At 47.1% G+C, this 216,002-nt stretch overlaps 1 protein-coding gene across 1 annotated transcript; it reads left to right on the forward strand.

Annotated features, from left to right (window-relative positions):
• Nucleotides 1-21,010: 21,010 nt before the first annotated feature.
• LOC134965373 (indolethylamine N-methyltransferase-like) lies at nucleotides 21,011-145,227 on the forward strand. Its single transcript, XM_063941839.1, has 3 exons — nucleotides 21,011-21,161; nucleotides 28,977-29,184; nucleotides 144,807-145,227. The coding sequence occupies exons 1-3, from the start codon at nucleotides 21,011-21,013 to the stop codon at nucleotides 145,225-145,227; spliced, it is 780 nt and encodes a 259-aa protein (XP_063797909.1).
• Nucleotides 145,228-216,002: the final 70,775 nt, after the last annotated feature.

The raw sequence follows: 216,002 nt of genomic DNA on the forward strand, positions 1-216,002 counted from the left end.
AGTATCAGAAAACGATCCGATAGAAGAAATTGTGATGGATTGTTAGCTGAAGAAAATTGTATCTGTAGGCTCTGTGATAATCTGGTTGAAGATGGATGCATAAAGAAGTGCCAATCTAGTTTTAATATCCATATAGACCGGCATCCATTGAGTGACTATCACTCCTTAGTGGGTAACGTGTTAAACCAAACAGATTGTTGGGTATGCTCTCAAGTACCTCAGGGTCACAGCAAATCAGGGCTAGTACCATTTCCTTTAACGTTAGGGGAGGTACTTGAGCTAAGTGGTGGGAGACCGGTGGACCGGAGGTTTAATATCTCCAGCCCTCCTAGTTTGAAGCTCCACCAATACCATGTGGATAGGTCCCTCTTATGTTTTAACATCTCCAATCCCAGAAAACCGGGAAATTGGGAAGTGTCGTGGAGCAACCTTACCATGACCTTTTCACACAGAGCAGATAGAATGCCTACAGATACAGAGCTCGTACGCCATATAGCCAGTAGAGGAAAATCTTTCCGGTATCGATATACCTTAGGAAATAGGATTACTAGAGTTGGAGAGGTATCACCAGGATACTGTGCACATATCGTACAAACCGATACGTGCATTAAGCAGATGGAAGAATTAGGGTCAGGAGATTTCACCTGGAAGGTTTGTAACATGGTCATGTCCTTCTCCGTCCCATATGTTCTCCCCGATGATGCATATTTCATATGCGGGAGAAAGGCGTACAAGTGGCTTGCCCCAAACTCTGAAGGATTGTGTTATATTGGAAAAGTATTGCCCGAAGTGATGACTGTTACACATGACAAAATGAAGGACATACACCGTGGTGCCCAAGCTCCTTATACTCACACTCATTACGAACACCGAGTTAAAAGACAACTGTCAGAAAGGTTAGAGCATCCGGCCTCTGATCTTATCCATGAATCCACCGGGATTCAGGTTCTGGTAGCGTTAGATTTCACTCGTACCGCTCGAGGAGTGATGAATTATAGATACATTTCCGCACTCGCCAATTTGTTAGATAATATCACTGAAATGTATGATGACACGTTTAGATACACTGGAAGAGAACTTCAAGCTTATAAAACAGAACTAGTTCAGCATAGGATGGTTCTTAATTATCTTACAGCAGTAACAGGCGGATATTGTGTTACATTGGCAACACAGTACGGCATAAAGTGTTGCACGTATATCACAAATAGCACCGAGGATCCGGTAGAGGTCATAGACCAAAAGATGGACGATATTCTCCAACTAAAGTGGGAATTTCGTCGAAAACACAATCTCACCCTTGCTGCTGTAGGTAATGAGCTGACTGGTTGGGTGTCATGGTTGAACCCGCGAAATTGGTTCTCCGGTTTAGGAGATTGGGCTCAAGGAGTCATAATGGATGTTGGAAAGTTTCTACTATGTATCTTGGGTGTCGTTATATCGATTGGATTGATATTTAGATGCGGGCAGGCTTTAATGAGGTGCAAACAAAGTACAAAAGTGATGAGCTTGAGGAGTGAGGAAACTGTAATTAACCTGGATTTGATTTATGACCCAATGATAGAAACCAGAATGTGATGAAAATGCGATTATACGGTCCGTTTCTTTCACCTGTTTTTCTGCTTTTCTCCAAGATACAAAGACCCCCTTGGACGAGGAAGCCGACGAGACGAGATGTATACAGACAACGGATTGACCAAAGAAGAAGATTTGACAACTTTAAATATGGACACTTGATGAACTTTGCCATGGATCCCCAGTTTCCCTAGTATTTTTAAACTCACGCTAGCCCACCATTTTTGTAAATCTGATGGCACTGACAAAGCTTGTTGCTCATGCCTAAGGAGCAAAACAGCGCAAAGAAGACGACTCTCAACAGATACCGAAAACAACTTCGACGACAGATGTACATTTCCCTGACATAGAATATCATTGCATTTTTCGTAAGTGTTCTTTATCTTCATCTCTACAACCCTCAGGTAACGACACACATAGACGATAGGGAATACAGGCACAGATATCAGCAACCACATACCTCCCCCATTCATGTATCATCAACTAAAATGTGCATCCCCATTTTGTTACAACCACAGCCGAAATGAGCTCGGTAGAGTTTGACAGCCCATCCACAGACCTGTACCACAGGATAAGAAGGAATTCAAATGTATACTTCGCAATACCTCGAAGCTTGATTTACAACACATACGGCACGATGATACATGACCCCCCCCAAACATGGATTCATACACACACGCTTCTGCTATCTCACTAGGTCATACCCTCTTCACACCTTCTCCTCTCTCCTCCCCTACCCAACCATGGAAATCAATTAACCCCTGACTTACATTTTTCTCCTTAAATGTTTTGTGGCAGTTATTATTGACTGCCAAAGGGTGGACTGTCAAAGTCAGAAAAATGTCTCAACGCACGTTGCCATATTTGCACCGCACACTGGTCCGCGCTGCGCGTGCATGCGCTCTCCCGTGGATGCGCATACCCGCAATAACGTGCACTCGCAGGCGCGGTATGCGTATTTACGGTAGAGCTTATGTAGTCGTAGCGTGCGACTCATTCGTTACAAATGTTCACAATTAATGTAGTTTATAGATCATGGTCCCTTTGATAGATTCTGAAAGTTTGGTTAAAATACAATGTCCCAGAGCTGAGGAATCCCTCTTTATATCGTACGAAGGGTCTAACAGGAATCATACAGCAGTGTTTGGTACCCATCGGAAGAGTATTTAATTAGCAATATTCCGGTGTTGGTTTGGAGCGTATTAATCGCTCGTGCGAATAGTTATGGACATAAGAAGTTTATGTCCATTTCTATTAATTACACATACTCAGGTATGCGGCGGGAAACCCAGTTTCCCACCCACCTGAGCTGTTGGAAATCGTCACAGCCCACCTGTATGAATCACCCTATGACCTTTTGTTATGATACAGGGCCGAATTCCTTCGGCCAATGGACAATGGGATTGTAGGACCAGGAGATTGCATTGTGTGTGGGGCATAAATAGGCAGGCCGACCACATCCAGCTCTCACTCTCTCATCAACGGTTATCTGCTGATAGCCGGGAGCTGGATATCGAGGCGCAGGCGATCATACCCTTTGTGCGTAAGTTTCTCTCCGTAATCATTGTCTTTCTGTGAGCCAATTTCTCTCATCTCATCTCTCTCTCTCTCTCTCTCTCTCTCTCTCTGTTCTGTTCTCTCATATCTCCCCTAGACTAGGCTAGTATTGTATTATATTAGATAGTATTGTATTGTATTGCATTTAGGTCAGTGTAGTATTGTCTTTTTGTATTTATTGTTTAGTTCTGTGGTTAGGAAGTCTCTGTTATATTGTAGTGTATCATATGTACTGTTATCCCCTTTTACAAGTATATTAGACATAATACAGTTAATAGGCCTTGGAACCTAAACCAGTATCTGTGTATTTCCTATAGTGTTAAGTGTTCACTTGAGCGTCAGTGACGCTCAAGCAGCTTTGTAGTTAGTCAGGTTACACAAGGTTGCACTTACACCCTGTACTCACATTAAGGTATTCAGTGTATTTCATTGGTATAAGGTTTTATCATAAAGGTATAGCGTTGTGAGCGTCTGCGCCGCTGGTGATCTCCTCGTGGTCTCGAGCGTCCGCTACGCCATAGCGAATCATTACTCTAGTCATAGCCAATAACGTGTCCTGTGATCACTGGGCCGTGAGCGAACGTGACGCTTGAGCGTCTCGCCTACGGCTGAGCGATCGCTACGCCAATAGCGTACCATTACGGTACTTCTTAAGCAAACAGCGTACAGTGTTCTTAGCTTCAAAAAGGGTTGTTATACGACAAAGGAATTTAGCATTGTCAGGAGAGAAGGGAGGAATACGAAGCAGAGACCCTCCCGCGAGAAGGCAAAGTGCGAATTAACTTGTGAACAGGGGATTCAGAGAGTTGTGGAGCAGAGCCCCGCCACTGTGCCAATGCATGTCAGAGCTGTAAATAACAAAAAAAATATTGTCTAGGAATATCATAAGTAGTGGACAGATACTCAAAACTATGGAGCACCCCATCCTGATAAAGTTGCCCCACTGCAGACACCTCATACGAAGTCCAGATAGAACTACCCTCCAATCCAAAAAGCTCAGAAAAATTCATATTATTCCAAAGTGGAGAAAAAGGGTCCACTGTGGAGTCTCCCAGCAGCTTTTCAGTCACCAACCATACTCTGCGAGACTGCTGTAATAAAGGGGGGAGGGAGGACAACGAAGTCTTTGCTAGTAAAAACTGTATTGGACAAAATAAGAGCCCAGCCTTATCTAGAAGAGCCATCGGTAGGTTCCCGTACTCGCTCCGGGGACAGTGGCAGGTGGGGAGTTTGACTAAGGCGGTACACCTGTCAAACCGTAATGCAGGTGTCCTAAGGCGAGCTCATGGAGGACAGAAACCTCCCGTGGAGCAGATGGGCCCTTCTGCTCCACGGAAGGATTCTGTCCTCCGTGAGCTCGCCTTAGGACACCTGCGTTACGGTTTGACAGGTGTACCGCCCCAGTCAAACTCCCCACCTGCCACTGTAAGTGGGACCGCAGAGATCATGGCTCAAAACTTGAAGGACTTTGCTGGGCGTCTCCCTGCTGGGCCCCGGGGTCTGGGGACCGGTGTGAAGTTTCAACTTTGCTTCATTCAAATCAGTACTGGATAGGTTGAACACCATATCTAGTTGCGCCTGCGTCGTCCCCGTCTTCGGATGGTACCCCCCTCTCCTCGGGTGCGGTCGATGCCGCTTCGCAACATGCGGCTGTGTATGATATATCGATCCGTGCCTTGTTCTAAAAAAATCATTTGTGTCAGACTGACTCCCATGATAATCGGTGTCGGAAGTAGAGATGGAGGTCTCATAGTCTTTAGGAAAAGGTGTTGCTCGTTGTCTCCTACCGAAGTGACCTTGCTTCTCATAGGTAGTGTTCCCTAAAAGCCATCTATACACAGAATGGTTCTGGTAGTCATTAATGACCATGGCCAGTTTCTTCCTTTTGAATGAAATAAGGTCCTTCCTATAAGAGTCGATCTGAGTCGTCAAACGTTTTACCCAATTCTGAGATTTATCATCTTTTAATGAGGTAGTCAGGAGTGTCATAGTGGTGTCAGACTCAACCTGAATTTTCTTCAATTCCTGTCCCACTTCCTCAACCACCAAGGCTATGATGTCCAACGAACATTTGTTTAGAACCCCACACCAGCGGCTGCAAAAAAACGGGTTGTTCCGGCCAATTGTGGGCATTCCAGCCTCCACCTGAGCCATCAAACCATCATCCATGAGATATACCCCACCTTGTGCCATTATGGATTAGTGTATATCAATGTTGGAATAATAGTCAATACAGCATATCGTAGACATACAAAAACAAATACACACATATATATATATATACATTTAAACAGTATTCAAAATATGTACATTTAGAGATCAAAGGTTCAGGACAATCCCCCTGTATATATGCGAAGAAGTATGTACAAAGTAATATAGGTGATGGGTATCAGGAAATACTTGCTATCTACATAGCCCGTACTATATATCCTTTGTGTATCCTGCACTCTCATCGATGAAACATGAGCTCTAGACGCGGGTGCTCCTAATGGGCCCAAAGGGTCCACTCGTATACAGAAAATTCCAGAACATTGATGGTGCACTCTCGCTAATAAAGTCAGTCAGCCATAGACGTATCTCGACCACCAGATTTTAATGTCGACGTTTCGGTCTGATAACAGACCTTCCTCAGGACAGGTGGCACATCGAATTAACAGTTCACAGGTAGCAATGAAAGACAATTTCTTATCTGAAAAGAACAATATTCACACTATTAAACGCAAGCCTCACCGGTCCCTGGAAGATAATAGACCCAAAGAGCTCAAACCACCAAACTAATTCAACAGATGGTGCTCACACACATATATCAATAAATAGAGATCACCAATGTGCTTAATCCTATAGGGCACCTCCACATACCTGCTGGGTAAATACTTCATATAAACCCATCAGCAAACTACCAACTATTGGCCAAAGGAACAGGACAGGGCATCCAACAAACTGTCATAGAGGTAATAAAGTATGAGAGACACGTGGAGAGCATCAATGCAAAGCCTCCAAGACCCCCACCCGTTCACAAAAAACCTATTGGGCAATCCTATATGTTAAATACCTGTTCTATGGTCTCAAATAGTATAGATGCAGCCACGGTAATGTACAGGTCAACAGATACCTAAAATACAGTATCATATAATATCTACATCAGGGTTGGAACAAATACCAAATATAGGGACAAACCATATTATCAAAGTGACTATCAAAACCCACATAACACTTACATTCTTCAGGAGTCATCGGGTAAATGGATGCATATCGCACCAGCCACTGTGTGTGCTTTTTAAACCATACCGGCTGGAAGTCCCCTCCGAAACCGGAAGAACCATATAAAGAATATAAAGCCCATAACTCCATAGTGGGACAACTAAACCTACTGGGGCATTAGTCAACCCACCTCGGTGGGTACCTCAGACCTCCGTATATGTTATCTAAGGCTGTCATAGACCCGTACCGTGGCCGCTAATCGGAGCCTGAGGTTCACGGGACCGGAAGTGGCGCGGTCCTGCATCGACCGCACCCGAGAAGAGGGGGGTACCAACCGAAGACGGGGACGACGCAGGCGCAACTAGATATGGTGTTCAACCTATCCAGTACTGATTTGAATGAAGCACAGTTGAAACTCCTCTCAAGCGGTCTTTCATTCGTGCCTACGTGTGAGTCTAACACCTACAGACAGGCCATTGATCAATATAAGTTCAGAAGGTCGCTACGATTACGTGAATTCTTTGCCGACAGACCATCCAACATGACCCAGACACCATTTAGAACTAAGTCAAATTTTGATCCACCTTCCTCCAATTCTAGTATTTGTACGTTTTTACGGTTAGTGCAGCAAGAAACAAAAACTACACCCAATAGATGGATTTTTGATAACCTGTCACCACCCGAACGCGTTGCCCTCAATTATCTACGGGGTGCCACACACCTTGTCATCATACCAGCGGACAAAGGTGGCGCAGTTGTGGTACAAGATTGGTGTGACTATGACCGTGAGGTTATCAGACAATTGTCTGATACATCGACTTATGAAAAACTTGGGTGTAACCCGATGCCCTCGATTAAAGCAAAAATTGATTTGACCATCAAGATGGGATATGAACATCATTGGAATACAGATGAACTTAGATCATTTCTCACGGTTGATCACCCAAAATGTCCCATTATATATCTGTTTCCGAAGATCCACAAGTCACTAACACAACCGCCGGGGCAACCAATCATCGCTGCCGATGGTTCTCTTTTACAACCGTTGGCGAGATTTTTAGACAACGTATTACAACCGTTGGTACGACAAATCCCTAGTTATCTGCGTGACACGGATGGTTTCTTGCATAGTTTAACTGATATCCAGGTGACTAGTGGTACGCTACTAGCCACCATGGATGTATGCTCACTATATACAGTTATCCCTCACTATGAGGGCTTGGAAACCGTAAAACAGGCATTTGAATTAACCCCATGTATGGAATCTCCAACTGAGTTTTTGTTAGAACTCATTGGACTGGTCCTAACCAATAATCACTTTTTATATAAAAAGGATTTTTATATGCAGATATCTGGCACTGCGATGGGGTCCAATTTGGCCCCATCGTATGCCAATCTGTTCATGTCATGGTATGAAAGGACCTATATGCAACCTAGGTTTAGGCACAAGATCATGTATTTTCGAAGATTCATCGATGACATCTTTTTACTTTGGCATTGGACCTTTGACGAGTTCAATGATATGGTAGAGGAACTAAACGCATTACCCAGCCCCATCCGTTTCACTGCCACATGTTCTCCGTTGGAGATCGGTTTTTTAGATGTCACCCTGATTAATACTGGTTCTAGATTAGTCACGACCCTTTTTCGTAAACCCACACACCGTAACTCTTTACTATTGGCCACCAGCCAACATCCCCCTGCATTGAAGGACAGCCTACCTATTTCCCAATACCTAAGGGCTATGAGAATAAATTCTGAGGTTGGCCGGAGACAACAACAATGCACCGAGATAACTACTCGTTTCTTGGAGAGGGGTTACTCTAAGGCTACACTCTGAAAGTGCCTCACTAAAGCCACCGGTATACTCTCGGGAACAATACCGAAGAAACAGAGTAAGGAGAGGATGATTTTTCCGACACAGTTTGATGGAAATGCCTCCAGAATGAGCAAAATACTACAACATCACTGGCCTATTATTTCCTCTGATGGGAATTTACCATTCAAGCGAGCTAAAGCACCAATGATGGCATACAGGAAAGGGGCATGTTTGAAACAGTTACTCATGCGTCCGACCATGTGTCCTAATGAATTGACGACGAAGTCCATGCTCACTTCCTTAATGCAAGCTAAGCCTGGTTGCTTTTCTTGTGGTAGCTGCACTACGTGCAGATTCATGATGACTGGTACAAGCTTCAACCACCCACATACGGGGCGAAGCATTAAAATAAAATATCATCTTCATTGTAGGCTTGATTTCGTCATCCATACTCTTATATGTCCTTGTGTTTTGTGCTACGTAGGGCTGACTACTAGGGTTTTTCGGGACCGTATGGCCAACCACAGGTCCTCTATACACACAGCACTTATGACCGGACATACTGACAAACCTGTGGCACGTCACTTCGTGCAGGCTCGACATCAGGTTGCCAGTCTGAAATGCAGGCTTATAGATTGGATACCACCAAGGCAGACCGGAGGTGATAGAACATTAGCCTTAAAGCGACGAGAATGTTACTGGATACATACCTTGGACACAGTAACTCCGAGGGGATTAAATGAGAGTAATCCTCTCAATATATTCCTCTGATTGGGGGTTGGGTTGGCTATATGATGGCCCACGAAGAGTAGTAGTATTAGAATTTTCTATATAATGAACTCTCTATGTGGGTGGAGGATTTGACTATGTGGACTGTTTGTTCATTATACTCCCCCTACAAAGATATGGATTAGTTTTCAAACATTGTGATTCAGCAATACACGATGTGCCACCAATGTTATGTTATGTTTTTTTCCGTTTGGGTGTTATTATTGATTTTTATGTATAGATTTTGTGTCTACATTAGGTTCAACGGTACACCTCTTGTGAACTCACCGGTCTCTGGATTATATAGGCATGCATGCGGCTTGCATGCATGCGGAAACACGACCCATTACATTATAGGCACCTCGGAGAGATCAGCAATTTTTTACATATATATATTTGAGTACCATAATAGACAGTGAGTGACTATATAACTCTCTGTACTCTTCACAGTATATACTGACAATAGCATTGCAATATAATGATTTGCTAGTCTATGGTCATTCTGACCACAGTGACAACTAGCCTGCTGAGTATTACCCTATATGCGCATATGATTTTTTGGGGTACCTGTCACCCAATAGTCCACACATGCCCTGTGAATGGTATCTAACAATATGACGTCAATGGTTGAGGTTGAGCGGAGTACCATCCTTCCACATTCAGTGGAACGCATGACGGCACCATCTGGTGCTGAGATGCGCACTTCTGCCCTCTGTGGAACGCAGGACCGCGCCAGTTCCGGTCCCGTGAATCGCAGGCTCCGATTAGCGGCCACGGTACGGGTCTATGACAGCCTTAGATGACATATACGGAGGTCTGAGGTACCCACCGAGGTGGGTTGACTAATGCCCCAGTGAGTTTAGTTGTCCCACTATGGAGTTATGGGCTTTATATACTTTGTATGGTACTTCCGGTTTCGGAGGGGACTTCCGGCCGGTATGGTATAAAAAGCACACACAGTGGCTGGTGCAATATGCAGCCATTTACCCGATGACTCCTGAAGAATGTAAGTGTTATGTGGGTTTTGATAGTCACTTTGATGATCTGGTTTGTCCCTATATTTGGTATTTGTTCCAACCCTGATGTGGATATTATATGATACTGTATTATAGGTATCTGTTGACCTGTACATTACCGTGGCTGCATCTATACTATTTGAGACCATAGAACAGGTATTTAACATATAGGAATGCCCAATAGGTTTTTTGTGAACGGGTGGGGGTCTTGGAGGCTTTGCATTGATGCTCTCCACGTGTCTCTCATACTTTATTACCTCTATGACAGTTTGTTGGATGCCCTGTCCTGTTCCTTTGGCCAATAGTTGGTAATTTGCAGATGGGTTTATATGGAGTATTTACCCAGCAGGTATGTGGAGGTGCCCTATAGGATTAAGCACATTGGTGATATCTATTTATTGATATAAGTGTGTGAGCACCATCTCTTGAATGAGTTTGGTGGTTTGAGCTCTTTGAGTCTATTATCTTCCAGGGACCGGTGAGGCTTGTGATTAATAGTGTGAATATTGTTCTTTTCAGATAAGAAATTGTCTTTCATTGCTACATGTGAACTGTTAATTCGATGTGCCACCTGTCCTGAGGAAAGTCTGTTATCAGACCGAAACGTCGACATTAAAATCTGGTGGTCGAGATACATCTATGGCTGACTGACTTTATTAGCGAGAGTGCACCTTCCATGTTCTGGAATTTTCTGTATATATATATACATATATATATATATATATACACACACACACTAGATGGTTTTCAGGTTGATAATCATCCAGCATTTACCAGTTAATCCACTGATAACACGAATGCATGTTAAACATTTATCCCCTAACAATAAATGCAACACACACACACACACACACACACACACACACACACACACACACACACACGTTTCTCACCATGCTTTCTGGAACAGCCATATACTCACATTCTTATACACACGTACACAGGGAAGAGCACAATCTGTTAACACTACACAGCTTTCTTGCATTCATACATTCACACACACACACACACACACACACACACACACACACACATATATATATATATATATATATATATATCAGGACTTGGCCTGCTTGCATTTGTGAAGAATGCATCTGTTAAGAATGTGATTTAGGAATGGAGTTAGAACCGGAGTTTGAACTGGATTTGGACTACGATAAAATCTCTAATTAAACTAGTTTCCCAAACACTGCAACTCAGGACCATCATGTGGTCTCTCCTAACCTCTGCCATGAGAACACCAGGACCAATGCCTACTACTCCTCTGTCCAAGAACATCGTGACTGCCCCCGGGAATACCCCTCAAGCTGAGCAGGGAACCGAGGGACGTGCGCACCAGGACCAGACTTTGCTGGGTCAGTTCCATTGGACATTAGTGTGCTTCCCACATTCTCACACCCACCCGCACTGCTCCCCACACTCTCACACACACCCGCACTGCTCTCATGAGACCAGGTCATTTATCATTTTCACAAAATAATGTTACTACAGTTTTCCTGCAAATGTGTTTTTTTCTCTTCTCTTTCTTCTTACAGGGTACTTCCACCCCACTGTGTGTTATTCCTGTAATGTGTACCTCCATTGGTTGCACACCCTGCCAGCAGTAACCTACGCAGTGCGCCCCACATGGCTGCCTCGGATGGTTCCTCCGTGGGCAGGGTGTGCTTCATTTGGATCTTTCCATGCAGGGCATAGCATACTCCTACACACGTGTCAGTTTTCCCATACATGCATTTGGCCCTTGTATGGCTCATCTCCCACTGTGTAACCTTCGTAGTGTGCCCAACATGGCAGCCTTATCTGGTGCTCTTGTGGATGGGATGAAAAATACATGGACCTGATGGTTTTTTTGGAACCCTACTCTGAACTTAAGGACTCTGCAATCTCCCCGTTTTGTGTTCTCTTCTAGGGGTGGACTATTCCACCCTGGGTAATCCTACGCAGTGCACCTAATATGGCTGCTGTACCTGGTACCTTGTGAGGGTGGAATACACAACCCCTGGAGGTTAGTACCCAAAATGCCTACACCAATCATGCATTATTCTTTCTGTCTTTATTGTCTGTGTGGTTTATCTTTTGATGTAATACTTAAATCTTCTGTATTATGTGCATTGTTTGCGTTCTATTTGGCGACGCGGATGGCCGCCTCGGTGCTGCTCTGCCAAGCAGCCTTTGTTCTCAGTCTTACATGTATAATATGTCTAATATGTTGAGTCTATTGTACAGTTGCAATGTGCAGTATGAACTCATATGTGTAATGTTTGTAATGTATGCTATGTTTTTCCCCATTCTTATGCTATGTATTCCCCCTTCATGTTGCTGCTTGGCGATGCATTGTACCACAAAGAATTCCTAGTGTACGTGAGTACACCTGGCCAATAAAGCTGATTCTGATATCTGAACGTACAGCAAGATCATATACTAACAAGGAATAACTAGAATCTGCATTGAAGTTTATTTAGCAACAGAATGGGTTAATACATTACTGGGATCAAGTTAGGAATTCACTTCTGAGTTGTTAAACTGTATTGTGTATCTGACCTGGTAATCTATATTGCATTATTTGTAACTATCCACATGTAAGTCATCTATAACATTGCAGTTACTGTTTATGGGGTAAACGATTTTATACTTTATACGGTCTTTGGTTCATTACAACTGAGGGTAAGAAGGATTTGAATGTTTAAATACTATGTATAATGCAATATATATCGATATAACGAGGTTACTTGATGGATTTTGTCAAGGAGTAATATTTGGGTTATTTGGCCCAGGCAATAGTAGAGAGTTCGTGGGTGTAGTTCACATGGGACTCTAGTTGAGACGCATAATGCATATCAGCCAGGACCTTCTGTCTGTGGGCTATTGTGGATTAAGACAAATATATATTATAAGACTGCATGGTAAGGCTAGTGAATATTAGTCAGAAGGTCATAGATGAAGTAGTATAACATGTAAGGAATATGAAAATGGAGGGAAGTATTGTACTGTATCAATTCCCAATAATTAATATAACAATGATTACTGGTATAAAGGTTATTTTGTGTTACTATCAGACCCCCCAGAGGGAGTGGGAGGTGTACAAACAACCCCAGGCAAAAGGTATACACTTTAACACAGGCCAACCTTTTCAACTGCTTTCCAAATGTATATACAATCTCCTTCTTCTGAGACGAAAGCACAGTATTTTATTAGCAAAAACTCATTTTAATTAATTACTACAAAGCAGCGGGGATAAGTTCCTCTTTAATGTGAATTTTTTCATACTTATCAACAAATTCCTTCAGTTGTAACTAGAGATGAGCGAGTTCGGTTCGTCGAGATCCGACCACCTCCCCCGAACTTCCCATATTTTACACGGGTCCGAGGCAGCCTTGGATCTTCCCGCCTTGCTCGGTTAACCCGAACGGGGCTGAACGTCATCATCCCGCTGTTGGATTCTCGCGAGATTCGTATTCCATAGAAAGAGCCGCGCGTCGCCGCCATTTTCACTCGTGCATTGGAGATTGAACAGAGAGGACGTGACTACATTCTCTGCCTGAAAAGCTCCATATCTGTGCTCAGTGTGCTGAAAATATCTGTGCTCAGTGTGCTGCAAATATCTGTGCTCAGTGTGCTGCAAATATCTACGTTCTCTGCCTGAAAACGCTCCATATCTGTGCTCAGTGTGCTGCAAATATCTATGTTCTCTGCCTGAAAAGCTCTATATCTGTGCTCAGTGTGCTGCAAATATCTATGTTCTCTGCCTGAAAAGCTCCATATCTGTGCTTAGTGTGCTGCAAAAATCTGTGCTCAGTGTGCTGCATTGTGGGGACCACCAGTGTATAATTATAGTAGTACAGTACAGTAGGCCATTGCTGTATCTTGCAGCTCCGTGTCAGACTCAGTTCTAGACAGTATCCTGATAATCAGTGCTCAATATCTGCTGTATTGTTGTGTGACCAGTATATACTATATATATATATATATATGGTAGTACAGTGCAGCATTTTGGTGACCACCAGTATAGTAGTACAGTACAGTACAGTACAGTAGTCCATTGCTGTATCTTGCAGCTCTGTGTCACTTCAAGTATCCATATCTGTGCTGCATTGTTGTGAGCAGTATATAGTAGGACAGTGCAGCATTTTGGTGACCAACAGTAGTAGTACAGTACAGTAGGCCATTGCTGTATCTTGCAGCTCCATGTCACTTCAAGTATCCATATCTGTGCTGCATTGTTGGGGTCAGTATATAGTAGGACAGTGCAGCATTTTGGTGACCAACAGTATATAGTTGTACAGTACAGTAGTCCATTGCTGTATCTTGCAGCTCCATATAACTTCAAGTATCCATATCTGTGCTGCATTGTTGTGAGCAGTATATAGTAGGACAGTGCAGCGTTTTGGTGACCACCAGTAGTAGTACAGTACAGTAGGCCATTGCTGTATCTTGCAGCTCCGTGTCACTTCAAGTATCCATATCTGTGCTGCATTGTTGTGAGCAGTATATAGTAGGACAGTGCAGCATTTTGGTGACCAACAGTATATAGTTGCACAGTACAGTAGTCCATTGCTGTATCTTGCAGCTCCGTATCACTTCAAGTATCCATATCTGTGTTGTATTGTTGTGAGCAGTATATAGTAGGACAGTCCAGCATTTTGGTTACCAACAGTATATAGTTGTACAGTACAGTAGTCCATTGCTGTATCTTGCAGCTCTGTATCACTTCAAGTATCCATATCTGTGCTGCTTTGTTGTGAGCAGTATACAGTAGACAGTGCAGCATTTTGGTGACCACCAGTAGTAGTACAGTACAGTAGGCCATTGCTGTATCTTGCAGCTCCGTGTCACTTCAAGTATCCATATCTGTGCTGCATTGTTGTGAGCAGTATATAGCAGGACAGAGCCGCATTTTGGTGACAAACAGTATATAGTTGTACAGTACAGTAGTCCATTGCTGTATCTTGCAGCTCCGTATAACTTCAAGTATCCATATCTGTGCTGCATTGTTGTGAGCAGTATATAGTAGGACAGTGCAGCATTTTGGTGACCATCAGTATATAGTTGTACAGTACAGTAGTCCATTGCTATATCTTGCAGCTCCGTATCACTTCAATTATCCATATCTGTGCTGCATTGTTGTGAGCAGTATATAGTAGGACAGTGCAGCATTTTGGTGACCACCAGTAGTAGCACAGTACAGTAGGCCATTGCTGTATCTTGCAGCTCCGTGTCACTTCAAGTATCCATATCTGTGCTGCATTGTTGTGAGCAGTATATAGTAGTACAGTGCAGTATTTTGGTGACCAACAGTATATAGTTGTACAGTACAGTAGTACATTGCTGTATCTTGCAGCTCCGTATCACTTCAAGTATCCATATCTGTGCTGCATTGCTGTGAGCAGTATATAGTAGGACAGTACAGTAGGCCATTGCTATTGATATAATAATATTACTGGCATATAATTCCCCACATTAAAAAATGGAGAACAAAAATGTGGAGGGTAAAATAGGGAAAGATCAAGTTCCACTTCCACCTAGTGCTGAAGCTGCTGCCACTAGTCATGGCAGAGACGATGAAATGCCATCAACGTCGTCTGCCAAGGCCGATGCCCAATGTCATAGTAGAGAGCATTTAAAATCCAAAAAGCAAAAGTTCAGTAAAATGATGACCCAAAAATCTAAATTAAAAGCGTCTGAGGAGAAGCGTATACTTGCCAATGTGCCATTTACGACATGGAGTGGCAAGGAACGTCCGAGGCCCAGGCCTGTGTTCATGGCTAGTGGTTCAGCTTCACATGAGGATGGAAGCACTCATCCTCCCGCTAGAAAAATGAAAAGAGTTAAGCTGGCAAGAGCACATCAAAGAACTGTGCGTTTTTCTAAATCACAAATCCCCAAGGAGAGTCCAATTGTATCGGTTGCGATGCCTGACCTTCCCAACACTGGATGGAAAGAGGTGGCTCCTTTCACCATTTGCACGCCCCCTGGAAGTGCTGGAAGGAGCACTCACAGTCCAGTTCCTGATAGTCAAATTGAAGATGTCACTGTTGAAGTACACCAGGATGAGGATATGGGTGTTGCTGGCGCTGAGGAGGAAATTGACAAGGAGGATTCTGATGGTGAAGTGGTTTGTTTAAGTCAGGAACCCGGGGAGACATCTGTTGTCCGTGGGATGAATAAGGCCATTGACATGCCTGGTCAAAATACCAAAAAAATCACCTCTTCGGTATGGAATTATTTCAAAAGAAATGCGGACAACTGGTGTCAAGCTGTGTGTTGCCTTTGTCAAGCTGTAATAAGTAGGTCTAAGGACATTAACCACCTAGGAACATCCTCCCTTATACGTCACCTGGAGCGCATTCATCAGAAGTCATTGACAAGTTCAAAAACTTTGGGTGACAGCAGAAGCAGTCCACTGACAACTAAATCCCTTCCTCTTGTACCCAAGCTCCTGCAAACCACACCACCAACTCCCTCAGTGTCAATTTCCTCCTTAGACAGGAAAGCCAATAGTCCTGCAGGCCATGTCACTGGCAAGTCTGATGAGTCCTCTCCTGACTGGGATTTCTCCAATGGATCATTGAGTGTATTGTCTACTGCTGCTGGCGCTGCTGTTGTTGCTGCTGGGAGTCAATCATCATCCCAGAGGGGTAGTCGGAAGACCACTTGTACTACTTACAGTAAGCAATTGACTGTCCAACAGTCCTTTGCGAGGTAGATGAAATATCACAGCAGTCATCCTGCTGCAAAGCGGATAACTCAGGCCTTGGCAGCCTAGGTGGTGAGAAACGTGTTTCCGGTATCCACCGTTAAATCACAGGCAACTGCAGACTTGATGGAGGTACTGTGTCCCCGGTACCAAATACCATCTAGGTTCCATTTCTCTAGGCAGGCGATACCGAAAATGTACACAGACTTCAGAAAAAGAGTCACCAGTGTCCTAAAAAATGCAGTTGTACCCAATGTCCACTTAACCACGGACATGTGGACAAGTGGAGCCGGGCAGACTCAGGACTATATGACTGTGACAGCCCACTGGGTAGATGTATTGCCTCCCGCAGCAAGAACAGCAGTGACGGCACCAGTAGCAGCATCTCACAAACGCCAACTCGTTCCTAGGCAGGCTACGCTTTGTATCACCGCTTTCCAGAAGAGGCACACAGCTGACAACCTCTTACGGAAACTTAGGAACATCATCGCAGAATGGCTTACCCCAATTGGACTCTCCTGGGGATTTGTGACATCGGACAACGCCACCAATATTGTGCGTGCATTACATGTGGGCAAATTCCAGCACGTCCCATGTTTTGCACATACATTGAATTTGGTGGTGCAGTATTTTTTTTAAAACGACAGGGGCATGCAAGAGATGCTGTTGGTGGCCCAAAGAATTGCGGGCCACTTTCGGCATTCAGCCACCACGTGCCAAAGACTGGAGCACCAACAAACACTCCTGAACCTGCCCCGCCATCATCTGAAGCAAGAGATGGTAACAAAGGTGGAATTCAACCCTCTATATGCTTCAGAGGATGGAGGAGCAGCAAAAGGCTATTCAAGCCTATACATCTGCCTACAATATAGGCAAAGGAGGGGGAATGCACCTGACTCAAGCGCAGTGGAGAATCATTTCAACGTTGTGCAAGGTTCTGCAACCCTTTGAACTTGCCACACGTGAAGTCAGTTCAGACACTGCCAGCCTGAGTCAGGTCATTCCCCTCATCAGGCTTTTGCAGAAGCAGCTAGAGAGATTGAAGGAGGAGCTAAAACGGAGCGATTCCGCTAGGCATGTGGGACTTGTGGATGGAGCCCTTCATTTGCTTAACCAGGATTCACGGGTGGTCAATCTGTTGAAATCAGAGCACTACATTTTGGCAACCGTGCTCGATCCTAGGTTTAAAGCCTACATTGTATCTCTCTTTCCGGCAGACACAAGTCTGCACATGTTCAAAGACCTACTGGTGAGACACTTATCAAGTCAAGCGGAACGTGACCCGCCAACAGCTCCTCCTTCATTTTCTCCCGCCACTGGAGCTGCCAGGAAAAGGATTAGATTTCCAAAACCACCCGCTGGCGGTGATGCAGGGCAGTCAGGAGCGAAAACTGACATCTGGTCCGGACTGAAGGACCTGCCACCGATTAATGACATGTCGTCTACTGTCACTGCATATGATTCTGTCACCATTGAAAGAATGGTGGAGGATTATATGAGTGACCGCATCCAAGTAGGCACGTCAGACAGTCCGTACGTATACTGGCAGGAAAAAGAGGCAATTTGGAGGCCCTTGCACAAACTGGCTTTATTTTACCTAAGTTGCCCCCCCTCCAGTGTGTACTCCGAAAGAGTGTTTAGTGCAGCCTGTCACCTTGTCAGCGATCGGCGTACGAGGTTACTTCAACAAAATGTGGAGAAGATGATGTTCATCAAAATGAATTATAATCAATTCCTCCGTGGAGACATTCACAAGCAATTGCCTCCAGAAAGTACACAGGGACCTGAGATGCTGGATTCCAGTGGGGACGAATTAATACTCTGTGAGGAGGGGGATGTACACAGTGAAAGGGGTGATGAATCGGAGGATGATGATGAGGTGGACATCTTGCCTCTGTAGAGCCAGTTTGAGCAAGGAGAGATTGCTTCTTATTTTGGTGGGGGCCCAAACCAACCAGTCATTTCAGCCACAGTCATGTGGCAGACCCTGTGGCTGTAATGATGGGTTTGTTAAAGTGTGCATGTCCTGTTTATACAACATAAGGGTGGGTGGGAGGGCCCGGGAGGGCCCAAGGACAATTCCATCTTGCACCTCTTTTTTTTATTTATTTATCTTTGCATCAAGTGATGTTTGGGGCCAATTTTTTTAAGTGCCATCCTGTCTGACACTGCAGTGCCACTCCTAGATGGGCCAGGTGTTTTTGCCGCCCACTTGTATCGCTTAACTTAGTCATCCAGCTACCTCATTGCACCTCTTTTTTTTCTTTGCAATATGTGTTGTTTGGGGCCTAAGTTTTATAACTGCCATCCTGTCTGACACTGCACTGCCACTCCTAAATGGGCCAGGTGTTTGTGCCGCCCACTTGGGTCGCTTAGCTTAGTCATCCAGCGACCTCGGTGCAAATTTTAGGACTAAAAATAATATTGTGAGGTGTTCAGAATAGACTGGAAATTAGTGTAAATTATGGTTATTGAGATTAATAATACTATAGGATCAATATTACCCCCAAATTCTATGATTTAATCTGTTTTAGAGGTTTTTTTTAAAAAAAAAACACCCAAATCCAAAAGACACCCGAATCCGACAACATTTTTGAAGGGAGGTTTTGCCAAAACGCGTCCGAATCCAAAACCCTGCCGCGGAACCGAATCCAAAACCAAAACACAAAACCCGAAAAATGTCCGGTGCACATCTCTTGTTGTTACATTTGTTTCTTAGTGGGATGCCCTCTTTTATTTTTTTATAAGTATGTACCTCTTCTAATTGACATAAGACTTCTGCCTCATAATCTTTTCTATCTAACAGAACAACCTCCCCTACCTTATCTGAGAGTTTAAAGAAGTTTAATAAAAGTGTGAGAAGCCAGGCTTTAGCTTCAAAACTGGCGCAGATGGAAATGGAAATGATATATAATTTAAAAACCTTAATTCCACATGGCCTTAGTAAAGATTTTTAGGTCAAGTGGTTTCTTTAATAAGTTTACCTAGTTTCCATTCAGCATTGCTTTTTATCTTAATTTCACTTATATTTTGTGTTTTAATATTAACATTTGTTTATTGATATTTGTTTTTGTATTCTTTTTGTTCCCCGTCAATATGGTTGCTCATTGTTATTGATTGTGGGACTTCAACAAAATGCCTCCTCGCGATACAATCTTTATTGGTAAAAAGAACATTTTGAGAAGTAATGCCGGGCGGAAGTACGTCACCAGAAGTGACGATACTTGGAACACCCACGTGACCGGAAGTTACAGGGTTTGAAACGCAAAGCAGAGCCACAACTTCCGGGATCGGATATGATGTGCCGCAATTATTGCCACCTGAACAAGCGGGATTTCTAACAAAAATGGATAGATGGATCAGTATATTGTATGTTTACAAATAGTTGTTTAGATGGATTAGAAATTCCATGTCTGGCATTAGGTTTTACCAATAGGAATTTCCCCTTGATTGTTGGGGTATAAATATTGGTAATTGTTACAAGGCTCCTCATACCTTGAAAAAGATACCCTGTGTGGTATCAAAATGCATTGGTGAGGAGCACGTGGGGAATTATCTGGACTCATATCTGGTGTCGTGACCATCGATCTAGGGATGCCTGTTGATTTTACACATATGCGATATATGTCTACTTTTCCTTGTAGACCTAGATCCTCGGTGAGAGTCCATTTATAACCCAATGTTTGACTTTTAATTTTTTAATCATTTTATGTAAATAAATACAGTGTAACACTATGTGGAGTTCTTTCCCCATCTTTTAATTTGGAGGAATATGGGGGACAAAAGGAGGATTGCGTGACTGGCATTGACCGGTCCATCCCATTGTGTGTTTGTCTACTTTATGTAGACCATCTTATCTGGTAGGCGTCTAAGTCATCCCTCTATTTCCAAAATGTTAATAAGTTTATACCATCTGCACTATTGTATGTTTGTGTTTTTTTTAAAGGGACATTCATGAAAATTATTGGCAATAACTGGGTGATCCATAAGAGAACAATAGAAAAACTACTCTATGGTATTGTAGCGCCTATATATACAGTGGTTGAATTTTCTAGTGTGGTGTATATCTAAGGTGTTGGTATTACCTTAAAACCACTGGTTGTGGGCAGCTTTTACCTCTCAAAGCGCATTTTGTTTCTATCCACAATTCTTTTTTGAAAAATAATTAGTATAATGATTTATTCTGCTTTAGGAGATGATCACACTGTCACCTGCATTCCCATGACATCTCCTGACACTGATAAACCATCATATGATAACACTGATATCCTGGTTACTTATGAATATAAATAACTGGATCCTAGTGTATATAAACAGAATTCCTGAGCCAGTAAATTAATAGACGTGAGAGTCAGACAGCCTGTGACACAGTAATACAAGATGGATTCCAGCGCCCATAAATTCTATCCTGTACACGGCATTGATTCTAGAGAGCATCTGGAAACATATTTTTCTAACAAAACAGACATGGCCTTTGGAGACGATTCAATTCAATTTCCAATGGAATATTTACACAGTGCATTCAGTGAGGGTATGTATATTATGCTGACAGTATTTATACTGTACTGACCAACTTACCTTAGTGTGAGTGATTGCATGTACATGATTGTGTGTTAGGGAATTTAGACTGTATACTCTAATGGAGCAGGGACTGATGTGCATGACAAATATATTCTCTGTACAGCGCTGTATAAAATGCTCGGACTATATAAATAAATGGTAATAATGATACTTTATGATGGATCTAAGATTATATATTTCTATGCAGTTGTTAAAGTGAAGAATTACTTTTTTAATTTGCTAAATGCAATGCCTATGACTCTTGCTTTGATGACGGAACCTGACTGTGTACAGTATATACTGATTGCCATTGAGTGTTAGGAATATGCATTACATCATTATATCTGTACACTGACATGTCTATGTAACATACAGTACTGTACAGTAAAGTAGTTCTTGCGCTATAGTGTATTTCAGTGGAGACCTCTCACATGCGCAATGGTGATTCTTGCACTATAGTATTTTATTTGACACCTCATGCATGCACAACAGTGATTTTTAAAAGCAAAATCTGGTGGATGATCACTAGTATTACACTCACCAGTAATGCCATACGCCAAACGCCAGAGACGGATAGATGAGCGAGGCTCCATCTGTATGCATTATATCATTACATCTGCCCACTTACATACTGTAGTTACAGTGTATTGAGTGAGGATTGAAGAACCCTGTGTAATAACTAGAGATGAGCGGGTTCGGTTCCTCGGAAACCGAACCCGCCCGAACTTCAGGTTTTTTTACACGGGTCCGAGCGACTCGGATCTTCCCGCCTTGCTCGGTTAACCCGAGCGCGCCCGAACGTCATCATCCCGCTGTCGGATTCTCGCGAGGCTCGGATTCTATCACGAGACTCGGATTCTATATAAGGAGCCGCGCGTCGCCGCCATTTTCACACGTGCATTGAGATTGATAGGGAGAGGACGTGGCTGGCGTCCTCTCCGTTTATAGAGAGTGAGACTAGAGTAGAGAGAGACACAGTATTATTTACTTTAGTAATTTTGGGGAGCATTAGGAGGAGTACTACTACTTGCTGAAGTGATAGATAGTGTGACTGTATATCTGACTTGTGGGGGAGACACTGACAGTGGGGAGCAGTTAGAGTCTGAGAGCAGGAGTACATATTTTAACGTACAGTGCACACTTTTGCTGGCACTCTGCTGCCAGAGTGCCACACTGCCATTGTGACCACACTGACCACCAGTATATATTGTGATTGTCTGCTTAGGAGTACTACTTGCAAGTTGCTGATAGTGTGACCAGTGACCTGACCACCAGTTTAATTAATCACCACCAGTTTAATATATATATATATATATATATATATATATAATTGTATATAATATATATATAATTGTATATGTATACCGCACCTACCCGTGTTTTTTTTTTTCTTTCTTCTTGATACATACTACTATAGTAGCTTACTGTAGCAGTCTGCGGTGCTGCTGAGCTGACAGTGTCCAGCAGGTCCGTCATCAGTCATTACATAATAAATATATATACCTGTCCGGCTGCAGTACTAGTGATATATATATATATATATATATATATATATATATATATATATATATATATTAATTTCATCTCATTATCATCCAGTCTATATTAGCAGCAGACACAGTACGGTAGTCCACGGCTGTAGCTACCTCTGTGTCGGCAGTCGCTGGTCCATCCATAATTGTATACCACCAACCCGTGGTTTTTTTTTTCTCTTTCTTCTTGATACATACTACTATAGTAGCTTACTGTAGCAGTCTGCGGTGCTGCTGAGCTGACAGTGTCCAGCAGGTCCGTCATCAGTCATTACATAATAAATATATATACCTGTCCGGCTGCAGTACTAGTGATATTATATATATATATATATATATATATATATATATATATATATATTAATTTCATCTCATTATCATCCAGTCTATATTAGCAGCAGACACAGTACGGTAGTCCACGGCTGTAGCTACCTCTGTGTCGGCAGTCGCTGGTCCATCCATAATTGTATACCACCTACCCGTGGTTTTTTTTTTTCTCTTTCTTCTTGATACATACTACTATAGTAGCTTACTGTAGCAGTCTGCGGTGCTGCTGAGCTGACAGTGTCCAGCAGGTCCGTCATCAGTCATTACATAATAAATATATATACCTGTCCGGCTGCAGTACTAGTGATATTATATATATATATATATATATATATATATATATATATATATATATATTAATTTCATCTCATTATCATCCAGTCTATATTAGCAGCAGACACAGTACGGTAGTCCACGGCTGTAGCTACCTCTGTGTCGGCAGTCGCTGGTCCATCCATAAGTATACTAGTATCCATCCATCTCCATTGTTTACCTGAGGTGCCTTTTAGTTGTGCCTATTAAAATATGGAGAACAAAAATGTTGAGGTTCCAAAATTAGGGAAAGATCAAGATCCACTTCCACCTCGTGCTGAAGCTGCTGCCACTAGTCATGGCCGAGACGATGAAATGCCAGCAACGTCGTCTGCCAAGGCCGATGCCCAATGTCATAGTACAGAGCATGTAAAATCCAAAACACCAAATATCAGTAAAAAAAGGACTCCAAAATCTAAAATAAAATTGTCGGAGGAGAAGCGTAAACTTGCCAATATGCCATTTACCACACGGAGTGGCAAGGAACGGCTGAGGCCCTGGCCTATGTTCATGGCTAGTGGTTCAGCTTCACATGAGGATGGAAGCACTCAGCCTCTCGCTAGAAAAATGAAAAGACTCAAGCTGGCAAAAGCACCGCAAAGAACTGTGCGTTCTTCGAAATCCCAAATCCACAAGGAGAGTCCAATTGTGTCGGTTGCGATGCCTGACCTTCCCAACACTGGACATGCACGCCCCCTGCAAGTGCTGGAAGGAGCACCCGCAGTCCAGTTCCTGATAGTCAGATTGAAGATGTCAGTGTTGAAGTACACCAGGATGAGGAGGATATGGGTGTTGCTGGCGCTGGGGAGGAAATTGACAAGGAGGATTCTGATGGTGAGGTGGTTTGTTTAAGTCAGGTACCCGGGGAGACACCTGTTGTCCGTGGGAGGAATAGGGCCGTTGACATGCCTGGTGAAAATACCAAAAAAATCAGCTCTTCGGTGTGGAAGTATTTCACCAGAAATGCGGACAACATTTGTCAAGCCGTGTGTTGCCTTTGTCAAGCTGTAATAAGTAGGGGTAAGGACGTTAACCACCTCGGAACATCCTCCCTTATACGTCACCTGCAGCGCATTCATAATAAGTCAGTGACAAGTTCAAAAACTTTGGGCGACAGCGGAAGCAGTCCACTGACCAGTAAATCCCTTCCTCTTGTAACCAAGCTCACGCAAACCACCCCACCAACTCCCTCAGTGTCAATTTCCTCCTTCCCCAGGAATGCCAATAGTCCTGCAGGCCATGTCAATGGCAATTCTGACGAGTCCTCTCCTGCCTGGGATTCCTCCGATGCATCCTTGCGTGTAACGCCTACTGCTGCTGGCACTGCTGTTGTTGCTGCTGGGAGTCGATGGTTATCCCAGAGGGGAAGTCGTAAGCCCACTTTTACTACTTCCACCAAGCAATTGACTGTCCAACAGTCCTTTGCGAGGAAGATGAAATATCACAGCAGTCATCCTGTTGCAAAGCGGATAACTGAGGCCTTGACAACTATGTTGGTGTTAGACGTGCGTCCGGTATCCGCCGTTAGTTCACAGGGAACTAGACAATTTCTTGAGGTAGTGTGCCCCCGTTACCAAATACCATCTAGGTTCCACTACTCTAGGCAGGCGATACCGAGAATGTACACGGACGTCAGAAAAAGACTCACCAGTGTCCTAAAAAATGCAGTTGTACCCAATGTCCACTTAACCACGGACATGTGGACAAGTGGAGCAGGGCAGGGTCAGGACTATATGACTGTGACAGCCCACTGGGTAGATGTATGGACTCCCGCCGCAAGAACAGCAGTGGCGGCACCAGTAGCAGCATCTCGCAAACGCCAACTCTTTCCTAGGCAGGCTACGCTTTGTATCACCGGTTTCCAGAATACGCACACAGCTGAAAACCTCTTACGGCAACTGAGGAAGATCATCGCGGAATGGCTTACCCCAATTGGACTCTCCTGTGGATTTGTGGCATCGGACAACGCCAGCAATATTGTGTGTGCATTAAATATGGGCAAATTCCAGCACGTCCCATGTTTTGCACATACCTTGAATTTGGTGGTGCAGAATTTTTTAAAAAACGACAGGGGCGTGCAAGAGATGCTGTCGGTGGCCAGAAGAATTGCGGGACACTTTCGGCGTACAGGCACCACGTACAGAAGACTGGAGCACCACCAAAAACGCCTGAACCTGCCCTGCCATCATCTGAAGCAAGAAGTGGTAACGAGGTGGAATTCAACCCTCTATATGCTTCAGAGGTTGGAGGAGCAGCAAAAGGCCATTCAAGCCTATACAATTGAGCACGATATAGGAGGTGGAATGTACCTGTCTCAAGCGCAGTGGAGAATGATTTCAACGTTGTGCAAGGTTCTGCAACCTTTTGAACTTGCCACACGTGAAGTCAGTTCAGACACTGCCAGCCTGAGTCAGGTCATTCCCCTCATCAGGCTTTTGCAGAAGAAGCTGGAGGCATTGAAGGAGGAGCTAAAAGGGAGCGATTCCGCTAGGCATGTGGGACTTGTGGATGGAGCCCTTAATTCGCTTAACAAGGATTCACGGGTGGTCAATCTGTTGAAATCAGAGCACTACATTTTGGCCACCGTGCTCGATCCTAGATTTAAAACCTACCTTGGATCCCTCTTTCCGGCAGACACAAGTCTGCTGGGGTTCAAAGACCTGCTGGTGACAAAATTGTCAAGTCAAGCGGAACGCGACCTGTCAACATCTCCTCCTTCACATTCTCCCGCAACTGGGGGTGCGAGGAAAAGGCTCAGAATTCCGAGCCCACCCGCTGGCGGTGATGCAGGGCAGTCTGGAGCGACTGCTGATGCTGACATCTGGTCCGGACTGAAGGACCTGACAACGATTACGGACATGTCGTCTACTGTCACTGCATATGATTCTCTCCCCATTGAAAGAATGGTGGAGGATTATATGAGTGACCGCATCCAAGTAGGCACGTCAGACAGTCCGTACTTATACTGGCAGGAAAAAGAGGCAATTTGGAGGCCCTTGCACAAACTGGCTTTATTCTACCTAAGTTGCCCTCCCACAAGTGTGTACTCCGAAAGAGTGTTTAGTGCCGCCGCTCACCTTGTCAGCAATCGGCGTACGAGGTTACTTCCAGAAAATGTGGAGAAGATGATGTTCATTAAAATTAATTATAATCAATTCCTCCGTGGAGACATTGACCAGCAGCAATTGCCTCCACAAAGTACACAGGGAGCTGAGATGGTGGATTCCAGTGGGGACGAATTGATAATCTGTTAGGAGCGGGATGTACACGGTGATATATCGGAGGATGATGATGAGGTGGACATCTTGCCTCTGTAGAGCCAGTTTGTGCAAGGAGAGATTAATTGCTTCTTTTTCGGTGGGGGTCCAAACCAACCCGTCATTTCAGTCACAGTCGTGTGGCAGACCCTGTCACTGAAATGATGGGTTGGTTAAAGTGTGCATGTCCTGTTTATACAACATAAGGGTGGGTGGGAGGGCCCAAGGACAATTCCATCTTGCACCTCTTTTTTCTTTCATTTTTCTTTGCGTCATGTGCTGTTTGGGGAGTGTTTTATGGAAGGGCCATCCTGCGTGACACTGCAGTGCCACTCCTAGATGGGCCAGGTGTTTGTGTCCGCCACTAGGGTCGCTTAGCTTAGTCATCCAGCGACCTCGGTGCAAATTTTAGGACTAAAAATAATATTGTGAGGTGTGAGGTGTTCAGAATAGACTGAAAATGAGTGGAAATTATGGTTTTTGAGGTTAATAATACTTTGGGATCAAAATGACCCCCAAATTCTATGATTTAACCTTTTTTTTAGTGTTTTTTGAAAAAAACACCCGAATCCAAAACACAACCGAATCCGACAAAAAAAATTCGGTGAGGTTTTGCCAAAACGCGGTCGAACCCAAAACACGGCCGCGGAACCGAACCCAAAACCAAAACACAAAACCCGAAAAATTTCAAGTGCACATCTCTAGTAATAACACTGTCAGATGACAAGGACTAGAAGGGCAAATTGAGCACTTGAAATGGCCTCAGAGAAGACCAACTAAAAAGTAGGTGGGGTAGACCAGGGACAAAACTAGGATTATTGTCACCGAGGGCAAGGCAGAAATTTGGAAACCCCCCCCCCCCCACTTTCTGACATAAAATTAATATCATTCCTCCTCTCTACCACACTTTATAAAGGACAGAGTGCACTGCAAACAGAGGGGTCTTACAGTAGGGTGGGAGGATCCCTGTCAGCGATGATACCCCCAGGTCTTACTCCAGGGTCACAGGATCCCTGGCTGCACAGCACCAGACCCCAGTACATTGTGTAGGATCTCCTCACCTATGTGTAGCCACCAGCCCATGTGCAAGCTACTGTAACTCACCAGCTGGTTCCCTTGTCGGATGTAATTTCTGGTTACACCATCTGGGTCCCCCCTCTGAGCTCAAAGTCAGGGCATTGGCAGAAACAGGGCCACCATGATGCTACCAGAGCAGGATGTTGGACTGTACCATCACTAGGGAGTACGGAGTAGAAGATAGTCTAAGTAAGAGAAGGAAAGTCACATGAGGGTAGAGGGCCCTGCTCATGAGAGCTTACATTCTAAATGGGAGGGGCAGATAGATAAGGGTGACACAGATGGGGTAAACAGCGAGTGTGGGAAAGAAGACCTAGGAGGAGAGTTTGCTGGGTTTGGTAAAGATACAGGTGCAGGGTATACAGTTTTAGTGCCCCTAAAGCTGCATGGTCCCCATTAGAGAATAAAAAGCAATGCCCAAAAATCTTCCTACCTAGAGTAGAGCTGAGATGGGAAGGGCTGGCAACACATATGTGGGGCCCGGAAGATACAGGGGGTGTGGCCAAATCCTGTGGGTTTGGTCATGCACCTCTAAAAAAATTGAATGAGGAACACTATGTATACACTATGGACAGGAGCATTCATCCCTCTCACCAGCTGGCCCAGGCCTCTGCCAGTATCCTCGGACAAGCCTGTGCCCAGGTAATGAGTTTCTAAATCTGTTTTTGAAGTGCTACAAAGCAGTGGCAACACTTTGTTTCCATGCCAAGCTCTGTTGTGCTTCACATACAGACTAATTTGCACACAGATATACAAGTGTTACATATCATATTAATCAGCACAGTCTCCTGGTACAGTCTAGGTGCATTGCATTGTAATAGACACTAGCAGAGGGAACTGGTAACTCACACACGCCAGGCATCAGTGATATCTAAGTGTGCATGTTTCCTAAGAGTTTACATTATGGCACACTATGACACTTCTGAGGTGTGTAAATGTCTGTGTGAATATGCAGGAAAAGTGGCTCCAGTTACTGGAAATGCTGATCAGAGAAGTACTTACATACCTCATACATTACAGTAAAGCAGCAACAGGTGTGTTGTGAGGAAGTGGCTTACCTGTATCTAGGGGTGTGCGGGTTCTCATTTGTTTTGGATAACCAATAAGATAAATCTGGATAAATCCAAACTTGCAATAAATTTGGCAAAATAAAAGAGTAAGTCCAAACCCGCACACGTCTACCAGTAACAGGACATTACAGAATGATGTATAGTAGAGTACAGTAGATGTTACATATTACAGTATTTTATACTCTGTTATCACTGGGATCTTTCCCGACAGGTCACATTAAGGGAGACCTTTTGATTGACATCAGTATTGGATCCTTCATTCATCATCTATATACAGCCAGTGGATATTTCAAACAGATTCTTGTGCTGAAGGTCTCTGAGCAATGTATTATGGAGCTGAACAAATGGATTAACACACATACCGGAGCATTTGATTGGTCTCACATAATGGAATATATTAAATGCCTAGAAGGAAACAGGTAAGAAAACATATTTCTCAAAACATCTATCAAGTATAACCCCAGTGTCAGCAGTGGCGCACCCAGGGGGGGTTTCCGAGTACCCAGAAACCCCCCTCCACTAAAAAAAAAAAAAAAAAAAAAAATTTTTTTTTTTTTAGCTGCATGAGTATTATTAATGACTGTCCAGCATCCTCTGCAGCCTGCTGTCTTCCTGGTGACACTTGTAAGTGCAATAAAAGTTTTTATTTTAATTATAGTACAGGTTGAGTATCCCATATCCAAATATTCCAAGATACGGAATATTCCGAAATACGGACTTTTTTGAGTGAGAGTGAGATAGTGAAACCTTTGTTTTTCGATGGCTTTAATGTACACAAACTTTGTTTAATAGACAAAGTTATTAAAAATATTGTATTAAATGACCTTCAGGCTGTGTGTATAAGGTGTATATGAAACATAAATGAATTGTGTGAATGTAGACACACTTTGTTTAATGCACAAAGTTATAAAAAATATTGGCTAAAATTACCTTCAGGCTGTGTGTATAAGGTGTATATGTAACATAAATGCATTCTGTGCTCAGATTTAGGTCCCATCACCATTGTCAGAATTCGTTTGGATCTCCCAGTGTGAAAACATATTAGCAGGGACTGAGGTTCACGGAATAATAACTAGTTTATTAAAGCAACGTACAACTGTAAACAATAAATATAAAGCAGGAATAACTAGAGAACACAAAGGCAAAACTGAGGGGACATGGGATGCCAGGAAACTGTGAGTACATGAGAATGATGTAGACTGTTGTAGAGTATGCACGTACCAGGGTTGCAGGATTGCACTGTAGCTGGACTGCACTGTAACTGGAACACAGGATGGCACTGATGATTTGTAAACTTGTGAACTGTGACTAAAGGTGCTGATGAGTTAAGGAACTTGTGAATGATGATTTAAGACACTGGTGATTTGCAGACTTGTAAATGGTGACTGAAGATGCTGATGAGTTCAGGAACTTGTGAATGATGATTGAAAACACAGATGATTTGCAACGTGGTAAGCGATGACTGAAGACGCTGATGATTCAAGGAACTTGAGAATAATGGTTAAAGATACTGGTGGTTTACAGAGTAGTAAATGGTGACTGGAGACGCTGATGATTCCAGGAACTTGAGAATGAAAATTAAAGACACTGGTGGTTTGCAGAGTAGTAAACGGTGACTGAAGACGCTGATGATTCCAGGCTTGAGAATAATAATTAAAGACACTGGTGGTTTGCAAAGTAGTAAACGGTGACTGAAGACGCTGATGATTCCAGGAACTCGAGAATAACAATTAAAGACACTGGTGGTTTGCAAAGTAGTACACGGTGACTGGAGACACTGATGATTCTAGGAACTTGAAAATGATAATTAAAGACACTGGTGGTTTGCAGAGTAGTAAACGGTGACTGAAGACGCTGATGATTCCAGGAACTTGAAAATAATACTTAAAGACTCTGATGCAGACACTGACTCCCAGCACGCTGATGACCGAGACACATTAAAGTCCAGAAGCTGCTTGAGAACGCTGGAAGCTGTGCAGCAGTTAATGCTGGAAGCACCGGAGACACTGGGGTAGACTGCGGAGAAACTCGCCGGGAACAAGAGCACTGGCAGTTCTTTGGTCGATTTAGCAGCAGAGATCAGCATGACCAGGACCAGGAGCTGTAACAATCTTGACTCGATGAACTGGCAACAGGGAGCCTGTGTGGCTGGCCTAAGTAGTGAGTACAGGTGCTGCTCACAGCTGTGGTAGCAGCTACTAATCAAGCTGCAGATACAGAGCAGAACTCTGAACACCAGAGCAGAGAGCGCCACCCCAGGCATGGAGGAGAAACTACATGGGATTGTGACAGTACCCCCTCCCTAAGGAGCGGATTCCAGACGCTCAACACATGTCAGAGTCTAAATCAAAAGGTAGAGGGCATATCAGGTATCCTCATGCTTCCAAGGAAGTCCAACAGAGGCTTTCAACTTAGATTTTCCCTTTCTCTTCTTTCTCCTTTTTGTGGATTTCCCAGTAGGAACAATAAACTGGAGCTGAAGAAAACCAACAGGTAAGCTGATTGCTGGAGTCTCTAAGCTGGCAACAGGATTCTCGGATGAATCAAGAAAAATAGGAACCTTAGATGACCCCGGCTGGGCAGGAACCTCAATTGGGACTGAAGACTGGTAAAACCATGAATTGAATTTCTTAATTACCATTTCACTGAAGGCCACAAGATTGAGAAGAACTGGATCATTGGTCTCAATTAGTGGACTAGCCCAAGCCGCGGCTTCTCCTCTGAAGGTCAGGAATAAAAGTTTAACTATGTTGGATGGAGTAATTCCGAGGGAAAGATCTGTCTCCATCATAGAAACATATCGATTAACTAGTGCGTAGTATTGCGTTAAATCTCCATCAAAGTAATCCAAAAATGGAGCGTTGGATGAATTCTGTGAAGTGGAAACTTGATTTTCTGGAAACACTGGAGATGGATCATCAGGACACTGAGGAGGGGACAGACTTTCTGGAGACTGGTCAGAAATATATGATGATCCTAACTGAACTTTGATTAGAGGCTTGGATGGTACTTTTTGGATTTGGTCCTTCCTGGAAGTCCTGGGGGACTGGGCTGTACCCAAATTGTGAGCCAACAAGTTAGTAGTAGAATTGAAACCCAGGACTACAACAGTGCCTATGTGTCTAGATATATGGCCTGTGTTGTGAGAAACGAGAGTGCTAGATTCTTCTTCTGAGATTGACATAATGCTCAAAGCCCCCTCGTCACGGGGCTGAACTAAGGCAAAAGCCCCCTCTTCACGGGGCTGAACTAAGGCAGAAGCCCCCTCTTCACGGGGCTGAACTAAGGCAGGAACCCCCTCTTCACAGGGCTGGGCCGAGGCAAGAGCCCCCTCTTCACAGGGCTGGGCCGAGGCAAGAGCCCCCTCTTCACAGGGCTGGGCCGAGGCAAGAGCCCCCTCTTCACGGGGCTGGGCCGAGGCAAGAGCCCCCTCTTCACGGGGCTGGGCCGAGGCAGGAGCCCCCTCTTCACGGGGCTGGGCCGAGGCAGGAGCCCCCTCTTCCCGGGGCTGGCCTGAGGCAGGAGCCCCCACTTCCCGGGGCTGGCCTGAGGCAGGAGCCCCCACTTTACTGGGCTGGGCTGGGCAGCACTCTGTAGACTCTCGGGCTGGGCAGCGCTCTGTAGACTCTCGGGCTGGGCAGCGCTCTGTAGACTCTCGGGCTGGGCAGCGCTCTGTAGACTCTCGGGCTGGGCAGCGCTCTGTAGACTCTCGGGCTGGGCAGCGCTCTGTAGACTCTCGGGCTGGGCAGCGCTCTGTAGACTCTCGGGCTGGGCAGCGCTCTGTAGACTCTCGGGCTGGGCAGCGCTCTGTAGACTCTCGGGCTGGGCAGCGCTCTGTAGACTCTCGGGCTGGGCAGCGCTCTGTAGACTCTCGGGCTGGGCAGCGCTCTGTAGACTCTCGGGCTGGGCAGCGCTCTGTAGACTCTCGGGCTGGGCAGCGCTCTGTAGACTCTCGGGCTGGGCAGCGCTCTGTAGACTCTCGGGCTGGGCAGCGCTCTGTAGACTCTCGGGCTGGGCAGCGCTCTGTAGACTCTCGGGCTGGGCAGCGCTCTGTAGACTCTCGGGCTGGGCAGCGCTCTGTAGACTCTCGGGCTGGGCAGCGCTCTGTAGTCTCTCGGGCTGGGCAGCGCTCTGTAGTCTCTCGGGCTGGGCAGCGCTCTGTAGTCTCTCGGGCTGGGCAGCGCTCTGTAGTCTCTCTGGCTGGGCAGCGCTCTGTAGTCTCTTTGGCTGGGCAGCGCTCTGTAGTCTCTTTGGCTGGGCAGCGCTCTGTAGTCTCTCTGGCTGGACCCTCTGAACCCCTCACTGGGGCTGGACGCTCTGAACCCCTCACTGGGGCTGGACGCTCTGAACCCCTCACTGGGGCTGGACGCTCTGAAGAACCCCTCACTGGGGCTGGACGCTCTGAAGAACCCCTCACTGGGGCTGGACGCTCTGAAGAACCCCTCACTGGGGCTGGACGCTCTGAAGAACCCCTCACTGGGGCTGGACATTCTGAAAAACCCCACACTGGGGCTGGACGCTCTGAAGAACCCCCTCTTGGGGATGGACACTCAGAAGAACCCCTCACTGGGGGTGGACACTCAGAAGAACCCCTCACTGGGGGTGGACACTCAGAAGAACCCCTCACTGGGGGTGGACACTCAGAAGAACCCCTCACTCGGGGTGGACGCTCTGAACCCCTCACTGGGGCTGGACGCTCTGAAGAACCCCCTCTTGGGGCTGGACACTCTGAAGAACCCCTTCTTGGGGCAAGATACTCTGAAGAACCCCTTCTTGGGGCTGGACACTCTGAAGTACCCCCTCCTTGGGCGACAGGCTTGGAAACTCTAGGTGGAAGACCAGTTTTGTGACAGATGGTATTTAAAGATTGGAGATACACTCTGCCCTCATTTCTTGGTTTTCGAATGGGACAGGTTAAAATAAAAATGTCCTTGACCCCCACAATACAGGCAAAGTTTATAGTCTCTACGATACTGGCGTTCTGTTTCAGAGAGGCTAGGTCGAGGGAAACTTTGGAACTTGCCTCTTGTCCGAGGAGGAGAGGTGCCCCTAGCATGCCCAGTCCATGGGTCAGAAGAAAACTCCTTTTCTGGAGCTATTTTACTGGGGTCCACCAGTCTCCCCAGGAATTCAGGAAGAACGCATAGAATACCGGACACTAAAGTCTGTAGCTGGTCTAACTTCTCCTTTTAAAACCCCCAGTTGTAACAAATCTAAAGAAGGTGATGTCCCGGGAGCTGAGGGGTTAACGAGCTGTGAGAAAACTCCCTCAGGCAGACTGCAATTATCTCCCCTGCTCTTTGTTTTTGGCCAGTTCATACTGTCAGAATTCGTTTGGATCTCCCAGTGTGAAAACATATTAGCAGGGACTGAGGTTCACGGAATAATAACTAGTTTATTAAAGCAACGTACAACTGTAAACAATAAATATAAAGCAGGAATAACTAGAGAACACAAAGGCAAAACTGAGGGGACATGGGATGCCAGGAAACTGTGAGTACATGAGAATGATGTAGACTGTTGTAGAGTATGCACGTACCAGGGTTGCAGGATTGCACTGTAGCTGGACTGCAGGACTGCACTGTAACTGGAACACAGGATGGCACTGATGATTTGTAAACTTGTGAACGGTGACTAAAGGTGCTGATGAGTTAAGGAACTTGTGGATGATGATTTAAGACACTGGTGATTTGCAGACTTGTAAAAGGTGACTGAAGATGCTGATGAGTTAAGGAACTTGTGAATGATGATTGAAGACACTGGTGATTTGCAGACTTGTAAATGGTGACTGAAGATGCTGATGAGTTAAGGAACTTGTGAATGATGACTGAAAACACTGGTGATTTGCAGACTTGTAAATGGTGACTGAAGATGCTGATGAGTTAAGGAACTTGTGAATGATGATTGAAAACACAGATGATTTGCAACGTGGTAAGCGATGACTGAAGACGCTGATGATTCAAGGAACTTGAGAATAATGGTTAAAGACACTGGTGGTTTACAGAGTAGTAAATGGTTACTGGAGACGCTGATGATTCCAGGAACTTGAGAATGAAAATTAAAGACACTGGTGGTTTGCAGAGTAGTAAACGGTGACTGAAGACGCTGATGATTCCAGGCTTGAGAATAATAATTAAAGACACTGGTGATTTGCAAAGTAGTAAACGGTGACTGAAGACGCTGATGATTCCAGGAACTCGAGAATAACAATTAAAGACACTGGTGGTTTGCAAAGTAGTACACGGTGACTGGAGAAAAGGGAAGAGACAATGGTGCGCTTAAATTTAAAATATATATACCATTTGTAATTATTTATAATATTAGTAGTGGGTGTCCGCTTCCACTCACCGCCAAAATCAATAACAAAGAGTCTGCCTTGATTTATATACAATTCTTTTACTCAAATTAATTAACACACATACATAAATAAATAAATAACTAAAAATCTGTATATTCCACACACTATAATAAAAGACAGATAGTATCCGCTGGCACTGAAGGAGATTGGCAGCAACAGTGTAATTGTATTCTCAATGGCAACAATGTGTTTATGTGACACTAAACAGACTTATCCAATCTGTTACATCCAATTGTGTCACATCAATATGTATCAGTACTGTAACAACTGCCAATAAATTATATCACAAGTCTCTCAAATCCTCCTGCTACTGGCGTCCCAGTGCAGAGGATTACTGCTGTATTCTTACCCGAACCTGCGGGAATGTCCAGTATTAGGATGCACGCACCCGGAGGGATACAGGTTCTGTACAGCTTCAAGCCGTAGCGCTTACCGCCGGTGAATAGTTGTTAATTTCAGTCCTGGCGGGCAGGTAGATTGGTATGATTCCAAAATGCTGTTTGCAGTGTGACCGCTGGAAATAGCACACTCTCAGGTCCTGGCAAGCGGACAGCGGGAGCTCCGGTCAGCGTCTCAGATAGAACCACCGCTTGCAGTATGACCGCTGGAGATAGCACACTCTCAGGTCCTGGCAAGCGGACAGCAGATTCTCCGGTCAGCGTCTAAGATAGAACCGCCGCTTGTAGTGTGACCGCTGGAGATAGCACACTCTCAGGTGCTAGCAGGCTGACAACGGGAGCTCCGGTCAGCGGCTCAGCACATGTGGATACTTCCGTCAGTGTGTGGTCAGACAGACAGGGAGATGACGTCATGTCCGCTTGCCAGGACCTGAGAGTGTGCTATCTCCAGCGGTCATACTGCAAGCGGTGGTTCTATCTGAGACGCTGACCGGAGCTCCCGTTGTCCGCTTGCCAGGACCTGAGAGTGTGCTATTTCCAGCGGTCACACTGCAAACAGCATTTTGGAATCATACCAATCTACCTGCCCGCCAGGACTGAAATTAACAACTATTCACCGGCGGTAAGCGCTACGGTTTGAAGCTGTACAGAACCTGTATCCCTCCGGGTGCGTGCATCCTAATACTGGACATTCCCACAGGTTCGGGTAAGAATACAGCAGTAATCCTCTGCACTGGGACGCCAGTAGCAGGAGGATTTGAGAGACTTGTGATATAATTTATTGGCAGTTGTTACAGTACTGATACATATTGATGTGACACAATTGGATGTAACAGATTGGATAAGTCTGTTTAGTGTCACATAAACACATTGTTGCCATTAAGAATACAATTACACTGTTGCTGCCAATCTCCTTCAGTGCCAGCGGATACTATCTGTCTTTTATTATAGTGTGTGGAATATACAGATTTTTAGTTATTTATTTATGTATGTGTGTTAATTAATTTGAGTAAAAGAATTGTATATAAATCAAGGCAGACTCTTTGTTATTGATTTTGGCGGTGAGTGGAAGCGGACACCCACTACTAATATTATAAATAATTACAAATGGTATATATATTTTAAATTTAAGCGCACCATTGTCTCTTCCCTTTTCTCTTATAAAATTGTTTGAGGATTTAGCTAATCCTTCTAATGTGTGCAGCTGAAGTTAAACAAGTATAATTGGTCTAATTGCGCCGGGAGTTGGGGTGTGAATAACACCTCTCTTGTGGTCACGGTGACTGGAGACACTGATGATTCTAGGAACTTGAAAATGATAATTAAAGACACTGGTGGTTTGCAGAGTAGTAAACGGTGACTGAAGACGCTGATGATTCCAGGAACTTGAGAATAATAATTAAAGACACTGGTGGTTTGCAAAGTAGTACACGGTGACTGGAGACACTGAAGATTCTAGGAACTTGAAAATAATACTTAAAGACTCTGATGCAGACACTGACTCCCAGCACGCTGATGACCGAGACACATTAAAGTCCAGAAGCTGCTTGAGAACGCTGGAAGCTGTGCAGCAGTTAATGCTGGAAGCACCGGAGACACTGGGGTAGACTGCGGAGAAACTCGCCGGGAACAAGAGCACTAGCAGTTCTTTGGTCGATTTAGCAGCAGAGATCAGCATGACCAGGACCAGGAGCTGTAACAATCTTGACTCGATGAACTGGCAACAGGGAGCCTGTGTGGCTGGCCTAAGTAGTGAGTACAGGTGCTGCTCACAGCTGTGGTAGCAGCTACTAATCAAGCTGCAGATACAGAGCAGAACTCTGAACACCAGAGCAGAGAGCGCCACCCCAGGCATGGAAGAGAAACTACATGGGATTGTGACAACCATGATATCTCATTATGGTATGCAATTATTCCGAAATACGGAAAAATCCGATATCCAAAATACCTCTGGTCCCAAGCATTTTGGATAAGGGATACTCAACCTGTACATATATATCCATGTGCATACATATATACACATGTATATACATACATACATACATACATATAAACACACACACACGATATATATATATACATGTGTATATATATGTGTACTGTATGTGTGTGTACATATATATATATATATATATATATATACTTGTATGCATGTTTAATATGCTATGTATATATGTATATGTATGTGTGTGTGTGTGTATGTATATATATATATATATATATATATATACACACACACACACACACACACACAGACACACTAGTTTTACGGACCCAGCATATACTGGGTCACCTCAGTCCCCACCCCCGTGATTGGCTCCGCCCAGTTCTGGAAACCCCCCCATGCAAATCCTGCGTTTGCCACTGGTCAGTACTCAGTAACCTATTCCAAATGCTTTACACTGGGCCTCATTTATCCTGGGATGAAAGAAATCTCCCTGTTGAACAGCTCTTGCCATTGGGGGTAATTCAGATCTGATTGCTGCTGTGTGATCAGGTCCTAACTGCGCATGTGTATGCACCGCAATGTGTGTCGGACAACAACAGAGATTGTCAGTCAGCGACGGGATGGTACGAAAAATCCATTTGCATGGGCGTTCGCAAGGTGATTGACAGGAGGAAGCTGTTTGTGGGTGGTAACTGACCATTTTCTGGGAGTGTTCTGGAAAATGCAAGCATTTTCAGGGAGGGTGTCTGACGTCAGCTCCGGCCCCAATAAGCATGATTCAATTGCGCAAGAAGTGTAAGTCCTGGGCTGCGCACAAATTGCACACACAGAATTTTAGCAGCTTGGCGTACACATAGCATCACACACTTGCACAGCAAAAATACACTCCCCCTGTAGGCAGCAACAATCTGAATGCAGGAGAGCAAAAAACGCAGCCCAGCAATCAGATCTGAATGACCTCTATGGTCTCCTTTTATATGTATTTAAACAGATTTAGCTAATATTACTAAACCCATTACCAGACCCGGCGCTACCCGCTCAGCGAAGGGATGCAGTGCAGGGAGGCGCTGGGAGGGAGAGGATCTTCCCCTGCTCTGCATCCCTTCCCTGCTGCGCCATCCTGTCTCCCCTGCTGCTGCTGCTGCCAGCTGCTGTGCGGCACTGGCAGCATGAAAAGCCCACTCCCCCCCTCCCCTCACCTGTGTGACAGCGGCTGGGCACATATCAGAGGAGATGGTGGAGCTACACGGACCAGAATGGGTTGAGCTAAACAGGACATAAGGGGGTGGAGCTACACGGACCAGGCTGCTGTACTAAGGTAGACAGTGATTTAGGTAAGTGGAGGGTGAGAGAGAAATGTGTGTGTGTGTATATATTTGTGAAGTGTGTGTGTGTGTGTGCGCTTTACGGACGCTACTACTGGGGGGGGCATTACGTATAATGACGATACTACTGAGGCGCATTACATGTAAGGACCCTACTACTACTAGGGGGGGCATTATGTATAAGGATGCTACTACTACAGGGGGGGCATTATGTATAAGGACGCTACTACTACTTTGGGGGGCATTATGTATAAGGATGCTACTACTACTGGGGGTGCACTATGTATAAGGACACTACTACTACTGGGGGGGGCATTACGTATAAGGACGCGTCTACTACTGGGGGGGCATTACGTATAAGGACGCTACTACTACTGGGGGGCATTATGTATAAGGATGCTACTACTACTGGGGGGCATTATGTATAAGGACGCTACTACTACTGGGGGGCATTATGTATAAGGACGCTACTACTACTGGGGGTGCATTATGTATAAGGACACTACTACTACTGGGGGGGCATTATGTATAAGGACGCTACTACTACTGGGGGTGCATTATGTATAAGGACGCTACTACTACTGGGGGTGCACTATGTATAAGGACACTACTACTACTGGGGGGGCATTATGTATAAGGATGCTACTACTGCAAGGGGGCATTATGCATAAGGATGCTACTACTACTGGGGGGGCATTACGTATAAGGACGCTACTACTACTGGGGGTGCATTATGTATAAGGACACTACTACTACTGGGGGGGCATTATGTATAAGGATGCTACTGCTACTGGGGGGCATTATGTATAAGGAAACTACTACTACTGGGGGGGCATTATGTATAAGGACGCTACAACTACTGGGGGTGCATTATGTATAAGGACACTACTACTACTGGGGGGCATTATGTATACGGATGCTACTACTACTGGGGGGCATTATGTATAAGGACACTACTACTACTGGGGGGCATTATGTATACGGATGCTACTACTACTGGGGGGATTATGTATAAGGACACTACTACTACTAGGGGGGTGCATTACGTATAAGGACGCGTCTACTACTGGGGGCATTACGTATAAGGACGCTACTACTACTGGGGGGGCATTATGTATAAGGATGCTACTACTACTGGGGGGCATTATGTATAAGGATGCTACTACTACTGGGGGGGCATTATGTATAAGGACGCTACTACTACTGGGGGTGCATTATGTATAAGGACACTACTACTACTGGGGGGGGCATTATGTATAAGCATGCTACTACTACTGGGGGGCATTATGTATAAGGACACTACTACTACTGGGGGGGCATTATGTATAAGGATGCTACTATTACTGGGGGGCATTATTTATAAGGACACTACTACTACTGGGGGGGGGCATTACGTATAAGGACGCGTCTACTACTGGGGGCATTACGTATAAGGGCGCTACTACTACTGGGGGGGCATTATGTATAAGGATGCTACTACTACTGGGGGGCATTATGTATAAGGATGCTACTACTACTGGGGGGGCATTATGTTTAAGGACGCTACTACTACTGGCAGGGGCATTACGTATAAGGACGCGTCTACTACTGGGGGCATTACGTATAAGGACGCTACTACTACTGGGGGGGCATTATGTATAAGGATGCTACTACTACTGGAGGGTATTATGTATAAGGATGCTACTACTACTAGGGGGCATTATGCATAAGGATGCTACTACTACTGGGGGGGCATTATGTATAAGGACGCTACTACTACTGGGGGTGCATTATGTATAAGGACGCTACTACTACTGGGGGTGCATTATGTATAAGGACACTACTACTACTGGGGGGGCATTATGTATAAGGATGCTACTACTACTAGGGGGCATTATGCATAAGGATGCTACTACTACTGGGGGGGCATTACGTATAAGGACGCTACTACTACTGGGGGGGCATTATGTATAAGGACGCTACTACTACTGGGGGTGCATTATGTATAAGGACACTACTACTACTGGGGGGCATTATGTATACGGATGCTACTACTACTGGGGGGCATTATGTATAAGGACACTACTACTACTGGGGGGGGCATTACGTATAAGGACGCGTCTACTACTGGGGGCATTATGTATAAGGACGCTACTACTACTGGGGGGCATTATGTATAAGGATGCCACTACTACTGGGGGGGCATTATGTATAAGGACGCTACTACTACTGGGGGTGCATTATGTATAAGGACACTACTACTACTGGGGGGGCATAATGTATAAGGATGCTACTACTACTGGGGGGCATTATGTATAAGGATGCTACTACTACTGGGGGGCATTATGTATAAGGACACTACTACTACTGGGGGGGGCATTACGTATAAGGACGCGTCTACTACTGGGGGCATTACGTATAAGGACGCTACTACTACTGGGGGGGCATTATGTATAAGGATGCTACTAAAACTGGGGGGCATTATGTATAAGGACACTACTACTACTGGGGGGGCATTACGTATAAGGACGCGTCTACTACTGGGGGCATTACGTATAAGGACGCTACTACTACTGGGGGGGCATTATGTATAAGGATGCAACTACTACTGGGGGGCATTATGTATAAGGATGCTACTACTACTGGGGGGGCATTATGTATAAGGACGCTACTACTACTGGGGGTGCATTATGTATAAGGACACTACTACTACTGGGGGGGGCATTATGTATAAGGATGCTACTACTACTGGGGGGCATTATGTATAAGGACACTACTACTACTGGGGGGGCATTACGTATAAGGACGCGTCTACTACTGGGGGCATTACATATAAGGACGCTACTACTACTGGGGGGGCATTATGTATAAGGATGCTACTACTACTGGGGAGCATTATATATAAGGATGCTACTACTACTGGGGGTGCATTATGTATAAGGATGCTACTACTATTGGGGGGCATTATGTATAAGGATGATACTACTAGGGGGGGGGCATTATGTATACGGATGCTACTACTACTGGGGGTGCACTATGTATAAGGATGCTACTATTACTGGGGGGGCATTATGTATAAGGGTGCTACTACTACTGGGGGGGCATTATATATAAGGATGCTACTATTACTGGGGGGCATTATGTATAAGGATGCTACTACTACTGTGGGAGCATTATGTATAAGGATGCTACTACTATTGTGGGGGAATTATGTATAAGGATGCTACTACTACTGGGGGTGCGCTACGTATAAGTATACTACTACTACTGGGGGGCATTATGTATAAGGATGCTACTACTACTGGGGGGGCATTATGTATATGGATGCTACCACTACTGGGGGGGGGCATTATGTATACAGATGCTACTATTACTGGGGGGGGCATTATGTATACGGATGCTACTACTACTGGGGGGCATTATGTATAAGGATGCTACTACTACTGGAAGGGGCATTATGTATACGGATGCTACTACTACTGGGGGGATTATGTATAAGTATACTACTACTACTGGGGGGGCATTATGTATAAGGATGCTACTACTACTGGGGGGGCATTATGTATAAGGATGCTACTACTACAGGGGGGGCATTATGTATAAGTATGCTACTACTACAGGGGGGGCCATTACGTGTAAGGAAGCTACTACTACTGTGGGTGCACTAAGAATAAGGACACTACTACTACTGGGGGGTGCATTATGTATAAGGATGCTACTACTACTGGGGGGCATTATGTATAAGGACACTACTACTACTGAGGGGGCATTACGTATAAGGACGCGTCTACCACTGGGGGCATTACGTATAAGGACGCTACCACTACTGGGGGGGCATTATGTATAAGGATGCTACTACTAATGGGGGGCATTATGTAAAAGGATGCTACTGCTACTGGGGGGCATTATTTATAAGGATGCTACTACTACTGGGGGGGGGCATTATGTATAAGGACGCTACTACTACTGGGGGGCATTATGTATAAGGATGCTACTACTACTGGGGGTGCATTATGTATAAGAACGCTACTACTACTGGGGGGGCATTATGTATAAGGACGCTACTACTACTGGGGGGCATTATGTATAAGGATGCTACTACTACTGGGGGGGCATTATGTATAAGGATGCTACTTCAACTGGGGGGGCATTATGTATAAGGACGCTACTACTACTGGGGGTGCACTATGTATAAGGATGCTACTACTATTGGGGGGCATTATGTATAAGGATGCTACTACTACTGGGGGGCATTATGTATAAGGATGCTACTACTACTGGGGGTGCACTATGTATAAGGATTCTACTACTACTACTGGGGGGCATTATGTATAAGGATGCTACTACTACTGGGGGAGCATTATGTATACGGATGCTACTACTACTGGGGGGGGATTATGTATAAGTATACTACTACTACGGGGGGGGCATTGTGTATAAGAATGCTACTATTACTGTGGGGGCATTATGTATAAGGATGCTACTACTATTGTGGGGGAATTATGTATAAGGATGCTATTACTACTGGGGGTGCGCTACGTATAAGTATACTACTACTACTGGGGGGCATTATGTATAAGGATGCTACTACTACTGGGGGGGCATTATGTATATGGATGCTACCACTACTGGGGGGGGCATTATGTATACGGATGCTACTATTACTGGGGGGGCATTATGTATACGGATGCTACTACTACTGGGGGGCATTATGTATAAGGATGCTACTACTACTGGAAGGGGTATTATGTATACGGATGCTACTACTACTGGGGGGATTATGTATAAGTATACTACTACTACTGGGGGGGGCATTATGTATAAGGATGCTACTACTACTGGGGGGGCATTATGTATAAGGATTCTACTACTACTGGGGGGGGGCATTATGTATAAGGATGCTACTACTACAGGGGGGGCCATTACGTGTAAGGAAGCTACTACTACTGTGGGTGCACTACGAATAAGGACACTACTACTACTGGGGGGTGCATTATGTATAAGGATGCTACTACTACTGGGGGGCATTATGTATAAGGACACTACTACTACTGAGGGGGCATTACGTATAAGGACGCGTCTACCACTGGGGGCATTACGTATAAGGACGCTACCACTACTGGGGGGGCATTATGTATAAGGATGCTACTACTAATGGGGGGCATTATGTATAAGGATGCTACTGCTACTGGGGGGCATTATTTATAAGGATGCTACTACTACTGGGGGGGGCATTATGTATAAGGACGCTACTACTACTGGGGGGCATTATGTATAAGGACGCTACTACTACTGGGGGTGCATTATGTATAAGGACGCTACTACTACTGGGGGGCATTATGTATAAGGATGCTACTACTACTGGGGGGGCATTATGTATAAGGATGCTACTACAACTGGGGGGGCATTATGTATAAGGACGCTACTACTACTGGGGGTGCACTATGTATAAGGATGCTACTACTATTGGGGGGCATTATGTATAAGGATGCTACTACTACTGGGGGGCATTATGTATAAGGATGCTACTACTACTGGGGGTGCACTATGTATAAGGATTCTACTACTACTGGGGGGCATTATGTATAAGGATGCTACTACTACTGGGGGGTCATTATGTATAAGGATGCTACTACTACTGGGGGGGATTATGTATAAGTATACTACTACTACGGGGGGGGCATTGTGTATAAGAATGCTACTATTACTGGGGTGGCATTATGTATAAGGATGCTACTACTACTGGGGGGGCATTATGTATAAGGATGCTACTACTACTGGGGGAGCATTATGTATAAGGATTCTACTACTACTGGGGGGGGGCATTATGTATAAGGATGCTACTACTACAGGGGGGGCCATTACGTGTAAGGAAGCTACTACTACTGTGGGTGCACTACGAATAAGGACACTACTACTACTGGGGGGTGCATTATGTATAAGGATGCTACTACTACTACTGGGGGGCATTATGTATAAGGACACTACTACTACTGAGGGGGCATTACGTATAAGGACGCGTCTACCACTGGGGGCATTACGTATAAGGACGCTACCACTACTGGGGGGGCATTATGTATAAGGATGCTACTACTAATGGGGGGCATTATGTATAAGGATGCTACTGCTACTGGGGGGCATTATTTATAAGGATGCTACTACTACTGGGGGGGGCATTATGTATAAGGACGCTACTACTACTGGGGGGCATTATGTATAAGGACGCTACTACTACTGGGGGTGCATTATGTATAAGGATGCTACTACTACTGGGGGGGCATTATGTATAAGGATGCTACTACAACTGGGGGGGCATTATGTATAAGGACGCTACTACTACTGGGGGTGCACTATGTATAAGGATGCTACTACTATTGGGGGGCATTATGTATAAGGATGCTACTACTAATGGGGGGCATTATGTATAAGGATGCTACTACTACTGGGGGGGCATTATGTATAAGGATGCTACTACTACTGGGGGGCATTATGTATAAGGATGCTACTACCACTGGGGGTGCACTATGTATAAGGATTCTACTACTACTGGGGGGCATTATGTATAAGGATGCTACTACTACTGGGGGGTCATTATGTATAAGGATGCTACTACTACTGGGGGGGATTATGTATAAGTATACTACTACTACGGGGGGGGCATTGTGTATAAGAATGCTACTATTACTGGGGTGGCATTATGTATAAGGATGCTACTACTACTGGGGGGGCATTATGTATAAGGATGCTACTACTACTGGGGGAGCATTATGTATACGGATGCTACTACTACTGGGGGGGGATTATGTATAAGTATACTACTACTACGGGGGGGGCATTGTGTATAAGAATGCTACTATTACTGGGGTGGCATTATGTATAAGGATGCTACTACTACTGGGGGGGCATTATGTATAAGGATGCTACTACTACTGGGGGGGGGGCATTGGCCCTCATTCCGAGTCGTTCGCTCGGTAATTTTCTTCGCATCGCAGCATTTTTCTGCTTAGTACGCATGCGCAATGTTCGCACTGCGACTGCGCCAAGTAATTTTGCTATGAAGATAGTTTTTTTACTCAAGGCTTTTTCTTCGCTCCGGCGAACGTAATGTGATTGAAGGAAATAGGTGTTACTGGGCGGAAACACGGCGTTTTATGGGCGTGTGGATGAAAACGCTACCGTTTCCGGGAAAAACGCAGGAGTGGCTGGAGAAACGGAGGAGTGTCTGGGCGAACGCTGGGTGTGTTTGTGACGTCAAACAGGAACGACAAGCACTGAACTGATCGCAGATGCCGAGTAAGTCTGAAGCTACTCTGAAACTGCTAAGTAGTTTGTAATCGCAATATTGCTAATACATCGTTCGCAATTTTAAGAAGCTAAGATTCACTCCCAGTAGGCGGCGGCTTAGCGTGTGTAACTCTGCTAAAATCGCCTTGCGAGCGAACAACTCGGAATGAGGGCCCTTATGTATACGGATGCTACTACTACTACTGGGGGGGGCATTATGTATAAGGATGCTACTACTGCTGGGGGGCATTATGTATAAGCATGATTCTACTACTGGGGGGGGCATTATGTATAAGGACTCTACTACTACTGGGGGGCATTATGTATAAGGATGCTACTACTACTGGGGGGGCATTATGTATAAGGATGCTACTACTACTGGGGGGGCATTATGTATACGGATGCTACAACTACTGGGGGGCATTATGTATAAGGATGCTACTACTACTGGGGGGCATAATGTATAAGGATGCTACTACTACTGGGGGGCATTATGTATAAGGATGCTACTACTACTGGGGCGGCATTATGTATAAGGACGCTACTACTACTGGGGGTGCATTATGTATAAGGATGCTACTACTACTGGGGGGCATTATGTATAAAGATGCTACTATTACTGGGGGGCATTATGTATAAGGATGCTACTATTACTGGGGGGCATTATGTATAAGGATGCTACTACTACTGTGGGGGCATTATGTATAAGGATGCTACTACTACTGTGGGGGCATTACGTATAAGGATGCTACTACTACTGGGGGTGCGCTACGTATAAGTATACTACTACTACTGGGGGGCATTATGTATAAGGATGCTACTACTACTGTGGATGCATTATGTATAAGGATGCTACTACTACTGGGGGGGCTTTATGTATACGGATGCTACTACTACTGGGGGGGCATTATGTATACGGATGCTACTACTACTGGGGGGGCATTATGTATACGGATGCTACTACTACTGGGGGGCATTATGTATAAGGATGCTACTACTACTGGGGGGGCATTATGTATACGGATGCTACTACTACTGGGGGGGGATTAGGTATAAATATACTACTACTACTACGGGGGGGCATTATGTATAAGGATGCTACTATTACTGGGGGGGAATTATGTATAAGGATGCTACTACTACTGGTAGGGCATTATGTATAAGGATGCTACTACTACTGGGGGGGGCATTATGTATACGGATGCTACTACTACTGGGGGGGCATTATGTATAAGGATGCTACTACTACTGGGGGGGCATTATGTATAAGGATGCTACTACTACTGGGGGGGCATTATGTATACGGATGCTACTACTACTGGGGGGCATTATGTATAAGGATGCTACTACTACTGCGGGGCATAATGTATAAGTATGCTACTACTACTGGGGGGCATTATGTATAAGGATGCTACTACTACTGGGGGGGCATTATGTATAAGGACGCTACTACTACTGGGGGGGCATTATGTATAAGGATGCTACTACTACTGGGGGGCATTATGTATAAGGATGCTACTATTACTGGGGGGCATTATGTATAAGGATGCTACTATTACTGGGGGGCATTATGTATAAGGATTCTACTACTACTGTGGGGGCATTATGTATAAGGATGCTACTACTACTTTGGGGGCATTACGTTTAAGGATGCTACTACTACTGGGGGTGCGCTACGTATAAGTATACTACTACTACTGGGGGGCATTATGTATAAGGATGCTACTACTACTGTGGATGCATTATGTATAAGGATGCTACTACTACTGGGGGGGCTTTATGTATACGGATGCTACTACTACTGGGGGGGCATTATGTATACGAATGCTACTACTACTGGGGGGGCATTATGTATACGGATGCTACTACTACTGGGGGGCATTATGTATAAGGATGCTACTACTACTGGGGGGGCATTATGTATACGGATGCTACTACTACTGGGGGGGATTATGTATAAGTATACTACTACTACTGGGGGGGCATTATGTATAAGGCTGCTACTACTACTGGGGGGGCATTATGTATAAGGATGCTACTACTACTGGGGGGGCATTATGTATAAGGATGCTACTACTACTGGGGGGCATTATGTATAAGGATGCTACTACTACTGGGGGGCATTATGTATAAGGATGCTACTATTACTGGGGGGCATTATGTATAAGGATACTACTACTACTGTGGGGGCATTATGTATAAGGATGCTACTACTACTGTGGGGGCATTATGTATAAGGATGCTACTACTACTGGGGGGCATTATGTATAAGGATGCTACTACTACTGGGGGGGGGCATTATGTATAAGGATGCTACTACTACTGGGAAGCATTACATATAAGGATGCCAGCGCCGTAACTACCTATATGCCAGGTGTGCCTGGCACACAGCGCAGTTACCCTGAGGGCACACGGCCAGCGGCATGTAATGAGTCAAATTGACTTATTACATGCCGTCTGTTGTGTGCCGTACGCCGCGCTGGAGGGAGAGCAGCAGCCGCGCCAGAGGCAGAGAACTTGAAGGCGGAGGAGAGAGGGGGACTGGAGCCGCAGCAGCGCAATGTCATTGGTAGCGGCGCCGCCGCAGCAGTCCTCTCTCCTTCTGTATTGGCTGGCCGGTGCTGCTGTGAATGCTGGGATGCTGTTCCCTCATCCCTGCATTCTCAGCAGCGGGCAGCCAATGCAGAAGGGGAGGGGAGTGCTGCAGCGGCGCCTCTACCAATGACATAGCGCTGCTGCGGCTCCAGTCCCCCTCCCTCCTCCTCCTTCTCATCTTCGGCTGCCCGGGATCTCTGCCAGCACGAGGAGCCTGACTGCCTGCGGGAGAGATGGTAAGTATCTCTCTCTCTCTCTTCTTTCTCTCTCTCTCTCTCTCTCTCTCTTTCTCTCTCTATCGTGTGTCTGCCGCAATGTGTAAAAAGGGGGACGCTGGCTGCCGTAATGTGTACAAAAAGGGGACGCTGGCTGCCGTAATGTGTAATAAGGGGGACGCTGTCTGCTGTAATGTATAATAAGGGGATGCTGTCTGCTGTAATGTGTAAAACGGGGGATGCTGTCTGCCGTAATGTGTAATTAGGGGACGCTGTCTGCTGTAATGTGTAATAAGGGGGACGCTGTCTGCTGTAATGTGTAATAAGGGGGACGCTGTCTGCTTTAATGTGTAAAACGGGGCACGCTGTCTGCCGTAATGCGTAATAAGGGTACGCTGTCTGCCGTAAAGTGTAATAAGGGGGACGCTGCCTGCTGTAATGTTTAAAACGGGGGACGGTGTCTGCTGTAATGTGTAATAAGGGGACGCTGTCTGCTGTATTGTGTAAAACGGGGGACGCTGTCTGCCGTAATGTGTAATAAGGGGACGCTATCTGCCGTAATGTGTAATAAGGGGGACGCTGTCTGCTATAATGTTTAAAACAGGGGACGCTGTCTGCTGTAATGTGTAATAATGGGACGCTGTCTGCCGTAATGTGTAAAAAGGGGCACGCTGTCTGCAGTCATGTGTAAAAAGGGGACGCTGTCTGCCGTAATGTGTAAAAAGGGGCTCTACCTGGTGTAGTGGCGCTACTGTGCAGCGTAATTTGAATAATGGAGAGGAGACTACTATGCACCGTAGTGTGAATTAGCATTATTTTGTGGCCACGCCACTTCCCCATGAAGCCACATCCCTATATATTTTTAGCGAGCCAGCAGGGCGCACTGCTCCTGTCTTGCGTAGGGGAGGCGCCAATGCCGTTTCTTGCACACAGCGCTAAAATACCTAGTTACGGCATTGAAGGACGCTACTACTTAGGATGGGGCATTACGTATAAGATGAATAAGATTGTGCTACATTGTGGCGTAATTTTAAATGGGGGTACTATTGTGTGGCTATGCCCCTTACTTGTGAGACCACACCCCTTTTCCCAGCACGCGCCAAAGGAATATGGGATGGTGCAAATTTATAGTTTGCAGGGGGGCGCCGAACAGCCCTGCCCATTACTGTTGATCTCTTTCATTTGAAATAAACAACTTGCCTAAATCCCTGGGTTTCAATTTCATTCATCCATATGGATTCTTCTTCTCTTCTCTCCTGAAGGAGAGCAATAGGTTAAAATAAAAAACCCTTTAGTGAGGGACATGAAGTTGCTCTTTGCAGAATATAGACATAAATTAATAAAAAGGAGCCTTATAGCACATACCCGTCGTGAGTCTGGCTGCAGTTTGGGGAACCATTCTGTTGGCTGTTTGTTATTGACTTCTTGTGGTCAATGAATGAACATATTATTAAGTCAGATCAACTAAAGTACTGGCATCTACTTTTATAGGTGGGATGCAGCCAGTGGCGGGCTGGGATGGGGGGTATGTTTCCATCTGCCGTCTTAGCTCCTAGGCCAACTGCAGCCCACTCTGCTTGCACATGGCCAGCTGTTGGAGGCAGGAAGGAGGTAGGTAGAGAGGATGCTCCTTGCCTGGCCGCTCTGTACTATAACACAATAAGAGTAGCTGGCCGGGCAGCTCCACCTCCCTGAGCTCCTCTCTCACTGACAGTCAGGTGTGACTACGCATGTGTATCGGGCTGCTGTGTGCCACTGCTGGGGAGCTTTCCATCATCAGACAAGAAGAGCTGAGCAGTCACAAGAGACTAGGAAAAAGTAAAGCAGGTAAGTTTGTTTGTGCTGCTGAGGGGTAGTTATTGGAAGAAAAAGGGAGATTGCTGTGGACTAGGTGGGGGAGAGAGAGACTGCTGTGGGGTGGACATTGAGGGGGCCTGAGTAAGGGGTTGATGTGTGATGGTTGTTGAAGGGGGGAGTGCATTGAAGGGAGATGCTGTGAGGTGGACATTGAAAGGTTTAGGTAGTGATGTGAGATGGACATTGTAGGAGGGTGCTGTGTGGGGTGGATAGTGAAGGGGGAGTTCTGTGATAACTGGATAGAAAAATAGGGAGGGGTACTTTGATGTGGGCATTGAAGGAGGGTGACTGCCAGGTGGTGTGCATTGGAGGGGCAGGTGGGGCTGTAAGGTAGTTATTAAAGGTGGGGAGTGTTTGGGAAGTATAGTGAAGGCTCTGGTGGGAGTGCTGTGAGGTGGATTTGAGGGGCCGGGGTGCTGTGGGGTGGCTGTTATAAGGGGCTGTGGAAAGGGGGGTGCTGTGAAGTGGATAGTAGAGGAAAGAGGAGGGCTGTGAGGTGAACTTTGAAAGGGACAAGGGTGACACACGGTAGACTGTGAAGGATAAAGTGAATGTGTAAGGGGACAGTGAGGGTGTCTCTGAGGACAACACTGAGTGCTGTTGTTGGTACAGTGAGACCAGTGTGTTGTGCACAGGGGCATAGGGAGGGCGGTTCCAGTGGAGCACAAGCTCCAGGTGCAGAAACCTCCAGAGGGTGCCGGTGGGTCCCGGAGCTGTAAGGAGCGTGGTCAGCAGAGCGGCAGGTCCTGGAGCTGCAGGAAGGGCAAGCAGCAGAGCAATGGATCCCGTGAATTGTGGAGCAGCAGGTCCCGAAGCTGCAGGGAGGGTGAGACACACACACTCTTACTATCTCCTGGCTAGTGTATATGGGGCTACCTGGCAAAGAGTGTACATGGGGGTACCTGACATAAAGTGTACATGGGGCTACCTGGTGTAGCGTGTATATGGGGCTACCTGGCGTAAAGTGTACATGAGGCTACCTGGTGTAGAGTGTACATGGGGCTACCTGGGGTAGAGTGTACATGGGGCTACCTGGTGTAAAGTGTACATGGAGCTACCTGGCGTAAAGTGTACATGGGGCTACCTGGTGTAGAGTGTACATGGGGCTACCTGGTGTATAGTGTAACTGGGGCTATCTGGTGTAAAGTGTACATGGGGCTACCTTAAATAGAGTGTACATGGGGCTACCTGTCATAAAGTGTACATTGGGCTACCTAGCGTAGAGTGTATGTGAGGCTACCTGGCGTAGAGTGTACGTGGGGCTACCTGGAATTTAGTGTATATGGGGCTACTTGGTGTAGAGTGTATATGGGGCTACCTGGCATAAAGTGTACATGGGGCTACCTGGTGTAAAATGTATATGTGGCTACCTGGCGTAAAGTGTACATGGGGCTACCTAGCATAGAGTGTATATGGGGCTACCTGGCATAGAGTGTACATGGGGCTACCTGGAGTTTAGTGTATATGGGGCTACTTGGTGTAGAGAGTATATGGGGCAACCTGGCATAATGTGTATAATGGGATGCCTAGCGTAATATGTATATGGGGCTACCTGGCATAATGTGTATATGGGGCTACCTGGTGTAATGTGTATATAGCACTACCTTGCTTAATGTGTATATGGGGAAGGTGGTTATGGAGCTAGGGGCTGAGGAAGGTGATGGAGATGGAGGCTGAGTAAGGTGTAAGGCTGAGGTAGATGATGGAGGCTGAAGATTGGGCTGTGCAGAGGAAGATGATGGTCTGGCAGCTGAGGATGTTGATGGGTCTGTGGGCTGAGGAAGGTGAAGGGGGCTGTAGCTGAAGAAAGTGATGGGGATGTGTTTATGTATAATTGGGTGGGTGCCATGGCACAAGCTTGTTCCAGGTGCTATGGCTACATGCTACACCTCTGGCTGTGCAGTCAGTGAGCGAACTGTGGGTGAGGGGGTCAGTGGGTGAGATATGAGGTCAGTGAGTTCTGCAAGGGGCTCAGTGTTATATGGAAGGAACTGACTTAGACCGAGAGCTATAGAGGTGGTAATGAGAGACAAGTGGAAAATTGAGGATATATGCATGGAGAACTAAGGGGCCTATTTATCACCATCCACATCCTTGGATGCAGATGTGATAAAATCACCCAAACTTGCATTGCGATAAATTATTACATTGCAGGGATTTTCAATTATCACATGCAGGGACACAGCTTGCGAGCAAGCTCTGTCTCTGCGATTACACTCCACAGCATCATTGGGGTATTTTCATAAAAATACCCCGATGATCTGCTGCGCATGTGCTGCCCCCACCAACAGGGGCAGAAAAAGCTGGGCAAATGAATACATATCACAGTGCTGCCCTGTGATCTCACCAGCCTGAGCTGGCAAATTTATCACAGGGCACACTGCAGTATTTTTTCACTTTTTTTTATAGTAAATTCACATTTTCCATTATAAGTATAGAGAATGCGATGTGGGTTACTAAAAAAAAGTAAATTAAAGGATTTGGAGTAGTTTTTCATGAAAACTGCTATAAGTACCCCTTAATACATTCAGGTGATACTAAAATAATGTGAAATGGATATAAAAACAGAAAACTCCCCTTTTCACATTATTTTATTAAAAATAATGATAATAAATGGACCTCTAAATGAGGCAGCTATGGAGGGGACAATTAAGAAAATATGTGGCACCCCACCAAAAGAACACTTTACTTTTCCGTATTCACTGTGGAATGTATTATTTGTACTCATATATTTGTCCTATGTATTGTTGTGGTATATTTATTTATTAATATCTACAAATGCATGGAGTGCCCCTCATACACTGGTGACAGTGGACATGAGTGTGCAATGGTGAAAGTACAGATGGGTACTCTGCTATCTTGGCTATTTCTGCGCCTAGACGGAGGTTTAGTCATACCTAGGCGATAGCTTAGGTTGCTGAGTTTAATCACGGACTGGCGCATTGAGGCACGAGCATGCAATACACATCTCCACCACTGGTTGGCTAATGCTCCACTAATCCAGAACTTTAGTTTGAATAGTGGTGGATTGATCTACAGTAAAAGCTCTGGTAAATGGTCAGTGACGACTGTAATGTTAATTTACAGTCCTGTACTGCATAGTGTACACACAGATGGTGACCAATGGTCAGTAGGAGAGACTAAAAATAAAAAAAAAATGTTTATACAGACGCAAACAAATGTGTTAAAACACTTGTGTATGCAGACTCAACTAATGTGTGAAAGGAATAATGTAGCTCATTGACTGTAAAGTATGTACAGTGCACTAAATACCGTGGGGTATATTTACAAAGATTCGTGTTTTGGACGTTTTGAAGGGTGTTTGAACTCGAATGGTATCGGGTGCATTTTACTGCAACTTTTTGAATCCTGATACGATCATTCACTAAGCTGCCGAGTTTTGCACAATCGTTTTTTCCGATGTCGATGTGATTCGTAATATCAGGCAGTGTTTTACGGACTTGATGAGTAAAACATTGCCAGACAAAACACAAGGAATCCCGGCCGCATCTGTGAGATCCATGCAGGGCTTCATTGTGTACCTTAAAAAGGTTTTTAAAGTGTTTAAGAATCTGGAAAAAATTGCGTGGTGTCCCCCCTCCTAAGCATAGCCAGCATCGGGCTCTTTGAGCCGGTCCTGGTAGCAAAAATATGGGAAAAAAATTGACAGGGGTTCCCCTATATTTGAGCAACCAGCACCGGGCTCTGCACCTGGTCCTGGTGCAAAAAATATGGGGGACAAAAAGCGTAGGGGTCCCCCGTATTTTTTGAACCAGCACCGGGCTCCACTAGTCAGAGAGATAATGCCACAGCCGGGGGACACTTTTATATAGGTCCCTGCGGCCCTGGCATTAAATCACTAACTAGTCACCCCTGGCCGGGGTACCCTGGAGGAGTGGGGACCCCTTAAATCAAGGGGTCCCCCCTCCAGCCACCCAAGGGCCAGGGGAGAAGCCTGAGGCTGTCCCCCCCATCCATGGGCTGCGGATGGGGGGCTGATAGCCAAGTGTAAAAAAAAAGAATATTGTTTTTTGCACAAGAACTACAAGTCCCTGCAAGCCACCCCCGCAACCTGGTACTTGGAGAACCACAAGTACCAGCATGCAGGGGTTAAACGGGCCCGCTGGTACCTATAGTTCTTCTGCAAAAAAAATACCCAAATAAAAACAGGACACACACACCTTGAAAGTACAACTTTATTACATACATTCCGACACACACATACTTACCTATGTTCACATGCCGACTCGGCCCACGTCTCGATGGCGATTCCAGGGTACCTGAAAATAAAATTATACTCACCTAATCCTGTGTGTGGTGTCCTTTTGTAATAATCCACGTACTTGGCAAATTAATAAAATGGAAACCCGACCACGCACTGAAAGGGGTCCCATGTTTACACATGGGACCCCTTTCTCCGACTGCCAGGACCCCCCTGACTCCTGTCAAAGAGGGTCCCTTCTGCCAATCAGGGAGCGCCACGTCGTGGCACTCTCCTGATTGGGTGTGTGCTCCTGTAGTGTCTGTCAGGCAGCACACGGCACAGATACAATGTAGCGCCTATGCACTCCATTGTAGCCAATGGTGGGAACTTTGCGGTCAGCAGTGAGGTTACTTTTGGTCAAACGCTGACCGCAAAGTTCCCACCATTGGCTACTATGGAGCGCAAAGGCGCTACATTGTATCACTGCCGTGTGCTGCCTGACAGACACTACAGGAGCACACAGCCAATCAGGAGGGTGCCACTACGTGGCGCTCCCTGATTGGCAGAAGGGACCCTCTTTGACAGGAGTCAGGGGGGGTCCTGGCAGTCGGGGAAAGGGGTCCCATGTGTAAACATGGGGCCCTTTTCAGTGCGTGGTCGGGTTTCCGTTTTTTTGTTTTTCCAAGTACGTGGATTATACAAAGAATACAAGATTCCCTGGATTATGTGAGTATAATTTTATTCACATGTACCCCAAGGATTCTACATGGAGAAGAGGACCGAGCCTCGTGGGAACATAGGTAAGTATGTATGTATGTATGGAGGTGTGCATGTATGTAATAAACTTATACTTTCACGGTGTGTGCGTCCTGCTTTTTTGGGGGTATTTTTAGTAGTAGTACTACAGGTACCAGCAGACCCGGTTTTCCACCGCATGCTGGTACTTGTGGTTCTCCAAGTACCAGCTTGCAGGGGGAGGCTTGCTGGGACTTGTAGTACTGCTACTAAAAACAATATTAAAATTTTTTCAAAAAGCTATCAGCCCCCCATCCGCCGCCCTTGGATGGGGGGACAGCCTCGGGCTTCACCCCTGGCCCCTGGGTGGCTGGAGGGGGGGACCCCTTGATTTAAGGGGTTCCCACTCCTCCAGGATACCCCGGCCAGGGGTGACTAGTTGGGTATGTAATGCCAGGGCCGCAGAGACCAGTATAAAAGTGTCCCCCGGCTATGGCATTATGTACCTGGCTAGTGGAGCCCGGTGCTGGTTTCAAAAATACGGGGGACCCCTATGCTTTTTGTCCCCCATATTTTTGGAACCAGGCACAGAGCCCGGTGCTGGTTTAAGAAATATGGGGGAACCCCTGTCATTTCCCCCCCATATTTTTTCAACCAGGACCGGCTCAAAGAGCCCGAGGCTGGTTATGCTTAGGATGGGGGACCCCACGCAATTTTTTTTTCTGTTTTTACACTAAACAGACCCTTTCCCATAGATAACCATGCACAGATCTCACTGATCCATGCATGGTTATCCAAACTCGACTGGAAAAAGCAGGTCTATTTTTTTGCTGCTTTTTTTAACGAATCTAAAAAAAACAGACCCGCACTTGAGCACTCAGAAACTAACACCCAAATACGAATGAATAGTGAATGCCCGTATTGTATGAAATAACAGCCGTGTTTGACCGATGGTCTATTCATTTGTATTTCGGAACTTTGCAAATCAAACCATTACGAATAGTCCAAACACTGACGAGATTGGTGCTTAGTGAATTCCCGGATTGGGACTTAGAAAAAATAAACACAAATCGGACAAACTCGGATTTTAAGTAAATACTGGCCCGTGTTTTCAAATATAATCGTCCGAGTCCACTAACAGCAAAAACAAACACCAATGGGAAGGAATCACTGCTTGCATTACTTTTACACATGAAATTGTTTAACTTCCATGCAGCGAGGTGGTTGAGCAAGTGGTGAAGGCTCCCGCCTACCACGCTGAGAGTCCCGTGTTTGATTACCAAAGTGCCAATCTATATATATATATTTTTTTTCCCTGACATTCACTTTATTCATTTGTTTTTTTTCTTTGTAATTCATTCAATGTAAGGGTGCACACAGGTTTCACATAAATCAGAGTAAATCTGCAGGATCGACTCATTCCGCTATCTAAAATACACAGCGGGAATGAGCACCAGTAGACATACAGTACCAGTCAATATAAATTAGTGTATTCTGATGCAAATAACTGTTCAAGCAACAAAGTACTGTAGATCGTCGGCGTTAGAGAATCTGTGTTGAACTTTATACAGCTCAGTAATTTACTAAGAATTCTTAATCACTACCGATAATAGCCAAACACTGCCGAGAAAGCCTAGAATTCATAAAAAAAGGCGCTTTCAAATAGACCTGCTTTTTGCTTTCATGTTCAGATAGTCATGCACGGATCAGTGAGATACGTGCATGCTTCTCTGTGGAAAAGGGTCAGAAATAGTTAAAAATATAAAAATAAATTGCGTGGGGCCCCCCTCCTAAGCATTAACAGCCTCGGGCTCTTTGGGCCGGTCCTGGTAGTTTAAATACTGGGGGAAAATTGTCTGGGCCCCCCCTGTATTTAGACAACCAACACCGGGCTAATGGGCTGGCCCTGGTTCCAAAAATATGGGGGACAAAAGATGTAGGGGTCCCCCGTATTTTTAAAACCAGTACCGGACTTCACTAGCCGAGAAGCTAATGCCACAGCCAGGGGACACATTTATGTAGGTAACTGCGGTCATGGAATTACCCCCCAAATAGTCTCCTCTGGATGGGTACCCTGGGGGTGTGGGGTCCCCTTAAATCAAGGCACCCAAGGGCCAGGGGTGAAGCCCGAGGCTGTCCCCCCATCCCTGGGCGGTGGCTGATAGCGTTTTTGTGAGTAAAAAAAGAATATTGTCTTTTGATTTAGAACTACAAGTCCCAGCAAGACTCCCCTGCTTGATGGTACTTGGAGGACCACAAGTACCAGTATGCAGGGAAATAACGGGCTCGCTGATACCTGTAGCACTACAACAAAAGAAATACCAAAATAAAAACAACACACACACCGTGACAGTACAATTTTACTAAAACACACTTACACACTCATACATACTTACCTACATCCCACACCGGGCAATCACGTCCCCATCTCCATGTAGAATCCAAACATTTACCTGTAAATCCAAAATTCCAATATACTCACCTATTATCCAGAGATGATCGGTCCTCTTCAATCCAGAAGTAATCCAAGGGCTTGTCAAAAAAACCAAACGAAAGCCCGAAACACGCCACTAAAGAGGTTCCATGTTGAGCAGAGCGCAGCTCTATTCTGGCCTATGATGGGAACTTTGCCGTCTGCGGCTAACCGTGAGGTTAATTGGGGTCACTCTTGTGGGTGACCCCAATTAACTTTGTGGATAGCCGCAGACCGCAATGTTCCCATAACAGGCTAGAATGGAGCTGCGCTAAGCTCTATTCTAGCTGGAGCGCTCCGCCTGATTTACAGGGCAGGAGCACACAGCCAATCAGGAGAGCACCATGATGTGGCGCTCCCTGATTAGTTGGCGGGATCTACAGTGACAGCAGTCATAGGGGGGACCGACATTCAGGAAAAGGGATTTCTTGTGTAGACATGGAACCCCTTTAGTTGTGTGGAGCGGGATTTTATCTACCGTTTAGATTACTACAGGACCAAAGAGCACCGAGCTTCACTGGATGGTTCGTAAGTATAATTTTATTCCTTACAGGTACCCCGTAATTTCTACTGGACAAGTGGACGTGATTCTCGGCGTGGGATGTAGGTAAGTGTGTATAAATGTGCATGTGTGTTTGAATAAAATTATACTTTCAAGGTGTGTGTGTTTTGTTTTTATTTGGATATTTTTTGTTGTAGAACTACTGGTACCAGCGGGCTCATTATTTCACCACATGCTGTTTCTTGTGGTTCTCAGAGTACAAACTTGCGGGGGAGGCTTGCTGAAACTTGTAGTTCTCTGACAAAAAACAATATTCTTTATTTTACACAGACAAAGGCTAGGGATGGAGAGGACAGCCTGAAGCTTCACCCCTGGTCCTTGGGTGCCTGGAGGGGGGGACCACTTGATTTAAAGGGTCCCCACTCCTCTAGGAAATCCCAGCCAGGTGTGACTAGTTGGGGAGGTAATGCCACAGCCACAGGGCCCAGTATAAAAGTGTCCCCTGGCTGTGGCATTATCTCTCTGTCTAGTGGAGCCCGGTGCTGGTTTAAAAAATACAGAGGACCCCTACATCTTTTGTGCCCCGTATTTTTAGAAACAGTATCAGACGAAGAGCCCGGTGCTGGTTGTAAAAATATGGGGGAACCCCTGTGAATTTTTGCACCTGTATTTTAGCAACCAGGGCTGGCTCAAGGAGCCAGAGGCTGGTTATGCTTAGGAGGGGGGACCCTATGCATTTATTTTCACATTTTTAACTGGTTTAACTCTTTTCATACTGTACACAATGAAGCCCTGCATGTATCTCACCGATCCGACCGGGCATCATTGTGTTATGCTTGGCATAACACAATAATGGGTGATGGGGTAGGGGGAGGCTGTGGAAAATACTGTGTTTTGCATATGAGCGTACGAGTCCCCTAACAGCATAAACAAACAATAAAAATGGGCTTAAAGCTTAATATCTCCTGTTCTGAGGGTCCAAATGGCTCAGAATAAGGTTGGTATGGAAGTGGAGATGACCAACCTAAGTTTCTGTGACCCTAATAAGGCTCATGGCAAGCGTCGGAACCCATGGTTGGTCTGAATTAATGGGCCATTAGTCTATGGGAAAATGGGTCCATTTTGCATACTGTTATCTCCGGTTCTGGGTGTCCCGTAGACTCAGGACCAGTACCATACAAAAGAGGAGACTCTTGGATTTCAGGGCAGACCAACCACTAGTTTATGTGACACTGCAAAGGGAAATGGCAAGCAACCGTGTGTCAGGTCTCCTCCAGTTGTCCGTCCAGCTTGCACGGGATGCAGGGTTTCTGGCTAGATAGAAAATACTAAAGTGTTATCTTTCTAAGTACAATGGAGAGAGAAAAAAGCTCCTCCCTAAGTACTTGGATCCAAATCACCATCCTTAGAATCTCTGTAACAGTATTTTCTATTAGAGCACTAAATAGCACGAACACCTCGTAACGTAAAGCTGCAAGTGTAATCTTTATAAGTGTAATGAGGAGTGATAAAAGCTCCTCCCTAAGTTCCTGGATACCAAATCACCATCCTTAGTATCTCTGTAACAGTATTTTCTATTAGAGTACTAAATAGCACGCACAGCTTGTAACGTACTGTGGCAAGTGTAATCTTTCTAAGTAAAATGGAGAGAGATAAAAGCTCCTCCCTAAGTTCCTGGATGCCAAATCACCTTCCTTAGTATCTCTGTAACAGTATTTTCTGTTAGAGTACTGAATAGCACGAACAGTTTGTAATGTACAGCGGCAAGTGTAATCTTTCTTAGTAAAATGGAGAGAGATAAAAGCTCCTCCCTAAGTTCCTGGATGCCAAATCACTGTGCTGAGCATTTCTTTACATTATTTTCTATTAGAGTACTAAATAGCACGAACAGCTTGTAACATACAGCAGCAACTGTAATCTTTCTAAGTATAATGGAGAGAGATAAAAGCTCCTCCCTAAGTTCCTAGATGCCAAATCACTGTGCTTAGCATTTCTGTACTGTATTTTCTATTAGAGTGCTAAATAGCACGTACAGCTTGTAACATACTCAGCTGTAATGGTTACAGCGGCAAGTGTAATCTTTCTAAGTATAATGGAGAGAGATAAAAGCACCTCCCTAAGTTCTTGGATGCCAAATTACTATGCTTAGCATTTATGTACAGTATTTTTTATTAGAGTACTAAATAGCATGAACAGCTTGTAATGTACAACGCCAAGTGTAATTTTCCTAAGTATAATAGAGAGAGATAAAAGCTCCTCCCTAAGTTCCTGGATGCCAAATCACCATCCTTAGTATCTCTGTAATAGTATTTTCTATTAGAGTACTAAATAGCATGAACAGCTTGTAACGTACAGCAGCAAGTGTAATCTTTATAAGTGTAATGGGGAGTGATAAAAGCTCCTCCCTAAGTTCCTGGATACCAAATCACCATCCTTAATATCTCTGTAACAGTATTTTCTATTAGAGTACTAAATAGCACGAACAGCTTGTAACGTACAGTGACAAGTGTAATCTTTCTAAGTAAAATGGAGAGAGATAAAAGCTCCTCCCTTAGTTCCTGGATGCCAAATCACTGTGATTAGCATTTCTGTACAGTATTTTCTGTTAGAGTACTAAAAAGCACAAACAGCTTGTAATGTACTCTGCTGTAATGGCTACAGCGCCAAGTGTAATCTTTCTAAGTATAATGGGGAGAGATAAAAGCTCCTCCCTAAATTCCTGGATGCCAAATCACCTTCCTTAGTATCTCTGTAACAGTATTTTATATTAGAGTACTGAATAGCACGAACAGCTTGTAATGTACAGCGGCAGGTGTAATCTTTCTAAGTAAAGTGGAGAGAGATAAAAGCTCCTCCCTAAGTTCCTGGATGCCAAATCACTGTGCTTAGCATTTCTGTACAGTATTTTCTATTAGAGTACTAAATAGCACGAACAGCTTGTAACATACAGCAGCAACTGTAATCTTTCTAACTATAATGGAGAGAGATAAAAGCTCCTCCCTAAGTTCCTGGATGCCTAAGTTTCCGTGCTTATCATTTCTGTATAGTATTTTCTATCTAGCCAGAAACCCTGCATCCCTTGCAATCTGGGCGGACAACTGGAGGGGAACCGACATACGGTTGCTTGCCATTTCCCTTTACAGTGTCACATAAACTAGTGGTTGGTCTGCCGTGAAAGCCAAGAGACTCCTCTTTTGTATGGCACTCAGAACCAGAGATATCTGTACGCAAAGTAGACCCATTTTCCCATAGACTATAATGGGCCTGTTAATTCAGACCCACCATGGTACCGACGCTTGCCATGAACCTTGTGGGGGTCACAGAAACTTGGTTTGGTATTTTCCGGTAGCTAATCATCCCTCTTTCCATACCAACCTGATTCTGAGCTAATTGGACCCTTCGAAAAGGAGATATTAAGCTTTAAGCCTATTTTAATTGAATTTAATTTAATAGCTCACGTAAACCGAATGTCAATGGACTGTTGCTTTAACACGTTTGCTTGTGTCTGTACACACTACTTTTATTTATTGTTTTTATTGGTTTCTTTTTTTGGGTACCGACAGTCAAATAATAATTTTGACAGCGTTTCTGACCTCTGATGGTTAATCCCCACCTCCTCCCTCACCCTTACCCCTCTCCTTTATGCTGTTATGGGACTCTGATGCTCATATTGCAAAACACAGTATTTTCCACAGCATCCACCTACCCCCATTCCCCTACCTACCGCCTCCCCCTACCCCCATCCCCCTTTTCCCCTGGCAGCCTACACAGTTCAAACAATAGATAGGGAGGGAGGGAGGTCAGGTTACAACAAATGTGCAACACAATACTACAGTATTCTGTATATGAAAATCACATACAGAACTGCAGTAGTGTTGATAGGAGTGTAAATGGTACAGTAGCCGTGATCCCTTCTCATAAAGTACAACACAGATTCTCCAACACCAATGATCTATAGTACTGTGTTGCTCGAACAGTTAGATGCGTCAGAATACACTAATTATATTTACTGGTATGTCTGTGGGTGCTCATTACCGCTGTGTATTTCAGATAGTGGAATGAGTCACTCCTGCAGATTTAGCCAGATTTATGTGAAACCTGTTTGCACCCTTCCATTGAATGTATTACAATGGATTTCAAAGAAAAAAAAATAATAATAAAGTAAATGTCAGGGGAAAAAAATAGATTGGCACTTTGGGAATCGAACCCGGGACTCTCAGCGTGGGAGGCGGGAGCCTTCACCGCTTGCCCACCCACATCGCTGCATGAAAAATACACAAGTTCATGTGTAAAAATAATGCAAGCAGTGATTCCTTCCCATTGGTGTTTGTTTATGCTGTTAGGGGACTCGGACACTCATATAATGCAAAACACGGTATTTAGTGCACTGTACATACTGTACTTTAAAATCAAAGAGCTACATTTTTCCTTTCACACATTAGTTGCGTCTGCATACACAAGTGTTTTAACACGTTTGTTTGTGTCTGTAAACTGTTCATGCTATTAAGTAGTCTAATAGAAAATACTGTTATAGAAATACTAAGTTTGGTGATTTGGCATCCAGGAACTATTATACTAAGAAAGATAACATTTGATGCTGTACGTTAAAAGCTGTTCATGCTATTTAGTACTCTAATAGAAAATACTGTTACAGAGATACTAAGGACGGTGATTTGGCATCCAGGAAATTAGGGAAGAGCTTTTATCTTTCTCCATTATACTTAATAAGATTACACTTGCCGCTGTATGTTACAAGCTGTTCATCCTATTTAGTACTCTAAAAGACAATACTGTACAGAAATGCTAAGCACAGTGATTTGGCATCCAGGAACTTAGGGGGGAGCTTTTATCTCTCTCCATTATACTTAGAAAGATTACACTTGCCGCTGTACTTTACAAGCTGTTCATGCTATTTAGTACTCTAATAGAAAAAACTGTTTATAAATGCTTAGCACTGTAATTTAGCATCCAGGAACTTAGGGAGGAGATTTTATCTCTCTCCATTATACATAGAAAGATTACATTATCCGCTGTATGTTACAAGCTGTTCGTGCTATTTAGTACTTTAATAGAAAATACTGTACAGAAATGCTTAGCACGGTAATTTGGCATCCATGAACTTATGGAGGAGTTTTTATCTCTCTCCATTATACTTAGAAAGATTACACTTGCCGCTGTACTTTACAAGCTGTTTGTGCTATTTAGTACTCTAAGAGAAAATACTGTTACAGAGATACTAAGGATGGTGATTTGGCATCCAGGAATTTAGAGAGGCACTTTTATCTCTCTCCATTATACTTAGATAGATTACACTTGCCGCTGTATGTTTCAAGCTGTTCGTGCTTTTTAGTACTCTAATAGAAAATACTGTTACAGATATACTAAGGATGGTGATTTGGCATCCAGGAATTTAGGGAGGAGCTTTTATCTCTCTCCATTGTACTTTGAAAGAAAAAACAACAGTATTTTCTATCTAGCCAGAAAACCTGCATCCCGTGCAAGCTGGGTGGACAACTAGAGGGGACCCGACACAAGGTTGCTTGCCATTTCCCTTTGCAGTGTGCCGAAAGCCAAGAGTCTCCTCTTTTGTATGGCACTGGTCCTGAGTCTCTGGGACACCCAGAACCAGAGATATGAGAACACAAAATGGACCCATTTTCCCATAGACTATAATGGGCCCGTTAATTCAGTCCCACAATGGGTTCCGACACTTGCCATGAGCCTTGTGGGGGTCACAGAAACTTGGGTTGGTATGTTCCAGTAGCTAATCGTCTCCCTTTCCATACCAACCTGATTCTGAGCCGATTGGACCCTCAGAACAGGAGATATTAAGCTTTAAGCCCATTTTGGTGTTTGTTTATGCTGTTAGGGTACTCAGATGCTCATATCATAAAACACGGTATTTTCCACAGCCTGCCCCTACCCCCATCACACATCAATGTGTCATGCCGGACATAACACAATGAAGCTCGGTTGGATTAGTGAGATCCATGCAGGGCTTCATTGTGTACAGTATGAATAGAGTTAAACCAGTTTAAAGTATGAAAAAAAAAATGCGTAGGGTCCCCCCTCCTAAGCATAACCAGCCTCAGGCTCTTTGAGCCAGCCCTGGTTGCTAAAATACAGGGGGGAAAATGCACAGGGTTTCTCCCATATCTTTACAACCAGCACCGGGCTCATCTGGTCCTGGTTCTAAAAATATGGGGGACAAAAGATGTAGGTGTCTCCTGTGCTTTTAAAACCAGCACAGACTCCACTAGCCAGAGAGATAATGCCACAGGCGGGGGACACTTTTATACTGGGCCCTGTGACCGTGGCATTACCCCCCCAACTAGTCACCCCTGGCCAGGGTTCCCTGGAGGTGTGGAACCCTTTTAATCAAGGGGTCCCCCCCTCCAGGCATCCAAGGACCAGGAGTGAAGCTCGAGGCTGTCCTCCCCATCCCTGGGCGGTGGATGGGTGGCTGATAGCCTTTGTTTGTGTAAAATAAAGAATATTGTTGTTTGTCATAGAACTCCCCCGCAAGCTGGTACTTGGAGAACCACAAGTACCAGCATGCGGTGAAATAATGGGCCCGCTGGTACCTGTAGTTCTTCTAACAACAAAAAATACCCAAATAAAAAGAAAACACACACACACACCTTGAAAGTTTAATTTTATTCAAACACACTTACACACTCATATACACTTACCTACATCCCACACCGAGAATCACGTCCATGGGGTACCTGTAAGGAAAAAAAAATATACTTACAAACCATCCAGTGTAGCTCGGTCCTCTTCGGTCTTGTAGTAATTTAAAGGGTAGATTAAAAAAAATAGAAATCCCGCATCATGCAACTAAAGGGGTTCCATGTGTACACATGAAACCCCTTTTCCCCCTTTGACTGCTGTCACTGGAGATCCCGCCAATTAATCAGGGAGCGCTACATCATGGTGCTCTCCTGATTGGCTGTGCGCTCCTGCCATGTCAATCAGGCGGAGCGCTCCAGCTAGAATAGAGCTTAGTGCAGATCAATTCTAGCCTATTATGGGAACTTTGCAGTCTGCGGCTATCCGCAAAGTTAGTTGTGGTCACCCACTAGAGTCATCCCAATTAACCTTGCGGTTAGCCGCAGACGGCAAAGTTCCCATCATAGGCCAGAATGGAGCTGTGCTAAGCTTCATTCTAGCCACTGTGCTTCACCTGATTGACAGGCTAGTAGCACACAGCCAATCAGGAGAGCGCCATGATGTGGCACTCCCTGATTGGCTGCTGGGATCTCCAGTGACAGGAGTCACAGGGGTCCCGGCATTCGGGGGAAAGGGGTTCCATGTGTAAACATGGAACCCCTTTAGCGGCGTGGATCGTGCTTTCGGTTTGTTTTTTTGACAAGGCCGTGGATTACTTCTGGATCGAAGAGGACCGATCATCTCTGGATAATAGGTAAGTGTATTGGAATTTTGGATTTACATGTAAATGTTTGGATTCTACATGGAGAAGGGCATGTGATTGCCCGGCGTGGGATGTAGGTAAGTATGTATGAGTGTGTAAGTGTGTTTTAATAAAATTGTACTGTCACGGTGTGTGTGTCTTATTTTTATTTGGGTATTTCTTTTGTTGTAGAACTACAGATACCAGCAGGCCCGTTATTTCCCTGCATACTTGTACTTGTGGTTCTCCAAGTACCAGCAAGTGGGAGAGGCTTGCTGGGACTTGTAGTACTAAAATAAAAGACAATATTCTTTTTTTACACACAAAAAGGCTATCAGCCCCCCATCCACCGCCCAGGGATTGGGGAACAGCCTTGGGCTTCACACATGGCCCTTGGGTGCCTGGAGGGAGGGCCCCTTGAATTATGGGGTCCCCACTTCCCCAGGGTACCCAGAACAGGGGTGACTAGCTGTGGGGGCAATGCCACGGCCGCAGGGACCTAAATAAATGTGTCCCCTGGCTGTGGCATTATCTTCTCGGCTAGTGAAGTCCGGTGCTGGATTTAAAAATACGGTGGACCCCTACATCTTTTGTCCCCCGTATTTTTGGAACCAGGGCCAGCCCAAGAGCCTGATGCTGGTTTTCTAAATACAGGGGGACCCCAGTCAATTTTTCCCTGGTATTTAAACTAACAGGACCGGCCCAAAGAGCCCGAGCCTGGTAATGCTTAGGAGGGGGGACCCCACACAATTTTTGGGGACATTTTATACTATTTCTAAGCCTTTTCCACAGAGACGCATGCACGGATCTCACTGATCCATGCATGACTATCTGAACACACCTGCATAAAGCAGGTCTTTTTGAAAACTCCTTTTTATTACGAATTCTAGGCTTTCCCGGCAGTGTTTGGCTATTGTTGTCAGTGATTGAGAATACAAATTCTTAGTTCTATTTAGAACTCAAATACAAAATACCGTACAGAGATGCTAAGCACTGTGATTTGGCATCCAGGAACCTAGGGAGGAGCTTTTATCTCTCCCCATCATACTTAATACTATGGGATTTGGATGCTCACATATCCCTAACATCAATAGACCATACTGTACCTGTAACACGTTCGTTTCATCTGTACATGCTGTACTATTTGCGTCTGTACTGTATATACTGTTATATACTGTATGACATACTGTAGCATATTGAAGTGTAATGAGATGCACCAGTAAAGTAGTTATTACGCTGTAGTTCAGTATTGTATTTAATGGAGACCGCACGCATGCACATTGATGATTTTAAAAAGCGACATCTGGTGGATGATCGCAGGTATTACACTCAAAGGTAACGCCAAACGCTCTGTGCACCTCCCTACGACTAGGCGCGCCTCCCTATGACTGAGTATGCCCGATCGTGACTAACACCTCAGCTAGCCAAGATAACAGAGAATCCATCTGTAGGGTGGTATGGAGTACCATTAAGAAATATGGTGGTAGTATTCAGGACCACCAGTCCACAGCTGGGGCAAAATTTATAAGGGGCATTCTTGTGTGTGGGTCATAAAATGGTGTTAGTGACATGACTGTGTGTGGCATAATGTGTAACAGGCATTATGGTGTGTGGTAAAATATGTCAGGCATTGCAGTGTTTGGCATAATATTTAATGGGCATTACGGCGTGTGGTATAATGTGTAATGGGCGTTATGGTGTGTGGCATAATGTGTAATGGGCATTACGGTGTGTGGCATAATGTGTAATAAGCATTACGGTGTGTGGCATAATGTGTAATGGGCATTACAGTGTCTGTCATTATGTGCACTAAGCATTATGGTGTGTGGCATAATGTGTAATGGGCATAACAGTGTTTGGCATAGTGTGTAAGGGGCATTACAGTGTATGGCATTATGTGGCCATGCCCTATTGTCATGTAGCCACTCCCCTAGTTTTGTGGACCACACTCCCTCATAACACATGACCACACCCATTTTTACTATCAGTAGCACTAAGAAAAAAATTCTACTTGCAGCACTGGGACTGTGACCCGTGTTATATGCACTGTAAATTGGTGGCAGATGGAGAAGGAGCCGGCACGTGATTGAAACTGACTATCCACATACGCTGGCCGCACAGGAACTCATGCCCTGAAAAGTCATTTGGAGGAACTATGCACTTACCACTGGAAATTGTGAAGGCAGTGGAGGTGTGTGCTGCGCCATCAACCACCTGGCTGGACAAGGTGTGCAGCTCTGGTAACACCCGGTGTATGAGGCTCAGAGCGGTGGGACTTGAGTGCCTCCCCAGCAGCGTGAAAGAGAGCAGCTCCGGCGTCAGTGAGGCAGGGCTTCCCTGATTGATGGCAGCGGTGAGAGGCTGCCCTGGTGATTGGCCAGTGGGGATGAGAGGAGGTGCGGCTTTCCGGCAGTAGTCTCACTAGGAGGCGGTGAAAAGGCGGTGCCCTCTCTCCCTAAGCCATCCTGGAGGTGTGGCCCACCAGAAATTGACAGCGGAGGGAGTAGTAAGCCTAAGGGACAGATCATCTCCGTACAGCCGAGGCAGACTGTTAGACTGGGCTGGGAGCTCCATATAAGTGCATTGCTGTCTACAGGAGAGGTAGTACAATAAGCACCTATTGACTTTCAGAGCTATCTTAGTCAGCACTAGTACTATTGCAGACAATATTTTCACCAAATGACTTGGCTGTAGTAAAGTGATACACTATCTCCAGTTCACAATACCACCACAGAGACAGTAACGGCAGTAAGATTACAGAAGAAGTAATTAACATACTACAGGCTATATTACATTTATTGTCCGCAAATTATCAAACTATTTCCTCAGCAGCCAGTACTAACGGATGTGATTTGCATCTGTCATTTACCCCCAGCTTCTTCTTCCATCTGCTTATTTACCTAAAGAGTCAGTCAGGAATATATAGTTGCTGATAATAGGCACTGAGCTCTTAATAAACCATTCATCTTCAAATACTCCTGTGAGGAGCAGCACTTACCGGTGTTAGTCAGGAGACCGCTACTTTACTGTTCCCTTTTCTACTCTCAGTGAACAGGCAGAGATAGAGCAGGGTTATATTGCTACATCTGCTATTATTGGTAGAATGCATTTACCCCTCCAATACCTTTGGATTTATACAAGTAAAGAGAGATTGGGGAAGCCTAGTTAGTGTTGTTTAACCCTCTGGAGCCTTGTAACCGGGAACTGTTTCAGAGGAAAACAAGACTCATTTAATAGAGACAGCGGGGGTCATTCCTAGTTGATAGCTCGCTAGCTAGTTTTAGCAGCCGTGCAAACGCTATGCCGCCGCCCACTGTGGAGTGTATTTTAGCTTAGCAGAAGTGCGAATTCATGTGCAGCTGAGCTCTACAAAAACAGTTTGTGCAGTTTCAGAGTAGCTCTGAACCTACTGTACTCAGCGCTTGCGATCACTTCAGCCTATTTGTGTCCGGATTTGATGTCATACACCTGCCCAACGAACGACCAGCCACGCCTGTGTTTTTTCAGACACGCCTGCGATTTTACAAACACTCCCTGAAAATGGTCAGTTGATACCCAGATACGCCCCCTTCCTGTCAATCTTCTTGCGGCCATCAATGTGAATAAAAACTTCGCTAGAACCTGAGCACAACCACAAAGGGCTTTGTACCCGTACGTCACGCGTGCGCATTGCGGGGCATACGCATGCACATAAATGCCATTTTTTTTACCTGATCGCTGCGCTGCGAAAATTGGCAGCGAGCGATCAACTCAGAATGACCTCCTATGTTGGGTGCTGTAAACATAAATGCTGTGTTCTTGTCAGGTGCTGTAAAAATAACGGAATGATGTGGCCCTGTCCTGTATGTTGTGAAAATATAGGGGTGCTGTAAAAAGAAAGTAACACTGTGGCTCTGTCCTGTATTCTGTAAAAATAAAGGGGTGCTGCAAAAGTAAAGGAACGCTGTCTCCCTGTCGGGTGCTGTAGAAATATAGGAATGATGTGTACCTGTCGGGTGCTGTAAAAATTAAGGTACACTGTGGCCCTGTCTTTTTAGCTGTAAAAATATAGGGGTGCTGTAAAAATAAAGGAATGCTGTGGCCCAGTCCTGTATGCTGTGAAAATATAGGGGTTAAACCTATCTGCTGTATAAGTCCAGAAGTGCTGCCATATAATTTCAGGGGTGCTGCTGTACCTGATCCTAGGTTTAAAGTTTAAATTAATGCCCAGTGCAGAATATGAAAAAACCTTCAACATCACAACCAGATATGTAAAAACATATAGCCGCAAAGGTGGCAATGGAAATTACAAGTTTGACAAAGTGTTTTCCAATAAAGTGGGGAGAGACCACATTTGTGGCCAAAGTCAGTCAGACTCAGGAGAGACAGAATTATAATCCATCAGAACGTGACATGGCAACATATCCTACTTCATTTTCTCTGCCAACTGCCGGAGAAAACTAGATTTCCCAAACACACCTATGTCTATATGTCTGCCATATAATTCCAGGGGTGCCTTGTCTGAACCCGGTCATCTCTAGTAGATATATCTTCTAGTGTGCACTGTGTACCCAGCATTAGAGAGAGGTTCTTATCAATTATTTCATGTTAGAGACTCAAATGAATGGCTCCAATTAGTCAACCTTAGTTTTGATTTATTAATTTTCCATATTTTGGGATTATTTACAAGATGCACATTTGTTGTAAAGGGTTCTTTTACTTTATTTTGTAAATGTTTTCTCCTTAATAATTGTACAATGTAAGGGGTGCATAGGGTTATCGCAAGACCTTGCGGTGTTAGAAGAACAGAGTTTCAGTGATCTTGCATTGCATCAGCTTTCCATTGCACTGCAGCACTAGATGGGCAAGGAGCTCCAGTGAGGCACAGTTACTGAATAAGGGCACAGTATGGAGTCTCATGGTGGTTTACAGCCAGGAAGCTGTCTGGCTTGCCAGGCTGAGGCATGCTGCTGGCACAGAGGAAAGCATTGCTCCCTCCCACAGTCCTATTTGTAATATGAAATGAGTTTGGATTAGAGTGGTAAACTTCACTAGGGCAGGGGCTCAATAACAATAAAATCCTGCCTAGTACTGTAACAAACACACCTGAACTCAACTTGCCCAATCCGAGGCTGCTGTGGGGGCTCATAAGAGGCTGCTAAAACATCTAAGTGACAGCTTTATTTAAAAATGAAATAGGAATAAAATAATCAAGACACACAGGTATGCTCACATGTGTGTAACTGAGACACACAGGTATGCTCACATGCATGTAACTGGGAGCTGTGAAAAATTAAAAAAAGGCATCTTCCACAAAATATGTAAATAAACATGCAATTAAAAAATGGATATAAAGAAACCCACGAGATTTTCACAAATTATGTCTCCAGACTCCATGGAGGGGAAATATCCAATCTTGATCCTGTGGTATACACCAGTTTATTTGCATCCCAGCATTAAAACCGAGATTATCGTAATCCCTGAAAATGGAGAAGGGGGTACAAATTCGGAGGCTTTGGCCCCTAGTTTTTCATTTTGTCCAGTAATGTGGTAATTATATATTTGCTTGGTTAAAGTCCTTTCTGTTCCACACCAAAATAGGAGTGGAGGCGAAAGCCTATGTGTTGTTCCTGATTGTGTGTGCCTCTCTAATTTTGAATCACCTTCTTGACACTGTCCTCTTCCTCTTGTCTCTTCTCATAATATGAAAAGTCATCAAAGAAGGAGGTGGTATGTTTGTAGTTAGCTATGATTCAAAGAACTTGGTGAGCTTTTTACAGGGGGACAACCTGTCGCTGAACTTATGGGTTTATTAAACTGTGCATGTCCTCTTTAAACAATGTAAGGGTGGGTGGGAGGGCCCAAGGACAATTCCATCTTGCACCTCTTTTTTTTCTTTGAATTATGTGCTCTTTGGAGACTAGTTTTTAAAACTGCCATCCTGTCTGCCACTGCTGTGCCACTCCTAGCTGGGCCACGTGTTTGTGCCACCCACTTGTGTCGCTTATTAGTCATCCAGCTACAGTACCTTGGTGCAACCTTTTGGCCTAAAAACAATATTGTGAGGTGTGAGGTGTTCAAAATAATCCGTGACTTTAGCTTTTTTAAAGTTTTTTAAACAAAAAAAAACAGATCTAAAACCAAAACCCGAAAGGGTGATTTTGGCAAAACCAATCCAGATCCAAATCATGAACAGAGATCCAGATCCAAAACCAAAACCCAAAACCCCAAAAGTGTCCAGTGCACATCTCTAGTTAAGACTTCAATTTCCTGCAAGTTCCTTCTTTAATTTCAAAGAGGCAGCAATTAAGTTGATGGACTCTCACCCAGTGGTGCAAGTAGAAAAAATGTCGTATAGGTACTGGGTGTGGCCAAATGCTACATGGGGCATGGCCAATGAAAATGGGGGCCTGATACACATATGTAGGGTGGGGCAGATACACATATGACCCCAATAGTGCCAGATACATGTTGTTCCACAGTGCCAGATATACATTGCCCCACAGTGCCAGATATACATTGCCCTACAGTGCCAGATACACATTGCCTCACTGTGCCAGATACACAAATGCCCCCAGAGTGCCAGATATACATTACCTCACAGTGCCAGACACAAATTGCTCCACAGTGCCAGATAAACATTGCCCAAGAGTGCCAGATATGCATTGCCTCACAGTGCCAGATACACATTGCCCTACAGTGCCAGATACACAAATGCCCCCAGAGTGCCAGATATACATTGCCTCACAGTGCAATAAACACAAATGCCCCCACTGTGTCAGATATACATTGCCCTCCAGTGCCAGATACACATGTCCCCCAGTGCCAGATACGCCCCCAGTGCCAGATACAGAAATACCCCCACAGTGCCAGATATGCTCCCAGTGCCAGATATGCCCCCACTGCCAGCTACAGAAATGCCCCACAGTGCCAGATATGCTCCCAGTGCCAGATATGCCCCCAGTGCCAGATACAGAAATGCCCCCATAGTGCCAGATATGCTCCCAGTGCCAGATACACATGTCCCGCAGTGCCAGATATGCCCCCAGTGTCAGATACACATGTCCCCTCAGTGCCAGATATGCCCCCAGTGCCAGATACAGAAATGCCCCCACAGTGCCAGATATGCCCCCAGTGCCAAATACAGAAATGCCCCCACAGTGCCAGATGTGCCCCCAGTGCCAGATACAGAAATACCCCAACAGTGCCAGATATGCTCCCAGTGCCAGATATGCCCCCACTGCCAGATACAGAAATGCCCCACAGTGCCAGATATGCTCCTAGTGCCAGATATGCCCCCAGTGCCAGATACAGAAATGCCCCCACAGTGCCAGATATGCTCCCAGTGCCAGATATGCCCTCAGTACCAGATACAGAAATGCCCCCATAGTGCCAGATATGCTCCCAGTGCCAGATACACCTGTCCCCGCAGTGCCATATATGCCCCCAGTGTCAGATACACATGTCCCCCCAGTGCCAGATATGCCCTCAGTGCCAGATATGCCCCCAGTGCCAGATACAGAAATGCCCCCACAGTGCCAGATATGCCCCCAGTGCCAGACATGCCCCAGTGCCAGATACAGAAATGCCCCACAGTGCCAGATATGCCCCCAGTACCAGGTACACATGTCCCCCCTTCCCCTGCTGCTCACCGCTGCTGCAGTCTTGATCCTGTGTGTGAGGGATAAAGAGCGCAGCCGGGGCCTATCCTGCCCCTCAGTCTCCGGTGGCGGTGTGGGTGTCTACCTTTAATTCAGCGCCAATCCGTGAGCCAATCAAAGCTCACAGTCCAGCAGCCAATCAGGAGCCTTGACTGCCGGACCGCGAGCTCTGATTGGCTCACGGGCCGGCACTGAATTGAAGGTAGACACTGAGGGGAGGAGAGGTGCACGCTGCGCTCTCCTCCCCTCAAGCAGTAGCGGCGGTGAGCAGCAGCGGAGGTAGGGAGCGGTGGTCCATCGGCGGTGGGTACGGCGTACCCATGGCTAAATTCTTAAGGGTACGCCATACCCACCCTTACCCACCCACTTGCACCGCTGCTCTCAACGGAGGAGTGAAGTGACCTTCCCTGAGTTGCCAGGCTTTCAGGAGTTGGCAAGGAATATTTTTCCCGAACAAAAGAAGTTGTTTCTCCAAGAAGCCATTCCCTGACTTGTTACAAACATTGATGGGGCGAGAAGAGGAAATAAGTGCTGGCATGGCAGAAATGTGCAAGGAATTAAAGAATTTTGCTAGACAAGCCATGGAACCTCGAGAGGCCAGGCGTCAGCCGGAACGAAAGAGAGTGAACACTGACTGGTGGACTCCTCCACATTCAACGAGGCATCAACCCACTGACAGATTTGATTCACAGGGGTGCCCATTCTGCTGTCGGTGCAACCGGAGCAGACACATCGAGAGGAACTGCAGTCAAGCTGGATCTTTAAACTCCCCTGCCTCGAGGATGGAGGACAACCCTCGGGGGGACCAGCAAGAATAGACCCGACACCAGAAGGGTGGTGGCAACAGTACATGGGACAGTGTCCAATTATAAACATCTTATTGAATATCATAGAAATACCAGCCATACTTGATACTGGGTCCCAGGTCACCACTCTATAGTTAAAGACTTACATGAAGTATTGGGGAGCTGAACCGGTTCACCCTCCACCTCTAACATGGTTACAGTTAATCGCCAGTAATGGAATGGGAATATCTTGCCATGGATACTGGGAATCTGATATTCTAATTGGCAATGTTCATCTGCCTAAGTAAGGATGTATCGTTACTAATGTAGATGATGTGAGTGCTACCCCTGTTATAATAGGGATGAACGTCCTTCAATATTGTTCCGATAAAGTGATAGGAGCACTGAAAAATGCATTTTCCAAGAAGAGGACTATGGAGCAATGAGCATTGCAATGCACAATAAAAATCCTTCAGGTGCACCAGAGATTTGCCAATCAGGAGGGAGAGATAGGAAAAGTACGGGTAGCAGATTACCGACTTGTGATTTTACAGCCTAATTCCAAAACAATTGTGTGGGGCAAGGCCCGTTGTGGACCCCGGGGCACCAGTTACACAGCTATGGTGGAGCCCAATGAGATTCATTTTCAGGATGACATAGTTGTTGCGAGATCACTAGTTCAAGTGGAAGATGGACGAGTCATGAATTACGAATCCTCATAACCACCATATTCAGTTATTTCATGATCACTTAGTTGCTAAACTGTTAAAAAACACTTTTCAAGACATTATTGACCCGAGTTTCAGTGCAAATCAGTGCAGTGCAGTGTGATGACAAACCCTGATTTGAAGCGAGAAACAGAGGCAATGTGGAAGACCATACAGATTGGGGATGGAAATACCCTATTTGAACAGGAGTTCTCCAAGTTGCCCAGGAATAGTTCAAAGCCTTCAGTAAAGACGCTTCGGATATAGGGAAGGTAACCATCATTCAACACCATATTCCCACGGGAGATGTAGTACTGATTAAAGAGAGGCATTGACCCCTTGCACTGGCTCTATTCCAACCAGTAAGGCAAATGCTGGAGGACATGAAGGCCTCTGGGGTCATCAGGGAGAGACATAGTCTATGGGCAGCCTTGGTAAAAAAAGGATGTACTGTTAAGGTTCTGCGTGGATTATCGCAATTTATACAAAGTCACACATAAGGTTGCGTACCGATTGCTGCAGATAGAGGAGTCACTAGGAGTCTTGAAATCAGCCCAGTATTTCTCTACTTTGCCTAATGGCTACTGGCAGATTCAGGTGGCTTTTGAAGATAGAGAAAAGACGGCCTTTACTACTACAATGGGGCTATTTGAGTTTGAGCGTATGCCCTTTGTGTTATGCAATGCTCCAGGAACCTTCCAGCAAGTAATGGAGCATTGCCTAGGACACATAAATTTTGAGATGGTCTTATTGTACCTTGATGATATTATTATATTTTCTAAAACCTACCAGGATCACCTTCATGTTATGATTCCAGCACTCTGATCTGAGGAGATCTTTTTGCGAGGACCGGAGCACTGGAACGAAATGCTGGGGAAGGGAGCGGGAATGGAAAATAGCCCCTTGCGCCCTAACTCCGTTGTCTCACCCGTGCTGTCGGAAATCCCCTGCAAGACTATGGTTGCTTGAGCCCATGGCAGCCGCGTTTGAAGGGCGGATTATGTCTGCCCAACTCCGATGCCCCCCCAGGTCTTAATGAGAGACAAAGGGAAATCCGAGACAGGGTGATAACAAGGGGCCCTCTGACTAAACAACCAGGCCAGGGGCTACAAGCTAACTTAAAACTAGAATATGTGCGGAAACACCACCAGGGAAAAGGACAACCAAAATATCCACTTGTCCACTTCTCCTACCCAGCACCGCCGAGTTCCAGAGAGGACTTGTGGAAGCGGAACCCTCCGCAAATGCTCCAAAAACAGAATATATAAAGATAAAGCGGCTGAGCCGCAACACACGGTAGAGCCGCAACTCACGGAACACCACTCGATATACAAAGGTGATCAGTCAGGACAACTGGGGACCAAACGACTTCCTGGGATGAGATGACAACTCCCGAATACAGGACTTCTGAGGACAGGAATGACCGGATACAGCTGGACTGGAACAGACTCTCAGCAAACCAAAGCAGCATGCAGGAAGCTATTACCGGCGTCTGTGAGAAGTACTGGGAAGGTATTTAACAGGGAGTTCTCCAATCAGCTGCTTAGAGCCTGATTGGGAATAAATGCCGTGCAGCTGCCTTGCTGCACGGCCAGAGGACAAGTGTGTGTGCTTGTTAATTAGGCCCTGCAACGGGGAACGCGGTCCGCCCGTGGCGTCCCTGTTGCTAGGGTCCGTGCGGCTCAGCGCGCCCGGCGTCTAGCGTTGCTAGGGAGCCGGCAGCTGAACGCGCACGGCGTCCCTAGTTGCCAGGCGCCGGGCCGCGCGGACATGCGGACCCCGACACCTAACAGTACCCCCCCCTTGAGGAGGGGTCAAGGAACCCCTAAAGCCAGGCTTCTGAGGAAATTCCCGAAAAAATGCCCTCTTGAGCCTAGGGGCATGAAGATCCTTATCTAGGACCCAAGACCTTTTCCGGACCATAGCCTTTCCAGTGAACTAAAAAATAAAGCCGACCCCGGGACAATTTGGAATCAAGAACTTTCTCTACCAAGAACTCCTGTTGTCCCTGTACATCCACTGGAGATCTACCCTGAGAGATCCTCCGAGGAAATCTACTGGAAGAAACGTATTGTTTCAACAGGGAACAATGAAACGTATTTCCAATCTTGAGAGATCTTGGTAAACGTAGCCAAAAGGCAACTGGGTTGACTCTTTTAATAATAAGAAATGGTCCAATAAATTTGGGTCCCAGTCTAGCCGAGGATTGTCGAAGCCTGATGTTGCGAGTTGACAACCACACCTTGTCTCCCACCTTAAAAGTGCAAGGACGTCGGAGCCTGTCAGAAAATTTCTTTTCTCGAAAGGCCGCTTTTCTGAGAGCAAGGTGCACTTTTTTCCAAATTGCTCTGAGATGGGAGGTCAATGCCAGCGAGGAGACTGGAGAATGATGAAAAAAAGAATTTGCTCTGGGGTGAAAACCAAAAACTGAAAAGAATGGAGACTCTTTAGTGGAGGAATGACAGGAATTATTGTAAGCAAATTCAGCCAAAGGAAGAAACTCGGACCAATCATTCTGGAGTTTGGCTGAATACAAGCGCAGATATTGTTTTAATGACTGGTTAACTCGTTCGGTTTGCCCGTTGGATTGTGGGTGATAACCGGATGTTAATGACAGTTTCATCTTTAATGAAGCACAAAAACATCTCCAGAATTGTGCGATGAATTGTGGACCCCGATCAGAAACAATATCAGTGGGTAACCCATGAAGCCTAAACACATGGCGGAGGAACAAAACTGCCAACCCTTGAGCAGAAGGCAATTGGGGAAGAGCAATAAAATGAGCCATTTTACTAAAACGGTCCACTACCACCCATATGACTCGGAATCCGGCTGAAAGGGGAAGGTCAACCACAAAATCCATGGAAATATGAGACCATGGCCTGAGAGGGACACTTAAGGGCATAAGTTGCCCGATAGGCAAGGAACGGGGAACCTTATGCTGTGCACAAACCAGACATGAAAAAACAAATTCCCTAACGTCTTTAGACATACTAGGCCACCATACTGAGCGAGAGACTAACTCCAATGTCTTAGTGATTCCCGGATGCCCTGAAACCTTGTTGTCATGGAATTCAGTCAAAACAGTAGCTCTCAAAAATTCAGGAACGTAAAGACGACCAGCAGGAGTAAATCTAGGAGCTTGGTATTGAAGCTGGTTTAACTGGGTAAATAAACCCTGTGTGAGGCCTGCCCGGATGACCGAAGATGGAAGTATTGGGGTAACAACAGGATTGTTATTGTGAACCGGAAGAAAACTACGTGACAGGGCATCAGCTTTAGTATTCTTGGAACCAGGCCTGAAAGTGATTATAAATTTGAAACGAGTAAAAAATAATGCCCAACGTGCCTGCCGGGCATTAAGCCGTTTAGCTGATTCAATGTATTGCAGGTTCTTATGGTCAGTCAATACCGAAATAGTATGCTTTGCTCCTTCCAGCCAATGCCTCCACTCCTCAAAAGCCCACTTTACCGCCAGTAACTCCCGATTACCAACGTCATAATTGGATTCAGCGGAGGAGAACTTCCTGGACATAAAGGCACAAGGATGTAAGTCCAAAGACACCGGATCCTTTTGAGAAAAGACAGCCCCCACTCCAACCTCTGAGGCATCAACCTCCACAACAAAGGGCAATTCCGGATAAGGATGTCTGAGGACTGGAGCTGAGACAAAGGCTTGTTTCAGGGCCCGGAAGGACAACTCAGCTTCATGCGACCAGTTGGTAGGATCCGCTCCTTTCTTTGTCAGAGCCACAATGGGAGCAACCAGGTCAGAAAAAGAATGAATGAACCTCCTATAATAATTCTCAAACCCTAAAAAGCGCTGAATTGCTTTTAAATTGGTGGGTTGCGCCCAATTAAGGATGGCCAGAAGCTTCTTAGGTTCCATGGAAAATCCCTGAGGGGAAATTATGTACCCTAAAAAAGATACTTTCGTGACGTGAAATTCACACTTCTCCAGCTTGGCATATAAATGATTCTCACGTAACTTTTGAAGAACCAGACGCACCTGGGTGATATGTTGTTCCATCGATTCAGAAAAAATCAAGATGTCGTCTAAATAAACGACCACGAATTTCCCTAGGAAGTCACGGAGTACATCGTTAATGAGGTCTTGAAAAACTGCTGGAGCATTAGACAGACCGAACGGCATCACCAGGTATTCGTAGTGACCCAACTGAGTACTGAAAGCCGTCTTCCACTCATCTCCAGATTTAATTCGGATGAGGTTGTAAGCTCCTCTCAGGTCAATTTTAGAAAAAATCACAGCAGAACGTAACTGATCAAAGAGTACAGAAATCAACGGCAAAGGATAGGTGTTTTTGACTGAGATTTTATTCAAGGCTCTAAAATCTATGCATGGTCTAAGCGAGCCATCCTTTTTCTCCACAAAGAAAAAACCAGCACTTAAAGGGGATTTTGATGGTCTAATAAAACCTTTCTGTAAGCTCTCCTGAACATAGTCATTCATAGCCGAAGTTTCTGGCCCGGACAATGCATATAATCTCCCCTTTGGCAATGCGGCACCAGGGATTAGCTCAATAGCACAATCATAAGGCCGATGGGGAGGCAGAATGTCCGCATTGCCTTTGGAGAATACATCGGCAAACTCCTGGTATTCCACAGGAATGAGTTCTGGAATGATAGCTGCTACTCTAACTGGAAACGAAATACATTCCTTAGCACAAAAAGTACCCCATTGTGAAATCTCCCCGGACCGCCAATCAAAGGTGGGATTATGAAAGGCCAGCCAAGGGTGACCCAGAACAACTGGAACTGCTGGGCAATGTGTTAGATAGAACTCGATCTTTTCGGAATGTAAACCTCCTACTATAAGTACTACAGGAGGTGTACGGTGAGTAATAACCCCGTTGGAAAGCGGACTCCCATCTAAGCCATGCATGGTGACACACCTACCCAATGGTAACTGAGGAATGCCTAAGGCCTTAGCCCAAGTTAAATGCATAAAGTTTCCTGCAGCTCCACTGTCAACAAAAGCCGACACCAAAGAACTGAGGCTGCCAAAGGAAACCTTAACTGGGACTAAAAGAGAGTTATTCGAGGAGATAAGCTGCAGACCTAGGTGAACCCCCTCACAATTAACCTGGTCAAAGCGTTTCCCGACTTGTTCGGACAGTTACGAGCAAAATGTCCCTTACCACCACAGTACAAACAGAGACCGGAATTTTGCCTTCTGGCCCTTTCCTCAGGAGACAGCCGGGAGAGACCCATCTGCATGGGCTCCTCTACGTCTTCTGGAATGGAATAAACACAAGGACTTGACCTTACAGGTGTTCCTCTTTCAGCCCTCCGCTCTCTGGGACGACGATCAATCTTAATAGAAAGCTCCATGAGTTTATCGAGAGTCAGGAGCGGGGTACTGGAGGAGACTGTCTTTAATAGACTCTGATAAGCCGAGGCGAAACTGACTGCGCAGGGCTGGGTCATTCCAGCCACAGTCGTTCGACCAACGGCGAAACTCAGTACAATAAACCTCTGCAGGATTTCTTCCTTGTTTGAGAGCGCGCAGCTGACTTTCAGCGGACGCCTCTCTATCTGGGTCATCATACAAAAGCCCTAAAGACTTAAAGAAAGCGTCTACTGACAACAACGCAGGATCCTCTGCCCTTAAACCGAACGCCCAGGTCTGAGGATCCCCCTGGAGTAAAGAAATAATAATCCCAACCCGCTGAGATTCAGAACCAGAGGAAGTAGGTCTTAAACGGAAATAAAGTTTACATGATTCTTTAAAACTAAAAAATTCTTTTCTATCGCCAGAAAAACGGTCAGGCAAATGCATCTTTGGTTCAGGGACTACCTTTGGGGTGGCTCGCAAAAGATTTTCCTGCGACCTCACCCGAAGAGAAAGATCCTGAACCATCTGAGTAAGTTCTTGAATCTGATTGACTAAGAGCTGGCCAGGGTTTAGCCCTAAACCTGTCGGATTCATGAGGCCAAAAATTTTTAACAAAAACTGAATGAGAGGAAAAAATTAAAGCCCTGTTTAATTTTAATTTTTTGGTATGGCCGGTAATAAAGTTATGATTCCAGCACTCTGGTCTGAGGAGATCTTTTTGCGAGGACCGGAGCACTGGAACGAAATGCTGGGGAAGGGAGCGGGAATGGAAAATAGCCCCTTGCGCCCTAACTCCGTTGTCTCACCCTTGCTGTCGGAAATCCCCTGCGAGACTATGGTTGCTTGAGCCCATGGCAGCCATGTTTGAAGGGCGGATTATGTCTGCCCAACTCCGATGCCCCCCCAGGTCTTAATGAGAGACAAAGGGAAATCCGAGACAGGGTGATAACAAGGGGCCCTCTGACTAAACAACCAGGCCAGGGGCTACAAGCTAACTTAAAACTAGAATATGTGCGGAAACACTGCCAGGGAAAAGGACAACCAAAATATCCACTTGTCCACTTCTCCTACCCAGCACCGCCGAGTTCCAGAGAGGACTTGTGGAAGCGGAACCCTCCGCAAATGCTCCAAAAACAGAATATATAAAGATAAAGCGGCTGAGCCGCAACACACGGCAGAGCCGCAACTCATGGAACACCACTCGATATACAAAGGTGATCAGTCAGGACAACTGGGGACCAAACGACTTCCTGGGATGAGATGACAACTCCCGAATACAGGATTTCTGAGGACAGGAATGACCGGATACAGCAGGACTGGAACAGACTCTCAGCAAACCAAAGCAGCATGCAGGAAGCTATTACCGGCGTCTGTGAGAAGTACTGGGAAGGTATTTAACAGGGAGTCCTCCAATCAGCTGCTTAGAGCCTGATTGGGAATAAATGCCGTGCAGCTGCCTTGCTGCACGGCCAGAGGACAAGTGTGTGTGCTTGTTAATTAGGCCCTGCAATGGGGAACGCGGTCCGCCCGTGGCGTCCCTGTTGCTAGGGTCTGTGCGGCTCAGCGCGCCCGGCGTCTAGCGTTGCTAGGGAGCCGGCGGCTGAACGCGCACGGCGTCCCTAGTTGCCAGGCGCCGGGCCGCGCGGACATGCGGACCCCGGCGCCTAACACTTCAACACCTGAGAGAATTTTTCAAGCAGCTAATAAAGTATGGGCTAAATATAAAACATTCTAAGTGCTACTTTCTCAAGCCAAAAGTTTCATACCTGGGCCATGTAGTGAGTGCGGATGCAGTCTCTCCTAATCCAGAGAAAATTAGAGTCATGCAGGATTGGCCAACTCCTTAGAACATCAGAGATGCCAGAAGGATTCTAGGCTTTGGGGGATATTATAGGCATTTTATTGAACACTTTGCTGAAATTGCAGCCCCAATCATTGTACTTTTTCGAGGGTGATAATGTCGATATTATCTTAAACCATAAAGCTATACCTCTTGATACACTTTTACCGTGTAGCCGCTATGGCCGTTAGACTGAATACACGTGCTACGCACTTTGTACGCTATTTGCGTACAGAGTCCCATACGTGGCACGTACTTGGCGTACACACGCTACGCTGAGTGTACAGAGTACGCACAGCGCACGCACAATTGATAACCTATAAACCTTGTTAGTGATACAATGCAATGTTATGATTACACTTTAAACCCTTAGCAGCAAAGTACTGCAACGATGTTATACCTTAAACCTTAAGTAGCGCTGACGGTATAAAGTATCCGCAGTGCGTACACCTTATCAATGCTTATAAACCTTATACAGTTAAATATGCTTTTAAACCCTTGCAGGAAAGTGAGGACACAACACCGATTTGTAGTTGAAACCACAGGGTTCTAAGGCCACTGTGGATTATTTCAAAAGGTAAAACAGTACAAATCATACACTACAGGCTAACAAGATAAATCTAAAACAGAGTAATGGCTACAGAGAATGTACATACGTGAGAATGTTCGCAAGCGCAACCCGGCCGGTCCTCCGCTTGTCAGGTAGATAGCGTTCAGATTCTTCTGATCGGCCAGGCAACAATGGGCTTTTTATACACAACTTACATACACAATACAATGGTCACTGTAATCTCATTGTCCATTGGACACAGAGATGTGTCCCTACATTACAGGAGAGGTCATTGGTTCTTTTGAAAAGATGGGCGATGTCTTTCCCCAACTGCTCTTGTGGGTGGTATCCTCTGGATTCCCGCCGCATACATAATATACAGTAAATACAGTTGATATCTATATTCTACTTTTGCACATAACTATACGCTGGAACATGCAATCTTTCTCTAACCAACACCGGAATGTTACCCTTAAAATACCCTACAGCTGGATACTAGACATCACCTTCCAACCTTTATCTGACCCTTCCTATCATGCAAAGGCGAATCCCTTAGTCCTGGAACTGTTTAAACTGTTGATACTCGCTGATGTGGTGTAGGGGAACTATGTGTACAAAATGCACTATTTGGGTTAAATATGTAATGTTCTAATAACCCCCTACGCGCTCACAAACTCCGCCGTAAATACCCATACCACGCACATTATCGCAGGAGGGATCCTACGCAAATTGTGGATATGGGCACGCACGGCGGACTGAGTGCACGCACAGCGGGCATGTGCATGGGGTTAGTACAGGGTATATGCATTACAATATTTTTCGACTTTGACAGTCCACCCTTTGGCAGTCAACAATAACTGCCACTATCTAAACATGAAACAGAAAAATATACAATACAATATCTACAGATGATTGGATAAAAATATACAATACATTATCCATAGATGAGTGGATGGTAGGAGGAGAGGTGTAGGCGGGAAATGTATGACCTAGTGGGATAGTAAAAGCATGTATGTATAAAATCCATGTCTGAGGGGCATGTATCATCGTGCCGTATATGTTCTAGATAAGCTTCGAGGTATTGCGAAGTGTACATTAAATCCTTCTCATCCCATATTAAGGGTCTGTAAGTGGGCCAACAAACACTACCGAGCTCTTTTCGGCTTCTTGTTCCAACAAATGGGGTGCACATTTAGTTGATGATACATGGAGGGGGAACACAAGTGAATGCTATTATGTGGATATCACCTGTCGACTATGTGTGTCACTACCTGAAGGTTGTAGAGATGAAGATAAGAAACATATCAAAAACACATTCACATAACATTTGCATAATCATTCTTGGGTGTTGATTGAAGTCTTCTCCGGATGGGTGTATTTTTGCTGAGGGAAAACAAAGGAGAAACGGGTGAAAGAAACGGACCGTGGAATCACGTTTTATCACAACATTGTCTCTATTGATGGGTCATAAATTAAACCAGTTGCTGTAACAATGCCCCCGCTCCTCAAACTCATCACTTTGGTACCGCGCTTGCACCGCGTTGAAATCCGAACACACCTAAATATCAAACCAATCATTATGACAACTCCCAGGATACAAAGCAGAAACTTTCCTACATTCACGATAACATTTTGAGCCCATTCTCCTAAACCTGAGAACCAATTTCGTGGGTTCAACCATGAGACCCAGCCGGTCAGTTCATTACTCACAGCAGTAAGGGTAAGGTTGTGTATCCTCCGGAACTCCCACTTCAACTGCAAGATATCGTCCATCTTATGATCTATGACCTCGGTTGGGTCATCAGTGCTGTTTGTAATATACGTGCAGCACTTCACACCATACTGGGTTGCCAAAGTGACACAGTACCTGCCTGTCACCGCTGTGATATAATTGATGACCATCCTGTGCTGGATCAGTTCCGTTTTGTAAGCTTGCAACTCCCTCCCTGTATACCTGAAGGTGTCATCATACATCTCGGTGATATTATCTATTAGGTTCGCTAGCGCGTGGATATACCTATAATTTATAATTCCTCTGGCGGTATGGGTGATGTCTAATGCGAGTAGGAATTGAATCCCGGTGGATTCGTGGATCAAATCAGAGGCTGCGTGCTCTGTCCTATCTATAAGGTGTCTCTTAACGATGTGTTCATAGTAAGTATGAGTGTAAGGAGCTTGAGCATTGCAGTGAACATCTTTCATCTTATTATGGGTTATGGTCATAACTTCTGGCAACACTCTTCCAATGTAACACAATCCCTCTGAGTTTGGGGCAAACCACTTATATGCCTACCTCCCGCATATGAAATATGCATCATCGGGGAGAACATATGGGACAGAATATGACATTACCATATTGCAAACCTTCCAAGTGAAAAATCCTATCCCTAACTATCTCATCTGTTCAGTACACGTATCAGGCTGTAGGATATGCGCACAGTACCCTGGTGATACTTCTCCAACCCGCATGGTCTTACTTCCTAGAGTATACCTGTACTGAAAATACCTTCCACCGTTGGCTATTTGGCATATAAGTTCAGAGTCTACGGGCATTCTGTCAGCTCTGTGTGAAAATGCCATGGTTTGGTTATTCCATGTTACTTCCCAATTTCCCGGCTTTCAGGAATTGGAAATGTTAAAACATATTAAAGATCTATCTACATGGTATTGGTGAAGCTTCAAACTGGGGGGCCTAGAAATATTAAATTTCTTGTCCACCGGTCTCCCATCCCGTAATTCAAGTACCTCATCTATTGTTAAGGGATACGGCACTAGTCCTGACTTGCTCTGACCTTGAGGTACTTGTGAGCACACCCAACATTCTGTTTGGTTTAAAACCTTACCCACTAATGAGTGATAATCACTCAATGGATGACGGTCCATGTTGATATTAAGGCTGGACTGACATCTCTGGATGCACCCGTCCTCAACTATGTTTTCACAATTTCTATAAATACAATTTTCCTCAGCCAATAACCCTTCACAGTGCCTCCTAGTTTCTTGACTACCAGATCGTTTTCTGATACTCGCCTTTGCTCGGTGGATGTGTTGCTCTTGGAATTCTACAAATCCGTCCTTGCCATCAGAACCCATTCCAGATCCTTTCTCGACCTCTCTGGTACTCTCACCGAAACAGACTGCTCTGGTCAACAACAGGGTCAACAGTAAAACTCAGAATGCAGCCTCTTGGGGTAAGTCCATCTTGTTAAGGGGAGAGAAAAAGAGGAGCAAGAAGGGGGGTGGAGGAGAGTAATGGGAGATGGAGAAAATCATAAAAAGGAAAAAGAAATTTGGTGCGACAACCGCCTCTAGTCTTGTAGTTCTCCGTGCTCACAGTCCTGCCTCTCAACCTTCCCGGAACAGACACTCCAGTGATACGATTTCCTCTACACTCTGCTCTTTGTCACGGGTTTTCTCTGGGTCAGCGACCTTCTTACAGTGGGACAAGTGGACCCAAGTCTCCCTTTTGGCAACCTTTAATGCTGTCATGCTGGTTAGTAAGACTTGGTATGGTCCTTCCCACCTGTCAATGAGGCAACCTGAGCGTAGAAAATTTTGAATCATTACATAATCCTCAGGTTCAATGTCATGACAATTACTGTTTGGTAGGTCAGGAATAACCAGCTTTAGATTTCTGTTTTGATTCCTCAACTGCTGGCTCATCTTAACCATATATTTTACAGTCACCTCATTATTGCATTTCAAATCATCCTGGGGGTCAATCATTCCATGGGGTTGTCGACCAAAAAGAATCTCAAAGGGTGATAGGTTAAGGGGGGACCTGGGAGTGGTTCTGATGCTGTAAAATACAAGTGGCAAAGCTTCTGGCCATAATAATCCAGTTTCAGCCATCACTTTGCTCAGCTTGTTCTTAATAGTGCTGTTTACTCTTTCCACTTTCGCACTCGCCTGTGGGCGGTACGGAGTATGCAGCTTACTATTAATTCCCATTAGTTTGCACATTACCTGAAAGACTTCACCTGTAAAATGGGTACCCCTATCGCTTTCAATTATCCTAGGGATACCATATCTGCACACAAATTCCTGCACAATTTTCTTTGCAGTAAACGTAGCAGTATTTGTGGCAGCGGGGAACGCTTCTACCCAATTTGAAAACACATCAATACAAACTAACACATATTTTAAATTTCTGCAGGGAGGTTACTGTATGAAATCAATTTGTATTACCTGAAAAGGGCCGTCTGTCGGCGGGATATGGGATGGTTCGGTTGGTATTGACTTTCCAATATTCTTCCTCAAGCAGATAAGACATGTCATTGCTCTCTTATCCGCATGAGAAGAGAATCCTGGCGCACACCAGTAGGCTCTCACCAGCTTACACATACCCTCTTTGCCCAATTGACTCAGACCGTGTGCCGCCTCAGCTAAGCTTGGAAGATATGCTCTGGGGGCTACTGGCTTACCTTGTCCATCTGTCCAGAGTCCTGAGGACTCCTGGCCTTATCCTTTTGACCTCCAGACTGCCTTTCACTGTGGAGAACACAAATTTTGCATTTCACTTAATTTTTGTGTGTTGATGGTATTGAATACCATCAGTTGTGTGATATCTGTCTGTATGGGGGTGCTGGCTGCTGATTTAGCAGCTTCGTCTGCCCGGCTTTTACCAAGAGACACTGGGTCTTGACTGTAAGTGTGGGCTTTGCACTTGATAACAGCCACTCTGTCAGGTTCCTGTATCGCTGTTAGAAGCCTTTTTTTGTGGGATGCATGCACTACAGGTGTGCCAGCTGCCGTCATGAAATTTCTGAGGCGCCATAGGGCCACGAAATCATGCACTACTCCAAAGGCATACCTAGAATCTGTATATATATTGGCTGACTTACCCTTAGCCAATTCACACGCTCTGGTTAGGGCGACCAGCTCAGCAACTTGTGCGGTGGGCCCAGGGGTTCAGCTTCTATGATACCTTTGTCATCTACGACTGCGTATCCAGTACACAAGTCTCCCGAGTCCGTCTGTCTGTGGCAACTACCGTCAGTGTAAAAAGTAAAATCTACGCCTTCCAGTGGGTTGTCACTAATGTCGGATCTTGCAGTGAAAGTTTGTTTCAGATATTCCATACAATCATGTGTGTCAGTGTCTATACTAAATCCTCCTTCACCATCATTCTCATCTTCCACCCTTTGTGCCTGTCCAGGCACACCTAAGAGATAAGTTGCAGGATTTAGTGCGCTGCATCTCTTTATGGTGATGTTTACAGGGGCCATTAGTGCTAATTCCCACCTTGTAAACCGTGCTGATGAGACATGTCTGGTTTGGGCAGAGTTCAGTAAGGCTGACACTGTATGAGGTGTATGGATTGTCAGGTTGTGTCCTAACACTACGTCTTTGCTTTTACTCACTAGCACAGCTATCGCTGCAACACTTCGCAAGCATGTGGGGGGAGACCGTGCTACGGTGTACAACTGTGCACTGTAGTAAGCTGCCAGCCTGCTGGCATCACCTTGTCTCTGGGTTAGGACACCTGCCGCACACCCAGCACTTTCCGTACCGTACAACTCAAAGGGTTTCCCTTAATCTGGCATGCCTAATGCAGGTGCCTGTGATAGGCATTGTTTAAGTCTCTCAAATGCCAGTTCGGACTCATCAGTGTGAGAGATCCGATCTGGTTTGTTCGAGGAGACCATTTCCTGCAGAGGTAAAGCCAGTATGGAGAACCCTGGGATCCAGTTTCGGAAGTACCCACACATTCCAAGGAAAGTGCGGATCTGCTGCTGGGTTTGTGGCAGAGTCATGTCGCGAATCGCCTGTATTCTATCAGCGGTGAGATGTCTAAGTCCTTGTGTCAAGCAATGTCCCAAATATTTTACCTTGGTCTGGCACAACTGTAACTTATCCTTTGAAACCTTGTGTCCCGTATTAGAAAGGTGAAACAGAAGCTGTTTCGTGTCTTTCAAGGATGACTCGAGTGAATCTGAACACAGCAGTAAGTCATCTACATACTGTATTAATACTGTTCCGCTCTCAGGTTGAAATGATTGTAAACAGTCATGCAAAGCCTGGGAGAAAATACTTGGGCTGTCAATGAAACCTTGGGGTAGGCGAGTCCAGGTGTAATGTACTCCCCTGTATGTAAATGCAAACAAATATTGGCTGTCAGGGTGCAGAGGGACCGAAAAGAAAGCAGAACAGAGGTCAATGACAGTGAAAAATTTCGCAGTAGGGGGAATTTGCATGAGGATGACAGCTTGATTTGGCACTACGGGGAATTGGCTCTCAACTATCTTGTTTATCCCCCTTAGATCCTGCACTAGCCTGTAACCCCTCCCCCCACTCTTTTTCACAGGGAAGATGGGACTATTGGCAGTGCTGGACGTCCTAACTAGGATGCCATGTTGTAGCAAGCGCTCTATGACTGGGTACACTCCTAATTCCATCTCTGGCTTCAGAGGATACTGTGGGATTTTTGGAGCTATCCTACCATCTTTTACTTGCACTACTACAGGAGCTACATTTGCCATCAATCCAGTGTCTTGTCCATCTTTGGTCCAGAGGGATTCCGGTATCTGGGAGATCATTTCCTCTACCTTGGATGGACACCTGTCTATAACAGCAGAGTGTGACATCAACCTTTGTGGGGTGTCTAACATATCCTGCACTTCCTGAACGTGAGTCTCGGGTATATCCAAGAAGACACCATCAGGAGTACAATATATGACACACCTCATCTTACACAATAAATCTCTCCCAAGTAGATTAGTCAGAGCCGATGCAGCTAGCAAAAAGGAGTGCTTGGTCTGCAAAAGCCCTATCATAATCTCCGCTGGTCTACTTAAAGGGTAGTGTTGCACTATTCCTGTTACCCCCATTGCTTAAATTGTTTTACCAGTGGTTTTCATACCTACCATTGAATTTAACACTGACCTGGCCGCCCCTGTATCTAAAAGGAACGGTAGTGATCTACCAGCTACATCAACCGTAACCTCGGGTTCATTTCCAAGGCTAGCAATCAACTTCACTGGCTGCAGACTACAGGTGTGGACTAACCCCTATTGTATGTTGTGACCCTCCCACAGCACGCTGGCAGCAACAATATGTGAGGGGGGTAGCTGAGAATTTCCAGAGGTCTGCCAGTCCCTCCTAGGTGGGTTCCTCCTTGTTTCCCCTGCTTGTGGCTCATAATTCCTCCTATGCGATTCCCTGATCCCAATTACGTGTGTTATGCTGTGAGTCATGTTCTGGTCTAGGGGGTCGATATACATTATGTGTGCCTTTAAAATTACAGTTCCGTGCGTAATGTCCTTCCCTCTAGCAATTATAACATTTTACTACATACGACTTACCATCAGGGGTCTGGGGTTTTGGCTGATGTGGCTTCGTTGTCAGGGCTTTTATACTTACTGTCATCAGCTTATCCCCCTGTGACTCCCTGTGCTTAATGATGTTCCGATCGTGCTCGATAGCGGACTCTCTTAATGCAGCCACCGAAATACCTCTCCAGTTAGGTTGAGTGGTTTGTACCCTTGTTCTCAACGTTTCTTTTAAATCGTCCATTAATACTGACACAGCTACCTCTCTATGATGTAAATTTTCCTTAATGTCCTTGACCCCAGTGTATCTAGCCATTTCCTGCAGTGCTCGATGGAAATATTCAGAAGCAGTTTCACCTTCTTTTTGTCTTATGGAAAATATTTTATTCCACTTGACAACAGTAGGGAAATATACTCCTAATTGTAGATTGGTCTGTCGTACATTCTCCTGAGTGTATTCATCAGTGAGAGGTACTTATATGTCTAATTTAAAATCAGCAATGAATTTCACAGGGTCAATATTGGAGGGCAAACATGCCCGTAGCACTGTCCGCCAATCTTTGTTTGTGGGTTCGGTGGCGTTGCCTAATTCTCTAATAAACCTCTGACATGCGGCTGGATCCTTTCTGGGATTGGGAAATTCAGACATAATTGTCCTCAATTCTGTCCGGGACCAAGGACAATGCATAGCAATGTTCCTGACGGGAGTGATTCCCTGAGCGTCAGTCTTCCCATTGGTGACTGCGATCACCCTGACAGGATTTAGTTCAATTACATCATTCTGAGTTGCTTCTACAATGTGAGGTGCAATTGTCTCTGCATAATGTACTGTACCGTACTTACCTGTGGACACGACCTCACCTGTCCCTCCGCTAGGGGCCTTTGCTACTGTTCTTACTGGTTGCGTCGTGCCCACTTGTGTGTCTTGTATGGTGGCTGCTAGAGAGAGTGCCGATATCGCGCTGGGTTCATTTTCTTGGTCGCAGTCCTGAGGGAAGTTTAAAATGGGATACAACTTGCACGGGTTAGCATTAATACATTTATCAAGTTCACTCTTATCATATGTTAGTATGCCATTGTCTGTAGCCACTTTCTCCCCTGTAATATACGGTGGTGGTGGTGCAGTTGCTATCAGTTTCCTGCTAGGGTTGGAACCGGCTGCGTGAGCTAGTTCCCTCTGCATATCACCCTCTTGTTGCCATAAATGTAAACAGTTTGCGTGTCTGACCCTTTGTCTTCGGGATTTTAACAGACATATCCTAATCCTTAAATTCTGCAACACCTCTGGATTAAAACTGCCTACTCTAGGGAATGGTTCCCTATCTTCCGCAGTCATACATTCCCATTCATTGCATAAAACCTCTGCGTGTGATCCATATTTCTCACACATTATGTACCTTGCCGACCCCTTGGGCCGCAGAATATCAACCTGAACCCTGGTTGATCATCCCTTACTTGAGCAACTGGCCCCCATCTTTTGCAGGTATTGCCTTCTACAAAAAAACCAAAATACTCAAAATAAGGCAACGGTGAAAGTCCTCCGAGTGCTTTCACCCACTCACGCCCACGTTGGCCAATACACCTAAACACTGTCATCAGCGCCGGCACGTACCCAACCTAGGGCCCCTGTGTAACCTCTAGTTACTGGAAATATATGGGAGTGACTTACCCTTCCCAGTAAATATTGGTCGTTGGAGATTTCCTGAGTGACCAGAGAAACTCTCTTAAAATAAAAAAAATGTTACACAAATCACGTTGCGTGTGCTACACCTAGCGCTTATGATCCCGCGATTTTACGCAAAGCTCGTAAAAGGGTATCACGTTGAGCTAAGTATTGCACCCACGAATGAGCGGCCCAATCACACAGCGTATAGGTAACTGATACTTATCCGCCGTACGACCAATGGAATTGTTTTTCAGGCTGCGAAACCTCGGCCGGAGCGTATCTGAACGGGCCTATATGGGTTCTACGCCAACCACCTGGGCTGCGCTCTCTAAACAAAAACCTCGCTGACCTTTGGTCTGCGGTACTCTATACCTTCGCTGACCTTTGGTCTGCGTTATCTACTACTTTGCTCCTTTGTACTTTAATCAATGTTAACGTGAGCAAGCCACTCTCACGCCACCAAGTGTCCACTCACCTGGTGTGGTCTCCTACGGGATCCCGAATTCCCTGGGTCCACAAAACCTTTATTGTTTGCACACTCACGCTCGTTCACTCATATACACTTTGGTTTTTCTGTACAGAAAATTAACTTTCATTCAGATAAAACAGCCATAGTTCCAGAGGTAATACAGTAAAAAAGGTTTTTAAACTAAATATTGGAAACTGAACAATTTGTGCTATTATCGCGTGGCTACCGTCTCGCGCCTAAACTAAAACAATGCTGTTGTGTGATTTGTAGTTAGCGGTAGTACTTTTATGCACGTTGCGTAAACACGCCATGTGTGTATGCCTTTAAGTTGCGTACGCAGTCCCGTACTCTGTCCGAGACACGTGTACAAAGGCCGTACGTCCGCAGTACTACAAATCCCACACTTCTATAAATGTTAGCGATATTTAACTATAATCGCTCACTTAACACAACACACAGTTTCTTCTGTATAAACCTTTACAACTAGGCCAGGCTGCGTGTGCATCTTACACGTACTTCCTTAAATATTAACTCTATATTTTAACTAAATAGCAACAAATTTTCTCAGTACAGGTCAAAATGAATCTAGTAATCAATGCTTATGGCAATAATCCGGGCAGATATGCAAAGTACAAAATACAGGTGTATGTGTGTGTTGTGTGCGCATTTGGCGCCAAAACAGAAATTTCACAGATTTAAAAAATAGCTTTGCGTTCTTACATTACGGATCCCTCCAGCATCCCTACAAACCATGCAGGGCAGATGCTTATCTAATCAGCACTAGTGTATCCATCAACCAAGAGAGGGCTTACGGGGGATACCTTTCCGCCCTTTGCTGATAGATAAAGTCTGCGTAAACCTGCTAGGCTGCGGGTATGAGGAAAAACCGGACGATGCCCCCAATTGATAATGTCGATATTATCTTAAACCATAAAGCTATACCTCTAGATACACTTTTACCGTGGAGCCGCTGAATACACGTGCTACGCACTTTGTATGCTATTTGCGTACAGAGTCCCGTATGTGGTACGTACTTGGCTTACACACGCCACGCTGAGTGTACAGAGTACGCACAGCGCACGCACACACAATTGATAACCTTTAAACCTTATTAGTGATACAATGCAATGATATGATTACACTTTAAACCCTTAGCAGCAAAGTACTGCAACGATGTTATACCTTAAACCTTAAGTAGCGCTGACGGTATAAAGTATCCGCAGTACGTACACCTTATCAATGCTTATAAACCTTATACAGTTAAATATGCTTTTAAACCCTTGCAGGAAAGTGAGGACACAACACCGATTTGTAGTTGAAACCACAGGGTTCTAAGTCCACCGTGGATTATTTCAAAAGGTAAAACAGTACAAATCATACACTACAGGCTAACAAGATAAATATAAAACAGAGTAATGGCTACAGAGAATGTACATACGTGAGAATGTTCGCAAGCGCAACCCGGCCGGTCCTCCGCTTGTCAGGTAGATAGTGTTCAGAGTCTTCTGACCGGCCAGGAAACAATGGGCTTTTTATACACATCTTACATACACAATACAATGGTCACTGTAATCTCATTGTCCATTGGACACAGAGATGTGTCCCTACATTACAGGAGAGGACATTGGTTGGTTTGAAAAGATGGGCGATGTCTTTCCCCAACTGCTCTTGTGGGTGGTATCCTCTGGATTCCCGCCGCATACATAATATACAGTAAATACAGATAATATCTATATTCTACTGTTGCACATAACTATACACTGGAACATGCGATCTTTCTCTAACCGACACCAGAATGTTACCCTTAAAATACCCTACAGCTGGATACTAGACATCACCTTCCAACCTTTATCTGACCCTTCCTATCATGCAAAGGCGAATCCCTTAGTCCTGGAACTGTTTAAACTGTTGATACTCGCTGATGTGGTGTAGGGGAACTATGTGTACAAAATGCACTATTTGGGTTAAATATGTAATGTTCTAATAACCCCCTACGCGCTCACAAACTCTGCCGTAAATACCCATACCACGCCCATGATCGCAGGAGCGATCCTATGCAAATTGCGGATATGTGCACGCACGGCGGACTGAGTGCACGCGCAGCGGGCATGTGCATGGGGTTAGTACAGGGTATATGCATTACAATATTTTTCGACTTTGACAAGGGGTTCCTACCTCTGGTCATTCCAGGAATATTTCTATTATGTGTACCCCACAGTGTCAGGAGGCATTCACTCAGTTGAAGAAGATACTTACCAAAGGTAAGATTGACAACGCAGGGAGGAGTAAGCCTAAGGGACAGCTCATCTCTGTACAGCCGAGGCAGACTGTTAGACAGGGCTGGGAGTTCCACATAAGGGCCTTGCTGTCTACAGGAAAGGTAATACAGTAAGCACCACACATGACACCTGCACAGCTTAGTGGATAAGAGAGACAGTGATCTATCACCTATTGACTTATAAAGCTATCTTAGTCAGTACTAGTACTATTGCAGACAAGAGTCTCAGCTAATAATTAGGCTGTCTCCAGTTCACAATAACAGCACAGAGACAGTAATGGCAGTCAGATTACAGAAGAATACAAAGATGAAGACATATTGCTGGAGCTAGGAACATCATCCAATCAATCCCAGAACAAGCTGCTCAACACTGGCAGGGCGGGCACACCCTGAACAAGGAACACCAAAAAATAGGAAAGAAGTGGTAGCGCTGGTGGGGTAAAGTATACCAACTTAATTTAAAAAAGCAGATATGTACAATACCTTTAAAATTGAATAACATGTAAATACAAGAAAATACAGAATAATTATTAAAAATATGCAACAATGTAGCATGTATTGGCGACACAAGTGGGTGAACAGGGGTGTGGATTGGAAGGTTGACCACACTTAGGTAGGGATGAGCGGGTTCGGTTCCTCTGAATCCGAACCCGCCCGAACTTCAGCTTTTTTCCACGGGTCCGAGCAGGCTCGGATCCTCCCGCCTTGCTCGGTTAACCCGAACACGCCCGAACGTCATCATCCCGCTGTCGGATTCTCGCGAGACTCGGATTCTATATAAGGAGCCGCGCGTCGCCGCCATTTTCACACGTGCATTGAGAGTCATAGGGAGAGGACGTGGCTGGCGTCCTCTCCGTTTAGAGAAGAGAGAGACACAGTATTTTGGGGAGCATTATTAGGAGGAGTACTACTATACTGTATACTACTCTACTACTTGCTGAAGTGATATTTATAGAGTCATAGGGAGAGGACGTGGCTGGCGTCCTCTCCGTTTAGAGAAGAGAGAGACACAGTATACTATTTTGGGGAGCATTATTAGGAGGAGTACAACTATACTGTATACTACTATACTACTTGCTGAAGTGATATTTATAGAGTCATAGGGAGAGGACGTGGCTGGCGTCCTCTCCGTTTAGAGAAGAGAGAGACACAGTATTTTGGGGAGTATTATTAGGAGGAGTACTACTATACTGTATACTACTCAGACACAGTATTTTGGGAGGCATTATTAGGAGGAGTACTACTATACTGTATATTACTCTACTACTTGCTGAAGTGATATTTATAGAGTCATAGGGAGAGGACGTGGCTGGCGTCCTCTCCGTTTAGAGAAGAGAGAGACACAGTATTTTGGGGAGCATTATTAGGAGGAGTACTACTATACTGTATACTACTCAGACACAGTATTTTGGGGAGCATTATTAGGAGGAGTACTACTATACTGTATACTACTCTACTACTTGCTGAAGTGATATTTATAGAGTCATAGGGAGAGGACGTGGCTGGCGTCCTCTCCGTTTAGAGAAGAGAGAGACACAGTATTTTGGGGAGCATTATAAGGAGGAGTACTACTATACTGTATACTACTCTACTACTTGCTGAAGTGATATTTATAGAGTCATAGGGAGAGGACGTGGCTGGCGTCCTCTCCGTTTAGAGAAGAGAGAGACACAGTATTTTGGGGAGCATTATTAGGAGGAGTACTACTATACTGTATACTACTATACTACTTGCTGAAGTGATATTTATAGAGTCATAGCGAGAGGACATGGCTGGCGTCCTCTCCGTTTAGAGAAGAGAGAGACACAGTATACTATTTTGGGGAGCATTATTAGGAGGAGTACTACTATACTGTATACTACTCTACTACTTGCTGAAGTGATATTTATAGAGTCATAGGGAGAGGACGTGGCTGGCGTCCTCTCCGTTTAGAGAAGAGAGAGACACAGTATTTTGGGGAGCATTATTAGGAGGAGTACTACTATACTGTATACTACTATACTACTTGCTGAAGTGATATTATAGAGTCATAGGGGGAGAGGACGTGGCTGGCGTCCTCTCCGTTTAGAGAAGAGAGAGACACAGTATTTTGGGGAGCATTATTAGGAGGAGTACTACTATACTGTATACTACTCAGACACAGTATTTTGGGGAGCATTATTAGGAGGAGTACTACTATACTGTATACTACTCTACTACTTGCTGAAGTGATATTTATAGAGTCATAGGGAGAGGACGTGGCTGGCGTCCTCTCCGTTTAGAGAAGAGAGAGACACAGTATTTTGGGGAGCATTATTAGGAGGATTACTACTATACTGTATACTACTCTACTACTTGCTGAAGTGATATTTATAGAGTCATAGGGAGAGGACGTGGCTGGCTTCCTCTCCGTTTAGAGAAGAGAGAGACACAGTATTTTGGGGAGCATTATTAGGAGGAGTACTACTATACTGTATACTACTATACTACTTGCTGAAGTGATATTTATAGAGTCATAGGGAGAGGACGTGGCTGGCGTCCTCTCCGTTTAGAGAAGAGAGAGACACAGTATTTTGGGGAGCATTATTAGGAGGAGTACTACTATACTGTATACTACTATACTACTTGCTGAAGTGATATTTATAGAGTCGTAGGGAGAGGACGTGGCTGGCGTCCTCTCCGTTTAGAGAAGAGAGAGACACGGTATACTATTTTGGGGAGCATTATTAGGAGGAGTACTACTATACTGTATACTACTATACTACTTGCTGAAGTGATATTTATAGAGTCATAGGGGGAGAGGACGTGGCAGGCGTCCTCTCCATTTAGAGAAGAGAGAGACACAGTATTTTGGGGAGCATTATTAGGAGGAGTACTACTATACTGTATACTACTCTACTACTTGCTGAAGTGATATTTATAGAGTCATAGGGAGAGGACGTGGCTGGCGTCCTCTCCGTTTAGAGAAGAGAGAGACACAGTATACTATTTTGGGGAGCATTATTAGGAGGAGTACTACTATACTGTATACTACTATACTACTTGCTGAAGTGATATTTATAGAGTCATAGGGAGAGGACGTGGCTGGCGTCCTCTCCGTTTAGAGAAGAGAGAGACACAGTATTTTGGGGAGCATTATTAGGAGGAGTACTACTATACTGTATACTACTATACTACTTGCTGAAGTGATATTATAGAGTCATAGGGGGAGAGGACGTGGCTGGCGTCCTCTCCGTTTAGAGAAGAGAGAGACACAGTATTTTGGGGAGCATTATTAGGAGGAGTACTACTATACTGTATACTACTATACTACTTGCTGAAGTGATATTTATAGAGTCATAGGGAGAGGACGTGGCTGGCGTCCTCTCCGTTTAGAGAAGAGAGAGACACAGTATTTTGGGGAGCATTATTAGGAGAAGTACTACTATACTGTATACTACTCAGACACAGTATTTTGGGGAGTATTATTAGGAGGAGTACTACTATACTGTATACTACTCTACTACTTGCTGAAGTGATATTTATAGAGTCATAGGGAGAGGACGTGGCTGGCGTCCTCTCCGTTTAGAGAAGAGAGAGACACAGTATTTTGGGGAGCATTATTAGGAGGAGTACTACTATACTGTATACTACTCTACTACTTGCTGAAGTGATATTTATAGATTAGATAGTGTGACTGTAAGTGTATTATCTGACTTGTGGGGGAGACACTGACAGTGGGGAGCAGTTAGAGTCTGAGAGCAGGACTCAGGAGTACATATAACGTACAGTGCACACTTTTGCTGCCAGAGTCAGTGCCACACTGCCATTGTTGTGACCACACTGACCACCAGTATAATAATATATTTTGTGATTGTCTGCTTAGGACTCGGAGTACTAGTTGCAAGTTGCAACGTGACCTGACCACCAGTTTAATAATCAATCACCACCAGTTTAATATATATATAATTGTATATAATATATATATATATATATATAATATTGTATACCACCTACCCGTGTTTTTTTTTTTTCTTTCTTCTTTGTACATACTACTATAGTATAGTAGCTTACTGTAGCAGTCTGCGGTGCTGCTGAGCTGACAGTGTCCAGCAGGTCCGTCATCAGTCATCATTACCAATACCTAATAAATATATTATCTACCTGTCCGGCTGCAGTACTAGTGATATTATATATACATACATATATATATTGATTTCATCTCATTATCAATCATCCAGTCTATATTAGCAGCAGACACAGTACGGTAGTCCACGGCTGTAGCTACCTCTGTGTCGGCACTCGGCAGTCCATCCATAATTGTATACTAGTATCCATCCATCTCCATTGTTTACCTGAGGTGCCTTTTAGTTGTGCCTATTAAAATATGGAGAACAAAAATGTTGAGGTTCCAAAATTAGGGAAAGATCAAGATCCACTTCCACCTCGTGCTGAAGCTGCTGCCACTAGTCATGGCCGAGACGATGAAATGCCAGCAACGTCGTCTGCCAAGGCCGATGCCCAATGGCATAGTACAGAGCATGTCAAATCCAAAACACCAAATATCAGTAAAAAAAGGACTCCAAAACCTAAAATAAAATTGTCGGAGGAGAAGCGTAAACTTGCCAATATGCCATTTACCACACGGAGTGGCAAGGAACGGCTGAGGCCCTGGCCTATGTTCATGGCTAGTGGTTCAGCTTCACAGGAGGATGGAAGCACTCAGCCTCTCGCTAGAAAACTGAAAAGACTCAAGCTGGCAAAGGCACCGCAAAGAACTGTGCGTTCTTCGAAATCCCAAATCCACAAGGAGAGTCCAATTGTGTCGGTTGCGATGCCTGACCTTCCCAACACTGGACGTGAAGAGCATGCGCCTTCCACCATTTGCACGCCCCCTGCAAGTGCTGGAAGGAGCACCCGCAGTCCAGTTCCTGATAGTCAGATTGAAGATGTCAGTGTTGAAGTACACCAGGATGAGGAGGATATGGGTGTTGCTGGCGCTAGGGAGGAAATTGACAAGGAGGATTCTGATGGTGAGGTGGTTTGTTTAAGTCAGGCACCCGGGGAGACACCTGTTGTCCGTGGGAGGAATATGGCCGTTGACATGCCTGGTGAAAATACCAAAAAAAATCAGCTCTTCGGTGTGGAATTAATTCAACAGAAATGCGGACAACATTTGTCAAGCCGTGTGTTGCCTTTGTCAAGCTGTAATAAGTAGGGGTAAGGACGTTAACCACCTCGGAACATCCTCCCTTATACGTCACCTGCAGCGCATTCATAATAAGTCAGTGACAAGTTCAAAAACTTTGGGCGACAGCGGAAGCAGTCCACTGACCAGTAAATCCCTTCCTCTTGTAACCAAGCTCACGCAAACCACCCCACCAACTCCCTCAGTGTCAATTTCCTCCTTCCCCAGGAATGCCAATAGTCCTGCAGGCCATGTCACTGGCAATTCTGACGAGTCCTCTCCTGCCTGGGATTCCTCCGATGCATCCTTGCGTGTAACGCCTACTGCTGCTGGCGCTGCTGTTGTTGCTGCTGGGAGTCGATGGTCATCCCAGAGGGGAAGTCGTACTCGTAAGCCCACTTTTACTACTTCCACCAAGCAATTGACTGTCCAACAGTCCTTTGCGAGGAAGATGAAATATCACAGCAGTCATCCTGCTGCAAAGCGGATAACTGAGGCCTTGGCATCCTGGGTGGTGAGAAACGTGGTTCCGGTATCCATCATTACTGCAGAGCCAACTAGAGACTTGTTGGAGGTACTGTGTCCCCGGTACCAAATACCATCTAGGTTCCATTTCTCTAGGCAGGCGATACCGAAAATGTACACAGACCTCAGAAAAAGAGTCACCAGTGTCCTAAAAAATGCAGCTGTACCCAATGTCCACTTAACCACGGACATGTGGACAAGTGGAGCAGGGCAGGGTCAGGACTATATGACTGTGACAGCCCACTGGGTAGATGTATGGACTCCCGCCGCAAGAACAGCAGCGGCGGCACCAGTAGCAGCATCTCGCAAACGCCAACTCTTTCCTAGGCAGGCTACGCTTTGTATCACCGCTTTCCAGAATACGCACACAGCTGAAAACCTCTTACGGCAACTGAGGAAGATCATCGCGGAATGGCTTACCCCAATTGGACTCTCCTGTGGATTTGTGGCATCGGACAACGCCAGCAATATTGTGTGTGCATTAAATATGGGCAAATTCCAGCACGTCCCATGTTTTGCACATACCTTGAATTTGGTGGTGCAGAATTTTTTAAAAAACGACAGGGGCGTGCAAGAGATGCTGTCGGTGGCCAGAAGAATTGCGGGACACTTTCGGCGTACAGGCACCACGTACAGAAGACTGGAGCACCACCAAAAACTACTGAACCTGCCCTGCCATCATCTGAAGCAAGAAGTGGTAACGAGGTGGAATTCAACCCTCTATAAGCTTCAGAGGTTGGAGGAGCAGCAAAAGGCCATTCAAGCCTATACAATTGAGCACGATATAGGAGGTGGAATGCACCTGTCTCAAGTGCAGTGGAGAATGATTTCAACGTTGTGCAAGGTTCTGATGCCCTTTGAACTTGCCACACGTGAAGTCAGTTCAGACACTGCCAGCCTGAGTCAGGTCATTCCCCTCATCAGGCTTTTGCAGAAGAAGCTGGAGACATTGAAGGAGGAGCTAACACGGAGCGATTCCGCTAGGCATGTGGGACTTGTGGATGGAGCCCTTAATTCGCTTAACAAGGATTCACGGGTGGTCAATCTGTTGGAATCAGAGCACTACATTTTGGCCACCGTGCTCGATCCTAGATTTAAAGCCTACCTTGGATCTCTCTTTCCGGCAGACACAAGTCTGCTGGGGTTGAAAGACCTGCTGGTGAGAAAATTGTCTAATCAAGCGGAACGCGACCTGTCAACATCTCCTCCTTCACATTCTCCCGCAACTGGGGATGCGAGGAAAAGGCTCAGAATTCCGAGCCCACCCGCTGGCGGTGATGCAGGGCAGTCTGGAGCGACTGCTGATGCTGACATCTGGTCCGGACTGAAGGACCTGACAACGATTACGGACATGTTGTCTACTGTCACTGCATATGATTCTCTCACCATTGAAAGAATGGTGGAGGATTATATGAGTGACCGCATCCAAGTAGGCACGTCACACAGTCCGTACTTATACTGGCAGGAAAAAGAGGCAATTTGGAGGCCCTTGCACAAACTGGCTTTATTCTACCTAAGTTGCCCTCCCACAAGTGTGTACTCCGAAAGAGTGTTTAGTGCCGCCGCTCACCTTGTCAGCAATCGGCGTACGAGGTTACATCCAGAAAATGTGGAGAAGATGATGTTCATTAAAATGAATTATAATCAATTCCTCCGTGGAGACATTGACCAGCAGCAATTGCCTCCACAAAGTACACAGGGAGCTGAGATGGTGGATTCCAGTGGGGACGAATTGATAATCTGTGAGGAGGGGGATGTACACGGTGATATATCGGAGGATGATGATGAGGTGGACATCTTGCCTCTGTAGAGCCAGTTTGTGCAAGGAGAGATTAATTGCTTCTTTTTTGGTGGGGGTCCAAACCAACCCGTCATTTCAGTCACAGTCGTGTGGCAGACCCTGTCACTGAAATGATGGGTTGGTTAAAGTGTGCATGTCCTGTTTATACAACATAAGGGTGGGTGGGAGGGCCCAAGGACAATTCCATCTTGCACCTCTTTTTTCTTTAATTTTTCTTTGCGTCATGTGCTGTTTGGGGAGGGTTTTTTGGAAGGGACATCCTGCGTGACACTGCAGTGCCACTCCTAGATGGGCCCGGTGTTTGTGTCGGCCACTAGGGTCGCTTATCTTACTCACACAGCTACCTCATTGCGCCTCTTTTTTTCTTTGCGTCATGTGCTGTTTGGGGAGGGTTTTTTGGAAGGGACATCCTGCGTGACACTGCAGTGCCACTCCTAGATGGGCCCGGTGTTTGTGTCGGCCACTAGGGTCGCTTATCTTACTCACACAGCTACCTCATTGCGCCTCTTTTTTTTTTTGCGTCATGTGCTGTTTGGGGAGGGTTTTTTGGAAGGGACGTCCTGCGTGACACTGCAGTGACACTCCTAGATGGGCCCGGTGTTTGTGTCGGCCACTAGGGTCGCTTATCTTACTCACACAGCTACCTCATTGCGCCTCTTTCTTTTTCATCCACTAGGGGTCACTGGAGTACTCTTGGGATATGGACGGCTTCCACCGGAAGAAGGCACTGAATAAATTAATTTTTGAGACTACTCCTCCCCTCCATATCCTGCAGCACTCCAGTGTTTTTTCTGTGCTCGACACAGTTAGAAGGCATAGTGGAGCTCATCCACAAAGTATTGGAATTTTTTTCTAAGTTTTTTTTTTCTTCAATTTCCACGTCCTTTCCCCCCTTCTAACAGGCGTGGGTCAGGGACAGTGGAAGCGGCTGAGTAGCCGTGAGTGTCGGACCTCTCTGTAAAGAGCTCCCTCACTCCACTTGCAGGCTGCCTGCAGGAAAGCTGGACGGAGCTTGGATGAAGGCCCCGTCATAGACTTTTGTCACGGTCCAGGTATGTTGGGTTGGGGCGGTCAGCGCTTGCTGCCGCTCCACTGTTGGGGATTGTTGGGTACTCACCGCTGCCCGGAGCGCGTGTACATGGGCCGCTTCACGGTCCATGCGGCGCGCTCTCACTCTCCGGTTCCCAGCATCCTAAAAGACCGCTGCTCCCTGCGCAGCAGCAGCGCTGCTTGGCTACACAGACACGCCGTTATGCTGTGTGTGGCGGGCGGGAGCACGTGTGCATGGGCCGCTCCACGGCTCCATGCAGCACGCTCTCTGCTTCCGCCATCCGCCCGCAGCAGCCGAGGAGTTCCGTTGTCCGGGGTCTACAGTCAGGCCGCTCACACGGCCCTTTGCAAAACTTCCACAGGCCCAGACCCGGTGCTGTACACGGAGGTCGTGGGAGTGGGGGGGGGGGAGACTTTAACAGTATTTGGCAGTGCAAGAAATGCTTAATATGTTTAAATGTTCTCCTGTCTGTTCCAGGTTTCCTATTTTTACATCTCGGCTAAGAGTGGTACTAGAGGAATTTTGGGGTCAGTTTTCGTATTTCTGGCAGGCACTGCACTTGCCTAGATATATACCAGGAACTTTGGTGTTATTACTGAGTCGTGCAGTCTGTCTGTGTGGAGTTTGTATTGTCTGTCTTCATAATGAGTAAGACACCAGCAAAATCTAAGAAACATTTGTCATGTCATGTCTGTAAGAGTGTGTTGCCTGATGGATCCACCACATGTACAGCATGTGTTGTTAATACAGCCATAAATACGATTTCCATTCCAGAAGTAAAGGCATCTCAGGACCCGCCATGGGCTTTACTTGCAGATGTATTAGTTGGTTTACAATCAGAACTGGCCGCCTCTCGTGAAGAAAGAGAGGCGGCAAGATCTGAGTTTAAGATGAGACCATTTGAGTTACCTGGGGAGTCTCAAACTGGTCATAAGTCCACCTTGAGTGGAAAAGAAAAGTTTCCTTTTCCTACTAATTTTCCTGTCTCTGGGATACTAGACCTCACTGAACAGGAGTACGAGGAGGGCGAAATAGAACAACAGTCAGAAGGTGACGACTTTGACAGCCCAGGTATTGACAATCTCATCAGAGCAGTTCGTCAGTCGCTGGAGTTTACGGAAACTGAGGAGCCACTGACGAATGATGAGGTAGTCTTTACTAAACGACAGAGATCTCCGATGTGTTTCCCTATCTCGGAATCTCTTAATAAAATGTTACTGGAGTCACGGAAAAATCCGGACAAACGGTTTTCTATTCCTCGTAGATTTAAATCGAGTTACCCGTTTCCAGAGGCCATGACAGCTACATGGGAGAACCCACCTTTGGTGGATTCATCCGTATCTAAACTTACGAGGAAGTTAACCATACCAGTCCCAACTGCTACTACGCTTAAAGACCCTGCAGATCGTAAAATAGAGGCTATGCTAAGGTCCATGTACACAGCAACTGGAGTGCTGTTAAGACCTGGGTTGGTTGGCATTTGGGTTACTAAAGCTTTAATGGTATGGATAAAAGAGCTCAAGTCGGCTCTGCAAGATGATCATCTTATACTTCTCGCGGATCAAATCTGGGAAGCTGCTGAATATCTATGTACAGCTTCTACTGACGTCTGTCAGCTTACTTCTCGCCTGTCCTCATCGCTAGTCACAGTACGACGAGCACTTTGGCTGCGTTCGTGGCAGGCGGAGACGGAGGTTAAAAAAGGTATAGAGGCATTGCCTTATGATGGCGAGAAACTTTTTGGTCCTGAATTGGACAAATGGATTTCTGAGGCTACTGGAGGGAAGTCTGTTTTTCTTCCATCGCCTACAACTATAACTAAACGGAAATATTCTGGTCCGGCGTTCAAATCCTTTAGAACTCAGCCCTTTCGTGGGCAGGGAGGAGCAGTCACGCCGGGCAGAAGAGGTCGGGGACGTAGTGCCCGACAATCCAATGCACGTCGTCAAGACACCAAGACCACTAACAAACCAGTGGCATGACGGGCTCCCAGCCCATCTCGGATCTCCAATTGTGGGAGCACGCCTTCAGAGCTTTCAGGGGGCGTGGCTGCAGACGTCCACAGATGGGTGGATCCGCAATTTAGTATTAGAGGGTTACAAAATAGAGTTCGATTATCTTCCGACAGGAAGATTTTTCACGACAGGACTGCCTGTGTCGGACGACAAGAAAGCAGTTCTGCAGGTTGCCATTCAGTCTCTGCTGAATGCTGCAGTGATAATTCCGGTCCCTGTGCAGGAACAGGGGCAGGGTTATTATTCCAGTCTGTTTCTGGTACCAAAACCAGATGGCTCAGTCAGGCCAATATTGAACCTAAAAGGTCTCAATCATTACGTCACTTACCACAGATTCAAGATGGAATCTCTCAGGTCAGTAATTGCAGGGTTAGAGCCACAGGAATTCATGATTGCACTAGATCTCAAGGATGCGTATTTGCACATTCCGATTTGGCCACCTCACCAGAGTTTCTTAAGGTTTGCGATAAGACGAGACCATTACCAATTTCAGGCTCTACCGTTTGGCCTCTCATCAGCGCCTCGGGTATTCACCAAGGTAATGTCCGTGATGACAGCTCATCTCAGGTCCCTAGGGGTAATAATTGTTCCGTATTTAGACGATCTACTCATAAAGGCTCCGTCTCAACAATTGCTTCTCCAACATGCCTTACTAACGTACAATGTACTAGTTCAGCACGGTTGGATAGTCAGTTTAAAGAAATCACATCTAATTCCGTGTCAACGACTTCAATTCCTAGGGATGATTCTCGATACAGTAAAACAAAGGGTTTACCTGCCACAACAGAAAGTACAGGGCATTCGTCATCTGGTGCAATTAGTGCTCAAGCCACGCACAGTCTCAGTACATTTGTGCATTCGCCTTCTAGGCACAATGGTGGCGGCTTTCGAAGCACTTCAGTTCGGAAGATTTCACTCACGTCCGTTTCAACTGGAGGTGTTAGCACAGTGGTCGGGATCACATCTGCAGCTGCACCACAGGGTGAGGTTGTCACCACAAGTCAGGGTGTCTCTTCTCTGGTGGTTAAAAATACACAATCTATCTGCAGGGAGACGATTCGGCGTCGCGAATTGGATAATTCTGACAACAGACGCAAGTCTCAGAGGTTGGGGAGCTGTAGTTCAGAGTTATCGGCTCCAGGGCCTCTGGGCGGATCACGAAAGATCGCTATCCATAAATGTTCTGGAACTCAGGGCGATTTACAATGCTCTAAGACAAGCGGTGTACATGTTTCGTTTTCAGACTGTTCAGGTGCAGTCAGACAACGCGACGGCAGTCGCATATATAAACAAACAAGGAGGAACGAGAAGCCGCATGGCTATGCGGGAAGTAGCTCGGATCCTCAGATGGGCCGAATATCACCAGGTGATATTATCGGCAGTGTTCATTCCTGGAGTGGACAACTGGGAGGCAGATTTTCTCAGTCGTCGGGATTTTCATCCAGGAGAGTGGGCATTGAATCCAGAAGTATTTCAGATGTTGATCCAGAAGTGGGGTTACCCTCAGGTGGATCTAATGGCATCCCGCCACAATCATCAGGTGTCAAGATATGTGTCCAGAACAAGAGATCCAGGGGCAGTGGCGGTGGATGCTCTCACAGCCACGTGGCCATACAGCCTTGTGTATCTGTTTCCACCGTTTCCGCTGCTCCCGTTGGTGCTAAAACGGATCAAGAGAGGGTTCGTCACAGTCATTCTAATAGCGCCTCATTGGCCTCGGAGGGCTTGGTTCTCGGATCTCCTCGGGTTACTCGCAGACGATCCGTGGCCACTCCCACTACGTCCGGACCTGTTACAACAGGGTCCGTTCCTTTACCCCGATTTAGCGCGGCTGCGTTTGACGGGGTGGCTGTTGAAAAGGCCATCTTAAGGAAAGAGGACATTCCTGAGTCTGTTATACCAACCATGGTACGAGCTAGGAAGCCGGTTACGGCAGCTCATTATTATAGAATTTGGCGTACTTATATAGGTTGGTGTGAAGCTCGGAAATTTCCGACATCGTCTTTTAAATTATCCCGTCTTTTGTTATTTTTACAAATGGGGTTAGATGGAGGACTACGTCTTTCCACATTAAAGGTGCAGGTATCTGCGTTGTCAATTTATTTTCAAAGGAAATTGGCCTCGTTACAGTCAATACATACGTTTCTACAGGGTGTAAAGAGGATACAGCCTCCTTTCATTCCACCTACAGCACCATGGGACTTGAATCTGGTTTTAGATTTCTTACAGTCCGATTACTTTGAACCCTTACAACAAGTGGATATTAAATTTCTCACTTGGAAAACGATTTTTCTTTTAGCCTTAGCTTCGGCTAAGCGTGTTTCAGATTTGGGTGCCTTGTCATGCAAGTCACCGTATTTAATTTTTCATGATGACAGAGCGGAACTTCGGACGAATCCCGCTTTTCTACCAAAGGTAGTGTCGTCTTTTCACATCAATCAACCAATAGTAGTTCCTGTGTTAACAGGAGACTCTGGAACGTTGGATGTGGTTCGCGCATTGCGTATCTATGTTTCCCGAACGTCTACTGTGCGTAAGACAGATACGTTGTTTGTTCTCTATGACGCAGCTAAGAGGGGTTGGCCAGCCTCTAAGCAGACCTTATCCAGATGGATCAAACTGACTATACGTCAGGCTTACCTTTATGCTAAGTTACAGCCACCTACTTCAGTAACAGCTCATTCCACACGTTCTGTGGGGACGTCATGGGCAGCGAGTCGTGGGGCTTCTACGACACAGCTTTGCCGTGCGGCTACTTGGTCGTCAGTGCACACGTTTGTGCGCTTTTACAAGTTTGATACGTTCGCGGCAGCAGCATCTAGCTTTGGCCGTTTAGTGTTACAGGTGCCAAACAGCTCTCCCGCCACGGAGGAGACTTTGGTACATCCCAAGAGTACTCCAGTGACCCCTAGTGGATGAAAAAGAAAATAGGATTTTGGTACCTACCAGGTAAATCCTTTTCTTTGAATCCATAGGGGGCACTGGACGCCCACCCAGAGCAGTTTACCTGTTTTAGGAGTCCAGTGGTTCTTATGGTAACACACTTTCACGACTGGTTTAAATTTAACAAGGGTTAATCAGTTATGGTGTCAACTGTTTAGTTGTCTGTTACGTTGTGTCAACTTTATTGTTGTCTGTGAGACTATATGTAATTCTCCTTTTGTCAATCTCTCTATCGATCCTGTTCGGCTCAGTAAAAAACACTGAAGTGCTGCAGGATATGGAGGGGAGGAGTAGTCTCAAAAATTAATTTATTCAGTGCCTTCTTCCGGTGGAAGCCGTCCATATCCCAAGAGTACTCCAGTGCCCCCTATGGATTCAAAGAAAAGGATTTACCTGGTAGGTACCAAAATCCTATTTTTTTTCTTTGCGTCATGTGCTGTTTGGGGAGGGTTTTTTGGAAGGGACATCCTGCGTGACACTGCAGTGACACTCCTAGATGGGCCCGGTGTTTGTGTCGGCCACTAGGGTCGCTTATCTTACTCACACAGCTACCTCATTGCGCCTCTTTTTTTCTTTGCGTCATGTGCTGTTTGGGGAGGGTTTTTTGGAAGGGACATCCTGCGTGACACTGCAGTGACACTCCTAGATGGGCCCGGTGTTTGTGTCGGCCACTAGGGTCGCTTATCTTACTCACACAGCTACCTCATTGCGCCTCTTTTTTTCTTTGCGTCATGTGCTGTTTGGGGAGGGTTTTTTGGAAGGGACATCCTGCGTGACACTGCAGTGACACTCCTAGATGGGCCCGGTGTTTGTGTCGGCCACTAGGGTCGCTTATCTTACTCACACAGCTACCTCATTGCGCCTCTTTTTTTCTTTGCGTCATGTGCTGTTTGGAGAGGTTTTTTTGGAAGGGACATCCTGCGTGACACTGCAGTGACACTCCTAGATGGGCCCGGTGTTTGTGTCGGCCACTAGGGTCGCTTATCTTACTCACACAGCTACCTCATTGCGCCTCTTTTTTTCTTTGCGTCATGTGCTGTTTGGGGAGGGTTTTTTGGAAGGGACATCCTGCGTGACACTGCAGTGACACTCCTAGATGGGCCCGGTGTTTGTGTCGGCCACTAGGGTCGCTTATCTTACTCACACAGCTACCTCATTGCGCCTCTTTTTTTCTTTGCGTCATGTGCTGTTTGGAGAGGGTTTTTTGGAAGGGACATCCTGCGTGACACTGCAGTTACACTCCTAGATGGGCCCGGTGTTTGTGTCGGCCACTAGGGTCGCTTATCTTACTCACACAGCTACCTCATTGTGCCTCTTTTTTTCTTTGCGTCATGTGCTGTTTGGGGAGTGTTTTTTGGAAGGGCCATCCTGCGTGACACTGCAGTGCCACTCCTAGATGGGCCCGGTGTTTGTGTCGGCCACTAGGGTCGCTTAGCTTAGTCATCCAGCGACCTCGGTGCAAATTTTAGGACTATAAATAATATTGTGAGGTGTGAGGTATTCAGAATAGACTGAAAATGAGTGTAAATTATGGTTTTTGAGGTTAATAATACTTTGGGATCAAAATGACCCCCAAATTCTATGATTTAAGCTGTTTTTTAGTGTTTTTTGAAAAAAACACCCGAATCCAAAACACACCCGAATCCGACAAAAAAAATTCGGTGAGGTTTTGCCAAAACGCGGTCGAACCCAAAACACGGCCGCGGAACCGAACCCAAAACCAAAACACAAAACCCGAAAAATTTCCGGCGCTCATCTCTACACTTAGGTTGACAGTGTCATGGTCGACCCCTATTTGTCGACAGTAACTAGGTCAACAGGGATTCTAGGTCGACAGGGTTTCTAGGTTGACATGGTCTAGGTCGACTGGATAAAAGGTCGACATGGGTTTGTTTGTTTGTTTGTTTTTAAAATGGCGTAGTGTTCTCTGTGCAGTGACTGGTGACCCCAATTAGTGCACCGTGTCCTCTCGCATAGCTCGCTTCACTCGCCATGCTTTGTGCAAGCTGCCTCAATCCACTACCGCTGCAGTCGGCACAGGTTACAATTCGCAATCGTAGTCCATGTGGATTGTTAAGTATGAAAAGGTTAAAAAAAAGAAAAAAAATGTGAAAACTCATGTCAAACTTTTGACCTGTCGACCTAGAACATGTCGACCTAGAGACCCTGTCGACCTAGAAACACTGTCGACCTAGTTACTGTTAACCAATACTTGTTGACCCAGACATTGTTGACCTAAGTGTGGTTGACCTAGAGACCGGATACCGGTGAACTGATCCACTTCCAAAGTGTTAGACTGGACACATTATTTTGCTACTGTAGCTGCAACATATACAATGAAGCCAGGAAGTGTGTAGTGTCTGATATAACAGCAGCCTTTGAAGATCTGAACACTAGCAGTATTACCGGCTATAGTGATCCGTGATTACTGATCGGAACTGCAGCCTGTGATGAAGACTTACCCACTAGGTAATTTGTGATCCTTGAGCCATGCAGTGTGTGCTGTTGTGTCCTGCTGTATGGTCCATTGTAGGAGTAGCAGAGGGGGTCAGACAGTGTTTGCATGCTGTGCGTCCAAGGCAAATGTTCAGACCCGTCTCATGAGCAAATGACGGCGCGGCAGCGGCTCAAACCCATTAGGGTGTATGGGAGGTGTTACCTCCGTGGGAGATTTATTCTGTAGATCACAGTTCACTTTGAAATAGGGCACACACTGTGCTTGTGTGTCATCCAAAAGAGCCGATACTCAATGTGTTTCTCGGTCTATGTTGCTGACCATTTCCTCAAGAGGGTTAGTGAAGAAGATTACAGAAGAAGTAATTAACAGACTACAGGCTATAAAATTAGCTGAAGGCTGCATAAGCCTGAGGCCATATAAGAGCCCAACTTTTGGTGATTGGTTGTTTGATGACTAAGCAGTTACATGGCAGATCAGTTTTTTCCGGTTGTTTTTCCTATTGGATTAGAGGGTTGTCCATCAAGCTTAATGGGTTGGTCTTAGGATAGTATATAGGGCAGGGTCATGTGCCTCAGACTTCCTCTTGCCATTCTTTGTATACCCGCCAGCCCTCCCGGATTTCATTTGATTTGTTTGTTTCCTTCTGTTGGCTATTGAAAGCCAGATTGGCGGGAAGTCGCTACCAACCAGTGGTCAAACAGGCATAAGTGGTCATTGTGGGGCACCCTCTTTAGAAGGACGGTAGGTGTGTCCTTCTCTTGCGGTTGGACTTTTAGACGTTCCCCTGCGGGAACCGAACGTTTGCCAGAGAAAAGAGTGGTGAGGCCAGCACAATGCGGGTTATGCAGGTAGGAGGCGGGGTTTGGGTACTCCCCTCCTTGGTTGGTTGGTTTTCATCTAGGTGACTGGAGCTGGTGTCTGGTAGCGACTTTCTTTTTGCCATCCTCCAATCTAAAGTTAACTCTACAATCTAAATTAATTCCAATTCGATCACAATTATAGTTTAAAGAGTTGGTCAGCGATCAATAAAAATCGTCTGACCTATAACTCCAGCTACCGTGTCCGTGTCTTTATTTCAGTGTGTTGTGTCTTTTTATTTAGTGATAAACTAGCTTAAGAAAAAGTTTATGTAATCACAATAAAGTTATGAGCGCCTTATAGATTTATTGTCTGCAAATTTCCAAACTATGTGATTTGCATCTGTCATTTACCCTCAGCTTCTTCTTCCATCTGCTTATTTACCTATAGTGTCAGTAGGAATATAAAGTTGGTGATAATAGGCACTGAACTCTTAATAAACCATTCATCTTCAAATACTCCTGTGAGGAGCAGCACTTACCGGTGTTAGTCAGGAGACCGCTACTTTACTGTTCCCTTTTCTACTCTCTCAGTGACCAGGCAGAGATAGAGCAGGGTTATATTGCTACATCTGCTTTTATTGCTAGAACGCATTAACCCCTTCAATCCATGTAGTTTTATACAAGTAAAGAGAGACTGAGGAAGCCTAGTTAGTGTTGTTTATCCCTCTCGATCCTTATAACCGGAAACTGTTTCAGAGGAAAACAAGACTTATTTAATACAGACATAACCTCCAAAGGATTCTTCACATGTGCACCAACAAAGGAGAAGGTGTTCCCCGATGTACTGTGATATTGGTATTGTACTGTGAACTTGATGAATTATCATATAGTCAGCTAAGTCAGTGTTAATTGTTGTGGTGACCTAAGCAAGCATTGTATGATAAATACGGTTGAGGGTATGGTATTGTGTTAAGGCTCAAATAAACGGGAGAGATGTGTGCTGAGCGATGCAGGGGAGGATGGGGGGGCGCTCATTTCAACCACTGACATGCTAGATTGAGCCTACATTCAGGCCAATCTAGCACCGGCGATAGCGATGCGCAGGGCCGGACATCGCTATCGCTGAGGGGGGTACACACGAGTGATCTGTGCTTAAAATCTAAGCAATCTAGTCAGATTGCTTAGATTTTAAGCATGGATCTCTCCGTGAGTACCCCCCTATAATCTAAAATATACTGCACCAACCCTTTATGCCTGAGGTACTCTTGCGGAACCAGGTAAAAGAAGACACAGTGACAAAGAGTTCCGGAACAATAAAAATAATTTATTGTTTTTAGGTGTGCAAACTTTACTGCATTGGGGGTAATTCAGACCTGATCGCTGCCGTGCGTTTTCTTACCGGCTGTGATTAGGTCTGAACAGGAAAGCAGGGGATAATTGGTTGCATTTGCCCCCCAGGCTGAGAGTTTCCAGCCAGCCCCTGGATAGAGCATTCTGCATTAGTGGGAACCAGTATATGAGGAAATGATATAATGTGCACAGAACTTACAATAAATGTCTATCTCCCTATTTTGTATTTAGTAATGTAGCCATGTATGTAGACAATACAGTAATGTCTCTCTCTCTCTCTCTCTCTATATATATATATATATCTATATATATATATATATATATAAATAATTCATGAAATTATATACAGGTATAACACAGTAATATATTAAGTAAAACATGGAGTTAATAAATAAATAAATAAATTATTTAAATACTTTTTATGTAATTCATAATAGGTAAATAACTTATATATATTAAATATGGTAAAGTGACATAATTTATTTACATGTGTATATATATTGCATGGAAAATGTATAGGTGCATATATTTTGTTTGTGTTCTGGTGTCATCTGTGTGCTTGGACGCTGCACGAGACAGAATGCAGCTGTTGTATAGGAGCTCAGTATACCACCTGATTGAAGGGTCCCTCGCGCCGCTGAAGCAATGCTATGTTGGGCGGCAAAGACAACTGCCTCATGCTACCACGCGACATGGAGCAAATCTCCTGCAGGGCAGCAAAGAGAGTCCCCGTGCGGACCGCGAGCCGACTGTGGGGGGTCAATGGTAAAAGAGGGCAATGATTGGAGGCGACCTAGATGAGGGGGCCAATAGAAGCCTGACGATCAGCGCGAACCCCGCTGGCTGACAGATAAAACAGGGCTCTCCAGCGCTAATCGGCAGACTGGTGTTCCCTCAGTGAGTGCTCAGCCACTGGCCGCTACCCGCCATCTAAGAGACGCAGCACACTGAGCCGGAACGTGGGGGTAGGAGACACTATGACACAGAAGTTTCATCAAATTCTCTATGGTATAATACCAACAGCTGCAAAATGATTGTGTAGACTGCTATAATCATCTGATTAGTATATACTCACTCACTGAAGTTGTTACTGAAATACAGTGCAGTTACAGAAGCAGGGGTTGAGTTTGGGGTCCTGCGGGTCACCAGATTGCCGGTGAGGGGGCGCAATGTAGCCCCTTGTGCTAACCATGTAGTGGACTCAGTTGCTCGCTGTGCTCACTAGAGATGAGCGCCTGAAATTTTTCGGGTTTTGTGTTTTGGTTTTGGATTCGGTTCCGCGGCCGTGTTTTGGGTTCGACCGCGTTTTGGCAAAACCTCACCGAATTTTTTTTGTCGGATTCGGGTGTGTTTTGGATTCGGGTGGTTTTTTCAAAAAACCCTAAAAAACATCTTAAAACATTGAATTTGGGGGTCATTTTGATCCCATAGTATTATTAACCTCAATAACCATAATTAACACTCATTTTCAGTCTATTCTGAACACCTTACACCTCACAATATTATTTTTAGTCCTAAAATTTGCACCGAGGTCGCTGGATGACTAAGCTCAGCGACCCTAGTGGCCGACACAAACACCGGGCCCATCTAGGAGTGGCACTGCAGTGTCACGCAGGATGTCCCTTCCAAAAAACCCTCCCCAAACAGCACATGACGCAAAGAAAAAAAGAGGCGCAATGAGGTAGCTGTGTGAGTAAGATTAGCGACCCTAGTGGCCGACACAAACACCGGGCCCATCTAGGAGTGGCACTGCAGTGTCACGCAGGATGTCCCTTCCAAAAAACCCTCCCCAAACAGCACATGACGCAAAGAAAAAAAGAGGCGCAATGAGGTAGCTGACTGTGTGAGAAAGATAAGCGACCCTAGTGGCCGACACAAACACCGGGCCCATCTAGGAGTGGCACTGCAGTGTCACGCAGGATGTCCCTTCCAAAAAACCCTCCCCAAACAGCACATGACGCAAAGAAAAAAAGAGGCGCAATGAGGTAGCTGTGTGAGTAAGATTAGCGACCCTAGTGGCCGACACAAACACCGGGCCCATCTAGGAGTGGCACTGCAGTGTCACGCAGGATGTCCCTTCCAAAAAACCCTCCCCAAACAGCACATGACGCAAAGAAAAAAAGAGGCGCAATGAGGTAGCTGACTGTGTGAGAAAGATAAGCGACCCTAGTGGCCGACACAAACACCGGGCCCATCTAGGAGTGGCACTGCAGTGTCACGCAGGATGTCCCTTCCAAAAAACCCTCCCCAAACAGCACATGACGCAAAGAAAAAAAGAGGCGCAATGAGGTAGCTGTGTGAGTAAGATTAGCGACCCTAGTGGCCGACACAAACACCTGGCCCATCTAGGAGTGGCACTGCAGTGTCACGCAGGATGTCCCTTCCAAATAACCCTCCCCAAACAGCACATGACGCAAAGAAAAAAAGAGGCGCAATGAGGTAGCTGACTGTGTGAGAAAGATAAGCGACCCTAGTGGCCGACACAAACACCGGGCCCATCTAGGAGTGGCACTGCAGTGTCACGCAGGATGTCCCTTCCAAAAAACCCTCCCCAAACAGCACATGACGCAAAGAAAAAAAGAGGCGCAATGAGGTAGCTGACTGTGTGAGAAAGATAAGCGACCCTAGTGGCCGACACAAACACCGGGCCCATCTAGGAGTGGCACTGCAGTGTCACGCAGGATGTCCCTTCCAAAAAACCCTCCCCAAACAGCACATGACGCAAAGAAAAATAAAAGAAAAAAGAGGTGCAAGATGGAATTGTCCTTGGGCCCTTCCCACCCACCCTTATGTTGTATAAACAAAACAGGACATGCACACTTTAACCAACCCATCATTTCAGTGACAGGGTCTGCCACACGACTGTGACTGAAATGACGGGTTGGTTTGGACCCCCACCAAAAAAGAAGCAATTAATCTCTCCTTGCACAAACTGGCTCTACAGAGGCAAGATGTCCACCTCATCATCATCCTCCGATATATCACCGTGTACATCCCCCTCCTCACAGATTATCAATTCGTCCCCACTGGAATCCACCATGTCAGCTCCCTGTGTACTTTGTGGAGGCAATTGCTGCTGGTCAATGTCTCCGCGGAGGAATTGATTATAATTCATTTTAATGAACATCATCTTCTCCACATTTTCTGGATGTAACCTCGTACGCCGATTGCTGACAAGGTGAGCGGCGGCACTAAACACTCTTTCGGAGTACACACTTGTGGGAGGGCAACTTAGGTAGAATAAAGCCAGTTTGTGCAAGGGCCTCCAAATTGCCTCTTTTTCCTGCCAGTATAAGTACGGACTGTGTGACGTGCCTACTTGGATGCGGTCACTCATATAATCCTCCACCATTCTATCAATGGTGAGAGAATCATATGCAGTGACAGTAGACGACATGTCCGTAATGGTTGTCAGGTCCTTCAGTCCGGACCAGATGTCAGCATCAGCAGTCGCTCCAGACTGCCCTGCATCACCGCCAGCGGGTGGGCTCGGAATTCGGATTTGGGATTTCGAAGAATGCACAGTTCTTTGCTGTGCTGCTTTTGCCAGCTTGAGTCTTTTCATTTTTCTAGCGAGAGGCTGAGTGCTTCCATCCTCATGTGAAGCTGAACCACTAGCCATGAACATAGGCCAGGGCCTCAGCCGTTCCTTGCCACTCCGTGTGGTAAATGGCATATTGGCAAGTTTACGCTTCTCCTCCGACAATTTTATTTTAGGTTTTGGAGTCCTTTTTTTTCTGATATTTGGTGTTTTGGATTTGACATGCTCTGTACTATGACATTGGGCATCGGCCTTGGCAGACGACGTTGCTGGCATTTCATCGTCTCGGCCATGACTAGTGGCAGCAGCTTCAGCACGAGGTGGAAGTGGATCTTGATCTTTCCCTAATTTTGGAACCTCAACTTTTTTGTTCTCCATATTTTATAGGCAGAACTAAAAGGCACCTCAGGTAAACAATGGAGATGGATGGATTGGATACTAGTATACAATTATGGACGGACTGCCACGGTTAGGTGGTATAAAAAAACCACGGTTAGGTGGTATATAATACAATTATGGATGGACGGACTGCCTGCCGAGTTCCGACACAGAGGTAGCCACAGCCGTGAACTACCGCACTGTACACTGGTTGATAAAGAGATAGTAGTATACTCGTAACAACTAGTATGACACTATGACGACGGTATAAAGAATGAAAAAAAAACCACGGTTAGGTGGTATATATTATAATAATAATACAATTATGGATGGACGGACTGCCTGCCGACTGCCGACACAGAGGTAGCCACAGCCGTGAACTACCGCACTGTACACTGGTTGATAAAGAGATAGTAGTATACTCGTAACAACTAGTATGACACTATGACGACGGTATAAAGAATGAAAAAAAAACCACGGTTAGGTGGTATATATTATAATAATAATACAATTATGGATGGACGGACTGCCTGCCGACTGCCGACACAGAGGTAGCCACAGCCGTGAACTACCGCACTGTACACTGGTTGATAAAGAGATAGTAGTATACTCGTAACAACTAGTATGACACTATGACGACGGTATAAAGAATGAAAAAAAAAACCACGGTTAGGTGGTATATATTATAATAATAATACAATTATGGATGGACGGACTGCCTGCCGACTGCCGACACAGAGGTAGCCACAGCCGTGAACTACCGCACTGTACACTGGTTGATAAAGAGATAGTAGTATACTCGTAACAACTAGTATGACACTATGACGACGGTATAAAGAATGAAAAAAAAACCACGGTTAGGTGGTATATATTATAATAATAATACAATTATGGATGGACGGACTGCCTGCCGAGTTCCGACACAGAGGTAGCCACAGCCGTGAACTACCGCACTGTACACTGGTTGATAAAGAGATAGTAGTATACTCGTAACAACTAGTATGACACTATGACGACGGTATAAAGAATGAAAAAAAAAACCACGGTTAGGTGGTATATATTATAATAATAATACAATTATGGATGGACGGACTGCCTGCCGACTGCCGACACAGAGGTAGCCACAGCCGTGAACTACCGCACTGTACACTGGTTGATAAAGAGATAGTAGTATACTCGTAACAACTAGTATGACACTATGACGACGGTATAAAGAAAGAAAAAAAAATACCACAGTTAGGTGGTATATATTATAATAATAATACAATTATGGATGGACGGACTGCCTGCCGACTGCCGACACAGAGGTAGCCACAGCCGTGAACTACCGCACTGTACACTGGTTGATAAAGAGATAGTAGTATACTCGTAACAACTAGTATGACACTATGACGGTATAAAGAATGAAAAAAAAACCACGGTTAGGTGGTATATATTATAATAATAATACAATTATGGATGGACGGACTGCCTGCCGACTGCCGACACAGAGGTAGCCACAGCCGTGAACTACCGCACTGTACACTGGTTGATAAAGAGATAGTAGTATACTCGTAACAACTAGTATGACACTATGACGACGGTATAAAGAAAAAAAAATACCACGGTTAGGTGGTATATATTGTAATACAATTATGGATGGACGGACTGCCTGCCGAGTTCCGACTGCCGACACAGAGGTAGCCACAGCCGTGAACTACCGCACTGTACTGTGTCTGCTGCTAATATAGACTGGTTGATAAAGAGATAGTATACAATACATACAACAATATACTACTATACTGGTGGTCAGGCACTGGTCACCACTAGTCACACTGGCAGTGGCACTCCTGCAGCAAAAGTGTGCACTGTTTAATTTTAAATTAATATAATATTATGTACTCCTGGGGGCTCCTGCTATAACAACCTGCAGTGCTCCCCAGTCTCCCCCACAATTATTATAAGCTTTGCCTTTTATACATTGATGTGCAGCACACTGGGCTGAGCTGAGTGCACACAGACTGAGTCACACTGTGTGACTGGCTGCTGCTGTGTATCGTTTTTTTTCAGGCAGAGAACGGATATAGCAGAGAACGGATATATTATATTAAAATAAATAAAAGTTAACTAACAACAACTGCACTGGTCACTGTGGTAAACTCTGTCTGACTCTGCACAATCTCTCTCTCTCTTCTAATCTAATTTCTAATGGAGAGGACGCCAGCCACGTCCTCTCCCTATCAATCTCAATGCACGTGTGAAAATGGCGGCGACGCGCGGCTCCTTATATAGAATCCGAGTCTCGCGAGAATCCGACAGCGTCATGATGACGTTCGGGCGCGCTCGGGTTAACCGAGCAAGGCGGGAGGATCCGAGTCTGCTCAGACCCGTGAAAAAAACATGAAGTTCGTGCGGGTTCGGTTTCAGAGAAACCGAACCCGCTCATCTCTAGTGCTCACCACAGGTTCTGTTCCCTCTCTATGGGTGTCGTGGACACACACAAGTGGGAATAGTCCCTGGTAGTATGCCGGCTTTCGGGCTGTTCAGCGTTTGGGATTCTGACGTTGATATAGTGACCGGCGTTCTCTCATTACCACATCCCAATAGCAGCTATATTATTACACAAGTCTAATGAGGTTCTCTAAGGTATAATACTGATAGCTGTAATTAGAATGTATAGACTGCAATAATTAAAAACAGATGACTAGTATATACTCATTCAATAAAGTTGTTACTGAAATATAGTGAGCTTATAGTGTAGTATACTATATATCATCAAATAGCAGCTACATTTACTGACTGTGACTATAGATACTCCCAATAAAAGCCACCCATATAGCCTATAATGACAGGGTCAGTTCTAGACCTTGTGGTGCCCAGGGTGAAAGTTTCCTTTGGTGACCGGTGCCCCCCCTCCTGACAGGCAAAAGAGGGTTATTGTGTGGCAAAAAATAGGGGTGTGGCTTCATGGAGAAGGGGCGTGGTCACAGTTATGCCCCCTGTAGCTGTGCCCTCAGTAGTTGTGCCCCCAGTACTGTGCCCCCTGTAGCTGTGCCCTCAGTAGTTGTTCCCCCAGTGCTGTGCCCTCAGTAAAGGTGCCCCTAGTTCTGTGCTCCCAGTACTGTGCCCCCAGTAGTTGTATCCCCTGTAGACTTGTCCTCTGTAGTTGTGCCCCCCAGTACTGTGCCCTCAGTAGTTGTGCCTCCAGTACTGTGCCCCCTGTATCTGTGCCCTCAGTAGTTGTGTCCCCAATACTGTGCCCCCTGTAGCTGTGCCGCTTACCAAAATAAATAAATAAATACTCACCATCCCCGCTCCTGCTTCCCGACCACTGCTGTCTTCCGTCTCTGGCCACCAGCGCTGCTCCTGCTTCCCGACCACTGCTGTCTTCCGTCTCTGGCCACCAGCGCTGCTCCTCGGATCTATGGGAGAGACGGCACCCTCGGGACAGTGGCGCACCGGGCAAAAATCCTGCTTGCCCGTGGCAAGATCCACTACTGTATAATGATATCAGACATTGAGAGATACATTATGTGATAATAGAACACTTCAGATATAGTTTGTGTATGAATATACAGGATTTGTGAAAGATAACAGCCGCTGTGCTCTCATAGAATTGATTTAAAAACCCAAAATATACAACAGTTAATATTGGATAGTTTTATATTATACACAGTTTTTCTCTTCTTTTTCACTATCCTTTATTTTATATCTCACTGTTTTAGCAATGAAATAATGAGATATTTTAGTGCATACCAATAAAGTGATAAACCTTTCATAGAAATTGTTTGATTCCCAGTGCACCCTGGTAAACTAATTACTCTCTTCTTCTTTTACATCTCTCATGTATTTACCTTGGTTCTGATTTATGCTTTAAACTATAACCAAATCTCATTTCTTTAAAAATTATTCAGAACGCTATCCTTTGTGCCAAAAGATATTGTTATCATTGGCTGAATCCCACCATGGTTAGTAATGTGGAAAATCTAGGACAGAAGTTCCCAAACGCAGTCCTCAAGGCACCACAATGGTCCAGGTTTTAAATGTATCCATGCTTGGCCACAGGTGACTTAATTAGCTCCTCAGTCAATTGATTTAAACATCTGTGCTGAACCATCGATATACCTACATTCTGGAATGTTGGGTGCCTTGAGGACCAAGTTTGGGAACCTCTGATCTAGGGTAAATAATTTGTAAGCCACTCAACTCAGATGGTCAATAATAAAATAACTAGCCAAACATTTCACACCCTATCCTATAAGGCATATTCTCAAAACAATTTCATGTAAATAAATGTAATAACTCACTTTCTGGTAAGGGATAATATAGCATCAGTTGTCTTGTCAGATCCTCCTTCTTTCTCCATGATGACTCCCCCTACTTGGTGACTTGATAGCTCTATAGTTTTGAAAGCTCCTTTGCAACCAATAGTTCTTGCACAACCATTTACTGTACATAATGCACAGTGGAGAGTAAATAAGGAATATAAAATGGAAGCTGCTCAAGCAATTTAGTAATACTTTTCAGGTGTATGAAAGGGAAGGGTTATTCTAAACAAGAAAAAGAAAAAGTTTCTCCCAGCACACCAAGGGGTATCAGCAAATTCAGAGATTATAAATATATGGTTAATCCACTAGGGCCTTGGCAAGGCTTCTCTATAGTATTCAAGTCTTATTGCTGATACTTTTTACTTTTCTCATTTTCTTGATTAGAGAGTAAAATAGGCAGTACAATGGCCCTCATTCCGAGACGCTAGCTGTTTTTAGCAGCCGTCCAAATGCATAGTCGCCGCCCACGAGAGAGTGTATTTTCGCTTTGCAAGTGTGCGATCGCCTGTGCAGCCGAGCTCTGCAAAAACATTTGTGCAGTTTCAGAGTAGGTCTAGACTTACTCAGCCCTTGCGATCACTTCAGTCTTTTTGGTGCCGGAATTGATGTCACACACCCGCCATCCAAACGCCCGGACACGCCTGCATTTTCCCTACCACTCCCAGAAAATGGTCACTTGACACCCATAAATGCCCTCTTTCTGTCAATCTTCTTGCGATCGGCTGTGCGTATGGATTCTTCGTTAAATCCATTGCTCAGCAACGATCCGCATTGTACCCATACGACGTGAGTGCGCATTGCGGTGCATATGCATGCGTAGTAGAGACCTGATCACAGCGCAGCAAAAATCGGCAGCGTGCAATCAACTCAAAAAGACCCCCAATATACCCTCCTCTTTGTCACGGTTCTTGGATGGAAATATGGACTTTCCTGTGCCGGGAGATGGCTTAACCCAGTGCGGCGTCTAATGTGCTGGTGGTGTTCGCCAGGGACCCCTGCAAGGAAGTGTTGACTACGTTGTGCCCAGCACACAGGTTGCAGTCCTCTGCCTGGGTTCCTAGTACAGGAGCAGGTATACACTGGAAAATGAAGAGAACACTTTGACCAGGATGAAACCAGCCTCTCAGGATACTGGACTGGGACCGGAATGGGCAAAACCCAGGCTGGAACCAGATTAAAAATCACTATTTAAAGGTATATGAACTCCCTTGTAAAAAAGAGAAGCGCTGCCCGCACCAATTAAAAGAGACCCTGTAATTAGTGGTTTTTTATTCATCATAAGGAATGCAATTCTCCTTATAAGTAGGAGCAGCAGACCGCACCATTATTAAATCTCCATCCATATGGTAGATACTGGCGCTGGAGGGTATATACACTTGCCTGTATGCTCTTGAGTGTGGAGGCAATTATATATACATACATTGTGATTTGTGGAACCAGATTAGCTTGATGCTGGGTATTGCTGGGTATAGTGGTGTAATGGATCAGGTAAGTCTAAACTAGGATCAGAATTGCTGAGAAAGTGTAAGTGCTGCGAGGTTGAACTGAACTGGGAACTGAGTAACAGACAGGAACTGGAATAGCTTGTATTAATGTGCAGGGAAATACTGGAGTAATCAGAGACAGAGAAATATGAGCACAGTACTGAGCTGATAAAGTCCTGTAGTGTGATCTTACTGTAACTGGGACGTGACACAAGTTACATTACTTGCTTACAGAAGTGCAGGAGATAAAGAAGTGTCCACTCACATCTAGCCTCCCTGCATGTTAAACATCCCTTCTAGCAGAGCCGGCCTTGGGCATAGGCAAACTAGGCAATTGCCTAGGGCATTTGGTATGCTTAGGGGTACCAGCAGCTTCTGCTAATTAAAATGATATGCGGCATGCCTATATTCTGTGTGTGACTGCGGCTGTATCTGCATACAAAATGCTACGTTACAGTGTAGTCCTGGAAATCACTGTAATGTAGCATTTCATATGCAGATATAGCCGCAGTCACACACAGAATATAGGCATGCTGCATATCATTTTAATCAGCAGAAGCTGCATGTGCATCCTAGCCACATAGCAATGCAGATAAGATACATTTTTTCATAAACAAAAGGCGCCCGACATTAGCAGAGCTGCAAGCTGACTCATGCCAGGCATCTCCTGTATAACTAGCGGCGGTGCTAGGGGGCACCAGCCAAAATCTTGCCTAGGGCATCATATTGGTTAGGGCCGGCTCTGCCTTCTAGTCATACCATGCCGTGGAGTGACTCGTAGCGCCGAGTGTCTTTACATGTAACTTTTCCATTAAAATGCATCTTATTTAAACCAATGTGAATATGCCGCACAAACAGCTTATGCTGAGTAAAATGATATGCAGCATGCCTATATTCTGTGTGCGACTGCGGCTGTATCTGCACATGAAATGCTACATTACAGTGTTTTCCTAGTAAAAACTGTAACATACATTTTGTATGCAGATACAGCCACAGACACACACATATCATTCTAATCCGCAGAGTCTGCGTATGCATCATATTCACATCGTGATGCAAATAAGATGCATTTCAGCAAAAATAGATGCCTGATGTAAAGCATTGCACAGGATCTGTCAGATCACTCACACCAGGGATCTTCCACTACATGGCATATTGAGGCCAGATGTTTCAGGACATATCTGTAGTTGCAGTACATGGAATCAGGGAACAGAATTATGCTGGAGATGATTACAGCAGGCTGAGAATTAAGCTCACAAATACAATCTCAGGAACCTTGTTCATTAAGTGTCCCTGGTGACTTGCAGGACATGGGCCCTCATTCCGAGTTGATCGCTAGCTGTTTTCGGTCGCAGTGCTGCGATCAGGCTAAAAATCGGCAATTATGCGCATGCGTATGGTCCGCAGTGCGCAATCGCTGCATTCTTTCACACAAAACTATGCTGTTTTATACAAGGTCTAGCTGCGCTTTTCAGTCACACTGCTGAACGGTGAGTGATTGACAGGAAGTTGGTGTTTCTGGGAGGTAACTGGCCGTTTTCCGGGAGTGTGCTAAAAAATGCAGGCGTGTCAGGTAGAAACGCAGGCGTGCCTGGGGAAACGGGGGAGTGGCTGGCAGAACGCAGGGCATGTTTGTGACATCAAAGCAGGAACCAAACTGTCTGCAGTGATCGCAAGGTAGGAGTAGGTCTGGAGCTACTCAGAAACTGCATGAAAAGACTTACGAGCAGTTCTGCGATCCTTTCGTTGGTAATTCTGCTAAGCTAAGATACACTCCCAGAGGGCGGCGGCCTAGCGTGTGCAATGCTGCTAAAACCAGCTAGCGAGCGAACAACTCGGAATAAGGGCCATGGACAGTTCATCAGTGGTCCTTAATGCTCCCTAGTTATATTGGTCCTAGTTAATGGTCCTTAATGCTCCCTAGTTATATTGGTCCTAGTTAATGGTCCTTAATGCTCCCTATTTTATTGGTCCTTATTAAAGGTCCTTAATGCTCCCTAGTGTTGTTATACTAAGGTAGCAATATACTGTGAAACTGTTGATTTAATATCTTTTGCAACAAAGTAGCATTTTTGTTGCACTAGAATTTCCAAATAAATGAATTACCTCACTGCACCCACAGGCTTTAAATGGTAACAATGGGGGTCATTCCGACCCATTCGCATGCAGCGGTTTATCGCTGCAATGCGAACGGGTCCAAAATGTGCATGCGCGGCGGCTGCAATGTGCGTGCGCAACGTTGCCCGGTGACAGGGGTCGCCGGGTTATGTTGCGCCCTACGATGGAAGCGGTCAGCAGAGCCGACCGTAAAGAAGATTTACTAGAAGAAGGCGTACCTGGGCGGATCTGGACCATTGGAGACCGTTTTTGGGGAGTGCTAATGAAAACCCAGGCATGTCCAGCAGAATGGAGGGCGGATGTCTGACATCAAAGCCGGCTCCAGCATCGCAAAGATCGTCACATAGGGTAAGTAGGTATAGGGCTGGTCTTCTTCTACTTGAATTTTTTCTAGCTTAGCAGGGCTGCACAAGCGATCGCAGCCCTGCTAAGCTAAAATACACTCCCCCATAGGCGTGTACTAGTTGATCGCAGCAGCAGCAATAAGTTGCTGGCTGCGATCAACTCGGAATGACCACCAATGTTCCGCTTAGTCAATAGTGATGAGCGGGTTCGGTTCCTCGGAATCCGAACCCGCCCGAACGTCACCTTTTTTTTACACGGGTCCGAGCGACTCTGATCCTCCCGCCTTGCTCGGTTAACCCGAGCGCGCCCGAACGTCATCATCCCACTGTCGGATTCTCGCGAGACTCGGATTCTATATAAGGAGCCGCGCGTCGCCGCCATTTTTCACACGTGCATTGAGATTGATAGGGAGAGGACGTGGCTGGCGTCCTCTCCGTTGTATTAGAAAAAAAAAAAAACTGAGTGACTTAGTTTTAATTGTGGGGAGGATTGGGGACGGGGAGCAGCTGTTAGGGAGTACAGTGCAGGGTTTTGAGTTTAATCCGTTGTTTCTCTACCTGAAAAAAAACGCTCCACCATATCTGTGCTCACTCAGTGTGCTGCACTGCTGCATGATATATCTGTGCTGAGTGCACTGCTCACACTGCCTAATTGTGGGGACTGGGGAGCAGTTATAGCAGGAGTACAGTGCACAGTTTTGCTGACAGTGACCACCAGTCCAGTATACGTTTGTCTGCCTGAAAAACACTGTGGTGTTTTTTTTTCTTTCTTCATGCTAGTTTGTTTAGCAGTCTGCTGACAGTGTCCACCAGGTCCATTATACAGTATATTATATATATAATTAAGCACTAAGCAGCAGTACGGTAGGCCACGGCTGTACCTACCTCTGTGTCGTCAGTGCACTCGTCGTCCATAAGTATAAGTAATACTATACTATCCATCCATCTACATTGTATACCTGTGGTGTTTTTTTTTTTTCTTTCTTCATAGTCATACTAGTTTGTTTAGCAGTCTGCTGACAGTGTCCACCAGGTCCGTTATACAGTATAAACATCATATATATAAGCACTAAGCAGCAGTACGGTAGGCCACGGCTGTACCTACCTCTGTGTCGTCACTCGTCGTCCATAAGTATAAGTAATACTATACTATCCATCCATCTACATTGTATACCTGTGGTGTTTTTTTTTTCTTTCTTCATACTAGTTTAGCAGTCTGCTGACACTGTCCACCAGGTCCGTTATACAGTATATCATATATATAAGCACTATGCAGCAGTACGGTAGGCCACGGCTGTACCTACCTCTGTGTCGTCACTCGTCGTCCATAAGTATAAGTAATACTATACTATCCATCCATCTACATTGTATACCTGTGGTGTTTTTTTTTTCTTTCTTCATACTAGTTTAGCAGTCTGCTGACACTGTCCACCAGGTCCGTTATACAGTATAATATCATATATATAAGCACTAAGCAGCAGTATGGTAGGCCACGGCTGTACCTACCTCTGTGTCGTCACTCGTCGTCCATAAGTATAAGTAATACTATACTATCCATCCATCTACATTGTATACCTGTGGTGTTTTTTTTTTCTTTCTTCATACTAGTTTGTTTAGCAGTCTGCTGACAGTGTCCACCAGGTCCGTTATGATAATGTTGATTTAGATTACCTTATAACTTCACAATAATGGGTAAGAGACACAGTACGCAATTGGCGTATGGGGTACCGTAAGGGTACATATTTAGCGTAGCATACGCTAGGCCGTGATCGAGACGCACATGCGGCACGCTCGCTCACAGCTTAATGCGTGGTGTCGAGCACGCTATAGGCAAGCGACTACCGTAATGCTACGCTATCAGCGTAGCTGACGCTCGAGACCACGAGGAGATCACGAGCGGCGCAGACGCTCACAAGATGACAATCAGTAAACCTTGAATGTAACACACAGAAAGGATATTCTTATACTGTAAACCTTGTACTGAAACACTGTAGCGATATAACGCTGCTTAACCTTGTTAACACTAAAGCTGTTTGAGCGATCGAGACGCTCCTATTACCCTCTGCAATGTAATGAACACACAATACCGTGTTAAGGATCCAACACCTTTACTAACAAGCTTTTAGTTATATCGAAAAGGGGTAAAACAGTTACAAGTCATACACTACAGACTAACATATAATTCTAACAGATTATCTAGACAGAGATATACAATAATGTTACAATCTTTAAACTGAACGGAGAGAGAGAGAGAGAGAATGTGGCCAATACAAACAAAGAGCGAAATAATCACAGAGAATTACTTACACACACTGGGAACGATTGCAGCGCAGCCTGGTACCAGCTCCGAGTTAGTCAATATGAAAACCGTTTGTGGAGAGTCAGGGAGCTGTTCAGACTGGCTGATCTTATATACACTGAGTACAGTATACTACAAAGGGACCTACAATCTCATTGTTCATTGGACACAGGAATGTCTCCTCGCATCATATCAAAAGGTCATAGGTTAGTTTGAACAGGTGGGCTGTGACTATTTCAAACAGCTCAGGTGGGTGGGAATCTCCGGATTCCCGCCGCATGGATAATGAATCGCAAATATATGAAATGTCCAGAATCTACTAATGGCCATAACTATACGCAGGAGCGATTAATCTTTACCTAACCAGCACCGGATTGTTGCTATTAAAATACTCTTCAGTTAGGTACCAGACACAGCTGTTCAAACCCTGTCTGACCCTTCGTACCATACAAAGAGGGATTCCCAAGTCCGTGAACAAGTCACATTAAACAAACTTACAGTTATTACTAAGGGGAACATTATCTATAAAACATGCTATATGGATTTATTATCTAACGATTGAGTCGCCCGCTAGACGCACACAAACTCTACCGTAAATGCACATACCATGCGCTCGAGCGCATGGCCGAGGCGCCATCACGCGGCTGCGAGTATCCGCACGCACGGGAGAGAATGTGCATGTGCAGCAGGCACGCGCATGAGGTGAATATATGGCAACGTGCAGCGTGATATTTTCTGACTTTGACAGTCCACCCTTTGGCAGTCATCAATAACTGCCACTTCCTAAAAACAGTTCAAAAAGAGAAAAATATATGTCATGTAAAAATACATTTCTATGATTGGGTAAGGGAGAAGAGAAGAAGGTGGGAAAAAGGTATGACCTAGTGAGATAGTAGAAGCATGTATGTATGAGTCCATGTTTGAGGGGTCATGTATCATCGTGCCGTACGTGTTTTAAATCAAGCTTCCAAGTATTGCGAAGTATACATTTGAATTCCTTCTTATCCCGTAGTACGGGTCTGTGGATGGGCTGTCAAACTTTACCGAGCTCTTTTCGGCTTTTGGTTGCAACAAAATGGGGGAGCACATTTTAGTTGATGATACATGAATGGGGGGGATATGTGAGTGCTGATATCTGTGCCTGTATTCCCTATCGACTATGTGTGTCATTACCTGAAGGTTGTAGAGATGAAGATAAGAAGCAATTATGGTAAATGCAGTCATAAACGATGTGAGTTTAATGTACATTTGCCGATTGAGGTCTTGTCTGATGTCTTGTCTCGATGTACATGTTGACTGTAGTCTCCCGATGCTTTTGCTATAATTGCTTGAGCAAAAGCTTTCTCAATGTCCATAGACTTACAATCTTTGAAGTGTTGGGCTATCGTAAAATTTTAGAGTCACTAGGGAAAATGGGGGTCTATGGCATTGTCCATCAATGGTCTGTGTAAAAGGTTGTCAAATTCTTCTTCCAAGCGGATGTCTTTGTACCTTGGAGGAAAACAAAGGAGAAACGGGTGAAAGAAACGGCCCGTGGAATCACATTTTCATCACAACATTGTCTCTATCGTTGGGTCATAAATCAAATTAGTTGTTGTTAATACAGTGTCCTCGCTTCTTAAACTCATCACTCGGGCACTACGTTTACACTTCGTTAAAACCCGAACGCATCTAAATATCAGACCAACCAATATGGCGACTCCCAGAATACACAAAAGAAATTTCCCTACATCCATGATAATACCTTGGGCCCATTCTCCTAAACCAGAGAACCAATTTCGTGGGTTCAACCATGACACCCAACTGGTCAGCTCATTACCCACAGCAGCAAGGGTGAGATTGTGTTTCCTTCGGAACTCCCATTTTAATTGTAAAATGTCATCCATCTTTTGGTCTATGACCTCGGCTGGGTCCTCCGTGCTGTTTGTAATGTACGTGCAGCACTTGATTCCATATTGAGTTGCCAGGGTTACACAATACCCGCCTGTCACAGCTGTGAGGTAATTGAGAATCATCCTATGCTGAACCAGTTCCGTTTTGTAGGCTTGTAACTCTTTCCCAGTGTACCTGAAGGTGTCGTCATACATTTCGGTGATATTGTCTAATGAATTTGCAAGCGCAGATATATATTTATAATTTATCACTCCTCTAGCGGTACGAGTGATATCTAACGCGAGTAGGAATTGAATCCCGGTGGATTCATGGATCAGGTCAGAGGCTGAATGCTCTGTTCTTTCTATCAGGTGCCGTTTAACGATGTGCTCGTAATGAGTGTGAGTATAAGGAGCTTGGGCACCACGGTGAATATCTATCATTTTAGTGTGGGATACAGTCATTACCTCAGGCAGTACTTTTCCAATATAACATAACCCTTCTGAGTTTGGGGCAAGCCACTTATACGCCTTCCTCCCGCATATGAAGTATGCATCATCGGGGAGAACATATGGGACGGAGTGTGACATAACCATATTACAGATTTTCCATGTGAACTCTCCTAACCCTAATTCTTCCATCTGTTTAGTACACGTATCAGTTTGTACGATCTGTGCACAGTATCCTGGTGATACTTCTCCAACTCGCATGATCCTACTTCCTAAGGTGTACCTATACCGAAAGAATTTCCTATGGTCGGCTATCTGGCGTATAAGTTCTGTGTCTATGGGCAATCTGTCGGCTCTATGTGAGAATGTCATGGTTTGATTACTCCATGACACTTCCCAATTTCCCGGCTTTCGGGGATTGGAAATGTTAAAGCACACTAAGGACCTATCCACATGATATTGGTGGAGCTTCAAACTAGGAGGACTAGAGATATTAAACCTCTTGTCCACCGGCCTCCCACCACTTAGCTCAAGTACCTCTCCTACCGTTAAAGGGAATGGTACTAGTCCTGATTTGCTATGGCCTTGAGGTACTTGAGAGCATACCCAACAGTCTGTCTGATTTAACACTTTACCCACTAAGGAGTGATAGTCACTCAATGGATGCCGGTCCATGTGGACATTAAAACTGGACTGACATTTCTTTATGCACCCATCCTCAACTATATTGTCACAATGCCTACAGATGCAGTTCTCTTCAGCTAACAATCCTTCACAATTCCTTCTATTGTCAATGCTACCAGATAGTTTTCTGATACTCGCCTTTACTCGGAGATTATGTTGTTCTTGGAAATCTACGCCTGCATCCTGGTCATCAGAACCCATTCCCGATCCTTTCTCGACCTCCATGGTACTCTCACCGAAACAGACTGCTCTGGTCAACATCATGGTCAACAGGAAAATCCAGATCACAGTCTCTTGGGGCAAGTCCATCTTTGAGGAGTAAAAGGGGAAAAATAAGAAGGGGGAAAGGAAATAGGAGGGAGGTGGAAACTGGAGAAAATAACAAATGGGAAAAATAAATCTGGCTCGACAAGCTTCCGGTCTTGTTATTCTCAGCGCTCAGGTGTCGTCTCAATCCTCCCTGAACAGACACTCTAGTGATACAACCTCTACCGTCTGTTCTTTATCACGGGACCTCTCTGGGTCAGTGACCTTTTTACAATGAGACGAATGGACCCAAGTCTCTCTCTCGGCAACCTTCAAAGCAGTTGTGCTGGTCAATAAGACTTGATATGGTCCTTCCCATCTGTCAATAAGGCAACCTGAGCGTAGAAAATTCCGTATCATTACATAATCCCCAGGTTCAATTTCATGACAATTACTGTCTGGCAAATCCGGAATCACCAACTTTAGATTATCATTCTGATTCCTCAATTGCTTACTCATCTTAACCAAGTACTTTACAGTTACTTCAGTGTTACATTTCAAATCATCCTGGGGGTTAATCATAACATGGGGTTGTCGACCAAGCAGAATTTCAAAAGGAGACAGATTAAGAGGGGACCTGGGAGTGGTTCTGAAGCTGTATAATACGATTGGCAAAGCTTCAGGCCATAACAGTCCTGTTTCAGTCATTACCTTGCTCAATTTATTTTTAATAGTGCTGTTTACTCTTTCCACCTTCGCGCTCGCCTGGGGGCGGTACGGAGTATGCAGCTTACTATTAATTCCCATCAACTTGCACATTGTTTGAAAGACTTCACCTGTAAAATGGGTACCCCTATCACTTTCAATTATTCTAGGGATACCGTATCTACACACAAATTCCTGCACAATTTTCTTTGCAGTAAATACAGCGGTATTTGTGGCCACAGGAAATGCTTCAACCCAATTTGAGAATACATCAATACAGACCAAAACATACTTTAAATTTCTACAAGGTGGCAATTGTATGAAATCAATTTGTATTACCTGGAAAGGGCCATCAGTCGGAGGGATATGGGATGGCTCTGTCGGTATTGCCTTTCCGATATTCTTCCTCAAGCAGGTGAGACATGTCATTGCTCTTTTTCCCGCGTGGGAAGAAAATCCTGGGGCACACCAATAAGCTCTTACTAGCTTACACATCCCTTCTTTGCCTAGATGAGTCAGCCCATGTGCTGCTTCTGCTAGACTTGGAAGGTATGCTCTGGGTGCCACTGGTTTACCATGTCCATCTGTCCAGAGTCCTGAGGACTCCTGGTCATATCCTTTTGACTTCCAAACTGCCTTTTCCTGTGGGGAACACAAATTTTGCATTTCACACAATTTCTGTGTGTTTACAGTATTAAATACCATCAGTCGTGTACTATCTGTTTGTATGGGGTTACTAGCTGCTGATTTAACAGCTTCGTCTGCTCGGCTGTTACCAAGTGATACCGGGTCTTGGCTATACGTGTGAGCTTTACACTTGATAACAGCCACTCTGTCGGGTTCCTGTATCGCTGTTAGGAGTCTTTTGATATGGGCTGCATGCGCTACGGGTGTGCCAGCTGCCGTCATGAAATTTCTGAGGCGCCATAGGGCTCCGAAATCATGGACTACTCCGAATGCGTACCTAGAATCTGTGTAGATATTGGCTGACTTGCCCTTAGCCAATTCACATGCTCTGGTTAGGGCAACCAGTTCAGCAACTTGTGCTGAGTGAGGTGGGCCTAGCGGTTCTGCTTCTATGGTACCTTGGTCATCTACGACTGCGTATCCAGTACACAAGTCTCCCGAGTCCGTCTGTCTGTGACAACTACCGTCAGTGTAGAAAGTAAAATCTACATCTTCCAGTGGGTTGTCACTGATGTCAGGCCTTGCCGTGAAATTTTGGGTCAAATATTCCATACAATCATGTGTGTCATCCTCTGTATTAAATCCTCCTTCACCATTATTCTCATCCCCCACCCTTTGAGCCTGTCCAGGCACACCTGGGAGATACGTTGCAGGATTTAATGCGCTGCATCTCCTTATGGTAATGTTTACGGGGGCCATCAATGCCAATTCCCATCTTGTAAACCGCGCTGATGAGACGTGTCTGGTTTGGGCAGAATTTAGTAAGGCTGACACTGCATGTGGTGTATGAATTGTGAGGTTGTGTCCTAGCACTACATCTTCGCTTTTCGTGACTAGCAATGCTATTGCTGCAATGCTTCGCAAGCATGTGGGGAGGGATCGCGCTACCGTATCTAGCTGAGCGCTGTAGTAAGCTACCGGCCTGCTGGCATCACCATGCTTCTGGGTTAAAACACCTGCTGCGCAACCAGCACTCTCTGTTCCGTACAGCTCAAAGGGTTTCCCATAGTCAGGCATACCTAGTGCCGGTGCCTGTGTTAGGCACTGTTTTAGTCTTTCAAATGCCATCTCAGATTCGTCTGTGTGCGAGATCCGATCAGGTTTACTTGATGAGACCATCTCCTGCAAAGGTAGGGCTAGTATGGAAAAACCTGGGATCCAGTTACGACAATACCCACACATTCCTAAAACGTTCTGATCTGTTGCTGGGTTTGTGGCAGGGTCATGTCACGAATTGCTTGAATTCTATCAGCGGTAAGGTGTCTCAGTCCTTGTGTTAGACAGTGTCCCAAATACTTCACACGAGTCTGGCATAATTGTAACTTGTCTTTGGAAACCTTGTGTCCTGTGTCTGAAAGATGAGACAGGAGCTGTTTCGTATCTCTCAGGGATGCTTCCAATGAATCTGAACACAGTAGTAAATCGTCCACGTACTGTATCAATACTGATCCACTCACTGGTTGGAAAGACTGTAAACAATCATGTAGAGCTTGTGAGAAAATACTTGGACTGTCTATGAAACCTTTGGGTAAGCGAGTCCATGTATATTGAACTCCTCTGTATGTAAATGCAAATAAGTATTGGCTGTCAGGGTGTAGAGGTACCGAGAAGAAAGCGGAGCAGAGGTCAATCACAGTGAAAAATTTGGCAGTGGGAGGGATTTGCATTAGGATGACAGCTGGATTAGGCACTACGGGGAATTGACTCTCAACTATTTTGTTGATCCCTCTTAGATCCTGCACTAATCTGTAACCCCTCCCCCCACTCTTTTTAACAGGGAAGATGGGACTATTTGCAGTGCTGGACGTCCTTACCAGAATGCCCTGTTGTAGCAAGCGCTCTATTACAGGGTAAACTCCTAACTCCACCTCTGGCTTCAGAGGATATTGTGGGATTTTTGGAGCTATCCTACCATCTTTTACTTGCACAACTACTGGGGCTACATTTGCCATCAATCCAGTGTCTTGTCCATCTTTGGTCCAAAGTGACTCCGGTATCTGGGAAATAATTTCTTCTACCTTGGACGGACACCTATTTACAATAACAGTGTGTGACATTAATCTTGTTGGGGAGTCTAGCATATCCTGCGCTTCCTGAGTGTGGTTTTCGGGTATGTCCAAGAACACACCTTCAGGAGTACAGTATATGACGCATCCCATTTTGCACAGTAAATCTCTCCCTAAGAGATTAGTCGGAGCCGATGCAGCCAGCAGGAAAGAATGCTTGGTATGCAAAGGCCCTATCGTAATCTCTGCGGGTTTGCTTAAAGGGTAGTGCTGTACTACTCCTGTTACTCCCATGGCTGGAATTGTTTAACCAGTGGTTCTCATGCCCACGGTTGAATTTATCACTGACTTGGCCGCCCCCGTATCTACAAGGAAATTTAGAGATTTACCAGCTACATCAATTGTGACCTCGGGTTCACTTCCAAGGTTCGCAATTAATTTCACTGGCTGCAGATTACAGGTGTGGCCTCGCCCCTATGGTGCGTGGTGGCCTCCCTGTATTGCGCTGGCAGCTATTACCTGTGAAGGGGGTAAATGGGATCTGTCAGTGACTTGCCAGTCTCTTTTTGGGGGATACCTTTTTGTTTCCCCTGCGTGTGGCTCATAACTCCGTCTCTGCGGTCCTTGCTCCCAATTTCGTGTGTCATGTCGTTGTCTAGGGGGTTGGTATGATCTTTGTGCATTCTTTGATTTACAGTCTCGTGCAAAATGTCCCTCTTTATGACAGTAATAACAAGTTACCACATTTGACTTACCCACAGGGGTCGGAGATTTATACAGAGATGGCCTTGTGGTCAGGGCCTGTATACTTACGGCCATTAACTTATCACTTTGTGACTCCCTGTGTCTGGTGATATTCCGTTCATGATCAACAGCAGCCTCTCTCAAAGTAGCCACCGACAGACCTCGCCAACATGGTTGGGTGGTCTGTACCCATGTACTTAATACTTCTTTTAAACCTTCCATTAACACAGATACTGCTACTGCTCTATGATTTACATTTGTCGAAATGTCTTCTATGCCTGTATACTTAGCCATTTCCTGTAGTGCCCGATAAAAATAATCAGCAGCTGTTTCTCCCTCTTTTTGTTTGATGGAAAATTTTTTATTCCATTTGGCAACAGCTGGAAAATACTCTTTTAACTGTAAATGTATTCTCTTTACATTATCTTGGTTGTACACATCCGTAAGGGGTACATCTTAATCTAATTTACAGTCAACTAAAAATCTTGCTGAGTCGACATTGGAGGGTAAGCATGCCCTCAGCAATATCTGCCAGTCTTTGTTATTGGGCTCCACAGTATTTCCTAGATCTCTAATGTATTTCTGACTAGCAGCTAGATCTTTCCTAGGATCAGGGAATTCAGACACCATTGTTCTTAATTCCATTCGGGAACAGGGGCAGTGCATGGCGATGTTTCTGACAGGAGTGATTCCTGAAGTGTCAGTTTTCCCATTTGGCACTGCTATTACCCTAACGGGATTAAGTCCAATAACATCCTTCTGAGTAGATTCTACAATATGTGGTGAAATGGTTTCAGCATAGTGTATGGTGCCGTACTTACCAGATGATACGACCTCACCTGTCCCTCCGCTAGGGGGCTTTGACGCTAATCTTACGGGTTTTGCCGTGCCCACTGTTGTTTCTGCTATGGTGGCTGCTAGAGAGAGTGCCGATATTGTTGTTGGCTCATCCTCTTGATCACACTCCTGGGGAAAGTTTAAAACAGGGTACAGCTTGCACGGGTTAGTATTTGCATCAATAATCTTAGTCACATTATTCTTAACATTTATACAGTTACTAAGTGCATGTTTATCATTCACCAGTGTGCCATTCTCTGTGACCACCTGCTCTCCCGTTATGTATGGTGGCGGTGGCGCCGTGGCTATCAGTTTCTTGATAGAGTTAGATCCAGCCGCTTGAGCCAATCCTCTCTGTATTTCACCCTCCTGCTGCCATAACTGTAAATAGTCATAATGTTTGATTCGTCTCTTTGCAGATTTAATGAGACATATCCTTCTCCTTAGATTTTGCAACACATCTGGGCTAAAACTGCCTACCCGTGGGAACTTTTCCCCATCGTGCACAGTCATTCTTTATCATTCATCGCACAAAACCTCTGTGTGTGATCCGTATTTCTCACACATTACATACCTTGCCGACCCGATTGGTCGGTTTACTAAGTCAACCCGAACCGAGGTTGATCGCCCCCTACCTGAACAACTGGCCCCCATCCTTGCAGGTGTTGCTTTCACTACCTCTGACCTTCAAATCAGGGTCTTCAGCGAACCCTTTCAAAACCAAGATGTCCTGGGCAGGCCGGCGGCGAAGTTTACTGAGTACTCCACTCACTCGCCCACGTCGACCAATACGCACATACACTGCCTTAGCGCTGGCGTACTCAACCTAGGGCCCCTGCGACCTGAACCTCTATTTACTGGAACATGTGGGTGTGATCCGAAGAGCACTTAACCCTTTCTAGTAACTATTGGTTGTTGGATAGTTCCCAAGTGACTAGCGAACTTCCCTTAAAATAAAAAAAATATTACACAAATCACGTTAGAGTGTACAAATAGCGTTTATGACCCCTCTAACGTACGCAAATGGTACTGGGTCAAGTTACTAACTAATGCACACAATTACGTGCGGTACAATCGTTCTGCACATAAGCAACTAATCTTATGTGCGGAGCGACCAGTGGAATCGAAAATTGTGTCTGCGAATTCCTTCAGCCTGAGCTTAATGGTCTATATGGGTATCGCACCAACCCTTTCTGGTGTTGTGCTACTCTTTATCTATAGCGGACTTCTTAGTCTGCTGTACCTGGACCTCCTGGTCTGTCTGGACCTCCTGGTCTGTGCTACAGTAGACCTCCTGGTCTGCTATACTCTAATGCTCTTTTTTAAATGTTTAACAAGGGATGCCTCCCAAGCCACCATGCAGTCACTTACACGTATGTACCTTCACGAGAACTCGATGATTTCCTTTGGTTCAAACCCCAAAAATTAGAAACTTATATATATATGTATACACACTCTTTCACCTCATATACAATTTACTTTCGTTTCTGCGCAGAAATCCCTTTCATTCAGTAACACAGTTCAGTCCAGATGAGTTGCAAATTAGAGAAGGATCTATTAGCTTAAAATTTTGGACACTGAAATTGACTTGCGCTATTATCGCGTTGCCTCCTTTTCGCCTATTTAAAATAATACTATCGTGTGATTGTATTATGTGGGCGTACCCAGACGCTCCGTTGCGTAATATACGCTCCGTGCGTCGACCCTTGCGTCGCGTACACTCGTTCTGCCCCTTGTTAGAGACACGTGTCCACAGTAACACAACTAACACATTTATCAATGTAAATGACCTTTAATTGTAATCATCTACTGAACACCACACAGAACTTCCTTGTATTTTAGGCAAGCCGTGTGCGTGTTTTACAAATTACTTCCTTACGTATTAATATTAACTTTTAACTACCAATAGCAACAAATCTTTCTCAGCACGTTATCAATTGTGAAATGGCAAACAGGAAGGTGATATGTGAAAATACACAAATGAAAAGAGATACAGTTGTGTGCGTGCGTGCGTGTGTATGCAAAACAGAAATAAACAGTTTTTAAAAAAACAATAGCGTATTGTTCTTACCTCCGGTTCCGGATCCCACCAGCACTCCTTCAATCTAGCGAAACAGACGCTTATCTAGTCAGCACTCCTGTATCCCGATACGAAGGGATACTGCCTTCCCGCCCTTGCTGACAGATAACGTTTGTTTTCGCTAGTGCGGATATGTGGAGGACGGACGAGCCGCCAATTGATAATGTTGATTTAGAATACCTTATAACTTCACAATAATGGGTAAGAGACACAGTACGCAATTGGCGTATGGGGTACCGTAAGGGTACGTATTTAGCGTAGCATACGCTAGGCCGTGATCGAGACGCACATGCGGCACGCTCGCTCACAGCTTAATGCGTGGTGTCGAGCACGCTATAGGCGAGCGACTACCGTAATGCTACGCTATCAGCGTAGCGGACGCTCGAGACCACGAGGAGATCACGAGCGGCGCAGACGCTCACAAGATGACAATCAGTAAACCTTGAATGTAACACACAGAAAGGATATTCTTAAATTGTAAACCTTGTACTGAAACACTGAAGCGATATAACGCTGCTTAATCTTGTTAACACTAAAGCTGTTTGAGCAATCGAGACGCTCCTATTACCCTCTGCAATGTAATGAACACACAATACCGTGTTAAGGATCCAACACCTTTACTAACAAGCTTTTAATTATATCGAAAAGGTTTAAAACAGTTACAAGTCATACACTACAGACTAACATATAATTCTAACAGATTATCTAGACAGAGATATACAATAACGTTACAATCTTTAAACTGAACGGAGAGAGAGAGAGAGAGAGAGAGAGAATGTGGCCAATACAAACAAAGAGCGAGATAATCACAGAAAATTACTTACACACACTGGGAACGATCGCAGCGCAGCCTGGTACCAGCTCCGAGTTAGTCAATATGAAAACCGTTTGTGGAGAGTCAGGGAGCTGTTCAGGCTGGCTGATCTTATATACACTGAGTACAGTATACTACAGAGGGACCTACAATCTCATTGTTCATTGGACACAGGAATGTCTCCTCGCATCATATCAAAAGGTCATAGGTTAGTTTGAACAGGTGGGCTGTGACTATTTCAAACAGCTCAGGTGGGTGGGAATCTCCGGATTCCCGCCGCATGGATAATGAATCACAAATATATGAAATGTCCAGAATCTACTAATGGCCATAACTATACGCAGGAGCGATTAATCTTTACCTAACCAGCACCGGATTGTTGCTATTAAAATACTCTTCAGTTAGGTACCAGACACAGCTGTACAAACCCTGTCTGACCCTTCGTACCATACAAAGAGGGATTCCCAAGTCCGTGAACAAGTCACATTAAACAAACTTACAGTTATTACTAAGGGGAACATTATCTATAAAACATGCTATATGGATTTATTATCTAACGATTCAGTCGCCCGCTAGACGCACACAAACTCTACCGTAAATGCACATACCATGCGCTCGAGCGCATGGCCGAGGCGCCATCACGCGGCTGTGAGTATCCGCACGCACGGGAGAGAATGTGCACGTGCAGCAGGCACGCGCATGAGGTGAATATATGGCAACGTGCAGCGTGATATTTTTCTGACTTTGACAGTTATACAGTATAAATATCATATATATAAGCACTAAGCAGCAGTACGGTTGGCCACGGCTGTACCTACCTCTGTGTCATCACTCGTCAACCATAAGTATAAGTAATACTATACTATCCATCCATCTACATTATATACCTGTGGTGTTTTTTTTTTCTTTCTTCATACTAGTTTAGCAGTCTGCTGACACTGTCCACCAGGTCCGTTATACAGTATAATATCATATATATAAGCACTAAGCAGCAGTACGGTAGGCCACGGCTGTACCTACCTCTGTGTTGTCACTCGTCGTCCATAAGTATAAGTAATACTATACTATCCATCCATCTACATTGTATACCTGTGGTGTTTTTTTTTTTCTTTCTTCATACTAGTTTGTTTAGCAGTCTGCTGACAGTGTCCACCAGGTCCGTTATACAGTATATCATATATATAAGCACTAAGCAGCAGTACGGTAGGCCACGGCTGTACCTACTTCTGTGTCGTCAGTCGTCGTCCATAAGTATAAGTAATACTATACTATCCATCCATCTACATTGTATACCTGTGGTGGCTTTTAGTTGTGCGCAAAATATGGAGAACAAAAATGTGGAGGTTAAAAAAATAGGGAAAGATCAAGATCCACTTCCACCTCGTGCTGAAGCTGCTGCCACTAGTCATGGCCGAGACGATGAAATGCCATCAACGTCGTCTGCCAAGGCCGATGCCCAATGTCATAGTACAGAGCATGTAAAATCCAAAACACTAAAGATCAGTAAAAAAATGACCCAAAAATCAAAATTAAAAGCGTCTGAGGAGAAGCGTAAACTTGCCAATATGCCATTTACGACACGGAGTGGCAAGGAACGGCTGAGGCCCTGGCCTATGTTCATGGCTAGTGGTTCAGCTTCACATGAGGATGGAAGCACTCATCCTCTCGCTAGAAAAAAGAAAAGACTTGCGGCAAAAGCACAGCAAAGAACTGTGCGTTCTTCGAAATCACAAATCCCAAAGGAAAGTCCAATTGTGTCAGTTGCGATGCCTGACCTTCCCAACACTGGACGGGAAGAGCTTGCGCCTTCCACCATTTGCACGCCCCCTGCAAGTGTTGAAAGGAGCACCCGCAGTCCAGTTCCTGATAGTGAAATTGAAGATGTCAGTGTTGAAGTACACCAGGATGAGGATATGGGTGTTGCTTGGGCTGGGTAGGAAATTGACAAGGAGGATTCTGATGGTGAGGTGGTTTGTTTAAGTCAGGCACCCGGGGAGACACCTGTTGTCCGTGGGAGGAATATGGCCATTGACATGCCTGGTGAAAATACCAAAAAAATCAGCTCTTCAGTGTGGAAGTATTTCAACAGAAATGCGGACAACAGGTGTCAAGCCGTGTGTTGCCTTTGTCAAGCTGTAATAAGTAGGGGTAAGGACGTTAACCACCTCGGAACATCCTCCCTTATACGTCACCTGCAGCGCATTCATAATAAGTCAGTGACAAGTTCAAAAACTTTGGGCGACAGCGGAAGCAGTCCACTGACCAGTAAATCCCTTCCTCTTGTAACCAAGCTCGCGCAAGCCACACCACCAACTCCCTCAGTGTCAATTTCCTCCTTACCCAGGAAAGCCAATAGTCCTGCAGGCCATGTCACTGGCAAGTCTGACGAGTCCTCTCCTGCCTGGGATTCCTCCAATGCATCCTTGAGTGTAATGCCTACTGCTGCCGGCGCTGCTGTTGTTGCTGCTGGGAGTCGATCGTCATCCCAGAGGGGAAGTCGGAAGACCACTTGTACTACTTCCAGTAAGCAATTGACTGTCCAACAGTCCTTTGCGAGGAAGATGAAATATCACAGCAGTCATCCTGCTGCAAAGCGGATAACTGAGGCCTTGACAATTATGTTGGTGTTAGACGTGCGTCCGGTATCCGCCGTTAGTTCACAGGGAACTAGACAATTTATTGAAGCAGTGTGCCCCCGTTACCAAATACCATCTAGGTTCCACTTCTCTAGGCAGGCGATACCGAGAATGTACACGGACGTCAGAAAAAGACTCACCAGTGTCCTAAAAAATGCAGTTGTACCCAATGTCCACTTAACCACGGACATGTGGACAAGTGGAGCAGGGCAGACTCAGGACTACATGACTGTGACAGCCCTCTGGGTAGATGTATTGCCTCCCGCAGCAAGAACAGCAGCGGCGGCACCAGTAGCAGGATCTCGCAAACGCCAACTCGTTCCTAGGCAGGCTACGCTTTGTATCACCGCTTTCCAGAATACGCACACAGCTGAAAACCTCTTACGGCAACTGAGGAAGATCATCGCAGAATGGCTTACCCCAATTGGACTCTCCTGGGGATTTGTGACATCGGACAACGGCAGCAATATTGTGCGCGCATTACATCTGGGCAAATTCCAGCACGTCCCATGTTTTGCACATACCTTGAATTTGGTGGTGCAGAATTATTTAAAAAAACGACAGGGGCGTGCAAGAGATGCTGTCGGTGGCCAGAAGAATTGCGGGCCACTTTCGGCGTGCAGGCACCGCGTACAGAAGACTGGAGCACCACCAAAAAAAACCTGAACCTGCCCTGCCATCATCTGAAGCAAGAGGTGGTAACGAGGTGGAATTCAACCCTCTATATGCTTCAGATTATGGAGGAGCAGCAAAAGGCCATTCAAGCCTATACATCTGGCCACGATATAGGCAAAGGAGGTGGAATGCACCTGTCTCAAGCGCAGTGGAGAATGATTTCAACGTTGTGCAAGGTTCTGCTGCCCTTTGAAATTGCCACACGTGAAGTCAGTTCAGACACTGCCAGCCTGAGTCAGGTCATTCCCCTCATCAGGCTTTTGCAGAAGAAGCTGGAGGCATTGAAGGAGGAGCTAAAACAGAGCGATTCCGCTAGGCATGTGGGACTTGTGGATGGAGCCCTTCATTCGCTTAACCAGGATTCACGTGTGGTCAATCGGTTGAAATCAGAGCACTACATTTTGGCCACCGTGCTCGATCCTAGATTTAAAACCTACGTTGGATCTCTCTTTCCGGCAGACACAAGTCTGCAGGGGTTCAAAGAACTGCTGGTGAGAAAATTGTCAAGTCAAGCGGAACGCGACCTGTCAACATCTCCTCCTTCACATTCTCCCGCAACTGGGGGTGCGAGGAAAAGGCTACGAATTCCGAGCCCACCAGCTGGCGGTGATGCAGGGCAGTCTGGAGCGACTGCTGATGCTGACATCTGGTCCGGACTGAAGGACCTGCCAACGATTACTGACATGTCGTCTACTGTCACTGCATATGATTCTCTCACCATTGAAAGAATGGTGGAGGATTATATGAGTGACCGCATCCAAGTAGGCACGTCGGACAGTCCGTACGTATACTGGCAGGGAAAAGAGGCAATTTGGAGGCCCTTGCACAAACTGGCTTTATTCTACCTAAGTTGCCCTCCCTCCAGTGTGTACTCCGAAAGAGTGTTTAGTGCCGCCGCTCACCTTGTCAGCAATCGGCGTACGAGGTTACTTCCAGAAAATGTGGAGAAGATGATGTTCATTAAAATGAATTATAATCAATTACTCCATGGAGACATTCACCAGCAGCAATTGCCTCCAGAAAGTACACGGGGATCTGAGATGGTGGATTCCAGTAGGGACGAATTAATAATCTGTGAGGAGGGGGATGTACACAGTGAAAGGGGTGATGAATCGGACAATGATGATGAGGTGGACATCTTGCCTCTGTAGAGCCAGTTTGTGCAAGGAGAGATTGATTGCTTCTTTTTTGGTGGGGGCCCAAACCAACCAGTCATTTCAGTCACAGTTGTGTGGCAGACCCTGTCGCTGAAATGATGGGTTGGTTAAAGTGTGCATGTCCTGTATATACAACATAAGGGTGGGTGGGAGGGCCCAAGGACAATTCCATCTTGCACCTCTTTTTTCTTTCATTTTTCTTTGCGTCATGTGCTGTTTGGGGAGTTTTTTTTAGAAGGGCCATCCTGCCTGACACTGCAGTGCCACTCCTAGATGGGCCAGGTGTTTGTGTCGGCCACTTGGGTCGTTTATCTTACTCACACAGCTACCTCATTGCGCCTCTTTTTTTTCTTCTTTGCGTCATGTGCTGTTTGGGGAGTATTTTTTGGAAGGGCCATCCTGCCTGACACTGCAGTGCCACTCCTAGATGGGCCAGGTGTTTGTGTCGGCCACTTGGGTCGTTTATCTTACTCACACAGCTACCTCATTGCGCCTCTTTTTTTTCTTCTTTGCGTCATGTGCTGTTTGGGGAGTAGTTTTTGGAAGGGCCATCCTGCCTGACACTGCAGTGCCACTCCTGGATGGGCCAGGTGTTTGTGTCGGCCACTTGGGTCGCTTATCTTACTCACACAGCTACCTCATTGCGCCTCTTTTTTTTCTTCTTTGCGTCATGTGCTGTTTGGGGAGTATTTTTTGGAAGGGCCATTTTGCCTGACACTGCAGTGCCACTCCTAGATGTGCCAGGTGTTTGTGTCGGCCACTAGAGTCGCTTAGCTTACTCACACAGCTACCTCATTGCGCCTCTTTTTTTCTTTGCGTCATGTGCTGTTTGGGGAGTATTTTTTGGAAGGGCCATCCTGCCTGACACTGCAGTGCCACTCCTAGATGGGCCAGGTGTTTGTGTCGGCCACTTGTGTCGCTTAGCTTAGCCATCCAGCGACCTTGGTGCAAATTTTAGGACTAAAAATAATATTGTGAGGTGTGAGGTGTTCAGAATAGACTGAAAATGAGTGGAAATTATGGTTATTGAGGTTAATAATACTATGGGATCAAAATGACCCCCAAATTCTATGATTTAAGCTGTTTTTTAGGGTTTTTTGTAAAAAAACACCCGAATCCAAAACACACCCGAATCCAACAAAAAAAAATCGGTGAGGTCTTGCCAAAACGCGTTCGAACCCAAAACACGGCCACGGAACCGAACCCAAAACCAAAACACAAAACCCGAAAAATTTCAGGTGCACATCCCTAATAGTAAATGCTGGCTGCCGGCATCCCGGCTAAGTTCAGATACAGAATACTGATTACCGTAGCGTGGCCGCTGTAGTAGTTAACCCTGCACACGTGTAGTGATCCTTCCACTATGATCAAGCCCCCATTCCTCTTCTCCCGGTGGTGAGGCTATCACCGCCCCGGGCAGGTAACAGCGCTGCTAAGCATTTAGTTCTGTTTGGTTAGCTGCTAGATGTTTGTTGCTGCCAGTGCAGACCACAGTGCCGGGGTAGTTTCAGTCACTTACAGCAGCGTATATCTCCCAGTGCTGGTGATGCAGTAGAGGTAAGCCAGAGAGTGATAGTGTCAACGCGTTTCATCCCACAAAGCACTGGTACTTTCTCAAGACTGCAGACTCCTTGGTTCTTTGCTTCCACTAACCCAAAAGTGTCACAAATGCTCTAAGATCCACATACACTATTTATATTGTATGAGGATAAGCAATAAAGAAATCTGATGCTCTGTTCATCTTCAGTCTTATTCTCTGCTTTATAATTGATTGTTGCTTTGTTTTCAGCAGAGAATAAAGCAGGTAGGAGCTGAGTGTTCCAGATAGAGGTATCCAATGGCCACCTGTTTCCCACCACTGCCATATAAAATGCTCCTGAAAGATAAAAGGGGTGTCTAACTGAAAGTGTAGAATAATGCCCAATCTCTACCACTTTCGAGGAACCCTTATAAATCCTTATAAAACTATATCTTATTTCTCATGTGGTAGTATGGCTAGTTCTAGAGCCCAGTGAACTTTATTGTGTTTGTATATTTCAGTGACCAGTGTCAAGACAAAGACATGACATTGAAGATGGCAATAACAAAGATCATGAAATGTGACATTGACAATGAGAATCTCACAGACCCGGAGGTGCTCCCACCAGCAGACTGTGTCATCATTGCATGGCTGTTGGAATTCATTAGCAAAGACGAAGATGATTATATAAATAATTTCAGAAAATTTGTGAAGCTACTAAAACCTGAAGGACACCTGATATTGTTGGGAGCTTTAAATACAACTTATGGGATGATTGGGCAGGACAAGATACATATGTTCAGATATGATGAGAAATTTGCAAGAAAAGTTATCACTGATGAAGGATTTGTTATTGATCACTGTGCAGTCCATAAAAGAACAACAGATAGTGACCTTTGTGACTATGAGGGAATTCTGTTTATTACAGCTCATAGAGAGTAATAAGGGCCTGAATCTGAGTCACATGCTGTGTCGGGTGCAGTTACACATTTTCTTTATACTGCGCATGTGTCTATATCGCACTGTACATACATCCTGATTGTGTCTGTACACAGTTGAAGTAGCTTTGACACACGCACGTAGAAGTGTAATCAAAATGTATTAGGTGTTACCAGGTGTGGTTTCAGAGAGCAGGGGGCCCGTATACAGGTTTCTTATGGGCCAGCTCCTCTCCGGTGGTGCAGTAGACTCTGGCTTCGTGACACAGTTTGCTCTGCATGCGCAGGTCTCTGAGAACTTGGTACCTGTATCTTGTTGCAACAAAACAGGAGAAGAGAAAGACTCTGTATTGGGGCACTCTTTGTCAAAAATTAGACACTAAAACTTAACTTTTAATGAATATAATAAAAATATATAGTGACTCAAATGTGAACAATAATGAACATAAGTGTTAATGCATATCAATGATGCTTCTATTATAAGAATATATAAGTAAAACGCCTTGGTGAAAATTATTTGTAATTAATACATTAGCTGGGAAAAACCTGTCTATAATTTGAGACAGGTTGTATTTATAGTCCCAGAGGAATAGTACCTCGGTTCAGCTTCTACGTGGTATAAATGCTCCTAAGAAAAGGAAAATGTGATATATCAGAATTAAATGTTGCCTATAGAGGTCCTTAAGCACCTACTGCTCTATATTTAGGCAGTGGTGTTACCAAAAGGCTTTTACTTCGATAGACATTGTATTATTAGACTTTTTGCAACAGACAAGAGTCTGAAAATACGAAATTGCAGATTTCATGTGGAGATATGCTAAGAATAAAAGAGTTGCATATTTGGCAATAACACAATGAGGTTTTTAGGTTCAAATAAAGATAAGGGAAAGAAAAAGATAGAATCAGAAGAATTTTTGACAAAGAGTGCCCCAACACAGAGTCTTTCTCTTCTCCTGTTTTGCTGCCTTAACCTACTGACTCTGGGAGCACCACCGACGAGTAATTAGTACACTCAGTGTACATCATTATCTTAAAGTCGGTTACAGACAAAGACCTATTGTTGGTCAATGTCTGTATTAAAAACCTGTTGCGGAACTATCCCTATTAGATTAACCTGTATCTTGTTCCCAGTGAAAATTTCTACTGCGCAAATCACAAGGATAATGGCCACAGCGGACACTTTCCCTGTTATTTTTGCAGCTCTGCAGCCAGTGCGGGGACAGAAGAGTGATAAGTATAATTATATGGGTGTAGGGTGTGCGGGGTGTGGGTTTGAAAACAGGGGGCGTGGATCACAATCACATCATTCCTGTGAAACCATGCCACGTTTTTGCCAAATCCATGTCCCCTTTTTGGGTGCAGGCGTCCCTGCTTCACCATGTAGAATGTTGGGTGGTATGTATGTGAGTGTCATGGAAGTGTTACAGGTAGAGATGTGACCACTTACACCTTTTCTGTACATACCAGGACTAAACTTTTTTCTACATGCAGCGAGTGGATGGATTTAAAAAAAAATTGTTTCCCATAATAGAATATGTATAAAGTAGCATAATAAACCATGGCTAAATCTCTGACTCTATGGCATGCCAAACCATAATATACATAGCAGGATATAGGAGAGGTGTATGAGGACACATCTGTATGTCACTGAAGTAGCTGTGTATAGAGACATTTAGATGCTCACACCTAGCATGGGATGGGGTAAGTGTCTATGGTGTGACTGATGGTGACATGTAATGATGTATTGAGCGGTGTTACAGTGTCTACAGATGCTGGAGGTCAGCGTCTCAGTCCTGGCACAGTCAGACGCAGCTTGTACACCAGGGGAAGGGCTATTACCTGTATTACCATATAGTCACAGATACAACTACACCAACAGAAGCGGCCGCAGCGTGTGAATCAGATCAGCCCCTACTGTAAGTCTGAGATACAAATAGACATAAATACACCAGATCTTCCTGACAATGTGCAAATGATAAACCTTAATAATAAATAATCACATATATTACTGTACATTTATATTGAGCTGATGTTAAAACCTGATAAACAGATAAAGTAATTGTCACGTTTTGCAGGTTACTGTGTGATTAAAGAGTCTGAGATTCATGTGTGATCTGTGAGTGGTTCTGTCACCCACCAGGGATCATTGTTGTCATTCACTCAGCAGACTCGTAGATACTACAATAACCCACATATCATTTTATTATCCCCCTGATCAGGGGCATCAGAACGTTTTTAGGTTGGGGGGCAAGATATAATCTCATTTTGGCTCCCCTAAATTGCTGAATCGCTGAAGGCCAGATCCACATGAAATACAATGAGAAGACCAGATCCACACTAAATTCCCACACCCAGAAAAGCATACTATTGTTTTGGCTGCCTCATGTACAGATGTAACCACGCTTCTCATCATGACATGGACAGCGTGGCTAGTGTGCCCGCATCTATGGCATGCACGCCATAGACTTCAATGGTGCAATCACCAGCTGTGACTAGTTGCAGTATGGTGTACGCTGCAGCTTGCCGCGATGTGTGTGCCCATGTATATGCATCACGCCAACAATGAGCGTGGCTACATCTGTAATAAGAAACCAAAATGTCTGATTGTATGATGTCACTTCAGCTCTCCCATGTCACCCTAGTTTCCCACCACGTGTCCCATGTAGCAGGGAGAGTAGATCAAGCACTAGCAGTGACCAGAGCAGTGCAGGCACCGAGGTGACTGATAGTAGTGGCCGTGGGAGTTACAGGGAGGGTGAGGGCAGGGATGCTGAGAGGGAGTTACAGGGAGGGTGAGGGCAGGGATGCTGAGAGGGAGTTACAGGGAGGGTGAGGGCAGGGATGCTGAGAGGGAGTTACAGGGAGGGTGAGGGCAGGGATGCTGAGAGGGAGTTACAGGGAGGGAGAGGGCAGGGATGCTGAGAGGGAGTTACAGGGAGGGTGAGGGCAGGGATGCTGAGAGGGAGTTACAGGGAGGGCGAGGGCAGGGATGCTGAGAGGGAGTTACAGGGAGGGAGAGGGCAGGGATGCTGAGAGGGAGTTACAGGGAGGGTGAGGGCAGAGATGCTGAGAGGGAGTTACAGGGAGGGTGAGGGCAGGGATGCTGAGTGGGAGTTACAGGGAGAGTGAGGGCAGGGATGCTGAGAGGGAGTTACAGGGAGGGCGAGGGCAGGGATGCTGAGAGGGAGTTACAGGGAGGGAGAGGGCAGGGATGCTGAGAGGGAGTTACAGGGAGGGTGAGGGCAGAGATGCTGAGAGGGAGTTACAGGGAGGGTGAGGGCAGGGATGCTGAGTGGGAGTTACAGGGAGGGTGAGGGCAGGGATGCTGAGAGGGAGTTACATGGAGGGTGAGGGCAGGGATGCTGACAGGGAGTTACAGGGAGGGTGAGGGCAGGGATGCTGAGAGGGAGGCACAGGGAGGGTGAGGGCAGGGATGCTGAGAGGGAGTTACAGGGAAGGTGAGGGCAGGGATGCTGACAGGGAGTTACAGGGAGGGTGAGGGCAGGGATGCTGACAGGGAGTTACAGGGAGGGTGAGGGCAGGGATGCTGAGAGGGAGTTACAGGGAGGGTGAGGGCAGGAGTGCTGAGAGGGAGTTACAGGGAGGGTGAGGGCAGGGATGCTGACAGGGAGTTACAGGGAGGGTGAGGGCAGGGATGCTGAGAGGGAGTTACAGGGAGGGTGAGGGCAGGGATGCTGAGAGGGAGTTACAGAGAGGGTGAGTGCAGGGATGCTGAGAGGGAGTTACAGGGAGGGTGAGGGCAGGGATGCTGAGAGGGAGTTACAGGGAGGGTGAGGGCAGGGATGCTGACAGGGAGTTACAGGGAGGGTGAGGGCAGGGATGCTGAGAGGGAGGCACAGGGAGGGTGAGGGCAGGGATGCTGAGAGGGAGTTACAGGGAGGGTGAGGGCAGGGATGCTGACAGGGAGTTACAGGGAGGGTGAGGGCAGGGATGCTGAGAGGGAGGCACAGGGAGGGTGAGGGCAGGGATGCTGAGAGGGAGTTACAGGGAGGGTGAGGGCAGGGATGCTGACAGGGAGTTACAGGGAGGGTGAGGCAGGGATGCTGAGAGGGAGTTACAGGGAGGGTGAGGGCAGGAGTGCTGAGAGGGAGTTACAGGGAGGGTGAGGGCAGGGATGCTGACAGGGAGTTACAGGGAGGGTGAGGGCAGGGATGCTGAGAGGGAGTTACAGGGAGGGTGAGGGCAGGGATGCTGAGAGGGAGTTACAGAGAGGGTGAGTGCAGGGATGCTGAGAGGGAGTTACAGGGAGGGTGAGGGCAGGGATGCTGAGAGGGAGTTACATAGAGGGTGAGGCCAGGGATGCTGAGGGGGAGTTACAGGGAGGGTGAGGGCAGGGATGCTAACAGGGAATTACAGGGAGGGTGAGGGCAGGGATGCTAAGAGGGAGTTACAGGGAGGGTGAGGGCAGGGATGCTGAAAGGGAGTTACAGGGAGGGTGAGGATAGGGATGCTGACAGGGAGTTACAGGGTGTTAGGCGCCGGGGTCCGCTCGTCGGTGCGGCCCGGCGCCTAGCAACCAGGGACGCCGTGCGCGTACAGCCGCCGGCTCCCTGGCAACGCTAGACGCCGGGCGCACGGAGCCGCTCTGACCTTAGCAACGGGGACGCCACGTTCAGCCGCGTTCCCCGTTGCTGGGTCTGTCCTGATTACCTCATGGTGTGCTGGCCGTGCAGCATGCAAGCTGCACGGCATTTCAGTTGATTACCCTGTCTGGATTTTGATTGGAGGGTTCCTGAATAAAGGCACCCTCAGGACTCCTTACAGACGCCGGTGATAGCTTCCTGTTTGCCTGTGTCTGCTACAGAGAGTTTCCAGTCCTGCTCAATCCGGTTGTTCCTGTCCTCAGAGATCCTGTACTCGGAAGTTTGTCATCTGTTCCTGGAGTCTGACCGAGCACCTTTAACATCTTGTGGTGTTCGTGAGTCGCGGCTCAGCCGTGTGTTGCGGCTTGTCCGCTTACTGTTTATTATTTAGTTTACTTGTGTTCTGGAGCTTTTGCGGAGGATTCCGCTCCCACAGATCCACTCTGGTATCCAGCGGTGCTGGATAGGAGTAACGGATCAGGGGATCTTTGGTTGTCCTTTTCCCTGGCGGCTAGTCCGCACATACCTTTGGTTTAAGTTAGTTAGCTTGTAACCCCTGGCCTGGTTGCTTAGTCAGAGGGCCCCTTGTTATCACCCTGTCTCGGACTTCCCCTTGTCTCCCTTTAAGACCTGCGGGGGCATCGGGGTTGGGCAGACATAATCCGCCCTTCGAACGCGGCTGCCATGGGCTCAAGCAACCATAGTCTCGCAGGGGATTTCTGATAACACGGGCGAGACAACGGAGTTAGGGTGCCAGGGGTTACTAGGCTCTCCTGCTCCCACAACCAGCTTATTTTCCCTGTACTCAGACCTCTGCCATAAGATCTCCTCCGGTCTGGAGTACAGGAATCATAACATTATCACCGGCCAGACAAAAGAAAAAATTTTAATTAACAGGAGTTAATTTTTTCACTTATTCAGTTGGGAGATTTTGTCGGCCTCATGAATCCCGCCGGTATTGGGCCAAATCCTGGCCAGCTTCTAGTTAGTCAGATTCAAGAACTTACTCAGATGGTTCAGGATCTGTCCCTCCGGGTGAGGTCACAGGAAGATCTGTTACGGACTTCCCCGAGGGTCATCCCTGAACCAAAAATGCATCTGCCTGACCGTTTTTCTGGGGATAGAAAACAGTTTTTTAATTTTAAAGAGTCTTGTAAACTTTATTTTCGTTTAAGACCAGTCTCCTCAGGTACGGAGGCTCAGCGGGTTGGAATTATTATTTCTCTGCTTCAGGGGGATCCTCAGACCTGGGCTTTTGGTTTAAAGACAGACGATCCGGCCTTATCGTCTGTAGACGCCTTTTTAAAATCTTTAGGGCTATTGTATGACGACCCTGATAGAGAGGCGTCCGCTGAGAGTCAGTTGCGTGCTCTTAGACAGGGTAGGAATCCCGCAGAGAATTATTGTACGGAGTTTCGCCGTTGGTCGAACGACTGTGGATGGAATGACCCAGCTCTGCGCAGTCAGTTTCGCCTCGGCTTATCTGAATCTATAAAAGACAGTCTCCTTCAGTATCCCGCTCCTGAGACTCTCGATAAACTCATGGAGCTCTCTATTAAGATAGATCGTCGGCTCAGAGAGCGGAGAGCTGAAAAAGGGGCATCTGTCGGGTCTACTCCTTGTGTGCTTTCCATTCCTGTAGACATGGAGGAGCCTATGCAGATAGGTCTCTCCAAACTGTCTCCTGAAGAAAGAACCAGGAGGCAAAATTCTGGTCTTTGTTTATACTGTGGAGGTAAGGGACATTTTGCCCGTAGTTGTCCGAACAAATCGGGAAACTTCCTGACCAAGTGAATTGTGAGGGGGTTCACTTTGGTCTGCAGCTCATCTCCTCAAATAACTCACTGTTAGTTCCTGCTAAAGTTTCCTTTGGCAGCCTCTGTTCCTCGGTCTCTGCTTTTGTGGACAGCGGAGCTGCAGGGAACTTTATGGATTTAACATGGGCCAAGGCCTTAGGTATTCCTCAGTTAACCTTGGGTAGGTGTGTCACCATGCATGGTTTAGATGGGAGTCCCTTGTCCAATGGGGTTATTTCTCTAGGTACACCTCCTGTTTTACTCTCGGTGGGAGCCCTGCATTCTGAAAAGATTGAGTTTTTCCTTACTCATTGTCCAGCAGTTCCTGTGGTTCTGGGTCACCCTTGGCTGGCCTTTCATAATCCCATCATTGATTGGCAGTCGGGGGAGATCTTACAATGGGGTACCATCTGTAATAAAGAATGTATTACGCTTCCTATCCGAGTAGCTGCCGCCGTTCCTGCACCCATTCCTGAGGAATATCAGGATTTTGTTGACGTGTTTTCCAAGGGCAATGCGGATATTCTGCCTCCCCATAGGCCTTACGATTGTGCCATTGAGCTAATTCCTGGTGCCACGTTGCCTAAAGGAAGGTTATATGCATTGTCTGGTCCTGAAACTGTGGCCATGAATGAGTATGTGAAAGAAAGCCTTGGGAAAGGTTTTATCAGGCCATCTAAATCCCCTTTAAGTGCAGGTTTCTTCTTCGTAGAGAAGAAGGATGGTTCACTCAGACCCTGCATTGACTTTAGAGCTTTGAATAAAATCTCAGTAAAGAATACTTACCCTCTGCCGCTGATCTCTGTCCTCTTTGATCAGCTACGTTCGGCTGTGATTTTTTCTAAGATTGACCTTAGAGGAGCATATAACCTCATCAGAATCAAGTCAGGGGATGAGTGGAAAACGGCATTCAGTACTCAATCAGGCCACTATGAGTATCTGGTTATGCCATTCGGCCTGTCAAACGCTCCGGCAGTTTTCCAGGATCTCATTAATGATGTGCTCCGTGAATTTCTTGGAAGATTCGTTGTAGTCTACTTAGACGATATTTTGATATATTCTGACTCTGTAGAACAACATGTTACCCAGGTGCGTCAGGTGCTAAAGAAATTACGTGAAAATCACCTATATGCCAAACTGGAGAAGTGTGAATTTCATGTCACGGAGGTATCCTTTTTAGGGTACATTATTTCCCCTCGTGGATTCCGTATGGAACCAAAGAAGCTCCAAGCCATCCTTAGTTGGGCGCAACCCACCAACTTAAAAGCAATTCAGCGCTTTTTAGGGTTTGCGAACTACTATAGAAGATTTATTCACTCTTTCTCTGACCTAGTTGCTCCCATTGTGGCACTTACTAAGAAGGGAGCAGATCCTACCAATTGGTCATGTGAAGCTGAGTTATCTTTTCAGGCCTTGAAACAAGCCTTTGTCTCAGCCCCTGTCCTTAGACATCCCAACCCAGAATTGCCTTTCATTGTTGAGGTTGATGCCTCGGAGGTTGGAGTTGGGGCTATCCTTTCTCAGAAGGATCCAGATTCCCTTGAATTACATCCTTGTGCCTTTATGTCCAGGAAATTCTCATCTGCAGAATCCAACTACGATGTTGGTAACCGGGAATTGCTGGCTATTAAATGGGCTTTCGAGGAGTGGAGGCATTGGCTTGAAGGAGCGACCCATACCATTTCAGTTTTGACTGATCACAAAAATCTTCAATACATTGAATCTGCTAAACGACTGAATGCCCGGCAGGCTCGTTGGGCTTTATTTTTTACTCGTTTCAAATTCATTATCACCTTCAGGCCAGGTTCCAAGAATACTAAGGCAGATGCCCTGTCACGCAGTTTTCTTCCAGTTCAAGACAATAGTCCTGTTACTCCCATACTTCCGTCTTCAGTCATTCGGGCAGGCCTCACACAGGATGTATTTACCCAGTTAAAGCTGCTTCAACATCAAGCTCCTGGAAATACTCCTGCTGGTCGTCTTTTTGTCCCTGAGTTTTTGAGAGCTACTGTTTTGGCGGAGTTTCATGATAGCAAGGTTGCCGGGCATCCGGGAATCGCTAAGACTTTGGAATTAGTCTCCCGCTCAGTATGGTGGCCTGGTCTTTCCAAAGACATTAAAGAGTTTGTTTTTTCTTGTCAGGTCTGTGCACAGCATAAAGTTCCCCGTTCTTTGCCTATAGGTCAACTTATGCCCTTGAATGTTCCCCTGAGGCCATGGTCGCATATCTCCATGGATTTTGTGGTGGACCTCCCTCTGTCAGCCGGATGCCGAGTCATATGGGTGGTAGTGGACCGTTTTAGCAAAATGGCCCATTTCATTGCTCTTCCCCGATTGCCATCTGCCCAGGGATTGGCAGTCTTGTTCCTCCGCCATGTTTTCAGACTCCATGGCTTACCCACTGATATTGTTTCTGATAGGGGTCCACAATTCATTGCACAATTTTGGAAGTCTTTTTGTGCTTCGTTAAAGATGAAATTATCTTTAACGTCCGGTTATCATCCCCAATCCAATGGGCAGACTGAGCGAGTTAACCAATCTCTAAAACAATATTTGCGTTTGTACTCGGCCAAACTCCAAAATGACTGGTCTGAGTTTCTTCCATTGGCAGAGTTTGCTTATAATAATGCCTGTCATTCCTCCACCAATGTGTATCCATTTTTTGCAGTTTTTGGTTTTCACCCCAGAGCTAATTCATTTTTTCAACATTCCTCTGTCTCCTCTCTGGCCCTGACCTCTCATCTTAAACTTATTTGGAAAAAAGTGCACTTGGCTCTCAGAAAAGCAGCATTCCGGGAAAAAAGATTTTCTGACAGGCTCCGGCGGCCGTGCACTTTTAAAGTAGGAGACAGGGTGTGGTTGTCGACTCGCAACATTAAACTTCGACAAACCTCAGCCAGATTGGGTCCTAGATTTATTGGACCATTTCTCATTATCAAAAAAGTCAATCCAGTTGCTTTCCGGTTACGTTTACCAAAAACTTTACGGATCGGAAATACCTTCCATTGCTCATTACTGAAACCATATGTTTCGTCCAGTAGATTTCCTCGTAAAATATCTCAGGGGAGATCACCAATAAATGTACAGGGTCAGCAGGAGTTCTTGGTGGAGAAGTTTCTAGATTCCAAGTTGTGACGGGGTCGGCTTTATTTTTTGGTACATTGGAGAGGTTATGGGCCAGAGGAAAGGTCTTGGGTCCTGGATGAGGATCTTCATGCCCCGAGGCTCAAAAGGGCATTTTTTCGAGAATTTCCTCAGAAACCCGGCTTTAGGGGTTCCTTGACCCCTCCTCAAGGGGGGGGGTACTGTTAGGCGCCGGGGTCCGCTCGTCGGTGCGGCCCGGCGCCTAGCAACAAGGGACGCCGTGCGCGTACAGCCGCCGGCTCCCTGGCAACGCTAGACGCCGAGCGCACGGAGCCGCTCTGACCTTAGCAACGGGGACGCCACGTTCAGCCGCGTTCCCCGTTGCTGGGTCTGTCCTGATTACCTCATGGTGTGCTGGCCGTGCAGCATGCAAGCTGCACGGCATTTCAGTTGATTACCCTGTCTGGATTATGATTGGAGGGTTCCTGAATAAAGGCACCCTCAGGACTCCTTACAGACGCCGGTGATAGCTTCCTGTTTGCCTGTGTCTGCTACAGAGAGTTTCCAGTCCTGCTCAATCCGGTTGTTCCTGTCCTCAGAGATCCTGTACTCGGAAGTTTGTCATCTGTTCCTGGAGTCTGACCGAGCACCTTTAACATCTTGTGGTGTTCGTGAGTCGCGGCTCAGCCGTGTGTTGCGGCTTGTCCGCTTACTGTTTATTATTTAGTTTACTTGTGTTCTGGAGCTTTTGCGGAGGATTCCGCTCCCACAGATCCACTCTGGTATCCAGCGGTGCTGGATAGGAGTAACGGATCAGGGGATCTTTGGTTGTCCTTTTCCCTGGCGGCTAGTCCGCACATACCTTTGGTTTAAGTTAGTTAGCTTGTAACCCCTGGCCTGGTTGCTTAGTCAGAGGGCCCCTTGTTATCACCCTGTCTCGGACTTCCCCTTGTCTCCCTTTAAGACCTGCGGGGGCATCGGGGTTGGGCAGACATAATCCGCCCTTCGAACGCGGCTGCCATGGGCTCAAGCAACCATAGTCTCGCAGGGGATTTCTGATAACACGGGCGAGACAACGGAGTTAGGGTGCCAGGGGTTACTAGGCTCTCCTGCTCCCACAACCAGCTTATTTTCCCTGTACTCAGACCTCTGCCATAAGATCTCCTCCGGTCTGGAGTACAGGAATCATAACACAGGGAGGGCGAGGGCAGGGATGCTGAGAGGGAGTTACAGGGAGGGTGAGGGCAGGGATGCTGAGAGGGAGTTACAGGGAGGGAGAGGACAGGGATGCTGAGAGGGAGTTACAGGGAGGGTGAGGGCAGGGATGCTGAGAGGGAGTTACAGGGAGGGTGAGGGCAGGGATGCTGACAGGGAGTTACAGGGAGGGTGAGGGCAGGGATGCTGAGATGAAGGCACAGGGAGGGTGAGGGCAGGGATGCTGAGAGGGAGTTACAGGGAGGGTGAGGGCAGGGATGCTGACAGGGAGTTACAGGGAGGGTGAGGGCAGGGATGCTGAGAGGGAGGCACAGGGAGGGTGAGGGCAGGGATGCTGAGAGGGAGTTACAGGGAGGGTGAGGGCAGGGATGCTGACAGGGAGTTACAGGGAGGGTGAGGCAGGGATGCTGAGAGGGAGTTACAGGGAGGGTGAGGGCAGGAGTGCTGAGAGGGAGTTACAGGGAGGGTGAGGGCAGGGATGCTGACAGGGAGTTACAGGGAGGGTGAGGGCAGGGATGCTGAGAGGGAGTTACAGGGAGGGTGAGGGCAGGGATGCTGAGAGGGAGTTACAGAGAGGGTGAGTGCAGGGATGCTGAGAGGGAGTTACAGGGAGGGTGAGGGCAGGGATTCTGAGAGGGAGTTACAGGGAGGGTGAGGGCAGGGATGCTGACAGGGAGTTACAGGGAGGGTGAGGGCAGGGATGCTGAGAGGGAGGCACAGGGAGGGTGAGGGCAGGGATGCTGAGAGGGAGTTACAGGGAGGGTGAGGGCAGGGATGCTGACAGGGAGTTACAGGGAGGGTGAGGGCAGGGATGCTGAGAGGGAGGCACAGGGAGGGTGAGGGCAGGGATGCTGAGAGGGAGTTACAGGGAGGGTGAGGGCAGGGATGCTGACATGGAGTTAAAGGGAGGGTGAGGCAGGGATGCTGAGAGGGAGTTACAGGGAGGGTGAGGGCAGGAGTGCTGAGAGGGAGTTACAGGGAGGGTGAGGGCAGGGATGCTGACAGGGAGTTACAGGGAGGGTGAGGGCAGGGATGCTGAGAGGGAGTTACAGGGAGGGTGAGGGCAGGGAAGCTGAGAGGGAGTTACAGAGAGGGTGAGTGCAGGGATGCTGAGATGGAGTTACAGGGAGGGTGAGGGCAGGGATGCTGAGAGGGAGTTACATAGAGGGTGAGGGCAGGGATGCTGAGGTGGAGTTACAGGGAGGGTGAGGGCAGGGATGCTAAGAGGGAGTTACAGGGAGGGTGAGGGCAGGGATGCTAAGAGGGAGTTACAGGGAGGGTGAGGGCAGGGATGCTGAGAGGGAGTTACAGGGAGGGTGAGGGCAGGGATGCTGAGAGGGAGTTACATGGAGGGCGAGGGCAGGGATGCTGAGAGGGAGTTACAGGGAGGGTGAGGGAAGGGATGATGAGAGGGAGTTACAGGGAGGGTGAGGGCAGGGATGCGGACAGGGAGTTACAGGGAGGGCGAGGGCAGGGATGCTGAGAGGGAGTTACAGGGAGGGTGAGGGCAGGCATGCTGAGAGGGAGTTACATGGAGGGTGAGGGTAGGGATGCTGAGAGGGAGTTACAGGGAGGGTGAGGGCAGGGATGCTGAGGGGGAGTTACAGGGAGGGTGAGGGCAGGGATGCTGACAGGGAGTTACAGGGAGGGTGAGGGCAGGGATGCTGAGAGGGAGTTACAGGGAGGGCGAGGGCAGGGATGCTGAGAGGGAGTTACAGGGAGGGTGAGGGCAGGGATGCTGACAGGGAGTTACAGGGAGGGTGAGGGTATGGATGCTGAGAGGGAGTTACAGGGAAGGCGAGTGCAGGGATGCTGAGAGGGAGTTACAGGGAGGGCGAGGGCAGGGATGCTGAGAGGGAGTTACAGGGAGGGTGAGGGAAGGGATTCTGAGAGAGAGTTAAAGGAAGGGTGAGGGCAGGGATGCTGAGAGGGAGATACAGGGAGGGTGAGCGCAGGGATGCTGAGTGGGAGTTACAGGGAGGGTGAGGGCAGGGATGCTGAGAGGGAGTTAAAGGGAGGGTGAGGGTAGGGATGCTGAAAGGGAGATACAGGGAGGGTGAGCGCAGGTATGCTGAGAGGGAGTTACAGGGAGGGTGAGGGCTGGGATGCTGACAGGGAGTTACAGGGAGGGTGAGCGCAGGGATGCTGAGTGCTGACAGGGAGTTACAGGGAGGGTGAGGGCAGGGATGCTGAGAGGGAGTTAAAGGGAGGGTGAGGGCAGGGATGCTGAGAGGGAGACACAGGGAGGGTGAGGGCAGGGATGCTGAGAGTGAGTTAAAGGGAGGGTGAGTGCAGGGATGCTGAGAGGGAGATACAGGGAGGGTGAGCGCAGGGATGCTGAGAGGGAGTTACAGGGAGGGTGAGGGCATGGATGCTGAGAGGGAAATACAGGGAGGGTGAGGGCAGGGATGCTGAGAGGGAGTTACAGGGAGGGCGAGGGCAGGGATACTGAGAGGTAAATACAGGGAGGGTGAGGGCAGGGATGCTGAGAGGGAGTTACAGGGAGGGTGAGGGCATTGATGCTGAGAGGGAGATACAGGGAGGGTGAGGGCAGGGATGCTGAGAGGGAGTTACAGGGAGGGTGAGGATAGGGATGCTGAGAGGGAGTTACAGGGAGGGTGAGTACAGGGATGCTGAGATGGAGATACAGGGAGGGTGAGGGAAGGGATGCTGAGAGGGAGTTAAAGGGAGGGTGAGGGCAGGGATGCTGAGAGGGAGATACAGGGAGGGTGAGCGCAGGGATGCTGAGAGGGAGTTACAGGGAGGGTGAGGGCAGGGATGCTGAGAGGGAGTTAAAGGGAGGGTGAGGGCAGGGATGCTGAGAGGGAGATACAGGGAGGGTGAGCACAGGGATGCTGAGAGGGAGTTACAGGGAGGGTGAGGGCAGGGATGCTGACAGGGAGTTACAGGTAGGGTGGGCGCAGGGATGCTGACAGGGAGTTACAGGGAGGGTGAGGGCAGGGATGCTGAGAGGGAGTTAAAGGGAGGGTGAGGGCAGGGATGCTGAGAGGGAGATACAGGGAGGGTGAGGGCAGGGATGCTGAGAGGGAGTAAAAGGGAGGGTGAGTGCAGGGATGCTGAGAGGGAGATACAGGGAGGGTGAGCGCAGGGATGCTGAGAGGGAGTTACAGGGAGGGTGAGGGCATGGATGCTGAGAGGGAAATACAGGGAGGGCGAGGGCAGGGATGCTGAGAGGGAAATACAGGGAGGGTGAGGGCAGGGATGCTGAGAGGGAGTTACAGGGAGGGTGAGGGCAGGGATGCTGAGAGGGAGTTACAGGGAGGGTGAGGATAGGGATGCTGAGAGGGAGTTACAGGGAGGGTGAGTACAGGGATGCTGAGATGGAGATACAGGGAGGGTGAGGGCAGGGATGCTGAGAGGGAGTTACAGGGAGGGTGAGGGCAGGGATGCTGAGATGGAGTTACAGGGAGGGTGAGGGCAGGAGTGCTGAGAGGGAGTTACAGGGAGGGTGAGGGCAGGGATGCTGAGAGGGAGTTACAGGGAGGGTGAGGGCAGGGATGCTGAGTGGGAGTTACAGGGAGGGTGAGGGCAGGGATGCTGAGTGGGAGTTACAGGGAGGGCGAGGGCAGGGATGCTGAGTTGGAGTTACAGGGAGGGTGAGGGCAGGGATGCTGAGAGGGAGTTACAGGGAGGGTGAGGGCAGGGATGCTGAGAGGGAGATACAGGGAGGGTGAGCGCAGGGATGCTGAGAGGGAGTTACAGGGAGGGTGAGGGCAGGGATGCTGAGAGGGAGTTAAAGGGAGGGTGAAGGCAGGGATGCTGAGAGGGAGATACAGGGAGGGTGAGCGCAGGGATGCTGAGAGGGAGTTACAGGGAGGGTGAGGGCAGGGATGCTGTCAGGGAGTTACAGGGAGGGTGAGCGCAGGGATGCTGACAGGGAGTTACAGGAAGGGTGAGGGCATGGATGCTGAGAGGGAAATACAGGGAGGGTGAGGGCAGGGATGTTGAGATTGAGTTACAGGGAGGGTGAGGATAGGGATGCTGAGAGGGAGTTACAGGGAGGGTGAGTACAGGGATGCTGAGATGGAGATACAGGGGGGGTGAGGGCAGGGATGCTGAGAGGGAGTTACAGGGAGGGTGAGGGCAGGAGTGCTGAGAGGGAGTTACAGGGAGGGTGAGGGCAGGGATGCTGAGAGGGAGTTACAGGGAGGGTGAGGGCAGGGATGCTGAGAGGGAGTTACATGGAGGGTGAGGGCAGGGATGCTGAGAGGGAGTTACAGGGAGGGTGAGGGCAGGGATGCTGAGAGGGTGTTACAGGGAGGGTGAGGGCAGGGATGCTGAGTGGGAGTTACAGGGAGGGCGAGGGCAGGGATGCTGAGTGGGAGTTACAGGGAGGGTTAGGGCAGGGATGCTGAGAGGGAGTTACAGGGAGGGTGAGCGCAGGGATGCTGAGAGGGAGTTACAGGGAGGGTGAGGGCAGGGATGCTGAGAGGGAGTTAAAGGGAGGGTGAGGGCAGGGATGCTGAGAGGGAGATACAGGGAGGGTGAGTGCAGGGATGCTGAGAGGGAGTTACAGGGAGGGTGAGGGCAGGGATGCTGAGAGAGAGTTAAAGGGAGGGTGAGGGCAGGGATGCTGAGAGGGAGTTACAGGGAGGGTGAGGGCAGGGATGCTGAGAGGGAGTTACAGAGAGGGTGAGGGCAGGGATGCTGAGAGGGAGTTACAGGGAGGGTGAGGGCAGGGATGCTGACAGGGAGTTACAGGGAGGGTGAGGGCAGGGATGCTGAGAGGGAGTTACATGGAGGGTGAGGGCAGGGATGCTGAGAGGGAGTTACAGGGAGGGTGAGGGCAGGGATGCTGAGAGGGAGTTACAGGGAGGGTGAGGGCAGGGATGCTGACAGGGAGTTACAGGGAGGGAGAGGGAAGGGATGCTGACAGGGAGTTACATGGAGGGTGAGGGCAGGGATGCTGAGAGGGAGTTACAGGGAGGGTGAGGGTAGGGATGCTGAGAGGGAGATACAGGGAGGGTGAGGGCATGGATGCTGACAGGGAGTTACATGGAGGGCGAGGGCAGGGATGCTGAGAGGGAGTTACAGGGAGGGTGAGGGTAGGGATGCTGAGAGGGAGTTACAGGGAGGGTGAGGGCAGGGATGCTGAGGGGGAGTTACAGGGAGGGTGAGGGCAGGGATGCTGACAGGGAGTTACAGGGAGGGTGAGGGCAGGGATGCTGAGAGGGAGTTACAGGGAGGGCGAGGGCAGGGATGCTGACAGGGAGTTACAGGGAGGGTGAGGGTATGGATGCTGAGAGGGAGTTACAGGGAGGGCGAGTGCAGGGATGCTGAGAGGGAGTTACAGGGAGGGCGAGGGCAGGGATGCTGAGAGGTAGTTACAGGGAGGGTGAGGGAAGGGATGCTGAGATGGAGATACAGGGAGGGTGAGGGCAGGGATGCTGAGAGGGAGTTACAGGGAGGGCGAGGGCAGGGATGCTGACAGGGAGTTACAGGGAGGGTGAGGGCAGGGATGCTGAGAGGGAGTTACAGGGAGGGTGAGGGCAGGGATGCTGAGAGGGAGTTACAGGGAGGGCGAGGGCAGAGATGCTGAGAGGGAGTTACAGGGAAGGTGAGGGCAGGGATGCTGAGTGGGAGTTACAGGGAGGGTGAGGGCAGGGATGCTGAGAGGGAGTTACAGGGAGGGTGAGGGCAGGGATGCTGAGTGGGAGTTACAGGGAGGGTGAGGGCAGGGATGCTGAGTGGGAGTTACAGGGAGGGCGAGGGCAGGGATGCTGAGTGGGAGTTACAGGGAGGGTGAGGGCAGGGATGCTGAGAGGGAGTTACAGGGAGGGTGAGGGCAGGGATGCTGAGAGGGAGATACAGGGAGGGTGAGCGCAGGGATGCTGAGAGGGAGTTACAGGGAGGGTGAGGGCAGGGATGCTGAGAGGGAGTTAAAGGGAGGGTGAGGGCAGGGATGCTGAGAGGGAGATACAGGGAGGGTGAGCGCAGGGATGCTGAGAGGGAGTTACAGGGAGGGTGAGGGCAGGGATGCTGTCAGGGAGTTACAGGGAGGGTGAGCGCAGGGATGCTGACAGGGAGTTACAGGAAGGGTGAGAGCATGGATGCTGAGAGGGAAATACAGGGAGGGTGAGGGCAGGGATGCTGAGAGGGAGTTACAGGGAGGGCGAGGGCAGGGATGCTGAGAGGGAAATACAGGGAGGGTGAGGGCAGGGATGCTGAGAGGGAGTTACAGGGAGGGTGAGGGCAGGGATGCTGAGAGGGAGATACAGGGAGGGTGAGGGCAGGGAAGCTGAGAGGGAGTTACAGGGAGGGTGAGGGCAGGAGTGCTGAGAGGGAGTTACAGGGAGGGTGAGTACAGGGATGCTGAGATGGAGATACAGGGGGGGTGAGGGCAGGGATGCTGAGAGGGAGTTACAGGGAGGGTGAGGGCAGGAGTGCTGAGAGGGAGTTACAGGGAGGGTGAGGGCAGGGATGCTGAGAGGGAGTTACAGGGAGGGTGAGGGCAGGGATGCTGAGAGGGAGTTACATGGAGGGTGAGGGAAGGGATGCTGAGAGGGAGTTACAGGGAGGGTGAGGGCAGGGATGCTGAGAGGGAGTTACAGGGAGGGTGAGGGCAGGGATGCTGAGTGGGAGTTACAGGGAGGGCGAGGGCAGGGATGCTGAGAGGGAGTTACAGGGAGGGTGAGGGCAGGGATGCTGAGAGGGAGTTAAAGGGAGGGTGAGGGCAGGGATGCTGAGAGGGAGATACAGGGAGGGTGAGCGCAGGGATGCTGAGAGGGAGTTACAGGGAGGGTGAGAGCAGGGATGCTGAGAGGGATTTAAAGGGAGGGTGAGGGCAGGGATGCTGAGAGGGAGTTACAGGGAGGGTGAGGGCAGGGATGCTGAGAGGGAGTTACAGAGAGGGTGAGGGCAGGGATGCTGAGAGGGAGTTACAGGGAGGGTGAGGGCAGGGATGCTGACAGGGAGTTACAGGGAGGGTGAGGGCAGGGATGCTGAGAGGGAGTTACATGGAGGGCGAGGGCAGGGATGCTGAGAGGGAGTTACAGGGAGGGTGAGGGCAGGGATGCTGAGAGGGAGTTACAGAGAGGGTGAGGGCAGGGATGCTGAGAGGGAGTTACAGGGAGGGTGAGGGCAGGGATGCTGACAGGGAGTTACAGGGAGGGTGAGGGCAGGGATGCTGAGAGGGAGTTACATGGAGGGCGAGGGCAGGGATGCTGAGAGGGAGTTACAGGGAGGGTGAGGGCAGGGATGCTGAGAGGGAGTCACAGGGAGGGTGAGGGCAGGGATGCTGACAGGGAGTTACAGGGAGGGAGAGGGAAGGGATGCTGACAGGGAGTTACATGGAGGGTGAGGGCAGGGATGCTGAGAGGGAGTTACAGGGAGGGCGAGTGCAGGGATGCTGAGAGGGAGTTACAGGGAGGGCGAGGGCAGGGATGCTGAGAGGGAGTTACAGGGAGGGTGAGGGAAGGGATGCTGAGATGGAGATACAGGGAGGGTGAGGGCAGGGATGCTGAGAGATAGATACAGGGAGGGTGAGCGCAGGGATGCTGAGAGGGAGTTACAGGGAGGGTGAGGGCAGGGATGCTGAGAGGGAGTTAAAGGGAGGGTGAGGGCAGGGATGCTGAGAGGGAGATAAAGGGAGGGTGAGCGCAGGGATGCTGAGAGGGAGTTACAGGGAGGGTGAGGGCAGGGATGCTGACAGGGAGTTACAGGGAGGGTGAGCGCAGGGATGCTGACAGGGAGTTACAGGGAGGGTGAGGGCAAGGATGCTGAGAGGGAGTTAAAGGGAGGGTGAGGGCAGGGATGCTGAGAGGGAGATACAGGGAGAATGAGGGCAGGGATGCTGAGAGGGAGTTAAAGGGAGGGTGAGGGCAGGGATGCTGAGAGGGAGATACAGGGAGGGTGAGCGCAGGGATGCTGAGAGGGAGTTACAGGGAGGGTGAGGTCATGGATGCTGAGAGGGAAATACAGGGAGGGTGAGGGCAGGGATGCTGAGAGGGAGTTACAGGGAGGGTGAGGGCAGGGATGCTGAGAGGGAGTTACAGGGAGGGTGAGGGCAGGGATGCTGAGAGGGAGTTACAGGGAGGGCGAGGGCAGAGATGCTGAGAGGGAGTTACAGGGAGGGTGAGGGCAGGGATGCTGAGAGGGAGATACAGGGAGGGTGAGGGCAGGGATGTTGAGAGGGAGTTACAGGGAGGGTGAGGATAGGGATGCTGAGAGGGAATTACAGGGAGGGTGAGTACAGGGATGCTGAGATGGAGATACAGGGGGGGTGAGGGCAGGGATGCTGAGAGGGAGTTACAGGGAGGGTGAGGGCAGGAGTGCTGAGAGGGAGTTACAGGGAGGGTGAGGGCAGGGATGCTGAGAGGGAGTTACAGGGAGGGTGAGGGCAGGGATGCTGAGAGGGAGTTACATGGAGGGTGAGGGCAGGGATGCTGAGAGGGAGTAACAGGGAGGGTGAGGGCAGGGATGCTGAGAGGGAGTTACAGGGAGGGTGAGGGCAGGGATGCTGAGTGGGAGTTACAGGGAGGGCGAGGGCAGGGATGCTGAGTGGGAGTTACAGGGAGGGTGAGGGCAGGGATGCTGAGAGGGAGTTACAGGGAGGGTGAGCGCAGGGATGCTGAGAGGGAGTTACAGGGAGGGTGAGGGCAGGGATGCTGAGAGGGAGTTAAAGGGAGGGTGAGGGCAGGGATGCTGAGAGGGAGATACAGGGAGGGTGAGTGCAGGGATGCTGAGAGGGAGTTACAGGGAGGGTGAGGGCAGGGATGCTGAGAGGGAGTTAAAGGGAGGGTGAGGGCAGGGATGCTGAGAGGGAGTTACAGGGAGGGTGAGGGCAGGGATGCTGAGAGGGAGTTACAGAGAGGGTGAGGGCAGGGATGCTGAGAGGGAGTTACAGGGAGGGTGAGGGCAGGGATGCATACAGGGAGTTACAGGGAGGGTGAGGGCAGGGATGCTGAGAGGGAGTTACAGGGAGGGTGAGGGCAGGGATGCTGAGAGGGAGTTACAGGGAGGGTGAGGGCAGGGATGCTGAGAGGGAGTTACAGGGAGGGTGAGGGCAGGGATGCTGACAGGGAGTTACAGGGAGGGAGAGTGAAGGGATGCTGACAGGGAGTTACATGGAGGGTGAGGGCAGGGATGCTGAGAGGGAGTTACAGGGAGGGTGAGGGTAGGGATGCTGAGAGGGAGATACAGGGAGGGTGAGGGCATGGATGCTGACAGGGAGTTACATGGAGGGCGAGGGCAGGGATGCTGAGAGGGAGTTACAGGGAGGGTGAGGTTAGGGATGCTGAGAGGGAGTTACAGGGAGGGTGAGGGCAGGGATGCTGAGGGGGAGTTACAGGGAGGGTGAGGGCAGGGATGCTGACAGGGAGTTACAGGGAGGGTGAGGGCAGGGATGCTGAGAGGGAGTTACAGGGAGGGCGAGGGCAGGGATGCTGACAGGGAGTTACAGGGAGGGTGAGGGTATGGATGCTGAGAGGGAGTTACAGGGAGGGCGAGTGCAGGGATGCTGAGAGGGAGTTACAGGGAGGGTGAGGGCAGGGATGCTGAGAGGTAGTTACAGGGAGGGTGAGGGAAGGGATGCTGAGATGGAGATACAGGGAGGGTGAGGGCAGGGATGCTGAGAGGGAGTTACAGGGAGGGCGAGGGCAGGGATGCTGACAGGGAGTTACAGGGAGGGTGAGGGCAGGGATGCTGAGAGGGAGTTACAGGGAGGGTGAGGGCAGGGATGCTGAGAGGGAGTTACAGGGAGGGCGAGGGCAGAGATGCTGAGAGGGAGTTACAGGGAAGGTGAGGGCAGGGATGCTGAGTGGGAGTTACAGGGAGGGTGAGGGCAGGGATGCTGAGAGGGAGTTACAGGGAGGGTGAGGGCAGGGATGCTGAGTGGGAGTTACAGGGTGGGTGAGGGCAGGGATGCTGAGTGGGAGTTACAGGGAGGGCGAGGGCAGGGATGCTGAGTGGGAGTTACAGGGAGGGTGAGGGCAGGGATGCTGAGAGGGAGTTACAGGGAGGGTGAGGGCAGGGATGCTGAGAGGGAGATACAGGGAGGGTGAGCGCAGGGATGCTGAGAGGGAGTTACAGGGAGGGTGAGGGCAGGGATGCTGAGAGGGAGTTAAAGGGAGGGTGAGGGCAGGGATGCTGAGAGGGAGATACAGGGAGGGTGAGCGCAGGGATGCTGAGAGGGAGTTACAGGGAGGGTGAGGGCAGGGATGCTGAGGGGGAGTTACAGGGAGGGTGAGGGCAGGGATGCTGACAGGGAGTTACAGGGAGGGTGAGGGTATGGATGCTGAGAGGGAGTTACAGGGAGGGCGAGTGCAGGGATGCTGAGAGGGAGTTACAGGGAGGGCGAGGGCAGGGATGCTGAGAGGTAGTTACAGGGAGGGTGAGGGAAGGGATGCTGAGATGGAGATACAGGGAGGGTGAGGGCAGGGATGCTGAGAGGGAGTTACAGGTAGGGCGAGGGCAGGGATGCTGACAGGGAGTTACAGGGAGGGTGAGGGCAGGGATGCTGAGAGGGAGTTACAGGGAGGGTGAGGGCAGGGATGCTGAGAGGGAGTTACAGGGAGGGCGAGGGCAGAGATGCTAAGAGGGAGTTACAGGGAAGGTGAGGGCAGGGATGCTGAGTGGGAGTTACAGGGAGGGTGAGGGCAGGGATGCTGAGAGGGAGTTACAGGGAGGGTGAGGGCAGGGATGCTGAGTGGGAGTTACAGGGAGGGTGAGGGCAGGGATGCTGAGTGGGAGTTACAGGGAGGGCGAGGGCAGGGATGCTGAGTGGGAGTTACAGGGAGGGTGAGGGCAGGGATGCTGAGAGGGAGTTACAGGGAGGGTGAGGGCAGGGATGCTGAGAGGGAGATACAGGGAGGGTGAGCGCAGGGATGCTGAGAGGGAGTTACAGGGAGGGTGAGGGCAGGGATGCTGAGAGGGAGTTAAAGGGAGGGTGAGGGCAGGGATGCTGAGAGGGAGATACAGGGAGGGTGAGCGCAGGGATGCTGAGAGGGAGTTACAGGGAGGGTGAGGGCAGGGATGCTGTCAGGGAGTTACAGGTAGGGTGAGCGCAGGGATGCTGACAGGGAGTTACAGGAAGGGTGAGAGCATGGATGCTGAGAGGGAAATACAGGGAGGGTGAGGGCAGGGATGCTGAGAGGGAGTTACAGGGAGGGCGAGGGCAGGGATGCTGAGAGGGAAATACAGGGAGGGTGAGGGCAGGGATGCTGAGAGGGAGTTACAGGGAGGGTGAGGGCGGGATGCTGAGAGGGAGATACAGGGAGGGTGAGGGCAGGGAAGCTGAGAGGGAGTTACAGAGAGGGTGAGTGCAGGGATGCTGAGAGGGAGTTACAGGGAGGGTGAGTACAGGGATGCTGAGATGGAGATACAGGGGGGGTGAGGGCAGGGATGCTGAGAGGGAGTTACAGGGAGGGTGAGGGCAGGAGTGCTGAGAGGGAGTTACAGGGAGGGTGAGGGCAGGGATGCTGAGAGGGAGTTACAGGGAGGGTGAGGGCAGGGATGCTGAGAGGGAGTTACATGGAGGGTGAGGGCAGGGATGCTGAGAGGGAGTTACAGGGAGGGTGAGGGCAGGGATGCTGAGAGGGAGTTACAGGGAGGGTGAGGGCAGGGATGCTGAGTGGGAGTTACAGGGAGGGCGAGGGCAGGGATGCTGAGTGGGAGTTACAGGGAGGGTGAGGGCAGGGATGCTGAGAGGGAGTTACAGGGAGGGTGAGGGCAGGGATGCTGAGAGGGAGTTACAGGGAGGGTGAGGGCAGGGATGCTGAGAGGGAGTTAAAGGGAGGGTGAGGGCAGGGATGCTGAGAGGGAGATACAGGGAGGGTGAGCGCAGGGATGCTGAGAGGGAGTTACAGGGAGGGTGAGAGCAGGGATGCTGAGAGGGATTTAAAGGGAGGGTGAGGGCAGGGATGCTGAGAGGGAGTTACAGGGAGGGTGAGGGCAGGGATGCTGAGAGGGAGTTACAGAGAGGGTGAGGGCAGGGATGCTGAGAGGGAGTTACAGGGAGGGTGAGGGCAGGGATGCTGACAGGGAGTTACAGGGAGGGTGAGGGCAGGGATGCTGAGAGGGAGTTACATGGAGGGCGAGGGCAGGGATGCTGAGAGGGAGTTACAGGGAGGGTGAGGGCAGGGATGCTGAGAGGGAGTTACAGAGAGGGTGAGGGCAGGGATGCTGAGAGGGAGTTACAGGGAGGGTGAGGGCAGGGATGCTGACAGGGAGTTACAGGGAGGGTGAGGGGAGGGTGAGGGCAGGGATGCTGAGAGGGAGTTACAGGTAGGGTGAGGGCAGGGATGCTGAGAGGGAGTTACAGGGAGGGTGAGGGCAGGGATGCTGACAGGGAGTTACAGGGAGGGAGAGGGAAGGGATGCTGACAGGGAGTTACATGGAGGGTGAGGGCAGGGATGCTGAGAGGGAGTTACAGGGAGGGTGAGGTTAGGGATGCTGAGAGGGAGTTACAGGGAGGGTGAGGGCAGGGATGCTGAGGGGGAGTTACAGGGAGGGTGAGGGCAGGGATGCTGACAGGGAGTTACAGGGAGGGTGAGGGCAGGGATGCTGAGAGGGAGTTACAGGGAGGGCGAGGGCAGGGATGCTGACAGGGAGTTACAGGGAGGGTGAGGGTATGGATGCTGAGAGGGAGTTACAGGGAGGGCGAGTGCAGGGATGCTGAGAGGGAGTTACAGGGAGGGCGAGGGCAGGGATGCTGAGAGGGAGTTACAGGGAGGGTGAGGGAAGGGATGCTAAGATGGAGATACAGGGAGGGTGAGGGCAGGGATGCTGAGAGATAGATACAGGGAGGGTGAGCGCAGGGATGCTGAGAGGGAGTTACAGGGAGGGTGAGGGCAGGGATGCTGAGAGGGAGTTAAAGGGAGGGTGAGGGCAGGGATGCTGAGAGGGAGATAAAGGGAGGGTGAGCGCAGGGATGCTGAGAGGGAGTTACAGGGAGGGTGAGGGCAGGGATGCTGACAGGGAGTTACAGGGAGGGTGAGCGCAGGGATGCTGACAGGGAGTTACAGGGAGGGTGAGGGCAGGGATGCTGAGAGGGAGTTAAAGGGAGGGTGAGGGCAGGGATGCTGAGAGGGAGATACAGGGAGGGTGAGGGCAGGGATGCTGAGAGGGAGTTAAAGGGAGGGTGAGGGCAGGGATGCTGAGAGGGAGATACAGGGAGGGTGAGCGCAGGGATGCTGAGAGGGAGTTACAGGGAGGGTGAGGTCATGGATGCTGAGAGGGAAATACAGGGAGGGTGAGGGCAGGGATGCTGAGAGGGAGTTACAGGGAGGGTGAGGGCAGGGATGCTGAGAGGGAGTTACAGGGAGGGTGAGGGCAGGGATGCTGAGAGGGAGTTACAGGGAGGGCGAGGGCAGAGATGCTGAGAGGGAGTTACAGGGAAGGTGAGGGCAGGGATGCTGAGTGGGAGTTACAGGGAGGGTGAGGGCAGGGATGCTGAGAGGGAGTTACAGGGAGGGTGAGGGCAGGGATGCTGAGTGGGAGTTACAGGGAGGGTGAGGGCAGGGATGCTGAGTGGGAGTTACAGGGAGGGTGAGGGCAGGGATGCTGAGAGGGAGTTACAGGGAGGGTGAGGGCAGGGATGCTGAGAGGGAGTTACAGGGAGGGCGAGGGCAGAGATGCTGAGAGGGAGTTACAGGGAAGGTGAGGGCAGGGATGCTGAGAGGGAGTTACAGGGAGGGTGAGCGCAGGGATGCTGAGAGGGAGTTACAGGGAGGGTGAGGGCAGGGATGCTGAGAGGGAGTTAAAGGGAGGGTGAGGGCAGGGATGCTGAGAGGGAGATACAGGGAGGGTGAGGGCAGGGATGCTGAGAGGGAGTTACAGGGAGGGCGAGGGCAGAGATGCTGAGAGGGAGTTACAGGGAAGGTGAGGGCAGGGATGCTGAGTGGGAGTTACAGGGAGGGTGAGGGCAGGGATGCTGAGAGGGAGTTACAGGGAGGGTGAGGGCAGGGATGCTGAGTGGGAGTTACAGGGAGGGTGAGGGCAGGGATGCTGAATGGGAGTTACAGGGAGGGTGTGGGCAGGGATGCTGAGAGGGAGTTACAGGGAGGGTGAGGGCAGGGATGCTGAGAGGGAGTTACAGGGAGGGCGAGGGCAGAGATGCTGAGAGGGAGTTACAGGGAAGGTGAGGGCAGGGATGCTGAGTGGGAGTTACAGGGAGGGTGAGGGCAGGGATGCTGAGTGGGAGTTACAGGGAGGGTGAGGGCAGGGATGCTGAGAGGGAGTTATAGGGAGGGTGAGGGCAGGGATGCTGAGAGGGAGATACAGGGAGGGTGAGCGCAGGGATGCTGAGAGGGAGTTACAGGGAGGGTGAGGTCATGGATGCTGAGAGGGAAATACAGGGAGGGTGAGGGCAGGGATGCTGAGAGGGAGTTACAGGGAGGGTGAGGGCAGGGATGCTGAGAGGGAGATTCAGGGAGGGTGAGGGCAGGGAAGCTAAGAGGGAGTTACAGGGAGGGTGAGGATAGGGATGCTGAGAGGGAGTTATAGGGAGGGTGAGTACAGGGATGCTGAGATGGAGATACAGGGAGGGTGAGGGCAGGGATGCTGAGAGGGAGTTACAGGGAGGGTGAGAGCAGGGATGCTGAGATGGAGTTACAGGGAGGGTGAGGGCAGGAGTGCTGAGAGGGAGTTACAGGGAAGGTGAGGGCAGGGATGCTGAGTGGGAGTTACAGGGAGGGTGAGGGCAGGGATGCTGAGAGGGAGTTACAGGGAGGGTGAGGGCAGGGATGCTGAGTGGGAGATACAGGGAGGGAGAGGGCAGGGATGCTGAGTGGGAGTTACAGGGAGGGTGAGGGCAGGGATGCTGAGAGGGAGTTACAGGGAGGGTGAGGGCATGGATGCTGAGAGGGAGTTACAGGGAGGGCGAGGGCAGAGATGCTGAGAGGGAGTTACAGGGAAGGTGAGGGCAGGGATGCTGAGTGGGAGTTACAGGGAGGGTGAGGGCAGGGATACTGAGAGGGAGTTACAGGGAGGGTGAGGGCAGGGATGCTGAGTGGGAGTTACAGGGAGGGTGAGGGCAGGGATGCTGAGAGGGAGTTACAGGGAGGGTGAGGGCAGGGATGCTGAGAGGGAGTTACAGGGAGGGCGAGGGCAGAGATGCTGAGAGGGAGTTACAGGGAAGGTGAGGGCAGGGATGCTGAGTGGGAGTTACAGGGAGGGTGAGGGCAGGGATGCTGAGTGGGAGTTACAGGGAGGGCGAGGCAGGGATGCTGAGAGGGAGTTACAGGGAGGGTGAGGGCAGGGATGCTGAGAGGGAGTTACAGGGAGGGTGAGGGCAGGGATGCTGAGAGGGAGATACAGGGAGGGTGAGCGCAGGGATGCTGAGAGGGAGTTACAGGGAGGGTGAGGGCAGGGATGCTGAGAGGGAGTTAAAGGGAGGGTGAGGGCAGGGATGCTGAGAGGGAGATACAGGGAGGGTGAGCGCAGGGATGCTGAGAGGGAGTTACAGGTAGAGATGAGCGGGTTCGGTTCCTCGGAATCTGAACCCGCCCGAACTTCAGGGTTTTTTACACGGGGCCGAGCAGGCTCGGATCCTCCCGCCTTGCTCGGTTAACCCGAGCGCGCCCGAACGTCATCATCACGCTGTCGGATTCTCGCGAGGCTCGGATTCTATATAAGGAGCCGCGCATCGCCGCCATTTTTCACACGTGCATTGAGATTCATAGGGAGAGGACGTGGCTGGCGTCCTCTCTGTTTATAGAGATTCGAGAAGAGAGTGAGACAGTCTCACTAGAGAGAGACACAGTAGTAATTTTGGGGAGCATTAGGAGGAGTACTATTACTACTAGTACTTGCTGAAGTGAAGTGATAGATATTGTGACTGTATTGTATTATCTGACTTGTGGGGGAGACACTGACAGTGGGGAGCAGTTAGAGTCTGAGAGCAGGACTCAGGACTAGAGATGAGCGCCTGAAATTTTTCGGGTTTTGTGTTTTGGTTTTGGGTTCGGTTCCGCGGCCGTGTTTTGGGTTCGACCGCGTTTTGGCAAAACCTCACCGAATTTTTTTTGTCGGATTCGGGTGTGTTTTGGATTCGGGTGTTTTTTTAAAAAAACACTAAAAAACAGCTTAAATCATAGAATTTGGGGGTCATTTTGATCCCATATTATTATTAACCTCAAAAACCATAATTTCCACTCATTTTCAGTCTATTCTGAATACCTCACACCTCACAATATTATTTTTAGTCCTAAAATTTGCACCAAGGTCGCTGGATGACTAAGCTAAGCGACACTTGTGGCCGACACAAACACCTGGCCCATCTAGGAGTGGCACTGCAGTGTCACGCAGGATGTCCCTTCCAAAAAACCCTCCCCAATCAGCACATGACGCAAAGAAAAAAAGAGGCGCAATGAGGTAGCTGACTGTGTGAGTAAGATTAGCGACCCTAGTGGCCGACACAAACACCGGGCCCATTTAGGAGTGGCACTGCAGTGTCACGCAGGATGTCCCTTCCAAAAAACCCTCCCCAATCAGCACATGACGCAAAGAAAAAAAGAGGCGCAATGAGGTAGCTGACTGTGTGAGTAAGATTAGCGACCCTAGTGGCCGACACAAACACCGGGCCCATTTAGGAGTGGCACTGCAGTGTCACGCAGGATGTCCCTTCCAAAAAACCCTCCCCAATCAGCACATGACGCAAAGAAAAAAAGAGGCGCAATGAGGTAGCTGACTGTGTGAGTAAGATTAGCGACCCTAGTGGCCGACACAAACACCGGGCCCATTTAGGAGTGGCACTGCAGTGTCACGCAGGATGTCCCTTCCAAAAAACCCTCCCCAAACAGCACATGACGCAAAGAAAAATAAAAGAAAAAAGAGGTGCAAGATGGAATTGTCCTTGGGCCCTCCCACCCACCCTTATGTTGTATAAACAAAACAGGACATGCACACTTTAACCAACCCATCATTTCAGTGACAGGGTCTGCCACACGACTGTGACTGATATGACGGGTTGGTTTGGACCCCCCCCAAAAAAGTAGCAATTAATCTCTCCTTGCACAAACTGGCTCTACAGAGGCAAGATGTCCACCTCATCATCACCCTCCGATATATCACAGTGTACATCCCCCTCCTCACAGATTATCAATTCGTCCCCACTGGAATCCACCATCTCAGCTCCCTGTGTACTTTGTGGAGGCAATTGCTGCTGGTCAATGTCTCCGCGGAGGAATTGATTATAATTCATTTTAATGAACATCATCTTCTCCACATTTTCTGGATGTAACCTCGTACGCCGATTGCTGACAAGGTGAGCGGCGGCACTAAACACTCTTTCGGAGTACACACTTGTGGGAGGGCAACTTAGGTAGAATAAAGCCAGTTTGTGCAATGGCCTCCAAATTGCCTCTTTTTCCTGCCAGTATAAGTATGGACTGTGTGACGTGCCTACTTGGATGCAGTCACTCATATAATCCTCCACCATTCTTTCAATGGTGAGAGAATCATATGCAGTGACAGTAGACGACATGTCCGTAATCGTTGTCAGGTCCTTCAGTCCGGACCAGATGTCAGCATCAGCAGTCGCTCCAGACTGCCCTGCATCACCGCCAGCGGGTGGGCTCGGAATTCTGAGCCTTTTCCTCGCACCCCCAGTTGCGGGAGAATGTGAAGGAGGAGATGTTGACAGGTCGCGTTCCGCTTGACTTGACAATTTTCTCACCAGCAGGTCTTTCAACCCCAGCAGACTTGTGTCTGCCGGAAAGAGAGATCCAAGGTAGGCTTTAAATCTAGGATCGAGCACGGTGGCCAAAATCTAGTGCTTTGATTTCAACAGATTGACCACCCGTGAATCCTTGTTAAGCGAATTAAGGGCTCCATCCACAAGTCCCACATGCCTAGCGGAATCGCTCCGTGTTAGCTCCTCCTTCAATGTCTCCAGCTTCTTCTGCAAAAGCCTGATGAGGGGAATGACCTGACTCAGGCTGGCAGTGTCTGAAATGACTTCACGTGTGGCAAGTTCAAAGGGCATCAGAACCTTGCACAACGTTGAAATCATTCTCCACTGCGCTTGAGACAGGTGCATTCCACCTCCTATATCGTGCTCAATTGTATAGGCTTGAATGGCCTTTTGCTGCTCCTCCAACCTCTGAAGCATATAGAGGGTTGAATTCCACCTCGTTACCACTTCTTGCTTCAGATGATGGCAGGGCAGGTTCAGTAGTTTTTGGTGGTGCTCCAGTCTTCTGTACGTGGTGCCTGTACGCCGAAAGTGTCCCGCAATTTTTCTGGCCACCGACAGCATCTCTTGCACGCCCCTGTTGTTTTGTAAATAATTCTGCACCACCAAATTCAAGGTATGTGCAAAACATGGGACGTGCTGCAATTTGCCCATATTTAATGCACACACAATATTGCTGGCGTTGTCCGATGCCACAAATCCACAGGAGAGTCCAATTGGGGTAAGCCATTCCGCGATGATCTTCCTCAGTTGCCGTAAGAGGTTTTCAGCTGTGTGCGTATTCTGGAAACCGGTGATACAAAGCGTAGCCTGCCTAGGAAAGAGTTGGCGTTTGCGAGATGCTGCTACTGGTGCCGCCGCTGCTGTTCTTGCGGCGGGAGTCCATACATCTACCCAGTGGGCTGTCACAGTCATATAGTCCTGACCCTGCCCTGCTCCACTTGTCCACATGTCCGTGGTTAAGTGGACATTGGGTACAACTGCATTTTTTAGGACACTGGTGAGTCTTTTTCTGACGTCCGTGTACATTCTCGGTATCGCCTGCCTAGAGAAGTGGAACCTAGATGGTATTTGGTAACGGGGGCACACTGCCTCAATAAATTGTCTAGTTCCCTGTGAACTAACGGCGGATACCGGACTCACGTCTAACACCAACATAGTTGTCAAGGCCTCAGTTATCCGCTTTGCAGCAGGATGACTGCTGTGATATTTCATCTTCCTCGCAAAGGACTGTTGAACAGTCAATTGCTTACTGGAAGTAGTACAAGTGGGCTTACGACTTCCCCTCTGGGATGACCATCGACTCCCAGCAGCAACAACAGCAGCGCCAGCAGCAGTAGGCGTTACACGCAAGGATGCATCGGAGGAATCCCAGGCAGGAGAGGAATCGTCAGAATTGCCAGTGACATGGCCTGCAGGACTATTGGCATTCCTGGGGAAGGAGGAAATTGACACTGAGGGAGTTGGTGGGGTGGTTTGCGTGAGCTTGGTTACAAGAGGAAGGGATTTACTGGTCAGTGGACTGCTTCCGCTGTCACCCAAAGTTTTTGAACTTGTCACTGTCTAATTATGAATGCGCTGCAGGTGACGTATAAGGGAGGATGTTCCGAGGTGGTTAACGTCCTTACCCCTACTTATTACAGCTTGACAAAGGGAACACACGGCTTGACACCTGTTGTCCGCATTTCTGGTGAAATACCTCCACACCGAAGAGCTGATTTTTTTGGTATTTTCACCTGGCATGTCAACGGCCATATTCCTCCCACCGACAACAGGTGTCTCCCCGGGTGCCTGACTTAAACAAACCACCTCACCATCAGAATCCTCCTGGTCAATTTCCTCCCCAGCGCCAGCAACACCCATATCCTCCTCATCCTGGTGTACTTCAACACTGACATCTTCAATCTGACTATCAGGAACTGGACTGCGGGTGCTCCTTCCAGCACTTGCAGGGGGCGTGCAAATGGTGGAAGGCGCATGCTCTTCACGTCCAGTGTTGGGAAGGTCAGGCATCGCAACCGACACAATTGGACTCTCCTTGTGGATTTGGGATTTCGAAGAATGCACAGTTCTTTGCTGTGCTTTTGCCAGCTTGAGTCTTTTCAGTTTTCTAGCGAGAGGCTGAGTGCTTCCATCCTCATGTGAAGCTGAACCACTAGCCATGAACATAGGCCAGGGCCTCAGCCGTTCCTTGCCACTCCGTGTGGTAAATGGCATATTGGCAAGTTTACGCTTCTCCTCCGACAATTTTATTTTAGGTTTTGGAGTCCTTTTTTTACTGATATTTGGTGTTTTGGATTTGACATGCTCTGTACTATGACATTGGGCATCGGCCTTGGCAGACGACGTTGCTGGCATTTCATCGTCTCGGCCATGACTAGTGGCAGCAGCTTCAGCACGAGGTGGAAGTGGATCTTGATCTTTCCCTAATTTTGGAACCTCAACATTTTTGTTCTCCATATTTTAATAGGCACAACTAAAAGGCACCTCAGGTAAACAATGGAGATGGATGGATACTAGTATACAATTATGGACGGACTGCCGAGTGCCGACACAGAGGTAGCCACAGCCGTGAACTACCGTACTGTACTGTGTCTGCTGCTAATATAGACTGGTTGATAAAGAGATGTCGTAGTATGTATGTATGAAGAAGAAAGAAAAAAAAACAACGGTTAGGTGGTATACAATTATGGACGGACTGCCGAGTGCCGACACAGAGGTAGCCACAGCCGTGAACTTCCGTACTGTACTGTGTCTACTGCTAATATAGACTGGTTGATAAAGAGATGTCGTAGTATGTATGTATGAAGAAGAAAGAAAAAAAAACCACGGGTAGGTGGTATACAATTATGGACGGACTGCCGAGTGCCGACACAGAGGTAGCCACAGCCGTGAACTACCGTACTGTACTGTGTCTGCTGCTAATATAGACTGGTTGATAAAGAGATGTCGTAGTATGTATGTATAAAGAAGTAAGAAAAAAAAACCACGGTTAGGTGGTATACAATTATGGACGGACTGCCGAGTGCCGACACAGAGGTAGCCACAGCCGTGAACTACCGTACTGTACTGTGTCTGCTGCTAATATAGACTGGTTGATAAAGAGATGTAGTAGTATGTATGTATAAAGAAGAAAGAAAAAAAAACCACGGGTAGGTGGTATACAATTATGGACGGACTGCCGAGTGCCGACACAGAGGTAGCCACAGCCGTGAACTACCGTACTGTACTGTGTCTGCTGCTAATATAGACTGGTTGATAAAGAGATGTCGTAGTATGTATGTATAAAGAAGAAAGAAAAAAAAACCACGGTTAGGTGGTATACAATTATGGACGGACTGCCGAGTGCCGACACAGAGGTAGCCACAGCCGTGAACTACCGTACTGTACTGTGTCTGCTGCTGATATAGACTGGTTGATAAAGAGATGTCGTAGTATGTATGTATGAAGAAGAAAGAAAAAAAAACCACGGTTAGGTGGTATACAATTATGGACGGACTGCCGAGTGCCGACACAGAGGTAGCCACAGCCGTGAACTACCGTACTGTACTGTGTCTGCTGCTAATATAGACTGGTTGATAAAGAGATGTCGTAGTATGTATGTATAAAGAAGAAAAAAAAAAACCACGGTTAGGTGGTATACAATTATGGACGGACTGCCGAGTGCCGACACAGAGGTAGCCACAGCCGTGAACTACCGTACTGTACTGTGTCTGCTGCTAATATAGACTGGTTGATAAAGAGATGTAGTAGTATGTATGTATAAAGAAGAAAGAAAAAAAAACCACGGGTAGGTGGTATACAATTATGGATGGACTGCCGAGTGCCGACACAGAGGTAGCTACAGCCGTGAACTACCGTACTGTGTCTGTTGCGACTGGATGATAAATAATGATATAAAAAATATATATATATCACTACTGCAGCCGGACAGGTATATATATTATATAATGACGGACCTGCTGGACACTGTCTGTCAGCAGAATGAGTTTTTTATAGAATATAAAAAAAAACACCACACAAGTGAAGTCACACGACGAGTGTTTAACTTTTTCAGGCAATCACAATATAGTATCCTACTAACTATACTGGTGGTCAGTGTGGTCAGGTCACTGGTCAGTCACACTGGCAGTGGCACTCCTGCAGCAAAAGTGTGCACTGTTTAATTTTAATATAATATGTACTCCTGGCTCCTGCTATAACCTATAACTGGCACTGCAGTGCTCCCCAGTCTCCCCCACAATTATAAGCTGTGTGAGCTGAGCACAGTCAGATATATAATATATACATAGATGATGCAGCACACTGGGCTGAGCAGTGCACACAGATATGGTATGTGACTGTCTTGTACTCCTGGCTCCTGCTATAACCTATAACTGGCACTGCAGTGCTCCCCAGTCTCCCCCACAATTATAAGCTGTGTGAGCTGAGCACAGTCTGATATATAATATATACATAGATGATGCAGGCATGCAGCACACTGGGCTGAGCAGTGCACACAGATATGGTATGTGACTGAGTCACTGTGTGTACCGTTTTTTTCAGGCAGAGAACGGATATATTAAATAAAACAACTGCACTGCTGGTGGTCACTGTGGTCAGTCACTAAACTCTGCAATCTCTTCTACAGTATCAGCCTCAGGTCAATCTCTCTCTCTCTCTCCTAATCTAAATGGAGAGGACGCCAGCCACGTCCTCTCCCTATCAATCTCAATGCACGTGTGAAAATGGCGGCGACGTGCGGCTCCTTATATAGAATCCGAGTCTCGCGAGAATCCGACAGCGTCATGATGACGTTCGGGCGCGCTCGGGTTAACCGAGCAAGGCGGGAAGATCCGAGTCGCTCGGACCCGTGAAAAAAAACATGAAGTTCGTGCGGGTTCGGATTCAGAGAAACCGAACCCGCTCATCTCTACTCAGGACTCAGGAGTACATACTACATATAACGTACAGTGCACATTTTTGCTGCCAGAGTGCCACACCAGTATAATATATATTGTGATTGTATGCTTAGGAGTACTACTTGCAAGTTGCTGATAGTGTGACCAGTGACCTGACCACCAGTTTAATAATCACCACCAGTTTAATTAATATATATATATATATAATTGTATATAATTAATATATATATAATATTATAATTGTATACCACCTACCCGTGTTTTTTTTTTTTCTTTCTTCTTTATACATACTACTATAGTAGCTTACTGTAGCAGTCTGCGGTGCTGCTGAGCAGACAGTGTCCAGCAGGTCCGTCATCAGTCATTACATAATAAATATATATACCTGTCCGGCTGCAGTACTAGTGATATTATATATACATATATATATTGATTTCATATCATTATCATCCAGTCTATATTAGCAGCAGACACAGTACGTTAGTCCACGGCTGTAGCTACCTCTGTGTCGGCACTCGGCAGTCCATCCATAATTGTATACCACCTACCCGTGGTTTTTTTTTTTTCTTTCTTCTTGATACATACTACTATAGTAGCTTACTGTAGCAGTCTGCGGTGCTGCTGAGCTGACAGTGTCCAGCAGGTCCGTCATCAGTCATCATTACCTAATAAATATATATCTACCTGTCCGGCTGCAGTACTAGTGATATTATATATACATATATATATTGATTTCATATCATTATCATCCAGTCTATATTAGCAGCAGACACAGTATGTTAGTCCACGGCTGTAGCTACCTCTGTGTCGGCACTCGGCAGTCCATCCATAATTGTATACCACCTACCCGTGGTTTTTTTTTTTCTTTCTTCTTGACATACTACTATAGTAGCTTACTGTAGCAGTCTGCGGTGCTGCTGAGCTGACAGTGTCCAGCAGGTCCGTCATCAGTCATCATTACCTAATAAATATATATCTACCTGTCCGGCTGCAGTACTAGTGATATTATATATACATATATATATTGATTTCATATCATTATCATCCAGTCTATATTAGCAGCAGACACAGTACGGTAGTTCACGGCTGTAGCTACCTCTGTGTCGGCACTCGGCAGTCCATCCATAATTGTATACCACCTACCCGTGGTTTTTTTTTTTCTTTCTTCTTGATACATACTACTATAGTAGCTTACTGTAGCAGTCTGTGGTGCTGCTGAGCTGACAGTGTCCAGCAGGTCCGTCATCAGTCATCATTACCTAATAAATATATATATCTACCTGTCCGGCTGCAGTACTAGTGATATTATATATACATATATATATTGATTTCATATCATTATCATCCAGTCTATATTAGCAGCAGACACAGTACGGTAGTCCACGGCTGTAGCTACCTCTGTGTCGGCACTCGGCAGTCCATCCATAATTGTATACCACCTACCCGTGGTTTTTTTTTTTTCTTTCTTCTTGATACATACTACTATAGTAGCTTACTGTAGCAGTCTGCGGTGCTACTGAGCTGACAGTGTCCAGCAGGTCCGTCATCAGTCATCATTACCTAATAAATATATATCTACCTGTCCGGCTGCAGTACTAGTGATATTATATATACATATATATATATATATTGATTTCATATCATTGTCATCCAGTCTATATTAACAGCAGACACAGTACGGTAGTCCACGGCTGTAGCTACCTCTGTGTCGGCACTCGGCAGTCCATCCATAATTGTATACCACCTACCCGTGGTTTTTTTTTTTCTTTCTTCTTGATACATACTACTATAGTAGCTTACTGTAGCAGTCTGCGGTGCTGCTGAGCTGACAGTGTCCAGCAGGTCCGTCATCAGTCATCATTACCTAATAAATATATATCTACCTGTCCGGCTGCAGTACTAGTGATATTATATATACATATATATATTGATTTCATATCATTATCATCCAGTCTATATTAGCAGCAGACACAGTACGGTAGTCCACGGCTGTAGCTACCTCTGTGTCGGCACTCGGCAGTCCATCCATAATTGTATACCACCTACCCGTGGTTTTTTTTTTCTTTCTTCTTGATACATACTACTATAGTAGCTTACTGTAGCAGTCTGCGGTGCTGCTGAGCTGACAGTGTCCAGCAGGTCCGTCATCAGTCATCATTACCTAATAAATATATATCTACCTGTCCGGCTGCAGTACTAGTGATATTATATATACATATATATATTGATTTCATATCATTATCATCCAGTCTATATTAGCAGCAGACACAGTACGGTAGTCCACGGCTGTAGCTACCTCTGTGTCGGCACTTGGCAGTCCATCCATAAGTATACTAGTATCCATCCATCTCCATTGTTTACCTGAGATGCCTTTTAGTTGTGCCTATTAAAATATGGAGAACAAAAATGTTGAGGTTCCAAAATTAGGGAAAGATCAAGATCCACTTCCACCTCGTGCTGAAGCTGCTGCCACTAGTCATGGCCGAGACGATGAAATGCCAGCAACGTCGTCTGCCAAGGCCGATGCCCAATGTCATAGTACAGAGCATGTCAAATCCAAAACACCAAATATCAGTAAAAAAAGGACTCCAAAACCTAAAATAAAATTGTCAGAGGAGAAGCGTAAACTTGCCAATATGCCATTTACCACACGGAGTGGCAAGGAACGGCTGAGGCCCTGGCCTATGTTCATGGCTAGTGGTTCAGCTTCACATGAGGATGGAAGCACTCAGCCTCTCGCTAGAAAAATGAAAAGACTCAAGCTGGCAAAAGCAGTAGCACCGCAAAGAACTGTGCGTTCTTCGAAATCCCAAATCCACAAGGAGAGTCCGACTCCAATTGTGTCGGTTGCGATGCCTGACCTTCCCAACACTGGACGTGAAGAGCATGCGCCTTCCACCATTTGCACGCCCCCTGCAAGTGCTGGAAGGAGCACCCGCAGTCCAGTTCCTGATAGTCAGATTGAAGATGTCAGTGTTGAAGTACACCAGGATGAGGAGGATATGGGTGTTGCTGGCGCTGGGGAGAAAATTGACCAGGAGGATTCTGATGGTGAGGTGGTTTGTTTAAGTCAGGCACCCGGGGAGACACCTGTTGTCCGTGGGAGGAATATGGCCACTGACATGCCTGGTGAAAATACCAAAAAAATCAGCTCTTCGGTGTGGAAGTATTTCAACAGAAATGCGGACAACAGGTGTCAAGCCATGTGTTGCCTTTGTCAAGCTGTAATAAGTAGGGGTAAGGACGTTAACCACCTCGGAACATCCTCCCTTATACGTCACCTGCAGCGCATTCATAATAAGTCAGTGACAAGTTCAAAAACTTTGGGTGACAGCGGAAGCAGTCCACTGACCAGTAAATACCTTCCTCTTGTAACCAAGCTCACGCAAACCACCCCACCAACTCCCTCAGTGTCAATTTCCTCCTTCCCCAGGAATGCCAATAGTCCTGCAGGCCATGTCACTGGCAATTCTGACGATTCCTCTCCTGCCTGGGATTCCTCCGATGCATCCTTGCGTGTAACGCCTACTGCTGCTGGCGCTGCTGTTGTTGCTGCTGGGAGTCGATGGTCATCCCAGAGGGGAAGTCGTAAGACCACTTTTACTACTTCCACCAAGCAATTGACTGTCCAACAGTCCTTTGCGAGGAAGATGAAATATCACAGCAGTCATCCTACTGCAAAGCGGATAACTGAGGCCTTGGCATCCTGGGTGGTGAGAAACGTGGTTCCGGTATCCATCATTACTGCAGAGCCAACTAGAGACTTGTTGGAGGTACTGTGTCCCCGGTACCAAATACCATCTAGGTTCCATTTCTCTAGGCAGGCGATACCGAAAATGTACACAGACCTCAGAAAAAGAGTCACCAGTGTCCTAAAAAATGCAGCTGTACCCAATGTCCACTTAACCACGGACATGTGGACAAGTGAAGCAGGGCAGGGTCAGGACTATATGACTGTGACAGCCCACTGGGTAGATGTATGGACTCCCGCCGCAAGAACAGCAGCGGCGGCACCAGTAGCAGCATCTCGCAAACGCCAACTCTTTCCTAGGCAGGCTACGCTTTGTATCACCGGTTTCCAGAATACGCACACAGCTGAAAACCTCTTACGGCAACTGAGGAAGATCATCGCGGAATGGCTTACCCCAATTGGACTCTCCTGTGGATTTGTGGCATCGGACAACGCCAGCAATATTGTGTGTGCATTAAATATGGGCAAATTCCAGCACGTCCCATGTTTTGCACATACCTTGAATTTGGTGGTGCAGAATTTTTTAAAAAACGACAGGGGCGTGCAAGAGATGCTGTCGGTGGCCAGAAGAATTGCGGGACACTTTCGGCGTACAGGCACCACGTACAGAAGACTGGAGCACCACCAAAAACAACTGAACCTGCCCTGCCATCATCTGAAGCAAGAAGTGGTAACGAGGTGGAATTCAACCCTCTATATGCTTCAGAGGTTGGAGGAGCAGCAAAAGGCCATTCAAGCCTATACAATTGAGCACGATATAGGAGGTGGAATGCACCTGTCTCAAGCGCAGTGGAGAATGATTTCAACGTTGTGCAAGGTTCTGCTGCCCTTTGAACTTGCCACACGTGAAGTCAGTTCAGACACTGCCAGCCTGAGTCAGGTCATTCCCCTCATCAGGCTTTTGCAGAAGAAGCTGGAGACATTGAAGGAGGAGCTAACACGGAGCGATTCCGCTAGGCATGTGGGACTTGTGGATGGAGCCCTTAATTCGCTTAACAAGGATTCACGGGTGGTCAATCTGTTGAAATCAGAGCACTACATTTTGGCCACCGTGCTCGATCCTAGATTTAAAGCCTACCTTGGATCTCTCTTTCCGGCAGACACAAGTCTGCTGGGGTTGAAAGACCTGCTGGTGAGAAAATTGTCAAGTCAAGCGGAACGCGACCTGTCAACATCTCCTCCTTCACATTCTCCCGCAACTGGGGGTGCGAGGAAAAGGCTCAGAATTCCGAGCCCACCAGCTGGCGGTGATGCAGGGCAGTCTGGAGCGACTGCTGATGCTGACATCTGGTCCGGACTGAAGGACCTGACAACGATTACGGACCTGTCGTCTACTGTCACTGCATATGATTCTCTCACCATTGAAAGAATGGTGGAGGATTATATGAGTGACCGCATCCAAGTAGGCACGTCACACAGTCCGTACTTATACTGGCAGGAAAAAGAGGCAATTTGGAGGCCCTTGCACAAACTGGCTTTATTCTACCTAAGTTGCCCTCCCACAAGTGTGTACTCCGAAAGAGTGTTTAGTGCCGCCGCTCACCTTGTCAGCAATCGGCGTACGAGGTTACATCCAGAAAATGTGGAGAAGATGATGTTCATTAAAATTAATTATAATCAATTCCTCCGTGGAGACATTGACCAGCAGCAATTGCCTCCACAAAGTACACAGGGAGCTGAGATGGTGGATTCCAGTGGGGACGAATTGATAATCTGTGAGGAGGGGGATGTACACGGTGATATATCGGAGGATGATGATGAGGTGGACATCTTGCCTCTGTAGAGCCAGTTTGTGCAAGGAGAGATTAATTGCTTCTTTTTTGGTGGGGGTCCAAACCATCCCGTCATTTCAGTCACAGTCGTGTGGCAGACCCTGTCACTGAAATGGTGGGTTGGTTAAAGTGTGCATGTCCTGTTTATACAACATAAGGGTGGGTGGGAGGGCCCAAGGACAATTCCATCTTGCACCTCTTTTTTCTTTAATTTTTCTTTGCGTCATGTGCTGTTTGTGGAGTGTTTTTTGGAAGGGCCATCCTGCGTGACACTGCAGTGCCACTCCTAGATGGGCCCAGTGTTTGTGTCGGCCACTAGGGTCGCTTATCTTACTCACACAGCTACCTCATTGCGCCTCTTTTTTTCTTTGCGTCATGTGCTGTTTGGGGAGTGTTTTTTGGAAGGGCCATCCTGCGTGACACTGCAGTGCCACTCCTAGATGGGCCCGGTGTTTGTGTCGGCCACTAGGGTCGCTTATCTTACTCACACAGCTACCTCATTGCGCCTCTTTTTTTCTTTGCGTCATGTGCTGTTTGGGGAGTGTTTTTTGGAAGGGCCATCCTGCGTGACACTGCAGTGCCACTCCTAGATGGGCCCGGTGTTTGTGTCGGCCACTAGGGTCGCTTATCTTACTCACACAGCTACCTCATTGCGCCTCTTTTTTTCTTTGCGTCATGTGCTGTTTGTGGAGTGTTTTTTGGAAGGGCCATCCTGCGTGACACTGCAGTGCCACTCCTAGATGGGCCCGGTGTTTGTGTCGGCCACTAGGGTCGCTTATCTTACTCACACAGCTACCTCATTGCGCCTCTTTTTTTCTTTGCGTCATGTGCTGTTTGGGGAGTGTTTTTTGGAAGGGCCATCCTGCGTGACACTGCAGTGCCACTCCTAGATGGGCCCGGTGTTTGTGTCGGCCACTAGGGTCGCTTATCTTACTCACACAGCTACCTCATTGCGCCTCTTTTTTTCTTTGCGTCATGTGCTGTTTGGGGAGTGTTTTTTGGAAGGGCCATCCTGCGTGACACTGCAGTGCCACTCCTAGATGGGCCAGGTGTTTGTGTCGGCCACTAGGGTCGCTTAGCTTAGTCATCCAGCGACCTCGGTGCAAATTTTAGGACTAAAAATAATATTGTGAGGTGTGAGGTATTCAGAATAGACTGAAAATGAGTGGAAATTATGGTTTTTGAGGTTAATAATACTTTGGGATCAAAATGACCCCCAAATTCTATGATTTAAGCTGTTTTTTAGGTTTTTTGGAAAAAAACACCCGAATCCAAAACACACCCGAATCCGAAAAAAAAAATTAGGTGAGGTTTTGCCAAAACGTGGTCGAACCCAAAACACGGCCGCGGAACCGAACCCAAAACCAAAACACAAAACCCGAAAAATTTCCGGCGCTCATCTCTAGTTACAGGGAGGGTGAGGGCAGGGATGCTGACAGGGAGTTACAGGGAGGGTGAGCGCAGGGATGCTGACAGGGAGTTACAGGAAGGGTGAGGGCATGGATGCTGAGAGGGAAATACAGGGAGGGTGAGGGCAGGGATGCTGAGAGGGAGTTACAGGGAGGGCGAGGGCAGGGATGCTGAGAGGGAAATACAGGGAGGGTGAGGGCAGGGATGCTGAGAGGGAGTTACAGGGAGGGTGAGGGCAGGGATGCTGAGAGGGAGATAGAGGGAGGGTGAGGGCAGGGATGCTGAGAGGGAGTTACAGGGAGGGTGAGGATAGGGATGCTGAGAGGGAGTTACAGGGAGGGTGAGTACAGGGATGCTGAGATGGAGATACAGGGAGGGTGAGGGCAGGGATGCTGAGAGGGAGTTACAGGGAGGGTGAGGGCAGGAGTGCTGAGAGGGAGTTACAGGGAGGATGAGGGCAGGGATGCTGAGAGGGAGTTACAGGGAGGGTGAGGGCAGGGATGCTGAGAGGGAGTTACAGGGAGGGTGAGGGCAGGGATGCTGAGAGGGAGTTACAGGGAGGGTGAGGGCAGGGATGCTGAGAGGGAGTTACAGGGAGGGTGAGGGCAGGGATGCTGAGTGGGAGTTACAGGGAGGGCGGGGGCAGGGATGCTGAGTGGGAGTTACAGGGAGGGTGAGGGCAGGGATGCTGAGAGGGAGTTACAGGCAGGGTGAGGGCAGAGATGCTGAGAGGGAGTTACAGGGAGGGTGAGGGCAGGGATGCTGAGAGGGAGTTACAGGGAGGGCGAGGGCAGGGATGCTGAGAGGGAGTTACAGGGAGGGTGAGGGCAGGGATGCTGAGAGGGAGTTATAGGGAGGGTGAGGGCAGGGATGCTGAGAGGGAGTTACAGGGAGGGTGAGGGCAGGGATGCTAAGTGGGAGTTACAGGGAGGGTGAGGGCAGGGATGCTGAGTGGGAGTTACAGGGAGGGTGAGGGCAGGGATGCTGAGAGGGAGTTACAGGGAGGGTGAGGGCAGGGATGCTGAGAGGGAGATACAGGGAGGGTGAGCGCAGGGATGCTGAGAGGGAGTTACAGGGAGGGTGAGTACAGGGATGCTGAGATGGAGATTCAGGGAGGGTGAGGGCAGGGATGCTGAGAGGGAGTTACAGGAAGGGTGAGGGCAGGGATGCTGAGATGGAGTTACAGGGAGGGTGAGGGCAGGAGTGCTGAGAGGGAGTTACAGGGAGGGTGAGGGCAGGGATGCTGAGAGGGAGTTACAGGGAGGGTGAGGGCAGGGATGCTGAGAGGGAGTTACAGGAAGGGTGAGGGCAGGGATGCTGAGAGGGAGTTACAGGGAGGGCGAGGGCAGAGATGCTGAGAGGGAGTTACAGGGAAGGTGAGGGCAGGGATGCTGAGAGGGAGTTACAGGGAGGGTAAGGGCAGGGATGCTGAGAGGGAGTTACATGGAGGGTGAGGGCAGGGATGCTGAGTGGGAGTTACAGGGAGGGCGAGGGCAGGGATGCTGAGTGGGAGTTACAGGGAGGGTGAGGGCAAGGATGCTGAGTGGGAGTTACAGGGAGGGTGAGGGCAGGGATGCTGAGAGGGAGTTACAGGGAGGGTGAGGGCAGGGATTCTGAGAGGGAGATACAGGGAGGGTGAGCGCAGGGATGCTGAGAGGGAGATACAGGGAGGGTGAGGGCAGGGATGCTGAGAGGGAGATACAGGGAGGGTGAGCGCAGGGATGCTGAGAGGGAGTTACAGGGAGGGTGAGGGCAGGGATGCTGACAGGGAGTTACAGGGAGGGTGAGCGCAGGGATGCTGACAGGGAGTTACAGGAAGGGTGAGGGCATGGATGCTGAGAAGGAAATACAGGGAGGGTGAGGGCAGGGATGCTGAGAGGGAGTTACAGGGAGGGCGAGGGCAGGGATGCTGAGAGGGAAATACAGGGAGGGTGAGGGCAGGGATGCTGAGAGGGAGTTACAGGGAGGGTGAGGGCAGGGATGCTGAGAGGGAGTTACAGGGAGGGGGAGGATAGGGATGCTGAGAGGGAGTTACAGGGAGGGTGAGGGCAGGAGTGCTGAGAGGGAGTTACAGGGAGGGTGAGGGCAGGGATGCTGAAAGGGAGTTACAGGGAGGGTGAGGGCAGGGATGCTGAGAGGGAGTTACAGGGAGGGTGAGGGCAGGGATGATGAGAGGGAGTTACAGGGAGGGTGAGGGCAGGAGTGCTGAGAGGGAGTTACAGGGAGGGTGAGGACAGGGATGCTGAGAGGGAGTTACAGGGAGGGTGGGGGCAGGGATGCTGAGAGGGAGTTACAGGGAGGGTGAGGGCAGGGATGCTGAGAGGGAGTTACAGGGAGGGTGAGGGCAGGGATGCTGAGAGGGAGTTACAGGGAGGGTGAGGGCAGGGATGCTGAGTTGGAGTTACAGGGAGGGCGAGGGCAGGGATGCTGAGTGGGAGTTACAGGGAGGGTGAGGGCAGGGATGCTGAGAGGGAGTTACAGGGAGGGTGAGAGCAGAGATGCTGAGAGGGAGTTACAGGGAGGGTGAGGGCAGGGATGCTGAGAGGGAGTTACAGGGAGGGCGAGGGCAGGGATGCTGAGAGGGAGTTACAGGGAGGGTGAGGGCAGGGATGCTGAGAGGGAGTTACAGGGAGGGTGAGGGCAGGGATGCTGAGAGGGAGTTACAGGGAGGGTGAGGGCAGGGATGCTAAGTGGGAGTTACAGGGAGGGTGAGGGCAGGGATGCTGAGTGGGAGTTACAGGGAGGGTGAGGGCAGGGATGCTGAGTGGGAGTTACAGGGAGGGTGAGGGCAGGGATGCTGAGATGGAGTTACAAGGAGGGCGAGGGCAGGGATGCTGACAGGGAGTTATAGGGAGGGTGAGGGCAGGGATGCTGAGAGGGAGTTACAGGGAGGGTGAGGGCAGGGATGCTGAGTGGGAGTTACAGGGAGAGTGAGGGCAGGGATGCTGAGTGGGAGTTACAGGGAGGGTGAGGGCAGGGATGCTGAGAGGGAGTTACAGGGAGGGTGAGGGCAGGGATGCTGAGTGGGAGTTACAGGGAGAATGAGGGCAGGGATGCTGAGTGGGAGTTACAGGGAGGGTGAGGGCAGGGATGCTGAGAGGGAGTTACAGAGAGGGTGAGGGCAGGGATGCTGAGAGGGAGTTACAGACAGGGCGAGGTGCAGGGATGCTGAGTGGGATTTACAGGGAGGGTGAGGACAGGGATGCTGAGAGGGAGTTACAGGGAGGGTGAGGGAAGGGATGCTGAGAGGGAGTTACAGGGAGGGAGAGGGCAGGGATGCTGAGAGGGAGTTACAGACAGGGCGAGGTGCAGGGATGCTGAGTGGGATTTACAGGGAGGGTGAGGGCAGGGATGCTGAGTGGGAGTTACAGGGAGGGTGAGGGCAGGGATGCTGAGTGGGATTTACAGGGAGTGTGAGGACAGGGATGCTGAGAGGGAGTTACAGGGAGGGTGAGGGCAGGGATGCTGAGAGAGAGTTACAGGGAGGGAGAGGGCAGGGATGCTGAGAGGGAGTTACAGACAGGGCGAGGGCAGGGATGCTGAGAGGGAGTTACAGACAGGGCGAGGGCAGGGATGCTGAGTGGGATTTACAGGGAGGGTGAGGGCAGGGATGCTGAGTGGGAGTTACAGGAAGGGTGAGGGCAGGGATGCTGAGTGGGAGTTACAGGAAGGGTAAGGTCAGGGATGCTGAGGGGGGAGTTAGAAGGAGGTTGAGGGCACACTGAGGGGGGAGCTACATGGAGGGTTAGGACAGGGGCACTGAGGGAGGAGCTACAGGGAGGGTGAGGGCTGGGATGCTGCGGGGGAGTTAGAGGGAGGGTGAGGGCACACTGCGTGGGGAGTTACAGTGAGGGTGAGAGTAGGGATACTGAGGGGGGAGTTAGAAGTAGGGTGAGTGCACACTGAGGGGGGTGCTACATGGAGGGTGAGGGCAGGGACACTGACGGGGAGTTACATGGAGGATGAGAGCAGGAATGCTGACGGGGAGTTACAGGGAGGGTGAGGGCATATACGCAGAGGGGTGTTAAAGGGAGGGTGAAGGAAGGGGCACTGAGGGGGAGTTACAGGGAGGGTGAGAGCATGGACGCAGAGGGGTGTTAAAGGGAGGGTGAAGGAAGGGGCACTGAGGGTGGAGTTACAGGGAGGGTGAGGGAAAGGGAATAAAAAAATAGCTTTATTAGAATAATTAAAATACTCTAATTCCAAGTGTGGATTAAACATTCATATACAGACTATAAGCTACGGGATGCCATCCCCCCCGACTGTCTATTACCATATATTTGGAGTATACAGTAAGTAGCGCCTCCTCTCTTCTTTAGGAAAAGGCAGCAGCCTGTCACACGTGGGATACTGTCTGTGTGCTCCGGATATCCCTTTGTTTTAGAGCAGCCCACAGAGGAGGCTCGGGACTCGGAGAGAGTACTCAGAGCTGTGATAGTGTGGTCTTCCTGGGCGGGTGGGCGGCGCATCTCAATTACATTTCTGCGGCACATCTCTTCATGCCGCCGGCCTCCATCAAATACACGTAGCCGCATTCAGCCTACCCGCAAGAAACCGCATCGAATCACCGACTAGCTGCAGCAAGCTTTGACTGGTTTGCAGAAGCGTACACACCATGCGATCGTACAAGAAAGACAAGACAGAGGTGACAGCACACCTTACTATATAGAATAAAAGTTGTGCAATAATCTCTTACCACACGTTTTCACTTATTAAAATGCACAGAAAAAACATGTAATCACCCCTGTAAATATGTTGTCATTTCTTCAAATTGTCTGTAAGTTCGTAGGATATTGCCAATATAAAGAGATCCATCAATGTCCATATAATGAGTTCCACAATTCATAAGGTGAGTTCACGTTTCCACAACAGGAAAAGAAAGACCAGCAGTGCAGATAACTCAAGGTAATTGGACAAATAATGTACATAGCACTCTCATTTCATATATTATACACAAACATGTAAAAAACACCTGACTGGTGACGGGTCATCTTATACCCCAACTGGACCTGATGGTAATCGGTAGGAAAAGAAGGTGGCCGGTCACTCCAGCAACCCACACGTGGTATCCAAGCTCAGGGTAGAATAACTCAGTTGGTCAGTGTCAGAAGCCACTCACGCTTCATGCGTTTCAAACCTTGCAGTTCTTCCTCAGAAGCGTCTGGTGGCTAGGGACATTGATGGAGGTTTTATGCCTTTTCTAATGAGGAGCAGGTGCCCACACTTAAAACATTATAAAGTGTTAAGCAATGCAGAATGTCTGATCGGCTCCGGTGTCTGAACACGCAATGTTCCACCTATGTGCGCTTAACCAGAAGTCAAGTCTTTCCATTGGTATGATAAGGAACCTAAAAAGACGTAACTTCCGGTTATGCGCACATAGGGGATCATTCTGAGTTGATCGCTCGCTAGCAGTTTTTAGCAGCCATGCAAACGCTATGTTGCCGCCCACTGGGAGAGTAGTTTAGCTTAGCAGAAGTGCGAACGGTTGTATCGCAGAGCGCCTGCAAAATATTTTTGTGTAGTTTCAGAGAAGCTCAAAACCTACTCAGCGCTTGCGATCATTTCAAACTATTCAGTTCCGGATTTGACGTCACACACCCGCAGAGCCACGCCTGTGTTTACCCTGGCACGCCTGCCTTTTTCCGAACACTCCCTGAAAACGGTCAGTTGCCACCCAGAAACGCCCACTTCATGTCAATCACTCTGTGGCAACCCATGCGACTGAAATTCATCGCTAGACCTTGTGTAAAACTGCATCATTCGTTGTGCCCGTACATCACGCGTGCGCATTGCGCCGCATACGCATGCGCAGAACTGCCGTTTTTTAGCCTGATCACTGCGCTGCAAACAAATACAGCTAGCGATCAACTCGGAATGACTCCCATAGATGGAACGCACGCTGAAACTGTAAAGTTCGATTTACTTACAAGGAAAAGCAATACCTAAACACACTGTTGTTCAGACCGCTGCGGCCGCTAAACGTAAACAATAACCTCTATGATGTGTATGCACATTGCGTATACACGCCGACACGCTGTGCGCACAATGCAGCGACACATGTGGCTAAATACACATTATTCCCCAAACAAGAATGGAATGCGACACCAGTAGTTAAATGTTATGTTGTGGTCCAACGCATCAACAATATTTACTCAAAAAGATACAAGTAGAAAATACAACAATATTACAGAGAAGAGTTACAACCAATAGTACATACGTTTATTCGCCAGCGCTCCCGGATCCAGGTCTCAGTCAGTCTTAGCAAGATGACCTCCAGAGAATAGACTGATGCCTGGTCAGGGAGCCTCTCTTTTATACAATGGGTCCAAAATACAATACAAAAGGAAATGTAAGCTCTTCTTCCATAGGTCAAGGGGCAGGTCATTTACAGTACATGAGGGGTCATAGGTTGGTTTGAAGAAGTGGGCGATGCTTGGTCCAGGTGTGCTTGCAGGTTTCCACCACCGAGTTCCTGCTGAATATCAAGAGTACAGTATCTACTGTATTGGTTAATATTACAATTCTGCGCTATCTATGCGCAGAAACATGCGATTAACTGCACATAACAATCGGAATATAGATCTCAAAATACTGCACATCTGGATGCCAAACACTAAATCTTAACCTTGTTCTGTCCCCTCACATCCTGTAAAGCTGGATATCTCCATTGTTCTATCCTCTGAGTAAATGTAACTTGCTGGCAATGTGTGTGGAGACTATGGGGGTGATTCCGAGTTGTTCGCTCGCTAGCTACTTTTAGCAGCATTGCACACACTAAGCCGCCGCCCTCTGGGAGTGTATCTTAGCATAGCAGAATTGCAAACGAAAGATTAGCAGAATTGCGAATAGAAATTTCAGAGCAGTTTCTGAGTAGCTCCAGACCTACTCACAAATAGCGATCAGTTCAGTCAGTTTCGTTCCTGGTTTGACGTCACACACACGCCCAGCGTTCGCCCAGCCACTCCCCCGTTTCTCCAGACACTCCCACGTTTTTCCCTGAAACGCCTGCGTTTTTCCGCATACTCCCAGAAAACGGCCAGTTTCCGCCCAAAAACACCCACTTCCTGTCAATCACACTCCGATCAGCAGAACGATGAAAAAACTTTGTTAGACCGTGAGTAAAATACCAAACTTTTGTGCTAATTTACTTGGCGCAGGCGCACTGCGTACATTGCGCATGCGCAGTTTGCGACTAATCGCTCCTTAGCGAAAAAAAAATAACGAGCGAACAACTCGGAATGACCCCCTATGTGTAAATTGTGCACTATATGAATTGAATATTAAATATGTCTCTGTAGCTTTTCTGTGCGTATGTGTATGCTACCGTATATACTCATACCACGTGCCAATGCGCAAGGCTCATGAACCAGTGCACGTGGCGTGCGGGCATGCGTGCACGTTTTCGCCATGCGTACGCACAGAGGCCACTCTGTGTGGTGTTTGCACGTGAAGTGTGTGTATAATATTTTCGACTTCGACAGAACACAAAGCACATTCAGACACTGGAGCCAATTACCTTCAGTTATCTGCACTGCTGGTCTTTCTTTTTCTTTTTTGAGAATCATTAAAGGGTGTAACTACCATAGGTGCAGGGAGTGCAGCTGCTATGGGGCCCAGAGCTACGAGGGGCCCACATTCCCTGTCAAAGTTACCTATGTTATAAACATTTTTTACCATTGGGTGGTACACAGGGGGACTTACAACTTTTGCCTTGGGACCTACAATATATCTAGTTATGCCCCTCATTGTAATGTGTTATAAAATGAACTGGAGGGCATTATACTGTTACATAATATGAACTGCGGCACTGTAATGTGGCACAATATAAAGTGGAGGCACTATAGTGTGGTATAATATGAATTAGAGAAACTGTAAATTGGTGTACTGTGTTGCAATGTGTACTGGTGGCCCTACAACAAAATACAGGTTAAGTATCCCTTATCCAAAATGCTTGGGACCAGAGGTATTTTGGATATGGGATTTTTCCGTATTTTGGAATTATTGCATACCATAATGAGATATCATGGTGATGGGACCTAAATCTAAGCACAGAATGCATTTATGTTACATATACACCTTATACACACAGTTTACTTTGTGCATTAAACAAAGTGTCTACATTCACACAATTCATTTATGTTTCATATACACCTTATACACACAGCCTGAAGGTCATTTAATACAATATTTTTAATAACTTTGTGTATTAAACAAAGTTTGTGTACATTGAGCCATCAAAAAACAAAGGTTTCACTAGCTCACTCTCACTCAAAAAAGTCCGTATTTCGGAATATTCCATATTTCGGAATATTTGGATATGGGATACTCAACCTGTAATAATAAAAAAATAATGGGGCATAAAAGCAATTGCTGTGGAGAGGTGTCTCTAGAAGCGTTGGGTCAGGGGCCCCTTCAAAATGTTGCTATGGGGCCCACAAAGTTCTGGCTATGCCCCTGGAATCACTATACTGTATGTTGTGGAAATGTGAATTCACCTTATGAATTGCAGAACATAAGGGATTGTAGGATCTCTCTATATTGGCAATATCCTATGTACTTACAGACAATATGAGGAAATGACAACATATTTACATGGGTGATTACATGTTTTTTCTATTCATTCTAATAAGTGAGAACGTGTGGTAAGAGATGATTGCGCAATTTTCAATTTCTCCTTTTTTACTATTGGTTAATTGTTATTGGAACCAAGATGAAGGTTCTGTAGAATAGAAAGATGCTGCATTAGGTTTCTGTTACATATGCGCAGTGACCCAGTTTCTATGTTCATTAGCACACCTTAATATGATCGCCCCTCCCCCGCATGAATTAATATGTTACTATGACACAACCCCCCTCCCTAGAACACATTAATATGACACTACCCCCTCCCTAGCATGCATTAATATGACACTACCCCCCTCCCTAGTATGCATTAATATTACACTACCCCCTCCCTAGCATGCATTATTATTACACTACCCCCTCCCTAGCATGCATTAATATGACACTACCCCCTCCCCAGCAAGCATTAATATGACACTACCCCCCTCCCTAGCATGCATTAATATTATGAGGTATGGTTATTATGAGGTATTAAGAGGTATGGTTCCTGGAGATCAATTGGCTGCAGTGTGGACAAAGGACAGAGTGCCGAGACCGAGATGGTAGGGAGCCTGTCTGTGTAGTAACAAATGTCCACTGAACTGAACTCGTAGAAAGGGGCGTCAATGCGTTTCGTCTCCTAGCAACGGAGACTTCCTCAAGACATTCGTCTTTTTTGTTACTTCACATTGTTACATTTGTTACTTCACAGACAGGCTCCCTACCATCTCGGTCTCGGCACTCCGTCTGCTGTGAGGTAAAGGTACTCCAGCTATTTACGGCACCTTTACACCTGGATACCACCGCGGCTAGCCGGACACGTACGGATCTCCGCCGTGAGACCATTACCCCACCAGCCATCAGCGGCTTTGCCGTTCCAGATTGCCACCGCCAGCTATATAGATCACGTTCTTTGCTGGGAAGTTCCTAATACGTTACCATCTTATGGTCAATTGACGGCTGCTCTGACGGAGGTTCTAACACATCAGCGAGGTTGCTTTTCAACTATTACTGAGGCATCAGCCAAAATCTCTATATCCACCTTGTGCAATTGCATACAGGACCCTGTAGTAAATTCCAGGAACCAGCACGGGGGTAATTTTTATTGTTTGTTTTGCCTCTATTAATTTTATATCAGTTATTGTGGAGCCTTCTGTGGACATTTCATATATCATCACACTGGGACGCCAGTGTTAGAATCAATTGACACTCCCTGTAGAGAGCTTCTCTCTCAAGATAACTATTCTGTACTTTAGATACATTGGGGGTCATTCCGAGTTGTTCGTTCGTTATATTTTTCTCGCAACGGAGTGATTAGTCGCTAATGCGCATGCGCAATGTCTGCAGTGTGACTGCGCCATGTAAATTTGCTATGCAGTTAGGTATTTTACTCACGGCATTACAAGGTTTTTTCTTTGTTCTGGTGATCGTAATGTGATTGACAGGAAGTGGGTGTTTCTGGGCAGAAACTGGCCGTTTTATGGGTGTGTGCGAAAAAACCCTACCATTTCTGGGAAAAACGCGGGAGTGGCTGGAGAAACGGGGGAGTGTCTGGCCGAACGCTGGGTGTGTTTGTGACGTCAAACCAGGAACGAAACTGACTGAACTGATCGCAGTTGCCGAGTAAGTGTGGAGCTACTCAGAAACTGCTAAGAAGTGTCTATTCGCAATTTTGCTAATCTTTCGTTCGCAATTTTGATAAGCTAAGATTCACTCCCAGTAGGCGGCGGCTTAGCGTGTGCAATGCTGCTAAAAGCAGCTTGCGAGCAAACAACTCGGAATGAGGGCCATTGTACGCTGTTTTAAACAGCAAATATCGATACAGTGTTTCTGTTTACATATGCAAGAGGTAGAAACCTCTGACTTTTTAAACTGTTACATATATTTATTATCTGTCTTATTTGTCCTTGTGCATTATTAATTGTCTGATAAAATATTTTCTTTTCAAAAAGTCAAGCTTCATTGAGTCAATCATTCTCCCTGCTAGACTGCATTGAATTGATCAATTAATCAATTTTAAGTGATTTCTGGAGCGCAGAGCATTTTTCTTTATTTGTTTCTCAATCTGTTTTTCAGCCTAGCCAGCTTTTTTGCTCAGCAGTTCCAATATCACGATTTGTATACTGATTACCAGCCGGCAAATATATTATATTATATATAGCGCCAGATATATACAGTTTGAGATTATTCTCCAACTGTATTTATATACCAGCTTTGAATAGTTGCAAGGGCAGCAACCACGGAAAACCCCTATAATATTGTAAAGTGGGCATTCAGAGACTGTGGAATAGGTAATGCTGCCGACACATACAGTAGGCCTGTTGTATAGTTAACATAAACCAACAAGCAATGGACCACCTAGAAGCAGGTCAACCCTTTTTCTGGACATCATAGAGCACAAACAAGGAATCCGTCTTTCTAATCTGAGCCATCCTTTTGATATAAATCTTTAAAGCTTGCACAGCATCCAATGATTCCAGAGTAGCAGAAGTGCCAGAACTTGACAGGACTACAACTGGTTGATTCAAGTGGAATGCAGAGACACCCTTAAGCAGGAACTGCTGCCTAGTCCTGAGCTCCATTCTGTCCTGTAAAAGACCAAGTAGGGACCTTTACACGATAGGGCTCCCAATTCTGAAATGTGCCTAGCACAAGCCAGGGCTAGTAACATCACTGTCTTCCATGTGAGGTACTTGCTTTCTACCATCATCAGAGGTTGAAACCAGGAGGACTGTAGAAATGCCAACACTTCATGCAAAATACCCCTTGCAAGAAGGTCTGAACCTCTGGCAACACTGCCAACTTCTTCTGGAAGAAAATTAAGAGAGCTGAAATCTGGACCTTAATGGAATCCAGAGGTAAGCCCTTATCCACACCAGCCTGCAGAAACCGTAAGAAGCGTCCCAAATTAAACTCTGTAGGTAGATACGTGCATTCCTCGCACCGAGACATATCTTTTCCAGATATGATGATAGTGTTTTGACGTCACATGCTTTGTGAACTAGGATGTTCTGCTCAACCTCCATTTTGTCAAACAAAGTCGCCGTAAGTCCTGGTAGATGAACGGTCCTTGTTTTAGAAGATCTTTTCTCATTGGCAGAGGCCAAGGGTCTTTGATGGACATGTCCAGAAGATCCGCTTACCACGCCCTCCAAGGCCAATCCGGGGCTATCAGAATTGCCTGGACTCTTTGATATTAGTGCATCTATTGCCCTAGCCTGAGGGTCCATGGTTCTTGAGCAATACCAGCAAAGCTTCTTGTTGAGTCAAGAAGCCATCATGTCTATCTGTGGGCAGCCCTGCAAGTCGATGATCTGTTGAAACACCTGTTGGTGGAGACCCCACCCTCCCAGGTCGAGATTGTGATGACTCAGGAAGTCCGCTTTCCAGTTGTCCACTACTGGAATAAAGATGACAGACATTGCTCTTGTATTTCTTTCTGCCCAGAGGAGTATCTTTGACACTTCTCACATGAAGGCTCTGCTTTTTGTCCCTCATTGTCTATATAATTAAGCCACAGCCATGGTATTGTCCAACTGAACTTGGATTGCCCGATCCCTGAGCAGAGGAGAGGTCTGAAGCAGAGCATTAGAGATTGCCTGAAGTTCTAGAAACTGAGTCCCTTGGGTGACAGCTCCCCATCCTCTCAGACTTGCATCTGTCGTGAGGAGGAGCCAATCCTGAATCCCGAAACTTTGACCTTACCATCATGTTTGAGGACTGTAGCCATGACAGGAGGGAAATCCTGGCCTGAGGTGATAGGCGTTTTATCCAGTGCATCTGAAGATGATAACAAGACCACTTGCTCAGGAGATCCAATTGAAATGTTCTGGCATAGAATCTTCTGTACTGGATCACCTCGTATAAGTCTACCATTTTTCACAACAATCTTATGCAAAGATGGATAGATATCCAAGTAGGCCGTACAACCATTCGGACCATCTCCTGGAGTGTCCTTTCTTTGTCCTCTGTGAGAAACACTTTCTGAGCCATAGTATCCTGAAACATTCCCAGGAACAGCTGAAATTGTGGTTTATATTGAGCAATAGAAGCTCCCTGGATCTTGCTTTTATCAATAGATCCTCTAGGTAAGGGACAATATTGACCGCCTGGACTCAGAGCTGGAACATCATCTCCAACATCACCTTTGTTAATACCCTCAGAGCTGTGGACAGGTCAAAGGGTAGCACCTGGAACTGGTAGTGATCGTTCAGCAGGGCAAACCGCAAATAAGCCTGGTGAGGCAGCCAAATCGGGATATGGAGATAAGTGTCCTTTATATCCAGCGGACCGATGACCTCCTGTTCTTCCAGGCCCGCAATCACTGCTCTCAAGGATTCCATCTTGAACTTTAAAATCTTGAGGTAAGGGTTCAAGGATTTTAGATTCATAATGGGCCTTACCGAAACATCTGGTTTTGGTACCACAAACAGGTTGGAGTAATAACCCTTTCCATGTTGTTGTAGTGGTACTGGGACAATGACTTGGGACTGGACCAACTTTAGGATGGCCTGTTGCAGCGTAACTCGTATATTCCCCAAAACTAGCAAGCTTGATTTGAAAAATCGTTGGGGAGGAGCGCAGTTGAACTCCAGCTTGTAGTCCTGAGAAATCAGATCTTTTACCCAGGTATCCTGCCAGGAGCCTTCCTATATGCGGCTGAAGTGATGCAGTCAAGCTCCCACCTCGATATCCCCTTGGGGTGTGGGGGTTCACAATCATGCTGAGGCCTTAGTGGAAGCCAAACTAGTGCTTTGTTCCTGAGAACCTGTTGTGGCTGGTCTTTCTTTTATTGTAGTCCGAAAGGACTGAGTAGACAGCCCCGGGTAGGAAAGCCTAGCCTGTGGGGCCCCAGAGGAGAGAAATGTGGATTTTCCTGCTGTTATCTTAGAAATCCACATATCTAACTCAACCCTGAATAGCCAGTCCCCTGAGAAAGGAAGAGACTCCACACTGCACTTGGAATCAGCGTCTGCTAGTAGTACTAGCATTAATAGCACTTATTTCCTTGAGAGAATCACACCGGATGCATGCAGTCTCTTGAATGTGTTTTATGAGAGTCACTGTAGTGACCAGGGGTATGTCGCCCACACAGCCGTCTTGAATTTGAGTCGCCCATGTATGAATGGAGTGTGTCATCCAGCAAACCGCAATCACAGGTCTTTGTGATACGCAAGTTGCTGTGTAAATAGACTTTAGTATAGTCTCTATATTCCTATCCCCCGGGGTCCATTAATGTAAAGGAATCCGGAGCTGGTAGTACCACCTTTTTTGATAGGCAAAAGACTGATACATCTATGGCCGGAGGTTCTTCACAATTTTTCCTACTTTCTGGGGCAAATGGAAAGTTTGCAAAAAACGTTTTGTCACCTGATATTTTTTATCAGGATTTTTCCTGGTTTGTTTAAACATGTCATCTAGTTCCTGAGAATCACGGAAAGTGACACTGATTTTTTTTTGTCTGTGCTAAGAAAAACTACTGCGGCACTGCAGCATCTTCCAAAGGGATTTTTAGCACCTCCCTGATGGCAAGTATGAGGGGTTCAATACACTGTGCAGAAATTGAATCCTCTGTAATAGGAACTAATTCATCCCCCTTCTCTTGTACTTCTTCCTCAGATTCCGACAGTAAATCAGGCAGCCCATGTTTATGTGGCCCTGAACTCAGTGGCGTAAGTTCGCCCCAGTCGCCCGGAGGCATGATAAATGTTGGTGCCCCCCCTACATATCGCCGGCATAACGACAGCGTGGTGAGCGCAAATGAGCCCCTTGCGGGCTCGCTACGCGCGCCACGCTATTTATTCTCCCTCCAGGGGGGGTCGTGGACCCCCACGAGGGAGAAAAACTGTCGGTATGCCGGCTGTCGGGATTCCGGCGACGGTATACTGTGCGCCGGGATCCCGACAGTTGGCAACTGAAGACCACCTATAATGCCCCTGTACAGTGCCACATACATATAAAAATGTCAAAAAATGGGTGCCTCCACACTGCCAGAAACATATGTCCCCACAGTGCCAGATACATATATGCCTCACAGTGCCAGATACACATGACCCCCAGTGCCAGATATACTTGTCCCCCCAGTGCCAGATATGCCCCCAATGCCAGTGTCCCAAAAGTGCCAGCTATGCCCCTAGTGCCAGATATATATGTCCCCAAAGTGCCAGCTATGCCCCCAATGCAGTGTCCCCACAGTGCCAGATATACGTCTCCACATAGTGCCAGCTCTGCACCCAGTGTCAGATATACGTGTCCCCCCAGTGCCAGCTATGCTCCTGTGCCAGATATGCCTCCGGTGCCAGCTATGCCCCTAGTACCAGATATATATGTCCCCAAAGTGCCAGCTATGCCCCCAATGCAGTGTCCCCACAGTGCCATATATGCCCCCCAGTGCCAGATATACATGTCCCCACACAGTGCCAGCTCTGCCCCAGTGCCAGATATATATGTCCCCACAGTGCAAGCTATGCCCCTAATGCCAGTGTCCCCACAGTGCCAGATATGCCCCAGTGCCAGATATACATGTCCCCACACAGTGCCAGCTTTGCCCCCAGTGCCAGATATACGTGTCCCCCCAGTGCCAGCTCTGCCCCCAATGTCAGTGTTCCCAGTGTCAGATATGCCCCCCTGTGCCAGATATATATGTCCCCACAGTGCAAGCTATGCCCCTATTGCCAGTGTCCCCACCGTGCCAGATATGACCCCAGTGCCAGATATATATGTCCCCACAGTGCCAGCTATGCCCCCAATGCCAGTGTCCCCACAGTGCCAGATATGATCCCCAGTGCCAAGTATACAGGTCCCCACAGTGCCAGCTATGCCCCCAATGCCAGTGTCCCCACAGTGCCAGATATGACCCCCAGTGCAAGGTATACAGGTCCCCACAGTGTCAGCTATGCCCCCAATGCCAGTGTCCCCACAGTGCCAGATATGACCCCCAGTGCCAGGTATACAGGTCCCCACAGTGCCAGCTATGCCCCCAATGCCAGTGTCCCCACAGTGCCAGATATGACCCCCAGTGCCAGGTATACAGGTCCCCACAGTGCCAGCTATGCCCCCAATGCCAGTGTCCCCACAGTGCCAGATATGACCCCCAGTGCCAGGTATACAGGTCCCCACAGTGCCAGCTATGCCCCCAATGCCAGTGTCCCCACAGTGCCAGATATGACCCCCAGTGCCAGGTATACAGGTCCCCACAGTGCCAGCTATGCCCCCAATGCCAGTGTCCCCACAGTGCCAGATATGACCCCCAGTGCCAGGTATACAGGTCCCCACAGTGCCAGCTATGCCCCCAATGCCAGTGTCCCCACAGTGCCAGATATGACCCCCAGTGCCAGGTATACAGGTCCCCACAGTGTCAGCTATGCCCCCAATGCCAGTGTCCCCACAGTGCCAGATATGACCCCCAGTGCCAGGTATACAGGTCCCCACAGTGCCAGCTATGCCCCCAATGCCAGTGTCCCCACAGTGCCAGATATGACCCCCAGTGCCAGGTATACAGGTCCCCACAGTGCCAGCAATGCCCCCAGTGCCACATATAGATGACCCTCCCCCCATCCCTTGTGCTGCTCACCGCGCTGCTGCTGCTGTCTGTGAGGGGAGGAGAGTGCAGCGTGCGCCTCTCCTGCCCCTCACTCTCCGGCGGCTGTGTCCCTCTTCAATTATGCACCGGTCCATGAGCCAATCAAAGCTCGTGGACCGGCAGCCTTAGCTGCCGGTCCGCGAGCTCTGATTGGCTCACGAACCGGCGCTGAATTGAAGCGCGCCGCCGCCGGAGAGTGAGGGGCAGGGGAGGCGCACGCTGCGATCCCCTCCCCTCACAGACAGCAGCAGCAGCGCGGTGAGCGGCACTGGGGACAGTGGAGGAGATGCGCCCCCTTGAGGCCAGGAGCCCGGCGGCAGCCGACTCCACTGCCTCCCAGAGTTCCGCCCCTGCCTGAACTAGAGGGGAGGAGCTGTTTATCGTCTGCCTTTTCATCCAGGTCTGCTACAGCCTGCTGCAGTTATTGTGTCTTTTGATTATTAGCAGTGAACTGAGATTACATATCCACCATCATACTATTTATGGAACCAAGCCATGATGGCTCATGACCCTCCCCCCAGCCTCCTCACTAACTTGGGAGGACTGACTGTATTGTTCACATGAGAATCTGGTGTGACATACACTGCATAATTGGTGTTTGACCATGTTTACAGTAGACAACACACACACACACACACACACACACATATACACATACACACACACACACACACACACACAGACAAGTATTACAATAACAAGCCTGCCCTTACTGTATGTGAGAAGGAAACACAGAATGAGAAAAGGACAGCACACCCAAACCTGTAAGGCTCAGTTAGACTGCATGCTGTATATATATATCACAGTGAAACACTGGAGTTTTTGTCCTTTTCAGGACACTAATTGTGTATAATAGCGGCTCTCCCCCTTATTTACACCCCTGTACCAGTCTCCTTAGTATCCTGGAATGTCTGGAGGAGCTGTGTACTTGCTGATGCAGCTGTAAGCAGCGGAAGGCACCAAAATGCAGCTGGTCCCGCTCTGAGGAATCTCCATCCCCTATAATGGCGCTGGAGCTATATAGTTATTTATACTGGCAAAGTCTCCCAACAAGTGTAAAGCATTACATAAATGCCTGTTTTCACCACCGCTGCCAGTGTACACACAGGGGCTATAGCAGATCCCCCCCAGGGGGGTTTGTGTGCCACCCCTGTGATTGCTCTGCACCAAAAACCGGGGGATCCCCTAGCAGGGCCCTCGGTTGTACTCGCCACTCTTCTCACCTTCAGGCTTTGTTAGGGGTTTGCAGCATGCTGCGATTGAGTTTGCTAAGGCGCAATGCCCTGCGGTACCAACAACCTCTCAAGATGGTGGTCCTGCTGCAGGGAAGTGGCTCTGAAGCCTGAAGAGACCAGTAACCGTCCCCCCCCTAACTCCCATGGTGCAGGTTTACTGTTGCCCAAACAATATACCAAAAATAACAAAGTTTAAAATAAACTGAAGAAAAAATCCTCTGGAGCTCCAGAGTGTGCATCCTCTCCTGAGGGCACATTTTTCTAAACTGGCTGTAGGAGGGGGCATAGAGGGGAGGAGCCAGCACACCCAGTTGAATAAATTTGAAGTGCACCGGCTCCTTTGCACCACATCGGTTCCCCATCATATTAAATGAACCCCAGTATCCCTTATGGATGTTAGTGAAAAAGTTATTGTGCCAGGTGACCCTTTATGCCTGTACTCTGCTGATTAGTCCACAGGTGAAGGTATGGAGCCTGGTCACAATCATTAGACTGGGCATCAACTAAAAATGGGTTGGGGGAGCTCTGGCCAGTGGACCTTCAAAGAGAGAGGATGTGGGGGCAATCACCTCCTGTTTGCCCCCTCACAATGGATTCTGAAGGGGAAGGAAAGCCAGTGAAGGGCTTGTAAGGGAGGAGAGGTGCATGCAGTACATTTTGTGAGGAATGTCATGACTGTGGTTTTTGTGAACCCGGTGTTAGTGAAGTCTGTGCGGGCAACTGGAGGACTATGTGAATATTAGGCTGGTCTGTAGGAATCAGTGAGAAGAAGGAGCAATCCCTGACCGGTGATAGAACCCGGGCCTCTGCAGATGAAGGCGTACCCTGACCACTGGATCACCAGGGACTTTGATAGCAGGATGATGAATGTATAGGTGAGACTGTACTGGATATAGTGTCACAGGAGTAGGTGCTTATGTATTCAAGGTTACTGGCGAGATAGTAAGACGGACTGGTTACTGGTGAGACTGAGAACCGGGCTGGTTACTGGTGAGACTGGGATGCAACTGTAATCCGGGCTGGTACCGGATATAATTGTAAACGCAACTGAAAGTAGAATAATGACTGTGGCTGTGACTTTAGGATGAGGCTGAAGAACACTGTGGCTGTGACTTTAAGATAAGACGATAGAATACTGCAGCTGTGGTTTTAAATTGAGACTGTGGAATACTGCGACTGTGACTTTAAGATGAAACTATGGAATACTGCAGCTGTGGTTTTAAATTGAGACTGTGGAATACTGCGACTGTGACTTTAAGATGAAACTATGGAATACTGCAGCTGTGGCTTTAAATTGAGACTGTGCAATACTGCGACTGTGACTTTAAGATGAAACTATGGAATACTGCAACTCTGCCTTTAAGATGAAACTGTAAAAATACTGGATATCAATGGTAACACAAATGTAATCCAAACTGTGTAGCAAAGGAACAGAGTTTTTACAGGAACTTAAGTACAAGGGTTACCTTTAGGGAGCTCAGCTTCAAAGCTCACACAGAGCTGTGTGGGACACAAGGAACTGGCAGAGTTTCCAACTCAAGTCTCCTGACTTATACTTCCTGGTCCTTGGTGATTGGTGAGCAGTGTCAGGTGTTCAGATAGTCTCAGGCTGGCACAGGATTGGACAGCTCTGGGTCAGGTGAACAGTCACTGTCATGTGAGTACTCTAGACTGGGCTGTGATGTGGAGTGAGGCCTAGCAGGCTTAAAGAACACTGAAGCCTGAACTTCTGCAAACAAAAAGAGGATGCTGGCTTTTAGGCCTAAACTTCAGATTGCTGAATTCAGACTCACACAGGAGATTAATCACCACAGGTGGAGCTCGTTAACTTTTACCGTCCAGGCAGAGAACTTTGTTTATCCCAGTGAGCAGAAAGATGCAGGATCCAGGACAGAGATGGCAGAGGTTAGTCACCAAATATGAGAACTACAGTGAGGATTGTGACAAGGAAGATGAGCTGGGCAGCAGCAGTAAGCATAGATTGTAGTGGAGAGAGGCATTTGCCAGGGATGCCACATAGAAGATTACAGCAGTCTAGTCTGGAGATGAACAGTGAGTGGATAGGGATCTTAGTGGTATCCTGGGTGAGAAAGGGTCTGATCCTAGAAATATGTTTGAGGTGAAAATGACATGTTTGAGAGAGGTGCTGAATGTATGGTTTGAGGGAGAGGGAGGAGTCCAGGATTACTCAAAAAATATACTTAGAGGCTAGAGGATATAGTAATATCATCAATAGATAACAAAATTGTGGGAACTCAGATAATGAGAAGTGGGAAGATGATCCGCTCAGTATTAGATATGTTTTGTTTAAGAAAGTGCTGGGATATCCAGGACGAGATAAGCCCCATACACACTAGACGAGATTATGAAAGATCTCCCTCAGAATGGTCGATCTGAGCGGGAGCTTTCACAATCTCGTCCAGTGTGTACACTAAATGTTAAGCAGTGAGTGGGACGATAGAAAGGCAGTAAGGCGGTCTCAGACAATATGTTCAAGGAGTTTGGAGGCAAAAGGAAGGAGAGAGATTGGTCTATAGTTGGATAGAGTGTGTGAATCAAGGGTAGATTTTTTAAGAATAGGGGATACAAGTGCATGCTTGAAGGCAGAGGGGATATTGCCAGATGAGAGAGAGAGATTGAGGAGGTGGGCAAGATGGGAACAGGCAGTGGAAGTGGAGGAGGCATGAGGGGATAGGGTCAGGTTGAGAGGTGTAGTGGGGACGAATGGGTAAGGGCCATGGCTTCCTCACTATATACATGGGAGAAAGATGTCAGAGTTGGTAAGGGGGATGAGGATGAATGGCAAGGGAGAGGAGGTTGCTGTTTGCAGATGATTTGGTTGGATGTGATGTCCCGACTTATGGAATCTATTTTGGAAGTGAAGTAAGTGGCAAAGTCAAGAGCAGATATTGAGGAGGGGAGATGAGGTGGGGTAGGACAGAGGAGGAAGTTGTGGGTGTCAAAGTAGCACCAGGCATTTGAAGACTGGGAGGAGACAAGGTTCTTGAATTATGACTGTTTAGTAAGGAAAATGGCAGCACTGAAAGATGAGAGCATAAGTTTGAAATGGAGTAAATCTGCCTTTGAGCATGACTTCCTCCACTGTCCCTCAGCAGTACATGAGCATTTTTGTGTATATCTGGAGCATTTAGTGTGCCAGGGTTCAGGTGTTGATCTGTGAGGGTGAATGGTGGTTTGTGGAGTGACAGAGTTAAGAGCAGAAGTACAGTAAGTGAATCATTGTATAGGAAGTGGCTTGTTCAGGGCATGAGAGAGACAGTATAGGAGAGAGAAGGGAGTCGAGCAGGGAGGATAGGGAAGTGGTGTCTATAGCCTCAATGTCACTTTTTTTTCACTGTTGCTTAATACATCTACCCCTATATTAGGCAAACAGCAATTGATTATTGGGTTTCTCGTTCAGAATCTTCTTCTACCTATGAATTATTATTAACTTCTGCTGAGGAACTTGAAGCCATGGAGGAATATAGAGGAGCTTCACCGACACCAACATTTTCTGAACCCTCCACAGATCCATGACTTAAATGCAAAAGAAAATTCCCATTGTACCCCCAAACAAACATCTGTTCAGAAGTGAGTATATTAATTTAATGTTTACATAAATAATATTGTAATAAATAGGACTAGGAGATCTTGAGCATATAAGATTCACAGTCTTAATAAGGAGAACAGAAAGCCCTTAATTAAACAAAAAAATGTTGTGATAATATCTTCAGATAAAGAGTGCAATGTTGTATTATGGCCCACAGAACTGTATCTCAAGGAAGACTAACATCAATTAGAGGATAAACTGTGTCACCGACACATTACCTTCATCACCACTGAGAATTTCTCCATCTTCTATAAGCAGATCATCAATAAGGCCTAAGCTGTCAGCATTACAACAAAACCTAAAAATGTATTTCACCATGTAGCCCACCCCAAGATACCCATGTTTTACTTAGAGATGAGCGGGTTCGGTTCCTCGGAATCCGAACCCGCCCGAACTTCAGCTTTTTTTACACGGATCCGAGCGACTCGGATCTTCCCGCCTTGCTCGGTTAACCCGAGCGCGCCCGAACGTCATCATGACGCTGTCGGATTCTCGCGAGGCTCGGATTCTATCGCGAGACTCGGATTCTATATAAGGAGCCGCGCGTCGCCGCCATTTTACACGTGCATTGAGATTGATAGTGAGAGGACGTGGCTGGCGTCCTCTCCGTTTAGAGAAGAAATAGATAGGAGAGTGAGAGTGAGACAGTGACACTTCATTTACTGGAGCTTAGGAGGAGTACTCAGACAGAGAGTGCAGAATTTTGCTAATAGTATTAGTTAGTTATACTAGTGACAGAGTGAGACAGTGACACTTCATTTACTGGAGCTTAGGAGGAGTACTCAGACAGAGAGTGCAGAATTTTGCTGATAGTATTAGTTAGATATACTAGTGACTGACCAGTGACCACCAGTGCAGTTTTATATTATTTAATATAATCCGTTCTCTGCCTGAAAAAACGATACACAGTGACTCAGTCACATACCATATCTGTGCTCAGCCCAGTGTGCTGCTGCATCATCTATGTATAATATCTGACTGTGCTCATACAGCTTAATTGTGGGGGAGACTGGGGAGCAGTTAGGTTATAGCAGGAGCCAGGAGTACATATTAAAATTAAACAGTGCACACTTTTTTTCTGCAGGAGTGCCACTGCCAGTGTGACTGACCAGTGACCTGACCACCAGTATATAGTATACTATATTGTATTGTGAATGTCTGCCTGTAAAAGTTAAACACACGTCGTGTGACTTGTGTGGTGTTTTTTTATTCTATAAAATAAAAAACTCATTCTGCTGACAGACAGTGTCCAGCAGGTCCGTCATTATATAATATATACCTGTCCGGCTGCAGTAGTGATATATATATATTTTTTATATCATTATTTATCATCCAGTCGCAGCAGACACAGTACGGTAGTTCACGGCTGTAGCTACCTCTGTGTCGGCACTCGGCAGTCCATCCATAATTGTATACCACCTACCCGTGGTTTTTTTTTTTCTTTCTTCTTTATACATACTACATCTCATTATCATCCAGTCTATATTAGCAGCAGACACAGTACAGTACGGTAGTCCACGGCTGTAGCTACCTCTGTGTCGGCACTCGGCAGTCCGTCCATAATTGTATACCACCTACCCGTGGTTTTTTTTTTCTTTCTTCTTTATACATACTACATCTCATTATCAACCAGTCTATATTAGCAGCAGACACAGTACGGTAGTCCACGGCTGTAGCTACCTCTGTGTCGGCACTCGGCAGTCCATCCATAATTGTATACCACCTACCCATGGTTTTTTTTTCTTTATTCTTTATACATACTACATCTCATTATCATCCAGTCTATATTAGCAGCAGACACAGTACAGTACGGTAGTCCACAGCTGTAGCTACCTCTGTGTCGGCACTCGGCAGTCCATCCATAATTGTATACCACCTACCCGTGGTTTTTTTTCTTTCTTCTTTATACATACATACTACATCTCTTTATCAACCAGTCTATATTAGCAGCAGACACAGTACGGTAGTCCACGGCTATAGCTACCTCTGTGTCGGCACTCGGCAGTCCATCCATAATTGTATACCACCTACCCGTGGTTTTTTTTTCTTTCTTCTTTATACATACATACTACATCTCTTTATCAACCAGTCTATATTAGCAGCAGACACAGTACGGTAGTCCACGGCTGTAGCTACCTCTGTGTCGGCACTCGGCAGTCCGTCCATAATTGTATACCACCTACCCGTGGTTTTTTTTTCTTTCTTCTTTATACATACATACTACATCTCTTTATCAACCAGTCTATATTAGCAGCAGACACAGTACGGTAGTCCACGGCTGTAGCTACCTCTGTGTCGGCACTCGGCAGTCCATCCATAATTGTATACTAGTATCCATCCATCTCCATTGTTTACCTGAGGTGCCTTTTAGTTGTGCCTATTAAAATATGGAGAACAAAAATGTTGAGGTTCCAAAATTAGGGAAAGATCAAGATCCACTTCCACCTCGTGCTGAAGCTGCTGCCACTAGTCATGGCCGAGACGATGAAATGCCAGCAACGTCGTCTGCCAAGGCCGATGCCCAATGTCATAGTACAGAGCATGTCAAATCCAAAACACCAAATATCAGTAAAAAAAGGACTCCAAAACCTAAAATAAAATTGTCGGAGGAGAAGCGTAAACTTGCCAATATGCCATTTACCACACGGAGTGGCAAGGAACGGCTGAGGCCCTGGCCTATGTTCATGGCTAGTGGTTCAGCTTCACATGAGGATGGAGGCACTCAGCCTCTCGCTAGAAAAATGAAAAGACTCAAGCTGGCAAAAGCAGTAGCACCGCAAAGAACTGTGCGTTCTTCGAAATCCCAAATCCACAAGGAGAGTCCAATTGTGTCGGTTGCGATGCCTGACCTTCCCAACACTGGACGTGAAGAGCATGCGCCTTCCACCATTTGCACGCCCCCTGCAAGTGCTGGAAGGAGCACCCGCAGTCCAGTTCCTGATAGTCAGATTGAAGATGTCAGTGTTGAAGTACACCAGGATGAGGAGGATATGGGTGTTGCTGGCGCTGGGGAGGAAATTGACCAGGAGGATTCTGATGGTGAGGTGGTTTGTTTAAGTCAGGCACCCGGGGAGACACCTGTTGTCCGTGGGAGGAATATGGCCGTTGACATGCCTGGTGAAATTACCAAAAAAATCAGCTCTTCGGTGTGGAAGTATTTCACCAGATATGCGGACAACATTTGTCAAGCCGTGTGTTGCCTTTGTCAAGCTGTAATAAGTAGGGGTAAGGACGTTAACCACCTCGGAACATCCTCCCTTATACGTCACCTGCAGCGCATTCATAATAAGTCAGTGACAAGTTCAAAAACTTTGGCCGACAGCGGAAGCAGTCCACTGACCAGTAAATCCCTTCCTCTTGTAACCAAGCTCACGCAAACCACCCCACCAACTCCCTCAGTGTCAATTTCCTCCTTCCCCAGGAATGCCAATAGTCCTGCAGGCCATGTCACTGGCAATTCTGATGATACCTCTCCTGCCTGAGATTCCTCCGATGCATCCTTGCGTGTAACGCCTACTGCTGCTGGCGCTGCTGTTGTTGCTGCTGGGAGTCAATGGTCATCCCAGAGGGGAAGTCGTAAGCCCACTTGTACTACTTCCAGTAAGCAATTGACTGTTCAACAGTCCTTTGCGAGGAAGATGAAATATCACAGCAGTCATCCTGCTGCAAAGCGGATAACTGAGGCCTTGACAACTATGTTGGTGTTAGACGTGCGTCCGGTATCCGCCGTTAGTTCACAGGGAACTAGACAATTTATTGAGGCAGTGTGCCCCCGTTACCAAATACCATCTAGGTTCCACTTCTCTAGGCAGGCGATACCGAGAATGTACACGGACGTCAGAAAAAGACTCACCAGTGTCCTAAAAAATGCAGTTGTACCCAATGTCCACTTAACCACGGACATGTGGACAAGTGGAGCAGGGCAGGGTCAGGACTATATGACTGTGACAGCCCACTGGGTAGATGTATGGACTCCTGCCGCAAGAACAGCAGCGGCGGCACCAGTAGCAGCATCTCGCAAACGCCAACTCGTTCCTAGGCAGGCTACGCTTTGTATCACCGCTTTCCAGAATACGCACACAGCTGAAAACCTCTTACGGAAACTGAGGAAGATCATCGCGGAATGGCTTACCCCAATTGGACTCTCCTGTGGATTTGTGGCATCGGACAACGCCAGCAATATTGTGTGTGCATTAAATATGGGCAAATTCCAGCACGTCCCATGTTTTGCACATACCTTGAATTTGGTGGTGCAGAATTTTTTAAAAAACGACAGGGGCGTGCAAGAGATGCTGTCGGTGGCCAGAAGAATTGCGGGACACTTTCGGCGTACAGGCACCACGTACAGAAGACTGGAGCACCACCAAAAACTACAGAACCTGCCCTGCCATCATCTGAAGCAAGAAGTGGTAACGAGGTGGAATTCAACCCTCTATATGCTTCAGAGGTTGGAGGAGCAGCAAAAGGCCATTCAAGCCTATACAATTGAGCACGATATAGGAGGTGGAATGCACCTGTCTCAAGCGCAGTGGAGAATGATTTCAACGTTGTGCAAGGTTCTGATGCCCTTTGAACTTGCCACACGTGAAGTCAGTTCAGACACTGCCAGCCTGAGTCAGGTCATTCCCCTCATCAGGCTTTTGCAGAAGAAGCTGGAGACATTGAAGGAGGAGCTAACACGGAGCGATTCCGCTAGGCATGTGGGACTTGTGGATGGAGCCCTTAATTCGCTTAACAAGGATTCACGGGTGGTCAATCTGTTGAAATCAGAGCACTACATTTTGGCCACCATGCTCGATCCTAGATTTAAAGCCTACCTTGGATCTCTCTTTCCGGCAGACACAAGTCTGCTGGGGTTGAAAGACCTGCTGGTGAGAAAATTGTCAAGTCAAGCGGAACGCGACCTGTCAACATCTCCTCCTTCACATTCTCCCGCAACTGGGGGTGCGAGGAAAAGGCTCAGAATTCCGAGCCCACCCGCTGGCGGTGATGCAGGGCAGTCTGGAGCGACTGCTGATGCTGACATCTGGTCCGGACTGAAGGACCTGACAACGATTACGGACATGTCGTCTACTGTCACTGCATATGATTCTCTCAACATTGAAAGAATGGTGGAGGATTATATGAGTGACCGCATCCAAGTAGGCACGTCACACAGTCCGTACTTATACTGGCAGGAAAAAGAGGCAATTTGGAGGCCCTTGCACAAACTGGCTTTATTCTACCTAAGTTGCCCTCCCACAAGTGTGTACTCCGAAAGAGTGTTTAGTGCCGCCGCTCACCTTGTCAGCAATCGGCGTACGAGGTTACATCCAGAAAATGTGGAGAAGATGATGTTCATTAAAATGAATTATAATCAATTCCTCCGCGGAGACATTGACCAGCAGCAATTGCCTCCACAAAGTACACAGGGAGCTGAGATGGTGGATTCCAGTGGGGACGAATTGATAATCTGTGAGGAGGGGGATGTACACGGTGATATATCGGAGGATGATGATGAGGTGGACATCTTGCCTCTGTAGAGCCAGTTTGTGCAAGGAGAGATTAATTGCTTCTTTTTTGGGGGGGGTCCAAACCAACCCGTCATATCAGTCACAGTCGTGTGGCAGACCCTGTCACTGAAATGATGGGTTGGTTAAAGTGTGCATGTCCTGTTTATACAACATAAGGGTGGGTGGAAGGGCCCAAGGACAATTCCATCTTGCACCTCTTTTTTCTTTTATTTTTCTTTGCGTCATGTGCTGTTTGGGGAGGGTTTTTTGGAAGGGCCATCCTGCGTGACACTGCAGTGCCACTCCTAGATGGGCCCGGTGTTTGTGTCGGCCACTAGGGTCGCTTATCTTACTCACACAGTCAGCTACCTCATTGCGCCTCTTTTTTTCTTTGCGTCATGTGCTGTTTGGGGAGGGTTTTTTGGAAGGGCCATCCTGCGTGACACTGCAGTGCCACTCCTAGATGGGCCCGGTGTTTGTGTCGGCCACTAGGGTCGCTTATCTTACTCACACAGTCAGCTACCTCATTGCGCCTCTTTTTTTCTTTGCGTCATGTGCTGTTTGGGGAGGGTTTTTTGGAAGGGACATCCTGCGTGACACTGCAGTGCCACTCCTAGATGGGCCCGGTGTTTGTGTCGGCCACTAGGGTCGCTTATCTTACTCACACAGTCAGCTACCTCATTGCGCCTCTTTTTTTCTTTGCGTCATGTGCTGTTTGGGGAGGGTTTTTTGGAAGGGACATCCTGCGTGACACTGCAGTGCCACTCCTAGATGGGCACGGTGTTTGTGTCGGCCACTAGGGTCGCTTATCTTACTCACACAGTCAGCTACCTCATTGCGCCTCTTTTTTTCTTTGCGTCATGTGCTGTTTGGGGAGGGTTTTTTGGAAGGGACATCCTGCGTGACACTGCAGTGCCACTCCTAGATGGGCCCGGTGTTTGTGTCGGCCACTAGGGTCGCTTATCTTACTCACACAGTCAGCTACCTCATTGCGCCTCTTTTTTTCTTTGCGTCATGTGCTGTTTGGGGAGGTTTTTTTGGAAGGGACATCCTGCGTGACACTGCAGTGCCACTCCTAGATGGGCCCGGTGTTTGTGTCGGCCACTAGGGTCGCTTATCTTACTCACACAGTCAGCTACCTCATTGCGCCTCTTTTTTTCTTTGCGTCATGTGCTGTTTGGGGAGGGTTTTTTGGAAGGGACATCATGCGTGACACTGCAGTGCCACTCCTAGATGGGCCCGGTGTTTGTGTCGGCCACTAGGGTCGCTTATCTTACTCACACAGTCAGCTACCTCATTGCGCCTCTTTTTTTCTTTGCGTCATGTGCTGTTTGGGGAGGGTTTTTTGGAAGGGACATCCTGCGTGACACTGCAGTGCCACTCCTAGATGGGCCCGGTGTTTGTGTCGGCCACTAGGGTCGCTTATCTTACTCACACAGTCAGCTACCTCATTGCGCCTCTTTTTTTCTTTGCGTCATGTGCTGTTTGGGGAGGGTTTTTTGGAAGGGACATCCTGCGTGACACTGCAGTGCCACTCCTAGATGGGCCCGGTGTTTGTGTCGGCCACTAGGGTCGCTTATCTTGCTCACACAGTCAGCTACCTTATTGCGCCTCTTTTTTTCTTTGCGTCATGTGCTGTTTGGGGAGGGTTTTTTGGAAGGGCCATCCTGCGTGACACTGCAGTGCCACTCCTAGATGGGCCCGGTGTTTGTGTCTGCCACTAGGGTCGCTTATCTTACTCACACAGTCAGCTACCTCATTGCGCCTCTTTTTTTCTTTGCGTCATGTGCTGTTTGGGGAGGGTTTTTTGGAAGGGACATCCTGCGTGACACTGCAGTGCCACTCCTAGATGGGCCCGGTGTTTGTGTCGGCCACTAGGGTCGCTTATCTTACTCACACAGTCAGCTACCTCATTGCGCCTCTTTTTTTCTTTGCGTCATGTGCTGTTTGGGGAGGGTTTTTTGGAAGGGCCATCCTGCGTGACACTGCAGTGCCACTCCTAGATGGGCCCGGTGTTTGTGTCGGCCACTAGGGTCGCTTATCTTACTCACACAGTCAGCTACCTCATTGCGCCTCTTTTTTTCTTTGCGTCATGTGCTGTTTGGGGAGGGTTTTTTGGAAGGGACATCCTGCGTGACACTGCAGTGCCACTCCTAGATGGGCCCGGTGTTTGTGTCGGCCACTAGGGTCGCTTATCTTACTCACACAGTCAGCTTTCTCATTGCGCCTCTTTTTTTCTTTGCGTCATGTGCTGTTTGGGGAGGGTTTTTTGGAAGGGACATCCTGCGTGACACTGCAGTGCCACTCCTAGATGGGCCCGGTGTTTGTGTCGGCCACTAGGGTCGCTTATCTTACTCACACAGTCAGCTACCTTATTGCGCCTCTTTTTTTCTTTGCGTCATGTGCTGTTTGGGGAGGGTTTTTTGGAAGGGCCATCCTGCGTGACACTGCAGTGCCACTCCTAGATGGGCCCGGTGTTTGTGTCGACCACTAGGGTGGCTTATCTTACTCACACAGTCAGCTACCTCATTGCGCCTCTTTTTTTCTTTGCGTCATGTGCTGTTTGGGGAGGGTTTTTTGGAAGGGACATCCTGCGTGACACTGCAGTGCCACTCCTAGATGGGCACGGTGTTTGTGTCGGCCTCTAGGGTCGCTTATCTTACTCACACAGCAACCTCGGTGCAAATTTTAGGACTAAAAATAATATTGTGAGGTGTGAGGTATTCAGAATAGACTGAAAATGAGTGTAAATTATGGTTTTTGAGGTTAATAATACTTTGGGATCAAAATGACCCCCAAATTCTATGATTTAAGCTGTTTTTTAGGGTTTTTTGAAAAAAACACCCGAATCCAAAACACACCCGAATCCGACAAAAAAAATTCGGTGAGGTTTTGCCAAAACGCGGTCGAACCCAAAACACGGCCGCGGAACCGAACCCAAAACCAAAACACAAAACCCGAAAAATTTCCGGCGCTCATCTCTAGACTTTTACTTCCTACTAAAGATGTATGAATATATCACCGGACCACCGGGTAGAACAGTTGTGTCTGGCCTACAGGGACTCTCCAAACAGGTGAGCATCCTTGGGGAACACATTTCAGGCATCGTGTAACCACCTAACCCTTTTATGCTCAGGATACCACAGACTTTCCCAAGAGGATAAACAACCTCATACTGAACAAACATCACATGATAGCCAGTATAGACATAAAATCCCTCTATAGCATCAGCATTCATCTACAGGGAATTGAAGCCATCAATTTTTTTAGTAGTAAACAGGAATTATTTTGTTTTCAAGAACAATTTTTTCCTCCAAACTAGGGCATTGCATGCTCACCCACTTATGCAAATCTGTTCATATGGTGGTAGGAACATGTTTATGTCTTCAGTGATGCCAATGATGAATTTAACACACTTATAACAATGTCTATACATTACATCAGTGACATTTTACTGATTTGCAATGGAACAGAAATTCCATGACTTCATGATGAAGCTCAACAGGATATTCATCTATGCCATTCATTTTCTAGACCTCTTTCTTAATATTTATGTAGACGGCAATCTCTTTTCTCACCTTTATAAGAAGCCAACTGCAAGAACAGCCTTCTTCAGTACAAAAGACATCATTTTCCACCACCAATACAGAATATCCTGAAGGGTGAGTTTATAAGATTATGGAGAAATTGCTCCAATGATCTTAACTTTAAAATGCAAAGCAAGGACTTGGCTAAGATATTATGCAAGAGGGGGTACCATAGTATACTGATTAAAAAAGCCAAATACATGCTTGCTAAAACAGCAAGGGACTCGCTTATCTTCACTTATAAAAAAAGACTGCTGAGAAACAAAATTAAGGTTTATTGATAACTACTGTAACAAGTGGAAAGATTTGAAGGACTATAATCATCATCACTGTATTCTCTTGGGTATTATTTTTATTATATTATTTGAATATACACTTTCTCTTCTTTTTTTTCCTTTCTTTTCTATTTCTGCTTTCTTTTTTCATCTTCCTTCTCTTTTTCTTCTTTTTTGTATTCCTCACCTGCTTCTACTCTCTCTCACA

This window comes from Pseudophryne corroboree, chromosome 10 (genome assembly GCF_028390025.1).
Source record: "Pseudophryne corroboree isolate aPseCor3 chromosome 10, aPseCor3.hap2, whole genome shotgun sequence".
NCBI lineage: Eukaryota > Metazoa > Chordata > Amphibia > Anura > Myobatrachidae > Pseudophryne > Pseudophryne corroboree.

What these genes read in the sequence shown, in the direction of transcription:
- LOC134965373 (XM_063941839.1), top strand. Translation starts at nt 21,011, where the DNA reads ATGGATTCCAGCGCCCATAAATTCTATCCTGTACACGGCATTGATTCT. An exon ending in ACACAGTGCATTCAGTGAGG is followed by an intron (nt 21,162 to 28,976) that starts GTATGTATATTA and finishes CTTTCCCGACAG; the next exon opens with GTCACATTAAGGGAGACCTT. An exon ending in AAATGCCTAGAAGGAAACAG is followed by an intron (nt 29,185 to 144,806) that starts GTAAGAAAACAT and finishes TGTATATTTCAG; the next exon opens with TGACCAGTGTCAAGACAAAG.